Below are 288,358 nucleotides of genomic sequence, written 5' to 3'. Positions count from 1 at the left end.
TTAGCTAGATTAATTATTTAACCTTCTCCTAATTATCACGGGTTCCTTAACACCTAATTAACCACTAAAAAATATATCACAGCATTTAGGATTAGTTTGATTATTTTCTCCTTTAATTTTCTCTAAAAAATAGTGTAATTCTGCCTAATTAATTAGGAAAGTTACTCAGAAAATTATAGGATAATTTTCCTAGATTAATGAATATCTAATGCAGGTCTGATAATTACCTTAACTCAATCTAAGCTTAATTAATATATTTACCATTAATTCATGGTTAATTTGGCTAATTTCAACCCTAATATGATAGGATAATTAATTAGCTTAACATTACTAAGCTTAATTAAAACAATCAGTAGAAATTAATTAATTAAGAGAGGGTTTATGAGTATACATAGGCCTAATCTTTGATTTATTAACAAAATAGCTTAATCTAACCTTGCTCGTTAAGAAGGATTAGACTAATTACCGTTTAGGTTAATCAATTAGAGATTAATCTCTAATGATTTCTAATATGAAGATCTCTTTCATAAAGATATGGCTTATGTCTGATGCGGTGTAAGTTGTTTTTACAGGCATTAAGTGGGAGACTTTAGTCAGCATATCCACTACCACCATAATGGAGTCGTAACCCCCTTGAACAGTGGAAGGCCTGTTACAAAGTCCATGCTAATGACTTCCCACTTCATTTGAGGAATGTCCAGATGTTGAAGTTTTCCTGGCATCATTACTCGTTCAGCCTTAATCCTTTGACAGGAAAGACATTGTCTGATGTAGCGAAGTATATCTCCTTTTATTCCCGGCCAGAAATAGCTTTTCCTTATGGCATTAAGGGTCTTTGCATAGCCAAGATGGCCGACAACTGGAGAGTTATGTCCTTCATAAAGGATTAACTCCTTTAATGTTGGATTTTTAGGAATGTAAAGCCGATACTTATAATAGAGAAGCCCCTCCTCAAGTGAATAATCCTTGATTCTGTCTTTCTCTTTCTCTTTTAGGTCCTGTTGATTGATAACCTGTAGAAGTATTTGATAATCCTTATCTTCCAGGGAAGCTTCCTTAACCTTGTTGATGATTGGATTGTTAACTGTGGAAATAGCCCCAAGAAAAACCTTACGGCTAAGAGCGTCAGCAACCACATTCTCTTTCCCTGGTTTATATTTTATTTCGTCATATTCCTGTAAGAGTTCTATCCATCTTCGCTGCCTCATGTTGAGTGTTGCTTGAGAGAAAATCCATTTAAAACTCTGATGATCGGTGATCAACTGAAACTTTCCTCCTAGAAGATAGTGCCTCCAGAGTTTTAGAGCATGGACGACAGCTAGAAGTTCCAGATCATGAGTGGGATAATTCAGCTTGTGGATTCTTAATTTTCGCGAAGTAAAGGCGAATGGTCTACCTTCTTGGTTTAAGACTCCTCCTATAGCAAGACCGCTGGCATCTGTTACTACTTTAAACTCTTGAGTGAAGTCAGGAATTTTGAGTACAGGAGCTGATGTGAGATTTTGTTTTAATTTGAAGAAACAATCCTCCTGTTCTTTTCCCCATGTAAGTTTGGCTGTCTTTTTAAGTAGCTGCGTCAAGGGTGCGGCAATAACTGCATAATCTTTGACGAAGATGCTATACCATCCTAAAATGCCCAAAAATCCTCGAATCTCACTGACTGTTTTGGGTTGTGGCCAGTCTATTACATCTTTAATCTTTGCGGGGTCTACTGAAATTGCTTCAGGTTTTATTATAAAACCAAGATAACTAACTTCTGTCGTGGAAAACACGCATTTACTCATCTTGGCATATAACTGATGTTGGCATAGAAGATGAAGTACTTTATGTACATGGTCTTCATGCTCTTTTTCATCCTTATATTATACCAGGATATCATCAAAAAACACCAACACAAAATCATCCAAATATTCTCCGAATATATCCTGCATGAGAGTCCGGTTAAAAGTAGCTGGAGCATTTGTAAGACCAAAAGGCATCACTATGAACTCATAATGCCCATACCGGGTGTTGAAAGTAGTTTTGTAAATATTTGCCTCCTTAATCCGGATTTGATGGTAACCTGATCTGAGATCAATTTTGTGAATACCTTGGCTCCATGTAACCTATCAAGCAATTCATCGATGCGAGGAATGGGGTACTTATTCTTTACTGATACCTGGTTAAGCTCTCTATAATCAATGCAGAGACGTAAGGATCCGTCCTTCTTCTTTTGGAATAGAACAGACGCTCCCCAAGGTGAAATGCTTGGTCTTATGAATCCTTGTTCAATAAGCTGACGAAGCTGTTCTTTTAATTCAATAGCTTCAGGGAGGGACATGTTGTAGGGTCTTTTTGAAATTGTTTCACTACCTGGGAAGGTTTTGATTTCGTGGTCTATATCCCTGGGAGGAGGTAAATTTGGAATATTTTTCGGAAATATATCCGAAAATTCTTTAAGCCATTCTCGAGTTGGTGTGTCCCTTGAATCATCTGCCTTATTAAGTTTTACTACAAAGATCTGTTGCCCTTTACGTAACCCCTTCAGAAGTCGACTGGCCTTGACTAAATGAGCCTTAGGTTTCCCATTTAATCCTTATACTAATGTTTCTTCACCTAAGTGATTTTTGAAGGTTAAGTTCCCTTGAGCACAGTGAATTTGGGCTTGATTTTTTATTAACCAATCCATTCCTAGGATACCATCATAGATTCCTACTAGAAGAGTTCGAAAGGAGGATGAAGTCAGGGTTCCCCCTAGTTCAAACTCAACTTTTCCAGCTGTAAATTGAGATAGAACCTCTTTCCCATTTGCTAGTTCTACTACTAATTTCTTGGTAGGATATTGGTTCAATTTAAGTTTCCTTAAACATTTAGGAGAGAGAAAAGAGTGTGTGCTGCCACAATCTATAAGTAGTTCAAAATTTTCACCTTCTCTGTTTGCAGTGGTTTGGATGACAGCATACTGTTACTGAGCTCCAAGGTTATCAATGTCGGCAAAAACAGTAGCTCTTTCATCTTCCTCATCCGGCAAGGTAGGCTCTCCTACTGCCGCATAAGCTCTAGCTCCTCTACCTCTTCCTATGCCTCGTCCTCTATTGCCTCTACCTCTTTGATTATTTCCTTGTCCTATTTGAGTCTAAGGAGTGGTTCCGGTAGAAATTTGAGGATTTTGCCCCTCAGGACATTGACTCCTGTAGTGTCCCATTCTATTGCATCCATAGCATATGATGTTTGGGAAGGTCTGCTCTATAGTGGCTGCAACTGACACTGCCCTCTGTTTTAGGGCAAAACTACTCCCCTGTTCATACTCACGAGCACGACACAGACAACATACTTATCATTCGATGACACGACTAACCCGTAGGTGCACGTAGGCAATCTCGTTAGCTTGTCACGCTGAGACCAATCTACACATACGCACTTTTATGATGCATCAATCACTAACCATGGTAGAATGCAACCCACTCTATCCCTAAACGCTCACAACACAGTTTACACGTCCAATGAACTCGGAATCGCATCAAACTTACTAGGCACCATCCTCTCACTAGGATATACTTACCTATAAGTCTAATCTCACCAGATTTGAACCCTAGTTATCTCGAATACAGTTGCGATAGACTAACAGGTCATAATCCAAAAGTGGGCGAAACTTAAGTTTATGAGTATCTATGTGTAGCTAATCTCTTTCTCATTCCATAAAGCACTTGATTATTGAAAACAGACACCATTTGTGCTACTTACAAGCAAAACAAGCTCGAGGAAGGATCGATCGCGATCAAGTCGAAACGGTGAATGCGTAGCGTGGGCGCGTAGCTCTCGGAGAGACTACCGCGATGGTGTGGTCGCGTCGTGAATCCGGTGAGGGAGAAGCGTGTAGCGAAGAGGATAAGACACACTCACTCTCTCTCTCTCCCTCTCAGACTCGTACGACACAAGATTAATATTCAAATGTTATTCAAAAATGGTTCTAAGGTGTAAGGTCTCTGACCCCGATCAAAAAGAGCACCATTGTACCATGAAACGAACATAATGGAAAAAGTTACTATTTTTAGCAGTTTTCCAAATTCTGTCAGTGCCATGATGTTTAGAATGTTTTAAAGCTCCGAAATGTGAATTAAACTAATTTTTGTAAAAAATTTCCAAAAATAGTATGTTTTTGGTCGCCCGACCCGTCCAGTTTTGATCGTCTCGAAAAACTGCACTCGTACCCCGAATTTCAAAAAAATGCATTTTCGGACCCCGGGGGTTGCTAAATATGGCAGGTACTCGGGCCAGTACGCCTTAGTTAGAGCTTGCTATAGCAATTTTCGGCATCAAAATCCGACTCGTATGACCCGTTTTAGCTTAGAACCAAATTTCCTAAAAATTGTCCGGGGAGGCACCGGGGGCCCGGGACTGTGTGGGAACAGGTTCCAGCCCACTCCAGATCAGCTTTCGCAGCTAGGGGGCGCCCTCTTGCTTTGTGGGAGTCCTGGGAGAGTTTCCAAGACAATAACTAAGTCTCAGAGTCAGTTAACCAAGCCAACCTGACACTTGGTGGGTAGGGGAACTGAACTTGCCAATGCAGAGACTGAGTGCTCACTCAGATGCTTATAGCAGCACAAATCGATTTTCAGCTTGTAGGAGCCTATTTAAAGGCCTGCACACACACACACACACACACACACACACACACACACACACACACACACACACATATGCTCACACACACACAGTGCACACACACACACACCTACACACACTCTGGGAAGGTGCTGTCGGAACACACACCTTTTGAAGGAGAAGCAAGGAGGGAGGTGCTGTCGAATTCTCGCCTCAAGAAGCTCGATTAGATCAGAGAATCGAGAGGATTATCAGCCCTTAATCACGGTAACCAGGGTTTAATTAATGCTTTCTGCAAATCCTTTTCATTACCATCTAAATTTCTCGTCTATTATGCTTATTCCTAGTCGTAATTCTCTATAATTACTCTCTAAATTCTCCTTAACCATATTCTATTATGTAATCATCATCCTGGAATGAAAGGGGACATACTTCACTATGTGAGGCAATGTCTTTCTTGTCAGCGGATAAAGGCCGAAAGAATCAAGTTACCAGGGCAACTTCAACCTCTTGACATACCCCAGATGAAATGGGAATGCATCAGTATGGATTTTGTTACAGGATTACCTTCTATAGGAGGTTATGATTCTGTTTTTGTGGTTGTTGATATGCTCACAAAAGTGGCTCATCTAATACCCGTAAAGACAACCTTTACTGCTTCAGATGTTAGTCGGGTATTCATCAAGGAGATTTTTAGGTTACATGGTCTACCCAAGCGTATCGTCAGTGATAGAGATGCCAAGTTTACATCAAAATTTTGGACTTCTCTTTTCCAATCTATTGGGTCACAATTAGCCTTCAGTACAGCGTATCATCCACAGACAGATGGGCAAACTGAGAGAGTTAATCAAGTCATCGAGGACACTCTCAGAGCCTATTGTTCACATGAGCCAAAGAAGTGGTTATAATATCTACCTTTGGTGGAGTATGCTTACAACTCTTCCGAACACAGAAGCATTGGAATGTCACCTTTCAAAGCTCTTTATGGACCGGATTGTTTAGCACCACTGAACTTCTTAGATCCAACCATCAGGGTAGAAGCCTCTAGAAAGATGTTAGAGGATATGGAAGCACAGACTAGAGCTATTCGCCAGGACATTCAGGCCGCTCAGGATAGACAGAAGCACTATGAAGATAAGAACCGTTCGCAAAGAACTTTCAAAGAAGGAGATAAGGTTTTTCTGCGAGTCCGACCAAAGAAAAGCAACTTATCTCTAGGCAAATATAAGAAGCTAAGCCCAAGGTATTGTGAACCATTCGAGATCATTAAGGTTGTGAGTGACCAAGCTTACCAGCTAAAGTTACCTGCAAACTTGAAGGTTCATGATGTATTCCACGTCAGCTTACTCAAACCCTATATTCCTAACCCTGATCAATTCTTGGACTCAGATCAGATAGTCATGCCAGCACAAGGAGTTCTCGAGATCCAACCTGACTACGTACTGGAAACAAGGGAAAGGAAGTTACGCAACAGAACTATCACGGAGCATCTGGTAAAGTGGAAAGATTACCCTGAAGAAGATGCAACTTGGGAGGACGAACCAACGCTCATAAAGGATTACCCAAACACATTCTTGAGATGAGGATATCTCAAATTTTTCACGTTGGGGAGGTTGTAAGGTCTCTGACCCCGATCAAAAAGAGCACCGTTGTACCATGAAACGAACATAATGGAAAAAGTTACTATTTTTAGCAGTTTTTCAAATTCTGTCAGTGCCATGATGTTTAGAATTTTTTAAAGCTCCGAAATGTGAATTAAAATAATTTTTGTAAAAAAATTCCAAAAATAGTATGTTTTTGGTCGCCCGACCCGTCCAGTTTTGATCGTCTCGAAAAACTGCACTCGTACCCCGAATTTCAAAAAAATGCATTTTCGGACCCCGGGGGTTGCTAAATATGGCAGGTACTCGGGCCAGTACGCCTTAGTTAGAGATTGCTATAGCAATTTTCGGCATCAAAATCCGACTCGTATGACCCGTTTTAGCCTAGAACCAAATTTCCTAAAAATTGTCTGGGGAGGCACCGGGGGCCCGGGACTGTGTGGGAACAGGTTCCAGCCCACTCCAGATCAGCTTTAACAGCTAGAGGGCGCCCTCTTGCTTTGTGGGAGTCCTGGGAGAGTTTCCAAGCCAGTAACTAAGTCTCAGAGTCAGTTAACCAAGCCAACCTGACACTTGGTGGGTAGGGGAACTGAACTTGCCAATGCAGAGACTGAGTGCTCACTCACATGCTTATAGCAGCACAAATCGATTTTCAGCTTGTAGGAGCCTATTTAAAGGCCTGCACACACACACACACAGTGCACACACCTACACACACTCTGGGAAGGTGCTGTTGGAACACACACCTTTTGAAGGAGAAGCAAGGAGGGAGGTGCTGTCGAATTCCCACTTGAAGAAGCTCGATTAGATCAGAGAATCGAGAGGATTATCAGCCCTTAATCACGGTAACCACGGTTTAATTAATGCTTTCTGAAAATCCTTTTCATTACCATCTAAATTTCTCGTCTATTATGCTTATTCCTAGTCGTAATTCTCTATAATTACTCTCTAAATTCTCCTTAACCTTATTCTATTATGTAATCATCATCCCATAGCTGAATTATCAGCCATTCATCACTCTTAATTAATGATTAGTGCACGATTATTAGAATTTTCTCTCTCTAGGTAGCATAGAAATTAATCGGTAAGCTGGTAATTGTGTAGATTGATGAGAATCGCTCTTTCTATCACGCATTAATATTGTAGCTGATTTAGATCCATCTCTGTTATGCATTAAGATATAATTAAGATAAGATTAATCTGTCATTAAGTCTCTAAGAGGTGTTTTTTCTCACACCTATGCATGCGGTGATTCTGCACCCTCTAATTGCTAGGAAAGAGATTAATCGTGCTTAATTCATCTCACTGGTAATTCCATTAGTGAAATCCTATTATTCTTAATCATGTAAGCCGAGTAATTATCTTTAGAGCCGGTTCCCATAGGATTATGTGTCATCCATAATGATTGCTATATGGAAAAATCTAAACCTCTCATGTAGCAGGCATTGTTTGATGTTGCTAATCTATCATTTGGCTTGTTACGACTCTCACGGACATTAGCTCTTTTCCCCAAGTTAATTACTTAAAGTAGTGAGTTTAAAATGGCCCCGGTTAAGAGGACTCGCTTTGATGGAGCCCACGACCACGAGGCAGGAACGAGCAAGGTGAACGGGAAGGGAAAAGCTCCCATGGAGGAACAAATACCGGCCATCTCACGGGCCATCGACGAAGAAATGGAAGAGGTAGATCATAATTTCATTCAAGTTATTTAATTTAACATTGCACACGTTTAGTTAGGAATGAAAATATCCCCAAACATGTTGGAGAAATCCGATGGAAACCTCGGCATTGAATTCATTGTACATTAAGTTCTAAAGTCGGAAGGAAATGATTGATGGGTATGCTGGTTGCAATTAGGAAAGAATGTCTGCTAGGGAAAATTTAGCTCCACATGTTCATTTTATTTCCAATGTTGAATCATTCCTGACCCCCCTACTGTTCACAGGGGGCAGAGTTCCTCGTTAAGGGCTCTTGAATCTACGACTTGCTTTCTATGCGGTGGATACCCTCGACTTGCTTTCTATGCGGTGGGAACCCACGTCTTGCTTTCTATGCGGTGGGAGTGTCCATGACGTGCTTTCTATGCGGTGGACATACCTAGTTGTATGGGCAGCTAGGCGACAACGGGAGGAGTGAACTTTCGCTGGAGGGGGGATGTTGTACCTCCAGAACATTGGAACTTTTATGAATAAGTTTGAGTAGAATTTTTACTAGAATTCTGTCTTGGTGCTGTTTGAAATACTGGTTGAAGGGCTGTATTAACGAACAATGTGATTCGGAATTAAACAAGGAATCTTAATGTTGAACAACCTTTGTGGTAGTAATTAGGTCACACAAGGAAGTGTGAGTGTGGGGGTGGAAAGTGGGGGCTTGGCTCAGGTTGCCAATGCCTACGAGATGGGTGGTCCCGATTGGTCGGGAACTCTCTGTCCCCATTGTGCTTACTTCGATATTAGTAATACTCATTGCCCCTAGAGCGGTGAAATCTCGAGTGTACATGCCTCTGAAACATGGGAAAAAAGGCGCTCGGGGTTTCTCTCCTCTTGGAAGGTGGGTCTTAGGATCGCTAGATAGTTCAAGTACGCTTCCCCTGCGAGGTGGAGCTAGATCTCCCTGCTAGTAGGCTCGAACTCTACTCACTTTGTGATGAGAGATCATCCGCTAGTCGAACCCTGAACCATTTTGTTTGCTTCCGCAATAGATCTAGTGGCCACCGGGTTCACCATCAGATCCGCCATTGGAAACGGCGGGGTGGGGACCTCACATAAGGTGACTTTTATACTTTAGTCACCTTAGCTCAAAAATGTACATGGGGTTCTCTTACTCATTATTACAAAGTGGGAACAAATCTGAGTCCTGACTAACTGATTAATATTTACATAACCCAGACGAATGGATCAAAATGATAAGACGTCTTTGACATAAAATGGGAATTTGATATGCTTTACAAGATGGGCTTATTACAACAGTTGGACCAATGGGGCTCCAACACTCCCCCCCTCCTAATTCATGTCTACCACGACATGATTGTCTTTGTCTTCATTGTCGTTGTAGTCTTTCTTGGTTGATTTGATGTAGAAACGCATCATATCGCATAGACTCGCTTGCCATTAATGGGCCAAACATTTTTGACTTGTACATGAAGAAGCCTGTGTAAAATGCTTCTTCAAAGGTTTGGAGATGGTAGCTTGGCAGAAACATTAGCTGTTTGAAGTAGGCATACAATACTGGTTCTGTCGGTGGCCCACTTAGATCGTATGACAACTCTGAGATGCCTCTTTCAGTATTCATATACTCTGATGTCCAGCTTTCTGAGAAGACTGTGAGACAGGCCAAAAATGTTCGAGCTATTTTACATAGCATCTTGCAGGATAGGTCGGGAGAGCCTCCGAATTCTGCGATGGCGCCCTGCAAGGTTTTCACCATCTAAGAACCGGATATTCTCTCTCCCTCTGCTGGCCCTGGCATTACTGGATAATTTAGCCATGTCGGATTTCTGCTCTGTAGTGCTTTATGTTGGTTGTAGGTATAATGTTCAGGGAGTTGGGAAAAAAGTTCTGTCATTCCTCAGCTTAGGCGGTGCGTTGACTAAGTGGATCAGGTTATTAGGATGATCCAAGAGCCATTGACGTCTCCACTTTGGCTGGCTGTCTACTATTCTGTTTTGCTATTCCCGATCCTGTACTTCTCCTTCAAACACTGGCACTTGTTCTTCTTGTTCGAGCTGTCGTTGATGTGTTAGAGTTTCGTACTTCAGCAGAGCATAGGGTAACATAGGTGCATTCCATTCCTTCCGTAGCTCTGCTGCTGTTTTGCCCGATCTGGAAAGCCCTTGTAGCAACTCCTTTTCGAGTTGCATTGCCTTGTACCATATCATTTCTGTTTGTTTTTCCATCTGCTCGGCCAGCCTCTGCTCTTCCAATTTCGTGATTGAATCTTCTTTAGTCTCTTGGTCTTTGGAGCCGGTTTGATCAGTCTGTGTATCTCGTGCCTCCTGTTCATATGAATCTTTCTCATACTCATCTTGACCCCCATATACTTCTGCGAGTCCAGCCAAATTCGTTGTTGCTTGCTCCAGATGCACTCGTACTTGTCCTTGGTGTTGCCCTGCAGTTTGTAGACTTGCGATTTGCGCGGCCATTGTTCTACTATTGATTTGTAGAGCTTGAAATTCCATTTCTTTTTGAGCGGAAGACTCCTCTAACTGTTGTAACTTGATGTGCAAGTTTTCATTTTCTTCCCTGAGTGATTTGGAAACAATGCTTTCCATTTCAGTGTCAGGAGCTGGTCCTTGTTGTTGTTCACTTTGTAAGTCTGAAATTTGTCTTTGTAGTTGATCTTCTGCTCTAAGCGCACTTTCAGCAATCATTAAACGTTGTTTTCTTTCCAACTCCAGCTCCCTTTTCAGTGCAGCCACTTCTTCTTCTGGGTGGACTACTGGTGGTGTTGGTAGCGACGTTTTTTGCTTCTTAGCTTGTTCGATTTCTCTTGCTTGTATATCTGTTACTACTCTCAAATCTTTGACTTCAATTTGTAAGTCATCGATGACGACTTGCAAACTTTTGATGGTCTCCAGCGTATCTTGCTTTTCTTTTTCCAACTTTTGGATGTGTTCATCTTTGTCATTGACATCTTCAAGGAATATGTTTATTGTATCCTCACATATGGCATTGAAGTCTTCCGACTCGTGTAAATTGTCTTTGAGGATATTTACTGTGCCTTTGAGCCCCAAGATCTCAGCATCTCTGATGCTGATCAACTTTAGAGTGTCCTCCCTTTGCTCTTGCAGTCTCAGAACTTCCTCATGGGTTTTTTGTAACTTCATCTTGTTGGACCGGTTCTAACCATTGACTGTGCAGTCTTGTTCTGTTTAGTATTGTCGCCATTGACTGCAAATCTTCATCTATAGTAGCTTACAGCTCAATTTCTTGAGAGGAGGAAGCTTTATCTTTAGTCTGATCCACCTCCTTTTGCTTGCCTTTATCACTTTGTGATATGGTTCCAGTGTTTGGGTGTCCATCTGTTCTTTCTTCTTCTTCCTCCTCTTCTTCTTCACTTGGAGGTGTGTGAGATCTGTCATCACGATGTGAACTTTCTGAATGCGAAGTAGAGTCAGCAAGTGGGCTAGATTGCCTCTCACTTGTATCTGGCCTTGGAGATGGCGGCGGTGTTTCCTGATCACATGAAGTTGGCCTCAACTGATCTCTCAAAGTTTGGAGATCCTCCTCTTCTAGTAGCCATTCTGGTTCGTCCCTAGCATTTCTTTCTTGGATGTACCTCTCGAACCAGTCCAACTCAAAAGCTGGGTTGTTTCTATTCTTCATTCTCAGTGTGTAAGTGCTACTAGAAGGTTTCCAAGTGGCGCCTACATCGCCTCGTAGAGATCTTTCTAGAGAAAATCCTTCTAGCATCCTTTCCATTTTTGCTATCTTTTGCAACCTGGTGTTGTTTTCCATTTCCGCTTTCCGCTTATTTAGTCGGGCATCTTCCTCTTGGGCTCTTCTTTCTTCTTCCATCTTTTCTTGTGTACTTCTTGTTACTCTTTCCAGCTTGAGTCCTCCAATGGTGTTAATAGAGGCCGGTACTTTCGTTTGTGATCTGTCTTCGATATTCTCCCTTAATACCAGCCAGTCGTTCTGATGAGGGGAAGGTGGCAACTGATCTGCCGCGCCTATGGGATGGTATATTACTCTGGTTAGGACAAGTTACTCTTACAATATTATATTTGGTCTGTCTTGCCTTAGCTTTGTCATTTCTTCAAACAGATATGACGCATGATCTATATAGAACTCATGGGTCATTCCCATAGCCCATGTCAGTGTGGTTGAGATGCTCCCGTGTGGTGTAGTGTATCTTGGCGTTCTTTTGCTGTAGCTCAACAAACACTGACTGTAGATATGTGTCAGTTCTCTTACTTCCGAGTTTGCTATGAGTTCGAAAGAAGGTAGTTTGGACTTTTGCAAGTAGACTGTGAGGTTTTTCCTTCTTTCTCTCATGTTGGCTCCTTGATCTGACAATTTCAATGCCTCTTTGATGATCTCTTTGGTGATCTGGATCTCCATCACTTCGTTATCCATGCCTGCCACCCTGCAAGTTCCATCTTCTTGGATAGTCTCTATTAGATGTTGTACCCTCTTGAAATCTATCCCTACTGGTGGTAGTGATACAAAGTTCCACAAGCCAACTTTTTTGAGACATGACCTTTGCGGTGATCTTTTCAAGTAATTCTCTGCCTCCTTGGGAATCATCACTGTATCCACTAAGTTTCTTTTGTCATCCACATATGAACCTTGATAGATATGAAAGGCTTCTGCCTGTTGCACATCTGCAGGTATCCAGGTGGCTGTTGGCTTTAAGGAATTGGGTAGAAGTGCATAGGGTACTGCACCTTCCGTTGCCAGGTTCTTGCCTTTTCTTTTTCCCAGAGAAGCCTCCATAGATCCTGTATTCACAATTAACACTTAATGCACAAACATAGTACTCCTCTCCTAAATTGATTATTACTTAATCATGCATCTAGATGAGCCTTCTTAGTCCCAAGATTAGTTAAGGTAAAATGTTAGCAGATAGACAAGCTCTTCCATTGTGCGAATTTGGTGGCTTCAAATTGATGTTGTTGGTGAAGGAGAACAAGTCCAAATGCCTTGAAATTTGGTGTGGTGTATGCTCACAAGGCATGTAAGGTCACTCTATAAGCCCAGGCTCAAAATCTGTTCATTTGCAGCTTTTGCTCAGTCTATCGTGATAGACTAACCTTTTTTTGACCAAGGTCCTATTTTGCAGTTGTGCCTCCACCAATTGGTTTCCCATACCTTGCACATGATCTGATCTCATTGTCACCTCAAATGAATGTCAAGTGACCCCTTTTTAGATCAACTCCCACTTTTCTAGATTCCTGCCAAGGAGATGTTGGTCTATCTCCTTCATTTTGTGTTGTTTTGGGCTCAAACTTACTTGGTGGTCCTCTTGCATCATGTTGAAGACAACTGATAATTCAAATTTTTGATAAGATGGTCCAGTATTCCTCTGCTTAGTCTATCGCGATAGACTGGTACTTAGTGCCAATTTGTCATTTTTTGGCTCTGTGACCATCTGTCTGCCTTCTCCCAGTTGATGCAAGGTTTCTTGACCCCTCACATGAGAATTTTACCTGTCTGCCCTTGAGATGTCCTGTTCTGACTCTGAGTTGTCTGCATGTCTTTCTCAGCTTGCCATATGAGTCCATCTTGTCACCAAATTTGGTGTACTGCCTTCATGTGCTTCCCCAAGTCTAGCTTGTAAAAATTTTGAAAAGTCTTTCCCCCAATAATTGGTGTAGCAAGTCTATCGCGATAGACTAATTTTTTGGCCAGAAAAGATTCTTCTTGCACTTTGGCTTGATATTGGTGGTTAATAATCCTTGTTAGCACCCTTCATGAAGCTAAAGTCAAAATTTCACTTGTCTAAGTGTAAATTCAAGTCTATCGCGATAGACTAGCACTTGGTCATTTTTACCAGTTTTTTCTTGATGTTAGTTGACCACCATGGTTTTAATAGGCCCTCCTAGACACACACATCAAGTTTTAATCAATTTAGCAGAGTGTACTCCCTGTTTGCAGCACTTAGCTGGTCCTGGAGTCGAAGTAGACCACTTAGGTGATGGTCGCGGTTCCTTTTGGTCATTGTATGATTCCAGTTGTCTTTTATTTCCTTTTGACCTTCCATCCAAGCAGTTAGTTGTTGTTTTGGTGTTTACAACACCAAGAACGACCATTTGGACATCCTTCTGGTCTGTTGCCGACATTCGCCCTAGTGGAAGAGCTTTTTTCTCGAGTGGACACATTCCATCTCGTAGTTGACCTCTTTTGGATGTACCTTGTTGAATGTGGTGTCATTTTGTCACTTGGTCGGCCCTTTAGAGTATCGTGACGCTTTGTGCGGTTTTCGTCAGATAGGGACTTTAGGCTCCGTTTTGACGAACTTTTTCATAGTCTAACACTTCAGTCGGTTTGTCGAGGTTATTGGCTTGCTGTCTATGAATTTTGGCTCATTTCCGATCACCTTGGTTTAGTTGCCCTTTTGTAGGTCCTGTGAAATTAGGGTTTTCTGAGCGGCTTCCTTCACACTTTCAGAGGTCATAGGCTCAATCCCTAAGCTATAGGCATTGTGCCTTTCAATTTTGGTTCCATTTGGTGGCCTCTAGGTCTCCCTAACAACCGGTCTACCGTATGTGTGCACAGGTTGTGATTGTGATGCCGGCGAGGTTTTGCGACTAACTGAAGTAAACAACACTTAGAGTCAGTGTTGACGAGCATACCTCTCATATCTGATGTCGATCTGGTGACCGTGCGCGATGGATGAGCTCCTGGAAGTCTCAACTGCTCTGGTTAGGACAAGTTACTCTGGCAATGTAATTTGGTCTGTCTTGCCTTAGCTTTGTCATTTCTTCAAACAGATATGACGCATGATCTATATAGAACTCATGGGTCATTCCCATAGCCCATGTCAGTGCGGTTGAGATGGATCCGTGTGGTGACCATGCGCGATGGATGAGCTCCTGGAAGTCTCAACTGCTGTAGGGAGCTCTCTCTCTCACTATGGAAAATGACTCAAATGAGGGATTTCTAGCCTAGCCTCTCTATATGTAATCGAGACTCCGACACCAAATTTTCCAATCTTTTACCTGTGGTTATAAATTTTTGCAAGATGCGGTTTAGGCTCGCAAATTTCCTGATTTGGACTTCGGTTGCTCCAGTTTTACCAGTTTTGTAGATTTCTCCTGTTGGAGGTCCCTTCATGACGGTGGTCATTTTGCCCTGTCACCTTTGCAGTTCCTATTTTTTCTGTGTCTTCTTTACCTTGCTCTGATCAGGCGTCTCTTGTTTTGTGTTTCCATCTGGATTACATATTTTTTTCTATAATTTGTTGCTAGAAAATGGCTAAAATAAAGCAAATAAATCCCAAAATAACCCGAAAATAGCAATTCTAACCTAGAAAAATATCAATGAAAAGCAAAACACTTTGTAGCTCACTTTTCCCTCGTCTATGTACAAACTTGCTCATTATCGTCATCCTTGGCCTATTTTTTGCTGTTTTTTTTGACATTTTCTGGCCAGATTTGACTCTCTTTATAGTCTATACACATCCCTAGGGGCTCATGAATGATGATTTGGTCCCCAATTCTGATTAATTACGAGGGCATATTCTTTTTCCAAAAATCATGCAATAAAACGCAAAAATGGTTGAAAAATTGCTCGCAAACATTGCCCTCTAATATATGACATGAGTCCGCATTTGGAATGCCTCCCCTCCCTCCTAGTTGGAGTCCTCCTGGACGACAGGGTATCGTCAAGGGTATGTGCTGTGCATGGGTTTGAACTCGTGCTAATGCAGGCCTTGTAATATAGCCCTATATGTATGTGCAGTCAATGCATGTAGAAAGAATTTATGCGGTGCAGGAGGAAGGTATAAGCGATTCACTTATTGGCATTTGTCGTTGAGGCTTCCTATGGTAGCTTGAGTTGGCTGGCAGATTTTCTTTGCAAGGAGTAGTTGTAGATATGCCGCTCTTTGTTTGATTGTTTTCGACTATTTTTGAATTGGAGTATGTGGTTCCTTTGAAGTCGATATTGTCGTATCTGGTGGAACATTCTTTCTTTCTGCCTTGATGACTTGGGTCTTAGACATCCTTGTAGTTTTTGTTGTTGATTCTGTTTGTTTCCTCGTGTTGTTTGCATGATGTTGCATGACCTTGACAGTTGTAGATAACTGCTCGTTTGTCATCTTTGGCCGCCCTTCTTGTGTTGTTGGCTCGTTTTGAATTGGCAATTTTGGCCGCCATACCAATATAGTCCGTTGCGTATTTGACAGATTGACTATGTTTCTTTGAAGTTTTGCTGGCTTTCGATGTTTTGTCTGTTCTTCTGACTCCTTTTTTATAGGAATTAGGCTATCGTGCCTTATCCAAACTTTGTATTTCCTCTTTTGATGTAATTGGGCCTCGGTCAGCTCTGTACGCCGTACCCAAACTTGTCTGGTTCCCTGCATGGTTGCTGATTTTTGATAAGACGTTGCTGGACTTGTAAACTTTGTTTGTTGTTGGGCAGATCTTTGCGGTTGTATTGACTTTTTTTTCCTCCTTGACATGAATTGGTTATATGATAAGAAGGGTTCTGAAAAGTTTTCCTTTCTGAACAGTGCCTCATTAGTATCCAAATCAATGAATACCCTGTTAGCTTTCATCCATGACACTGCTAAGATACACGGCGTTGCTGATCTACTTGGTGGCAGTACATGGAATTTTGTAGTGTACGGGTGTGCCTGCACTGTGATTGGTATTATAATAGACCACAACGTGGTCACCTCATCACCCGATGCTACTTTCAACCGGTGTGTCTCTGGGATCGTGTTCATTGGTCCAAGTTTCTGAAAGAGCTCAAAGTTGATGACACTCATTTTTGCTCCAGTGTCAAGCAATGCATAGATTTCAACTTGTTTTGTACCGGCATAAGCTTTTATGTAAGGACTACACCATGTATCTTCCAAGTCGTCCAGGATGCTATCGTCCTGAGCCCTAAGGTCTGTCATGGTCTTTTCTAATTCGTCGCTTTGTATATCCACTTCGATCGTTTGGGATGTTGAAAGAGGATATTCGTCATTCATCATTGGGGTGACCATGTTTATTGTCCTGAGAAACTACTTTCGTTTAGCAATCTGTTCCTTTGCTTTTTGTTGTGCCTGGTCCTGAATTCTTTGTTGTTCCTGTCTATAGGTTTTTCCATAATGCAGTTGAAACAACATTTTCGGTGTTAAAGGTAGATGATATTTTTTTAAACGACACCCACTAATCCAGTTCGGCATTTCTTTTCCATCTAGTGTCGACAGTTTTACTGCTCCGCTGGACGATATTTCTTGGATCAAATAAGGCCCCATTCCCCTTTTCTTTAGCTTTTTGGCATGCTGTTTAAGGGTGTATACCAAGACATAGTTTCCCATTTTAAAGTCCTTGTTCTTGACATGTTTGTCAAAAAACTCTTTCTGTTGTCTTTTTTTTGCATATATGGCCGCTACAACATTGAGTCGTAACTCATCTAATTTTTCAAGGTCCTCTAACCGTTCGGAAAGTTCATGCCCCGTCCAGTCCAATTGTTTGGCTACCCTTAGTGTGGGGATCAAAAAGTCAATAGGCAATATTGCATTTAACCCATATACCATATTAAATGGTGTAGCATTGAGTGTTGTTTTATATGCAACTCGATAAGACCACAATGCCGAATAGAGCATTTGATCCCAATCTGTTCTTGTTTCACTAACCAGTTTCGTAAGAACCGTGCACAATATTTTGTTGGTCGCTTCCGCTTGGCCATTGGCTTGTGGATGATAGGGTGCAGATTTGCGATGAATTACCATAAACTCATTTAAGAGATGTTGGATAACTTCATTTACAAAGTGTGTCCCTCTATCACTCACCAGCTCGATTGGAAGGCCATAACGTGTAAACACATATTCATATAAGAATTGTGCCGTGGTTCTAGCGTCTGCTTTCGTTGTGGCTTTTGCTTCCACCCATTTGGTCATGTAGTCCGTGGCCACTATGATATATTGTGCTTGTGAATGATACGCTGGTGGAGTGATAGGACCAACAAAGTCCAATCCCCATTTAGCGAATGCTCGAGCACTCATCATTGGTCTTAAGGGCATTTCGTCTCTTTTAACTGGTACCTTAGTGCGTTGACATTCATCACACCTTTTCACGAATTCTACTGCATCTTGAATCATGGTCGGCCACCATATACCTGCAACCATAATGATTTTTACGGTTCTCTCTGCTGAAAAATGACCTCCTCCTATGCCTGCATGAGCTTGTTCCAATAATGGAAAGTAGTCATTTTCATGAGGAACTAACCTCAGCTGGTCATCAGTTCCTCTTTTATACAATTGGTCACTAATGAGGGTATACCTATTCGCTTCGATTTGTAGATCCTTTTGTCTGGCTTTAGACCAATCTCTTGGCAGCTCCTTATTAGTCAAATATTCCACAATAGCATGACTCCATGCGGGTGCTACTGTCACTTGGTATAATGTGGCATAATCCGCAGTGGTATTGGATGTGCAAAAGTCGCATTTCTTGATGTAATTTTCTACATCGCCTGCCATTCCTGGCCAATACACTCCAATTCTTCTTAATTGTTCATACATCATTTGATTTCCTCTATGGAATCCCCCTGTTTGTATGTGGGCCTCCTTTAGATACGCTTCGTACTCCTCTGGGCCTATACACAACCTTAGAATCATATCGTTTCCATGATGGTACATTCTTCTCGCAAGCATTGTGTAATTTCGTGCTTGTCTAATGTCTTCCACCGTGTGTTTGTTGTCAAGATTCATTCCATATGTCAGCAACGGAATAATTTTCTCTGACCATTTCGGTACCATTTCTATATTAAACAAGTATGCGTCTGGGAGATCATCATCTACCCCGGTAGCTTTTTCACCATGTAGTAATTGAGAAAGGTGGTCTGCTCTTTGATGAGTTTTTCCTTTCTTAACTACTACCGTAAAATCAAACTCCAGTAACACAATGAACCATCTTATAATTCGTCCGTGTTACAAGGTTTGTTTACTAAGTACAAGAGTGCCTGATGATCCACAAAGAATGTGAATTTGTTCGCGAGTAAGTAATGCCGAAATTTCTTTACCGCATATATCATACCCAATCCTTCTCTTTCAGTGGTAGTATAATTCTTTTCTGCACTGTTGAGTTGTCTACTAGCATAACTGATTGGAAAGTCTGTCTTACCATCATCTGGTTGTGCTAATATACAGCCTATTGCAAATGTCGAAGCATCTACATGTACATGGAAGATATTTGACCAATCTGGTGCTTTTAGAATTGGTGCAGATACCAGTGCATCTTTTAGTTTCTGGAATGACTCCTCACATTCATTTGTCCAAATGAAGAGCGTGATTAGACTATACAAGGGTTTTTCTATTACAACGTACATGTAGATAAAACGTCGGTAGTATCCACAATGTCCCATAAATGATTGTACCTCTCGTACAATGTTTGGTCTTGGCAATTCTATGATCACCTTTACCTTGTCTTCATCAGTGGTAATTCCATTAGCCGACACTATGTGGCCTAAGATTTTACCTTGTCGTACCATGAATACACATTTTTCTGGGTTGAGGCAAATCCTATACGTTCTGCATTTTTCGAATACCTTTCTCAGATGATCTATATGGTCTTCTCTCAATAGATAATAGACACACAAGTCGTCCATGTAAATATCCAAGAATTTTCGCAAGTATTCTTTAAAAGCGTGTGTCATTAATCTCTGAAATGTGGCTGGAGCATTGGTCAAGACAAATGGCATTACCCTAAACGCATATATGCCCCATTCTGTTGCAAATGATGTTTTGTATTGATCTTCTAGTTTGACCCCCAATTGGTTATAACCAGAGAATCCGTCCATAAAGCTATAAGCTTGCTTGCATGCCACTCGTTCCAGGACGTGTTCAGTGATAGGAAGAGGATAGTTGTCCCTTATCGTGGCTGTGTTTACCTTCTTGAGATTTACACACACTCGTAATTTCTCGTTTTTCTTGGGTACCACCACTATCGGGGACACCCAGTCCGTGTGCTCTATCTCATAAATAAATTCAGCCTCCATAAGTTTGTCTATCTCCTCTTTTATCCTTTTGGAGAATGTCTCATTATACGTGTATGGACGTTGTTTGCTTGGCTTTGCATCAGACTTCAGAGGGATTGAATGTTCACAAATGTTAGGATCTACTCCCTTCAAATCTTTGTACGACCATGCAAATACATCTCGAAATTCCTTAAGTGTTTTGATCAGTAAGTCCTCTTCTTCTCGACTTAGATCTGTGGCAATGTAAGCAGGTCGCGGATTTTCTCCTGGCTCTGCTAAGTCTATTTTCTTGGCGTTCTCTGGCCCATCATAGGACTCGTTTGATTTAGGCTCCCTCATTGGTTGCTGAACCACCAATCTTCTTTCGTGAATGGCGTACTTACAATAGTGAGGAGGTACATCTATCTTTTTACTCCCATCACTCTCGTTCGTTCCATCGCTACTCTCCATTTCAGTTGTCCATACATTTTTAATTTTTTGTTTCAACTCATTGTATCTCATTTTCCTTTCAATTTTCGTCATAATTGGGCTACCACAGACATTCAGTTTTTCTGTTGCAACTCTTTTTTTTGGTTTGCTGGTTTTCTTAGGTTTCAACAGTCTAGATTTAAATCCTGAGTCAACAACCTCAAGAAATCTTCCTGACACTTTATCCTTAGCACAATCAACAGCATGAATGTTCATAAGGAAATGTGTCTTACCCTTAAACTCCGGCATGGGTCTCAACCTAGTTGGTGGACTGATATGGTGTCGTTTACTCTTGTATCTTTTTTGGCGTCTCTCACTTTGGTTTGGGAAATTGTAGAAGACGTCATTGTCTTGATCTTGATTGTCATCTCCCTCCGTATTTTTTGACTTCTCGTCATCTGCGTTATCCTTGTTTTCACTTTGATAAGAAGAATCATAAAATTCTTCTCCTTCCTGCTTGATTTTTGTAGTGGGGATGTCCACATAGCCCACTATTTTAATCTCAAGTTTCATTTCTGTTTTATTGGTCCTCATATTCTTAGTATCTCCATCGTTCTCATCCTCCTCCACAATTTTGCTCAACATGTAGTATGGTATGATATCGTAGCCATTCTCATCACAAAATTTGGTGGGAGTGACTTCATTGACGCATACATCCAATGTAGCCAAAATTTGAGACCATTCTAGGGGTTCGAGCTTCTCTTCAGGAAAAGGTTCTCGTATATAGGCATCGTCTTCCAAGACCCTCTCCAGTTTCCTTTCATTGTTGTCAAATTCACTACATTGAGATGCCCCGCACATCCATATCTCGTTTTTCTTACAAAGCCACGCTAGAACTTCTGATCCACTAATGGTGGCTGAGTCAAATTCTTCCACAGGGGTTCTCGTGACATCATGGTAGCTATGATTTTTCATGTTTACACGTGTAGTAGTTTCAGCATGTCTTAGATACAAATAATCATACCCCCAGTCCTGCACCATTTTGAGTTGCCTCATGAACGGCCTACCAAGGATAATTTCATAGTTGTTCTTCTTACCAAAATCTACTATGGCAAAGGTATGTTCGTACTCTATGCCACAGGAAGATACCACAATTGCCTCAAGAAATCCTGTAGGCCTTTCTATGTGCCCATCCGCCAGTTGCAATTTCATTCTAGTTGTTCGTATTATTGGTTTTCCCCATTTTTCCCATAGCATTTTGGTCGCAATGGCAATGCCAGCTCCACTATCAAGTATTTCCTTAGTCTCTATGCCGTTATACTCAACTGGTAGGGTTGTGTTTCCATCTTCACCTTCACAATACTCTCCTACCTTGTTGAGTGGCACTGGTCTAGTGTTGACTTTCTTCGGTTCTATGTCATTAAGCTCGGTTTCGAAGAACTTAAGAGGCGTCCTTATGCCAAATTTTTCAAGACATTTGCCCACTTCCGTCCACATGCTTAGCCTAATTTTTAACAATTCTGCCAATGTGATTGTACACTTGACCGGAGTGGTCAACAAGTCTGTCAGGATTTTAGTGTCCAATTGATTTGACCTGCCTATTCTTTGAGAAGGTACTCTTTGAATTTCTGACCTTGCCTCATAGTCCCCCATATATGATGGCAAAGTTTTGAGTGATTGTGGTCTGCTATCTTCGGATGCAACTGAACCATTATCCCCTTGAAATGATTTAACGTCTAAATCCCATGGAGGCTTATTCAAGTTCAGCTCCGAGAAAGGCGCTGACTCGACTGTTTTTGTCTCATATTTTTCTTGAGCTTTTCACACCGTTTCCCATAGCTCTTCAGGCCAATTTTCTTCCACAATAGGGGAATATGGTGGAAAATCTTTCAGTGATTCATCAGTGCTATTAGGTACGTCTTTTGCATCCTCTACATCCGGCAAGGATTTAATGTTTTCTATCTTGTCGGGTATCCTTTGTTCGGTTTTGTGAGGTGTTTCATTGTTTGGTGGTTTGATTACTCTAGCTTCCATAGGTGGAGGCTCCAGTAAAGCTTGTGCAGTTTCAATCAGTTGTTTGCACATCTCTAGTCTCTGTTTTTCTATCTCTGGATATGGATATGTCATCCATCTTTGCTCTAGAGTCTGTCTGTTCTTCAATCTTGCTTCATATGCTTGCAAGATTGCATCTAAGGGTTCATTGATCTTATCTACCAATACCGACCCTCCTGAGCTTGCACTTCTTGGTCCTTCCGTTGATTTTAGAGAGTCGGACTCTCTTTGTTTAAGTTGCTCTCGAGCTATCGTTAGCTCAGCTTCTACATCTTTTTGTTTTCGCTCACGTCTAGCTTTCATTTTCGCTCTTCGTTCTTTCCAAGGATTATCACGACTGACGCTAGACTTGTCAGTCTTGATTTCTTCTAGATTTTCATCGTTACTCTTGGGATGATTGTCATTTTTCCTTGCTTGGGCTCTCGTAAAGACCTTAACAGGAATCGGAGTTTCGTTTTCTGACCCTCCACTCGAAGGTGTTAGGAAATAAGACGTAGCTAAATAGATAATTGAGTAGATTACTTAATGGAGAGAGACGGATTTATATACACGAGATTATAGAGTAGAGAGAGAGAGAGAGAGAGAGAGAGAGAGAGAGAGAGAGAGAGAGAGAGTACACACGATATACGTGGTTCACCCAATGTGGGCTACGTCCACGGGAAAGCAGCCACTCAATGGCTTTAGTACTTCAAAACAAGAAGTAGTTTACAAAGGGATTATACCCTTAATGGAGCTCCCGCCTTGCTTCACTCTCACCACCTCACACTTACCTTGTTGCATCAACTTCACACTATGAAATGTGTGTAGAAATGGCCTCCTTTTATAGGCCAAAAGGGTTGCCCTCTCTTATGAGAGACAGCCATATAGATTTTTCATCGTTACTCTTGGGATGATTGTCATTTTTCCTTGCTTGGGCTCTCGTAAAGACCTTAACAGGAATCGGAGTTTCGTTTTCTGACCCTCCACTCGAAGGTGTTAGGAAATAAGACGTAGCTAAATAGATAATTGAGTAGATTACTTAATGGAGAGAGACGGATTTATATACACGAGATTATAGAGTAGAGAGAGAGAGAGAGAGAGAGAGAGAGAGAGAGAGAGAGTACACACGATATACGTGGTTCACCCAATGTGGGCTACGTCCACGGGAAAGCAGCCACTCAATGGCTTTAGTACTTCAAAACAAGAAGTAGTTTACAAAGGGATTATACCCTTAATGGAGCTCCCGCCTTGCTTCACTCTCACCACCTCACACTTACCTTGTTGCATCAACTTCACACTATGAAATGTGTGTAGAAATGGCCTCCTTTTATAGGCCAAAAGGGTTGCCCTCTCTTATGAGAGACAGCCATGTGTAGCCGCCCTTGTGCGAATAAGTCCAAATCGGACCCTCCAATCCGCCCATGTGTGGCCGCCCTTGAGAAGACAAGTCCGCTTTTGAATTCGGCCACCGGCCATTGAATTCGGCCACCAGCCACCGGCCATTGACTTCCGACCACCGGCCATCGGCCATTGACTATTGGCCACCGGCCAACCGACCGGTTGTTTTCCGACCACTTTCCGGCCGCCGTCCGGCCATAATATTCCGGCGGAAAAAAAAAGTCTCGGGGGCCTCCGTCCCCGAGGCCTTTAAAGTTGCCCCTGATTTTTGTCCGTGAAAATTTTGGTTTTCGATGAGTGATTTTCCTTCACGCATGATGGCTTCTCCTCATAATGGGGGCCTTACAATTGTGCGCTTTTACCACAGAAAATTACAAGGGTAAATGAGGCTCCATACTTAACAATCTCCCACTTGGAGACTGATCTCCAAACGAAACCTGTGACTGCTTTCCATTTTGGCTTCTTATCCTTGAATGACGATTGAAGATGAGCAAAAGCTCAACTTCTCCTTGTTGACCACCTTTGTAAACATGTCTGCAGGGTTTTCACTTGTATGCACCTTTCCTAGCTTTAGTTGTCCCTCTTCCAAAAGAGTGCGTATGAAGTGATATCTCACCTCAATGTGCTTTGTCCTTGAATGAAAGGCTGAGTTCTTCGCAAGATGGATAGCGCTTTGGCTATCACTGTACAAGACACAATTGTCTTGTTTGAATCCAAGCTCTTCTAAGAATCTGTGAAGCCACATAATTTCTTTGCTTGCCTCCGTCATTGCTACATACTCTGCTTCCGTGGTAGAAAGTGAAACCACTTTCTGTAGCTTTGAAGCCCAGCTTATTGCTGTGCCTCCAACCGTTAACACATAGCCAGTAGTGCTCCTTCGAGTATCTTTGTCACCTGCCATATCTGCATCAGCATACCCTTCTAGAAAAATATCAGTTCCTACAAAATACAAAGCATTTGTTGTTGTCCCTTTTAGATACCTAAGTATCCACTTCACAGCTTGCCAATGCTCTTTACCTGGGTTGTCCATGAACCTACTCACAACTCCCACTGCATGTGCAATGTCTGGCCTTGTCCAGACCATAGCATACATTAGAGAACCTACCGCTGCAGCATATGGAACTTTAGACATATAGGCTATCTCCTCTTGTGTCTTTGGACACATATCCTTCGTTAGTTTTAAATGACCAGCCAAAGGTGTAGAAACTGGTTTTGCATTTTGCATTGCAAACCTTTCTAGTACCTTCTTGATGTAATCTTCTTGAGATAGCTTTATTGTCTTCTTCGTCCTGTCCCTTGATATTTTCATACCAAGTATCCTCTTTGCAGCACCTAAATCTTTCATTGAAAAAGATTTGGACAGCTCCTCTTTTAGGTCTTTGATGTCCTGCATGTTAGCACTTGCAATCAACATGTCATCAACATACAACATTAGGATGATGAATTTCCCATCTCCCAAATTCTCCGTGTAGACACAGTGATCCGAGTTGCATCTTGTGAATCCATGATCCAACATCCATCGATCAAACTTCAAGTACCATTGTCTTGATGCTTGCTTTAAACCATACAAGCTCTTCTTTAATCTGCAAACCATTTTCTCCCTACCTTTTACTTCATACCCCTTTGGTTGAAGCATGTAGATTTCCTCCTCTAAGTCACCGTGAGGGAATGCCGTATTTACATCCATTTGCTCGAGATTTAGATCATGAGCAGTCACAAGGCTTAAGACAAGCCTAATTGAGTTCATTTTTACAACAGGAGAAAATATTTCATTGAAGTCAATACCTTTCTTTTGAGAAAAACCTTTTACCACAAGCATAGACTTGTACCTTTTCTTCCCACCTTCTTCTTCCTTTAGCTTGTACACCCATTTGTTTTGAAGTGCCCGCTTACCTTTAGGCAACTCAACCAACTCCCATGTTTGGTTGCGATGTAGTGAGTCCATCTCCACTTGCATGCTCTTCGTCCATTCTTCTTTGGATTCATGTTGCATAGCTTCTTCATATGATTCCGGCTCTCCAGAATCTGAGATCAAGAGATGGTTGAAGGAAGGAACAAACCTTTCTGGAGGTCTACTTGCTCTTGTAGATCTTCGGGGAATAGGTTGAGGCTCCTCATTTGGTTGACGTTGTTGCACATTGTCACCGTTTGCAGTCCTTGAGTCTTCACCGTCCTCAAGCTCCATGTACTCATCACTTGTTTCTTTTGTTTGTTTTCTTTCCAAGTAATCTTTGTACATATTTTGTTCGTTAAAAATTACATCCCTACTCCTTAAGATTTTACCATCTTCAGGATTCCATAGGCGATACCCAAAAGTCTCCTTCTCCATAGCCAATGAAGAAACACTTTTTGGACTTTGCATCTAACTTTGATCTTAGGCTTCTATCTATGTGCATGAAAGCCTCACACCCAAACACTTTGAGAAATGCATAATTCACCGGTTTACCTGTCCATGCCTCTTCTGGAACTCCCCCATCCAATGCCGTTGAGGGTGACCGATTGATTAAGTACACAGACGTACTTACAGCTTCCGCCCAAAGCTCAAGCGGTAGGCCTGCATGTAGCCGCATGCTTCGTGCTCGTTCCATGATTGTCCTGTTCATCCTTTCCGAAGTCCCATTTTGTTGAGGTGTCCTTGGGGTTTTCCTTTGCCTCCGAATGCCATTGCTAGCACAAAAGCTTGGCTGCAATATTCGCCTCCATTGTCGGATCTGAGGCATTTAACCTTGGTACCTGTTTCATTCTCCACAAAGGCTTTCCACCTTTGAAATATGGAAAATACATCGGATTTATTCTTCATGACATAAACCCATGTTTTTCTAGTCGCATCGTCTATGAATGTTACATAGTACAATGAGCCACCAAGTGATGGTGTACTTGCAGGACCCCAAACATCAGAATGAACCAACTCAAGTTTTTTATTTTTTCTTTCATTTCCTGATTTTTGAAATTTTACCCTCTTTTGTTTACCATAAACACAATCTTCATAGAACTCTAAGTCCACTTCTTTCAAACCTGGTAGAAGCTTCTTTGTTTGAAGGATTTGCATTCCTTTGGCACTCATATGCCCAAGTCGGTAGTGCCACACCGCATTGTCAACTTCTGTAGTTGCTGCACAAGCTGAAGGTTGCATGCTAACAGTACACAAGTAAAGTGTACCGACTTTTTCACCCTTGGCAACCACCAAAGATCCCTTTGAGATCTTCCACCGTTTGTTTCCGAATGCAATGTTGTGACCTTCATCGTCCAATTGTCCTGTAGAGATCAAATTTTTGCGAAGAGAAGGAACATGCCTAACATCTTTAAGCTTCCATTCATTTCCGTTAGTAGTTTTGACAGAAACTGTACCTTTGCCGACAATCTCACAAGCTTCATCATCTCCCAAGTATACATACCCAAAATTACCTTTGGTGTAGTCTTGGAAATGTTGCTTGTGTGGTGTCGCATGGAATGAAGCCCCGGAATCTACTATCCAGGAATTAGACACATTGTCTAATGAGAGAATTAGAGCATCTTGCTCTACTTTACCTGCCACATTGGCCTCCGATGTTGGCTTGTTGTCTTGAGACTCTGTCTCCTTCTTCTTCTTGGACCAGCAATCCTTCTTGACGTGGCCCTTCTTGCCGCAGTTCCAACATTCAAGAATTGACTTTGTGCGTGACTTGCTCCGCCTTGAGCGATCACGACCCTTTTGGTTTTTGAACCTCTCCTTAAGCCTTCCTCTTGTTTCCACTGATAGTGCAGCACTTGATGATTCTCCTGTGCTTCTCCTTCGCATTTCCTCGCTTAGGAGAACGCCCACAACATCATTAAACTTAAGAGTATTTGTGCCAGAGATAGAATTACTTACAGCCATCACAGGGCTGTCCCAACTATCCTGTAAGGTCTCTGACCCGATCACAAGAGCACCCTTGTACCACGAAATGAATACAATGGAATAAGTTACTATTTTTAGCAGTTTTCCAGATTCTGTCAGTGCCATGATGTTTAGAATGTTATAAAGCTTCAAAATGTGAATTAAAATAATTTTTGTGAAAAATTTCTAAAAATAGTAAGTTTTTGGTCACCCGAACCGTCCAGTCTCGACCGTCTCGAAAATCTGCACCCGTACCCCGAATTTGAAAAAAATGCATTTTCGGACCCTGGGGGGGGGCTGCTAAATATGGCAGGTACTCAGACCCGTACGTCTTAGTTAGAGCTTAGTATAGCAATTTACGGCATCAAAATCCGACTCGTATGGCCCGTTTTAGCCTAAAACCAATTTTTCACAAAATTGTCCTGGAGGCACCGGAGGCCCGAGGCTGTGTGGGAACAGGTCCCAGCCCACTCCAGACCTGCTTTAGCAGCTAGGGGGCGCCCTCTTGCTTTGTGGGAGTCTTGGGGAAGTTGCCAAGCCTGCAACTCAGTGTGAGAGTCAGTTTACTGAGCCAACTGGACACTTGGTGGGTAGGCAACTGGACTTGCCATGCAAGGACTGAGTGCTCATCCAGATGCAATTAGCAACACAAATCGATTAATTACTGCTCTTCTTAATCTCATCATTACCCACTCATAATTCTTGTCTACTATGCCTACTTTTAGCTATAATTCTCTATAGCTGCTCTCTAAGTTTTCATAGCTATACTTCATTACATAATTATCATTCATTTAGTTAATTTATTCAGCCATTCATCATCCTTAATCAAGGATTAATGCATGATTAGGAAAGATTCTCTCTCTAGGTGGTATAGTCAATAAATTGTCAGCTAGTAATAGTGTAGATTTGTCAGAATTCAATCTTTCACTACTCAATAGAGTTGTAATTAAATTATACTTAATCTTCTCCCACATTTAGATGCGATTAAGGCTGAAAATTAATCCGTCATTAGTCCAATAAGAAGAAGGTTTTTCCATCACACATGCCTGCGGTCACTCTGCACCTTCATATTGCTCTAGGAAAATGAATGAGCTTGCTTACTTCATATCTTTCGTGAATCAATTAGAAAAACTCTGAATTTCTTAATCATCTAAGCCAAGTAATTAACCTTAGAGTCGTTTCCCATAGGGTGGATACAGAATTACCCTTAAAAATTGCTAGGGCAAAAAGGGAAAAATCTAACCTCGTGCATAAGGAGGAGTCTTTAATAAATCTAATCTGCCGATTGGTTTGTCATGTTACTCTCGGACCTTAGCTCTTTTTTTTTCAAGTCTATCATTTAAGTAGTGAGAAAAATGGCCCTGGTTAAGAGAACTCGCTTCGGTGGAGCCTACGACCGCGAGGCGGAAACAAGCAATGTCAACGGAAAAGGAAAGGCTCCCATGGACGAGCAAATACCGGCCATCTCACGGGCTATTGACGAAGAAATGGAAGAGGTAGGTCCCAATTTCTATTCAAGTTGTTTAATTAACATTGCATACGATTAGTTAGGAATGAACATATCCCCGAACATGTTGGAGAAATCCGACAGAAACCTCGGCATTGAATGCATAGTACATTTAAGTATAAAGTAGGAAAGAAATGATTGATGGGTATGCTGTTTGCAAGAGGAAAGAATGTTTGCTAGGGAAAATTTAGCTCGACATGTTCATTTTATTTCCAATGTTGAATCAGTCCTGACCCCCCTACTGATCACAGGGGGTAGAGTTCCTCGTTAGGGCTCTTGAATCCACGACTTGCTTTTTATGCGGTGGATACCCACGACTTGCTTTCTATGCGGTGGGAACCCACGTCTTGCTTTCTATGCGATGGGAGTGTCCATGACGTGCTTTCTATGCGGTGGACATACCTAGTTGTATGGGGCGCTAGGCGACAACGGGAGGAGTGAACTCTCGCTGGAGGGGGGATGTTGTACCTCCAGAACATTGGAACTTTTATGAATAAGTTTGAGTAGAATTTTTACTAGAATTCTGTCTTGGTGTTGTTTGCAATACTGGTTGAAGGGATGTTTTAACGAACCATGTGATTCGGAATTAAACAAGGAATATCTATGTTGAACAACCTTTGTGGTAGTAATTAGGTCACATGAGGAAGTGTGAGTGTGGGGGTGGAAAGTGGGGGCTTGGCTCAGGTTGCCAATGCCTACGAGATGGGTGGTCCCAATTGGTCGGGAACTCTCTATCCCCATAGTGCTTACTCGATATGGGTATTACTCATTGCCCCTAGAGCGGAGAATCCTCGAGAGTACGTGCCTCTAAAACATGGGAAAAAAGGCACTCGGGGTTTCTCTCCTCTTGGAAGGTGGGTGTTAGGATCGCTAGATAGTTAAGTACGCTTCCCCTGCGAGGTGGAGCTAGATCTCGTTGCTAGAAGGCTCGAACTCGACTCACTTTGTGATGAGAGATCGTCCGCTAGTTGAACCCTGAACCATTTTGTTGCTTCCGCTATAGATCTAGTGGCCACCAGGTTTACCATCAGATCTGTTGTTTGATACGACGGGGTGGGGACCTCACATATCCGGTAGAGATGATAGTATAAGGAGAGCTCGCACTTCGTCATCGAAATTGATTTTCACTGATCGAAGTTGACTTATGTTTGTGTTAAAGTCATTTAGGTGTTCTGCAACTGAACCATTCTCTGCCATCTTTAGATTGAACAAGCGCTTCATAAGAAATACCTTATTGGATGCCGATGGTTTCTCGTAGAAGTCGTCAAGTGACTTCATCAAGTCCTCCGTGGTCTTCATCTCCGAAACATTGAAGGCCACCGTTGACGCCAAGCTTAACCGGATTGTTCCCAGTGCCTTTCGATCAAGGACAATCCATGCTTCATCTGCCATTGTTGTGGGCTTCTTCGCAAGACCGCCTAGTGGCAAATAGAGGTCCTTCTAGTAGAGATAGTCTTCAATCTGCATCTTCCAATGTTGGTAGTTTTTGCCGTTGAACTTCTCAATCTTGAGCTTCCCTTCCTCCGCCATAACTCCCACTCAATTCAAGGAATCCTTTCCTTGAGATAATTTAGCTACGAGCAAACCTTGCTCTGATACCAGTTGTTAGGAAATAAGACGTAGCTAAATAGATAATTGAGTAGATTACTTAATGGAGAGAGACGGATTTATATACACGAGATTATAGAGTAGAGAGAGAGAGAGAGAGCGAGAGAGAGAGAGAGAGAGAGAGAGAGAGAGAGAGAGAGAGAGAGAGAGAGTACACACGATATACGTGGTTCACCCAATGTGGGCTACGTCCACGGGAAAGCAGCCACTCAATGGCTTTAGTACTTCAAAACAAGAAGTAGTTTACAAAGGTATTATACCCTTAATGGAGCTCCCGCCTTGCTTCACTCTCACCACCTCACACTCACCTTGTTGCATCAACTTCACACTATGAAATGTGTGTAGAAATGGCCTCCTTTTATAGGCCAAAAGGGCTGCCCTCTCTTATGAGAGACAGCCATGTGTAGCCGCCCTTGTGCGAATAAGTCCAAATCGGACCCTCCAATCCGCCCATGTGTGGCCGCCCTTGAGAAGACAAGTCCGCTTTTGAATTCGGCCACCGGCCACCGGCCATTGACTTCCGACCACCGGCCATCGGCCATTGACTATTGGCCACCGGCCAACCGGCCGGTTGTTTTCCGACCACTTTCCGGCCGCCGTTCGGCCATAATATTCCGGCGAAAAAAAAGTCTCGGGGGCCTCCGCCCCCGAGGCCTTTAAAGTTGCCCCTGATTCTTGTCCGTGAAAATTTTGGTTTCCGGTGAGTGATTTTCCTTCACGCACGATGGCTTCTCCTCATAATGGGGGCCTTACAAATGTGCGCTTTTACCACAAAAAATTACAAGGGTAAATCAGGCTCCATACTTAACAGAAGGTAGCGCTCCCAGCATATTCAAGGTAGTTTTTGCTCCTTTGCTCGGGCTTTTAGGGCAATCAGGGATCATGTGAGTAATTCCACACTCCGTGCAATATGCGTTGACCCTAATGATTTCGTCATGAGGGCAGTCCCTCAGCCAATGGTCTCCACCACACTTGTAGCATGGTCCTTTAGGCTGTTGAGGTGCTCCTGGAGCTCCTCTTTGTTGGTGTGCAATTCTTTGCCCGCTCATGCCTCCGTTGGCTATGAACAACAGTGTTCTTTCATCCAGGCTATATCGTCCTTCCCCCGCTGCCTGTGCAGTAGTTGGTGGTCCTGTATTTCCTATCATGCTCCATGGTTCTGGTGTAGAGGGTTCTTCTGGTGGATAATAGACAGAGTTCGCCGCATATCCATTGGGATCGTCGCAGTATGCATGCATAGGTACCAAAGCCTTCTCATCCGACTCAGTTACTGTGGGTGTGTATCTTATGCCGACTGGTCGTAATCCTGGTAGGGGTGGTTGTTGTCCCAACACTGGTTGTGGTCTTTCTGCACCTCCAGGTCCTGGTAGATTTCCAGTCTGATATCTAGGCATCGGTGGGATTTGAGGGGATGTCGCCTGAGCTTGCGGAGCATATGGTCGTTCTCTCACATATCCCTTGTTATAATAACACTCCTCCATCCCATGGTTTGTCCATTTTTGTTCAATCGCACACCATTTTGGTTGTTTAGCATGTGGTTTGGAATACAAGTTAATCTTTTTAAGCACCTCCTCTACAAGCTGCTCTTGGCTTACTGCTACTTCTCCTTTCAGTGTTATCTTAGCAGACTTGCTTCCGCTTTGTTGCGAGGAAGAATCATCGTCAAGGTCCTTGAACTCACCCTCTTTGTGGACTGCACAATTGTCCACAAGGTATAGAGCTTTCTTGGTTAAATCATTCAACGTCGTGCTCCTTTTCATATGTAAGTCCTTTTGAAGATCTGCATTCCTTAGTCCTTGGATAAATATAAGCATAAGTATGGACTGAGTTGGCAGTTCTTCCACAGGGCAGAACTTAACATATCTTTTTATTCGGAGGGCCGCCTTTCGCACAGACTCTCCATCTTTCTGTTTGAATTTATGGATTTGCGAGACTGTATTATGAGCTATCCCCCTTTGTGAGAATTCCTCGATAAACTCGTCAAACACTTCCTCCATAGACTCAAAGTCTCTTCGCTCCATCGAGTCAAACCATGTAGCATCATCATCCTCTAAGGTTAAACCAAATCTTGCAAATTGGGTAGGAAAGTCTAACACCTCTTCAGCTCTAATTACACGCACAAAGTCTGCTACATGATCTCTTGGATCCCTGCTTGCCGTATATTTCTTGTTTACCCATTTTTGCACTTGAAAAGGTCTAATTCTACGATGGTCTACAAATCTCATCATGGGATCTCCCCGTCCTAGCCGATATACCTCCTCTGGTCTTCTGTAGTGGCCAGGTTCTCTCCCAATGGTGCTCCTAATCCATAATTTCTAACAGTTCTTGTGAGAGATGGTTCATCTCTCCGAACTCGTTCTCGGGGTGTTCTTCCAAGCTCAGTTGACCCCTGAGTCTTTGGCTTACTCTCTCCTTGATACTGTGCATAGAGTGGTGGTTCTTGTATATCCCTTAATCCTCGTGCGGTTTGATAACCGTCTCAGGTTCGGTCTTGTTCTAATGTAGCACTCTGTCGAAGCCATGCCTGCAATGATGGCTGAGTAGCTGGTTGGTCCTGGTAGTTGGACGTTGGTGGTTGGGTAGAATGTGAGGTAGCGTCATACTCTTCTGAAAAGGGATTAGTCGACTTGATAGGGATGTAGGTGGCTCTTGGTACTTCGTCGGGGCCATAGGTCGATGCTCCCGGAACTGTTGCCCTTTCAACCTCTTCTGGGAGAATACGTTTGTATTCTCGCTCGTATCTGTCAACAAAAATAATATCCTTCCCCATAGCAGTTTCATAAGAAAATAAGTAAAGAACCTTGTCTTTACTTAATTCATTTGGGTAGGGTTCCTTGCATCAAAAGTAAGAGACTATTCCCTCGCTTTCATGCTTGTAAATCCCTACATTCTCATTATAGGTTGGGACCCTGGTTGTTTTCTTATCATACATAAAAAGCGCTCCAGGTCGATCGATGTTAGGAGGCGGTTCTTGGGTTTCTGAAACCATTTTCCCTTTTTCCACGTTATCCCCATATCTGTTGTAATCCTCAGGGTTACTCACTATCAGATAGTGGTTCCCCTTTTCGTCTCGGAATCTGTCACCATCATCATAGACGCGAATTATCTCAAGTCTCTGAGCCGGTCTTTCTTCAATACAAATACACTTGTGTCCTCGATAGTCAGAATAAACTAAGGCTCCCCTCGAGTTAGTTCCTTCCAAGAAGATTATAGTGAACTGGGTTTCGTTTAAAGGATGTAGGGAGGTTCTCCCCCCTGGCATTGGTCCTTCACCATTGAAACCTTCTGGTTGTTGACTCCCCGTCATGAAGAAGGACTTTTCCGACGAAGTGTCAGTATCACTACCCTCTTCAATGATTGGTGCTAATGGGTCTAGCCTCGTCTGAGTTACACTCTCTTCGGTGGACGTGGTGCTAATTTGACTTTTGATACTTTTAGCTCCCGACTTAACAAAGGCTCCTGACCTTAAATACATAAGAATGAAAGTTTGGTTGCAAACTTAAAGCTTACCGGGACTCCTTCTTCCTGTATGGCTTTGTGCTGATCTCCTTCTGGGATCTACACAAGGATGGTTAGTCTGTTCACAAGGGTTTTCCATGAATTACCAAAAATCTTTCAAGTATATACAACAACCCCTTAGTCAGTCTTCTGGTGGCCCAATTTCAAATATGAAATGATGGCTGGGATCTATATAGAGAGTATGTCCTAGCAGTATAGTCACAAAATACAAAAAGTGTCTAATTCACTACTTTCTTAGTTTATCGCGATAGATTGACAATTTTCTCAACACAAGTCAATTCAAAATTGTGACTTTACCCTTGAGTTCTAGTTACCCTCTATAGCCTATCCCTCAAGTTTTATGAAGTTTGGACACTTGGGTTGGGTCTTGGTCCCATTTTAGTATTTCAGTCAGAGCTTGATTCTCTATCTGACCCTCAGATTGACCTTCAGTGTTCTAAATGCCTTGAATTTTGGTGTGTCTGCTATTTAGGCCCTGATAAAACTCTCCCTAGGGAAACTTTGAAAGAAAAGTTCCCCAACAACAATTTCCTTGGTCTATCGCGATAGACCAGGCACTTTCTCCAATTTTAGCAATTTTCTCAAGTTTTCACCAGAGTTGGTTCAGCCTCCCCTTGTGTAGTGCATTGACCAATTTTGGCACTGTTTGGACATTTGGTCAAAGACTTCTTGCCCTTGTCTCTGAATTCAGACTCTAAACACCAGTTTTGAAGTTTTGTGGTCAAAATGGTGTTCAAATTCACTCAATTTTTGTGAGTACCCTTGTATTGATGTGTTAAACATGTGGTGTAAAGGTTTTTTTCTTGTTGCTAGTCAATCACCACCTTCATCAGTCTATCGCGATAGACCAGGCAGAGAGCAATGGGGACTTAATTTTTTGTCTGTTTTTGCATAGTCTTGTTCCCTCTGCCCATATAAGTCTATCCCCCAAGTTTTATGAAGTTTGGACTTATTTTGACCTCAAACTCAAGCACTTCACAAATTTCACTTTTCTCTGACAATTCACAACTCCATTGCACTTGAAGTGATGCAAATTTGATGACACTTCATCTTAAACTTGTGAACATCAGTCATACCCCATGACACAGTCAGTTTACCCTTGGCTAATGGTTATATCTCTTCTTGGACTCTTTAGGTTCACTTAGTGTTTCCTTATGACAATCATCTGTTTCTTAGGTTCACTTAGTGTTTCCTTATGACAATCATTTGTTTCTTTTCTTTTTTGTTGGTTTTGGTCGCAGTTTTTATGTTTTCTCCAGTGTTGGATCATAAATTTCAATGTCGACTCTTTTCACCCCTTTCAAGGGTATATGGGGTGGGTTTTTCTGCCTTATTGTTTCTTCTTTTTGATTTTTTTTTGCGGTTTTACAGCGTTTTTCTACTCTATTTCTTCACAAGTATAACAAGCACTCAAAACCAAAAACCATAACTCCACATTATCCTACTTAACTAAATCTAACTAGTCGCAGACCCTCGGCAAGACACAGGCTTCCTGGCTATCCACTAGACCTCAGGATACTCTATCCTGGATCTTGTTCTAAAAGTTTAAGCTCTCTCTATTCAAAACTAAAGTAAGCTAACCATCACACGAGTGACGTAGATCTCCCTACTTAAGGTCTTGTGTCCCCAGCAGCGGCGCCAATGTTTTAGGGCAAAAATACTCCCCTGTTCATACTCACGAGCACGACACAGACAACATACTTATCATCCGATGACACGACTAACCCGTAGGTGCACGTAGGCAATCTCGTTAGCTTGTCAGGCTGAGACCAATCTACACATGCGCACTTTTATGATGCACAATCACTAACCCTGTTAGAATGCAACCCACTCTATCCCTAAATGCTCACAACACAGTTTACACATCCAATGAACTCGGAATCGCATCAAACTTACTAGGCACCATCCTCTCACTAGGATATACTTACCTATAAGTCTAATCTCACCAGATTTGAACCCTAGTTATCTCGAATACAATCGCGATAGACTAACAGGTCATAATCCAAAAGTGGGAGAAACTTAAGTTTATGAGTATCTATGTGTAGCTAATCTCTTTCTCATTCCATAAAGCACTTGATTATTGAAAACAGACACCGTTTGTGCTACTTACAAGCAAAACAAGCTCGAGGAAGGATCGATCGCGATCAACTCAAAATGGTGAATGCGTAGCATGGGCGCGTAGCTCTCGGAGAGACTACCGCGTTGGTGTGGTCGCGTCGTGAATCCGGTGAGGGAGAAGCGTGTAGCGAAGAGGATAAGACACAATCACTCTCTCTCTCTCTCTCCCTCTCAGACTCGTACGACACAGGATTAATATTCAAATGTTATTCAAAAATGGTTCTAAGGTGACTTTTATACTTTAGTCACCTTAGCTCAAAAATGTACATGGGGTTCTCTTACTCATTATTACAAAGTGGGAACAAATCTGAGTCCTGACTAACTGATTAATCTTTACATAACCCAGACGAATGGATCAAAATGATAAGACGTCTTTGACATAAAATGGGAATTTGATATGCTTTACAAGATGGTCTCATTACAACAGTTGGACCAATGGGGCTCCAACACCCTCCGTTGACCTCCTTGATTATTATTCCCCCTTGCTTTTCCTCTAAAGTTATTGTAGTTGTAATAGCTCCTGGCAGGGGGGTTTCCTTCAGCTGCAAGTGGTTTAGCTCTTAGAAGAGCATCTTGAATAGAGGTGGGTCTCATAGCTTCAAGGTGGTTTGTCATAATAATCAATATCTAATTCTCCTAAATGATTTTCTCATATTAAACTGATCATTTAATGTGGGGAAGTGCCAAGGAGAAAAAGCTAGAATATTGGTTAAGCTAGCAGACCAGGCCACAGTAGGGATCCAAAGGAGGGAAAATAGGGATCCAAAGGGGGGGGCCATCTGCAAAAGAGCCATGTGAAACAATGGGCCAAAAAGACCCTAAGGTTCAGCCCATTAAGACTTCCAAAATGCTAAGGTTCCAAAATTCAAAGGTTGTGTCCAAAGGTCAACCCTAGGGAAAATTGGATGCTTAGTGTGTGCCTTAAAAGTCTTTTCACATCCCTACATGGGAGGGGGCGAGCCCCAAAGCTAGGGGATGAGAGAGAAAGCCACACACACACACAGGCTCCCTTTACACAAAGGGAATGAGGGACACATGTCAGCTCCCTAGGCCAGATGCCCACAAGGTGTGCCCAATTCCTATTGGAAGACCCTTGAAGTGGACCAATGAGAATTAAGCTAGAGTAAATCTAGTTTAATTAATTTAAAAACATTTAATAAAAGAAACCAATGAGAATTAAGTCTCCTAGAAGACTATTGGGCAGTCTCCCAAGGGGTCCAATGAGCATTCAGGAGCCCCATGGCTTGCCTGATTCCTATTGGCCAGGAGGCAAAGGGGTCCAATGAGAGTTTAGTTTAATTATTTAATTACCTAAAGCTCTCACAAAAGGGGAAAGGGGGACACATGTCAGAAGGCTATCACTTATGCTGCTTAATTCCTATTGGCTTGACCTGGGGAGGTCCAATGAGGCAAAAGCCAGACCTATTTAGCAGCTAGGGCTCGCCCAAGAGAGGGGGGGGGCTGATTTTTGCTTGGCATTGACACACACACACTCACACTTGACCATGTGTGAAGGAAGAATACTCTATCTCCTCCCAAGCTTTAATGGAGAGCTCATCACCTACTCCAAGCTTGTGAGATAGAAGCCTACATCAACACTCTCTTGGCATGTGGATGCAAATCCAACCAAGAGCCAAGCTTCAATGCATGCTCATCTTCTCTACCAAGATAATTACTAAGCTAAGCTATGCTAATATGAGTGATTATGTGAGGAGATGTACATCTTTCTCGTAAGATACTTCTTTTTTCTCTCAATCTACTCTCATACCCTGCTAGCTCTCACCATCTTCGAAGGTGTGTGAGGTCTTGGGTCTGAGAACGGGGATAATTCAAGTTGTGTTTGATTAAGTGTTTTGCTTGGTGTATGAAGCTTCCATCGTCATTGCACTAGCTAGTCTTGAAGGAACACAAAGAATTGTATTGTACAATGTCTCTCTTGATGGGAGAAACCATAATACAAAGCCTTTTGGAGGGGGGACCGGCTCCATGCAAATCCGGTCCTCAACTGTTGTCAATAGCTTAATATCTCTCTCTTTTGAAAGTATTGTCGATGCTATCTAACTAGGTGTTATGCTTTTTGTTGCTCTCTCCACCCAAGCACTCTTGTAATTCTCATTAGGAATCTATTCTAATGAAATGCCCAATATGTTCATGCTAATTTCCGCTACACATAAGATTTTAGGCCATTAAATGTTACATTGGTATCAGAGCTCAAGGTTTCTCTTTTCTTGCTCAAGAAGGGAGGTCCTCAAGCTAGCTACAAATGGTTGGTATTATTAATTGCCTGTGAGTAAGTAGAATAGGGATTTTTCAGCCTTGCAGTGCGCCTGCCTTTGTGCAGTTAACGGGGCATCACCGTCGAGAGCTATGGTCTTAATAGTGGAGTCCTACGGGGCTTGCCTATGGCTTAACCACTATTGAGCTATTAGAAGCTTGACAGGAGCCGGTGCTGTCTTGGTGTCGAAAGACCCTCTCTTCTATTCCTTGCAATTAATGGTATTCGAGCCGCGGGTACAGTAGCTTGAGTGCTTTTTCTAAAGGGGTAAAGAGGAGTAGCAACTAGGGCTTGAAGTGCCAAAGTACACCTAAAAAGTTTACACCTAAAAGTTGTTAGAATGGCTGACAATAGTAAAGAGAGTGAAATTAATGTTGATAACTTTGATTTTGCTCATGAGCAAGCTACTAATGATGCTTCAATGCTTGTTAACTATCTTGTTTCTAGGCTTCAACAAGCCATGGGCAATCCATCTCTCCAAAGTGAAGTGCAACGGCAGCTCCGTGCTCACGGGATTCTCCAAGCTCATCACCATGACGAGAGAACACCTAGGAAGCCTCCTTGTGAGACTACCAAAAGAGGTCTCTCTCCGATTCGGGAAGAAGAAGAGAATCCATATGAAGGGCTCAAGAACTTACTTCTTGATGATGCATCTCCTTCCCAAAGGAGAATTCAAGAGCCTCCACCGAAGGAACGAGAAAGAAGCGAGTCTCCCGCCACCTCGGCGGAGATGGCTCCACGAAGACGGCGGGCTAAACGCTCTCCATCACCACCAAAGCGGAGAAGACCATCACACTCTTCTCCACGCCATAATTCAAAGAGGGATGATAAAAAGCAAGAGAAGAAAAAGGCGAGAAAGAGGACACCCTCTTCTCCATCTTCTTCATCCTCTTCCTCTTATGAAAGCTATGGTGAAGACGACAAAGATCAAGACAAGAAAAAGGCGAGAAAGAGGTCACCCTCTTCTCCACCTTCTTCAAATTCTTCATCTTCTGAAGAAAGTGATGGTGCAACTTTTGAACCATCAAAAAGAAGAGGCCATAGGAAATCCTATGCCGCATGGAAGAGGTCGTCCAAGCTGAAGAAATTCAAAGAGGGAGGGAAGAGCATCTCTTTCCTTACCTATGATGGCACCTTCGGTGCTACAGACAAAGTTTTGGCCTTTATCCAGCAATTCGATGCGGCGTTTGGAGATGAGGGCTTCACGGAGTCCTCTAAGCTACGCCATGTAGCTATGCACTTTCAAAAGTCCGCCAGACAATGGTGGTCTAGCCTACGAGCCAACGGTGAAGCTCCACGAACATGGAAGGCTTTAAGAGCTTCCATTATGAAGCAGTTTTTGGCCACCGATGCCAAAGACAAAGTACTCACCGAATGGCGAAGCTTAAAGCTCTCTCCCAATGAATCCATCCACAAATATGTAGACAAGTTTTGGGACCTACAACTCAAAGCCACTGTCTTCAAAAAGTTGGATTTTGGAGAGCAAAAGCAACAATTTTGTGCGGGCTTAACCGAAGAAATGGCGGAGTATGTCAACTCCCAAAGGCCACGTACCATATCGGCGGTAATACACCATACTATGGTGGCCTCGCGAATCAATTTCCAAACGGGGGGTAAAAGAAATAATAAGCCCCCGGAAAACAAGGGTTCCAATGAGCCTAAGGGGAAGGACAATGTCCAAAAGTCTCCTAAGGGCAATTCCAACAAAGCTAAAGAGAAGGGAGTTTACAAAGGAAAGAATAAACTCTCTCCTGAAGAGCTTGAGCGTTATCGTAAAGATAACCGGTGTTTCAAGTGCGGCGAACAAGGGCATGCGTACCGCGCTTGTCCCCAAAAGAACAATCGCCAAGATCCTCCTAGAGCTTCTTTGGTTGAAATCCAAGAGGAGGAGATTCATCAAACTCACCACAAAGGATCTCCTCTATGCCATGCTTGGGGAAAGGTAAGAGAACATGATGCTTTTATTCTCTTTGACCCTGGTTCTACTCACAATTTCATATCTATGGAGTTAGCCACCAAGCTAGGCATACAATCCTATGAGATGGGAGATATCCTACCCGCAGACAGTGCCTTCAAGGGGCAAGAAGCTTCAGTCACTCCCTTAATCGGGAAATTGAGGCTTCATGTCCAAGGCTATGTGGACAAAGAGGACTTCTTTATCTCTCCTCTCAAGCATGAGGATGTAATCCTAGGGGCACCATGGTTTGACCGCCTGGCTGCCCATGTTAAATTTCCTGAAAGGAGAATCTCCTTTAAGTTCAGGGAAAAGGACATGTATATAGATGCTAAGGAGATGGGTAACACCATCCCCATTGTACATACACCAGCTTTCAACAAGTCAATAAAGAGCTCTATTTCCGTGTACATGATTTTTGTTAAAGATTCTCAAAATGAACCTAATGCTTTAGCAAAAGAAAATAAAAGCAACCAAAAGGAATTAGAGTTATCCAATTTTCTCAAGGGGTTTCAAGATGTCTTTATTGACGACATCCCTTGTGAGCTACCTCCTAAACGAGGTAATGACGACCATGCAATTGAACTTCTTCCAGGAAGTTCACCGCCTAACAAACCTCCTTATAGAGTTTCTCAAGCTCAACAAGAGGAGATTATGCGGCAAGTGCATGAGTTAGTTGAGAAGGGCATGGTTAGGCCTAGCTCATCTCCATTTTGCTCACCTGTGCTATTAGTGCAAAAGAAAGACGGCACATATCGTATGTGTGTCGACTATAGAGCACTAAATAGGATCACTATCAAGAATAGGTTTCCCGTTCCACGGGTAGAAGACCTATTTGATAAGCTACAAGGATCGACCTACTTCAGTAGGATTGACCTAAAAAGTGGCTATCATCAGATAAGGATAGTTGATCAAGACATTGTAAAGACCGCCTTTCGTACTACATTTGGTCTTTACGAATACATTGTCATGCCTTTTGGCTTGACTAATGCACCAGCCACATTCAACCGCTTGATGGAGAAGCTGTTCAGGCCTCATCGAACCTTCACTGGAGTGTTCTTTGATGATATTATCATCTACTCTAATTCATTGGAGGAACACAAGCAACACCTCCAGGTAATATTTCAAGTTTTAAGAGAGAATAAACTTTATGTTAATCGAAAGAAAAGTGAATTTTTCTTGCAAGAGATTCAATATTTAGGTCACATTATCTCTCAAGATGGAATCGAAATGGATCCATCTAAGTTAGAGGTAATAAAAGGATGGCCTAAACCAAGGAATCTTCATGAACTAAGAAGCTTTATAGGTATGTGTGCATACTATAGACGCTTCATAGAAAAGTTCTCACAAATTGCGGGACCATTACATGACCTAACAAAGAAAAATGTTAGGTATACGTGGTCTGCTAAGGAGAACAATGCTTTCGAAAAGCTTAAAGAAAAGCTTATCTCTCAACCTGTGCTTACACTACCGAATCTCTCAAAACCATTTGAGGTCCAATGTGATGCTTGTGGTGATTGCCTTGGGGCTGTTTTGCTCCAAGAAGGGCACTCCATAGGCTATGAGAGTCGAAGGCTCGACCCTGTTGAGCAAGCTCTAGGCATATACGAAAAAGAACTCCTTGCAGTTCTACATGCCTTAGACTCATGGAAGCACTATTTATTGGGGACTCCTTTCATTCTGCGAACGGATCACCAAAGTCTTAAGTACTTCATGACGCAGACCAAGCTCTCCGACAAACAAATGAGGTGGGAAAATTTCCTTTCGCAATTTCATTTTCATATTGCTCACATTGCTGGCAAGCATAATCAAGTAGCCGATGCACTCTCAAGACGACCGAGAGTGAATGCGGTTTCCATAGCAACTCACAATGATCTATCTTCAATGATAGATGAGTATGCTATTGATCCCAATTTTAGAGATGTGATTTCAGCCCTTGCATTAGGGAAGAAAGAAGAACCATTTACTTTACAAGATGGTTATCTTCTCTATGGCAATAGACTATGCGTTACTAACTCACTACGTGAGAAAGTAATGTATGAATCTCATGCTCCCCCATATGCGGGGCATAGAGGGATTCAGTCTACCCTAAAGGGAATTGAAACATATTTCTATTGGCCTACCATGAGAGTGAACATACACGAGTATGTTTCCAAATGTGTGGTATGTCAAAAGACAAAATTTGATAGAGGGAAGCAACTTGGATTGCTTCAACCCTTGCCAATCCCTAATTCACCTTGGGAGAGCATATCCATGGATTTTATCTTTGGATTGCCTAAGTCTATCCATGGGAATACGGGAATATGGACGATAGTAGACAGGTTCAGTAAACAAGCTCATTTTATACCTGTCAAAAAGACTATCAAAGCCCATCAAATGGCAACCCTCTTCATTTCACAAATTTTCAAGTACCATGGCTTGCCAATGTCCATAGTGTCGGATAGAGATCCTAGAATGACCAGTAATTTCTGGAAGGGTCTCTTTGAGAATTTAGGAACAAGGCTAAACTTCTCTTCGGCCTATCATCCACAAACTGATGGCCAAAGTGAAATAGCTAACCTAACCATTCTTGATCTACTAAAAGCCTATGTAATGGAAGTAGATCAAAGATCCCAATGGGAGAAGTACTTACCTTTAGTAGAGTATGCTTACAATAACACTGTACATACTTCCACAGGAAAAGCACCTTTCGAGGTAATTGAGGGAAGATCAAAAAGTCCCTTGCTACTTAAGGTACATGGGAAGATCTTCACTGCAGATGAGTATAGCAGAGACCTACAAGAATCTTTCCAAAAGATTAAGGATGCTATCTCTATCTCACAGCAAAGGCAAAAGGCTGCTGCTGACAAGCACAGAAGAGCCCAAGCCTTTAAAGAAAACGATTGGGTCTTGTTAAAGTTTCCCAAGGCTCGATTAAGGCACACGACGGGCAAGAATCCTACGGGCCACCAAAAGTACTATGCTAAACTAGCAAAAAGGTACTATGGTCCCTTCCAGATTCTTAGGCCAATCAATGAGATGGCCTATCAACTTAAGTTGCCCAATCATTGGCTCATACACAATGCTTTTCATGTGAGCCTCTTAAAGCCTTACAAAGGAGAGCCACCTCAAGAACCAACTATTGAAGACCCACCGGAGATCGAGGACCACGAGGAGGTGCTGCAGCCCGAGTCCATTCTCCGACATGAAGACAAGGTATTAAGAGGCGGTAAGACTATCCGACGATATCTTATTAAGTTTAAGAATTATCCTTTTGAAGATGCTAGATGGATGCAAGGCATACAATTAAAGGATAACCTAAACCTTGTCAATGCTTACAATGCTTCCCAAGAGTAAGCAAATGTACAAAATGTTAAAAAATGAACCAAATTTTTTTGTCTTATAAGACTCTCTTTTTCTTTATTTGTGCACAAAAATGAAGTAGTATGCATACTTAGATCAAGTTTGCGGAGACGACGTCTCCCAAACACCAAGTAGAGCTTGTCACTCTACTATGGAAGACTGATAGGACTAATGTGCAGACATGTTTGCGGCAGCCTCAGGCTCTCAAGCGCCAAATGGACTAGTCATCCATTATGGAATGATGTCGTAGGGTAACATAGGGATCCTCTACCCGCTAAGAAAAGGACTCATGCATATGCTTTATCTTCTCTACACCATAGTCGAGGACGAATATGATTTCAAGAGAGAGGTAATGTCATAATAATCAATATCTAATTCTCCTAAATGATTTTCTCATATTAAACTGATCATTTAATGTGGGGAAGTGCCAAGGAGAAAAAGCTAGAATATTGGTTAAGCTAGCAGACCAGGCCACAGTAGGGATCCAAAGGAGGGAAAATAGGGATCCAAAGGGGGGGCCATCTGCAAAAGAGCCATGTGAAACAATGGGCCAAAAAGACCCTAAGGTTCAGCCCATTAAGACTTCCAAAATGCTAAGGTTCCAAAATTCAAAGGTTGTGTCCAAAGGTCAACCCTAGGGAAAATTGGATGCTTAGTGTGTGCCTTAAAAGTCTTTTCACATCCCTACATGGGAGGGGGCGAGCCCCAAAGCTAGGGGATGAGAGAGAAAGCCACACACACACACACAGGCTCCCTTTACACAAAGGGAATGAGGGACACATGTCAGCTCCCTAGGCCAGATGCCCACAAGGTGTGCCCAATTCCTATTGGAAGACCCTTGAAGTGGACCAATGAGAATTAAGCTAGAGTAAATCTAGTTTAATTAATTTAAAAACATTTAATAAAAGAAACCAATGAGAATTAAGTCTCCTAGAAGACTATTGGGCAGTCTCCCAAGGGGTCCAATGAGCATTCAGGAGCCCCATGGCTTGCCTGATTCCTATTGGCCAGGAGGCAAAGGGGTCCAATGAGAGTTTAGTTTAATTATTTAATTACCTAAAGCTCTCACAAAAGGGGAAAGGGGGACACATGTCAGAAGGCTATCACTTATGCTGCTTAATTCCTATTGGCTTGACCTGGGGAGGTCCAATGAGGCAAAAGCCAGACCTATTTAGCAGCTAGGGCTCGCCCAAGAGAGGGGGGGGGCTGATTTTTGCTTGGCATTGACACACACACACTCACACTTGACCATGTGTGAAGGAAGAATACTCTATCTCCTCCCAAGCTTTAATGGAGAGCTCATCACCTACTCCAAGCTTGTGAGATAGAAGCCTACATCAACACTCTCTTGGCATGTGGATGCAAATCCAACCAAGAGCCAAGCTTCAATGCATGCTCATCTTCTCTACCAAGCTAATTACTAAGCTAAGCTATGCTAATATGAGTGATTATGTGAGGAGATGTACATCTTTCTCGTAAGATACTTCTTGTTAACCCTCACGGCACACGGACACCCATCACCTACGATGGACGTGTATTATGTATTTGGTAGAGTCAGGTACCGGGCTTGTCGGTCCAATAGGGAAAGGTAGAGTGATCGTCGATGAGAGGCGCACTTTAACTTGGACATTCAAGGGATTAGTTGGTTAAGCATGGGCGCCCAAGTGTGAATGGGGTGAGCTCCTATAAAAGCCAACTAAACTAATTTTTACTCATTCTCTCATTTGTGCAATTGAAGAGTGCTCTTGCTCCATCTCCATCTTCTTCTTCTTCACCTCCTTGTGTGTGTGTGAGAGAGAGAGAGAGAGAGGGAGAGTGTGTGTGCGATCGAGCATTACGAAGGCACGACGGCGGCGAAGCGGTTGAGCGCGGCACGACTGCAGCTTCTTCTTCATCGCAGCGAGGAATCCACCACGAAGGCGAGCGTAGAGCGGTGAGTGACACACCCTTTGTTTTCTTGAGCTTGCTAGTTTAGGCTTGTTGTGTGCTTGGAGCCGTTTGCGGCTCACATGCGGTGTATTGGCAAGTCCCTTGCTTCGACAGTGCAGCAAGAAGCGCACATTTTTGGCGCCGCTGCCGGGGATATGCCCTACACTAAGCTCGGTTAGCACTTTACGCTTCCTTGTGGTGCAATTTCTATCATAGGAAAGGCAGGGAAGGAGTGTGTGGAGATTTCTGTTTTTTGCGTTTTCTGCAATTGCTGTCAAGTTTCAATTTCTGCTATTGTCTGCGTTTTTTCAATTTCCGCAATTTCTGCATTTTCAAGTTCGGCGTTTTCAATTTCTGCAATTTTCTGCATTTCTGCGTTTTTTTAATTTTCTGCAATTTCTGCATTTTCTGCATTTTCTGCGTTTTTTCTTGCAATTTCTGTAATTTCTGCGTTTTTTCCTGCAATTTCTGCAATTTTCTGCAATTTCTGCATTTTTTGCATACCTGCGTTTTCAATTTCTGTATTTTCTGCACAAAAAAAAAAAAGTTTTTTATTTTTTTTTCCCAAAAAAAAAAATAATTTGGAAAAAAAAAAAGAAAATAAAAATTCGGAAATAAAAAAACGCAAGCGAGCAGGGCGGCGAAATTTTTCGAAAATAAAAAACGTGACTCTTAAAACGTACGGGTTGGTTTGTATAAAAGGTAGATCGGGATCGTTTTCCCAAGCCCAAGCCCAAGCCCAGGCCCATGCCTCAGTCCTCAGTCTTATGATATATACTAGACTCACTCTTATATATATACCCTACTCCCTCAAGAGGGAATGAGAGCATGTGGAACAAGTCCTCCACTCTCCTCCTTTCTCTTCCCACTTGCACCCTTAGACTTTCTAGTTTAGGCCTAGTTCCTTACTGGAAATTGACAGTTTTAGGGATTCCGAGGGCATAGAGTGACCAAACAGAGGGCTGTAAAGCACGGCACGACCCTCTGACCGATACGCTCGTTTTGAGCTATCACACGGCCCATTCCACGACACGCTCTAAAAAATCTAGCAAAAAAACAAACAAAAAACACGCTAAAAACTAGTCACAAGGCCTCCTAGAGCAGCTTTTTGACACCTTAGGGTATCAAAAGCACATGCACTTACGCTCTGGGCGGGTGCTAGAACACGAGCATATTGAGGGTGCCTCTGTTCATACGGACACCCATTACCCATCCACGATAAGCTCTAGACCCTCAGCGGGGACACAAGGTAGCACCACCCAAGACCCTAAAATAGCCGCTAGTGATTCCTCCTCCGACTCAGAAATCATGGAAGCATACCATACCCAAAACACTGAGAGAGAAGGCCATGCACCTCCCGAAGCTCCACAGCCTAGTACTAGTATGTTTAGCCGTTTCATGGAAACATTAGGTAGAGCTACTCGCTCGGAACCTGATGCAGATGAAGCACGCGAAGGGGGTGGGGAAGTGGAATCTCCTTTCACATCGCACGTGGACCCCACACCCCCAAAGAGTGTCCATGTGGATATCCTACCAACTTCTTACCAAGAAGGCCCTGTTGAGCTGCCTCCTTCAGAAGTTCCCTCTAGAGTACCGTTGGTGACAAGTAAAACCACGGGGAGCAACATTGCTTCTACCTCACAAGAAACCATTAACACGTCGACTCTAGAAGGATGGTTCATTAATGATCATTGGACATATGACCTCCACACTGAGGTGTTGACGGATCTACACTCTGGCCACGCCTACCATGTAGGATGGATAGAGATTGTACAATCCACCTCTAGTGCCACGAGCATCGAAGATCAACAGAAAATGATCTGTAATGTTATCCATGGCATTATTCAATTAGAAAGGCAAAACCGAGGGGTAAATATACTCTCAACTAGCCCCATGAGATTTCTGGATACGAGCAAGGCTCAACAGCCTACTCTATCTCAAATGGAGACTCCTCTAATGAGCCCCATGGACCCATCTTACGTCATTTCACCTGGGGTCTCTATGCAATCTGAGCCTCCGAGCGAAAACTTTAGCTTCCCTAACTTGGCTCAACCCTCTATCAAGGAAAACACAGTGCTCACTCCAGGGATAAGCCTGACAGAGAATGTACCGATGACATCTACGGTTAGCGCAGTGCCACTACCTAGTGTCGTAGTACCTAATATGGGGCCTCGACCATATGTGCCTCTAGCCCCATATGCACACATGGCCCCCACATCTCCAATTGTACCACTTGCTTATGCTCCTCGAGTGCCGCTCCCTAGCTCTTATCCGAGTGGACCTATGCCCGGTTATGTTCCATATCCTGCATCATCTACACATATGCCAAGACCGGTACCCGTTCCTCTCCCACATATGATTCCAAGAGTACCTCCACCGGCCCTACCTCCTCACATAGGTGACTTGGCAGCGTTTGCTCAAACCATAGGTCGATCTATCGCAGAAAATATGCGTCACGCATCTGATAGAGAGCCTAGAAGTAAGGCAGTACAAATTGCTAAACTCACGCAAAAATTCAATGGGGATGAAGATGCTAGGAAACACATTGAAGTGTTTGAACAAGTATGTGATTCCTTAGGGGAACGCAACGAACTACATAAGTGCAATGCCTTAAGCTTGACATTAAGTGGGAAGGCTGGAGATTGGTATAGGACCCTAAGGGTGGACGAGAAAACAATCTACCCTACCCTTCGAAGGTTGTTTCTAAAGGAGTACATACGAGAAGGTGTGCTTTGCGGTGTAGCATCTCAGCTACAGAAGGCCGAACGTAAGGAAGGAGAGTCAGTAAGGGACTTCATTAGTCGTCTAAAGCACTTAAACTCTCGCTGCCCTGTAAATGAGCGCTTCAACAATAACCAACTGCTTGATCGATTCATTCGAGGGTTGAGGAATGAAGGAATCTATAATGGACTAGTGATTAGAGGTATCACAACCTGGGAAGATGTCACTGCCAATGCAATCCAACTAGAGGACAACTTGATGATAGCAGGCATGAGGGTGTCTACTGACACGAGATCCACTAGCTCACAAGCCATTGAGTATGAACCCATGACTGCAAAGCCCATTGCCAATGAGCCAAAGGTATTTGAGACATTCTTGACAGACCTCACCAAGGCAATCCAAGAGTCTCTTAAGGATAATCGACCCCCTCAAAATAGTCACATGTATCCAAGAAGGGAGCAACAATGGTGTTCCATTTGCTTAGGTCCACATAGCACTAGTGAGTGCCCTACGTTTAGAGTAAAATTTAATGGAACTTGCAACGCATGTGGTAGGTATGGTCACCAAGCTAAGGATTGTTTAATGATCAAACGTATGATGGCAAATAGACCACCTGTAGCCTGGACGGATGCGCCTCGAGCTCCTGTATTGATGCCTACTCCACCTGTTGAGCAACTACCGCAACACATGGTCCCTAGACCTCAAAATGTTGTACAAGCTACGCCGTTACCACCTCCTGTGCTAGGACCGCAGCCCCCGCATCCAAGAGTCGCCCCTATGAACCAAGTGGGTTGCGAGCCATCTAATGCTTATGCAGATGGTTGTGAGGAGGAAATAGACACTAGTATTGCCTACGGACTTGATACATTGGAAGAATGTCCTATATACTACATGGAAGATTGTTGGGGACAAGTCAAGCCGGTTTATCAAGCTGCTGCTCTCGCATCCAGAGGTCAAAATATCAACACCCAGGCTAGGAGGCCACCTCTTCAATGCTACGAGTGTGGTGGACCACATCGAGTAGCGGAGTGCCCTATTAGGCTGCAAAAGAATGCTGCACAGATGCAAGTGAATCAAGGGAGCACGTCTGCAATGCCAATACTCACATGTAATCGTTGTGGCATAGATCACTTGATTGCCCAATGCCCCTATAACCCAAATGCGCCTAAAATCACACCCCTGAATTTGGTCGAAATTGCTAGTGTGACATCGCCAATACCACCCATCGCACCCGCTTATGCGATTACACGGTCCATGCTTCAAGGGCCAGGACATATCCTCGAAGAGAGAGATACCGCGTCAATTATCCAAGCAAAGAAAAAGAAGACACGAAGGAAGAAGTCGCAGAATACGGAAAATTCAAAGCCAAGTTCCAAAACAAACATAGGAACAGGAGATGACCCCGTGTATATGAATGACCTCGAGGATGATTCAGATTCAGTCGAGACAATGGAGACTAGAACCAATACCACAAAGGGAAAGACCGACAAAGAAAACCGTAACATGGAACCAAATGAAAACCGAATGAGAGAAAACCATAAAGAGCCTCTGAAAACACCACAAGTGTTTCCAAATCCAATCCAAGACCCCCAAGATAAACCGCAGGGGCAAAAAGGGAAGAATCGTAAAAAGAAGATTGGGACGTACCCAAACCCTGTAGACGAGATTAAGCAGGTGAAACATCTAAGAGGTTTAGTGGAGGAGACTCAAAGGAAACTAGAACCAGAACCCATGCATGTAAAAATTCATGACACAGTGTTTCCCACGCAAGTTCATCCACCCCACATGAACCATAGACCGTTAGCCATATCTAGTATCATCCAAGAAGGGAGTGAGGACAGGACATCAGAAAGTGAGCATACACCCTTCTTGTTGGAAAGGATGTTTAACGAAGGAATACCTGATCCCATTGAGGAATATGAGATTCCATCCTCACCAGTTCCTAGTCAAGGACCTACACCCTGCAAAACGCCAATGAATGTTGCCAAACTAGTGGACTTCATGTCTTCTGAGGTCCGAACCACGATCATAGCAAAGCTGTATGGAGATCCTGAGTTATTCCTTGCACTTCGAGCATTCCTTAACGGAGAGCTACGAACGGGATTACCGCAGTTTGCGCAACCAAATAGGCCTGACTCGATTATGATTGATGAGGAAAATCATGTGCAATCACTTGACTTAGATGGACACGAGTCTGTGATCGAGGTACCCATTAACGAATTAGGGCAATATTTTGAAGGCGACGAGTCTAATGCGACCCTACCCATCACTACCAAGGGATTAACTATAAAGGGAATTCTTGATGGTGGTGCGGGAGTTAGCATCGTTACAAAAGATTGTTGGGAATCCATGGGAAAACCCCGCCTCAGTGTTACTAACATTGTGGTAAAGATGGCAAATGGTACCATAGCCAAACCTATGGGGATGCTCAAGGATCTTAAGATCAAAGTTCTAGGACACAAGGTACGACATACGTTCATTGTAATGGATTTCTCTAAACACCTTATGTCATATGAAATGATTTTAGGACGACCATTCATGAGGGAAGCACAAATGGTTCACGATTGGTCTAAGAATCATGTCTATTTGCAATTCCAAGACTCTGTCCTTAGAGTGGATTTGGTGACTGGTAAGGTACACCCCTTAGGGAGTAAAACCATTATTGATCATCGCTCTGACACCACAGTTCACTCGGCCCCACTACAATATTGTTACACTTGTAAGAAGGATACAGACATTGGCCAAGATTCTCCTTACATGGATGTGTTACCGGGTATGACGGAATCAGACAATGTGGATTGGGTCCACCTAGCATCAACCATAGACACTTGGGGAAATAGGGGGATGACCTGGGTAACACCTGAGGGGGATGAAATGCCTATACCCTTAAATATGCTACAAGCAATGCATATCGCTTCTGACAAGACTCATCCTAATGTAACGAAGAAAACATACAAGTGGGTCCCTAAAGCTTCTTTAGTGACCATAGCTAGTGCTAAAAAATAGAAGCCTTGTAAGAAACGTACCACTCGCTCCAAGAAAAGTAAGAAAATGTTGCGATGGATCCCTAAACGACTATTGGAAGCCCAAGGCTACTATCAAGGAAATGATCAAATCTGGGTGCCAAAACGTAGATTGTGCTCTTACCTATCACCTGACCCAAGTGAGCCCAATCCCGTAGCTCCAAAACGAATCAATGATCGTGGAAAGAAAAAAATCACAAAATGCTACACACCCGCTCCCGAGCTAGTTTGGGTACCAAAGAAAGAACGATTTGTTCCACCTAGCTCAGGAAAGGGGGAGTCCCATGAAGATTCTAGCTCCTCATGTAATACATCCATAGAGGTAAAAGCTTCTACACAGCCTCCATCTATATTAGTGGACCTCCATGAAGCTACCAAAGAATCCACACCTCCCAGTGTTCAAGAATCACCTAATGAACCACTTCAAGTTCGATCCTGGGAGAGTACCTTACCACCCTTGCAGCTTGACAAGGCACCTAGGGTAATAACAAACTACTGGCAAAAATCCTCACCTATTACCAACTGGAACAATTGGTTTCAAAGGGTGACAAGCTCATTTCAAACGGTATGATCTACCCAAGGAAGGGGGGAGTGTTTGCTGACAGTCATCATTCATTTGTTTCCCTCTCAACCTTTTTCCCTGACCTCTCAATCTCCGATCTTAGGGAATGTATATATATAGCTTTATACTCAAAAAAAAAAAAAAAAAAAGAGCAAGAGCAATTAGCAAACGAGTATGCACAATAAAAGTCAAAACATTGACTCAGACCTACACATGTCACATCTGGTACAGTGAAACAGAAACCTATGCCATAAAACACCTTTGATCCTCATCACTTGAGTGATGGAGGGTAGGTAAGATTAGTACGATAGGAGTGTTTCTGTTTTAGAGTTGAGTGATTAGCAAAGTTCTCTTTTCCCACTGATGTGCCTCCTGGAGGTATTCCTTTTGTTTCCTAGTGTGTACAGGAGCGTGTTGCTATTGATAGGATTTGGACCTTCATGGAACCTTCAAATCAAGCGCGACCATCAACACAAACAGGTGTTTCTTATCCATTAGCATTGCCCTTATCTTTTTGCATCTATGTTTGTCTGCTTTGATTGTGATTGGTAGCATAATATTCAGTGCATTTGCTTAGTATCAAACATTTAATTCAATGTAATGTTTTGTCATAATCACTTGTCTAGGTTTAAAAATCAAGCAGTCTGACTAAGCTAGTTTGACCAAGCTAGGTATTAGAGATCTTCTCTTAATACCATGGGGAATGCCTTCCTAATAAGCAATGGTTACTTAGGTTCTTAATCCGATTTAGGCAGCATTGTATGAAATGTACTAGGGCTTTCTAGTGGGCTTAACCCTATTGACCTTTAGCTTAAGTATTATAAAGGGAGTTTACTAATGTGATGAGCCTGGGGAGTGTAACAATGTTATATGACCCCCCAAAGTTACAAAATTTAAATGCTGAAAATGAACAAGCAAAAAATCAAAGTGCCACAATGTAAAATTTTAAGCTGGAAGAGAAATCTCAGCTTGATTTGGTACTTCACTCACATGTATCGCCTATGGTACTAGAGCCCTAGAGGTTCCCAGTGTGGGCGCTTTTCGTTGAGAAGCAAAAAACCCAAGGCATACAAAATAAGCACACACATCATAATTGAATCACTGTGAAAAGACCTTGGGGGGTCAACGAAAAAGTAATCAGCCAGGCGATGATTTCATGAGAAATTCCTTTTATGGTAGCTTAACTACAAAGTCTTCTAGGTATTGCCTCTAGTCAGCCCTCGAACATGAATACTTGGCTCTCGCGATTAAACAACTTAATTGACCACAGAAAATTAAGAAGCTTACCCATGGTATTAATATTCGATCTCTAGTGCTTTTCGATCGTCAAATTAGCGACCCCAGACTTGTTTAATTTTTTGCCTTTACATCTGTTTATGCATTTGATTACATTGCAATTTAATGTTCATTGCTAACAAATTGTTTGAAATTCTTTTACCAATCAATGTGTCTACCTAAAACTGCATATGCTTTTTAAGAGAATGCAATTACTGTGCCAATGTTGTTTGATTTTGCAGTGACTGAAGAAGGCTAAGGACATTCATCTCAAATGCTCTTCCACCTCGACGAACCAGCTTCAACTCAATAGCTTCCGAGGACGAAATCTACATCAGGAAGGGGGGCATGTTAACCCTCACGGCACACGGACACCCATCACCTACGATGGACGTGTATTATGTATTTGGTAGAGTCAGGTACCGGGCTTGTCGGTCCAATAGGGAAAGGTAGAGTGATCGTCGATGAGAGGCGCACTTTAACTTGGACATTCAAGGGATTAGTTGGTTAAGCATGGGCGCCCAAGTGTGAATGGGGTGAGCTCCTATAAAAGCCAACTAAACCTAATTTTTACTCATTCTCTCATTTGTGCAATTGAAGAGTGCTCTTGCTCCATCTCCATCTTCTTCTTCTTCACCTCCTTGTGTGTGTGTGTGAGAGAGAGAGAGAGAGAGAGAGAGGGAGAGTGTGTGTGCGATCGAGCATTACGAAGGCACGACGGCGGCGAAGCGGTTGAGCGCGGCACGACTGCAGCTTCTTCTTCATCGCAGCGAGGAATCCACCACGAAGGCGAGAGTAGAGCGGTGAGTGACACACCCTTTGTTTTCTTGAGCTTGCTAGTTTAGGCTTGTTGTGTGCTTGGAGCCGTTTGCGGCTCGCATACGATGTATTGGCAAGTCCCTTGCTTCGACAGTGCGGCAAGAAGCCCACACTTCTTTTTCCTCTCAATCTACTCTCATACCCTGCTAGCTCTCACCATCTTCGAAGGTGTGTGAGGTCTTGGGTCTGAGAACGGGGATAATTCAAGTTGTGTTTGATTAAGTGTTTTGCTTGGTGTATGAAGCTTCCATCTTCATTGCACTAGCTAGTCTTGAAGGAACACAAAGAATTGTATTGTACAATGTCTCTCTTGATGGGAGAAACCATAATACAAAGCCTTTTGGAGGGGGGACCGGCTCCATGCAAATCCGGTCCTCAACTGTTGTCAATAGCTTAATATCTCTCTCTTTTGAAAGTATTGTCGATGCTATCTAACTAGGTGTTATGCTTTTTGTTGCTCTCTCCACCCAAGCACTCTTGTAATTCTCATTAGGAATCTATTCTAATGAAATGCCCACTATGTTCATGCTAATTTCCGCTACACATAAGATTTTAGGCCATTAAATGTTACATGGTTACTCAAGGGTTTGTTTAGACCCTGACAGAAACAAGCAATCTGTTGTTCCATAGTCATTGGTGGTGCGTAACATCGTAAAGACACATATTTGGTGTAATACTCTTCCAAAGTAAGCCCTTATTGTTTGAGGGCGAAGAACTCATTCATCTTGATAGCTTGGTGAGCTAGAGGAAGATATATTTCTTTCACTGCCTGCTTCATTCTTTCCCAAGAGGGATTAATGGAAGGATTATCTCTACAGTATTGTTTCCACCAGAGTTTGGCATCTCCGGTGAGTCGAAACATTCCTAACATTGCTTGATTTTCTGAAGCAGTTCCTACTGCCAAGAAATAGTCATCCATGGCATCGACCATGCTTCGGCATCACGTTCTAAGTTGGTTCCTTCTCCCTTGAAAATTGGGAGTTGAACTTGTTTTAACAGTAGTTTCTTTTCCTGGGTGGGAGTATAGAGACTTTTTGCATTTCCCTGAGTTTGTAATTAATGAAAATGCTTTAGTGATTACACTACTTTTGTTTTGTCATGCAAGTTCTCTAATATATATACTTTTAAAATGTTGAAAATAGAAATCTGACAATCATCATCATCATCTCAATTAATTACATAAGCATGTCATAAAACCATGGTATATACAAAGGTTGATACAACGCTGACTCATACTATGTACAAGATGGACTCATACTATGTACAAGATGGACTCATACTATATACAAGATGGACTCATGCTATATAAAATGTGTGATTCCCTAAATCAACATCCTTTTTACCACTGGTGGGTCTGACAGGGGATCAAAAAAGATGACGTCTTTTGGTCCCCTAGACTTTGGGCCTACCCTCATGGGCCTGATCCTACCTGGGTATATAACTATGGCTACCTGATCGTAGACCCACTGATTTTGTGACACTTCTACCCCATCTACAACAATGGTCTGATCTAGATCTTCAGTCCCACTGAAGAAGAAAACTTCGATGGTCCGAAGTGTTTCTGCCCACTTGAGTCTTTTTAAATTGAGTGTCAACCCTTCTAACTGTCCCGCATCAATCAGGAAAATTCCGCCAAACTGTGACCAGTTGATTCCCCATGTAAGAGGAGGGAAAAACATTAAATCTAACAATTGCATGATGCTCTTGCGAAGTACAAAGTTGTTGGAGTTGCAAGCAGCCTCGAACATGATGTTGAGAATCACAAACTTTTGGTAAGCTTGGCCGATATTTTCCTGTATTGATAGGGAAATTCTCATTTCTCAATATACCATAATTAAAAATACATTACAACTTGTGCCTATTTCTCAACTTTTACCCTCCTAAGGTCAGGACCTTATTAAACCAGGCTCTAATACCACTTGTAAGGTCCCCAGTCCCGCCGACACCAAAAATGGGATGGTACCATTGACAGGTCTCTAGGACTACTAAAGTCAGAGTCCTTAAACAAGAAAAATTTCACGGAATTCACCCTTACCATTGGCAATGGTTTAGGTTTATAGCCCTAGAAGAGACCTAGTCCTGTCTCGTAGTGGAAACAGGACCCTATAAGAAAAAAAAAATCCGGCCCTATATCTTCATCCTTTAGATTAAGGTTTCCTTAGCCAACGCTTTTTTTCCCCTAGCATATGTGAGGGCACAGTCATTGGTGGATTCCTTGTCCAAGTGAAGAAGTTTCTAAACGTTTTAGTGCGCGGGAATGGATAGTTACCTGACTAATCAGGTCCACCCGTCCATGATTGACAACCTTAGTCAATCCCCACTTACCACCCCGCACTCACACATGATTTCTGTGTTGTTTAGTTACTACCACATTCTTTTCACAATTAAAACAATGATTCCTTTTAACTTTCAAAACTGCATTTCCTTAAGACAACCCTTGAAAACAGTATTGAAGAGATTCTTTCGGAAAACAGACATCTTTAGACTTAAGACAAGGTACTGTCATTCTAAAGTATCATTGACCAGTACTAACTTGTCTCAAGACCACCTATACAGGGGTGAAAAACGGCACCCATTCCTTATTTATAAAACCGGGGTGGAAAAAGTCTTCACCCAAAGTCGGGCACCCATGCGCCAAAACCAGTTGCCCATACAATCGGGCGGTTCCTCTAGGATAAACTTGAAAGTACTATCCATAAACATAAACAAGCACGGGGTAAAGACTCCACACATGCCGAGGTAACCGACTCTTCCATGATGGTATCTCCATCATTACTCATTACCTGGAGTAAAATATTTCCAAAGAATCAGAGGTATCTTGAGACAAGCTATCTTAAGTATGGTCAAACATTTCTTTCCTAAGTCAATCAGTCATAACCCAATCATTTCTTTTCTAGTTACAATCATTGCTCGTGGGTTTCGTGAAGTTACCTTCCATTTACAGCCAGTTTTATCCTTCCTAACCTTACGTATGCAATGCTTAACTTAAAATGAACTTTAAAAGCTATTAGTGAACATAATAGAAATCCACCTGGGATTGCTCGTCCATGTGCTGTGGGGCAGGTGCCCGTAGACTCTCCTCTGTTGGCCTATAGCTAGGCACTGCTTCATGGTCATTAGTTGCTTTGTTGCGCTTGTTACTAACATCCTCTTCTTTAGTCAGAGGATTTCCCCTGATTCTCTTGGGAGCCATTTCGGCAGCCTTATAAAAAGACTTAATCCATTAGAAGCTTAATTGAATAGCCTTCATTTTCCTTGTTTACCCAAAAATAAGGGTTTTTGGAATAAATAGGGATCTTTAATAGTCGATTTGATAAGTTATTCCTCCTATAACTCAATTATGCTATAAGTAATTTTTTTCCCACTCTTCAATAAGGATTTTGGACCTCGTTTATTTATTTGGAAATTGGATAAATTCATTTCCTAATTTTTCTTGTCCATTTTATACAATAATCGGCTTCTTTTATTTAAGATGCATACCTAAACTATTTATCTAAGGTTGGGATATTTATCATAGATTTCTCAAGGTGTATTCCTTCTCTCATATTGATATCAAAGGTTTTTGGTTTAATTTACTATATTTCCCTTTTTATTTTTCCATAAAATTAATGTAATTTTACTAGGATATATAGTTAAACTAATTTTCTAATGGTAGAATAATTATCACGAGTTTCCTAAGGTCTAATAAACCTCTGATAAATAGATCAATTCAATTTAAATCTATTTTCTAATTTCCCCTATTTAAATTGTCTAAAAAATAGAGGTTTTCTACTAAGGTAATTAGCTAGATTAATTATCTAAGCTTATCCTAATTATCATGGGTCCCTTAACACATAATTAACCATTGATAAATATATCTTAGCATTTGAAATCAATCTACTAATTTTTGCTATTTAAATTTCTCAAAAAACAAAGTATTTCTGCTAAAGTAATTAGCTAGATTAATTATTTGAGATTTTCCTAATTATCACACATTTCTTAACACCTAATTAACCATTTATAAATATATCATAGCATTTGAAATCAATTTACTAATTTTCTCTCTTTCATTTGCTCAAAAAACAGAGTATTTCTTCTAATGTAACTAGCTAGATTAGTTATCTGAGCTTCTCTCAATTATCATGGGTTTCTTAACACCTAATTAACCAGTGATAAATATATCACAGGATTTGAAATCAATTTACTAATTTTCCCTATTTAATTTTCTCAAAAAACAGAGCATTTATGCTAAAGTAATTAGCTAGATTAATTATCTGAGCTTCTCCTAATTACCACGATTTTCTTAACACTTAATTAACCTTTGATAAATATATCAGAGCATTTGAAATCAGCTTACTAATTTTTCCTATTTAATGTGCTAAAAAAACAGAGTATTTTTGCTAAAGTAATTAGCTAGATTAATTAACTGACCTTCCCCTAATTATCATAGGTTTCTAAAAACCTAATTAACCACTGATAAATATATCACAGAATTTAAGATTATTTTGATTATTTTCCCCTTTAATTTTCTCTAAAAAACAGTGTAATTCTGCCTATGTATTACCTTAACTTAATCTAAGTTTAATTAATATATTTACGATTAATTCATGGTTAATTTGGCTAAATTCAGGCCTAATATGATAGGATACTTAATTAGCTTAACATTACTAAGCTTAATTACAAAAATCAGCAGAAATTAATTAATTAAGAGAGGGTTTATGAGTAAACATAGGCCTAATCTTTGATTTATTAACAAAATAGCTTAATTGAACCTTGCTAATTAAGAAGGATTAAACTAATTACCGTTTAGGTTAATCAATTAGAGATTAATCTCTAATGATTTATGCGTAGTGTTCTCTTTCGATGAGAGAGAGAGTATCAAGGCTCCGAGTCTGAGAAATTATGACGAGAAGTGGTCCTTTTATAGCTTTTTCTGGGCACCAGGCAGTTTCTTGCAGGTTTCCCACACTCCAAGCAGCCCCCCAGCTTGCATTTTGCGCCATTTTCTGCTATCATTGTCCTTGGTAGGTTCCCCCAGCTTCCACACTCCCCCCATACCTTCCAGAATTTACTTTGGTTGATTTTTGCAGATCCTTAATGATGAAAATTGGAATTTCTAGCTAATTCTAGAACCTTAGTGTAAAAAGTCTTTGTTAATGATTAATACTGAAACCATCCAATTTTTATTACTAATTGAATTTCTATTGTAATCTTCCAGGGTCTGTAACTTTTCCAGTTTTTATCGGATTCAGATTTTGAAAATTACTAAACATAGTAAAGCTCTGCTTATGATTCCAAAAATACCAAAATTAGCAGTGTTTGAATCCTTCAATAGTGGTTTTCCATTAAATTTTGCAAAATTTGTACAATCTTTAAGGTTTCGGAAACTGGAAACCTTACATTATATTACCACAAAATCATCCAAATACTCATAACAAATATCATTCATCAAGTGCTAAAAGACTAATGGAGCATGTGGAAGTCCAAATGGCATGACAACTTACTCAAAGTGGCCATACCTAGTTCAGAAGCATGTCTTCCATTTCTCCTTCCTTATTCGTACAAGGTTATAAGCACCATGAAGATCAATCTTGGTGAATACCTCAGTTTTTCGAAGAATTAATGGTAGAGGGTAGTGATTCTTGAATGTAATCTTGTTCAAGCCTTTGTATTCCACACACATGCATAGAGACCCACCCTTTTTCTTCACAAATAGTATCCATGCCCTTGCTAGTGACTTTGAATGCCATATAGATCCCTTGGATATGTATTCATCAATGTATTTCCGAAGCTCTACAATCTCATCTTGGCATTAAACCTTGCTGTTAGAAAATTCTTCATTGATGAACCAAGTGATGGTGCCACTATCTAATAGAGCTTTCACCTCCATTTAGTATTACACAAACCTTATTGGTATGGTGAAGTTGGATGTTGCATTAGGGGGTAGGAAGAGACCTTGTTGAGTCTTGGTGTGCACATGGTCCAACCGCATGATATGTACTAAGGGTGTATGTCCATGTTTCTTGAACATGATAGAGTTGTAATGCTCTATATCTTTGGTTTCTTGGACAGATTTGAGTAATATGTCCAGTCGCCCCACAATACATGCATAGCCCATTTATTCTTCTTTGTTGCTTCTCTTGTAGTGTAAGCAGCTTGAACCTTGTTGCATCAATCTTTGTGGGTTCACTATTGCTTTGAGGATATTGTTGTGAAGGCAGTGGCCGGTGTTGCCTCCTGCCTCTTCTCTTGTCATCCCTCAAAGAGCCTATTGTCACACTCTATGGCTTGGGACATGAATTCACTTAGGTTTTGAACCTTTGACATGGTAAGCAAGAGATCTTTTACATCATCTCGTAGACCCCACCAAAATTGGCTGATGAATTAATCCTCATGCCAAGTTAAATGACATGTGAGATGCCTAAATCAGATGCACAGACCGATGCTAGGCAAGGCCTATCATAATTTGCAAAGCTTGGTTTTGGCAACTCTTTCCCTATCTACTTTCCCAAAGGTTTCTAAAAAATCTCTTACAGAGCCCGTAAAGTCATAGAGTAGAGGAGAGTCCCTTTCAAGTAGGGGTGCAAACCAAGAAAGGTTCATACTTGAGAGGAGAGGCCTCAATGTCATAGATTAGAGGAGGGTCCCTTTCAAGTAGGGGTGCAAACCAAGAAAGGTTCATACTTGCGAGGAGCATGCCAATGAGTCCAACTTCAGAAGCACCATCAGGATAGCGCCCAAGTTGCATGCATATGAACAACTTCACTTGTTTGTTGGAGGAAGCCTCTAAAATTTGATCTCGTCCCACCAAACTTTTCATGTAGGCTCACCTTGATCTCCTTTCTATTCTGGAGTAGATTTGTTGAAGGCATGGCATGGCTTGATTATATCCATGGCTAGCTTCATGTAGCTCTTGGATTTGGCATTGAAGCTCTTGCACCACCAGAATTAAGGAGCCCGGTTGTGATGCTCGTAATCTTGTGTTGCTCTTATGTAGCTCTTGACTTTGTGTTTTGGGATTTGCATCTCAAAGCCAATGTCTACAAAAAGATAGACTTTGGAGAATAAAAACAATATTTTTGCACCAGGTTATCTGAAGATATGGCCGAGTATGTCAATTCTAAAAGGCCTAGGACCATCTCTATGGTCATACATCATATTGTGGTCGCTTCACGAATCAATTTCCAATAAGGGGCTAAGAGGAATTTTAAGCCCATGGAAACTAAAGACCAAAATGAGTCTAAAGAGAATAACAATGCTCAAACGTCCTATAAAGGAAACTTTAAAAAAACTAAGGAGAAAGGAGTCTACAAAAGTAAGAATAGACTCTCCCTTGAAGAGCTAGAGTTTTTGCAAAGACAAAAAGTGCTTCAACAAGTGCGGGGAGCACGGACATGGTTATTGCACTTACCCCCATAGAAATGCACATAATGAGCCACCTAGAACTTCTATGGTTGAAACTCCAAAAGGGAATGCTCATTGCAAAGGATCTCCCCTTTCCTATGCTTGGGAAAGGTGAGATAGCATGATGCCTTTATTCTTTTTGACCCTGGCTCAACTCACAACTTTATATCAATGGAGTTGGCTACCAAGTTAGGCATACAAGCTTTTGATATGGGATACACTGTCAAAGTCGATGGGGCTTTCAAGGGACAAAATGCCTCCGTTACTCCCTTGATTGGGAAATTGAGGCTTCATGTCCAAAGCCACGTTGACAAAGAGAACTTTTTCATCTCCCCTGTCCAACATGAAGATGTTATCCTAGGGGCACCATGGTTCAATTGCATGGTTGCCAATATGAAGTTTCCTTAAAGGAGAATATATTTCAAGTACAGAGAAAGAATATGTACATAGATGCTAATGAGTCGGGTAACACAATACCCCTTGTAAATACTCTTGCTTTCAATAAGTCAATGAAAAGCTCAATTTTCGCATACATGATTTTTGTTAAGGAATCTATAAATGATCCTAATGTTTTACGAGATAAAAATGGTGGCAATCAAGAAGAATTAGAGTTGTCTAATTAATTAAGTAAATTCCAAGATGTTTTTATTGATGATATCGCTAGAGAGTTACCTCCAAAATGGGGGGGGGGGGGGGGGGGGGTGACGATCATGCAATTGATTCTACCAGGAAGCTCACTACCTAATAATCCTCCTTATCAATTTTCATAAGCTTAACAAGAGGAGATCATGAGGCAAGTCCATGAAATGGCAGAAAAGGGAATGGTGAGACCTAGCTCTTCACCATTTTGTTCACCACTCCTCTTAGTACAAAAGAAAGACGACACATATTGTATGTGTGTCAACTATAGAGCACTAATTAGAATCACTATGAAAAATATATTTCTTGTACCATGGGTAGAAGATCTATTTGTTGATAAATTACAAGGATCTTCAAAGTGGATACCATCAGTAGATAAGGGTAGGAGTGCTGGGTATTTATGAAAAGGAACTACTAGTTGTTCTACATGCCCTAGACTCATGGAAGCACTATCATTCGGGGACTCCATTCATCCTACACACGGATCACCAAAGACTCAAGTATTTCATAATGCAAACCAAGCTCTCCGACAAACAAATGAGGTGGACAAATTTTCTTTTGCAATTTAATTTTCATATTGCTCACATTGTTGGAAAATGTAATCAAGTGGTCGATGCACCAAGAGCAAATGCAGTATCTATAGCAACTCATTATGAGGAGTAGATACCTACTTCTATTGGCCCACTATGAAAGTAGACATACAAGAGTATGTTACAAAATGTTTGGTATGCCAAAGGACAAAGTATGATAGAGGGAAGCAACTTGGATTGCTTCGGCCATTGTCAATTCTTAATTCACCATGGGAGAGCATATCCATGGATTTTATCTTTGGACTACCCAAGTCTATCCATTGGAATACAAAAATATGGACAATAGTTGACAGGTTTAGCAAACAAGCACATTTTATACCTGTCAAAAAGACTATTAAGGCACACCAAATGGCAACCCTCTTTATATCTCAGATTTTCAAATATCATGGCTTGCTGACATCTATAGTGTCAAATAGAGATCCTAGAATGACTAGTAATTTTTGGAAGAGTCTCTTTGAGAACCTAGGCACAAGGTTAAATTTATCTTTGGCCTATCACCCACAAACGAATGGCCAAAGTGAGATCTAACCTTACAATTCTAGATCTACTGGAAACCTATGTCACAAAAGTAGATCAACGCTCACAATGGGAAAAGTACTTATCTCTTATAGAGTATGCGTACAATAACACCGTACACACTTCTATAGGGAAGGAATCTTTCGGGTTCATGGAGGGAAGATCTAAAAGTCCCTTTCTACTTCAGCTACATGGAAATATATTCGTTTTGCCGATGAGTATAGTTGAGATCTACAAGAATCTTTTTGAAAGATTAAAGACGCTATGTTATCTCACAGCAAAAGCAAAAGGCTATTTCTAATAAGCACAAAAGAGCCTTAGGATTTAAGGAAAATGATTGGGTCTTGCTAAAACTCCGCAAGGCTCGTTTAAGGCAAACTATGGGCAAGAATCCTACGGGCCACGAGAAGTATTACGCTAAATTAGCAATAAGATACTACGGTCCTTTTCAAATTCTTAAGCCAATCAACAATGGCTTATCAATTAAAGTTGTCCAATCATTGGCTCATGCACAATGCTTTTCATGTGAGCCTATTCAAGCCTTACAAAGGAGGGCCACCAATAGAACCAATAAATAAAGACTCTCCAGAGATCGAGGATCAAGAAGAGGTGCTTCAACCCAAATCCATCCTTCGACATGAAGACAAGGTGCTAAAACATGGTAAGATTATCCGATTATATCTCATTAAGTTTAAGAATTATCCTTTTGAAGATGCTAGATGGATGCAAGGAACACAACTTAAGGATAATATGAACCTTGTCAATGCTTACAATGCTACACTAGAGTAAGCAAATGTAAATGTATTTTAAATGAACAAAGTTTTTGTCTTATAAGACTCTCTTTTTCTTTTATTGTGCACAAAATTAACAAATATACATGCTTAGGATCATGTTTGTGGCGACCACGTCTCTCAAACACCAAGTAGAAATTGTCACTCTACTTTGGGAATGTGGTATGGACTAGAGGTTACACATGCTTGCGGAAGCTAAGTCTCTCAAGCACCAAATGGATTAGTCATCCATTCTAGAATGATGTCGTAGGGTAGAAAGGGATCCTTTAACCGCTAGGAAACCATGGACTAATGGCTAGGATTTACCTCCTCTTACCTCATAGTTGAGGATGACTATGACTTCAAGAGAGAGATAATGTCATAAAATCTATTATCTACCTATCCCAAATGATTTTCTCATACTAAAATTATCATTTAATATGGGAAGATAGAAGGGAACAAGGTTAGAATATGGATACGTGCTTCTAGCTCTACTCAGCAGGAGGTGCCACAAGGAGGGATAGTTATCTCTCAATAGGGGTCCAAAAGGAGATGGTCTACCAAAGAGCAGTGTGCATCCAATGGAGCTTTAAAAGACCCTAGGTTAAGATTCATTAATACCTCCAAAGGTTAGTGTTAAAAGTCCTTAGGCCTAGGACCATCAGGTGGGAACCATGCCCAACTTTGAGGTGCTTGAGGTGCTTTGAGGTGCTTCACAAAGTCAACAACTTCCTACAAAGGAGGGGACAAGCCCTAAAGGTAGGTGATGAGAGAGAAAACACAGACACACACACACACACACACACACACACACACACACACACACACACACACACACACACACACTCAAGGCATGCCCAAGACACAAGAGGCATTAAGGACTCATGTCAAGTACCTAGAAAAGTTGCCTCCATTCAAGCCTAATTCATAATGGATGGCCTATGGCAAGGACTAATGAGAATTAAGATTGAGTAAACTGAGCTCAGACGATTTAGAAAAATCTTATACAAAGAACCAATGAAAATTAAGACCCCTAAACTCCTAGTGGATAGTCTACCAAGGGGGTCCAATGAGAATTAAGTAGCCATAAGCTAGCTTTAATTCCTATTGGCCAGTAGATCTAGAGGTCCAATCATAATTTAGCTCCATTTAACTAATAAGCTAAGATCTCTCTCAAAAGGGAAAAGGGAGACGTTTGTCACAATGATACACCCCTTGCTAGTTATGAAGGCATCCTTTGATTGGCTAGGCCCTATCTAGGACCAATGGAGTATATGCAAGAGTTAGAAGAGAGACAGGGGTCAACCAAGGAAGGGAAAAAAGGCTCACAAATTCAACAAGTAACACACACACTCACACTTTCTCATGTGTTGAGCAAGAACTCCATCTCCTTCTCCAAGCTTGAGAAGTAGAGAGCCTACACCGACACCTCTTGGCTATGGAATGCAAATCCAAGCAAGAGTCAAGCTTTAATGGCATTTGCACTCATCTTCTCTATCATCTAAATTACTATGCTAAGCTAAGCTATAAGAGTAATCTCTGTAAGGAGAATACTTATTTCTCATATGTTACATCTTCTTTCTTTTCACATTCCTCACTTCCTGCGAGCTCTCTTCACCTTTGAAGGTGTTTGAGGTCTTGGTATTGAGGCTGGGGACAAGTTTATCTTATTGCAAGGAAGATTAATTGTTGTTTTGGGCATATCTTGGTGCATGAAGCTTTCCATCTTCATGGCATCAACAAGGTCTCAAGGAACACAAAGAATGTATTGTACCAAGTCTCTCTCTATGGGAGAACATATAATACAAAATCCTTTTGGAGGGGGGACCGGATCCAAGTAAATCCGGTCCTCAACTGTTGTCAATTTCTCTGATTCTCTCTCTTTTACAAGTATTTTCCATGCCAAGCTAACTAGGTGTAATGTTTATATTGCTATCTTTGATCAAGTACTTCCTCTATATCATCATTATGACTTCTTTTAATGAAATGCTCACTATTTAATTCTGCTACAATCAATGTTATTAGCCTAATTTTGTTACAAAGATATCTCTTTTCAATAGCCTCTGACTAACAATATCATCGTGAATTTTTGTGGCCATCTCAACATCTTGCGTAGAGCCACATGCCTTCAAGATGCACACATAGGTAATTGCGTTTGGAGAATCCCTCGCTTCACATCTGCTAGAAAGAACCTAGAGCTTCTTGGCCCTTTCCTTGTTGGGTATATTCTACAATCAATGCATTCTGACATCCCACATAGAAAGCTCATCAAAGACTTGTTGCGCCCTACACGACACTTGACATATATACTGACCAACATGTTTCCCAAGTATGCATTTTTTTCAAGTAACCTATTATCACAAATATCAGCCTGAATCCTATTGCCTTGGTACAAATCCTTCTTCTTAGCACAGTCTTTAAGTGAGCTCACAAAAGAAAGACTCATTCTCTTGCTCTCAATGTTTGTTTGTCTAGTCTTTATTGCTTCTTTCTTGGCGGTGCTGAGAGAGGAAACGAATATGTGTGTGGATTTACCAAAAAAAGTATGTGTGCAAAAAAAAAAAGGTTCTTACATAACTATACAAGTGAGCACCATCGCGTTGAGTTTCTAAGCCTTTGTTCAGTCAAGTATAAGACCGTGGCATCATATCCCTGTATTATGCAAACTACATGCACAGTCTTATGAGGAGTTTGCATGGAAAGTTTTAGATCTATGTAATATGTAAAGCTTTTTTAATCAATCAATACAAGCATTGTTTCATTTTTGTCGAAGGATCTTCTCTCTCTCACTCTCTCTCTCTCTCTCTCTCTCTCTCTCTCTCTCTGTCTCTCTCTCTCTCTCTCTCTCTCTCTCTCTCTCTCCTCCTCCTTCTGCTTTGTTGCACCCATGGCTCTATTATGCCGACATCCTCCATAGCTTCCAAACCCAACAAATGGTATCAAAGCAATTGGGGTTTGAGCTATCATAGCTTTGCCACATGGGAAAGGTTTCCTATGAAGAGGAAGGAAAGGAAAGGAGCACGACCTACACAGATATGTACAAAACCGGCATCATACAGTTTGCCTTGGTGTTTCAATGATATTATGACACATCATTTTTTGCTACATCACCCTCTGCAGCCTGCTGTGAGCAGCTTTTTCCATTGACGTTGTTCTTTTTCATCTGCTATAGAATTTGCCATTTTGTTTTTTTAATTTCACACTATTTTGAAATAGTGGGCACCTTATTTGAGCCTTGGCCGAGCCTTGGCCTTCAAGCACGTGGACGATCACACAAAGCGAGAGTGTTTCTTTGGCCTAAGCAAATTTGAATCTTTTTAATCTTTCAAGTTATGGTATGAGATCGACATCTAGCAGTATGGCGTCAACATTTGACAAATCCAATGGATCCGGCTTTCACACATGGGCAAAGCAAAGTTAAAAGTTATCTAATGCCAAAAATCCCTGGAGCGTGGTCAAGTCCCTTTCAATGGATGAACAAGGTTACCAGGGCATTATCTATCGAGCAAAAAAGAAAGGATGAGCAAGCATTGGGTATTCTTCTGACCTTTAGAAGATGATTTCATTCATATTTGGATAACGTTCAATCTTTAACTGCTGCTTGGATAAAATTAGAAACGCTTTTTGGTGCCAAAGAAAAATACTCATAGATGAGCCTAAAAATGGAATTATATTCTCTTACCATCCGTGTGATGATGACAATATTGCAGGTTTAGCTAACAGACTGAAGAGCATCAGAACTCAGCTAATCTATGTTGAGGCCCACGTGCTAGATGAAGATCTTATAGCCGTTTTTCTTTATCGCTTACCTGCAAAATTTAATCGAATTGTGATTGTTTTAAAAAAGAAGGATCCACTGCCTTCTTTCAACGGTATTGTTAATTCATTGCAAGAAGAGGAGAAACGAGTATCACAGGTCAGTTCTACCATAATTCCCACCGCATATTTCTCGGGCCGATCATGGTGTGGTTGTGGGGTGTGAGCTTTGAAAACTGCCTCACCCTTAGGTTATGATGAAAATATTTGCGTTATTTTGTGCCTCTCCTAAGTTCAAGCACAACACAAAGTCTTGGTGCATGGATTGTCTACATAAACTCTCTTGGGTTGTTGTTGCTGAAGTCCATGAGGATCTTGCTACTTCTTGGGCCTTACCAAAAACAAAGAAGGAAGAAGATGATTTTGTTGCAATACTCAAAAATAGTACCAAGAACAAAGATCTGTACAATGGTACTCGTGCGCACAAGGATGTAGTTAAAAGGGGCTTGCTTGAAAAGTGTTCAGACTCTTTGGTGACAATGTATGCAAAATGTGGTGAGAGAGGAAAAGCAGAAAGTTTGCTATAATTTCACAATAGCATGCATGAGGTCATTCCCTCAAATGCCGTGTGTCTTGAAAGCTTGGGGAATTACAAAATCTGTTGACGAGGGAAAATGTCCTTGACGAGATTGTGAGGCAAGAAATCGGGATGATTTTGTGGACATGAATGCTAGATGTCGTGACCTGTCAAAGATTTGGATTCTGCATGAAAGTTATTTCCTAAGCTTGTGTCTCTTGGAATGCATTAATCACAAGAGTTTCACAAGATGGCCAAGGCCAATAAGCACTCAAGTGTGAAGGCATCCCCCTCGATCCATTCATGACATTTATTGACATCTTACTGGCTTGTGGTAGTATAGGAGCCTTAGACAAGGGAAAGCAAATCCATGACATGATCGTGTGGCAAGGGTGTTGGGAAATGCTCTTGTAGATATGTATGCCAAGTGTGGTTCTCTCTCATTAGCACTGAAATGGGGAGATGTCAAGGTTGGAAAATGGGCCTTCCAACATGCGGTACATCTGGACAAGGTCAATGGACCAACTTACATTACATACTCATGGAAAATATTTATGCAACAACTAGCTTGCAAGAGGAGGCATAAATTGTCGAATCGATACAAATTGCAAGAGGAGGCATGGAAGAGTCTAGAGCGTAGTTGGTGGGGTGGAATCAACTTCAGTAAACATGTCGATGCCTACATGTGGCTCTTGCTCGATGGTACGCGGCCCTTGTCTGACCATGTAACATGGCTAATATTTGGAAGTGATAAGCACCTCCCCTGTGGACCTCTAGTGTGTTGAAAAAAAAAAATAACTCGGTAGAATCAACATGGTCAAGGGTGTTGGAGGGAGGTAGGTGTGCTACTCATGCAACGACATTTGCTTGTGAGATTAATGCATATGGTCAGTTGGGTTTAGTAGATGAGGGACATCTACTATTTATCTTGATTGTTTAATACTGATTTGGAGAATGCAGACATCACGATTTTCCACGTGGAATACCAAATAAAGATTTTTTTCCCAAAATGACGACGAAAAAATACTGGGAGCCCACCCTCATAGCAGAAGAAACATGCGATGTGTTGGGTTTGGAAGCTATGGGGGATGTCGGAGCAGTAGAACCATGGAAAGGGAGTGCAACAAAGCAGGATGAGAGAGAGAGAGAGAGAGAGAGAGAGAGAGAGAGAGAGAGAGAGAGAGAGAGAGAGAGAGAGAGAGAGAGAGAGAGAGAGAGAGAGAGAGAGAGAGAGAGAGAGAGAGAGAGAGAGAGAGAGAAGAGCCTTTGACAAAAATAAACCCATGCTTGTGTTGATTGATTAAAAAATCTTTACATATATATAGATCTAAAACTTGCCATGCAAACTCTTCATAAGAATAGAGATGTAGCTGCATGCTACATGGATATGTTCCCATGGGCTTACACTTGATTGGACCGGGGCTTGGAAACCCAATACATCCCCCCTCAAGCCCAAACCATGGACAATGGAATTGATATAGACAATGGTAGAGTTTAATCACCTGAAACTATGAGTAGAAGCCCCCCCCCCCACCCCTGACAACAATATATGGGTGTGTGTGCACTTTCCTCAGACAACAATTAGAGTGAGACAATAAGAACTCAAAATCATACATAAATGGGAGATCTTACCACTTTTCTTTGGGACAGTGTCAATAACCCATACAACTTACTAACAATGACCAACATAAAGATAAACTGGAACTATAGGACATCACTTTCTATGAGAAGCATCGGTGCTTCTGCATAACCATCAACCATATTGAGTTGTCAATTGTTCTTCTTAAAACACCTATTTGAAGGATGATTGGTCTTTCCACAATGAATACAAGGATTTTTGTTGAACCAGTCCTTGGTTTGATGATTGTTGCCGCCATAAATTGCACAAGGTCTAGTGCTGGTGGTTGGTCTGGTTGAAGTTGTGACCAAAGTACAGAGTTAGATCTCAGCAACCCACCTTCTCCGATGATTGTCATGCTCTCTCGCTGCAGTGAATGTGTGCACATGCTAATCAAACGCTCAAGCTGCTCACTTGCAAGCTTCTCACTTGCAAGCTGCTACAAATCATGAAAGAGAGGCCCACATGCACTTTTTGGTCGAATGCTGCCTGAGCGATACCATCTTTTTGGGAGGTGGGATCAATGATTTGTGATCGTTGGATTGCCTACAAAATTCAAAACATTCTCACATTTTTAGATATGGGGTTTGAACTCATTCCCTCTTGAGATTGACTCTAACTGCTAAGCTATCACGTACTCGCTCAAGTTCTGTGTGTGTGTGTGTGTGTGTGTGTGTTAAGTTTATAGATCACGTCATCGCGGATAAGTTCACACCTAGTTCACATCGAGTTCACACCAAATTTGGTGTGGTGTACATACCCTCCCAAGTTCACACCAAGCTCCCACTTATTTCACATTGAGCACCGAGTTCGCACAAAGTTTGGTATGGTGCACATACCTCCCGAGTTCACACTTGGCTTACACCTAGTTCAAAAAAGTGATATGATGGCCCAGATTGTACCCGCCTTGTGACGCCTAGTGTGGGCCATTGATCCCACATCCCTAGGGCCATGTCAATTAGTGATGAGACATACCCATCTATCATACCCTTCCCTTAGCAGAGATGGTTCAGACGGAGGTGGCGGCAAAAGCTTCAATTTTCCCACATTGTCGGGGCTCTGTTTCACAAGGGACTGAGGGAGATTCACAAGCATCTAAAGAGTTGCACCATAACGGTTTGATGCAGGTCTCTCATGCCGTCAATACGGGTTCAATCTCAAAAAGTGGGTTGAAGAGTCTGATTCTCAAGGGGGGTGTCACCTAGATTTGCGTGGGTCCAGAAGAGCGAAGTTTCTTTTCTCCCAATGTCCATGTGACACATGGAACCATGCACCTTTGAAGCTTCCTTCTATCGTGTCATCTGAACGATCTTACACAGGATGGGATATATGGGAAGATGATTGAACGTCAAGCAATGTAAACTTGCAAAAAATGAAATTTTGGGTACGAGAGTTTAAATCACCCCCCTGTCCCTCCCTCCCACTTCCAAGGATTGAACCCACAGCCTAAGGGACGAGAGTCATGTGCTCTAACCACATTGCCTATGCATGCTGTTTGTGGAATGTAAACGTCGTCATCAACTTTTGAGGTGCAAACATATCATAGCGGAGAAGCAAACTCAAGTTTAAAATATTAAACTTAGGTACTCAAGTTTAAAAGATTAAAAGTTTAAAAGTTTAAACTTAGGTACTCAAGATTAGAACTTTTAAAAGATTAAAAGTTTAAAAGATTAAACTTAGGTACTCAAGTTTACTTTTGTGACAAGATCTACGATGTCTTATGGGATGGGGGCCTTTTATCCCATCTCCCATGCCCGTGTGAGGTATAGTTGGTCGATATAGATATTGATATACGGGTCGATATCTATGTTGCTAAGTACATATATCGACATAGATATCAATGTCTGTATCAATTGTGATATTGATGTTATGGTACCATATATATCAATGCGTATATCTCTGTTTGCATGTACAAAAACATAGTTGAACTTTCAAAAGGACTAACAAACTGACCAACACCAAATCAACCTAAAAACATTGAGATGATACATAATTTAAATGTGATTCAAGGGATTTCCATGGCCGAAGAGGTAAAAAGATGAGACTCTACATTACAAAAATTGGAGAATGCCTCGAACTGAAATGACTTTTAAACATAAATAGAATGCTTTTATAAAAACTACAATTGGTTAACAAAAAAATATGGAAATATTTTATATTTTTATTAATATTTCTAATTCAATAATTAATTGCAAAAAATGATTTTTTTTCTTTTTTTTTTGAATTTTTGTGCATACATACTTTATGTTTGATTGTTTGTATGCAAATCTACATTATATTTGTGTAGATTTGTAATGTACATATGTGTGTATGACTTTCTTGTGCACAACAATACAACGTGCACACACACACACACACACACACACACACACACACACACACACACACACATAGAGAGAGAGAGAGAGAGAGAGAGAGAGAGAGAGAGAGAGAGAGAGAGAGAGAGAGAGGAAGTTTACCTATAGCACAAGGGATGAAGGTGGATCTACTTCTTGTAGCTCAAATAGCTCAAAATGAGCTCACAGCCAAGTTCAAAAAAAAATTCACTTGATATCACAATTGGTATGTCGGTGATATTTGCATCGACATCACAATTGATATTATCGACACCATGAGAGATTCCAAAGAAGCATCACTTGTTTTGCATTGATAGGCTAAAGAGCAACTAGTAGTGTCTGCATAGTGAGCAAAAGAGCTTCTTATAGCTTTTGATAACTTTGGAGATTATGTTAAAATCAACTCAAGGTGAGCACCACAAAGAAATGCAAGGTTGTAACACAGAAAGGAGAGTAGAAGCTTTAACACAAGGCTTATATTAGAGTCGTAGGTGCTTGTATAGGGTCAAAATTGAGGGTTCATGACATTAAGGCAGGAGCAAAGTGCAGGTGAGTCTAAAAGCTAAGAATTCTCTTCCACAACCATGTGTGTACACTTTCAAAGCGGATTCTTTGCTATGGCAGCACGCTCTTCATCCCTTAGAATCATCTCCATCTAAGTCACTTTCTTAGTATGAATATCAAACGTGACAAATGAAAGGGTATTCTTGAGCTTTCTCAAGAGTCATACACTGTGCAAGGTCTTGCAACATTTCAATATGTGGTGGGGGGGGGCACTTAGCAAGAATGATTCTCCTAAGCTTGATGCTAAGATTCCATATTTTTTAGTAGAGGAAAATCTCATGTATTGCTATGGTGGCCATGCTAGACATTCCATTTTCTATGGGAATGGTGAGGAGCTACATGGCTAACCTTGGCAAGAAACATTCAGATGCATCAAAATATATCCTCAAGTACTTGAAAGATACGATAAGCAAGTGCTAAATCTTTGGGAACAATGATGTATCCGTGGTTGGATACATAGATACAGATTACACTGGGAATGTAGGCAATAGAAAATGTACATTGAGCTATATTTTCATATTTGTTGGAGAGGCTATTTCTTGGAGATCTTTAGAATTGTACATCCTCTTCCGCTACACAGACTGAGCACATCACAACATGAGAGGCCAACAAGAAAGCAATGCATTCGGCATGTTTAGTAGGAGATCTAGAAACATTTTGTAGATTCTAGTGTTGTATTACGATAATCAGAGTGGCATAGCTTTGGAAAGAATCTTGTGTTTCATTCTAAACATAATACATAGAGTTGAGTTATCACTTCATATAGGATGTATTGGCAGATAAGCGGATGGAGCTTGTCAAGGTCCATAAGGATGACAAGCTTGTAAATGCTCTTACAAAGAGCTTAGGTACGGAGATTTGCACATTGCATAGAGATTATGGGTGTACGATGAAGCCACTAACATGCATTACGATATTTTAGGCCATGATACAAATGAAATTTATTCATAGCCCCTTACAACCACATTGTTCTTTAAGTGGGAGGTTGTTGGGGTAAAGGTCCAATGTGGCTATAACCTTGCACCCATCATCCTACCCTTCTAATGACTTTTTCTTCAGAGGGTATTTTTAGCCCAAAATTAAAATATAAATTGTACTCAAGTATGTCTACAATATCAACTCAGATACTGATACCCCCACTTTGTAGGATGCCATGGATCCTGATCCAATTTGGTAAGCTTTTGAGTTGGTATTTTCCTAGATGACTACCCTCTATGTCTTGGAACTAATTACAATTTCAATTTCTCAGTGTCTTAGTTTATCAAGGATCATGAATTGAAATCCATGTTTGTACTCATTAGAGTTTTGAAACTTGGTTAGCTTCTTACTCTATTTGTATTTAGAGGACTTCCACTACTATTTCCCAATTTGACTCCCTTCTAGTAGATCAGACCAATGATCCTGGTATAGAATCAGTGAAAGGTATATGGATCACGATTCATGTTCTATGATATTTGAACTCTAGATTTTGGCAACATCTAGAAAAGGTTATTTCCCAACTTTGTGGTTGGTTTGGATTTAAAAATTCCAATTTCCCTTTGTATTTTGTAGTTTTCATACTATTCTTCCAATTTTCTTGATTTGAAGATGATTTCACAATCTTTTTGGATTCAAAAGGTTGGCTCTAGTTTTAGCAAACCCTTGTGTTTCAATGTGCACTGATTTTTCTAAATTTTTTGCATGAGGTCCATGGATCACAATCCATGTTTCTAAATCTAGATTTGATCCCTTGGTAAGCAACATAGCATCAACACTGCATTGCAATAACATAGCATCAACATTACATTGCATCATGGTGGAGTCTCTACACAATCATACACATCTTTAGATTCTAAGGAGGTTGAGAATACCACCTTGATTACCTTTCTAATGAAGATTGATTCATTTGAAAGCTCCAATCTGTAGAATCAAATTAGCGTTTAAGTTAGAAAAATTAGTCAAATTAGCAAGGGGTTAGTGTGAAATTAGACTGTGTAAACACACAATTGGCAAGATATGATGACAAATTAGGGAATAATGAACACATTGTTTCATGCATACACATCCAAAATCCACAAAAACATAAACACACAAGTGAAATTAGTGAGGAAACACATTTGATTATGCCACAATTACACTAGCATAGGCCATCATCCCCGGCAGCAGCACCAAATGTTGGGGGTTCCATCGTTGCAGAGCTCCAATGACCAACAAAATTATCAATCGGGAGAGATGAGCTACCCGGCTAGGGCATGGAAACACTCACACAATTAGTGAGCTGATCATGGCAACACGAATGGTTAACTCTACAAGGTGAGCTTCTCGGCCTATTGAGGAGCTAATCCACAATGATGGGCAATCTCAACATCCACTTCTCTTCACCTCTAATCAACCCAATCACACACACTAACGATTGCAAGACGCTCACAACACTAATCCTATCATGCAACACACTAATCACAAGCACACACACATAGATCTATTGAGCACCACACTCCAATCAAACCTACATGCACACACAAGCAAAAGATGGAAATCTCACAAGATTAGAGAGGGATTAACCACTAATTAGTTAAGATCTAGTTAATCAAAGAATCACAGGAAATCACAAGAAGCATGAGAGAGGCATAGTGAAAGAGAATTAAGCATTGATTACTGTTAAACAAGTCATATGAGCAAAGGAACAGCTCAAGGACTCCATATCCCCACACCTCAAGAGCTCTCACCAAAGAGTGCTCTCAACAAATGAGCTTGAGAACCCTAATTTCTTTTACACACCGCCTTATATACCTAGGATAAAAATATGCAATGTCCGAGCGCCCAAGGCTTTCAGGGCTCCACCACACTAACTGGCCTGTTTTTTATAGCTTGGAACTCCCATTGAGCCCGTAACACATTAAAATGTTACAATCGCTTGAAATAAATTGGGAATTTACAATACGTGACCATTTTGGGAAAATGTGTAACTTCAATCTTTATTGCTTCTTTGTATTCATCCTCGATGTGCATTCGTACGTCTTCAGTCTATAGCAGTTTCTGTCAACCGACGTTGACTCAGTTAACATTGTCTGATAAAATCTTCTAAGTGCATGCCTTGTTATGTTTCTTCAAATGTAATATGTGATGATGATGATGATGAGAATGTAGGGTAGGCTTGCATCCCTACCCACTCTAGGTACCCTCATTTATTTTTATTTTTATGTTCCCCGGACATTGTACTAGAGTCACACATAAATGTAACCTTTTGGTGTCATAGTTCATTTTGGCCTTTTGAAGACATTAATATAGCAATTCATTTCATCTTATCTCATCTCTCTCTCTCTCTCTCTCTCTCTCTCTCTCTCTCTCTCTCTCTCTCTCTCTCTCTCTCAGATCTAATCAACATCTTCATGTTTCCAATGCACGTCTTCAATGATGTGATCTGCCATGCTAGGATTTCTTAATGTCAAGGTGGTTGAGCACACACACCAAGTCAACTACCCTCTCGCAAGCACACCACAATTGTAACCCTCGATATACAATGTTTGCATTTCCTACACTCAAGGTGCACAATCCTACGTTCAATGGCAGGTCCTGCAGTTCCCTGAGTGATTGGAATTGAAATAATGAAAATCTAGGTTTCACTTCCACAAATCCTTTTCTTTCTTTCCTTGTGTTAGTGATTCGTTTTAGCTTCAATGATGGTTGCTTTTACTTTTCCCTGAAGAGAGGGAATGAGAGAGTGTGGTAGAGAGAGAGAGAGAGAGAGAGAGAGAGAGAGAGAGAGAGAGAGAGTGTGGTGAATCTGATACCATGTCTGAGTACGGAAATTTCAAAGTTACAAAGAACTAACACTAAAACACTAAGGAGAAAGGAAATAGGGGGAGGGGGGGTGGTTTTGTGGAGAATGACACCTAATGGGGTCCCAACGAACCCTCTCAAGGCCCCCCCACACCGTTGCCAACGTAGTTTGCTTTTGATTGCGTAAATGGAATGTACACACCTGCAATATCTCAAGTGCAGACTCTATTGACTTGAATGATGTCTGTCGCCGCGGTAACTCCTCAAGACAAGGCACCTCCGGGGCTAATTTGATGCACCTTTGGAACCTTCTCGATGTGGGATTACGGATGGCCACCAAGGGATAGATCAGGGGCCGATTTGTGCTCCCGACGTGAGAGGAATGAACCTTAGAGCTGGCTGCAAAAACACAGATATGTGGCATAAAACACTGCAAATCTCTCGCGTAAAGCAAGGCTGAAAGCGCAAATCTCGACAATGCCGATGATGGCCAGCAATGGAGCACTCGATGCCGGCGAGGGAATGGCCGAGGGGAGGCTCGATGGGCTGCCGAAGTACCTGACCGCAACAAGGATTTCTAGCGAGCACAAATCCGGGCCGATCCGACGAGGGAAAGGCTGAAAACTGAAAACGCTAGGGCTGGATCTGCTAGAAGTGGTGGCGCTAGGCTAATCTAGTGTTGCCTCTACAAAACGCTAGGGCTAATCTGTTGCAAACAAAACATCAAGCTGCCGGATCTCCAAAACGCTAGGGCTGATGGGAGCAAAATGCTGGCTGAAGTGCTCTTGGGTCTAACGCTGGGAATCTGATGATAATTGATGGGCTGCCAGGCTTCCTTTATAGGCCAGGGTTTTGGCTTATAAATTTATCAAGGCTTAGTAGGGCAAACTATTGACCAAACCCAACAAAATAAATCACAAAATGATTTATTGATAAATTGGACCAGGGGTTAGTTTCTAGGTGAAATTGTCACATATCTGGCCATCTCGGAATCCGATCGACGCACGGAATGCCTCGTTGGATTCCTGTAACCTAAAACTATATGACGTCATGCCAGATGCCCACCGTAGTGTAACAACACCTGTCAAAACGCATGTGCAAACCATTTATGAAAGAGGGTTCCAAAACTGGAATATTGGCTCTAGAAGTCGATGAAGCATGTCCACGTGGCACATAGAGCCATGTGCACATGAAACCTATGACTTACGATGTGCTATTCGACAGATTCGGACATCATAACACTACTTGGAGATTAAGATTGGCCAATTTTGAGGCATCTCAGGTGAGGCCGGATTGTACCAATTGTGTCAGAGAGAGCTAGAGAAAGAGCTCCACTATATATGCTATATGCTATTGTACAGAAAATGAGATATGTGGCCTCTTTCATTGCCTCTTTAGAGAGGGTTTTGGGCCTCTATCTGGAGCTATGAGATACAAGGATCAGAGATGTCTTGGACTCTATCTATTGGAGATTCAATGACATCATCGAGCAGGGTTACTAAGAGAGAGAGAGAGAGACTCACTGACCAGGAGACACACCCAGAGACAAATCACAGTGTTCTTCTATCCAAAGATTGAGCAAAGACAAGGGTAGCAAGAGAGGAGGGATACAGGGCATATTACTAAAAGAGGTATACTGCGTGATTGAGTAGTAGAGCTCGAGAGATCCAAAAGGCCCAAGATGAGGGGATACTCCCATGGCCGAAGGAGGTTGCAATAGAGGATCACATCTATAGTGGCGAGACATGGGAGATGCCCTATGCAAACTCTCACCATGGAGGACATCGACACGATCATGCACCGATTGATGCGAGCCATCTCCGGATTCTGATACACACATATCCACCATGTTATATGTGTTCTCTAAGATACACACCCACCTTTTGTATATGCACCCCTCGAGCTCTTTATGTCCACCTTTTACAGCTCTAGTAGTGTTTCTATTTAGTTAGTTTCTTTTTTTTAATCCAAACCTTGTATCAGATTCACCATTATGTAACTCTTTGGTCTCATAGGTCATTTTGGCCTTTAGAAGTCGTTAATATAACATTTCATTTCATTTCATCTCTTTCCCCGATAATTTTAGTCTTTCACTTTACTTCACTTCATTTTTATTTTTGTACCCAGACATTCGATTAGATCCACCAAGATTGTATCAGTTTGGTCTAATAGGTCATTTTGGCCTTCTGAAGACGTTTAATATAACATTTCATTTCATCATCTCTCTCTCTCTCTCTCTCTCTCTCTCTCTCTCTCTCTCTCTCTCTCTCTCTCTCTCTCTCTCTCTCTCTCTCTCTCTCTCTCTCTCTCTCTCTCTCTCTCTCTCTCTCTCTCTCTCTCTCTCTCTCTCTCTCTCTCTCTCTCTCTCGATAGTTTCCTACGACGTCAAAACAATCTTCTTCTTCTTCTTCTTCTTCTCTCTCTCTCTCTCTCTCTCTCTCTCTCTCTCTCTCTCTCTCTCTCTCTCTCACACACACACACACACACACACACACGTGCGCACAGGGGCACATCTATATAACACCCACACACACTACACAAAAATGTAACATACTGAATCGGCTTATGTTTGCAGCTTGTCTTTGTAGCTTTTGTTGCAATGACCGTGTTCCTTCGAACACGCCTTCGAGTTGACTTGGAAGATGGCAACTACTACCTGGGAGCTTTGTTCTTCTCTTTGACAATCATTACCTTTAATGGGTTTGCTGAGATTTCCTTAACTATAATGAGACTCCCTGTGTTCTTCAAGCAACGAGACCTCCTCTTCTACCCCACATGGGCTTACACATTTCCAAGTTTTATTATGCGAATTCCCCAATCCATCATAGAATCAGGCCTTTGGGTTTTGGTCACTTACTACACAATTGGATTTGCTCCAGAGCCTGGCCGGTGAGACTACAATACCTCTTCCTTTCTTATTGTCTATGCAAGTGAATGGTCACAATAGATCTGTGCATGCCACATGCACTCAAGCTCCATATCGCAACAATGATAAGTATTCTGGGGAAAGAACTTCCTTTAACATATAAAGATTCAGTAGTTGCCACATGTGCATGTGAGTGTTTTTGTTGCCATGTCGTCAAAGAGCGCCCCATTTCTATGGCAAGGTTTTTATTCTTCTGAATAATTCCTTATTGTTTGCACGAGACTATAATTGCCACATCGTACACACTAAAACCAGACTTATGTTAAATGCTCTGAGATGGTCCTTGTAGACAGAATATATGCATGTATACTTTAACCACATTCATACACTCTTACCTATTATTGACATTTTTGCCTATAAATTAAGCCTAGTCACACTGCTTTTGAAGAATGAAGTCTGACACACTCGTTCCCAGTACCAGGTTCTTTCGCCAGTATCTTTTACTCTTCCTCATGCACCAGATGTCCTCTTCTCTCTTTCGCCTTATTGGTGGCATATGTGAGACTACGGACTTGGCAAACACTGGTGGGTCCATTGTGCTCGGAATGGAAGACAACCTTCATGGTTGAGCAGAAAAATGCACTTATAGTAAACTCATTCGCGCTAGTGTACGTGCAGGTCGACCCCACATACTATCCCATTATCAAACACAGGACATTGTCAGACTTTGAATGGCTATAGTGTGCTCATCCATGTTGGCTCAGATATCTACTATTTCCAGAGCCCACCACTGCTTCGCCAATCGGATATATGCACTAGGCATTCAAAAAAATGATTAAAATAGTGCACAACAAGCCGGACATAGAAGCAAGATGATACTAAAGACTTGTTATATGTTGTTTGCTTGCACCAACACATTCAAAAACATAGAATCCACATGGATCAAGTGGAATTCATTTTGGGAAGGTCATAAAATTCTAATCGTTAACCTTAATGACACTCCAAAATTAAAAGTCATATTCGGATAATTTGCCCAGTTGATGTTTCTATCAAGTTGCTACAGACATTCAAAGAAGCCTTCTACATCGGCTACTTTGAGATGGACATCACAATCTTCATGCCAATCTGCAAGGACTTGCATGCTAGGTTTTTTGCTTACATGATTCATGAGTGAGACATTCCATATTAATGCCTCTATCATCGTCAGCCAAAAGAACACCAATGGGAGTAGATGACACTAGCATTCAACCAACGCATGTTAGAAAAGAAGAAGACCATGTCATTGCCTCATGAATAAAGGTCTTGTCAGGGACGACAAGAAGTTGAGAGGGGGGAGTGTTGAGGGCGAGCAACAACTATAAGTTTTTTTAGATGCACACTCTAGTAGGAAGCACTAACGTCATTGCATCCTCACCCTTTATAACATTTCTTCCTTCATCACTTTTTGATGCCCAATGGGCAAGTTGTTATGGGTGAAGGCTTTAACCAATAGTTTTTGACCACCCTATGCATTTCATCTAGTTGCAAGGGTGATAAGGTACTCTCCCATGATTTAATTTGCAACATTGTTGTAGGTGGTGAACTTACAACGGGAGATGCAAACTCTTTCTTGCTTGTATAAATATGTACAATGGTAGGTGGAGGTTGTGTCGAAGCTTCTATTTCCATATAGGAACTACATGAAGAGCAAGAAGCTTCATTTGATTTCCCTGTTCCTGAGCTAGGTGAAACAAATCGTTCTTTCTTTGGTACCCAAACTAGCTCTGGAGCAGGTGTGTGGCATTCCATGATTTTTTCCTTTCCACGATCTTTGGAGCCACAGGATTGAGTTCACATGGGCCCGGTGACAAGTAAGAGCACAATTTACGTTTTGGCACCCAGATTTGATCATTTCTTCATAGTAGCCTTGGGCTTCCAATAGTTTTTTAGGAATCCAACGCAACGTTTCTTTACATTTCTTGGGGCGAATGGGACGTCTCTTACCAGGCTCTTGTCTTTTAGCACTGGCTATGGTCGCTAAAGAAGCTTTAGGGACCCACTTGTATGTTTTCTTTGTTATATTGGGATGGGTCTTGTGTGTCTCAAGCTTTATTTCAACTACATCAGTTGAAGCTCTAGAGAGTTGGGCTATGGGGACATATGGTTCAACCTCTTGGAAATGCAATGTTTTGGGTTCTATTTCCTTAAGAGACAATATCTCAAGGACTATGGCTTAAGTGGCAGGGCTAAGAGTTGGTTTCTGTGTTGTGACACCCCCTATCCCCCAATCAATAGTGCATTTGGTCGCTATCATCCACGTGCGTCCTAGGTTTTTAATACCCTCCATAGTTCCAACAGGCATGACCAAAAAGTCTTGAGCTACAACCCCATTGTCATAATTGACAGAAGTGTGCCAGATTCCAAAAATCACAGTTTTCTTCTTGTTGACACCCTTGACTTGGATAATACTCTCAGATAGAGGTGGCTTCCCTAACTGACACCACACCCCATATGATAGCAGATTATATTTAGCACCCATGTCCAATAAGACGTTATATAGAACTTTTCTATAGGTGTTGTTTAGCTCAATGAGTATTGTAGAGGTGTGTCAGAGTCCAACCAATCCTTGTCGGTTTCAACATGGAATGCATGTGTGACTCCAAGGTTAGCCTCTCGTTTTCGTCTTATGCGTTATTGTCTTCTTCAATTCTGTTTGTGCCTTGGCTGCCTTTTTTGTATCTTCTTCAATTTTGTTTGTGCCTTGGCTGCCTTTTTTGTATGGATGGCACGTAGCTCCTCTTGGCTTAAAGGATCATAGTATCTTTTAAATTTTCTCCCATTGAGGAATCCAATGGTTTCAACTCCATCAAGAGTCTCCACACGAATGGTTTCTTGTGGGGTGATCTCACATACTCTATATGGTCCTTTTCTCGCATATTTCAACTTTTTCTTTTTGTTACGCACTCCATACATAAGGACTTTATCACCAACATTGATATCTTTGTTCTTTAGATGATGGTCCAACCATTTCTTCCTCTTATCTTTCTCCACAAGTGCATTTTGCACAGCTACGATGTAAATTACCGAGACATCTTTTGAAAATTCTACTTTGCAGTGAATCCAAAGACATGAGTGAGTATAATGATGTCATTGGATTCACTGTCAGCTCTCACTTTTTGTAAAATCTCATAGTTTTTACCCTCACCCCATCTCTGGCCCTAGATATATGAGAAAAGGCCACATTTTTTGGGATATATGAGATATATAAGAATGGCCTATGCTTACACGCTTGCTACACATTGTATTGGTAAGGGTAGCACTTCTTGGGATGCTTCTCTACACTCTTATATATGAGATATATAAGAATGGCCTATGCTTACACGCTTGCTACACATTGTATTGGTAAGGGTAGCACTTCTTGGGATGCTTCTCTACACTCTTAGCATTGTGTTGATGATTGTCATGTTGTGTGTGTGTGTGTGTGTGTGCGTGCGCACGCGTGCATGCAACAAAATGAGAATTTTTGCATCTAGGTTGCTTTGTGTGTCTAATCGTTCATTACAGTTTGTTAATGATGTTTTCAATGAACTTGATGGGAATTGGATTATGCTAGCTAGGGTGGATGAAAGAGAAACATTGTGCACACAAGTGAGTGTGTGTTGGCTAGATTATCACTCAAGAAAATTAGGTTCCAAGATCAATTAACTTGGACTCATAAACACGATCTTGAGTATTTTGCTAAGCCATCACAAGCTCACCATAAACAAGGGAGATGTAATGCAAAATAGACTTGTGTTTATTCATTCATGAAATGAGCTTTAAGTATCTCTACAGCCTTGCACCACTGCATGTGGGATAAATCCACCTTTCTTCTCCTTGACTCATACTCTAGTACTCTAGAACAAAGCTCACACTTTTACAATCCTCCCCTTGAGGTTTGGACTAAGAGGAATACATGGAAGATCCTTTATCCACTAAGGACGTCAATACAAGAGGAATCCTCCCCTTGAACTTTGGGCTTGAAATTGATGAAGAAAGACAACACTCCAATCCAGGAGCACAGAAAACATACATCCCCAATCCAAGAGACAATCAACATAACACTCCAATCTAGGAGCCACACTCCAATCCAAGAGCAAAAAACAACACTCTAAGCCAAGAGAAAAAATCCTAAAAATTGACTCCCTCACTCTAATCCAAGAGCACCCTTGTCTTCTTCAAAGCTTTGTCTACAACTGCTTCATGGTTTTTGTCTTCGTATCCTCCCCTCGAGCAAGTGCTTCTTTCCCACTTTTGTTGTGCAATCAAGCTTTATTGAAAAACGAATGCAATGCAAAAATAATGATGTAAATGAATTGCTAATGCGGATGCTAATGATGATGTTGCCAATTTTCCCATGGTACCTTGGAGTGGTCTTTGCACTTGGAGACTCTCCAAGGCCAGGGTCTGGAACTCCATACATCATAGAAGCCCTTTTTATTTTGTATTGAGTGCAAGCAAATATGGATGCAAGAATTTGTACAAGATGTAGAAGATAAAGTTTGTGCAAAATCAAGTACACTAAGTGTATAACAGATGGAAACTTCATGATGATCCTTTGCTCCTGTCCTTGAGCTTGAGCTCATCACAGATGCCTTAATAGGCATGGCATACATAGCTTAAAGTTGTGCTTTGTGCTTGATCATGGTGAAGGTCTTTTGAATGCCTGTCAGAATCCTACTTTCGTTGGCCCACTGAGGCAAAGCTCGAAGCTTATGAATGTGCGTGTTCAAAGGAAACTTGCTTACTTTTTTTCTTTTTCTTTTTTTTTGGAAGCTTCAGCCGAAATTTGCCCCAAGTTTGAATTTGTGGATCTTCTTTGAAGGCTTTATCTTGATGCTTTCTTTGTAGGTCATGGGTTGAGGCTGGTGCTCTGCTTGCGGGAATGGCCCTTTGAGCTAGGCCCCAATGGCGGTGAGAACTGCCTCTTAGGAGGCTTTGAGAAAGCGAGATAGTGCCACAGGAAAGGGCGCCAGGCTAAGGCGGAGCCAAAAAAGAAAAAAACCAATTCTATTGAGTTGAGGGAGGTGGTAGGTGAAGAGGACGAGTGCGAGCAGGTGGTGTCATCAATTAGCAAAGCTAACAGGTTCGCAGAGATCAGCGTGCGATGAGCAGATGTCTTGCTTGCCACAAGTCGCGAGCGACAAACTGTCCACTCCAGGTGGTGGGGCCTGATAGCAGATTGGCCGCTGGTGGCAAGGATCAACCGAAGCAGATCTTGTAGAGGTTGGCAGAGGTTGTGGCTTTCCTGCAATCGTAAACAGATGGCGTGGGTGCTGAGGAGTCTAGTTGGAGAATAGCTTTAGAGGCAGCTTCTGAGACTGTGAAGAAGTTTCGCACTGGTGCGATGAGCTATGGTTCAATCTCGTTGGAGGCGCACTCAACCCTTGCATTGGCTATGAGTTGGGGGAAAATCCAATTCTGGTGAGGGTTTGATGACAAGTGAGGGGTGCGGCCGTGTGAGTAGGTCCAGCAAGGCTTGTGAAGAAGGAGCTGTGAGCAGAGTTGATGAATCGGATCATGTCTGTTGACCAATTAGCAAGTGAGCGCCCTCCTTTGGAGTCAGGCCTTTGACTCCTATTTTATGAGGTTCCCACCTCGTTGCTTTTCACAAGCTAAAAAGATAATGAGCATTCGATGCAAAAATCTACCCACAGACACACAACTTTTGGTGGCTGTTGGCAGACACACAATGCACAGAGAATGAACAGAAAATTAGCTTACAAACATTACCAATTTTAATTAAATGATTACTCGATGAATCTTGTGGCAATTTAAGCGAGCACAAGCTCATCAAAAAGCTCACAAAGAGTACTATGCACACATATATCAAACGTTCCAATTGTGTCGATGTGAACAGATGTGGGAGAGTGTAGAAACGTCAAAATCCAAAATTACATCTCAAGATAATTACCTCTAATCATTAGCTAGGATAGTGGCCATGTAGACGTGCCCAAATCCAATGCTAGAGACAATTAAGAATGACAGTAATTATGCAAAATCTTAATAGAGATTAGGGAAATCTAACCACACAATTGCATAATGAAAAACCTGGCTAGCATATCCTAGTGCTCTGATACCACTTGATGGGAATTATATCGTGCTAGCTAGGGTGGATGAAAGAGAAACATCATGCACACAAGTGACTGTGTGTTGGCTAAAAGTGAATTAGGTCCCAAGATCAATTAACTTGGACTCATAAACATGATCTTGAGTTTTTGCTAAGCCATCACATAAACTCAAGTGAATTAGGTCCCAAGATCAATTAACTTGGACTCATAAACATGATCTCATAACCATTGTGCACACAAGTGAGTGTGTGTTGGCTAGATTATCACTCAAGTGAATTAGGTCCCAAGGTTAATTAACCTGGACTCATAAACATGAGCTTGAGTTTTTGCTAAGCCAGAACAAGCTCACCATAAACAAGGGAGATGTAATGCAAAATAGACTTGTGTTTATTCATTCATGAAATGAGCGTTAAGTAGCTTTACAACCTTGCACCACTGCACGTGGGATAAGTCCACCTTTCTTCTCCTTGACTCATACTCTAGTACTCTAGGACAAAGCGACACTTTTACAAATCTAACCATGGACAGAGGTAAGAAGGCCTTAGGGGAAGACAAATGACCCCTCATTCGTCACTTTTTGTTGAGGTTGGGTGTGGCAACAATCACGGTCACTCACCCCACCTAACCATAGGAACAATGGAACTAGCTAGTAGCACCATGTTGACGATAGTCTAGAGGCCTCATATCTTAATTTTCATGTCATGTGGACTTTGTTTGACATCGTTACAACCATTTGAATGTTAGTTAGACCGCATGGGAGACTTAGGAATTTTGGCCATTTCTTCATCTGACACACTTGTGACACCTCTCGTCTCAATGCACTGTCGTCAGGACATTTTATTTTACATTTCCATGCACTAGTCGGGTCAGCTACATCTTTGAATTGACATATTTTATGATGGTTTGAGTTATCGCTAGGCTACTTTGTTCGATCACGGTGGCCCACTACTAGATGAGACCTGCTAGTGTGGTCAATCTCAAACTCTAATTCAAACTCTTGTAGCTCCAATACCCACTTCACGATACATCTCCCTAGCTTTAGATGAAGCACCACTTTAGGCAACAAAGTTTGAAATGCGAGCACATAAGACTTGTAAATAATCAAGTAGACTTTAAAATTCTTTCATGCAAACACCAATGTCATCACCCACTTCTCAGCTTCAGTATAAGTCATCTCTCTATAGGACTTATCTCCTGGCTATCAAAATAGATGGGTTTGTAACATCTACCCACGTTTTGCAGTGAAACAACTCCAATGGAAATTGTACCCAACTATCATAGTAGCATAAAAGTCGGCCTCATGATTTGAATGAAAAACAATAGGCTATTGGAAAAGGATTTATTTCATCGTGTCAAAAAAAGCTCCTTGTGCATCTTCAGTCCAATGAAATCTATGAACCTATTGTCTCATCTTTTGAAGAGGATATACATATTGTGAAAGCATCCAAAAAAATCATGACAAATACTTCAACTTATTCACAAATGAAGCCAAATATGTAGCCCTTGTCAGAGGTTCCATCAACATTAGAGACTTTGCCTTCTCAATATTAGCCTCTATACCATTTTGTGAGACCACATGACCTAATAATTGAGCACAATGTTGAGCCAACTTACACTTGTTTGGATTCAACTGACCACCTTCCTCATTTGACCTTTAAAAATACAACTTGAACTTTGACAGATGATCAACCCTAGAACTATAGCAACCTATATCATCCATAAACACCCTAATAAACTTACCCAAATAAGGCCCAAACACCCTGTTCATCAAATCTTGGAAAGTCATATAAGCATTAACCAAATCAAACGGCATCCCATTAGGGCCAAAAATGACTCGAAACGGAAGGATTAAGGAATAGTCCAATAGTCATTTGACACGTATACAAAAGTATGGCACTCTTGTCTCCTCTATTTTGGGTTTTGGTGGTCCTATTTTGACGGAGAACGGCCAAATGTCTTGATCATAAGGCTGAAACTGCTATATTTAGGTGCTTTCGGCGAGTGAGCTCATTAAATTTGCGGCCCAAAGTAATGAAGTCTCATCTTTTATTCTATTCTATATTTCACAAAATCGTTGTCAAAAGATACGAAATCTATGTCAGAAGGCTCTCAAAACAAGGCCATTAATGACAAATCACCTACTTTTTTCAAACGTATACCTTTTTCACTCTCTCTCTATTTTGTGAGAGGTTTAAGTCTTTCTGTCTCTATAATTTCTTTCTTCTTCTCTAATCTCTGAGTTTCCATGGCGTCTTTTGCACGTCGCCCTTCACATAACATAACTTGTTGTGACTTTCATAACGTTAGAGAGGATGGTCTTTGGAAGCCCATATCTTTTTGTGTGAATGACTGGGTAACAGTGTTTCCTTCATGCAAAGGTGTACACAGAGTGAAGAGAATTAAAGGTGATAAAGTAAAAAACCATTGGAAAGGTCGTGTTCTTGCTTTCAAAGTGATCGACAATGGCTGGCTAGCTAAGGTTCAATATGTGTACATGGCCAAAGATATAGTGTTACACTCGGAAGAACATCCCACACTGCATTCTTACTGTAAGTAAAAAAAAAAACTTCTATTTGATACAATGAATTTTTCATTCTCCCATTGTTTTTTTCTCATTTTTTGATTCCATTCCAGATATACTTCCTTCAACAGATGTGGAATGGCAGCCTGTGGAGAGTCTAAGTGGGACGTTCAAAGCAATGCATAAAGGGATTGCAGATGCTATGTATGCTGACAAGCCACCTTCCTTTTGCAAAATAATGGATTTGTTTGTCTATTTTGTAGAATACAAGGTTCCATCACGAGAAGGTGCATATGGACAACTACGTCAGTTACCCGTTCCCACCATAAGTTCACTTGACTGGGAAGCTCCTGATGCAATGTACTATATCAAGCTTCAAATCCAAGATCAAAGAAGACATCCTTAAAGCTATGTCTCCGCGCAGGATATCAAGAAGGATTAAAGTTCAATGGTTCTTGCCTATACATGTCTTTGTGGCATGTTTCAAAACAATGGACTTGTAGAGGACAAAGACAATGTGGCTTAATAGAAGACTTTCTATGACTGAACTGGATAATGTACTTGGAGACGGATGGAGTACCAAAGAAACTTTCCATATTGGCGATAATATTAGTTGTAGAGTAAGCCCAAATTCTATGTCTATCTCATATCAACTATGTCGTTAATCATTAGTTCTGGGCTACAACTATAGGAGACGGAGAAGCAAATTAGGTAGCTGGGTTCCTCTCGAATCTGAGGAAAATTTTCCAGAGTTTGAACTAAAGGTCAGAGTCCATCCACACACCGAGTATAGAAGCCTTATAGTAACAACAAATTGGAGACTACATGATGTTAGATAATCTCTTGAGTTTCTTGATGAAACATCTCATGAGTATAGATTCAAAGTGGATGGAATTGTGGTGAGCACAAGGATGGAGAATTCAACCTCTTGCATCACATGCTATCCCACAAAAAGAGTTGTATTTGAGCCACTTTCAAGGACTTGAAAAAACAAGTTCAATATTGTAATCATTGCATTTTGCAAATATATTTATCTTTTCTCTACCTTATTGTGATAATTATTTATGTTGTTTGGAACTTACATGACACCATGATACACATTTAAGAATCGATAGTTGGTATTAAGTAGTTGAAGTACAAAATTATGAATCACCAAAGGGTATATGTTCATATGGACAAAATGAACAAAAGTGTACATAACTTTTGTGGAGTAATCAATCATGAAACTCCACTTTTGTTTTTGCATGAGAGGATTTTGCATCCTCAGAGATCCTTTTTCTTTTGTGTTCAGGAGGGAGTGAAAGCTCAAGAGTGGGTGGTGGTGACTTGGGCTCCTCAGAGCTTGGCATGGGGGACTTGGTAGGGGTTGGTGCTTTAGGCTCCTGAGGAGTGGTTGGCTTGGGTGACTTGGCAACCTTCTTTGGAAACATGAATGGTAGCTTGAAAGGTGAGCTAGGTGCCTCCCCCTTACTGTTCTTAGCTGTACGACGCTTTTGAACTTTGAATTTCAATGGTGAGTGGAATGGATGGCCCTTTGTATCTGCTCTTCTTTTTGTAGGGCTCTTCTTCTTGGTGGGAGTATTCCCCTTGGCAGGACTCTTCTTTGAATGGCTCTCTTTGTAGGACTCTTCTTCTTGTGGTCCCTTTTCTTTGAAGGGCTTTTCTTTGTATGGATCTTCTTTGCAGGACTCTTCTTCTTATGATCCATTTTCTTTGCATCCAAACCCTTGGTGGCTCTACATTTCTTTGGTGGCAAAGGAGATTATGGATCATTTGGGTTTATTGATCTTTCCAAAACCATAGAAACAACCTTATCTCTCACCCACGTGACCCAAGACTCTGGATAGTCATGCAGCTAAAACAAATAGAAAAAGAAATTAAAGGACATGAGTACATACATACATAGTTAAGAAATCAAAATAAATCAATGGCACATGAGATACACACTTACAGTGAGTGTAGTCATTCTGCACCTTGACTCAAGATATCTCCATGCATTGGCAAGCACCCTCCATCCACAAGATGTTGAGTCTGTTTGTAAAGGTACTTTTTGATTGTAGTACTTGAAACCTTCTATATTGTAATCCTTATTTGTGGTACTCAGGTGACCAACAATAAGTTTGGCAGCACTGCAAGAAGACAATCAAAAAGCTGCTAATAGAAAACAATGGGCCATCAAGCATAGATCATACTTCATACTTACAGTTTACTTCTCCCATGGATACTTGACAATGAATTCATAAATATAATATCATTCTCCAAAAGATTGAAGATAATAAGACTCCAATGCCCTCTACAAAAAATAACAATTAGCCACAAAAAGTTATAAATAACATGTTAGGAGTTAAGAGTTACCCTTCAACATAGGAGTATATTATGTAATTGCAGGTCAGCATGTTAAAATCTTCAAAAAAACTTGAAAGGCTTCCTTGCTTGTTAAAAAGGCATTGTGTCACTAGAGGATCAAGTATGGAAATTTGCATAGCTATAGCCTCTGGAAGATCCCTCATAAGACCTGAAAAAGAAAACACATCCCCCAATGAGACCCTTGTGCCTGCACATGCACTAATAATTAGCAATGGGGCAACACATACCTGAGAGATAAAGAGAACAGTATCACCAAGCTCAATGTTGGGGTTTACAAGCATACTTGTGTCTTGAGGGAATATGTCACAGTACACCTCATCATCCCACACAAGGAGACATCCACCACCATTTGGCCTGTAACTTTTTTATAAAGGAGAGAGTTGGATGCTCTAATGACGCGAATGTGTTGTTTGGGGGAAGGTGAAAAATGAGCACGTGACTTGAGCTTTTTATACAACCGACTGTCCGTACAATGACAGCTGGAAGCATGCCACATGGCACGTGTGCATGGATGACACGTGTCCATAACGGTCATTGTTGAACTCCTTATATAAAGCTTGATCTCGTCTTTTTGTGGTGTACTTTTATTGGTGCCGCACAACGCGAGAATCTTGTAGTTTTAACATCAAGCTCTGTTTCACTTCTCTCTCCACTCTATCACGGCTTCTCTCTCAACTCCATCACTTTGGTCCCGCACGACGCGAGGGTACGCCTTTGCAAATTCTAGAACGGGCCTCTATCACTTCGTTCGAGATTCTTTTGGCTCGTTCTTCTCGACAAGCACGATGCAATAGACGAAGGCCGCAGATTGTGCCTGGGGCTTCTATCGCGCCGTTTGGGTTCTTCAGCTTTACCCTCTCCGTTTTGGTCTAGCTTCTTCGATTTGAATTTTTTTTCAACCAAACCATGAACGAAGGTTATGAGAGACTTGAGAGGAGAGTCCAAGTGAGAAGCTCTTGGTTGCTGTCATGGATGGTGGTGACATGGAAGTGTACACCAAGGCATATGAAATATTCAACCCTTTGTTTGATCTTGCAGTTATGCTAGACTATTTGAAGGACTTTTTGTCAGAAGAATTCAAAGAGTTTGAAGAGGCAATTGAAGGCAAGTGTTTGGTTTTAGATGGTAAGACTTATTGCGATCTAACTGAATTTACTACAAACTCAATTGAGAAAGGCAAAGTAGCAAGGAGGTTTGGAAGATTTTCTAAGAAGACTTCATTTATTTGTCCACCTACCATTTCTTGTCAATTACATTCAAAGCCTTGCAACCTTGTTCCAAAAGAAGTTGCCTTTCTTTTCTTTTTGTTCCTTAAGTTGATATGCAAGGCAAAGATGAAGAAGTGAAAGATACAGACGAAGAGGGAACAAATACAAATGTTTCCACAATTTTGTAGCTTGAGAAAAGTGAAATTTTAGAAGAGGAGGAAATTGATGTTGCAGCTGAGGAGCAGGAGAGTGCAAATTTTGATGTGGCTCAATTTAGAGCTAGTACTATCATTGATGAGCCAACAGAGGAGGTAGAGGTGTCTGAGGCTTCCCTTACTGTTCCAAACCTTCCCTACTTCGATATCAATGGAAAAGAATATATCCCTCTCCATCATATCCAATGTCTGCTTAATATGAGGGAGGACTACTGTATTGCAATTTCTGAAGCTTCTGAGGTGGCCAAAGATTTTATTGACACAAAAGAAGAGTCAAAAGAGGAGTTTTTGGCACTTGATCTTCAGACATCCAATAAATATTTTCTTCCTGCTCCTAATGCACTTGCTCCATGCATGAAAAGAGTGGAAGAGGAGAAACCTTCCCTCAAAGATGAGGATTTTGAGAAGAGACTTGTTGAGCTTGGCATCCAATCTTTTGGCAGAGACTTTAAGCTGAAAAAAATTGGAAAGGACGTTGACATAAGAGAGATGACTGGATCATGCAATCTCCTTCAAGAGAAAGTCATTGCCGAGGATGAGTTGCAAAAGGTAGATTTAGTTGATCTCCCTTCTGAAATCTTTCTTTTTTTTCAAGTTTGTTTTAATTACGTAGTATGTATTGTTTTGCAGATTGAACTCCTTGTCAAAGACAATTTTCTTGGGAGAGCTAAAGGCTCGAGAGGGAAAGCAATAGAGGGCACTTCGAGAAGGGATGCCTCCTCTCTCATGCACTACATGCCTACATTGGATAATGCCACCTTTTGTGCTTTTCACATGCAGTATTTTGAAGATCCTGAGTTGCCAATATTTGCCATGAAGATATTGTCACGGTTTTTGGGGTACACTCCCCTTCAAATCAATGCAAACAAGATCATGCTACTTGAGAGAGCTGCAACACTTAGAATATTTGGGTATGCTACAGGATTCAATGCCTCAAGGGCAGGATACTTTCTTTGCTACTCTAGCTATGCAGCAGCAGCTGAGGAGACAAATGTCAACCTTCTTGGGGGCTATAAAAGAAGAAAGTTTTTGAGATATAGGGGTGACATGCCTAGAGATATCAAAAAAATAAAAAATTGATGTAAATTTGACATTTTTTTGCACCAAAATATCTTTTTTAAATTTGGATCTCTTTCGAAATATTCGGTACAAAGTTTCAAAGTGAAGCATTAATATCCATCTACGGTTGAGCAACATGGTTGTTTGATCTCATCCGTTGTAATTGCCTCCTATAGAACCAATTGAATAATTCCTTTAGTGCATTGCTCCTTCTTTGTCCCCCTTCCTTTCTCATACAGTTGAAAAAAGAAGTCCTCGCTTGATAGTGAGATTTTTCCATTCCCTGAGTATTCCATGTTTCAAGGGGTCCTTGTTTTGCAAAATATGGTCCATGCAGGTACAAAATATGCTAAATAAAAAAAAAGGTTAGTTGAACTCATAGGATGCAATGTAAAATACTATCCAAACTTTAAAAATTAATTGAATACTCACCAAGTAATATGTGATGTCTTTGGCTCCCCAAGCATCTATAATAGCAGTTATTAAAAGCTTTATTGTCTTTTTAAAGTCATCTGCATAAGTAGCAGAGCTAACTTGTTGTCTCAAAACTTTCAAAAAATTGTCGAGCTTCTTTCACACTTCCATGTGTTTGTTGGCTACATCTGGTATAATTTTGACATTGGTTGTTATTACACAAAGATCTTTCTAGCAGTTTCACATAGCATCAACTTGTTTGTTGTCATGGTTACTAAAAAATCTTCTGGCTTTTGCTCCTCCCATTGAAACATCTTGCAAAACATCACCCGTTCCTTTTTAGATGCACTTGATCACCATGAAAACCCATTTGAGAGAGCAAAGCCTCTCATTTTTCTATGCACTTGTCTGCAAGTTTACTTGGCTTAATAGAATATGCATAATCAAGATGGAGTCAAAGCAATTTGTCCAAGATTCTAATCTCTGCATGCATTGTACATATATATACATTTTTTAAATCTATTGTTAGAATTGGATTTCAAATCATAGAAGATGATGGGTAGTCGATGACATTCACACTATTTCTTGATGGTGGTTTTCCAACCTCGTGTTTTGCAAGCCATCCTTTTGTTCCAGTGCTTTCCATGCAATATAGACATGGATACTTGGTATTGGCACCTCCACATACACCAAACATGCACTTCAATGCTTTTAGGTCAGCACTCAAGTGCCATTCTACAATAAAGTCACCCATGCCATCTCATTAGGAAAAATATGAACCCTCTAGGGGCCCTTTGGGATTAAGGTTAATTAGAGGCCAACCAATAGGAAGAGGGTGGTGGACACACTCTATACCCTAAAAAAAGTAGGGGGACAAGGTAGCCTTACGCCTCTTAATGACCTCTTACCTAGTGAGAAGGTAAGGGAGGTGGCTAGGGGAAAGGGAGGGAAGGGGGGGGGGGGGGGGGGGGGGGGACTACTTTGACCTTTTTCCCCCACTTTTTGGCCTGAATTTAAAAATACACTAAAAATTTCAAATTTCAAGTTTTCCCTCCTTAAAAGGTGCCCTAACCTATTTCATGGTCAAAAAAGTATTTTTGACCTCCAAAAGTAAAAAACGTGCACTAAAAATTTTCAAAAAATTAAAATTTTTCAAAAAAAATCAAAACATCATTTTCCACCCTCCAAAGTCCTTCCAAACCTATTCTATAGCTAAAAAGTGATTTTCTCTCTCTACAAACCCTTTTCCAAGCTCTCCATGGCTGCAACAACCACATGCACCCCTATAGTCCAGCATTATCTCTCTACTAGCTTTCTCCCATCTCCATTGTAGCACCAAGCAAGCTTCTCCCCCTTCTCTTCCCCTTGCCCACCACATAGTTCCACACCAAGCTAGCTCCTCTCCCTTCTCTCACCTCCATTACAGCATGAAAACAAGATTCTCCTCCTTCTACGTTTATTCACTCGCACTACATGGAAACCTCTACTCCCGAAGGTGGAAAAAGCATCAACTCACATGAATTGCATACCACAAGAATAGGAGGTGCGAATAGTGCATGGGCATTGCAAGGATTCATCTCCAACATAAAGATAGAATGGTGAGAAAACTACCCTTGTAGCTTACATTCAGAGCTTAAGATCATCTCCATCTTTAAGTTTATCATGCTGGAGGGAATTAACCTCTTTATGGCTTTCAATGTTTAGGCTTCACACCTCATAACATTGGGTGGTGCTATTTTGTTGATGGATTTGGTGCGCCATCTATAGTTTTGTAGCATGTGATTGAGTCTCACAATGTAAGTAAGTTGTGTTATCTATGGAGAGTCATCAAATATTTTTCTTATAATTTATTCTTTGTATAGTTGTCATTAGATTATTAGAATGATATCATTTTGTACTTTATAACTTTGTGCTCACATAATCTGTTGTTTACTTACAAAGTCAACTTGTTTTGAGAGGACATGAGCAAGCAACCATGTGCAGATATGGAAATCACCCTATTTTTGTTCCGTGAGGAACCTTTCACTACCGTGTTAAAAGATTTGATAAAAATAGTAGGATTTTTGTAGAATCTTGAACCAATAGGTACTCTTTAGGAGCTCTTAGAAAAGCCATCCCTATAGTACTACTATCTTCCCTAGTGTCATGGACACATAAATACTCGTGTATATGAATCTCTAGATGAGAAAGACAAATACTTGTAAGAGAAGCCTAACAGCAACAACATTGTCTCCATTTGTAATTATTTTTATGAGGCTGGATTCCTCTATAAATGCAATATAAATATTTCTTTTTGTTAAATGGTGTCACACTGAGTGAGAGTATCATACAGATTTGAGAAATATTGTTGATTTTTATGGATATTCTGATTTGCCTGTAAGATGTTTGAAGTTTCAAGTCTTAATCATTCCACCATGAAGAAATTCATGCAATATTTTGATTTCAGTTTAATCACTAATGGTTATTCTTATTAAGTGGATCATAACCTTTGTCAAGATGTCCTCATTTGGGGATGTTGAATATATATCAATAGCAACATTTCAAAAGTTGATAAAGCTAAATTTTTCTTTCCAAAATGTTATTGTTTCCATACTATGCCTATGCCAAGCTTAACTTATAGAAATGACAACTTGAGATGGAGGTGTAGATATATAGGGGTGACTTATTATTGATTCTTGTTTCATCATATATATATATATATATATATTATAAAGCCTTTGAGTTTCCACCTTTTTAAGTAGTGTTGACAAGTTTTTGGTATCAAACCTTCTTAAATATACCTATTCATTCGCTAATGGTAGCTACTTATTTGGTATTGCTAAAGATCATACCAATAGCTATCACCTTGTAAAGTTAATTGTTGAATTACGGATTTGATTTTTACTATGTAGCTCATTTGGATAGAGAAAGTGTAAACATAAACTATAGATACATGCATTGTTAACATAGAAGATATGTATCACTCGAACTTATATAACTGCTAATCAAGAAACCTTTGGTTGGATACTATAACAATAGGGGTCACATGTGGTTTCAAATACCAAAGAAATGGCTTAACCAAAACATTCCCAAGAACACGAGGTGAACACAAGGAAGTAAAAATTGGCTCCTTGGTTGGTTGATTTCTAGTGCTAAATGTTCTGAGTGCACAAAATTTGTGAGGCCTTTGACTTTGGGAGTTCACTAAAGTATATGTAACATAGCACATGTGTTCAACACAAGGGAGTTTATATTCTTGTAAACTTACAGAAACATGTGTAAGTAAGGCCTATAAGGGCTACTTTCAATCCATTGTGGTGAACGCACATGATATAGGAAAATTTTACATAGTGAATACTCCGGACATCAAACACTACACCTCTATCTCATGGCCATACATTAAAACAAAGCCCCTATTTGTCATTTTGAAGCCCCAGGGACCCTCAACAAGAGGGACCACAACGGCGCGCAGAATGACCATCCAGGGACAAGTAGGAGCCAAGATATTTCCAAGAACAGGGGATGGACACAAGGAAGTAAAAAATGGTTGATAAGCATGATACAAGGTTTAGGTATCTGCCATTTGTGGGGGGGGGGGGGACTTGCTATGAACACATTAAACTGCCCAGTTCTATCTCATGGCCATGCATTAACAAAAAGCCTGTACTTGTCATTTTAGGGCCCCAGGGACCCTCAACAAGAGGGGCCACAAGGGCGCGCAAACTGGACATCCAAAAATTTTGGATGGCCAGTTTGCGCGCCCTTGTGGCCCCTCTTGTTGAGGGTCCCTGGGGCCCTAAAATGACAAGTAAAGGCTTTTTTTAATGCATAGCCATATCAAACTTATCAAACAGTCTAAAATATGGTAGACCTAGAGTGCTCTTACACATCAACAAACAAAAAAGTCCAAATTTCTTCTCATTAACTTTGATAAACATACATATGTGCACAACTTCCAAGGAGTAGTGCGGTCATAGTTCTTACATCCATTCCATGACATGGTATGCTCCTGGGGTGACCTATCACATAAAAATATCTTTGGTAGGAGTGCCCTCATGTTAGGAAAGGGTGTGTTGCTAATGATGAAAAGTTTTTGCATTGTCCTACTAGGGATCTCTCCATGTTACATAATGATTTTTGGTGTAGTGGGAGCCACATTGCCGCTGAGGAGAGCTTTGTGCCACCGTAAAAGCTTCATCTTATGCCAGTTCCTTGAGCCATTCTTGCAAACAACGCCACTCAACTAGCATAGCAAGAGGTCACCTTGTAACGAAAACATGTATGAATTCAACATATGCAAGCTATATAATGAAGACACTTGTTAAATATATGTTGTACAAATTTGCAAGTATTTTCTATCTAACTGGGAATAAACAATCCTAAAATATACATTAGGATGAGATTACCACCCCTAATAAGCATGGATTTGAAGCACCTACCTGCAAGATGTAACAAAGAAGACTGTTTTAGAGGAAAAGTGGTGACACTTGGCCTCTCTAACCTGCAGCCTTTCACTATTTGTGCATAAAAGCAACCTTTGTGCCAAGCACTACAAAACAAGTAGAGGCAACACCTTAGATTTCAAAGTTTATGATAAGAAGAACACAATCAAAAGTAAGAAGTATATTGTTACCTTGCATAAAGGGGTGTTTTATTCAAATATATGATGGTATTGGCAAGATATTGAAAAACCATCAACATTCATCTCACCGATGGTACGACGTTCCTGAGATGACCTCTGCTCACCCTCACATGCGACCTTCGGTACAAACGTTGCGAACAAGCAAATATGTATGCATACGCTTTGTGATGTCCTTGAGCACCATGGTAGCTGTTGCATGAGGAAGCAAAGGATGAAAAGAGAAAGGGGGGAGGGAGAGAGAGGCACATGGGAGGAGACAAGGGGGTAGTGGGGGGGAGAGAGAGAGAGAGAGAGAGAGAGAGAGAGTGGAGAAGGAGGAGAGAAGAAGGGGGCAGGGAGGGAGAGGGAGGAACATGCGAGAGAAGGGGACAGTGGCGGAGAGGGAGAGAGAGGGGAGGAGGAGGAGAGAAGGGGGCAGGGAGGGAGAGGAGAGGGAGAAAGGAGAGAGGAGGAAGAGGGAAGAAAGGTTTTTTTTTGAAAAATTGGACTTTTAGTGCTTGTAAGTTAAAAAAAGCTCAAAAAATACTTTTTTGATATGGATATATGCTGGGGGGGAGTTTTAAGTAAAAAACAAGTAAAAATAATTTTTTTTTAAAAAGTCAAATTTTGGCTCTTAGTGATCCACGTTTTTGATGATGTGGCCACACCTCTTTACTCCCTTCACTTTCAAAAATCTAGAGAGAGAAGGTGACCTCCTAGGTCCACATCCTACATGTGACTAAAAAGAAGGCTAGAAAAGCCTATTCAAAATTAGCTTCTTGAATGCCCTTGTCCCCTTAACCCTACACACCATTAGCCTTAATCCCTAAAAATTAGGATTCCTTACAAGACCCATGCAAGGTTCATATTTCTCCTAATGTACACGGAGTTTTTCACCTGCATTTTGGTCTTGTATAACAGAAGGGATATCGGTCTGCAAAAATAGCCATTTCAATGTATCGTGATTTTCTAGTGGTATTTGAGCTGCTCCGATCCACCAAAGCTCCATCTCTGATTGAGTTTTGTGGTATGGGGAATCAAGCTTACCCTGGCTATAGTCCAATGCTCTATTCATTAGGGATATGGATACTCTTTCCATCTTTTGACATTTCCAAAATCAAACTTACCCTGGCTATAGTCCAATGCTCTATTCATTAGGGATATCGATACTCTTTCCATTTTTTGACATTTTCGAATTTGAGCTTCATCCAATTTCATAACAAATATAAGTTTTTCCTTCACAATCTACTTCTTGCATGTTATAGTATCTCACCATAGCAGATTGAACTTTTCTTATACTCATCCAAATGTTATTAAAAACATTATACTCAAAAGAAGATTTTTTTTTTCATATGGCAGTACTCTCCAAAATGTTTGGGTATTTCTTCGTTTAACAAATTCCTAACTTTCTCAACATTGTGAGGCCTAGGCAACCCCAAATTTTTAATCTTGTAATAATTTAAAACCTGAAATTAAGTTTTAGAGATGGCCCTGTAACCCCTTCTACTCACCCCCACTGTGTCACAAACTTCTTGCATTTGAGAAGGTTGGACCAGTAAACCCATATCTTTCAATAAATTTTGAAATACCAATTTCTTCTGAGTTTTAATTTTCAAGAAGTTTCAAAAGTTTCAAAATATCACTTTTGTTCATTACCTCATTCAAAAATCTCACCCTTTCTTGAACATTGGACATATCAAATCCTAAAAGACTAGTCACATGTTCTCTAGTAATCTTCAATCTTTTTTTTATGTCCAAAACCTTCTGTTAAGTTTACTACATCTCTCATTTGTTTTACTCGTGCTCTTAATTCTATTGGAGTTTCTTTTAAAGTCTGAAGCTGATGATTTTCTTGTTTTAAAGATGCTATTTGGTTTTCAAGTTCTAAAATTCTTATTGCATTTGAAGACAAAGCAGTTTTGAGATATTGAATTTAATGTGTATGATCAATGTGAAAATGAGATAGCCTAGAACTATATCCTAGTAAGCCATCAATCCCATCACCAACAAATCTCATCAAATCATGAGGTGTGTGAAAAGATGGATACCTTCCAGTGCTAGGATCCAGTGGATACAAGCTCCCATCTGTCCATATATCAATGTGTTTCTTTCCCTCGTTGTGAATTTGTTGTGCTTCATTTGTAGTTGTAACTAGTCTTTGATAAACACTCTGCATATTAGTATATTCTTGGCTTAGCTTAATGTTCAAGTGAAATCTGAACACATAGAAAGTATAATGGAAATAACGTAGTAGCAGAACAAGGTGCATCAGAGAAGAAGAGATAAAGTTCACGAAAGGTGAGAGAAAAAAGAGATATTGAGTGATTCAAAAGTGGAAACAACTATTTGCCGCTAAGTGAAGTAAATGAGAACAAAGTTTGAGGTGAGCCGCAAAGGAATGTGAAGAAAACGATCTCTTTTTGAATATTTAGAGATATGTACCTAGATACGCTTTAGATTGCATAGATATGCTTTAAATGACCAAAACAGACAAATTTGGAGCCATTTTGACCATAAATGGCTCTGTTAATCAGTAAGTTAACCAATTCCTTATACAACTCTTTTTGAGTTGTTTTTGGCCCTAATGCTATAGTAGGCAAAACATCCCCATGGAGAAATAAGTATAGTATTCAAGAGTAATACTAATTTAAAAATAGAAAAAAAAACCATCCATGATTGAATAACTCTCATGATCTATTATTGGTTCAAAATTTCATAGAAAAATTTAATGGTGTATAGTCTATGCACACTCTCCACTTCCCATGATGTTTATCCAATAACCACTTCTAAAAAAAGTAAATCCTTCATAAAAAACAAAGGTATGATGAAAAAAAAAATGAATCTTTGAAGAGTCGTGATCATTGTGACGAAGCCTCTGGTCCATAAAAGGACTGAAGTTGATTTTAGAAGATGAGCATATTTAAATAACGAGTCGATAGTTAAGGGTTGGATGCCTTGTACTAGTTACTGGGTATATAAAGATTCTTGAAGTCTTGCATTTCACACCATCATAGGTTTTAATTGATATACATTGCTTATCACTGCACAATATGAGAGTTATAATCCTTAATTGGGTGAAAATAGATTCTATATATTGAATTGAATGCATAAGGGGGATACAATCCTTGATTGGGTACAATAGTCTGCAAATCGTAGAGGGTGTATAACTAATCCTCATGTTGTAAATGCATTGAGAAATTCATAGCTTTGTTGTGTGCATACTATCAAATAGTGCAATGGAATGTGTATATTTTCTCACAACATACGTGTTTGATATGTGGATTGACAAAAGTGCATTAAAATCACACAATGAGTAAATTTGATTGCTATCTTAACAAAGATTTTTAGTTTTAGTATATGTTAAAAAGTAGAAAATTGTTTTTTAGCTGAATATCTAGTTTTTCTGCCTTTAGCATTAAATTCAAGCAATGGAGTAAAATGTCATTGCAAGTGGTACAAACTTAGGAAAGAAAAAAAAGCCCCCGGAAAACACGACATATGCGATCGATATATGGAGTGGCAATGTAAATATTGTCTCACTACAAAATTTGGCGGGGTACCATGTATTAGGGATCATTTCTTGGGTAGCATTACAAGCAATATTTGCACATGCAAAGCACATTAGTTGCCTGCAGTTGCAAAGCGTTTGAGAGAAGAGATTCTCAAAAATAGTGGCAAGAAATGGCAAGTACAATAATCTGTTATGGATGCATGTCAAGAGGAGGTAGAGTTAAATACCAATCATGATAGTCGTGTGGTGACATAAACCAACCCTATAGAATAACACGCCCAAGGAGAGCAAATGCCAAGCAGTGTTCCTTTTAAGCGCCACAATGAGGGTGGACTTGGGAAAATGTGTCAAACATCATTGTATCAAAGCTTTCAAATGTAGACACTAGAAAAAGCTCAAAATGCACTTGCAAAAGAAATTTTTGCACTAGGAGTGCATTAGTCATGGCTGACATCAATTATTGGAAACATGCATGGAAGAAGATTGGTGAGTTCAATCCTGGATTTATAGCCCCTTTGTATCACATGATACAAAATGATCTCTTGGATAAATGTTACATCGGAGTCAAAGAGTGTGTTTCTAAAATAATTCTAGGAAATATATTGCTTTTAGGATGCACAATTTTCAGTGATGGTCGGTCTAATGTTCAAAGACCACTAATCAATGTGATGCTAGCTTGTCCAAGGAGAGAGACATTCATAAAATCCATTGATAGTTTTGGTTTGAGGTCCTAATTAATGTAATTAAAGAAATCGGTGTTGAACGTGTTGTTCAAGTAGTCATGGATAATGCAAAGAATTGTAAAAATGATGGCAACATAATAAAAAATTTCTTTTTACACATTTACGTCAATGGTTGCAATATGCACAGTTTAAATTGTGCTAAAGAATAATTAACATAGTGTGACAAGTTGTGAAGTTCATCTTGAAACTACAAAGCATGCTTGATTTGTACATGATGCATATGCTAGTTATGTTAAAATTTCTTGTTGATACTTGATTGTTCATGAACTTTTATACATTGAAATCACTCCTACGCAATAAGTGCACTGTGATTGATACTTTCAATTACACAGATTTTGAGAAGAGTGGTAGCTTGACCAATTTAGAAAAGTGAAAGAGAAAATTACTTGTCTAAGTAGATCCATAAACAAGGCTATTTGGTGGAAGAGTGTGATGGATGTATACAGTAATGATGCATGCCCGTTATGTTTGCAATTCGCAACCTTGATCAAATATAGACAAAGTGTGGATGACTTGGTGGTCAAACGTCCAACAAAGTCTAGAAAATCTTGAGGAGTTAAAAGAGTTTGTAGTAGATAAGGAGTGGTGAATACCATTCTCTGCAAAACAAACGAATAATTTTGTCTAAGTACTTTCATGCAAGGCAGAAGAGCTCTCATAGTTCAGTCCATAATGTGCACAACTTACATGCTTGGTGTAGGGTATTAGAATTTAGACCTGATGTCAAATACAAAGGTGATCAAGGATTTCTATAAGGTAGTCAATATGTTCTACTCTAATATTCAAAATCAAATTGATTGCATTAAAGAGATGAGTACATTCAAATTAAAAGAAGGACCTTTTGCGAATGATTTTGTACAGTCAATGGCAAAGAGCAACCTGCATGGAAGTGGTGGTGAGCACTACTCGGTTGTACACCCTCTTGCAATGAAAGTTTTGACACAATGTGCAATGAATTTGATCTTAGAGAGTAATTAAGTATATACAAGTATGCTCATAACACTATTCAAAAAAAAATTTGATAGACAGAGTTGAAAAATTAGTTTACTTGTTTTGCAATGAAAAGATATTGCATCACATTGAAAGTGCTGGTTATGATAGGAGTTTTATAAATAGTCCTTGAAAGCACGCGATATACATAATTTATACATAGTGACCCCCCCCTAGCGTTTTGTATTGTGCACATTGTTGCAAGATAGCGCTTGAAGAAACTAGCATAGGTGCTACCATCTGGTAAAATGTGGGCACACTTCATTCTATCATCGCCGTCCACGTTTGGCTTCTCATCTTTGACAGTGCTTGCTTTACATGGAGACGCCTGCATAACTTTAGCACCTGAAGAAAATGACATAGGTATTATCATCTGGTAAAATGTGGGCACGCTTCACTCTATCATCCCCATGTTTCAACAAATGATGTCGTCCATGTTTGACTTCTCATCTCTGATAGTGTTTGTTTTACATGGAGGCGCATGCATAACTTTAAGATGGAGCAAGCTTTTCATAGTTGTATGTTAGCTATTATTTTATGTTTAAATATTATTTTTTCATATTATTGAAATTTTATATAGTGTTCTTTAATTTTTTTTTCACAAGCAAAGTAGAGGGAAACACCAAAATTTGAATGTTTAAGTGCCTAATTTGGGTTAAGCAATAGACGCGGTAATATCGGAGGTTATAATAGCGATAATAGACACGGTAATAAAAACAATAATATTTGAAATACAACCCCCCCCCCTCCCCCGCCCGCCTCTCTCTTTCCAGTCCAACCCATTTTGGACTCTCTCTCTCTCTACAAAACACGGTAAAAAGCCGTGGTAAATGTATTGAGATTTTCATAGTGAAAGACAAGGCAAGTAAGGTTTTATACGGTGAGCTTGTTGACAATTGCAAGCCTCCAAAAGATTTCAAAATTTTGATGGATTTTTAACCACTACAATACAAAGAACATTTGCTTCAAGATTGCGGAATTTGAATGTAAGGAAACATATAAAATCTAGTGTTAAAGCCTTGAAATATATTCAAGGTGAGGAAATATAAAATCTAGTGTAAAAACCATGAAATATATTCAGTTTAACTTTAAATTTTTTGGCATGGAGGTTTTCAAAGCTTTTAGAAAAAGAATTACTAATGTTCATTTAAAATTTAAGAAGGTCAGTCAAATTTTGCTAGCATAAGTTTTGAGGGTGGGAGGACCAAAATTTTGAAGGTTGAAAATTGTACCATTTTATGTAGTGTATTTTATTTACACACACACACACACACCACAGAGAGAGAGAGAGAGAGAGAGAGAGAGACCACAGCCAAGCTTGAGTGGCTAGGGTTAATCTTTTTTGTAATTTTGGATCACTTATTATTTTATAAATTGATTAGTGTTTTAGTTAAATAAAAAAAGCTTGCCTAGACCCAAAAAAGTGCTTGCTAGGACATACTTGCCTAAAAATAATTCCCATGATGGCATACATGTTAGATGCAATAAAATACAGAATATGCCGTGTGTGTGTGTGTACATACACACACACATACATACATACGTGTATATATGTGTTGTGTGTGCATGTATATGTACGTACACATACATACATATACATATACATATATACACACGCATATACACAAACACATATATGTGTATGTATGTACACACACACACACACACACACACACACACAGTTAATGGTACTAGTACTGGTACTACTACTACTGGTACTTATTGGTATGGTACTCGTACTGATACGCACACACGCACACACACATTACTAGGGATAATGTGTTAATTTTCTCTACACTGATACTGGTCCTACTACTACTACTAGAGCTAGATTTGGTACTGTTGCTACTTGTGGACTGATACTGATACTGGTATTGTATTATACTATGCTGATATTGGTACTATATTATACTAGATGGATACTGGTGCTGATGCTATGTGTGTATTGGTACTATACTGTACTAATACTTGTATTGTATTGTACTGAATGGTACTGTTGCTACTTATGTGATATACTCATATTGTAACTGGTGTTGTTTGTGTACGGTATTATATTGGAATGGTATTGGTGCTACTTGTGAAACTGATACTGGTACTTCTTATGTACAGGCACTAAACTGGTACTAGTACTATTGTGTAGCTGTAATATACTGGACTGGTGATACTTGTGGACTGGCCTTGGTGCCTAGTATTGGAACTAAAATTATTAGTGTACAATATTATACTGGACATATACTGGTGCTACTTGTGTGATAATGGTACTGATACTACTTGTGTACTGGTATTGGTACTAGTACGGGTTGTGTACTTTAATATACTGGACTGGTGCTACTTATGTACTGCTAATGGTTCTACTTGTGCACTAATACTGTATTGGTACTGGTACTGGTACTGGGATACTAGAACTGGTGATTCTTGAACTAGTGTAAATATGGGTGGTCCTTTTGCCTGGCTAGGATAATGTAAGGATAATATGTTAAATTCCTTGGACATTATTTTCTGGGGCTAATTGACCTAGGGAGTCCTTGGTGAAATATAGTAGGTAATTCAGTAGTTGAGAATTTGGAGGTGCCTTGCAAGTTAAGTCGATATTAATTGTAAGTAACAAGGCGCTGACACTTAATTGACGCCTTAAATTGCTGTTACTTATGTGATATACTAAACTGGTACTAGTACTATTGTGTAGCTGTAATATACTGGACTGGTGATACTTGTGGACTGGCCTTGGTGCTTTTGGTGGACTGGTGCTTTACTGGTCTAGTACTGGTGATACTGGAACTGGTGAGAAAAAAATAGGTTGACCCTTACCCGGATAGGATAGAGTAAGGGATGGTATAGGAATTATGAGAACTGGTTCTATACGGTATTGGTGCTGGTATTGTATTGTATTGAACTTGGACTGCTGTTACTTATGTGATATACTAGTATTGGAACTAAAATTATTAGTGTACAATATTATACTGGACATATACTGGTGCTACTTGTGTGATAATGGTACTGATACTACTTGTGTACTGGTATTGGTACTAGTACGGGTTGTGTACTTTAATATACTGGACTGGTGCTACTTATGTACTGCTAATGGTTCTACTTGTGCACTAATACTGTATTGGTACTGGTACTGGTACTGGGATACTAGAACTGGTGATTCTTGAACTAGTGTAAATATGGGTGGTCCTTTTGCCTGGCTAGGATAATGTAAGGATAATATGTTAAATTCCTTGGACATTATTTTCTGGGGCTAATTGACCTAGGGAGTCCTTGGTGAAATATAGTAGGTAATTCAGTAGTTGAGAATTTGGAGGTGCCTTGCAGGTTAAGTCGATATTAATTGTAAGTAACAAGGCGCTGACACTTAATTGACGCCTTAAATTGCTGTTACTTATGTGATATACTAAACTGGTACTAGTACTATTGTGTAGCTGTAATATACTGGACTGGTGATACTTGTGGACTGGCCTTGGTGCTTTTGGTGGACTGGTGCTTTACTGGTCTAGTACTGGTGATACTGGAACTGGTGAGAAAAAAATAGGTTGACCCTTACCCGGATAGGATAGAGTAAGGGATGGTATAGGAATTATGAGAACTGGTTCTATACGGTATTGGTGCTGGTATTGTATTGTATTGAACTTGGACTGCTGTTACTTATGTGATATACTAGTATTGGAACTAAAATTATTAGTGTACAATATTATACTGGACATATACTGGTGCTACTTGTGTGATAATGGTACTGATACTACTTGTGTACTGGTATTGGTACTAGTACGGGTTGTGTACTTTAATATACTGGACTGGTGCTACTTATGTACTGCTAATGGTTCTACTTGTGCACTAATACTGTATTGGTACTGGTACTGGTACTGGGATACTAGAACTGGTGATTCTTGAACTAGTGTAAATATGGGTGGTCCTTTTGCCTTGCTAGGATAATGTAAGGATAATATGTTAAATTCCTTGGACATTATTTTCTGGGGCTAATTGACCTAGGGAGTCCTTGGTGAAATATAGTAGGTAATTCAGTAGTTGAGAATTTGGAGGTGCCTTGCAGGTTAAGTCGATATTAATTGTAAGTAACAAGGCGCTGACACTTAATTGACGCCTTAAATGCCACACACACATGCACACACACATATGTTCATTCGACGGGTTTTTTGGCTTTGAAAACTCTTTCCTTTTTTGCTTAGCTTCACGATCGCTCCCTCCTGACAGGTCCGTGCTACAACATCCTCTAACTGTTATCTAATTTTCTCTCTCTCTCTCTCTCTCTCTCTCTCTCTCTCTCTCTCTCTCTCTCTCTCTCTCTCTCTCTCTCTCTCTCTCTTTGTGTGTGTGTGTGTGTGTGTGTGTGTGTGTGTGTGTGTGTGTGTGTGTGTGTGTGTACATGGTGGTGCTGCTACACCATCCCCCTCTTGAAGCGGCGGGCCTGCCATACGGCTAAGAAGGAAGGTGGCCACTTACTCCAAAACCTATAAAAAGGTGTGCTTTACATGCTTACTTAGCATCAGTGGTGTGTGTATTTGGGAGGTGTCTATACTAGAGAGAGAGAGAGAGAGAGAGAGAGAGAGAGAGAGAGAGAGAGAGGATTTTTCGTCTCTCTCTCTACCCATAAAAAAGCACATGACGGTAAGACCAGGATTCAAGCAAGCACACATGATGGTAAGTACAAGGTAGACGGTTGAGAGAGAGGGGCGGGCCTCATCACTATATCGCACGAGCATGTCCGAATGGGATCAATGGTGGAGCAAAAAAACAGGGGGCGCGTCAATCATGGGTCATTCGATCTGGCGGAGTGAAGGCGACTTGAATTTAAAAATCCACCCCCATTTACTATATGATATGACATACACACACACACACATATATGTGTGTGTGTGTGTGTGTGTGTGTTTGTGTGTGTGTGTGTGTGTGTGTGTGTGTGTGAGAGAGAGAGAGAGAGAGAGAGAGAGAGAGAGAGAGAGAATTTGCCCATCAAAAATCACACAAGACACTAAGGCTAATATTTGTGCAAGCACACATGTGGTAAGTACATGATAGATGGTTGTGAGAGAGGGGATGGGGCCTCATCACTATATCACGTGGGAAAGTTCAAATGGGATCAATGGTGGAGGGGAGAAACATGTGCACATCAACCCTGGGTCATCAAATCTGGTGGCACGGAGGCGACCCAAATTTAAAAATACACCCCCATTTACTAGATGACATACTCAAGTCCCCTATTTTTCAATGAACACATGCGGACGTAGTGGTTGGTGCACATGGCTCGACATGGAGGTCGTGGGTTAAAGATTTGCCCAAAATTTACCAAATGTCTTGAATTTATAGATGTGCATGGGACGGTCCCAATCCCCCCAGCCAAAGATCCCATTTGAAGCTGCCCATGTGAAATAGCGTGGAGGGGGATAAGGAAAAAGAGAAATCATTTGTAAGAACAACCCCAATTATAGACCATATAGATCTATCCCGAGAGAGAGAGAGAGAGAGAGGATTTTCCCATAAAAAAGCACACGACAGTAAGAACAGGATTTGTGCAAGCACACATGATGGTAAGTACAAGATTGATGGATGAGAGAGAGGGGTGGGCCTCATCACTATATCGTAGAGGCATGTCCGAATGGGATCAATGGTGGAGCAGAAGAAAAGGGGGCGCGTCAATCATGGGTCATTGGATCTGGCAGAGTGAAGGCGACTCAAATTTAAAAATCAACCCCCATTTACTATAGATATGATACACACACACATACACATATATATATGAGAGAGAGAGAGAGAGAGAGAGAGAGAGAGAGAGAGAGAGAGAGAGAGAGAGAGAGAGAGAGAGAGAGAGAGAGAGAATATGCCCATCAAAAAGCACACAAGACGGTAAGACTAGGATTTGTGCAAGCACACATGATGGTAAGTACATGATAGATGGTTGTGAGAGAGGGGATGGCGCCTCATCACTATATCGCGTGGGAAACTTCAAATGGGATCAATGGCGGAGGGGAAAAACGGGTGCGCATCAACCATGGGTCGTCAAATCTGGCGGCACGGAGGCACCCCAAATTTCAAAATACACCCCCATTTACTATATGACATACTCAAATCCCCTATTTATCAATGAACACATGCGGACGTAGTGGTTAGTGCACATGGCTCGACATGGAGGTCGTGGGTTGAAGATGCCTCGAAACCAAAGCTGACCGGGATTTACTTTTTCCCCAGAATTTACCAAATGTCTTGAATTTATAGATGTCCATGGGACGGTCCCAATCCCCCCAGCCATAGATCCAATTTGAAGCTGCCCATATGAAATAGCGTGGAGGGGGATAAGAAAAAGAGAAATCATTACATTTGTAATAACAACCCCAATTATAGACCTCATAGATCTATCCAGAGAGAGAGAGAGAGAGAGAGAGAGAGAGAGAGAGAGAGAGAGAATTTGCCAATCAAAAATCATACCAGAGGGTAAGACTAGGATTTGTGCAAGCACACATGATGGTAAGTACATGTAAGATGGTTGTGAGAGAGGGGATGGGGCCTCATCACTATATCGCGTCAAATGGGATCAATGGTCGAGGGGAAAAATGGGTGCGTATGAAGTGTGGGTCATCAAATCTGGCGGCACGGAGGCGACCCAAATTTAAAAATACACCCCATTTACTATATGACATACTCAAATCCCCTATTTTTCAATGAACACATGTGGACGTAGTGGTTAGTGCACATGGCTCGACGTGGAGGTCATCGGTTCAGAACACCTCAAATCTAAAGCTTACCGTGATTTACTTTTTGCCCAGAATTTACCAAATGTCTTGAATTTATAGATGTGCATGGGACGGTCCCAATCCCCCAGTCATAGATTGCATTTGAAGATGCCCGTGTGAAATAGCGTGGAGGGGGATAAGAAAAAGAGAAATCATTACATTTGTAAGAACAACCTCAATTATAGACCTCATAGATCTAACCGGAGAGAGAGAGAGAGAGAGAGAGAGAGAGAGAGAGAGAGAGAGAGAGAGAGAGAGAGAGAGAGAGAGAGAGAGAGAGAGAGAGAAAAGCAGACAAGACGGTAAGGCTAGGATTTGTGCAAGCACACATGATGGTAAGTACGTGACAGATGGTTGTGAGAGAGGGGATGGGGCCTCATCACTATATCGCGTGGGCAAGTTCAAATGGGATCAATGGTGGAGGAGAAAAAGAGGTGCCCATCAATCGTGGGTCATCAAATCTAGCGGCAGGGAGGCGACCCAAATTTAAAAATACACCCCCATTTACTATATGACATACTCAAATCCCCTATTTTTCAATGAACACATGTTGACGTAGTGGTTAGTGCACATGGCTAGACGTGGAGGTAGTGGTTTCAAGATGCCTCGAATCTAAAGCTTACCGGGAATTACTTTTTTCCCAGAGTTTACCAAATGTCTTGAACTTATAGATGTGCATGGGACGGTCCCAATCCCCCCAGCCCCATAGATCCCATTTGAAGCTGTCCGTGTGAAATAGGGTGGAGGAGGATAAGAAAAAAATCATTACATTTGTAAGAACAACCCAATTATAGACCTCATAGATCTAGAGAGAGAGAGAGAGAGAGAGAGGATTTGCCCATAGAAAAGCACACAACGGTAAGACCATGATTCGTGCAAGCACACACGATGGTAAGACCAGGATTCGTGCAAGCACACATGATGGTAAGTACAAGATAGACGGTTGAGAGAGAGGGGAGGGCCTCATCACTATATCGCAGGGCATGTCCGAATGCCAGATCAATGCTGGAGCAAAAAAAAAGCCAGATCAATGGTGGAGCCAAAAAACGGGGGGCGCGTCAATCATGGGTCATTGGATCTGGCAGAGTTAGGCAACTCGAATTTAAAAATCCACCCCCATTTACTATATGATATGATACACACACACACACATACACACACAGACACGCACACACACACACATATATATGAGAGAGAGAGAGAGAGAGAGAGAGAGAGAGCGAGAGAATTTTCCCATCAGAAAGCACACAAGACGGTAGGACTAGGATTTGTGCAAGCACACATGATGGTAAGTACATGATAGATGGTTGTGAGAGAGGGGATGGGGCCTCATCACTATATTGCGTGGGCAAGTTCAAATGGGATCAATGGCGGAGGGGAAAAACGGGTGCGCATCAACCGTGGGTCGTCAAATTTGGCGGCACGGAGGCGATCCAAATTTAAAAATACACCCCCATTTACTATATGACATACTCAAATCCCCTATTTTTCAATGAACACATGTGGTCGTAGTGGTTAGTGCACATGGCTCGACGTGGAGGTCGTGGGTTCAAGATGCCTCGAATTTAAAGCTTAACGGGATTTACTTTTTGCCCAGAATTTACCAAATGTCTTGAATTTATAGATGTGCATGGGACGGTCCCAATCCCCCCAGCCATAGATCCCATTTCAAGCTGCCCATATGAAATAGCATGGAGGGGGATAAGAAAAAGAGAAATCATTACATTTGTAAGAACAACCCCAATTATAGACCTCATAGACCTATCCCGAGAGAGAGAGAGAGAGAGAGAGAGAGAGAGAGAGAGACAGAGAGAGAGAGAGAGAGAGAGAGAGAGAGAGAGAGAGGATTTGCCCATAAAAAAGCACACGACGGTAACACTGGGATTCATGCAAGCACACATGATGGTAAGTACAAGATAGACGGTTTTGAGAGAGGGGCCGGCCTCATCACTATATCGCACGTGCATGTCCGAATGGGATCAATGGTGGAGCAAAAAAACAGGGGGTGCGTCAATCATGGGTCATTGGATCTGGCAGAGTGAAGGTGACTCGAATTTAAAAATCCACCCCCATTTACTATATGATATGTACACACACACACACACACACACACACATATATATGAGAGAGAGAGAGAGAGAGAGAGAGAGAGAGAGAATTTGCCCATCAAAAAGCACACAAGATGGTAAGACTAGAATTTGTGCAAGCACACATGATGGTAAGTGCAATATAGGCGGTTGAGAGAGAGGGGCGGGCCTCATCACTATATCGCACGCGCATGTGTGAATGCCAGATCAATGGTGGAGCAAAAAAATGGGGGGCGCGTCAATCATGGGTCATTGGATTTGGCGGAGTGAAGGCGACTCAAATTTAAAAATCCACCCCCATTTACTATATGATATGATACACACACACACAAATATATATATATATATATATATATGAGAGAGAGAGAGAGAGAGAGAGAGAGAGAGAGAATTTGCCCATCAAAAAGCACACAAGACGATACGACTAGGATTTGTGCAAGCACACATGATGGTAAGTACATGATAGATGGTTGTGAGAGAGGGGATGGGACCTCATCACTATATCGCGTGGGCAAGTTCAAATGGGATCAATGGTGAAGGGGAAAAACGGGTGCACATCAACCGTGGGTCATCAAATCTGGCGGCACGGAGGCGACCCAGATTTAAAAATACACCCCCATTTACTATATGACATACTCAAATCCCCTATTTTTCAATGAACACATGCGGACGTAGTGGCTAGTGCACATGGCTCGACGTGGAGGTTGTGGGTTCAAGATGCCTCGAATTTAAAGCTTACTGGGATTTACTTTTTGCCCAGAATTTACCAAATGTCTTGAATTTATAGTTGTGCATGGGACAGTCCCAATCCCCCCAGCCATATATCCCATTTGAAGCTACCCATATGAAATAGCATGGAGGGGGATAAGAAAAAGAGAAATCATTACATTTGTAAGAACAACCCCAATTATAGACCTCATAGATCTATCCAGAGAGAGAGAGAGAGAGAGAGAGAGAGAGAGAGAGAGAGAGAGAGGATTTGCCCATAAAAAAGCACACGACAGTAAGAGCAGGATTCATGCAAGCACACATGATGGTAAGTACAAGATAGACGGTTGAGAGAGAGGGGCGGGCCTCATCACTATATTGCAGGGGCATGTCCGAATGGGATCAATGGTGGAGCAAAAAAACAGGGTCGCAATCTGGGTCATTGGATCTGGTGGAGTGAAGGCGACTCGAATTTAAAAATCTACCCTCATTTACTATATGATATGTACACACACACACACACACACACACACACATATATATGAGAGAGAGAGAGAGAGAGAGAGAGAGAGAGAGAGAGAGAGAGAGAGAGAGAGAGATGCCCATCAAAAAGCACACACGACGGTAAGAGTAGGATTTGAGGAAGCACACATGATGGTAAGTACATGATAGATGGTTGTGAGAGACGTGATGGGGCCTCATCACTATATCACGTGGGCAAGTTCAAATGGGAACAATGGTGGAGGGAAAAAACGAGTGCACATCAATCGTGCGTCATCAAATTTGGCGGCACGGAGGCGACCCAATTTAAAATACACGCCCATTTACTATATGACATACTCAAATCCCCTTTTTTTCAATGAACACATGTGGTCATAGTGATTAGTGCACATGGCTTGACGTCGAGGTCGTGGGTTCAAGATGCCTCGAATCTAAAGCTTACCGGGATTTACTTTTTGCCTAGAATTTACCAAATGTCTTGAATTTATAGATGTGCATGGGACGGTCCCAATCCCCCAGCCATAGATCCAATTTGAAGCTGCCCGTGTGAAATAGCGTGGAGGGGGATAACAAAAAAAGAAATCATTACATTTGTAAGAACAACCCCAATTATAGACCTCATAGATCTATCCCGAGAGAGAGAGAGAGAGAGAGAGAGAGAGAGAGAGAGAGAGAGAGAGAGAGAGAGAGAGAGAAGAGAAAAAGAAGAAGAAGAAGAAGAAGAAGAAGAAAATTTTTAACGTCGTGGGAAACTATCCCAAGAGACCTCAAAGATCTATCCGACAAGAGTTGAACTCAAGACTTGTTATTCAAGAGGGAAATGGCATAACCAATCTACCACACTTGGGTGATAGAAAGGTTATACCATTTTCCCCTTATTATTCACACACACACACACACACACGGAAAGAAGAGAATTTTTAACGTCATGGGAAACTATCCCAAGAGACCTCACAGATCTATTCGACAAGAGTTGAACTCAAGACTTGTTATTCAAGTGGGAAATGGCATAACCAATCTACCACACTTGGGTGATAGAAAAGTTATACCATTTTCCTCTTCTTATTCTCTCTCTCTCTCTCACACACACACACACTGGAAGAAGAGAATTTATAACGTCGTGGGAAACTATCCCAAGAGACCTCAAAGATCTATCCCGACAGACTTGTTATTCAAGAGGGAAATGGCATAACCAATCTACCACACTTGGGTGATAGAAATGTTATACCATTTTCCTCTTCTTACTCTCTCTCTCTCTCTCTCTCTCTCACACACACACACACACACACACACACACACACACGGGAAGAAGAGAAATTTTAACATCATGGGAAACTATCCCAAGAGACCTCAAAGATCTATTCGACAAGAGTTGAACTCAAGACTTGTTATTCAAGAGGGAAATGGCATAACCAATCTACCGCACTTGCGTGATAGAAAGGTTATACCATTTTCCTCTTCTTATTCTCTCTCTCTCTCTCTCTCTCTCTCACACACACACACACACACACACACACACACATGGGAAGAAGAGATTTTTTAACGTCGTGGAAAACTATCCCAAGAGACCTCAAAGATCTATCCGACAAGAGTTGAACTCAAGACTTGTTATTCAAGAGGGAAATGGCATAACTACCACACTTGGGTGATAGAAAGGTTATACCATTTTCCTCTTCTTATTCTCTCTCTCTCTCTCTCTCTCTCTCTCTCTCTCTCACACACACACACACACACACGGGAAGAAGAGAATTTTTAACGTCGTGGGAAACTATCCCAAGAGACCTCAAAGATCTATTCGACAAGAGTTGAACTCAAGACTTGTTATTCAAGAGGGAAATGGCATAACCAATCTACCACACTTGGGTGATAGAAAGGTTATACCATTTTCCTCTTCTTATTTTCTCTCTCTCTCTCTCTCTCTCTCTCTCTCTCTCTCTCTCTCTCACACACACACACACACACACACACACACACACACACACACACACACGGGAAGAAGAGAGTTTTTAACATCGTGGGAAACTATCCCAACAGACCTCAAAGATCTATCCGACAAGAGTTGAACTCAAGACTTGTTATTCAAGAGGGAATGGCATAACCAATCTACCACACTTGGGTGATAGAAAGGTTATACCATTTTCGTCTTCTTATTCTCTTACCTTGAGGCTAGTAGGGGCTATGATTTTGGGAAAATCTATAGAGGAGAATCGAAGGAGATTGTACTCTCTCTCTCTCTCTCTCTCTCTCTCTCTCTCTCTCTAATTATTTACATTTAAGTAGGGACTATGATTTTGGAAAAATCTATAGAGGAGAATCTAATGCTCTAGCAATCTCAGACTTGCCCTGCCAATTCCTGGGGCTCCCATGCCCCGTAGGATCCCAAAAGAGACTTAACCAACTCTGGCCATTCAACGCCACCTAAATACTCTTCATGTTTCCAAATTCATCTATAGTCCTTCTCTTGATATATATCAAAATACAATCCCTAATCACTCTACGAGAGAAAATGAAAATGTGAAATAGTACATTTTACGTGATACTTTTTTGCGCGAACAAAAATCCAAAATGACATTCTATCTTAGGTAGCCGCCGTCTTTATTTTCTTATCCTTTGTTCTCTTGTCAAGAATCCAACTAACTATATGACTAATGATTTGAAATGCCAACTTACAAGCATTCCCTCCAAAAACTTAAGCTACAAGAACTCTATCAACTCTAAACATGGGACTACAATGATTTCAAATGCGAACTTACAACCCTTCGCTCCCAAAACTTGAGATATTTTGTCAGTCTCGAGTTTCTGTCTGTCTCTCTATCAACTCTAAGAATGGAGAACGCTTCTTTTCTTGATAAAAGCACCAATTTGAACTTGGAATCCTCAACCCCTTAATCTCCAAAGAGATAACACACATCACCTTCACATTGATGTATTGCAAGAGTACGCACCATTGTATAGGAGGGAGTCTTTCTTGTAACATTTAATGGCCTAAAATCTTATGTGTAGCGGAAATTAGCATGAACATAGTGGGCATTTCATTAGAATAGATTCCTAATGAGAATTACAAGAGTGCTTGGGTGGAGAGAGCAACAAAAAGCATAACACCTAGTTAGATAGCATCGACAATACTTTCAAAAGAGAGAGATATTAAGCTATTGACAACAGTTGAGGACCGGATTTGCATGGAGCCGGTCCCCCCTCCAAAAGGCTTTGTATTATGGTTTCTCCCATCAAGAGAGACATTGTACAATACAATTCTTTGTGTTCCTTCAAGACTAGCTAGTGCAATGAATATGGAAGCTTCATACACCAAGCAAAACACTTAATCAAACACAACTTGAATTATCCCCGTTCTCAGACCCAAGACCTCACACACCTTCGAAGATGGTGAGAGCTGGCAGGGTATGAGAGTAGATTGAGAGGAAAAAGAAGTATCTTACGAGAAAGATGTACATCTCCTCACATAATCACTCATATTAGCATAGCTTAGCTTAGTAATTAGCTTGGTAGAGAAGATGAGCATGCATTGAAGCTTGGCTCTTGGTTGGATTTGCATCCACATGCCAAGAGAGTGTTGATGTAGGCTTCTATCTCACAAGCTTGGAGTAGGTGATGAGCTCTCCATTAAAGCTTGGGAGGAGATAGAGTATTCTTCCTTCACACATGGTCAAGTGTGAGTGTGTGTGTGTCAATGCCAAGCAAAAATCAGCCCCCCCCCTCTCTTGGGCGAGCCCTAGCTGCTAAATAGGTCTGGCTTTTGCCTCATTGGACCTCCCCAGGTCAAGCCAATAGGAATTAAGCAGCATAAGTGATAGCCTTCTGACATGTGTCCCCCTTTCCCCTTTTGTGAGAGCTTTAGGTAATTAAATAATTAAACTAAACTCTCATTGGACCCCTTTGCCTCCTGGCCAATAGGAATCAGGCAAGCCATGGGGCTCCTGAATGCTCATTGGACCCCTTGGGAGACTGCCCAATAGTCTTCTAGGAGACTTAATTCTCATTGGTTTCTTTTATTAAATGTTTTTAAATTAATTAAACTAGATTTACTCTAGCTTAATTCTCATTGGTCCACTTCAAGGGTCTTCCAATAGGAATTGGGCACACCTTGTGGGCATCTAGCCTAGGGAGCTGACATGTGTCCCTCATTCCCTTTGTGTAAAGGGAGCCTGTGTGTGTGTGTGGCTTTCTCTCTCATCCCCTAGCTTTGGGGCTCGCCCCCTCCCATGTAGGGATGTGAAAAGACTTTTAAGGCACACACTAAGCATCCAATTTTCCCTAGGGTTGACCTTTGGACACAACCTTTGAATTTTGGAACCTTAGCATTTTGGAAGTCTTAATGGGCTGAACCTTAGGGTCTTTTTGGCCCATTGTTTCACATGGCTCTTTTGCAGATGGCCCCCCCTTTGGATCCCTATTTTCCCTCCTTTGGATCCCTACTGTGGCCTGGTCTGCTAGCTTAACCAATATTCTAGCTTTTTCTCCTTGGCACTTCCCCACATTAAATGATCAGTTTAATATGAGAAAATCATTTAGGAGAATTAGATATTGATTATTATGACATTATCTCTCTCTTGAAATCATAGTCGTCCTCGACTATGGTGTAGAGAAGATAAAGCATATGCATGAGTCCTTTTCTTAGCGGGTAGAGGATCCCTATGTTACCCTACGACATCATTCCATAATGGATGACTAGTCCATTTGGCGCTTGAGAGCCTGAGGCTGCCGCAAGCATGTCTGCACATTAGTCCTATCAGTCTTCCATAGTAGAGTGACAAGCTCTACTTGGTGTTTGGGAGACGTCGTCTCCGCAAACTTGATCTAAGTATGCATACTACTTCATTTTTGTGCACAAATAAAGAAAAAGAGAGTCTTATAAGACAAAAAAATTTTGTTCATTTTTTAACATTTTGTACATTTGCTTACTCTTGGGAAGCATTGTAAGCATTGACAAGGTTTAGGTTATCCTTTAATTGTATGCCTTGCATCCATCTAGCATCTTCAAAAGGATAATTCTTAAACTTAATAAGATATCGTCGGATAGTCTTACCGCCTCTTAATACCTTGTCTTCATGTCGGAGAATGGACTCGGGCTGCAGCACCTCCTCGTGGTCCTCGATCTCCGGTGGGTCTTCAATAGTTGGTTCTTGAGGTGGCTCTCCTTTGTAAGGCTTTAAGAGGCTCACATGAAAAGCATTGTGTATGAGCCAATGATTGGGCAACTTAAGTTGATAGGCCATCTCATTGATTGGCCTAAGAATCTGGAAGGGACCATAGTACCTTTTTGCTAGTTTAGCATAGTACTTTTGGTGGCCCGTAGGATTCTTGCCCGTCGTGTGCCTTAATCGAGCCTTGGGAAACTTTAACAAGACCCAATCGTTTTCTTTAAAGGCTTGGGCTCTTCTGTGCTTGTCAGCAGCAGCCTTTTGCCTTTGCTGTGAGATAGAGATAGCATCCTTAATCTTTTGGAAAGATTCTTGTAGGTCTCGGCTATACTCATCTGCAGCGAAGATCTTCCCATGTACCTTAAGTAGCAAGGGACTTTTTGATATTCCCTCAATTACCTCGAAAGGTGCTTTTCCTGTGGAAGTATGTACAGTGTTATTGTAAGCATACTCTACTAAAGGTAAGTACTTCTCCCATTGGGATCTTTGATCTACTTCCATTACATAGGCTTTTAGTAGATCAAGAATGGTTAGGTTAGCTATTTCACTTTGGCCATCAGTTTGTGGATGATAGGCCGAAGAGAAGTTTAGCCTTGTTCCTAAATTCTCAAAGAGACCCTTCCAGAAATTACTGGTCATTCTAGGATCTCTATCCGACACTATGGACATTGGCAAGCCATGGTACTTGAAAATTTGTGAAATGAAGAGGGTTGCCATTTGATGGGCTTTGATAGTCTTTTTGACAGGTATAAAATGAGCTTGTTTACTGAACCTGTCTACTATTGTCCATATTCCCGTATTCCCATGGATAGACTTAGGCAATCCAAAGATAAAATCCATGGATATGCTCTCCCAAGGTGAATTAGGGATTGGCAAGGGTTGAAGCAATCCAAGTTGCTTCCCTCTATCAAATTTTGTCTTTTGACATACCACACATTTGGAAACATACTCGTGTATGTTCACTCTCATGGTAGGCCAATAGAAATATGTTTCAATTCCCTTTAGGGTAGACTGAATCCCTCTATGCCCCGCATATGGGGGAGCATGAGATTCATACATTACTTTCTCACGTAGTGAGTTAGTAACGCATAGTCTATTGCCATAGAGAAGATAACCATCTTGTAAAGTAAATGGTTCTTCTTTCTTCCCTAATGCAAGGGCTGAAATCACATCTCTAAAATCGGGATCAATAGCATACTCATCTATCATTGAAGATAGATCATTGTGAGTTGCTATGGAAACCGCATTCACTCTCGGTCGTCTTGAGAGTGCATCGGCTACTTGATTATGCTTGCCAGCAATGTGAGCAATATGAAAATGAAATTGCGAAAGGAAATTTGCCCACCTCATTTGTTTGTCGGAGAGCTTGGTCTGCGTCATGAAGTACTTAAGACTTTGGTGATCCGTTCGCAGAATGAAAGGAGTCCCCAATAAATAGTGCTTCCATGAGTCTAAGGCATGTAGAACTGCAAGGAGTTCTTTTTCGTATATGCCTAGAGCTTGCTCAACAGGGTCAAGCCTTCGACTCTCATAGCCTATGGCGTGCCCTTCTTGGAGCAAAACAGCCCCAAGGCAATCACCACAAGCATCACATTGGACCTCAAATGGTTTTGAGAGATTCGGTAGTGTAAGCACAGGTTGAGAGATAAGCTTTTCTTTAAGCTTTTCGAAAGCATTGTTCTCCTTAGCAGACCACGTATACCTAACATTTTTCTTTGTTAGGTCATGTAATGGTCCCGCAATTTGTGAGAACTTTTCTATGAAGCGTCTATAGTATGCACACATACCTATAAAGCTTCTTAGTTCATGAAGATTCCTTGGTTTAGGCCATCCTTTTATTACCTCTAACTTAGATGGATCCATTTGGATTCCATCTTGAGAGATAATGTGACCTAAATATTGAATCTCTTGCAAGAAAAATTCACTTTTCTTTCGATTAACATAAAGTTTATTCTCTCTTAAAACTTGAAATATTACCTGGAGGTGTTGCTTGTGTTCCTCCAATGAATTAGAGTAGATGATAATATCATCAAAGAACACTCCAGTGAAGGTTCGATGAGGCCTGAACAGCTTCTCCATCAAGCGGTTGAATGTGGCTGGTGCATTAGTCAAGCCAAAAGGCATGACAATGTATTCGTAAAGACCAAATGTAGTACGAAATGCGGTCTTTACAATGTCTTGATCAACTATCCTTATTTGATGATAGCCACTTTTTAGGTCAATCCTACTGAAGTAGGTCGATCCTTGTAGCTTATCAAATAGGTCTTCTACCCGTGGAACGGGAAACCTATTCTTGATAGTGATCCTATTTAGTGCTCTATAGTCGACACACATACGATATGTGCCGTCTTTCTTTTGCACTAATAGCACAGGTGAGCAAAATGGAGATGAGCTAGGCCTAACCATGCCCTTCTCAACTAACTCATGCACTTGCCGCATAATCTCCTCTTGTTGAGCTTGAGAAACTCTATAAGGAGGTTTGTTAGGCGGTGAACTTCCTGGAAGAAGTTCAATTGCATGGTCGTCATTACCTCGTTTAGGAGGTAGCTCACAAGGGATGTCGTCAATAAAGACATCTTGAAACCCCTTGAGAAAATTGGATAACTCTAATTCCTTTTGGTTGCTTTTATTTTCTTTTGCTAAAGCATTAGGTTCATTTTGAGAATCTTTAACAAAAATCATGTACACGGAAATAGAGCTCTTTATTGACTTGTTGAAAGCTGGTGTATGTACAATGGGGATGGTGTTACCCATCTCCTTAGCATCTATATACATGTCCTTTTCCCTGAACTTAAAGGAGATTCTCCTTTCAGGAAATTTAACATGGGCAGCCAGGCGGTCAAACCATGGTGCCCCTAGGATTACATCCTCATGCTTGAGAGGAGAGATAAAGAAGTCCTCTTTGTCCACATAGCCTTGGACATGAAGCCTCAATTTCCCGATTAAGGGAGTGACTGAAGCTTCTTGCCCCTTGAAGGCACTGTCTGCGGGTAGGATATCTCCCATCTCGTAGGATTGTATGCCTAGCTTGGTGGCTAACTCCATAGATATGAAATTGTGAGTAGAACCAGGGTCAAAGAGAATAAAAGCATCATGTTCTCTTACCTTTCCCCAAGCATGGCATAGAGGAGATCCTTTGTGGTGAGTTTGGTGAATCTCCTCCTCTTGGATTTCAACCAAAGAAGCTCTAGGAGGATCTTGGCGGTTGTTCTTTTGGGGACAAGCGCGGTACGCATGCCCTTGTTCGCCGCACTTGAAACACCGGTTATCTTTACGATAACGCTCAAGCTCTTCAGGAGAGAGTTTATTCTTTCCTTTGTAAACTCCCTTCTCTTTAGCTTTGTTGGAATTGCCCTTAGGAGACTTTTGGACATTGTCCTTCCCCTTAGGCTCATTGGAACCCTTGTTTTCCGGGGGCTTATTATTTCTTTTACCCCCGTTTGGAAATTGATTCGCGAGGCCACCATAGTATGGTGTATTACCGCCGATATGGTACGTGGCCTTTGGGAGTTGACATACTCCGCCATTTCTTCGGTTAAGCCCGCACAAAATTGTTGCTTTTGCTCTCCAAAATCCAACTTTTTGAAGACAGTGGCTTTGAGTTGTAGGTCCCAAAACTTGTCTACATATTTGTGGATGGATTCATTGGGAGAGAGCTTTAAGCTTCGCCATTCGGTGAGTACTTTGTCTTTGGCATCGGTGGCCAAAAACTGCTTCATAATGGAAGCTCTTAAAGCCTTCCATGTTCGTGGAGCTTCACCGTTGGCTCGTAGGCTAGACCACCATTGTCTGGCGGACTTTTGAAAGTGCATAGCTACATGGCGTAGCTTAGAGGACTCCGTGAAGCCCTCATCTCCAAACGCCGCATCGAATTGCTGGATAAAGGCCAAAACTTTGTCTGTAGCACCAAAGGTGCCATCATAGGTAAGGAAAGAGATGCTCTTCCCTCCCTCTTTGAATTTCTTCAGCTTGGACGACCTCTTCCATGCGGCATAGGATTTCCTATGGCCTCTTCTTTTTGATGGTTCAAAAGTTGCACCATCACTTTCTTCAGAAGATGAAGAATTTGAAGAAGGTGGAGAAGAGGGTGACCTCTTTCTCGCCTTTTTCTTGTCTTGATCTTTGTCGTCTTCACCATAGCTTTCATAAGAGGAAGAGGATGAAGAAGATGGAGAAGAGGGTGTCCTCTTTCTCGCCTTTTTCTTCTCTTGCTTTTTATCATCCCTCTTTGAATTATGGCGTGGAGAAGAGTGTGATGGTCTTCTCCGCTTTGGTGGTGATGGAGAGCGTTTAGCCCGCCGTCTTCGTGGAGCCATCTCCGCCGAGGTGGCGGGAGACTCGCTTCTTTCTCGTTCCTTCGGTGGAGGCTCTTGAGTTCTCCTTTGGGAAGGAGATGCATCATCAAGAAGTAAGTTCTTGAGCCCTTCATATGGATTCTCTTCTTCTTCCCGAATCGGAGAGAGACCTCTTTTGGTAGTCTCACAAGGAGGCTTCCTAGGTGTTCTCTCGTCATGGTGATGAGCTTGGAGAATCCCGTGAGCACGGAGCTGCCGTTGCACTTCACTTTGGAGAGATGGATTGCCCATGGCTTGTTGAAGCCTAGAAACAAGATAGTTAACAAGCATTGAAGCATCATTAGTAGCTTGCTCATGAGCAAAATCAAAGTTATCAACATTAATTTCACTCTCTTTACTATTGTCAGCCATTCTAACAACTTTTAGGTGTAAACTTTTTAGGTGTACTTTGGCACTTCAAGCCCTAGTTGCTACTCCTCTTTACCCCTTTAGAAAAAGCACTCAAGCTACTGTACCCGCGGCTCGAATACCATTAATTGCAAGGAATAGAAGAGAGGGTCTTTCGACACCAAAACAGCACCGGCTCCTGTCAAGCTTCTAATAGCTCAATAGTGGTTAAGCCATAGGCAAGCCCCGTAGGACTCCACTATTAAGACCATAGCTCTCGACGGTGATGCCCCGTTAACTGCACAAAGGCAGGCGCACTGCAAGGCTGAAAAATCCCTATTCTACTTACTCACAGGCAATTAATAATACCAACCATTTGTAGCTAGCTTGAGGACTCCCTTCTTGAGAAAGAAAAGAGAAACCTTGAGCTCTGATACCAATGTAACATTTAATGGCCTAAAATCTTATGTGTAGCGGAAATTAGCATGAACATAGTGGGCATTTCATTAGAATAGATTCCTAATGAGAATTACAAGAGTGCTTGGGTGGAGAGAGCAACAAAAAGCATAACACCTAGTTAGATAGCATCGACAATACTTTCAAAAGAGAGAGATATTAAGCTATTGACAACAGTTGAGGACCGGATTTGCATGGAGCCGGTCCCCCCTCCAAAAGGCTTTGTATTATGGTTTCTCCCATCAAGAGAGACATTGTACAATACAATTCTTTGTGTTCCTTCAAGACTAGCTAGTGCAATGAAGATGGAAGCTTCATACACCAAGCAAAACACTTAATCAAACACAACTTGAATTATCCCCGTTCTCAGACCCAAGACCTCACACACCTTCGAAGATGGTGAGAGCTAGCAGGGTATGAGAGTAGATTGAGAGGAAAAAGAAGTATCTTACGAGAAAGATGTACATCTCCTCACATAATCACTCATATTAGCATAGCTTAGCTTAGTAATTAGCTTGGTAGAGAAGATGAGCATGCATTGAAGCTTGGCTCTTGGTTGGATTTGCATCCACATGCCAAGAGAGTGTTGATGTAGGCTTCTATCTCACAAGCTTGGAGTAGGTGATGAGCTCTCCATTAAAGCTTGGGAGGAGATAGAGTATTCTTCCTTCACACATGGTCAAGTGTGAGTGTGTGTGTGTCAATGCCAAGCAAAAATCAGCCCCCCCCCTCTCTTGGGCGAGCCCTAGCTGCTAAATAGGTCTGGCTTTTGCCTCATTGGACCTCCCCAGGTCAAGCCAATAGGAATTAAGCAGCATAAGTGATAGCCTTCTGACATGTGTCCCCCTTTCCCCTTTTGTGAGAGCTTTAGGTAATTAAATAATTAAACTAAACTCTCATTGGACCCCTTTGCCTCCTGGCCAATAGGAATCAGGCAAGCCATGGGGCTCCTGAATGCTCATTGGACCCCTTGGGAGACTGCCCAATAGTCTTCTAGGAGACTTAATTCTCATTGGTTTCTTTTATTAAATGTTTTTAAATTAATTAAACTAGATTTACTCTAGCTTAATTCTCATTGGTCCACTTCAAGGGTCTTCCAATAGGAATTGGGCACACCTTGTGGGCATCTAGCCTAGGGAGCTGACATGTGTCCCTCATTCCCTTTGTGTAAAGGGAGCCTGTGTGTGTGTGTGTGGCTTTCTCTCTCATCCCCTAGCTTTGGGGCTCGCCCCCTCCCATGTAGGGATGTGAAAAGACTTTTAAGGCACACACTAAGCATCCAATTTTCCCTAGGGTTGACCTTTGGACACAACCTTTGAATTTTGGAACCTTAGCATTTTGGAAGTCTTAATGGGCTGAACCTTAGGGTCTTTTTGGCCCATTGTTTCACATGGCTCTTTTGCAGATGGCCCCCCCTTTGGATCCCTATTTTCCCTCCTTTGGATCCCTACTGTGGCCTAGTCTGCTAGCTTAACCAATATTCTAGCTTTTTCTCCTTGGCACTTCCCCACATTAAATGATCAGTTTAATATGAGAAAATCATTTAGGAGAATTAGATATTGATTATTATGACATTCTTATCTCAACGGGAGAAAGAACTTATAAGGACAAACAAGGAACATCATTTGGATTTGTGGATCAATGGGTCTATTTACCCAAAGGATCCTACAACAAATGCGCCACCTCCCTTTTGTTAATATCACTAACCTTTTACATTTGAGAGGTGATGGCAAGGATGGACTATTGACCTACACTCAACATTTGAAAATGCAAGGATTGAATGCAGAAAAGAAAAGGGACTTCCTAATGATGGAGAACATACAGATGAAGCTTAACGAGGTATGCACTTAGAAGATTTTATCAAAAAGAGAGACAATCCAAAGCCTTGAGAAGAAGATCACAAGTTTGCATGAGAAAGACACCATGCTTGGGAGTCGGAAAAGAAAACGATATCTATGCAACATAGAGAATATGAAGATTGGTAGTGGCGGCCTGAAAAAATGAATACAAGCTTTAAGGTAACTCAAATTTTCTTTTTTCTTTTTTATCATATATATGTTTTACACTTTCTTATTATTGATCATGACGCATCGTGCTATCTTTGCAAGTCTTTGCTACATCCAAACTCAAACGGAGTAGGTTCCAATTCTGGAGTACATTACAGCCATCTAGCTCCAAAACAAGTATTTGAAGAGATGATAACTCCAAAAAAAAAATCATAAATTGAAAGGGAGGCTCTTTATCTCCTTCATGAAGTAGAACCAGATGGAACCAATGGAAGTGCAAGCAATACTCAATGAGAGTGGCATCTCATAGATGGGATACATGGCACTCTTCAAAGCATTAGCTAATATGTCCCATAATAAATTACAGAGAGGATCATTTCTACCAAAGACATGACATGTAAATGCTACATGTTGTCACGTAAATGATGACATGTTTAGAAGCGTGGGTCACCATTCCATATTGAAGCAACATTCTTAAGCAAGGGGGGTAGATATGTATAGTATAACGAGCATAACAATCTCTTTGTTGATCTTGAAGCATTGCAAAGATATGCAATTCACTTCTTTGGTATGAGTTGAGAGGAGTGCAATGGGGTTCTCAGGTTTTCTTTGAAGCTCAATGAGTGCAAGGTCTTGAAGAACAGGAAGCTGGAGAGAGCCACCATTACCCTTATGAATAGAGATTTGCATCCATCAATAACCAAAGAGGACTCACGATACTTCAGCGTGCAATCCAGAAACAACATTCTGACGCTAGGATCATTTGAGGTATACGTAGTTCTCTCTATAATAACAAAAATATTGCATAAATGGTTCTTGATTTTATGTTTCCATTTTTCATTGCAGGTTGATAAGGAAGATTTTGAATTGGGTTTTTAGTCAAGCCCAAATTCCTTCTATAATCAATGAACAAAGAAATGGAGGTGTTATTTTGTTGAAGGAGTTGGTGACTATACAGTCGAATGGCACATGGAAGGTGACTTAAAGACTCTTAAGTGCATTTACAACATAATACATGATGCAGTTGTGGTAAATCCATGCTTATACAACATGGCTGATGCACAATCTCTTAAAAGTGTGCAATGGAGTAGAGCTCCCAACAGACATCTTCAAGATAAATCTTTTATGCCAGTGCTTGATATTTCTCTGAGTAGAGTTCATGTTTGTACACTTCATGCACTCTTGAGAATAATTAAAAAGGTGGTTCATTTACACATATGTTTTGGATGGACCTTAAAGCCAGAGAGTGAGTCAAAAAGAGTCATCAAAGCATTAGAGGGAGTGCTGTCAGACATTGGTTTTCATGGAGGCAATGTCAAAATCAAAGAGGACCCTAAGATGTCTCAAAATCGTTACAAGGTACCTAGGAAAGCATCGATAGGCGGCATGAAGGCCAAAAAATTTCTTAGGTTTAGCCTCAAATACTCTGATAGAGAGGAGAGAAAAAACATGTTCAACAAATGGAAATAGTTACTTAGAGTGGTTAAAAACAATGTTAGTGGTGGGGCAATCCAAAATCACAAGGCAAACGTGTGAAAATCACATGATAAAATTTTCCACTATGTTGAGCAGCATTCTTGGGACAAAAGTAAGCTCACATCATTTCAAGTAGCCTTGTTGGATTGGAAGAAGGCATACTTGGTAGGGTGGGGTGGCCAACATATCCCTCATCACATGGTGAGTTAGCATGTTGCATATGCAAACAACATTTAAAACTCTACTCTACTCACCATTTTGTTTTATTCCAATGTAGCACATATTGTTCAACCATGGTCCATATTTTGCCAAGACATACACCTCATTGTTAATATGGTCCACACAAGGCATATAAAAGATCCACTATATGGCAAGAGCATGTTACTTTTAGCATGCCAAACATGGGGGAGGCAAGGATAAAGTCAATAGCTTATTATAGTTACACCAATGGACTTATAGACGACTTATTCATAGAGCAAGACAGAAAGAGTTATGTAAGAGCTCAAAAAATTACACGTTCTTTATAACACATCTGCAAAGAAAAAAAGCAAAGGAATTGGGGAAACTCAAATGCAAGGGAGCAACATGCGACAATCACGAGTTCAGAGCGGCAAAAAGTAGATTGATCTCAATATTGCATCACTAGGCCCAAAACCATATGAATGCCGTAAAAAAAATTACCATCTGACTCTTGTCCATTTCTAGCATGGACCCTTCCCACAAGTGAATAGAATGACTATTCACTACCTGGGTGCCACAAGGATACCCATGTTTTCCAAGCCAAGTTTTCTTGTGGTCAATTGGAACTTCTCATCTGTTGGCAATTTGGCTTCTCTGAAATTTTCTTTGTTGAATGTATCTTTGATCAATTGTCCCCCTAAAGTGAATTGTGTGTCATGGATAGTTGTGTTAGCAAGGAGGTGTTGGTCCACTCTATCACCTCCACAAATCTCATGTCTACCCTCAGGGGGTGTACCTTTAAGAAACCATTTATATAACATCAAAGGGTATTAAAAAAGGCCCTTTACTTATATGCTTAAGGTAATAAAATGACTCTTTTTTCTTCAAAAACTTACGGGTTTTTCTCAAAAACCAGTTAAAAAACCCCTTTTGTTTATATAATCCTGTTAAAATTTTAAAATTTTAGTATTAAAAAAACCCATTCATTTGAACCACATGGTAACTTACATGTCTAAGAGGTGAACCCTCTGAGTATCTGCCTCACAAAAATTTGCAATTGTAGCTAGGCAGTAGTCCTCCCCTATATTCAGCTCATGCATGATATCCGTGAGTAGAATGTAGTGAATTTTTCCAGCCATACCAAAATTGGGAGTGCAATTTAGAGGCAAAGACCCTTCCTCATTTGGCTTTCTTGCTTGCTTCCTAATGCTGCATTTGCAAGAGAAGCAAGAGTTAATCTTGCATCAAATGTTTCCTTTAATACCTCTATCCGCTCTTCTTCTTGGTCAAATTTTACCTCCGCATCCTCTACCTCTACCTCTTCCTCCAGCACCAATGGAAAACCACCAAAAATTGATGATTGGGAAGTCTCTCACTCACCATTCATCAACAAGTACAAGTAACAGACAAACCCATGGTTGAATTCCACTAAGTGACACTTTTTAGAGTGCCTAAGATGTATGTCTTGGACAAGCAGTGCATCACGGAGGAAAACTTTTCTAGACAACGATTCAATCTCCTTGCCAGATGCTTCTCAGGGTCAAGATTGGTTGGGTGCACATATCTCATGCCATCAATTGTCAGGAAATTTTCACAAATGACTACTTCATATATTGTTGCAATTGCATTTCTAGGTACTCAATTGAGCAATCGATGATCCGTTGGATAGAAAACACTACATTAGAAATTCTGGATAGCTCTAGTGCACGATGATGAGCATGGGGATCTACAAAAGAATGTGTATAATTTTTCTTCACATGTATCCTTCCCTACATCGTCTGGCTCCAAGACTATGTTCCCCATGTATAAAAGAAACAGCAAGTCAAAACTACTATTATATATCGAATGATATTTGGTGTCAGAACCAAGTGAATAGTGAGCTTGGAGAATCCCTCAAGGTCTCTATTTGCTTGATTTTGACCCGTGTGGTGAGGTCATAATAGGTCACGTGATGAGAGTCAAAACGAGGCAAATAGGGGCCTATAAAATCCCCCATGTTCCCTATTCGCTTGCTTCTCACCATGTGCTTATGTTAGTACAGTTCACACTCTATTCATGTCCTTTCGACACACGTCACGTGATGAGAGTCAAAACTAGGCAAATAAGGGAATAAGGAATCCCCCCATGTCCCTATTCACTTGGCTCTGACACAAGTGATAATGTCAGTAGAATTCACATTGTACCCATGTCCATTTGGCACACAGATGAGTCAAAACATGGCATTAAATGTTATCATTAATAGATATCTAAGCCACTCATTCACTATGCCCAAACATAGCATTAAATGAACAACCATATCCTTGAATGCTCACACAAGGAGTTATTATTCCAACCATGCCTTGAACCTCACAACTATGCCTAGAGAATCTCAACCAGTTGGTAGGATTTGTAACTATGCCAATTTTGGTATTGCATGACCACAACATTATCGTGATCAGAGCCTTTTAATCTAGGCCTAACAACTACTCTCATCCCTTGAAGTGTTGTTCCCCTTGTGTCCTAACCCTGTGATGCAGTGACTTTGGTGTGCACACATAGGCAGAGGAGAGCGATACACGAGAGAGAGAGAGAGAGAGAGAGAGAGAGAGAGAGAGAGAGAGAGAGAGAGAGAGAGAGAGAGAGAGAGAGAGAGAGAGAGAGAGAGACTATCTCTACAATATCCAATGGCACCAAGGTGGATGGTGATGTGGTAGGCAATAGCCTCAAAGCTTTGCAAGGGTGAAAGCATGTATAGGTGGTCCAAAAAGGGCTATCTTGGACACTCCTTTTTAGAGTAGTTTTTGGGAACTTTTGAGTCTACATTTGATTTTTGGGGGAGGAAACTCAATGATGAGTAATGAAGATGGGGGAATTTTTTTTAAAAAGAGGGGTATCCATTTTTTACCACCCCTACCGATAGTTCTTGGACGTGTTAGACGTACGAGCGCCCCCTTTGTCTCCTTCTTTGCATGCGTGTTTTGCACAAAGCTATAGGTTTAGGACATTCTTTGCGCGTGGTTTTTGCATAGAGTATAGTGCCTTTCTCTCCTTCTCTATGTGGTGTTTTTACAGTGCATTCCCTTTCTTTCCTCTCCACACAATTCTCTGCTGTGTGTGCTTAGTTCTCCATCTCTCTCTCTCTCTCTCTCTCTCTCTCTCTCTCTCTCTCTCTCTCTCTCTCTCTCTCTCTCTCTCTCTCTCTAGATAGGATGGAGCCTTCTTGCCACTTAGGTGTGTGTGAGTGTCTGTGACATGTTTGGTCTTGTTGATTCTTGGGCTCTTGATGATGTATTTTCATGCATTGAGCTCATTTTCTTCATATCCGGCTCCGTGCCCACCAGTACACAGTGGAGCAGAGTTTCTTGAGCAATTTACAGGCTACTTACGCGATTACTGGGCAGAAAATAAAAGGGAATAAAGAGAGGCAAAGGCAAAAAACTCTCTATGCTGAAAAGCAAAAGGATGTCTAGCTTGATGAGAATTAGAAAAGGACGATTCTTCATGCCACGTCAAGGTGCTGGTAAGAGCAGATGCAAGGATTGACAACCAAACTCCAAGGAGAGATTTTGAACAGTTACTCCAGCAACTAGTATTTTGCAACCTGCAGAACTCGACACATTCTATACAGAGAGTAGTACTTTCCAACATTCGCAACACCTTGTCAGAAGTCAAGGCCCGCACTCAGCCACAAAAATTCTTTTCAAGAGGTCAATAGTGATGGCATGCATTAATTTGAGGGACAAAGTAGATGCACGTCCCTTTACGGATAGAGCACTTACAATTCATTGGGCATACACAAAAGAAACATTAGTTTTGCAAACGTACGACTCCATTTAGAGGATGAGAATAGTCCTTTTCGAGTCTTAGCATGTCAACGGCAAGCTCATCGTTCTACAAGCATCACAGAGGACATTATGGAGCTTGTGTTTGGTTTTTGGATAGTAGAGACCCGAGTCTCTCTGAACAAGAAGGACATATGCCAAAGGTGTATCAGCAAAAAGGCTATTCTTATGCATCCATTGCATTTGTTGGATCAACCTCAGATATTATGAACTATGCACTAATACTTTGTCAAACTATAACAATTGTTAAACTGTTAAAAACCACTTTGAAGCAGTATATTGACCCCTGTTCACCAGTGTCAAATTGTGAAAAATCACCCAAGAGTATATTAAGCAATGTTCACCACTGTCAGGTTGTCACAACCACAACCAAACTGTAAAAAACCATTGTCAAGTAGTATAGTGACCACTGCTCACCACTTTCAAGCTGTCAAAATCACTGTCAAACTATAAACAACCTATGAGAACTGAGAAAACAATTGAAAAGTGGTTTAATCCCCCTTCAAGTACTTTGCAAAGCAGTTAATGTATTGATAGTGATTTGAAGTACCTAAAATACTGCTTTCAACCCCCTTCAAGTGGAAGCTTGTACTTTGCAAAGTGCTAAAATAGTTTGTGATCACTTTAAAGTATTTTTAATAACCACTTGCAATCTGTCAAATGCTTAGGTGAGAACCTATGTAAGAAGTTGGAAGTTCTCAAACCACCTGAAGGTGATTGAAAGTGAAAAACAAACCACTTAATGACCACTCTCAATCTTTTTTAGGTGGTTTAAAATGCTTCAGGTGGTTTGAAATCTGCCAAGTGCTTGGGTGAGAACCTTGAAGATTTCAAACCACCTAAAGATGATTGAAAGTGGTTTGATGACCCTTTTCAATCACCTTTAGGTGGTTTTAAGTGCTTCAGGTGGTTTGAAATCTACCAAGTGCTTAGGTGAGAACCTATGTAAGCACTAGGAAGATTTCAAACCACCTGAACGTGATTGAAAGTGGTAAACAAACTACTTGAAAGTGATTTGATGAACTTTTTCAATCAGCCTAAGGTGGTTTAAAGTGCTTCAAGTGGTTTCAAGTAGTTCAAAGACACTTTCAGACATGCAAAACCACTTCTAAGTGGTAAATGTTCCTCTTGAGTGCTTTTACAAACCAAAAATTTGGGTGCTATCCACCTAAAGGTGATTGAAAGTGGTAAACAAACCACTTGGTTAAATGACCACTTTCAATCACTTATAGGTGGTTTAAAGTGCTTAGGTGAGAACCTATGTAAGCACTTGGAAGATTTCAAACCACCTGAAGGTGATTGAAAGTGGTAAACAACCACTTTGATGACCTTTTTCAATCACCTATGAGTGGTTTAAAGTGCTTCAACTGGTTTTAAGAAGTTTAAAGACCCTTTCAAACATGCAAAACAATTTCTAAGTGGTAAATGTGCCTCTTATGTGCTTTCACAAACACGAGAGTGGGTGTTATAACTTGTGGGTGATGGTACCGACCATTTTGGTTATTTGTTCTCACATTATCTCTTTATTGCCTGCTTTTTTGTGCAGGTGGAATTTTACAGGCGGTTTCAAGGAATGCATCCGACGGTGCACATTTCGCTGAGATACTTTGAGAATTTGAAGCCCTTTTTTGTTTGAAAAATTGCGGGACCACAATACCTATTGCTGCAAATATCATGTGCAAGCTGTCTACCTAAAAGATGCTTTCAACCAAATGCGTCAAGGTAGGTTGGGAGTACATGGAGGCTCTTGTCGCTGTGCTTGTGATGTTTGTGACTCTGCAGTAAGTGGCAGTATATGTGTGGCTGCAAAGTGAACATTTGAGAGCCTCACAACACTATGGAAGTCCTTTTTGTGTCCTAAACCAAAAAATTCCATGTTTCATTGACACATCTACTTGATGGGAAAATGCGATCACTGCGGTTCCAAACAACTCAGATGTTGTCCTCTTGAAGTACACAACGACAACTTTCAGATGGCTACAAAGGTTTTTGTTAGTGTGGAGACACAATCTATAGATGAAGATGGCCAACACCACAAAAGGAAAGATCTTGTTATTCACCAGATTCGGTGCTCCACTTTCATTTCATTCATGAAAGACAAGGTGACCAAGTTTATCAAACATAACTACATCTACACATGGTAGACCAACCAATTCAAAGAGTGTCTATAGAGTTTTCCAAGTGATGTCGTTGTCTCTGTCATGGACTTTGCAAAAAATTATAGTTTTAAAATTCAAAATGAGATCTAATCCATGCACTGGTACTCTAGTGAGTGTGATTTTTTTGTAAGCTTTTGATTTATAGCTTTTCCAAGAAATTCAGATCTTTTCTAGTTTAAGATTTATATGTACACTATCTAAACATTATATTTTCTAACACAATTAGGTCCAAGAAATATTCCACCTTGTTGCATGAGGTTGCTCTCCTTCTATGATTCTATGGAAATTAGACAAAGCCTATCATGTTTGTCTGTGTCCACATGATACAAAAGCTTGATTTGCACTTACTACCTCACACAAGACTACGATCACAATAGGGTGTATATTGAGACCATTGAACTCATGGCCAACCATACAACATTTAATGATCGGGGGCCGGGGGGGGGGGGGGGGGTGTCATAAACATGCCCTAGAGGAGAAAAGAGAAAGGTGTGAAAATTTATTTATGGTTAGGGAACATAAATAGAACATAAATCAGTATTAGTATGCAAAACATGTTTGATGAGAGTAAGCTCCATTTCCATTACATGTGCATAAGGTAGTGTTGATTTATCCCATGCAACCAATGTTGATACATCCCTTGGAGTATTCCATAGAAATTTGGACATCAAAAAAGTACATTTTTGGAGCATTCTAGCAGACTAGTCCACCAATACTAGAAAGTATATAAAGTAGGGAATAAGAATTGATTTCAAGATCCTAAGCCTAACTTGCAAAGGCCAACTAGCTATCTTAGTGAGAATCCTGTTGAGAACCACCATTACAACATCTTTTGAAAGGCTTCCGCTTCAAGAGGATAGCTTATAGAGAACCCACTATATGACCTTATGACCAGTCTAGATAAGGCTTTCAAAGGATCTCGCAAAGACCTAAATAAGGTAAGATCTTCCAAGGTTTAGATGTAACCAACAACGAGCCAACAAAGGCAAAGGAGTTCAAAAATTGCAAGCTTCTAGAGATGTTAACATTATTAGCCTTCACAAAAAAACCGCAAACCCTCAGCCAAATAAGTAAAGAGAGGATGAAAAGCCACAATAAAAAACAAGGGATTAAGGGGAGTAACCCTGTTTAAGATATTTGGAAATATGAATTTTATTTGTTGATAATGTTCCATCTCTCTCTCTCTCTCTCTCTCTCTCTCTCTCTCTCTCTCTCTCTCTCTCTCTCTCTCTCTCTCTCTCTCTCTCTCTCTCTCTCTCTCTCTCTCTCTCTCTCTCTCTCTCTCTCTCTCTCTCTCCCCTTTGAGTACAAGAATCCTTGGATAGACCTTTTAGGTCTTGTGGATTGTTTCTATGACAATTCGTGTGTTGGTTCCATCATTTATGCTGCCAAATGGATTGTAGCATATCCGAGCCCTGGGAAAAGATACCACAACTTCATGAGCCTGAATTCCCCGGTGTCTGAGAGTAGCAAAAGTACCCTCCTTATGGAGACTCCTTAATTTGGTTGTCCGAAACACTTACTACTCTACTTTGATGTTCCATTAATTTTATCCGAATATTCATTCCTTCGCTCCCACGCTCCACATAGAAAAGAAAGGCCAGCCCAGACATTTCCTTGTGGGAGCCGGAAGAGATGACAATGTGTTGAGCGCGAATGAAGCATCGAGGGAGTGGGAGTGGAGAAGTGGTAGCAGTGTCGGGGAAAAACCATTTTCCAAAACATACAAAATTCCTTTCCTTGAATTTGCCAAGAGGAAATTTTAAAAAATTAAGCTATTTTTTTTATTTTTTACACTACTTTTCTCTATTTTGTCATGGAATTTCTCCTTTTGCGGTTGCCCTCAATCGGAATTTTTGAAATGGAAATGGCATGACATTAAGCTGAGGCACATTTTTCTCGAACACTGAATGGTAGCAACCCTCAAATCCCAACTGCCAAGGTCGAGCACCACGTTCTTGCTTTTCAAGATGAGGATGCGGCAGAAGATGAGGACAAGGGAGGAGCCAGGCAGCGTGAGTGTGCCAAGAGAGTCCTCACTCAATCTCCACCACTCAGCGATCACAATGACATGCTTAACCATCTCAGTTTGCTGCAGAAGATCTTGGGACAATGTTTCCAACCAAAAAAACATCCGGTGGATGGCCGTAACCTCACCGCATTTCACCTTGCTCATCCCAACCTCCTTCGTTGCAACAGAGGTAATTAACAACAGAGGTCATGTTGCAAGGTGCCCAGGTTGCTGGCAGTTGCACACGTAGTAGGCAGCGTGCTGCGAGTCGAACAAGTGGGGAGACAAGGCGGGATCAAAGCTCCAATGATAGGACGGGCAAAAGGCCTCATGCACCTCCTTACTCCCATGCGCTCGCCTATGCCCTGATGCACTGCCTTGACAGACTTACGTTGACAACAGGAGATCCTCCGGCACCCTGATCCCCCCATTGTACTGCAATCTTGTAGTCTCTCGGAAACAGATTGCATGATTAATATGAGATACGATATGCCTCCGTACATAGTTTCTGGATGCGCCTCGACTCTGGCAAAGGTGAAGCACACCCCGCCAAGTCATGACTTCTACTACTCTTGCACACCACTGCACACATCCATGGCGTCAATCGAATCTTACAACTGTCGAGTCATTTGAAGGAAACACCTCCAGATGAGCACACAAACCGTCCGCGCGCTGACGCTTTGCGAGATCATAATCTTCTAGCAAGGTTTTGCACTAATTGATACATTTTTATCCTATTCATTTCTAGACTCACATCCCATAGCACGGAGACCATCTGCGTGTGTGCGGACGCTCTACGAGCTCATTGCGTGTAGGAGGTCCTATATACCCCTAGGAGGATAAGTGCACGTGGACCGCATGTCTGTATAAATTATCAAAAATTGAAATTAAATTAAACTCAAAGTTGAAACATTGTAGATTTTTTTAAAAAATCATTCAATTGTCTATTGATGAATGAGTTTAGACTGCACACATGTCCATGCTCTTTTCCACTCTCTAGCCCATTCGCACTACTAGACAAACAAATATTTTATGGCATAGCATCACAAGAAGGATCAGTTGGAGACACATCTACTGGTTACAGGATTGACAGAGGTTCAACATACACCAACGATTCTCATTGCAAACAACGTGGACATCCTTTTATTTCAAAGGTTAAAGGCCACTGGCATTCATTGCAGTTTTGGAACGTCGTGAAGATTTTTTTGGTGAATTTCAAGCTACCATGTCTATCATGGTCCAGGCTCATTGAACATTCCTATGTATAACCTTTCTCATAGGCATTATTTCTAAGGTGAGTGCCATTGACCTCATTTCTTGTTCTCCTTGCTAGCTCTACGGGCCCTTCGTTGTTGTGGCTCATGATGTTATGAAATAATAGGTGGGATTATAGCAGCATGTTTGGAACGTCATCAAATTTTTTTTTAATGATTAAAAACTACCATGTAAATGGCATAGCTCGTGATCCAGAAAGTCTGAATGTTGCATATGTCTAACCATTTTCATTGGCAGTGCCATTGACCATTTTTCTAAGGACCTAGTCGCTTCCACCCTCTGTGTAGCCCGCCTGTCTTGTTTGTTGGTAGCCATGGAGTCCCATGATTACGTTAGATAGGGTGGGGCAATAGCTGCTAGGGAAGGTCGTGAAAGGAGTTTGCTATTGTGGTAGGATTGTTGCCTTGTGGCTATGTCCAAATGAAGGCAATTTTTGCAATTTGTCGAGGTTCCCATTGATTTCGAGGGCATAAGAGAAAAAAAAGTTGACTTTTTAAATGAAGTGACAGAGCTTCAATGGCTTCGTTCTCTCTCTACTTGATTAGCTAGCAATTGCTTGAAAGGCAGGATATCTGGCCACACGGCCAGGTCCTTAGTCTTTGTGCTAGTTATGTGGGCCCTCCTTTGTAGTAGCTCATGATGTTATGAAACACTATGAGTGTGGTCATGTGAGGTTGCCAAGTAGCGAGTCTACCCTGTCACCCGGTTTCCATTTGCCAAATGATTATCTCACTTCATGCAAGGTGATTATTGCATATCTTGTAGCTCATGAGGTCCAAATGCTGCTTACGAGGTGATGTGATTGCATTTTCTCTCTCTACGTTACCTCTTGGAAACCGACTAAGGAGCATGACGAGCAGCACATGCGACTAGATCCTACATGTGGGATTATCATGGCAGGTATAGAATGTCATCAAGTTTTTTTTTCCCCATCCTGAACTATCACATCTATGACATAGCTTATGGTATAGGTAGTCTGAATGCTACCTATGTCTAACCTTTCTCATATGCATGTTTTCCAAGGTGCATGTCATTGACTTTATTTGTTGGTCTCCTTGTTAGGTATGTAGGCCAAGCCTTTGTCATATCTCATGATGTTCTGAAACACTATATGGGATTATATTATTAAAAAATTTAAAATTTTATTATGCGTAAATGTGCCATTAAGATGGCTACTATATCTGTAATCTTACTGCATACTTGAGTGTTGCATAATTGAGCATGGTCCAACGTTGAGTTAGTTGTATGTGTGGGTTTGATGAATATGCATGTTTTTCTCTTTTTTATGGTGGGATGGAAGGTTTGTTTTCAATGTTGGCCTTTCTCTTTCTCTTTGTCATTGAGATCAAGCATTTACTTTTGATGTTTATCAGGTGATTTATTGAAACCATTAGGAAGCTTCAAGAAAGAGGAAGGTTTGATATAGCAGAAGGTTTTCATTTCCATATGGAGGCTCTTCTAATACCCCAACTTGTTTTGATAACACATCCATTGAACATATCAATCATATTTCTTAGCACCACTGTTAAGATGACCATATCAACACTCACAAATTTCCATCTTTCCCATCTCCTCCTTGCATCAATCCGTCCCTTCCCACTCGCCTTCTTTTGGAGCCCCCTCCTTGCCTTTTCTCTAAATCACTTATTTGGAATTTGTCAATTCTCCTTTCTTCATTGCTCTGACAAACTTGGAAGAGAACATTTTTTTAGCTTTAAGTAATCAATCTTAATGGGACGACCATCTTGAGAGGTAAGAATTTATGTAAAACCATATGGAGTAAGACTTTTTGTAAGATGCTTTTAAAAAAGACATCCCACCTTGTACAAGTGTCTCCCTATAAATTTATTCTCAATGACATCATTATGTGTTTGATGAGACCCGGTACATAAATAATCTAGTCATAATATACTATCCATTCCTTGTCATTCATGCCTATTATATATTGTTTCACTACTTGGTAGAAACTTTTCATGTTTATTCATTGCTATGCTATAAACATGAGTTCAACCATGCATTCACAAACACGCATACTCTCATACATATAAGGATTGTTTTCACACAAAAAACAGTTTTATTAACTACGAAAGGTGAACTTAAGCTCCCAACCAAAAAAACTATATATTTCTCAAAAAAGCTCTAATTGAAAAGCTCACATATTTATTATCCCCTACTCTAGTCAGATGAGCATTTTGGTCCACATCTGCTATGTGCGCTTGACAATGGGCGACATCATAAAAGTTCCCCATTTTTATATATCCGATGACAATGTGCATGACACATTGTTCGTTCAATACTGCTTTCTTTTGCATGACAAGTGGCCGAAGGACTAGGGTTTTTGTTTAAAGTGACACTGGGTATGGTATGATGGTGCAACATCACAATTCAAATCACGATGGCCGTTATTCTTTGTTGCAAGGTTTTCTCAGCTTTCTGGGCTTGAGATGATGCACAACTATTTTGGGTCAGGTCATAGAAAAGGTGAACTTGATGGTGTTGGCACGGTCATAAAGAGGGCATTAACCCATGAGAAATTGAAGGTGAATGGACACCCTCTGTATAATGAAACAACAATATTCAATTACCTCACCCTAATCAACAAAAGGAAAGACAACATGTTGGTCATCCACGAACAAGGTCGATAGGGTCTTCTGGGAAATCAAGGTTGGTGATGTGCTGAGATATAAAGAATGGGATTGCAAGAAAATTAGTGGATCATGTTCGATGCATTGTGTGAATGGTTTCTCTTCAGCAGATACGATTGCACTGAGGTGTAGAAATTTGTCCTGCTTCTGTCATGCTTGTGTGCATGGTCAATGAAGAAGATGTGCAAACAAAGGTCACGTAGAAGCATGGAAATACTTGAGGATCATACCAACAGAGGCTGACATAGATGAAGATGTTTCAAGTGACAAGGAGATTGATGCACCTATGTATGTTGGCCATCACAATGATTTGAGCGATGCCTTACGAATTGGAGATAACTTTGCAGTCAACACTGAGGAGGAAGACTCTGATTTTATATACTGAGGCGTTGCACGGAGAAGAGGCTATTCACCGCGACTCAGAAGTATGAGTGGCACAATCAGATAAAGAAGAACTCCTACTATGTTGAGGAGCACTTTTACGATAAAGTCAAGGGACTCTCCGATCGATATGTGCTATTAGATGATATGCCTCGTGCGTCCATGTACTCGCACCTAGTTCAATGCCTTAAGTTCCCCTTGTATCCTGAGAGAAATGAGACTAATGTCTACACTTTGAGTAATATAGTGTATGAGCACATCTACAATAGCATGCCCTCTGATACCAAGCCTATTTAAAACACATTGACCTCATAAAGTATAATTGGGTACTGCTTTCTTGTATCTATTTCTCCCAAAAACTTATGTTCCTCATCCAAAAGATGAAGCATTTCTGACACTTTTTTATTCTTTTGAATACATGTAGCTTACAATTTTCCATCCACTGCAAGTGCTTTAAACTACCCTCAACCAGATTTTATACAAATATTTGGCCCTTTAAGCCACCCAAAAGTTGTCAAGGCACCCTTATCTACGTAGTTTTGATATCATTGACCACATGCAAGTGGTTCTGAACCACTATCAAGTGCTATCTTAACCACTAGAAATTGGTTTTGAACCACTAGCAAGTGCTATCTTCAAGTGGTTCCTAACCACTAGCAGGTACCACTAGCAAGTGGTTCTTAACCATTGGAAAGTGGTTCACAACACCTGCAAGTGCTATTGAAACTACTAGCAAGTGATATCTTAACCATTGGAAAAAGCCTCTCTCTCTCTCTCTCTCTCTCTCTCTCTCTCTCTCTCTCTCTCTCTCTCTCTCTCTCTCTCTCTCTCTCTCTCTCTCTCTCTACTAGCAAGTGGTTCTAAACCACTAGCAAGTGCTATCTTAACCATTGGCAAAAGGCTCTCTCTCTCTCTCTCTCTCTCTCTCTCTCTCTCTCTCTCTCTCTCTCTCTCTCTCTCTCTCTCTCTCTCTCTCTCTCTCTCAAGTTTATGTAGCCTCTAAGTTACTGTGAAGGACAACAAGATCTTCCTTTGAACTAACTAATCTTGTGGAATGCAGTTTTGACCCTCTTTGGGATGGAGCTATAGTCTGTGAGACACCCTCTCTCTCTCTCTCTCTCTCTCTCTCTCTCTCTCTCTCTCTCTCTCTCTCTCTCTCTCTCTCTCTCTCTCTCTCTCTCGTGCGCGCACGATGAAGGATACTCTATGTATCCCTCTCTCTTTTTCTCTCTGTTGTGCTAGACTAAAGATGCTACGGGAATGTAGTACATGCAATACAGTAAATAATTGAATTTTCTATTATAACCACACGACAAATTAAATGCCCACTAGACATAATTATACTTTTCACATTGTGAGAAATGTATTAATTAAAATACCATGCATGGTGGCAATGGTTACATGATTGTTTAGATTATGAGAGAGAGAGAGAGAGAGAGAGAGAGAGAGAGAGAGAGAGATACTTCTTGCATGGAAGATATTTAAATACCAAGCTAGAAGTGTGCTCCATGTACCATTGAACTACTCATCTTTGCACGATAGCCAAGCCAAGGAAAAGGTAACAAAAATTTATGCTTTTGTTGCAAAATTTTGAATTTAGATTATTGCGTATGTGATAGATATATATATGAGCTTTTTATTTTGTGCGAGGGTGCATGTTGGATGCACATAGTGTTGCTATATTCTCCTACGCGCGCGGTGGGAAAAAATATTGAGAGATAGAGGAAGTTCGTTTTTTCTTCCCATGGTGCAAATCAATGCGTTTACAAACCTTAGGCTAACTTGGGTGCACCGTAGAGCATAGTAGAGGGAGAGAAAGAGGTAGAGAGTGACTTAGAAGCTACACACACACACACACACACACATAGTTTGGACCATTATAAGTGATGCAACTTTTGTTTCTCTCTCTCTCTCTCTCTCTCTCTCTCTCTCTCTCTCTCTCTCTCCACTCTCTATCTCTCTTCCACATACTTTCTTCAGAAGAAAGTAGCACTACAGCACGCGGGCGGCATTTTGCAATCAATAGAGTTCTCCTTGCACGCCGTAGTGCTACTTCCTCAAAGAATATTGAATCTTCTGTATCTCCCCCCCCCCCCCCCCCCCCCAAACTTTGCTTCTCCTCCCCTAGATTAACCACTTCTCTCTCTCTCTCTCTCTCTCTCTCTCTCTCTCTCTCTCTCTCTCTCTCTCTCTCTCTCTCTCTCTCTCCCCCCCCCCCCCCCCCAACCCACCCATACTGCAAGTATATGTAGCGTCTGAGTTATTGTGAAGGACAACAAGATATTCCTTTGAACTGTTTAATCTTGTGGGATGCAATTTTGACCCTCTTTGGGATGGAGCTATAGTCTATGAGACACCCTCTCTCTCTCTCTCTCTCTCTCTCTCTTCTTCTTCTTCTCTTCTCTTCAAATGTTACATTGGCAAACCACTTTCAAAGTGCTTGCAAGTGGAGTAGAGGACCTAGGAAGTGGTCCAGAAGGCCTTTGTAAGTGGTTCAGAACCTCTTTCAAGTGGTTCTTAACCACTTTCTAGTGGCTACTAGTTTACATAATGAAAAATGGTTTTTAACCACTTGCATGTGGTCCACAACTCACAAGTGGTATAGCTTTAACTTCTGCCCACCAACTACTAATTTTTATCTTCTACAAAAGCCCTAAGAAAAAATACTAAAACAATTTAAAATCAACTTATAATAAGACATCTTACAAGGCACACAACAAAATGGTCGATTGAATAGCAAATCATGTTTCTACATTAGAAATTGGTATAGAATTCCACAATACAATGTCAAATTTTTCCCCATTTTACAAAACAAAAGTCCTCATAATGAGTTACACTATCAAAATCATCATGGGTATCTACATACATGATCATAGGTACACAACTCTTAAGATTTTTGTTGAGACCGGAGATCAGAAGGCTGCCTTTTATAACGTGGTAGTGGAGGTGGTGGAGGCATCACTTTTCCTTTGCCACTTGATAATTTTTCCCTCACATATTCATCGTTTCAAAGTTGCTACCACCTTCTTCCAGCATCCAATTTACAAGCCATCAGCTCCGATCGATTTTCTGTTTTCTTCCATTCATAGTAGAAAAATGGCAAAACTCATGATGCATAAACTTCTCCCATTGGTCTTCCATCTAATCCTCTAGAGAAGGCAAGATAACGTAGGAGTCTTCGTCATTCATGCAACACCTGGGATATTTGTCATCTAGAAGGAGGGTGTCATCTTTGTTGAATTGTGGAAACTCTTTCCAAAAACATTCCAAGATTAAAAAGAGCATTTATTCCCCTTACTCGTCAAGCTGTGAGCTTCTACTGCATGCCTTCTTTGCAATCCACCCATTCAAGCACCTGCGGACCTGAGGCAAGCACAATTCTAACCTCTTTTCCAGGTCTCGATAGGGCTTGTGTTTTCTAGACGTACACTTCAACAATCTGGCTAGCCTTAAGAACAAACCAACTGCAAAATGGTGCCGGTTTCACCTTCCAAAAGTGCAGCATGTCCATGATAGGCGGGCTTGGCCCCTCTCTCTAATTGTGAGTGACAATAAGAAGATCATTAATATTAATGATCAAGGCAGGCATATTATTCTCCGAAAGGTGAGGGACACAAAACTGAGTTACTAGGGGTGTCTCCCGATCAAAGTGCCCCAGGTCTTCTTCAGCACAATACCGGTGCCCAACATTACCAATCACTTGTATTTTTACTATAGCACCCAAAAAACCACACCCAATAAATTGTAGTGAAGGTTGACACCATGAGACAAAAAATGAATCTTATATTCAAAATAAGTTAATAGCACAAAAAGCACATGGAACTTAAAGTTTCCAACGTGTGCGGGTTTTGGAGGGTCTTGATTAGTACTTTTCTTTGGATCTGGATGATGCACTCCTTCCTCCTATTGTTGCTTGCATTTCTTCCTCAGGGTATCTGCAATTACTTGTAATGTCTCTTCACCCTTTGTGTCCTCCGTTTTATCCTCTATTTCCAATTATGGGATCACGATAAGGTTAAGGGAAAAAAACCAAACTTTGCTCGAACAAAAATAAAACACTACATATATGCACTTCATTACCTTCCTGGTTCTTGGTTGAGAGATTGCTACAATCATGTCCAATGGTTTTCTTGCCGTAATTCTCAACCACGAATGGTTCAGCCTTGGGGTCCTCCACTCTATCCCCACTTTTTACAACAGCCTTGCCATGCTGAAAACCCTCAGATAGCTCTATGTTGTTCTCGTCAAGTTCAAATAGTTATGTATTGTTCTCGTCAACTTCAAGCAGACAGGTTTTTGTGAAGAAAAAAATGTTAGCAGCTGGACACACCCTACGGAGAATGATTGCACGACGGAATATTATTTTTTTTGTAATTATTCTTTAATTGAGAAACCCCATCATTTCACCTTTGTAAATAGTGGGGCTTATAGAAGTTTCCAGATTGTATCCCATTTTTGACTTTTAGATTGAGTAGATGGTTAAATTGGAACATTAGGGTTTAAGATTGTAAGGTATTTATACAACTTTTGACCTTAATGAAAAAAACCTGTCATTTTTAAAAAAGTTCTGCCTATGAGTGAGCGTACTGTGTACGAGAGAAAGTGAGAGTTTCATCTTGACACTACGTGCGCACCGGTGGTCAGAATCGAGTGTGGAGAAGTGCATCGTGTTACCCCCGACGAGAGCTACGTGCCAATACCTACATTGCGGGTGTATGGTCTGGTTTTGCAAACTCGACCCACGAGATACATCTGGTGATTCGGTGAGCATACGTTATCCGGTTTCGCATTTCAGCATATCCATGCGTTGGCATTGAGTAGAGCTACACATTAAGCACTTTAGTTTTTGGAAACGATGACCTGCAAATTTCGACCAGACATCCTATGTGATTTTGTACCAGGTGTTTAGGGTTGGGATTTTGGTTCATGGACCTTAGGGAGAGCGATATATTGGTGCTAATAGGGTCTCCTTCAAGTTCTGTGGCATTTCAAGAACGTTTGATGGGTATTTGGCTCTCGAAAGCGTTGTAGGAAATCTCCTCTTATGCACTCCTAAAGGCTGTAGCTTAGACATTGGGTAGAGACCTCTATAGGAATTAGTCGAGAGTCAGTAGAGTGTAGGTTGACACCCTATGCTTGCTTCCACGCGCCTACGGGTCGAGCTTCGTCCTTAGCTGACAAATCTTGTTAGGTGAGTTCTCGCTGTGCTGACGTCCATCGCGGCGTATCCGCCAACATTGGCGCCGCTGCCGGGGACGAAAACCCTAGGCAGGTGACCCAGACTAGTCCTTGAGGATAGGGATTCTCTGGCTTGCTAGAGTCTCGTTTTACATTTAAATAGGATCAGAGGGTCTTGGGAGGAGTCTAGGGAGCGAGTGTCTAGCCTAGATCCTTCGACTTAGGTAGACTTAGGTAGTTTTAGGTATTAGTTGAATTGTGGTGTAGAGAGTAGGAGTTGGAGTGGTAGAGACGGTGAAAGGAGAGCTTGAGAGTCCGGAGATGCCAGGAAGCAACCGAGACACCATTATCACCATCTCACATGATGAGTAGGAGTAGGGTAAGTTGGACATCATGATTTATGATCGGGAGCACTTCATGCATGTTATACTTACTGTTAGGTTCATCACAAGGTTGTAAAAGACGCAAAAGAGTGTTTGAAAGCTGAAGTGAAGTTCAAAAGTTACTGTGAGTGTTTCTGAGAGAGCTGCAGAGCAGTAGGAGCATTTTTGTTAGGAAAAAAATAAATTTTAAGCTAGGAGACATCCTACGCATAGGATGTGTACAGGGTGATCTGGTGGAAATTTTGAAATTCAGAGTTGACCAGTGTGTTTAGAAGGTAGGTTTTACCCTATTTTCACCTGGAAAATGGAAACTTAACCATATCTTGACAGGGTAAGGCCAGATAGATAGAAATTTCCAGACATCCTACCCAAATTGTGCCAAGGCATTACTTTAAGACCAAAACCATAGGATGGCTACATGAGCATGATCTGCATGATTTATTGAGTGCCTGAGAAAGGTTTCATCTCAATTGGGTGAAGAAATTGGGTTTTAAGCAGACTTTAGCATTTTTTACTGAAAAAGGCTAGAACAGCTAAAATTGGGGTCTTTTGAAAGCCAAACTAAAATCTAAGCATAGAACTGGGTTGCTGACATCAAGGGGAAGCCGTGGCTCAATTTTGGGGTCAAACAGTTCATATTGACATCCTACACGTAGGATGTGTTCTGTGTGATTTAGCACTCAAACCCAGATTTGAGCATACCAAAGTGATCAGCACCCTAAGAGGAGTCTGTGCTTTGCATTTGAAGCCATTTTGAGCAATTAGACATGCTACGCATAGACTATCTAATGCATGAAATTGAAGCCAGAAACTGACTATAGGCATAGCAGGGTGTTGTATAGCCTGAGGCAAGCCTCCTAGTCAATTTTGGTCCAAATTGGAGTTGATTTGACTGGTAAGACCAACATCAGGCTGCTGTAACAGATTTCTGATCCATTGATCAGCTTGTAGATATCCAAATCAAAAAGTAAAAACAGCTGTGGACTCAGCACATCAAGGGGAATCCATAGTGTAAAATCCAGGAAAAACAGAGCAGGGAGACATCCTACGCGTAGGATGTCTACAGGGGCTTAATGAATAGAAAATCTGACTGAGGAAATATGGTGATGTTCCAATTGACTTGAGGGTTCTAGAACTTCTTTCAGAAGTGAAATTGGACCTTGTTTGACCTTTTGAGACGGAGCAAAGATGGAATTAAGACTTTCCATGTAAATTGACTAACATCCGAGGGAAGTATAGTTTTAGATTAGCAGACCTAATCCAGAACATCAGAAGTGTATAAAATACAGTAGTGGTTGGGGTTAACCCTCCAGTTATACCAATCATTACTAAGACCACCTCTAGCGGTTAAATGCTTTGATTCGATTGCCGCAATTAAATGCTCATGTACAGGTATATTCAGCAGCACAGCAAGAAGTTGAGCAGAAACTGATCCTTTGCTAGGTGAGTGGTTGGATTTGTGATAAATTGCATTGCTAAGTTTGATGAATTTAAGATCAGGAAGACACATTCTTAGAGATCAAAAGGTGGCAGGTGATCAGGGTAGCTTAGTGTCCACCGAGGAGAGTGTAACTCAGGCAAGGCCAGATCCACTAGCACCGATCATTGAGGAGGGTAGTGATACTGACACTTCATTAGATAAGTCCTTCTTCATGATGGGTAGTCAACAACCAGGAGGTTTCTCCAATGAAGGACCAATGCCAGGAGGAAGCACCTCCCAAAATCCTTTGAACGACTCCAAGTTCACTATAATCTTCTTAGAAGGAATAAACTCGAGGGGAGCTCTAGTTTATTCTGACTATCGAGGACGCAAGTGTATTTGTATAGAGGAAAGGCCTGCTCAGAGACTGGAAATAATTCGAGTCTATGATGATGGAGATAGATTTCGAGACGAAAAGGGGAACCACTATCTGATAGTTAGTAACCCTGAGGATTACAACAGATATGGGGATAACATGGCAAAAGGGAAAATGGTTTCAGAAACTCAAGAACCGCCTCCAAACATTGATCGACCTGGAGCGCTTTTTATGTATGATAAGAAAACAACCAGGGTCTCAACCTATAATGAGAATGTGGGGATTTACAAGCATGAGAGCGAGGGAATAGTCTCTTACTTTTGTTGCAAAGAACCCTACCCAAACAAAGTAAGCAAAGACAAGGTTCTTTACTTATTCTCTTATGAAATTGCTATGGGGAAGGATATTGTTTTTGTTGATAGGTACGGGCGAGAATACAAACGTATTCTCCCAGAGGAGGTAGAAAAGGCAACAGTTCCAAAAACATCAACATATGCCCCCACGAAGAAGTGCCAAGGGTCACCTACACCGCTAGCAAGTCGACAAATCCATTTTCATAAGAGTATGACGCGACCTCACATTCTACCCGACAACAGACGTTCAACTAGCAGAACCAACAAGCAACTCAGCCATCATTGCAGGCATGGCTTCGACAGAGTGCAATATTAGAACAAGACCGAAACCGAGATGGTTACCCAGCCACACGAGGGCTAAGGGATTTACAAGAACCACCGCTCTATTCATGGTATCAAAGTGAGAGTAAGCCAAAAACTCAAGGGTCAACAGAGCTTGGAAGGCAACCCATAGAACGAGTTCGAAGAGACGAACCATCTCTTGCAAGAACCGTCAGAAATTACTGCTTAGGAGCACCACTGGGAGAGGAACCCGCCCAACTACCGAAGTCCAAAGGAGGTATATCGATTAGGACGAGGAGATCCAATGATGAGATTTGTAGATCATCGTAGAATGAGATCTTCTCAAGTGCAAAAATGGGTAAACAAGAAATACACGGGAAACCGAGATCCTAGGGATCATGTAGCAACCTTTATGCGTGTAATTAGAGCTGAAGAGGTGTTAGACTTCTCTACCCAATTCGCAAGGTTTGGACTGACCCTAGAGGAGGATGCTGCTACTTGGTTTGACTCTATGGAGCGTAGAGACTTTGAGTCTATGGAGGAGGTGTTTGACGAGTTTATTGAGGAATTCTCACAAAGGAGGATAGCTCATAATACAGTCTCACAAATCTATAAATTCAAACACAGCCCTACGACTACAAAGATATGTTAAGTTCTGCTCTGTGGAAGAACTGCCAACTCAGTCCATACTTATGCTTATATTTATTCAAGGAATAAAGAATGCAGATCTCCAGAAGGACTTACATATGAAGAGGAGCACGACGTTAAATGAGTTAACTAAGGAGGCTCTTTACCTTGTAGACAAATGTGCGGTCTACAAGGAGGATCTTGATGACGATTCATCCTCACAACAAAGTGGAAGCAAGTCCGCTAAGACGGCACCGAAAGGAGAAGCAGCCGTAAGCCATGAGTAGCTTGTAGAAGAAGTGCTAAAAAAAATTAACTTGTACACCAAACCTCAAGCTAAACAGCCAAAGTGGTGTGCTATTGAACAAAAATGGACAAACCATGTGACAGAGGAATGTTATTATAACAAGGGATATGTGAGAGAACGACCTTATGCTCCCCAAGCTCAGGTAGCATCTCCTCAACTTCCAGCAAATTTGCCTAGGTATCAAGCAGGAAAACTACCAGGACCTGTAGGTGTAGAAAGACCACAACCAGTGTTGGGGCATCAACCACCCCTACCAGGATTACGACCAGTCGGCATAAGATACACACCAACCGTAACCGAACTAGAAGGAAGGCTTTGGTCCCTATGCATGCATATTACGAAGATCCCAATGGATATGCTACAAATCCTGTCTATTATCCACCAAAAGAACCCTCAATGCCAGAACCTTGGAGCACGATGGGAAGTGCAGGACCACCAACAGCTGCACAGGCAGCAGGAGAAGGAAGATATAGCTTGGATGAACGAACATTGTTGTTCATAGCCAACGGAGGCATGGGCGGGCAGAGACATGCATACCAACAAAGAGGAGCTCAAGGAGCACCTCAATAGCCTAAGGGACCCTGCTACAAGTGTGGTGGAGACCATTGGCTAAGAGACCGCCCTCATGATGAAATCATTAGAGTCAACTCATATTGCACTGAGTGTGGAATTACTCATTTGATTCTTGATTGCCCTAAGAACTCGAGAAAAGGAGCAAAAACTACCTTGAACATGCTGGAAGTAGTGCCTTCAAGTGGAGGGTCAGAAAACGAGACAGTAATACCTATTCAGGTAGTGACACGAGCCCAAGCTCAAAGAACCCATAATTGAAGAGCCAAAGACCAATGCCCCAAGTTTAGAAATGAAAAATTAGAGAAGCACTAAAGTCGCGTATGAAAGCCCGGAGAGAGCAAGAGCAAATGGCTCTATCTGAGGAGTTGAAACACACAAAGGATAGATTAGAACGGTTAGAGGATCTAGCTAGTCTAAGCTCACATAGTGCGGCAACCATAGCACCTAAGGAAATAGCTGAACCCAAAAGTGCAGGATCAGGAGGATCGGTGTTGGCAAAAAAGGTAAATGAGCAGTTAGACGCACTTTTAAAAGCCTACGAAGCTAGACTCTAAAACAACCAAACCCAAAAGCAAAGATGGATGACTTATCCATATGCCAAAATAGAAAAACAGAGGTTGGAAATGTGTCGAAAGATGATTGAAACAGCCCAATCCTTGATAGAAAACCACCTTGGTAAACTTGCAGCGCACGAGGTACCAGCTCCAACCCCTATCAAACCAAATTTAGAGAAACAAGTAGACACGAAGGAGAGACTCATGAATGCCTCTGAGTCTAGGAGAGAACCTATCATAGTGCCAAATACAACAAATGGGACAATTGATGGTTTTCAGCCTAAAACATTGGTAGAAATGGGTAAGGATTGTAAGGGTCTAGAGGACCTGTGGAAGCAAATCCATGATTCCACGAAGCTAACTGGGTGAGTTACCAAATGAATAGCACAAGAAAAGAGAAAAATGAGATCTTACCTCCTATTGAAGAATTTGAAGCAAGATCACAAATGAACTTTGATATACATTCACAAGGGGGAGACCAGGGATCAATTAGTTCGGGGCACAGCCAACCAGACTCGCTAAAAACTCTACCCTCGTACCTAGGGGAGTATGAAGCCAAGTCTGAGGTGAGAGCAATCCCATCTCAAAGACTTTCTTCTAACAGAGTGATGGATGCACAAGGGTTGATTGAGTTATTGTCCACCCCTGTGGCATGCACAATCACATTAGCCAAACTCCTAAGGCTACGACCAAACATGTGGACCACAGTAGGCAAATGCTTAGAAAAATTTGGAGTGAAAGACCCCACCTCGAAGCTTCAAGAAGGGATCAGAGAATTGGACAAGCCTCGACTAAACACTAGGCCAGTACCTTTAAACAAGGTTGGAGAATATTGTGAGAGAGAAGATGGAAACACCACGCTACCAGTAGAATTCCAAGGAGTAGTTTCCAAAGCTATTCTTGACAGTGGAGCAAGAGTCACTATTGCCACCAAGAAAATCTAGAAAAAATGGGGAAACCCGGCTTTGAGAGCTGCCAGAATGAAATTGCAACTGGCAGATGGGTTCATAAGCCTCTAGGACTCTTAGAAAAAGTAATTGTCACCTCGTGCGGAATCGAGTATGAGCATACATTTGCAATAGTTGATTTTGACAAAAAGAAAAATTACGAGATCATCTTGGGAAGACCATTCATGAGACAATTAAAGATGGTCTAGGATTGGGGTAACGACCACATATACCGACTTAGAGCCTGAAGAAGAAGAACTGCTAACACAACTTCAAAACTTCTCAAGAAGTATAAAGATGTGTTTGCATGGTTCTACAAAGACCTCAAAGGAGTTGATCCATCGATATGCCAACATAGAATTCCTTTGAAATCAGATGCCAAACCTAGCAAACAACGTCCTTACACATATAATGACACATTTTCCAAACGAATCAAAGAGGAGATTGACAAGCTGATGGTGGATGCTGAATTCATCTATGAAATCGAGCATACAGATTGGGTATCACCCATTGTGGTTGTCCCCAAAAAGAATGGAAAGCCGCGTGTGTGTGTGTGTGTGTGTGTGTGTGTGTGTGTGTGTGTGTGTGTGTGTGTGTGTGTGTGTGTGTGTGTGTGTGTGTGTGTGTGTGTGTGTGTGTGTGAACCTCAAAAGAGTAAATGCAGCCACCATAAGGGATAATTATCCCTTGCCGATCACAGAACATGTACTTGAGAGGGTGGCTAGGAAACGGGCTTATTCCTTTCTAGATGGGTTTTCAGGGCATAACCAACTGGCAATTGCAATAGGAGATTAACACAAAATAGTGTTTGCCACAGAATGGGGAATATATGCGTATAGAGTTATGCCTTTTGGCTTGACTAATGCCCCAGCTACCTTTCAAAGGTTAATGACTCATGCATTCAAAGAATACCTAAGAATATTCTTAGAAATATATATGGATAATCTCTGTGTACACTCTCTTCTACGAGAAGAACATATTGACCATTTACAAAAGGTATTTGAAAAGTGCAGAACATATTGAATCTGTCTTAACCCGGAAAAGTGTATTTTTATGGTTAGGCAAGGCCGCATCTTAGGACTTATTATCTCAAGAAATGGCATAACCACTGACCTAGACAAAATCAAAGTCATAGTAGACCTGCCCAGGCCTACTAATGCCAAACAAGTACAATCCTTCAAGGGACACTGCGGATACTATTGAAGATTCATATATATGTTTGCAGTCATTGCACAACCTCTTTATCGTTTGTTAGTCAGTTTCGACTGGACTGAGGAGTGGGAAACTTCATTCCAAAAGCTTAAGGAAAACCTTGTATCAACACCTGTACTTAAAGCACCAGATTGGGAAAAGATATTCCATGTTCACATTGATGCATCTGCATATGCAATTGGGAGTATTCTGGCTCAACCTGGAGATGGAACAATGGATTTCCCAGTTTGTTATGCAAGCCGACAGTTAAACAGTGCAGAAAAGAACTACACAACCATGGAAAGAGAGGGGTTAGGAATGATTTATGCTGTAAAGAAATTTCGGCATTTTTTGCTCGCAAACAAATTTGTGTTCTTCACAGATCATCAAGCTCTTTTATATCTAGTAAATAAACCATGCAATACTGGACGAATTGTACATTGGTTTTTTATATTGCTAGAGTTTGACTTCACAGTGGTTGTCAAAAAGGGTAAAACTCATCTACGGGCTGATCATCTTTCAAGGCTACAAAACGGGGAAGCTCTTGAAGGAGTAGATGATGACATACCTGATGCTTATCTTTTCAATATTGACATGATACCCAAATGGTCTCAGGAAATTGTCAGTATTCTTTCCTTTGGAGGTAGATTTGATAACAAGGAAGACAGATTCAAACAACAAACAATTCAACAAACAAAAAACTTCCAGTTGATTGCAGGACGACTATATCATCTAGGGTCGGACCAAATTCTACGATTATGTAGAAATCCGGAGGAATTCGAGTGTTATCTTGAAGAAGCACACATCCAGGATTGTGCATTTCATTGTCCAACAATGAAAACACACCAACGACTGAAACAATTAGGGGTTTATTGGCCAACTATGTACGCTGACACACATGCTTATGTTAACAATTGTACTATATGTAGTGCAAACGACCTGTGGATCACGCGACATTGTTTCATGTAAACATTGCACCTGCATGGAGTCAATATATCATTGATTTATTAACCACAAGGACATTTCTTGAACACATAACAAAAGCACGGAAAAGGGATATAGAGATGGAGGCTCGCGACTTTAAGTTAATTGGGAATCAACTCTATAAGCGAGGAAAGGACAATCAACTTAGAATCTCTGCAAGTGAAAGTGAATACCTGCTGATTCTAGAACACATACATGGAGGCCATTTTTCAGGCGATAAGACGGAAAAAATTGTCTTAACCGCAGGAATATGGTGGCCTACATTGCATATGGATGCTGAGGCGTTTGTAAAGCAATGTGACGCATGTCAGCGCACCAAGGTGCCGATAAAGAGAGATGAGATTCCACTACGGCCAATGATGGGAGCAAGGGCATTTGCAAAATGGGGCATTGATTTTGTGGGTCCTATTTCACCCCCTGCATATCGCACCCATTCCCAATATATCATTGTGGCTATGGACTATCTCACAAAATGGGCAGAAGCCAAGGCAACACAAAAAGCAGACGCAAGAACCACTGCACAATTTTTGTATGAAAACGTCTTTGTATGATACGGATACCAATAGAAATTGTCGGTGATCGAGGAACACATTTTCTTAATGAAGTCATTGAATATCTGCGAGACAAATTCATGGTCATACATAGAAAATCTACTCCATCTCATCCATAGGCAAATGGACAAGCTGAGGCCACAAATAAAACACTATGCACTGTTCTGACTAAAATTGTATCAAAGTCAAGGACAGACTAGGATCAACAGTTACACTCAACACTATGGGCATACAGGGTAGCTTACAAAACATCGATAGGAACAACACCGTACAACATGGTGTTTGGTCTAAACGATATATTACCCATAGAGTTTTTAATTCCAACTCTACGAGTAGCGAAATGCTTAGAATGGACAGGTCATGAGATCTCTTCAAGAATAGATGATCTTGAAAATCTAGATGAACTTCGATTGAGAGCTGTAGCTTTGATCTATGCTAAAAGAGAAGTCAAAAAGAGTTTTTTGACAAGCATGTGCGCACGAAAGAGTTCAAAGTAGGTGATTATGTACTTGTTTATACATTGAAGCAACATGCCGAGAAACTTAAAAAGCGAGGGATGGGACCCTTTGTGATTAGTGACTTATCACAAAGTGGAGCTATCAAGCTTGCTACATTAGCAGGTAAAGAAATCCCAAATTGGATTAGTGGATGTCGATTAAAAAAATATCATTACCACTAACACAGGATATGCTTCAAAAAATACATCAAGAAAAACAACGGATGAAGGAGAAACAGAGGGTACGAGAAGAAGCCCAAGCAAAAGCAAAAGAACGAATTGCAAAAAGAATGCTTCTACGACAACAACAACAATGTGGATCACCGTTGCGCATAAATGCTATTCGACTAACGAATTTTGATGAAGACACAGTGGAGCCAATAATTGCAGTCAAAGTGGGTAGCAATCAAGTTGAATCAACGGCATTGCTTGATTCTGGAGCTCAAGCAAATTTGATCTCTTACAGGTTATACAAACAGCTCAAGCCCAAAGGTCAACTACATCCTACTCCACAGGTGCTGGAAAGTAGTACATCACATTCGCTAAAAACAATGGGCTGGACTATATTGCATGTACAAGTACATCAATATATTTACCACAAGTTTTATGTGGTTGAGGATGAAAGCACACAACACCCCATGTTGTTGGGACAACCTTGGCAAAAAGAGTATAATGTGCAGATAGATTGGAATGCGGATGCAGTTAAATTTCATCATGCACAAGAACAACAGGTGATAGCCTTTGCTCAGCAACCCAGGAAGAACCAGATGGCAGCAACACAATCACTGGATAAGGAACCAAAAGGATGGGTGCCACTAAAGAACAACACGATGCCCATGGCGAACAAATAGGGAACTGCCAACCATGTTCACTACAAACATAAAACAACACAGACCGAGGTGCCAAGATCAAGGTTAGAAACACGCGACAAACAAGTATGGGTGCGGAAGGATAGAGGTGACATGGCAGACAAACCACAATACAACAGCAGGAGTCAAAGGAGAAAAGAGTTCAACCAAAAAGCAAGGGAATAAAATAGATATGGGTCCCAAAGAGAATGCTCAGTAACAACTTAAATGCGACTTGCATTTGGATCCCGAAACCAAAGCAACGGGAAATCCCTTCAGTACAAGCAACATCGGCATGCAGACACACACAACATATGAACCCGGAAAACCGATCTATGTGGGTGCTAATCAGCAACACAACATCGGCATGCAGACACACACAACATATGAACCCGGCAAACAGATCTATGTGGGTGCCAATCAGCAGCACAACAATGACAACCACGGAAGTAGAAATAAACCTACAAAAACCTCCAAAACAAAGCTACAAATGGAAAGCAAAAGAGACAAAGACTATGGCCAATTCAGCCATGACAATTCTCTCCAAGGAGACGACCATGGCCATATCGACAGTAGTGGCAAACCTAGCGACTTTTGCAAGAAAGACGATCAAACAGCGAGCTGTAGAGTTACAACTATTACTTGCAAAGAAAATCTGACAAGCAAATCAACAACAAACAGGAAATATTGATGGCGAATGCCAATAAGCATGTTGCTTATTACCTCCTCTTGCACAACATTGATTTTTCCATGCATTGACCGAGTATGCATCATATAGGGCCACATTACACGGCCGAGCGTTAGCATGATTTTTCACCCATGCACGACACATACACCGAGGCGATACCTTGTCGTCTGGGAGGACTCCGGCTAGGGGGGGGGGGGGGGGGGGGGGGGGGGGGAGGCATTCTCAAATGCGGACCCAATGGAAAAAAGAGCCAAAAAGGGCATGTTTTTCGACTATTTTAGAGGGTTGTCGTTTGATTGAGAAATTTTTTGGACTAACCTAAGCACATATGCCCTTATACAGCATGAATCTATAAGTATATGGGGCCAAACGCCAAATCAAGGCCCTAGGTGTATGTATATAGATAAAAATAGCCAATTTTGGGTAAAATATAGAAATCCGGCCATAAAAATTGCATGTGAGTGTATATAGTGTTTTGCGGTGATGTTTTTGAGTTATTATGATTTTTGGGGATTTTCTGGGTTTAATTTTCTATTTTCTTTTTAATTTTACTAATTATCGGCATAAAAACTTCAAAAATACAAAAAGTAGGTGAAATACGATCGTAATGAAAGACAAAAAATATGGGGATAATCCGTGACTATAGGACAACCTATGGTACAATGGGGGTGCAATTATGTGAATGGAGCGGAAAGCATGTTTTGGCCGGATTTTGACTGAAACGTCAAATTTTTCGGAAACTGGGCAAATGGAGTCCAAATCAGAAAATTTTTGAGCCTAAACCGCATCTCGGAAGAAGTTGGGAGCACATGTCAAATTTCATGGAAAGTGGTTCGGGGACCCCCATTATAAGATTTTTTTCACTTCATTTTAAGCTCATTTCTACTATTGCCTCTTGAGAGAGAGCTCTTGCCACCTAGAGCGAATGGGACTTCTAGTGGCTTCTACGACGCGCACAACCACCCGACACGCTCTAGACATGAGAGGTAGGCTCACCACCTTGAGCTTTTCGCGTATGTTTGATGTTTTGTCGCGAAAACTAGCGTAGGGTTCACACGGGAAGCGAGCAGTAGAGACCTACAAGTAGAAGTGACCACCTAACGGCTAACCCAAAAGCAATGAGGCTTCATCGGCGGCTTACCCTAGCATAGGAGACCATTTTTGAATGCCCAAAGGCGGTAGAAAACCATCGAAAAAAACCCTAACTTCTAGAGCCCTGCAAGAGGCCACCAAATGGTAAATCGGCGGAAAGGCGCCCAAATGCTACCAAAACTCATGGGTAGGAGCATCTCGACATGCTCGACAAGTCTATATAGCCCACATGGATATAAGGTGACCCGAAGTGGCACTAAACTTCAGAAACGGCATTAGATACACAAAGCGTCAAATAGCTCTCACGGCCAAAACGCATATCCGTTTGCCACCAAACTTCACGAGCGGCTTTCTTAAACCATCAACAACCAAGTCCTATGGTGGTAAACCACCACAAGTCATCGACGACATGTAAACACAACCACGGGTGCTTCCAGAGCGACAAATTGCCAAACGGAGCTCCGGTGAAGCCAAAGTCAACAAAAACCATATGGCAAGGATCCCCAAGGGACCGTGAAGCTATGGAGACTAACATCAAGAAATTTCATCGTCGAAAAGCACTCCAAGAGTCAGAAAATGGCTCAGAGGCTCTGAAATCCACACAGGGTGTTTCTTTCTATCTTATTTGATTTTTTTGTTGAAATAATGCTTAAAAGGGACTCAAGGGGGCTCAGAGCAGGCACCAGTAGCACCTCCAATATAAATTCATCAAGAGACATCCTACGCGTAGGATGTCTCAAGGCCAAATCTAGGTACCAAACTCAACATCTCTTATCACACACAGTTTCTGAATAGCATGTACCTGCTAGCCACCAAGTTTCATCACATTTGGACAAAAATTGACCTCATATGCATAAAAAAACGCAAAGTCAGGGCATAGAGGCAATAATGGGCCATAGACCTACCAAAACTAGTCCAAATCACATGAAACTTTCACAATATACTTTCTTACACATAGGATGTCTAAATGAACAATTTGGCCCCCAGCTGGCATTTTTGAGTTCCAGATATCTCTATAACACCTTCATGAAACCATGTATCAAGTTTCAATCCATTCCCATCACATTTGGCCCCCAACACCTCCAAGATGCACAATTTGAGCCTAAAAACACTACACATGCTCTTACCAACACAAATGCTTATCCAAATCAAAATCTAAGAGTAGGGCCATGTTCCACATGCCTTGGGCTACCCACAGAACCAACTTCAAGTCATTTTGATGAAATAGACATCCTACGCGTAGAATGTCTCCAGTGTGATTTTGACCTACTGTGCAGGATCTGACTTCATGGGAGCCATTACATGGTGCAAGGAGCTTGTATATCAACTTTCAACCCATTTGAATATCATTTTCCACCTGTTGAGGTCATCCTACCCAATTTGTGTGCCAAAAGCCTAAATCTACCCAAAATTGCACTTTTTGATGCCCAAACCCAATTCCAATCACATACCCATGTTGCACAGGTCAAGGGCCACCAGCCTACCAAGTTTCACAAAAAACAGACAAGTTAGACATCCTACGCGTAGGATGTCTAAATGATAATTTTTAGCCAGAAAGCTATTGTGAGCACATGCAGAGTTTCCCTAGTTCCTTTTGAGCTTTATTTTCAATTTTCAAAATCATTTGGATAGTTAGAACTCAGTTTATCGGCTAATATGGAAAAAACGCTAACTTTGGACTACTGAGTGCAACAAGATCCATGGCAGCCGCAAAATCACCTGCAAAGAAGAAGAGGATGACAATAAAAGATTACTTAGAAGAAGTGGAACCGTCTGTGATCCCAGAAGGAACTCTGAAGCCCACAAGCACATGGATTCAGGATGATTTTCTCGAGTCCAACGATTTGAGAATCTACCAAGGAGTATTCAAAGATTCCGAAGGAAATGCAGTTGAGCTACCCATGATACCACGGGAGCTCAATGAATTTGTCAGAAGCAAGATGGGGGATTACCTGGAGAAGCTGGATCTACACAACTACTTTGAAGCTTTGCCAGCGGGGATTGACATCAAAAGAGTGTGGGAATTTGTAGCCACAATCAAAGAAGATGGAGTGGGCCGAGTCACTGATCTGCAGGGCAAGCCATATACCATGATTTTCATCACAGAGAGGGTGGTGGCAGCCGCACTTGACATCTCAAACAAAGGAGATAGTGTGACAAAGAGGCGAGACGAAGTCAAAGTCTACTCGGAAAAGAAGAACAACTACACATTTGAAGATATTGCAAACCCAAAAGTGGCTATCATGAGCCAACTCTACAACCAATACTTCCACATGTGTACAAAGCGGCCACAAAAGTACAGGATGCCACTTGGAGCCATTGCTACCACCTTCACCTGGGCAATGCAGAAGAGCAAGCCAAAAGTGATCAATTATGCTGTTTACATCCATGACAACCTGGTGAAGATGGGGAACAGAAATCCCACCTATATTGTACCTGGTGATCTGATAACAAAAGTGGTCTATGGAGCACTGCATGCCAAGGGAAACTGGCATGGACCTCCTTCACAGAATGATTGGATAAAGCTGAAAGAAGATAAAGAAGAAGAACCTCCCAAGGCACCCAGAGTAGCCACACGTTTGAAGCACCGGTTAGAGACCGTGCTAGAAGAGCCACCAGAACCGAAGAAAGGAAAGAAAGAAAGAAAGTCTACAAGTGCCGATCAAAGAAACCAAGTCACAAAAAGCGGCGCGGCTAGCAAGGATAATGGAAAGCTTCAGAGCCAAAAGAGCACTCAAGGGAGATCTAAGCGAGTTGTGGAAGCCATCCCTAGAAGCCATGTCGGGATCATCTCGAAGGGTTCACCGGGATAGGTTCGAAGACTACATCAAAAACTTTGAGATCCTAGATGCTACGACAGAAAATATCCCGAATATCCCATTTACAGAAGAAGAAGTGGATGAAGTGAGACGGCAAGTACTAGAAGAGCAGGAAGGCCAAGAAAGAGAGAGGAAGACCAAGGTGGACCAGGATTTCAAGAAGAAGCCATCGACTCCACCGTCGAGCCCGGAATCCAGCCCACCGCCATCACCACCTCCTCTTAGCCCTCCACAAACCCAACAAAAGGAGGATGAACAAGAAGATTCCAAGCAAGAGAAGAGCCAAGAGGAAGAGCAGAAAGAAGAAGCTAAGCCCAAAGATGAGCAGCCAGAGCCACAGGAAAGAAATTTCAGAATATTTCTTGATCTACTAGCTGCGGGTTACTCTCGAGAAGAGGCAGTTATGGTAGCCTTTGAGTTGACAAGCACAAGGCCCAAGGAACAGATGTAGAGCCTTCGGTTAGTGGAATTGAAAGAGATGGCCACCGATACAGTGGACCTACAACCACCAACCAATGATTGGGATGTGGTAATGCAAAAGCTAACCGGGCTCAGAGAAAAATTGTAAGGTCTCTGACCCCGATCAAAAGAGCACCATTGTACCATGAAACGAACATAATGGAAAAAGTTACTACTTTTAGCAGTTTTCCAAATTCTGTCAGTGCCATGATGTTTAGAATGTTTTAAAGCTCCGAAATGTGAATTAAAATAATTTTTGTAAAAGAATTCCAAAAATAGTAAGTTTTTGGTCACCCGACCCATCCAGTTTTGATCGTCTCGAAAAACTGCACCCGTACCCCGAATTTCAAAAAAATGTATTTTCGGACCCCGGGGGCTGCTAAATATGGTAGGTACTCGGGCCAGTACGCCTTAGTTAGAGCTTGCTATAGCAATTTTCGGCATCAAAATCCGACTCGTATGACCCGTTTTAGCCTAGAACCAAATTTCCTAAAAATTGTCCGGGGAGGCACCTGGGGCCCAGGACTGTGTGGGAACAGGTTCCAGCCCACTCTAGATCAGCTTTAGCAGCTAGGGGGCGCCCTCTTGCTTTGTGGGAGTCCTGGGAGAGTTTCCAAGCCAATAACTAAGTCTCAGAGTCAATTAACCAAGCCAACCTGACACTTGGTGGGTAGGGGAACTGAACTTGCCAATGCACAGACTGAGTGCTCACTCAGATGCTTATAGCAGCACAAATCGATTTTCAGCTTGTATGAGCCTATTTAAAGGCCTACACACACACACACACACACACACACACACACACACACACACACACACACACACACACATATGCTCACCCACACACACAGTGCACACACACACACACCTACACACACTCTGGGAAGGTGCTGCCGGAACACACACCTTTTGAAGGAGAAGCAAGGAGGGAGGTGCTGTCGAATTCTCGCCTCAAGAAGCTCGATTAGATCAGAGAATTGAGAGGATTATCAGCCCTTAATCACGGTAACCACAGTTTAATTAATGCTTTCTGCAAATCCTTTCCATTACCATCTAAATTTCTCGTCTATTATGTTTATTCCTAGTCGTAATTCTCTATAATTACTCTCTAAATTCTCCTTAACCATATTCTATTATGTAATCATCATCCCATAGCTGAATTATCAGCCATTCATCACTCTTAATTAATGATTAGTGCACGATTATTAGAATTTTCTCTCTCTAGGTAGCATAGAAATTAATCGTTAAGCTGGTAATTGTGTAGATTGATGAGAATCACTCTTTCTATCACGCATTAATATTGTAGCTGATTTAGATCCATCTCTGTTATGCATTAAGATATAATTAAGGTAAGATTAATCTGTCATTAAGTCTCTAAGTGGTGGTTTTTCTCACACCTATGCATGCGGTGATTCTGCACCTTCTAATTGCTAGGAAAGAGATTAATCGTGCTTAATTCATCTCACTGGTAATTCCATTAGTGAAATCCTATTATTCTTAATCTGTCATTAAGTCTCTAAGAGGTGGTTTTTCTCACACCTATGCATGCGGTGATTCTGCACCTTCTAATTGCTAGGAAAGAGATTAATCGTGCTTAATTCATCTCACTGGTAATTCCATTAGTGAAATCCTATTATTCTTAATCATGTAAGCCGAGTAATTATCTTTAGAGCCGGTTCCCATAGGATTATGTGTCATCCATAATGATTGCTATATGGAAAAATATAAACCTCTCATGTAGCAGGCATTGTTTGACGTTGCTAATCTATCATTTGGCTTGTTATGACGCTTACGGACATTAGCTCTTTTCCCCAAGTTAATTACTTAAAGTAGTGAGTTTAAAATGGCCCCGGTTAAGAGGACTCGCTTTGGTGGAGCCCACGACCACGAGGCAGGAACGAGCAAGGTGAACGGGAAGGGAAAAGCTCCCATGGAGGAACAAATACCAGCCATCTCACGGGCCATCGACGAAGAAATGGAAGAGGTAGATCATAATTTCATTCAAGTTGTTTAATTTAACATTGCAAACGTTTAGTTAGGAATGAAAATATCCCCAAACATGTTGGAGAAATCCGACGGAAACCTTGGCATTGAATTCATTGTACATTAAGTTCTAAAGTAGGAAGGAAATGATTGATGGGTATGCTGGTTGCAATTAGGAAAGAGTGTCTGCTAGGGAAAATTTAGCTCAACATGTTCATTTTATTTCCAATGATGAATCAGTCCTGACCCCCCTACTGATCACAGGGGGTAGAGTTCCTCGTTAAGGGCTCTTGAATCCACGACTTGCTTTCTATGCGGTGGATACCCACGACTTGATTTCTATGTGGTGGGAACCCACGTATTGCTTTCTATGCGGTGGGAGTGTCCATGACGTGCTTTCTATGCGGTGGACATACCTAGTTGTATGGGCAACTAGGCGACAACGGGAGGAGTGAACTCTCGCTGGAGGGGGGATGTTGTACCTCCAGAACATTGGAACTTTTATGAATAAGTTTGAGTAGAATTTTTACTAGAATTCTGTCTTGGTGCTGTTTGCAATATTGGTTGAAGGGCTGTATTAACGAACAATGTGATTCGGAATTAAACAAGGAATCTTTATGTTGAACAACCTTTGTGGTAGTAATTAGGTCACACAAGGAAGTGTGAGTGTGGGGGTGGAAAGTGTGGGCTTGGCTCAGGTTGCCAATGCCTACGAGATGGGTGGTCCCGATTGGTCGGGAACTCTCTGTCCCCATTGTGCTTACTTCGATATTAGTAATACTCGTTGCCCCTAGAGCGGTGAAATCTCGAGTGTACGTGCCTCTGAAACATGGGAAAAAAGGCGCTCGGGGTTTCTCTCCTCTTGGAAGGTGGGTCTTAGGATCGCTAGATAGTTCAAGTACGCTTCCCCTGTGAGGTGGAGCTAGATCTCCCTGCTAGTAGGCTCGAACTCGACTCACTTTGTGATGAGAGATTGTCCGCTAGTCGAACCCTGAACCATTTTTTTTGCTTCCGCAATAGATCTAGTGGCCACCCGGTTCACCATCAGATCCGCCATTGGAAACGGCGGGGTGGGGACCTCACAAAAATCAATGGCCACTGAGAGTGAGATTGATACTCTCAAAACAAACGAAGTGCATATAAAGGTTGAAGTCGACTCACTACAAAAACAAGGCCAAGAGCATATAGAGAAACAAATAGAGCTGCAAGCCAGTCTGGACACGGCATTACAAAGATGCCAGGAGATGGAACGACAAAATCAGGTAGCAAAATACACACTTCAAAGAGCAGAGGAAGAATACAAGAAAATCAGCAAGTCATTGACAGATGCAGAGAGAGAAAGGGACAACCTAACTCTACAACTTGCTGAAGAATCTAAAGAAGTTGAAACCCTGAGGAATGACAAGGAAAAGGCCGAGATAGAACATGAGGCAATCCAGGATGAGGTAATAGAGTTAAAAGATCAGATTAAAGTAAAAGATCAGACCATCCAAAGGCTAAGGGCATCTCCGGCCAGAGTCAGAGCTGCTAGCTTAACTGGCACTCCTTCAAAAAATGAGTTATATGAAGAACAAATGAAGGAACTCCAAAAGGAGTTGACATTAGAGAAAAGGCAAAGGCTGATGCTGGCCGAGGGATCTATGGTAATGCAAAACCGCATGGAAGAAGAGAAAAAAGCCATGCAAAATGAGCTAGAAGCCGTGAAGAAGAATATGGACGAAGAGTTTCAAAGATGGCAGAAAACGAAGACATCAAGAGAAAGCTCGAGGAGGCGGAGAAAATCAATGCCGATCTAAACGACCTCCTAGTGAACATGGGAGATCAAGCGAAAGAAGCAAAGAGGGCATTTCAACAGCAGATAGATGAGCTGAGAGGCCAGCAGCAAACTGAAGATCAACAGTTTAGCACCAGGCCAGCAGCAACAACGAAAGAAATCGACATAGAGAATGTGTCAAATCCAGTGGACACCACCATGCAAGAGGACATTCTGGTGGGACACTCAGGAGAACCCTAGGATGTGACACAAGAAGAAGAAGAAAAGTTGCAGAAGGCCATGAAAGCAGCCATAAAAGACACAGCTAGAGAAGCATTCGAGTGGGAGCAAAGGGTGTTTAAATCGATGACCATTCAGAAGATAGATGCTAGTAACCTTCGGCGTGAGTGTCTACAGCCTTCTCTCCCATATCCTCTGCTAAAGTATGAAGCTGCTACTATCAAAAAACGGATAAAAGAGGAGCCAACATTGCCATTGTACAAAGCAGATATCCAAACCTGAAGGGGTCAAGTTGATAGTGGATTCTCAACCCAGGTGGAGAAAGGCATGGCTCACAAAATATCCACAATATTTAATCCATCTGGTAGAGGCACCTAAAGTGATCAGAGACAACCTCAATTTCTGCCCTCTACCAAGGATGAGGACATGGAAAGCCCAAGAATTGTTGCAGAGAAGCCAACCCACTTGGCTCAATTACCCGAAGCTGCCAGGCTTGAAGGCAGGTAAGAGAATGAGTGAGCAATACATGGTGAAAACCCTAACGGGTGCCATCATATTGTTCACTGGCTTGCCTGACCTATCTTGCATCATGCTGAGAAAAATATGTAAAACCCTTTTGGCAGTCTTCGAAACCTTCAAACCTGGCCAGGCGACAGATAGTATCCTTTTCTTCCAAGATACATACAGATGTGCCTACGATCTGTCTGCTCAGCCTTCTCACGAAGTGATACATGCGCTATATCATAGGATTATATTTTTGCCTTCTTATCACCTCCAGGCCTTTGAAGAAGCCTTCTACACCGGTTTTTTCACCATCAACACAGATACATTCGGCCCAACGTTACTCGCCCAGCATGCGCATATACGAGTCCCTTCTAAAGATGCGAGAAAGCCTCCACTAAAGAAGCAGCTCAACTACCATGTCGGGGACAACATGAACTAGGAGGGGGGAGGGTTAGCAGCTGGACACACCCTACGGAAAATGATTGCTCGGCAGAATATTATTTTTTTTGTAATTATTCTTTAATTGATAAAACCCGTCATTTCACCTTTGTAAATAGTGGGGCTTACAGAAGTTTCCAGATTGTATCCCATTTTTTACCTTTAGATTGAGTAGATGGTTAAATTGGAACATTAGGGTTTGAGATTGTAAGGTATTTATACCACTTTTGACCTTAATGAAAAAAACCTTTGTCATTTTCAAAAAAAGTTATGTCTATGAGTGAGCGTACTGTGTACGAGAGAGAGTGAGAGTTTCATCTTGACGCTACGCACGCACCGGTGGTCGGAATCAAGTGTGGAGAAGTGCAGCGTGTTGCCCCCGATGAGAGCTACGCGCCAATACCTACATTGCGGGTGTACGGTCTGGTATTGCGAACTCGACCCACGAGCTACATCTGGTGATTCGGTGAGCATACGTTATCCGTTTTTGCATTTCAGCATATCCACGCATTCGCATTGAGTAGAGCTACACATTAGGCACTTTAGTTTTTGGAAACGACGACCTACAAATTTCGACCAGACATCCTACGTGATTTTGCACCAGGTGTTTAGGGTTGGGATTTTGGTTCATGGACCTTAGGGAGAGCGACCTATTGTTGTTAATAGGGTCTCCTTCAAGTTCTGTGGCGTTTCAAGAACATTTGATGGGTATTTGGCTCTCGAAAGTGTTGTAGGAAATCTCCCCTTATGCACTCCTGAGGGCTGTAGCTTAGACATTGGGTAGAGACCTCTATAGGAATTAGTCGAGAGTCGGTCGAGTGTAGGTTGACACCCTATGCTTGCTTCCATGCTCCTGCGGGTCGAGCTTCGTCCTTAGTTGACAAATCTTGTTAGGCAAGTTCTCGCTGTGCTGACGTCCGTAGCGGCGTATCCGCCAACAACAAAAAATAATGTTAAGGGACTTATCTCATGACAAGTGGATTTAAGCTGAGTATAGTGAACCCACCCTCCAGCTCTGTGTACTCAATTTTGAGTGCAGCACTTCGCAATTTCTAGAATCTTTACCGTGCACAATGGGTGAGTGCACTCTGCCATAGTTTTGCATAGAACTGCAAAGCAAAATGGGTGATATTTGTGTTGACATTGCAGCGAGAAGAACCTTGCCATGTGGTTAGCTAAGAGGGGTTTCCCACACGCAACACAATCACCCCCAATACACACAAACTATTTCAAAATAGAGGCTTTAGCCGGCGGTGAAGGGATAATGATGTCTCTATCCTTTTCCTAGATATATTGGATGGCTATCTCCATAAATTCTCTTCAAGATGTCAAGGCTTCTAATTCAAATTCCAAAGCCATATTCCTTTGCTGCCAACCATAGAATAAACAACAGCAGAGAGTAAGATCATTTCATGCTTGGATGGACTTAAGTGCACAAGCTTGAATGCTTCTGTTCAACTTCTTCTAAAGAATTCAAAGCAAAATAAAAAATGCTTGACAAATCTTATCAAAACGCTTTCTTGGCATTTCTAAGCACTTTCTAACCACTTGTTTAACACTTTTTAACCACCCATTAAGCACTTCATAGCACTTTCTAACCACCGGGTCGCCACTTTCTAAGCACCTAGTTACCACTTTCTTGACAGCATAAAGCACTTCAAATCACTTTCTAACAACATATTTAGCAACATTGAGCACTTCAAAGCACTTTCTTACCACCAAGTCACCACTTTGTACACCTTGTGAGCAGAGAAAGTTCTTTAAAGTGCAGATTGGTTCCTTGAAAGTACTTTGAGGTACTTTCTAAGCACCATTCAGCATTGCGGAGCACTTCAGAGCAGTCTCCTCACTCAATCCTCATCACTTGGTCTAAACTTCATAACCATCTAGTAAGGAGTTAAGATCTATGTCAAAGTACTTTCAAGGGCCCTTTCAACACTTTCTCACCACCTATTAAGCCCTTTCAAGCATATTGTAGGCACCATTGAGCACTTCAGAGAACTTTCTAAGCACCTGGTTATCAGTTTCTTTGCACCATAAAGCATTTCAAATCACTTTTGGACCACCTATTGAGTAACAGTGAGCACTTCAAAGCACTTTCTTACTACTTAGTCACCACTTTTACTCCTTGTGAGTAGTTTAAGTGCTTCAAAGTGGTTGATTTATTCTTTGAAATCACTTTGAAGTACTTTTTAAGCATCATTCAACATTTTGGATCACTTCAAAGTGGTCAGAAATTGTTTTAAAGTACTGAAAGGGTCCTTCAAAGTACTTTGAAGTTCTTTGATACAGCTTTATACTGCTTACTAGGTGGTTATGAAGTTTTGACCAAGCGGTAAGGATTGGGTGAAGAGACTACCTATCAAGCATATTGTAGGCACCATTGAGCACTTCAGAGCACTTTCTAAGCACTTGGTTACCAATTTCTTGGCACCATAAAACATTTCAAATCACTTTCTGACCACCTATTGAGCAACAATGAGCACTTCAAAGCACTTTCTTACCACCTAGTCACCACTTTTACTCCTTGTGAGCAATTTAAGTGCTTCAAAGTGCTGATTGCTTCCTTGAAAGCACTTTGAAGTACTTTCTAAGAAACATTCCGCATTGTGGAGCACTTCAAAGCGATAAGAAAGTGTTTCAAAGTGCTTCAAAGTGTTGAAAGGGTCCTTCAAAGTACTTTGAAGTGCTTTGATATAGCTCTATACTGCTTACTGTGGTTATGAAGTTTTGACCAAGTGGTAAGGATTGAGTGAAGAGACTACCTATCAAGCATTTTCAAGCATATTGTAGGCAACATTGAGCACTTCAAAGCACTTTTAGGTGCTTTTAAGACATTTGTAAGCACTTTCTAGGCACCAATGAGCACTATGAGGCTTTTTCTAACCACTTGGTCAACACTTCCTACTCCAAGTAAACAGTTTAGACCTGTCTCAAAGCACTTCATAACATGAAGCACATCTAGTTTGAAGTCTAACCACTTGGTCAACACATTCTACTTATTTATTGAGGAATTTGAATTTACCACAAAGCACATCTAGGCACTTTTAACAACAAGATTACCTGCAAGGAGTCCAAATCTTCTTTAAGCCACCCCGAATCAATAGTGGCACCTGCCTTGGATAGCATCTTGGTGATAGTTGTGACCTCTACCTCTTTGCAGTCTACCTCCCGTGCATCTGAATCAGGTGAGGTCTTGAGCACATCCAGCTCCTTGTTTAGTTAGCCCCTTCATTTCTAAGCCACAAGTCCCTCGTTTCATGCAGCTGTACTTTCACCTCACCTAGTAGCCTTTTTTTCTCATTCTCCTGGCCACTAAGTCCCTCCAGCATACTGAGCACCAGCTGAATATACATTGGCGTCTCTACTGCCTGAAATGGCTATAGCTTGCTTCTGACATTGTCGGTATTGATGACAAGGCACTGTCACAGATAGATGCTTCTATTTGAATGACACCTATCAAGCCATAATTGGTGTGGAACTTGTTGATCTTTCGCTCCAAACCCCCTTTTTGCATCTTGCAGTTTTCAAGGACACTGCCACCAAACCTTGCCCATGCAATCCAATGTCCAGTTGCATCACTCGTTGTTGCTGGACACCTCTCATACACAAAACCTCATGCAAATTTTGCTAGCATCTCACCATTGGAGATTGCAAAAGACTACCTCGTTGAATTCTTCAGCCATGGATATATCATGGCTGCCCATGCCCATTGTGTCACAATTATGCCACGGGATTTTGACACACTTTGGAGGTTGCATTTTTGCTATGATGGGCTGCTTCAGCCAGTACCTATCCAGGAAAGTAGAACAATGGATATTCTTAGCATCCCTCTCTCCATCCTCATGCGCAAGAGATAGAGCCTTCAAGCAGAAGGACCCGATCATGGGTGAAGAGGCACGATCACTCCTCAACCCAGACAGATGGGCAGACCAATCTTGAGACTAAGGGAGTACAAAAGCCAGGTACAACTCCACTCTAGCAGCTTGAGCAAGTTAGGGAGGGGCCTCAGCCAGCCAAGGAGGAGCTAAAGCCAATCAAGGAGGAGCGAGTCAGAGAGGAGCTTGAGCTAGTCAGGGACGAGCCTAAGCCAGTCTCAGGGAGGAGCTTGAGCAGGTTAGGGAGGAGCTGGAGCCAGACAGGGAGGGGCCTAAGCAAGTCAAGGAGGAGCTTGATCCAATTAGAGAGGAGACAAATCTAGTCAGGGAGGAGCCCACACAGGAAGATCTAGAGACAGCTCAAGAAAAGCAAGGGGCAGCCTCTCCAACCAATGTAGAGAAACGGTCAACCAACACAGAGCAAGAGCCTTTGCTAGAAGACTGGCATCTTGTAGAGAAAATCAACAAAGAAAACAAAGAGAAACTACAAGTGCTCGCTAGCTTTGTGCCACTTCGTGCACATATTCATCTGTCCGGAAGGTCAGAGGAGGTCTGCATTTTTTACCTTGATCACAAGATTTTCTATGTATGCGCATTTTTTCCAACACCAATGCAAAGGATATAGTCGTCAATATTTCTATGTGGTACGTTTCAAGTTTATTATAGGTCATGATATTGGGTCTAAACCAAGCAAATAGGGGTCCTTGGAAATTTTGAAGGCCCCAATTCGCTCCATATTGACCCATGTCTTTGTGGCATGAGGGTTAGAAGCAAGTGATTAGGGACCCTAGTGAATTTTTCAAGGCACCAATTTGCTTGGTTTTGACCTATATCCACTAAGCAATCTAATTGCTAGCATTTATTCATGTTAGGCACGCTATCTCTCTTTTGTCCACGGATATGCATGACAAATATACGTAATAGATCCACTTATCTTGTCTATGCTTCAGAACAACACAGTTTCCTTTTTGGCATTGATGGGTTGGTTCAACAGAGTAAATCTAGTGCGTTTTTTGGTCACTGCATACAATTAAACGTGAGTTTCATCTTGAAAAATAAAAACTATGTTGGATTTAAGGTCTTCTTTTTCCTCATCCTTGATGGTTTTGGTGTTTTTTGTGTATTGAACATTAGAGTCTGTTGTTATTTGAGGTTGACGAGACGATTGTCTACTACAAATACTCTCTGCAAAGTAGGGGGTTCCATGGTCATGTAAAGATGTAAGGCACATCTTTATGCGTTTGCTTGTAGCGTCTATTTGTAATGCCTTACTGAAGGAAGCGCTTATGTATGTAGTGCCACAAAAAAATCTATATGTCATTGATACAAAGTGGGTTTACAAGTTGAAATGTAAACTGGATGATAAGATTGATTGCCATAAGGCTCGACTTTATTGCCGAAGGTTATGCACAATAAAAAGGCATAGAACATGAAGAGACTTTTGCTCCCACTTATAGTATGACTACTATGTGTTTTGATTTGCATTGGTAGCTCATTTTGGATGGATTGTACATTAATCAGACATTGTTACTGCTTTTTGAATGGTGATATATTTGAGGAAGTTTATATAATGAAACCACACGGTTTTGTCATAAAAGGACAAGAAGGTAAAGTGTGAAAATGTAAGAAAGTTTTGTATGGGTTGAAGCAATTTCCTTGTGCTTGGTATGAGAAAGTTGACACTCATCTAGTTAAACAAGGCTTTTGTAACAGTCCAACAAAAAGAACTTTGTATGTAAAGCATGAGGGTGACATACTTCTCATCATCGTTCTTTATGTTGATGATTTCATCAATGGACCGAATGAGACACATATTTTTGAATTCAAGGCTGATTTGAATGCTACTTTCAAGCTAAAAGATTTGGGTCTTTTGCATTATTAATTGGGCATACAGTTTAAGCAGTGTGATGGTGGTATTTCTTTGTGTCAAACAAGTTACATAGAGACATTACTATGTAAGTTTGGACTTGAGGACTGCAAAGCTATTGCTACTCCCATGAAAATAGGTTTGAAATTGAGTCTTCATGATGCTAGTGATCCTATCGATGTCACTCTTTACCAAAATATTGTTGGATGCCTCATTTATGTATGCAACATGAGACATGATATTCAGTTTGCAGTCTCATAGGTCAGCATATTTATGCATAGCCCATCGTCTAAGCATTGGCAGGCTGTCAAGAAATATTTTTGCTACTTGAGTGGTACTTTGCATCTTGCCTTATTTTATCCCAAGGGGGTTCACTGCCACCAAATTTACATGCTTTTTTGGACTCAGATTGGGATGGTTGTTTTGGCACGTGAGTATCCACAAGTGTTTTTTGTTTCATGCTCGACAATTCATGCATATCATGGTTGAGTAAGAAGCAACATATTGTGGCCACTTCTAGTTGTGAGGTTGAGTACAAGGCAGTCTTCATAGCTATGATTAATTCTGTATGACTCAGACACTTTATGGTTGATTTGGGTGTTGGGGTTAGGGGGGTCACTACCATAAAACATGCCTATCACACGGGTTCAACAATAGGAATTATTTTATTCTATATTTTCTCACATTTTCACATACACAAGGGTGTTGAAAAAATGATATTGAAAAAAAATACAGATTGAATTAAAAAAGGGTCCCTTTTATTGGTGAAAAATTCATAGCTAAGGGGTTTTATAAATAGTCCTTGAACGCACATGATATATAGGTTTTACATATGGTGACCTCGCAAGGTGTTGGGCAAGACACTACCAAAATCATCTACATTGACAGTCAGAGTGCACTGGCAGTTGCGAGGAACCCAATTTTTCATGTCTGCACAAAGTACATTGAGGTACATTATCACTGTCAGGGAGAGACTCTCAATAGGAGAGATTATCTTGGCTTATGTGCCAACACATGACAACCTTGTAAATTTATTCACAAAGGCATTGCCTCCTAAGAATTTTGAAGCTTTTTGCAAAGTTTTGGGCTTACTTCCCTTTATAGACTACTAGGGGGGACTTGTTACCATGTACATGTGGTAGTGATGTGCGTGAACACACCTAGGACCGTCGGGGCATTTTTGCCCTCACTAGGAGGTTTTTTCCCCCATGTATTTTATATACACCCATCACTCTAGGGCCAACTTATCTTTCCATTGTGCACCAAGCAATACTACTCTCTATTGTGTTCCTTGAGCTTCTTCATCTAATCTAAGTTGTGTGTGTTCCCTACAACCCTATTTGCAACACCACTTCCAGTATCAGTCTTGCATTTCCATTTTAGTTGAGGCTTTGTCTTTGTTTGATCTGGCATATGAAGTCTCCTTGCCAATCTAGTTTAAATAACTCAGCTTGGAATAGCTATTAGAAGTGACCAACTCATTCCATTTCTGTGATCACAGCAGTGAACTGAATAGCTCTTGATGGAGAATATATCTCCTTGATGGGTTGTGGAGTTAGCTAATTTTAGTCATGCTATCGATAAGAGTTGGACGTGGTTGAAGGTGGACAACCAGATTCATGGAGGACCCATATCGTGTCAACACCATTTGATAGGAGTCAAAGTGAGTATCTGACATTGACACTGAGTCAAGAAATGAAACCGATGCAAACTTGGACCAGTGAAACGTTGAGGAGCTAGAGGATTCCCAGCATTCTCACCAGTCTAGGCAGAGGCATTTGGAGAGAGTAGAGAGGCGCTCTTGATCAAGTGGATCTCACAATGGAAAGGTAATGGAAAAAGTATAAATCACATTTAAATACAGTATGAGCTATCATATTGTATATTTGTCCCCAAAACTAATATACATGATGTACAGGGTATGTCGATGGCTATCATCGCTTCAGATTTGAAAATTTGCATCGCTAGCTAGGGGTTAGCCTTCTATCCTTTTTCTTCACCCTTAGCTGGTATTCTCTATTGATAGCCTACTAACAAAGTTTGGCTTGATTTGGACTTGTATTTAGCTTTCTAAGCTAACTTTTTTGGATTTCAATCTTGAAAATGATTGATGGGCATCTCTGGCACCTTCAGGTTTCCAAACTTGAAATGAATTACACCCTGAGCATCATCTAAACATGTAGAACCAATGATGATAACCAGAATTTGGCTTGACCCGTGGTTGCTCCCGCTGACATTTATCGCGTTATAGATGACTGAACTATCATTTTTGCCTCCTTTTTTTTGTTGGTACTATTAGTCCCTTTTGTTTGTTAATCTTCATTAAGTCACATACAAGATATACAATTTATAGTATAATGATCTACTTCTTGTATATGGCCTTGTAGTCACATGATGTTGCCGATAGGCAAGTTTACACTTGATGGGTGCTTTTCTTTAGTCCTTCTAGGCCATCCCGGAGTTTTATGACCATTCTCGGTCATTTTTGGCCTCATATTGTTGTTGAAGACTGATCATCATTCTTTTCTTACTTTTAATATTCTAGCCTTGTGCATATGGATTTTGAGACATACCTCGTGAAGTTTCGTCACTTTCATGTACCTTCTTCTCTTTGTACTGCTCAGGCATCTCTTCATCTTTTCTTCATCTGGATTATGGCTTTTTTTCCATGTTTTTTCTCAAGAAAATCCCAAAAATAACTAAATAAAACTAAAAATCAACTCAACAAAAAGAAAAATCAATTGAATAGAATTAAAAATGCTATATACACTGTACACATGTCCCTAGGGGCTTTTGTCCCCGTACTCATCCTGTAATGTTATTATGAGGGCATATATACTCTAAATTTTGTCAAAAAATTATCACAATCAAACACAAAAAATCAATGCATCTCACAGAACATTGCCCTCTAATATTCATAATATTAGGTCCGCATTTAGATTACCTCCTCCCCTCCTATTTGGTGTCCTCCTGGATGATAGGGTATCGCCAAGGGTTGTGCTTGGGTAATTAAAAATTGTGCCAATGTAGGCCTTGTAATGTAGCCCTATTATGCATACACAGTCAATGCATGGAAAAAAATTATGATGTGCAAGATGTGGGTATAAGAAATTTTCTTATTGGCATTTGCTATCGAGGCTTCCTATCCTAAGCAATGTGATGGTCTTTGAAGCTCCTATGCCATTTTCTTGATTGAAGGTTGTAGAGAGATTTAGGCTTCCTCTTTGGTTGCCTCAGGTTATTTTTATTCATGGCTTTTCTTGTGCATTCACTTTATCTCCTAATATGTAAACCTTATGCATCATGCAGTGATGAAGTGAGCAACTTGCTTTCTTACTGTACTATAATCATAAGAGGATTTGAAAGAATTTAAGTGATGATGTTGTGATAGTAGTTTTATTGGTTTCCTTTGGGACCCACTTCTTTGTGATTATTGGTTGCTTCATTGATGATGCTCGTTTGGGAACCCATACTTGTCCCTGCTTTGTTTGTGTTTGAAGAGACTTCTTTGGGATCCACCTTGTCTTTGCAAGAGGCAGCATCGGTCTTTGCTTCATCCCTTGTATGCTTGGTTGGGGATGGAAGTCAAACTTTGGGAGTTTATACTTTAATTGTTTTGGATTCCAAATAAACTCTTGATCCCTTTGTGCTTGAATCAACTTCCTTGGAACCCAAATTTGATTTGCAAAAGCTTGCAACTTTGTGATTATCTTAGCCGTTCTTGTATACTTAGATTCTTTTCCTTTTGGTGTTGAATCTTGTGATTTTTCATCAAAGATATCCATCTTCTTGATCCATACCTATTTTTGGCCAAATTGGCTTTTTGGTATCCAGATTTGTCAAAGTTTCTTGCTTTGACTTGTTGCTCTTTGCTTTTGGCCTTCTATGATGGTTACAAAACCTGCTAGTGATAGTGATGACCTGAGTTCCTGGTAGGGGATGTCATAAGAATCATCATTGTTGCTACTATCCTCAACAAGGTTGATATCCGACGCTTTCCCTTGGTGGTTTGGCTGGTTATAGAAAGTTAATGTTGATTTGCTCTTGGATTGCAACTTTTGGAAGGACTTTTCCAAGAATTGATGAGAGCATTGTTAGCCTGTTCACATGGCTGTCTTCTTCTTGGTTGAGTCATATAGGACCCGTGTATGAGGATGCTTGTTGCAGTTGCATCACCATCGGGGACTTTGGAATCCACTTCTGATGCTTTTTATTCTTGTAGCAGTGACATTGGTTCCTGGGTCTTTGATATGGACAATCATAAAACTATGCATTAGTTAAAGTGTTGTTCATGTCACCTGTTGGGTTGTCTGGATTTCCACTGTCGGCATTGTCTTGAAGCTCCAAGTATTCTACGGAGTCATATAACTCATCTTCTGATTCACAACATTCCTTTGTTTTCTTTTTTCATTTGGAGAACTTTTTTATGTTTGGTTTGATTAAAGGATTTGCATGCCTTTGGCACTCATATGCCCAAGCTGGTAGTGTCACACCGCATTGTCGACTTTTGTAGCTATTGCACAAGTTGAAGATTGCATGTTGACAGTACACAAGTAAATTGTACCAACTTTTTTTGGAAACCACCAAAGATCCCTTTGAGATCTTCCATTGTTTGTTTTTGAATGCAATGTTGTGACCTTCATCGTCCAATTGTCATGTGGAGATCAAATTTTTGCAAAGAGAAGAAACATGCCTAACATGATTAAGCTTACATTCATTTCCATTAGCAGTTTTGACACAAATTGTAGCTTTGCCGACAATTTTACAATCTTCATTATCTCCCAAGTATAGATACCCAGGAATACCTTTGGTGTAATCTTGGAAATGTTGCTTGTGCAGTGTCGCATGGAATGAAGCCTGAAAATCTACTTCCAAGAATTAGACACATTGTCTAATGAGAGAATTAGAGCATCTTGCTCTACTTTACCTGCAACATTGGCCTCCAATGTTGGATTGTTGTCTTGAGACTCCATCTCCTTCTTCTTCTTAGGCCAGCGATCCTTCTTGACATGGCCCTTCTTGTTGCATTTCCAACATTCAAGAACAGACTTTGTACATGACTTGCTCCACCTTGAGCGATCATGCCCCTTTTGGTTTTTGAAACTCTCCTCAGGCCTTTCTCTTGTCTCCACTGAGAGTGCAACACTTGATGATTCATATGTACTTCTCCTTTGCATTTGCTTGCTTAGGAGAACACCCACAACATCATCAAACTTAAGAGTCTTTCTGCTAGAGATAGAGTTACTTACAACCCTCACAAGGCTGTCCCAACTATCCGGTGGGGACGATAGTATAAAGAGAGCTTGCACTTCGTCATCAAAATTGATTTTCACCAATTGGAGTTGACTTATGTTGGTGTTAAAGTCATTTAGGTGTTCTGCAAAACTGAACCATTCTTTGCCATCTTTAGATTGAACAAGTGCTTCATGAGAAATACCTTATTGGATGTTGATGGTTTATTGTAGAGGCCGTCAAGTGACTTCATCAAGTCCTCCATGGTCTTCATCTCCAAAACATTGAAGGCCACCACTGATGCCAAGCTTAGACGGATTATTCCTACTGTCTTTCAGTCAAGGACAATCCATACTTCATTTGCCATTATTGCGGGCTTCTTTGCAAGACCGCCTCGTGGAAAATAAAGTTCCTTCTGGTAGAGATAGTCTTCAATCTGCATCTTCCAATGTTGGTAGTTTTTGCCGTTAAACTTCTCAATCTTGAGTGTCCCTTCATCCACCATTACTCCCACTCAATTCAAGGAATCCTTTCCTTGAGATACTTTAGCTATGAACAAACCTTGCTCTGATACCAGTTGTTAGGAAATAGGACGTAGCTAAGTAGATATAGAGTAGCTTACTTAATGGAGAGAGACAATTTTTCACACACGAGATATTATAGAGTAGAGAGAAAGAGAGAGAGAGAGTGAGTGAGAGAGAGAGAGAGAACACGATATACGTGGTTCACCCAATGTGGGCTACATCCATGGGAAAGCAGCCACTCAATGGCTTTGGTACTTCAAACAAGAAGTAGGTTACAAAGGGATTATATACCCTTAATAGAGCTCCCACCTTGCTTCACTCTTACCACCTCACTGTTACTATATACATGTGGTAGTGATGTGTGTGAACACACTTAGGACCACCGAGGCATTTTTTCCCTCACTAGGAGGTTTTTTCCCACGTGCATTATATATATGCCCATCACTCTAGGGCTAGCTTATCTTTCCATTGCACACTAAGTAATATACTCTTTGTTGTGTGCCTTGAACTCCCTTCATCTTCTCCAAGTTGAATGTGTTTTCTTCTAACCTTAATTTCAACAATTGGTATCAGAGCAGGTTGCGTCCTCCCGGGCTTAGCCGCCAAAAGCTCAAGCATATGCCTGCTCACTTTCTTCAATTTCAGTGAGCTTTGGTGAGAGTTCATAGGCCGAAAAATATTTTTGGATAGCTCTAGGAGCTCATTCTGCTCAGATTTCTGATTCGGGCTCATTTCGTCCCTCGTTTCTAGTATAGGCAATACTGTGCAAGCTATTTTGTCATTTTGTGTAAAATTTCTATTAGTGTTGATTTTTGCATAACAGGTCCCTTACAGTCTTCTACAGTTTGTGCTATATAGCACGTGTGGTTTTTGCTTGGTTTCTCCTCTTTTCGAGCGATTTTCACATCAGGTGCAGGCAGTCACCATGGTCGACAACAACACAGATTTGTTCAAGATGTTTGCTGTTGAGGACAGATTGGATGGGGACAATTACCCTATATGGGCTTACATCATGCAACATGTTCTTGTGTCAAAGGGAGTGTGGAATATTGTGCAGGGCATTGATGTATGTCCTGGTTTTGAGGATGTAGGCGATGTTGATGTTAAAGAATATGTCCATTGTGCTATGGGCGGCCAAACACTGACTATACTATGTTGTAAATATACTTTGGATAATAGTTCAAACTGAAGAAGAGAAGAGCAGCACGTTGAATGGTTGCTGCAGGGTAACGATTGTGTGTGTGTGTGTCTCGATGTGTGTTGGTGTGTGTGCGTAGTCTTCTTTCCTACCTTCTCCATCACTTGTGCACTCTACAAAGTGGTATCAGAGCTCAGTTTGAGAAACTACAGTCAATACACAGATTTCCGCAGCTCTGGAAAACAACCAAAAAGAGAGTTTTTTTGGTCATAACTCCTTTACCCGAACTCGGAATACAGCAATCCAGGAGTCTATCTTTATGTTTTTGGGCATTCCGGACGCATTGGCATACTTAGATTTGCCAAAATCAGCAATTTTTTGCAGCAAACAGCCAGCTCATACAAGCATAGGAGATTTCCAGTTTTGTACTCGGTAGTAGATTTATAGGTTACAGGTGAAGAATTCAGCATTTACACAGGTTTTGGAGAGTGACATAGAGCTTTTGCATCATGATATTGTGTTATCAAAGATTATGTTTGGTTGTTGTGGGTCCGTTATGGACAGCCACCTATGTAAGAAAGGTTGTGGGAAGAAGTTGAGGCGGTTATATTGTCAGATTGAGTACTTTGTGGTTATGTATGGATATGCGGTTAATGTATTTTGGAAAACTGTAGCCTTTATGAGGGTCGAGTGAGGTTTTTTGAAGCCTTGCCTTGGCAGCTTTGGTACCTTGTCAAGGTGGATTAGGTACTGGAGCGAACCCCCGATTGGCCCCGCGAAAGACCTCATATGTCATTTACGACTATGGGAAGAAGGTGGATGTATGGATATGTGGTACAGGACAGCGTATGGATTGCATTTTTATACAGGTCCATGTGGACATTGTTTTATGTTATTTATGCATAGTATTGAGTCAATCTGTGGCAAAGTGAGTCAGTGGATTTTTCCTTGGCAGAGTGAGATTTTCTGCCAGTGTTTATGAGCACTTTGGTTGAGATTGTCACTTGAGATATTGTCCAAATACAAAGGAAACTCTGCCAAAATTTTGTCAAAATTATTTGGAAGCAATTGAGAAAGTGAAGATGGCAGAAAGCTCAACTCAAGTCACACAGATTGTTGGAGAGAAGCTGACCAGAGAGAACTACAACATATGGTCTTACAGGATGGAGAACTTTATCATGGGCAAAGGTTTATGGGATTACATTACAGGTGAATAAGAGTGTCCCAAGGTTGGTTTGTAACCAAATAGAGAGAATGTTGAAGCACATAAAACATGGCAAGCAGGAGTAGAATCTTACAAGAAGTGGATCAAGAATTCAAGGAAAGTGATGCATTGGATTTCACTATGCATTAGTGACTTCTTTATACCACATGTGAAGAAGGCTCAATCTCCAAAGAAAGCAAGGGAGATACTAGCAAGAATGAATAGCTTCAATACAGAAACACGAAAAGTTCACTTGAAGCAAAGGTTACATTGTGTATGGCGAGGAAATAGATCCATATCAGATTATGTGACAGAGATAAAGCAAATACAGGAAGATCTTGCGAGCATTAATGTTGAAGTTCCCGATGATGACTTAGTTTCAGTGACATTGAATGGTTTGGGACCGGAATACAAGTCATTGGATACATCTATATCTTTTCGAGGACACATGCCTGATTTTGAAGAGTTAGTAAACCTTTGTTTGCAAGAAGAGGTGAAGTTAGGTAAGTCAGGTCCTTCTACATCAAATAACCATCCCAGAGATCATGTATTTTACTCTAGAGGTCGTGGAAACAATAGAGGTGGGAAGAGGAAACTATGGTCGTGGAAACAATGTTGGAAGAATTCAATGGCAAAACCAACAAAGTCAAAGTTACAATGATTATAGCCAAAGAGGCAGGGGGAGAGCCTGACCTCATGGACGTGGAGGTGGATGATTTGTACATCCTCAAAGAGATGGGTATTGTAACAGATGTGGCATTTATGGTCACTTTGAAAGAGAATGTTACACAAGGCTAAATCAAAATCGTGATCGTGGTGGAAGAGGCCGAGGTTATGGTAGACATGGAGGAAACTTTGTTGGATGCAATCCTCATGATCAAAATATATATGACAATAGATCGAGTGGACATTTATTTCCTATGGAGCATGTTGTTGGAAGCATGGTGGAGCCACATCATACAGATGATTGGTATTTAGATAGTGGTACCACAAATCATATGACATATCATGCTGAATGGTTTGACAGAAAAGAGAAATTAGAAGAGGATGAGTTTGTCGCTACAGGTGATGATACTATGCATCGGATTACGCATGTTGGTTCAGTTCCATTGCTAGAAAAAGACGGGACATACAACACATTGGGAGATGTTCTATATGTGCCTTCAATCACAAAGAATTTAGCATCAGTTGGACAGATGACAGATCAAGGGTTGCAAGTCCTTTTTAATAGTTATGGTTGCTTCATAGAGAAGTTTCACAAAGGCAGACCAGGCAAGATATTGGCACGTGGAAGAAAGAAAGGTCGCTTGTTCTCATTGGAAGCTGGAGATCCATGTTTACACAGCGGTATGTATGCAAACAAATCAGCCACTCAAGATAATTGGGCAGAGTTATGGCATAAGAGGATTGGTCATGTCAATTTTAGAAGACTAAAGCATATGCAATTAAATCAAATTGTACGCGGATTACCAAAGTTTGACAGATTGAATTTTGATCATGTTTGTGAAGCTTGTCAATTTGGAAAGCAATCTCATTTACCATTTCCAAAGAGGGGGAGAATTAGCCAAAGTCCTTTGGAAATTGTTCATTCACATATTTGGGGACCTTGTGATCATGCTACGCCGAATGGTTGTCGATATTTTATCACATTCACGGATGATTACAGCAGAATGACATGGGTTTACTTTCTAAAGGCAAAGTCAGAGGCATTTGAGGTATTCTTGGAGTTCAAAGATATGATTGAGAAAGAGAATGGTTGTCAAATTAAATGCCTACGTACAGATGGAGGGGGAGAGTACATGTCACATAGTTTTGATGATTACTTACGTGAACAAGGAATAAGAAGACAGATTACTTGCAGATACACACCACAACAAAATGAAGTTGCTGAGAGAAAGAATAGAGTCATAGCAGAGATTGCAAGAGCCATGATGAATGAGATGAATATGCCATTAACATATTGGGCTGAAGTAGTTCATACAGTAGTACACATTATGAATAGAACACCAACAAATGCCATTCATGAAATTTCATCTTATGAGAGACTTTATGGGATCAAGCCAACAGTTTCCTACATGAAAGTTTTTGGATGTGTTTGCTATGTTCATGTGCCAAATGAAGCAAGAAAGAAGATGGAGCCAAAGGCAGTGAAGTGTATATTCTTGGGCTATCCAGTTGAAAAGAAAGGTTACAAGTGCTATGATCCTATGACAAGACAAGTTTATGTTAGTAGAGATGTCAGATTTTGTGAGCATGAACCATGGTATAAACCAAAGCCAGTGATGATAGAAGATGAGTATGAAGAGCAAGAGAATGTGTGTCATGTTGTTGATAAGCCAGGACCATCAACAAGAACTATTTCAGGACCACATATGGCAGAGGAGAGTACATGAAGTGTCAACCCATGGAGTGGTCATTTGCGAGATAAGAAGCAAGACGAGAAAGGCAAGAAGAAAGTGGTTGAAGAGAGTTCTGGAGATGAAAGCCTCGATGAAGAGCATGGTTTACCACATTTGAGGATACCTGGCAGTAAACATATTGAGAAATATGTACCCCCATCTGCAAGAGTTGAAGAGAAGAGTACACCACAGTTGAGAAGATCAGAGAGGGTGCGTTATCCAGTTGATAGGTTGACATACAATGGTTACATGCGTACACATTATGCATACATGGTTTCACGTGTGCAACATAAAGAGCCTACATGTTTCAAGAGGCAATTGGAAAATCAGAATGGGAGTCAGCTATGGATGATGAGATGGATGCTCTTGTGAAGAATGACACTTGGGATTTGGTTCGCTTGCCAAGTGGAAAGAAAGCAATTGGTTCAAAATGGGTATACAAAGTCAAGTTCAAGTCAGATGGTAGTGTGGAAAGATAAAAAGCGAGGCTTGTTGCTAAAGTTTATGCATAAACAAAAGGTCTTGATTATGATGAGACATTTAGTCCAGTTGCAAAGATGACAACAGTCAGATTGGTGATAGCAATGGCAAGTATGTTCGGTTGGAAGTTACGGAAAATGGATGTCGATAATGCATTCTTGAATGGTGACTTGGAAGAAGAAGTTTATATAATACAGCCAGAGGGTTATCAACACCCAGAGTTTCCATATTATGTATGTAAGTTGAAGAAAGCATTGTATGGTTTGAAGCAAGCATCTAGAGCTTGGTGTGAAAAGATAACCAGATTCTTGAAGAAGATTGGATTTAAACAATCTACTGTGAAGCATGTTGATGGAGAGATCGTTGTTATTGTTATCTATGTTGATGACTTGATTCTCACTGGAAGTCATGATGAGCAAATTTTGCATGTCAAGAAGAGTTTGTTGAGAGAATTCAACATGAAGGACCTTGGTGAGTTGAGATATTTCTTGGGAATTGAAATTGTCAACACTTTATCAGGAATTTGGATGATACAAAGACAATACGCGTTGGATATGCTTGAGAAGTATGGAATGAAAGCGTGCAAACCGGTTGATACACCTCTTGATCAAAATGTGAAGTTGTTTGATGATGGACATTACATTGAGGATGTCACTATGTATCGCAAGATGGTTGGAAGCCTTATTTACTTGACAATAACAAGGCCAGATTTGAGTTATGCAGTGGGTGTTGTGAGTCAATTCATGCAAAATCCATGTAAAAGTCATCTTGATGCAGTGAGATGGATTATGAGATATGTGAAAGCCACTGTCAGTTATGGAATGTTTTATGAAAAGAATGGGAAGCTTTGTCTTTATGGTTACACAGATGCAAATTGGGCAGAGATTTTATGGTAGAAGATCTACAAGTGGTTATGCATTTTCCATTGGCAATGGTATGATAAGTTGGAGTAGGAAGTGCTTGAAATTGAAATCTATGAGTACCTATGCATAGCTTATGTCGCCACAATTCTACCAACTACTCGTACGCAAAAACCAAACATCATTTGATATACTTACAATCACAAATAACTCATAGATTTTAGCATGTGTGCTCCGCTTCGTGTGGAATGCTTGGCGTTGTTGCATAGCTCTCTTTGATTCTATCGCAATGGTGCAGTCAAATATCCAATGCAATTAGCAAGCATGAAGTGGCATCATGATGAAGCTCACGCTCTCTCCCTTTCTCTCTCGCACACAGTCAACGATAGCTCAAAACTTTGATTATGATAAAGTTCTTTTTACAAAATGACCTAGGTACCTTATAAAGTAAGGCTACCATAAATTAAACCTAAAACACAGTTCAATAGGTCAAATTGCTTTGTATTTACAATCTAGAAGTGCCATCGCACCCTGGCTTTTGCAACTATAATTGCTACTCATTACAAATGATGCTTTTAACCATAATCCGCATCATTTCATAACTCTCAAAAAGTAAGACTTTGGTAGAAAAATTGAGTTATACTATATTTTTGACCACTGGGTCAACACCTTTGCTTCCTCAATTTCTTGTTAAGTGTGATCAGCTCGATGGATTAATTCTAGTTTGAATCTAACTTTGAACTAGAGTCAAATGCAGTGTATTTACCCTTATCATTGAGAATCTGTTGGCCTGGGTAGAACAATGGCTTGTTAGGTTCCTTGTCGTGTCTGCTATTGCTGTTGATTCTAATTAGACTGGTTCTACTTCTAATGTTGTTGATGATTACCAACTTTGTTATCCTTCTAGTTGTCTGTCCCAGTGCTAGTGTCAGTCTGATGCCCGCAAGTGGCTAAGTTTGGAGGTGGAGATCGATCATCATCATCATCATCACCATCATGATCACTGTGGTGACTTGCTCCAGCTTTGTCCTCCTGATCCTGGTCTTCATCATCATCTTCATCGGTGATTTGGTTCTTTAAATGGTCCATCAATGCTTGGTTGACTAGGGTTGATATGTACTCCTCAACTTTATCCTCCATATCAGACTTCATGGATTCTACTAAGTTTTGTAAGTCTTCCATGTTCAGGGTAAGGTTGCCCTCAACCTCAAAGATATCAACCAAAGAGTGATAAATGTATTTTTCAGCAATGGCCTACTTTAGAATGTTGTGAACTCCAAGTAGCAACTTCAAAGCCATTTTATATTCATTCAATCTCCCTTGGAGTTCTTCTTTTGCTTCCACAGTTGCTAGCTTTTCTTCTTTCAGATGCCTATTGTCATTCCGAGGATTTTCTATCTCTTTCTACTTTGTAGAAATTACTCTGGCATAGTTGTTCTACTTGGTCATTAGTTCCAGCATCATGCTTCTAACTTGGTCCATTTCCCATTTTAGGCTTTTCTAATTCACTCTTCATTTCTTGAAGTTCCTTTTGCAGAACACCTATTTCTCAAGTGGAACTTATATTTTAGCATTCATCGCCCCATAGCATTAACTATGGTGTTCCATAGTTAATGCCTATTTCTCAAGTGGGACTTATATTTTAGCATTCATCGCCCCATAGCATTAACTATGGTGTTCCATCCCGACATCATTATAGCGATAGTTTCCACACATTAGTGACAGTATCCACATAATCTTGGGTGCTTTTCTACACTTTCAAGGGACTAGGGTAAGGCATAAGTACCTTATCTGCTTTTTGTATGAGCATCTTCCCATGAAGGGGATTCTTTTGTAGCTTCTGTAGCCTATCCATCCAAGTTGGTTGTGCTGAGGTGTGAGTGACTAAAGCTAGTTGTTGTCAGCAGGTGGAGTCCATTTGTTTTAGTAGTCTTCTTTTTCTCATTGATCTTTGGTGTGGTAGGAGACAATTTAATGGGATAATTTTCTGAAGTTCCCTTGTCCTAACTAGCGTCAACATGCATTGTCAAAGTCCTTTATTTTGACTTCAGCTATGTTAGGAAAGCCACTGTCTTTTGTTTATTTTTTGGTGGCTTGGTGACTCCAATTGTTGTGCCTCACATGTGCAAAATTTTTATTGTGTTTCCATCCTCTTTGCACCTGTAGTGACTATTGTCAATTCATTCCTCTTCTATTTGTTGTCCCTCAGTGTTGTTTTGATCAGTGCTTTGAGTCTCAGTTGCTTTCCCCAAAGCCTTGTTCCAAACTTTATCTACATCAGGGTGAGCTGAAATGCAGGCTACCGAATACACAAAAAAATGTTATGCTTAAAATTCTAGGTCTTCACCTTGGTTGTCTACTTAATCATGTTGTTATGCAGAAATGTCCCTAAATTAATATCTACCTCTAAATTCTTGAGCCTAACTAGGAGCATACCAAACAATTTTTTTGAAACATATGTGGTGTTGTTTTTTAGACTGATGGCCTCAGCTATGAGCTTTTATACTGCTTTAAATTCCAAAGCTATTACTAGAAATCCTTGAGCTCCACTTTTGTCATAAAATCTAATATCTACCTATTCCAAATGATTTTCTCATATTGAACTGATCACTTCATGTAGGAAAATGAATGGAACAAGAGTTAGAATATAGATATGTTCTTTTAGACCTATCTCATCACGGGACCAAAGGGAGAGAAGACTACATCTCATGAAGGGTTCAAAAGGGAGATGGTCTACCAAAGATAAATGAGCAGGTAATGGAGCTTAAAACACCTTAGGGTTAGCTTCATTAGTGACCTCCAAAGTTTAGTGTTAAAAGTCCTTAGACCTGGAATCTTTAGGTACTTGCGACCTTAGGCAAGCTAGGCATGTGCTTGAGGTACTTGTCGTGCTTGAGCTAACTAAGGTGCTTGAGGTGCTTGTCATGCTTAATGACCATGGTGCTTGAGGTGCTTGTCATGCTTTATGACCAAGGTGCTTGTGATGTTCAAGTCAAAGATGATCCCTACAAAGGAGAAGGCAAGCCCTAAAGGTAGAGAAATGAGAGAGAACACACACACACACACACACACACACACTCGAGGCAAGCCCAAGATTCAAGAGGCATTGAGGACACATGTCAAAAGCCCTAGTTCTGCTACCCTCATGGTGTGCTTCAATGCTATTGGATGGCCTTTAGGGAGGTCCATTGAGAATTTAGATGTATGTATTTGACTAATTAAGCTCTCTCTCTCAAAGGAGGAAAGAAGGACACTTGTCCAAATTCTACTCCTATTTGCTTGATTTGACCATAGCTTGTGATTGGCTAGCCTTGGCATGAGCCAATAGGATGCAAGCCAAAGTAATGAAAGAGAGGAGTCAACCAAGGCAAGGAAGAGACCTCCTTTTTTCACATTCTCTCACACACACTCACACATTCTCTCATTGTGTTGAGAAAGAACTCCATATCCTTCTCCAAGCTTGAGAAGTAGAGAGCCTACACCAACACCTCTTGGCTATGGAATGAAAATCCAACCAAGAGTCAAGCTTCAATGACATGCTCATCTTCTCTACCATCTATATTACTATGCTAAGCTAAGCTACAAGAGTAACCTATGGTGAGGAAAGTACTTCTTTTTTGTATGCTACTTTTTCTTCCTCTTCCCTTCCCTCACTTCTTGCTAGCTCTCTCCACATTTGAAGGTGTTTGAGGTCTTGGGATTGAGGCTGAGGACAAGTTAATACTTTTGCAAGTTAGTTATGGGCATAATATTGGTGCATGAAGCTTACCATATTCATGGCATAAACAAGGTCTCAAGGAACACAAAGTATGTACTGTACCAAGTCTCTCTTCAAGGGAGAATCTGTAATACAAAAGCCTTTTGGAGGGGGGGACTGGCTCCAAGTAAATGCAGTCCTCAACCGTTGTTAGTTTCTCTTATTCTCTCTCACTTTTGCAAGTATTGTTCATGCCAAGATAACAACAACTTCGCACTCATGAGATTCTCCAAAGTCCCCAACAAGAGAGAGAGAGAGAGAGAGAGAGAGAGAGAGAGAGAGAGAGAGAGAGAGAGAGAGAGAGAGAGAGAGAGAGAGAGAGAGAGAGAGAGAGCTTAGGAAGCCTCTTGTAGAGACTTCCAAAAGAAGAATCTCTCCGGTGAGAGAAGAGGAGGAATCCCATGAAAGAGAAAGAAGTGAATATCCAAATTCTTCAGAAGATGTGGATCCACAAAGACGGCGGTCTTGATGATCCCCAACTCCTCCCAAGAGGAAAAGATCGTCAGTCCTTCTCCTTATTATTCTAAGAAGGAAGAGAGGAATCAAAAGACAAAAAAGGCAAGAAAGAGGTCACCCTCTTCTCCATCTTCCTCCTCTTCCAATGAAAGCAAAGGTTTTTCTCCTAGATAGTACCAAGAGGAGAGGACATCGTAAATCCTATGCTGCTTGGAAAAGGTCCTACAAGCTTAAGAAGTTCAAGGAGGGAGGAAAGAGAATCTCTTTTCTCACCTATGATGGCACCTTTGATGCTACGAACAAAGTTTTATCCTTCATCCAAAAAATTGATGCGGCCTTTAGATGAGGGATTCATGGATTCCTCTAAGCTACATCATGTAGCTATGCATTTCAAAAGTCTGCCCGACAATGGTGGGCTAGTCTACAAGGCAATGGAAAATCTTCAAAGACATGGAAAACTCTACAACTTTTGATAATGAAGCAGCTTCTTGCAAGCGATGTCAAAGACACTGAATGGAAAAGTTTGAAGCTATCTCCCAATGAGTCTATCCACAAATATGTGGACAAGTTTTGGGATTTATATCTCAATTCTATAATCTACCAAAAGATCGACTTTGCCAAACAAAAGCAACAAATTTGTGAGGGAGTACCTGAAGAAATGGCCGAGTATGTCAACTCTCAATGGGCTAGGACCATCACTGAAGTGAAGTGATTCACCATACTATGGTTGCTTCACAAATTAATTTCCAACAAGGGGCTAAAAGGAATTTTAAGCCCATGGAAAGTAGAGACCAAAATGAACCAAGAGGGAAGAACAATGCTCAAAATTATTCCCAACGCAATTCTAGCAGCAACAACAACAACAACAAGACCAAGGAGAAAGGAATTTACAAAGGTAAAAATAAACTCTCTCCTGAAGAGTTACATGCTTTTTGCAAAGACCATAAATGTTTCAAGTATGGGGAGCAAGGACATGGCTATCATTCTTGCCCCAAAAGAAATTCACACAATGAGACTCCTAGAGCTTCCATGGCCAAAGATCCAAAAGAGGATACTCATTGCAAATGATCGTCCCTTTTTTATGCTTGGGGAAAGGTGAGGGAGCATGATGCTTTTATCCTTTTTGACCCTGATGGGAATGGATCAGGCTAGCTATGGTGGATGAAAGAGAAACATCATGCACACAAGTGAGTGTGTTGGCTAGATTATCACTCAAGTGAAATAGGTTCCAAGATCAATTAACTTGGACTCATAAACATGATCTTGAGTTGTTGCTAAGCCATCACAAGCTCACCATAAACAAGAGAGATGTAATGCAAAAAAGACTTGTGTTTATTTATTCCCCATTTATTCATGAACTGAGCTTTAAGTAGCTCTATATCCTTGCACCACTACATGTGGGATAATTCCTTCTCTTCACTCCTTGAATCATATTCTAGGACAAAGCTCACACTTTAAAATTTTCCCCTTGAGGTTTGGAATAGGAAGAATATGAATAAATTGACATCTCTGGAACACTCCTATCCAAGAGCAAAAGAACATCTCCAATCCAAGAGACCATCCCCAATCCAGGAGACAAACTATCTCTAATCCAAGAGATACGCAACACCTCCCTTCGAACAAATGTATAAAACCGAGATTAAGCTAGTCCAAGCTATCTCCAAAAAAATACAACTGATATGGAAAGGAAAAAGCTAGAGAATGTTGTTGTAGACTAGAAGGCTATTGCCGCCTTCTTCTTCATCTTCATCTTTGTCTTCTTTTGCCAAATACACTTTGGGCCTTGGATTTTTACTGGTGCTATCTTTGTCCCTTTTGAAAAACTTGGAAGGAAGGTGACCCTTCTTCCCACAAATGCTCCAAGTCTTTGATGATAGATAGTCTTTTGCTATGTGCCCTTCTTTGCCACACTTGAGAGAAGTTTTGCTTCTAGAGCTAACTGTAAAAGCTCCTCCCCCTGAAGAAGCATTCCTCCCTTGCTTCTTCTCCTCAGACATTAAAGAGTTGATGAAATCTTGAAAATTTGGTGTTGTATCCTTCTCTTCAATGATGGTCATGATCTGGTCAAAGCTAGGTGGTAATGCTGCTAGAAGAAACGCGATTTTGTCCTCCTCTGATACTGCACCATTTACATAAGCTAGTTGTGTGGTCATGATCTTGAGGCGATTGACCAAGCTTTCAATGTCTTTGTTATGTTCCATTTTCAATTTGTATAAATGTTTCTTTAAGCTTACTTTGTTCTTCTTTTTCCTAGGTCCAAAGTTTTTTTTCTAGTGCTTCCCATGCAGCTGATGAGGTATCACAATCATCAATAAAGTGTACGTAATTGTCATGTAGTGCAGTGATTATAATTTTCATGTAGTGCCCTCCCCATTAAATTTCCCAAGCCCCTTTTCTTCCATTGAGTTAATTGAGGGGTCTTAGCTTAGGAACTCTCCTTGCAATTTATTTTAAGTTATTGTGCTTGGCTCCAAGATTTAAGAGTTTTAATTGTGAGAGAAAGAGAGAGAGAAAGTTCCTTTACTAAAGCTCACTCCTTTTGTGAAGCTCCTCTTTACCATCAATGAAGCTACTTCATCAAGGTGAAGCCACTCTTTACAGTAGGAAGTAGTAAGATGCCCTTTGATCTGCTTTGAAACCTTCAAAGAATGCTTTGAGGCCTTTGTCTTGATCTTGATGAGGCTTTGGGTTGTGCAATGCCAAATTTGTAGGTAATGTATAAAGAAAAGCATCGAGTAGGAGTAGCAACGTGGGAAACAAGCCTTAAGATTTTGAATGGAGCACCGTGGAAAATGAACCTTGAGTTTCATAAAAGTTGAAAAATGAAAAAAAGAAGAACAATAACTGCATGCAAGCCGTTTGTGTCATGTAGCCAATGACAAGGGAGTCTCAGGGAGGTGACGACAACCTGGGCCACTAGAGCAAAGCGAGCGCTACACTCGGTTGCAGTGAAGGGGGTAGGAGGTAGCGATGATGATGATGCAAGTTTCATGGCATGCAAAAATTGTAGGAATCATCGATAAGTATGGCAAGGAGCACGCGCGGTGTAAGCTTCACACATGGAAAATTGATCGGGTGGGCCCGCCGTTGAATCGTCAGCGGATATGGATTGGAGCATTGCCAGTAGATGCCAAGGGTGACTCAATGAGCTTGGGTGGCCTTTTCACACACACCCAGAAGAGAAATGCTCAAACTTACCAACCACTTGCCACACGTGATCTTTTGTGTTAGACCTTTTCTCCCAACGTGAAATTAAATTGGGATAGCAGAGAAATTTGAGATTTTGCAATGTGCTTTTTATGATGACCTAAACATAAAAAATATTAATTTTAGTCTCGTCCAATTTAAAAATGATCACCCGGAGCAAAAACGGGACCAAACAAGATTTTTACAAGAATTGCAAGCACATATCTTGGTCAAATGACATTCAAATGCAGATCTTGATAGCTTAAATGGAAGCTTATGTCAGGGACTGTCTTTGATGTCGGTATAGAAAGAAAATGACTAGAGGAGGAGGGTAAGGAATAGATGCACCTAAAACGGCTCAAAATGACATTTATTAATGAAAATTAAAGCGTAAGTAGGAACCTTGATCACTAATTAATGAAGCATAGTTCTAATTAAGCTACTAAAGATCAAAGAGTAGTGGCCCAAGAGTTCGAAGACTCAAGAACATGCTCAAGATAACCATTAGAGCTCTAATTAGGCCTAGGGAGAGTAGAAGAGAGAGAGAGAGAGAAAGATAGAGAGAGAGAGAGAGGGATAATAATCAAGGATCTTAGAGATGATTAGAATGTGCTAATCATGCTATTAGCTCTAATACCACTTGATGGGAATGGATCAAGCTAGTTATGGTGGATGAAAGAGAAACATTGTGCACACAAGTGAGTTGTGCTGGCTAGATTATCACTCAAGCAAATAAGGTTCCAAGATCATTTCACTTGGACTCATAAACACGATCGTGAGTTGTTGATAAGCCATCACAAGCTCACCATAAACAAGAGATATGTAATGCAAAATAGACTTGTGTTTATTCATTCATGAAATAAGTTTTAAGTATCTCTATAGCCTTGCATCATTGTATATGGGATAGTTCCTTCTCTTCACTCCTTGACTCATATTCTAGGACAAAGATCACACTTTACAGACCATGGCTCTACTCACAACTTCATATCAATGGAGTTGGCCACTAAGCTAGGCATACAAGACTTTGAGATGGGAGATACTGTGATTGCCGATGGGTCTTTCAAGGGACAACACACCTCCATTACTCCTTGATTGGGAAATTAAGGTTTCATGTTCAAAGCTACGTCGACAAAGAGTAAATTTTCATCTCCCCTCTCCAACATGAGGATGTCATCCTAGGGGAACCATCATTCAATTGCATGGCTACCAATATGAAGTTCCCTGAAAGGAGAATTTATTTTTAGTATAGGGAAAAGAACATGTACATAGATGATAATGAGTACTATCCCTCTTGTAAATCCACCTGCTTTTGATAAGTCAATGAAAAGCTCAGTTTTTGCATACATGATTTTGTTAAAGAGTCCATAAATTATCCTAATGTTTTATCCAATGCAAATGGTAGGAATCAAGAGGAATTAAAGTTTTCTAATTTCCTAAATAAATGCCAAGATGTTTTTATCCAATGACATCCCTAGAGAGTTACCTCCAAAACAAGGGGATGATGACCATAGAATAGAGCTTCTACCTGGGAGCTCACCACCTAATAATCCTCCTTATTGAGTTTCCCAAGCTCAACAAGAGGAGATTATGATGCAAGTACATAAATTGGTGGATAAGGGGATGTTGAGGTCTAGCTTATCTCCCTTTTGTTCACCAGTCCTTTTAGTGCAAAAGAAATACGGCACATACTGTATGTGTGTTGATTATAGGACACTATATAGGATCACTATCAAGAATAGATTTCTCATACCGCAGATAGAAGATCTGTTTGATAAGCTACAAGGCTCTACCTACTTGCCTTAGGAAAGAAAGAAGAACCGTTCAACTTGCAGGGTGGTTATCTTCTCCATGCAAATAAGGTATGTGTTACTAACTCCCTTCATGAGAAAGTAATGTATGAATCCCATGCTCCTCCCTATGTGGGGCATCAAGGAATTCAACCTACTCTTTGAGGAGTAGAAATGTATTTCTATTGGCCTACCATGAAAGTAGACATACAAGAGTATGTTTCAAAATGTTTGGTATGCCAAAAGACAAAGTATGATAGAGGGAAGTAACCTGGATTACTCCAAGCATTGCTAATTCCTAATTCACCATGGGAGAGTATATCCATGGATTTTATCTTTGGATTACCCAAACTTCTATCCATAGGAATACAAGAATATGGATAATAGATAGGTTTAGCAAACAAGCACATTTTATACCGTCAAAAAGACTATTAAGGCACATCAAATGGAAACTCTCTTTATATCTCAGATTTTCAAGTACCATGGCTTGCCAACATCAATAGTATTGGTTAGAGATCCTTGAATGACTAGTAATTTTTGGAAGGGTCTCTTTGAGAATCTAGGTACAAGGTTAAATTTATAACCCACAAACAAATGGACAAAGTGAAATAGCTAACCTTACGATTCTAGATCTACTCAAGACCTATGTTATGGAAGGAGATCAATGCTCACAATGGGAGAAGTAGTTACCCTTTGTAGAGTATGCATACAATAACACTGTCCATACTACTACAAGGAAGGCACCTTTCAAGATCATTGAGGGAAGACCTATGTTACGAAAGTAGATCAATGCATACAATAACACTGTCCATACTACTACAAGGAAGGCACCTTTCAAGATCATTGAGGGAAGACCTATGTTACGAAAGTAGATCAATGCATACAATAACACTGTCCATACTACTACAAGGAAGGCACCTTTCAAGATCATTGAGGGAAGACCTAAAAGTCCCTTTCTACTACTTAAGGTACATGGGAAGATCTCCATTGTTGATGAGTATAGACAATACTTATAAGAATCTGTTCAAAATATTAAGGAGTCTATATCCACCTCACAACAAAGGCAAAAAGCTGATGCTAACAAGCACAGAAGGGCCTTAACTTTCAAGTAAAATGATTGGGTCCTACTCAAGTTTCCCAAGGCTCGATTAAGGAAAACTACGGACCAAAATCCTACGAGCCACCAAAAGTATTGTGCTAAGAAAAAAAGATACTTTAGTCCTTTTCAAGTCTTAAAACCAATCAACGAGATGGCCTATCAACTAAACTTGCCTAATCATTGGCTCATACACAATGATTTTCATGTGAGCTTACTTTAGCCTTACAAACGAGAGCCACCAAGAGAACCAATAATTGAGGACCCGCCCAAGATCGAAGATCAAGAAGAGGTGCTTTAGCCTAAATCCATCCTTTCACATGAAGACAAGGTACTAAGACATGGTAATATTATCTAATTGTATCTTATTAACTTCAAAAATTAACATTTTGAAGATCCTAGATGGATGCAAGGAACACAACGTAAGGATTGTATGAACCTTGTCGATGCTTACAATGCTACACTAGAGTAAGAAAATGTAAATGTTTTTTTTTAAATGAACAATGTTAATGTCTTATAAGACTAGTTCTCCTTTTATTGTGCACAAATTTAAGTAGTATGCATGCTTAGAATCATGTTTGTGATGATGATGTCTCCCAAACACTAAGTAGAATTTGTCACTCTACTTTGGGAGTAGGATATTGTTGAGCCAGCAGAGCCAGCAGAGGATCACACCCACATTTTTGCTCACACTCATCATTTTTGTAACCATTGATTGTAATAAATGTCTTTCCGACATTGATTTTGAATGGAGCCATTCATTAAGTAACGGGACTCAATTGAGTTTCCAGCTTGTAATCCCGAAGTAATTTCACTCGCTGATGTAATTAGTTAGAGATGTTCTCACCTCCAAGGCTGAGGTATATAAGCCAAAGTTTTTGTAACCTAAGGGGATTCAGTTTTTAATCAAAGTGAGTTTTTTGAGCGCCGTGACTATGTCTGAGAGAGAGAGAGAGAGAGAGTCTTATCTACTTGCTACGCGAGCTACGGAACCACCATTGGAGAAGCGACACCGCCATTGTGTTCGCAACGGCGAGAGCTACGCACAGATACCAAGAGTGCGCGCTATCGGCTTCTATGTGTGGTAAGTTCCTACGAGCTTCGGTGTGAGTTTTCTTCCAACTCGTGTGTCGGAATAGAGCGTGCAGCATATCTATAGAACCACAACGAGTAGAGCTACGCATTCGTACCATCGGGGTCAAGTTTTGATCACCTGTATTTTTCGGCGTGTCTTCATACGCGTTTACCGCACGGAGTGGTTATAGGTTGATTTTGCAGTTCAAGTCTTTAGGGTGTTGTTCTTACCTAGTGTATAGACTTCCCCTTGAGTTTGAGATCGATTCAATGATTCTAGATCCTGTTTCGTATAGCATTCGTTCGTAGTACGGATTTCAGCCACTTGCGTATTTTAGAACTTAGATTTGATTTCCTTAGTAGTGATTGTCTTAGAAGGTCGAGTAGGTGATTTGACACCCACCTAGTTTTTTCCATGCGCCTGCGGGTCAAGCTCCGTCCTCGTCTGACAAATTCTGTTGTTGGTTGAGTTCTCGCTATTTAGCTTCCGCTAGCGACGTAACCGCCTTAACATTTGGCGCCGTTGCCGGGGACGAGAGCCCTAAGTAGGTGACCTTAGACTAATCCTACGAGGTGAGTCGTATAAACTACTTAGTATACTTTAGTTAGAAAAGATCTAGGAGTGGTGGACTCCGAAGATCTCGAGAGATACTAGGAAGTGGGGTATTCCTGGGTCTTCCGTGTTGATAGTATTTTTAGATTAGCTTAGATTTGTTTGTTGTTTTGTTGATGTTGAGTAGTTGTTGATAGAAGAAGAATTTGCTAGTCCGTGAGTGACAGTGAATATCTTTAAAATCACAATTACCAAACCCATTTTATGATTAGGAATAGCTTAGGTAGGACTTCATTTGATCCTGATCTAGAGCTAGTAATCATTGGAGTATTTGCTTGATATGGTTGATTGCATGTTAGATCACTAAACCGTCGAGTTAGTAGTGAAACTTGCAATAAACAAAAGTCAGAGAAATTTTCTGTGTATCTGTGAGTTGCTGAGCACTAGAGAAAGCTTTAGGAAGGATTCTGTGCCAAAAAACTGGAAATCTGCAACTTTAGACATCATACGCGTATGATGTCTAAATGACCAAACAGAGACCAAAACAGAAATTTTGACTTTACCAGAGTGTTCAAAAGGGGGGTTATACCCTAATTTCATCTTAAAACAAGAGCATTAACACTCAAAGAAACCCAAAAAGACAAGTCGGAGTCCAAGAAACGCAAAGAAGAGGAAATTTTGGATTCAGATCTTGTTTTTATATTCAAACCTGACAAAAACACTTGAAACTCAATTATAAACATTGGAGAAGGCTTAAAATCAAGAATAGTCAAAATCTGGGACAAAAGACATCATACGCGTATAATGTCTTTTAGCACATCCACTGCTTATTTTTGATATCTGACCTGACAAGATTGTTACAAACACTGTAGAAAGCATAAATATCAAGTATTGACCCAAATTGATGAAAAAGACATCATACGCGTATAATGTCTTTTACCTAATTTTGGACATATTTTGATACTTTGCCAACACAGATCCATTGTAATAGCTATCTAGAGGTTATATTTCAAGTTTCATCCCATTTGGATCACAATTGACCCAAAAACAAGTCAAAAGCGGAAAATTGCCAAGAAAAGCCTAAATTAGCCATAACTTGCTCAAACAGAGTTCAAACTAAATTTTGTGAGTGGACAGAGCATAAGGGGGCTACTGAGAGTGAGCATAACCAAAATAGTCTAAATCTGTGAAAAAAGACATCATACGCGTATAATGTCTTTTTCAGCATAACTGCAACAAAGTTCTCACTTGATGAAACAAAAGTTGTCCGACTGACAAAATTAAACAATTGACCAAGTATCAATCAGTTTGGATCAATTCTGACCACAAAAACTTGGGGAAAACAAATTGCCGAGACGGAAAAGTTAAAGTCCTTTAGGGGAATTGATGAATTTGAGATCGGGCAGGAATCTCCAGAATAACCAACCAAAACAAGGGGAACAAGCAAGTGTCATATCAACCGAGGGAAGTGTAAACCAAAGTTGGGCGCAACCATTAGAGCCGATCTTTGAAGGAAGTGTTTCTGATACTTCTTCGGAGAGATCTTACGAGATTTTCACCGAACACTTGGAACACTTGAACCTGAACAATAGAGAAAATATGGCAGCAGGATCATCAAACCCTTACGCCACAATGAAGCTATTGTTCATAAAATACCAGTACGACAATGAGCAAGGTGCCAAGATCTACAAAGATGGAATGGACCGCTATTGTGTAAAGATAGAGGAGAGACCTAGTGAGTTCAAGGACTTAGTGCCTGTGAGCTATAGCGGAGATAGATATCTAGATGACGAGGGTACCATGTACTTGGTATTCCTAAACCCTAACATTGTGGACAAGTGGGGATTGATGGGCACCAAAGCCAAAGTAGATGAAGAACTTGAGGAGAAGGCACCAATAATGAACTTCCCTGATGCGAGGTTAAGAAGAGAGAATGAAACTACAAGGATCAACACTGATAACATCTATGTGGGTCTATACAAATATAATAATGGGGAGCAAGATCTCTATTATAGATGTGAAGAACCCTACACTGGAGAGTTGACAGACCAAAAAAGACTTTATGTCTTTACCTACACAAAGGGATCGGAAGTGAAAATTGCCGCTTACGACAAGTATGGGAGGCAATACTCAACAATGGGCAAGAAAGAATTAGAAGGATATACATACTTTGGGGGACCACTACATCAGTATTATGTTACTTCTAGCTCACAAAGACCAGCACCAACAAATGGAGGGCAAAACCCAATGACGACAGGAGGACAAAGAACTCAGGCTGCTGACTCTTTTAGCCAACCTCAGTACTCGAAGCTCGGACCAATGGGGTCATTACATTCCAGAGAGTCAATGGATACAAATCGAGGTAGTACAGTTCCAATCCCCACGTATACCACTCCAGGTCCAAGGTTCGAAGCGGAACCATCACATTTACCTCCTAGTAGTAGATTCAGGGCAGGGGAACCGACAAGGGTAACCCATGCAGTCCATGATGCTAGAGAAAGCTTTAGCCGGGACACGGGAGCAATGAGATTGGTAGCAGACCATAGACGTATGAGACCATCTCAAGTAGCGAAGTGTATGCCAAAGAAGTATGGTGGTTCAGGAGATCCGTATGCACATGTGTCACTCTTTAAGCAAGTCTTAAGAGCTGAGCAGATAACAGATTTCCATACACAATAGGAGGGATTTGGTCTTACTCTAGAAGGTACGGCATTGACATGGTTTCAACCACTGAACATAGGGGGATTCCATGACATTGACCATTTGCTAAGAGAGTTTGCTGAGGAATTCTCAAAACGAGGGATTAAGCACAATACGGTCTCACAAATATATGCTTTTAAACAGAGAGAACACGAAAAAGTGAAGGAAGCTTCACTTCGCTTCAAACAATACATTGAGAGATGTCCAGTACGTGAACGACCACAAGATGACAGACTATCTGTTCTCTTTATTGAGGGACTGAGAAACGACACTCTCAAGAAGGACTTGCACTTGAAAGCTTGTACAAGTTTCGAGCAAGTAACGAGAGAGGCATTGTACTTAGTGGATAACTGTACGGTTTATGGAGAGGTGTCAGCGGATACAGATTTTGCATCCAGTAGCTCCTCCTCCGTAGCGAGCGAGACTACCACTAAAAAGAATGTTCAAACAACAACCATGCCAAATGTAGAGCAAATGATAGAAGATGCTCTAAAAAGGATGGCACCATACCAAAAACCATTGCCAAAAACACTGAAATGGTGTGCTATTGAACAAAAATGGACAAACCATCCAACAGAGGAGTGCTATTACAACAAAGGGTATGTAAGGGAGCATCAGTATGCACCTCCTGCTCAATTAGCACCACCTCAAGTACATCCAGTACCTCGATACCCAATGAGAAATGTACCAGGACCTATGGGGATAGAAAGACCGCAACCGGTATTGGGACAACAACCACCTTTACCAGGAGCAAGACCAGTGGGCATTAGATATGCACCAACCTTAGAGAATCAGGAAGAACAAGTCCTAGTGCCTGTTCAAGCCTATTATGAAGAATCTGGTGCACACATGTCTCCAATTGTGTATTACCCACCAGAAGAACCCAAACAACCAGAACCATGGGGCATGATTGGGAATGTTGGAACCCCAACAGTTACAAGTGCTACTGATGAAGAGAGATACAATTTGGACGCAAGAACATTGATGTTCATAGCTCATGGAGGGTTAACAGGACAAAGACCATCCTATCCACAAAGGACGAATCAAATGGGACCAAGACCAGCACTAGGACCCTGTTACAAGTGTGGAGGTGACCATCTGATGAATGTTTGTCCACATACGGAAATCATTAGAATTAACGCTTATTGCACTGAGTGTGGGGTTACTCACTTCATTGAGGATTGTTCAAAGAATCCAAACAAAGTGCAAAAGACGACATTGAATATGCTAGAAACTATTCCTACTAGCAGTGGGTCTGAAAATGAAACTCTGATACCAACGCAAGTTGTTACTAGAGCTCAAGCTAAGAAAACCACTAGAGAACCTGAGAATGGAAAGTTAGCGACTGAAGTGGTTAGTCAAGGACCGCGGAGTCAGAGAAACACATGGAAAGCTAGAAAAGCACGCATGAAGTTGAGAAAAGAACGTGAAGACGCTATTCTAGCTGAGGAACTAAAGCGAACGAAAGATAGATTAGAAAAACTTGAGAGTCAAAACGGGAAACGAGAGATGAGCCCGGAAAGAACGAAACAAAAGAGTATCAAAGAAACAACGAGCTTAAGCTCAGGGGGATCAGTGCTAGTCGACAAAGTACACGAACCATTGGACGCACTGATGAAGCTTACGAAGCTAGGTTAAAGAACAACCAAACACAAGAACAGAGGTGGATGACATACCCAAACGCGGAATTGGAAAAGCAGAGACTTGAAATGTGCCAGAGAATGATCGAGACTGCACAAGCCTTATTAGAACCACCAAAAGAAACAATGAATTGTGGAACGGAAAACCCAATTCAGCAAGAGACTATCGTTTCACGGGTAGCTGAAAAGACTCCCAGTGCACAAAAGCCTGAAAATACACACAAGGATGACCGCATAGTATTGAACACAACCGATCAGGAGATAGAGAGTTTTCATCCAGTCATACAGAGGTCTTACGGAAGAGATGAGGATTACAATGAATTTTGGAAACAAGTGAGAGAGGCAAACTTTGCAAACGAGCTAAGTTGCCAAGCTAATCAGACAAATTGGGAAAAGGACATCAGGAATCCTCCCATAGTGGAATTTGAGGCAGGATCTCAAGTGGACTTGGATCTGCAATCTTACTGGGGAGATGGGGGCTCTGTTAGAACAATGGAGAGCAAACCTCACTCACTGAATACCTTACCTTCATACTTAGGAGAGTATGAAGCAAAATCCGAGATTAAGCACTTCCCTCACGAAGAATTTCATCAGAAAAAGTCATGGACTCGCAAGGATTGATAGAGATCTTGTCAACACCAGTGACATGCACTATCACTCTAGCTGAGCTTTTGAGGCTAAGACCACATATGTGGACCACTGTAGGAAAATGCTTGGAGAAATTCGGGATAAAAGACCCAACATCGAGACTGAAAGAGGGTATACAAGAGCTGAGCAAACCACAAAAGAATGCTAAGCCTGTACCCTTAAACAAGGTCGGAGAGTATTGCGAAGGTGAAGAGGGGAATACAACCTTACCAGTTGAATTCCAAGGAGTGAACACGATGGCAATACTAGACAGCGGAGCTGGGGTAGCCATTGCTACAAAAGAAATCTGGAAAAAATGGGGAAAACCAGCAATAAGGAAGACTAGGTTGAAACTCCAATTAGCAGATGGACACATGGAGAAACCTATGGGGTTATTAGAGAAAGTCGTAGTGACTTCTTGCGGCATTGAATACGAACATACTTTTGCTATTGTCGATTTTGGCAAGGAGAATAACTATGATATAATACTGGGAAGACCATTCATGAGACAGTTGAAAATGGTCCAGGATTGGGGCTACGATCACATATATCTGAGAAATATGGAAACCACTACACGTGTGAACCTGAGAGACCATAGCTACAAAGATGTGAACCGAACACCGGTGGAGGAGTTTGATTCAGCTACTTTGGCGGGATCCGAATTTCCAGCTTGGTTAGGTAAACCCAAGGAGTTATGGATGTGTGGAGCTTCGAAATGTGGAAGTTTGAAACGAGAAGAATGTGTTTTAGAAAGGGCTATCGAAGACGAAACTTATATAGGAGAACCGTTTCCAGAGGACACGCTTGAACCATTAGAATGGACACACATTCTAGTAACCCTAGATGTTTGTGCAATTCCGGATGGTCCCACAACAAAATTTTGCGACAAGGACGGGTACGACGTGGTTCCGTACTTCATGTTGAGAACTATACTCGAAAAAGAAACTGAAAAGAACGATACACTGGAAAAGGAAGATGAAGAAGAGGTGTTTCACGACATTCCCGATCATCCAGAGTGGGGAAATGAAGCAGACAACGAGTCAACGGACAATTCAAGCGGAAACGAAGAAACTATAACGGATGTCCGATTTTATGATTTTCCGAACCAAACTAAACAACGCCAGAAACGCTATAGAGCAAAGAGAAAAACAAAGGGGGTTAGAACCAATCCGATGCCTAGAATAAGAGGAAAAAATCAATTCCTAATGCTAGTAAAGGCGGAAGATTGTGTTAAGGACAAGGTTTCTGGAAGAATGAGAGGCAATGATCAAAAGAGCTTACGAGAAAACAAAAGAGGCTCAAGAAATCGAGTTCAAAGGAATGGAACGAAAACTGAAACTGAAAAATCAGAAAAGAACAAGCGCAACAGAGAACACACGGAGTCCAAGTTAGAACGTAGAAACAAGTACAGGGAGCTCAAGAAAACTCTGAAAGAAGTTTGGACGACAGAAATTGAGAGTGGAGAGGACGAAAACGCCAAAATCAAGGAAAACATGGATGTTCCCTCTCACTATAGGAAATTCACAATAGAGGATAGGAAGGTGGTATTAACCCCACCTATTCGAGAGAGAAGGGAGAACGAATCTTATGACGGACCGGAGGATGCAAAAAAAGTGGATTTAGCAGCTCCAGGTGAGACACCTAGACCGGTGTACATAGCCACAGATTTGTCTCCAGGTGAGGAAGAGAGACTTTTGAGTCTTCTCAGAGAGTATAGGGATGTGTTTGCATGGTCTTATAAGGACTTAAAGGGAGTTGACCCATCGATATGCCAACACACAATCCCACTGAAACAAGACGCAAAGCCTAGCAGACAGAGACCATACACATATAATGATACGTTTGCTAAGCGAATCAAAGAAGAGATAGATAAGCTAATGGAAGCTGAATTCATATACGAGATTGAACACACCGATTGGGTATCTCCAATTGTGGTAGTACCCAAGAAGAACGGAAAACTCCGAGTGTGTGTCAACTTAAAGAAAGTGAATGCTGCAACAATCAGGGACAATTATCCCCTGCCGATAACTGATCATGTTCTAGAGCGTGTATCAGGGAAAACAGCATACTCCTTTCTTGATGGTTTTTCAGGATATAACCAGCTAGCCATAGCACCGGAAGATCAACATAAAACAGCTTTTGCAACTGAGTGGGGAATTTATGCTTATCGGGTTATGCCTTTTGGTCTAACCAATGCTCCCGCAACCTTCCAGAGGCTGATGACGCATGCTTTCAAAGAATACTTAAGGTTGTTTCTAGAAATATACATGGATGACTTATGTGTACATTCTCTTCTGAGAGATGAGCATCTAGAACACCTAAGAAAAGTATTTGAGAAATGTAGGACATATCGCATTTGTCTCAATCCTGAGAAATGTGTGTTTATGGTCCGACAGGGCAGAATTCTGGGACATATTGTCTCACAAAACGGAATATCCACGGATTTAGAGAAGATAAAAGTTATAGTGGATATGCCTAGACCAACCAATGCGAAACAAGTACAGAGCTTTATGGGACATTGCGGATATTATAGACGATTCATTTACATGTACGCTATAATAGGCCAACCACTTTACAGGCTAATAGTGAACTTTGAATGGACAGAGGAGTGTGAGGAATCGTTCAAGAAATTGAAAGAGGCACTCATTACTGCTCCAGTCTTGAAATCACCAGATTGGGAGAAGATATTCCATGTGCATATAGATGCTTCGGCATATGCAATAGGATGCATTCTGGCTCAGCCAGAAGAAGGAAACATGGATTTTCCTATCTGTTACGCCAGTCGACAGCTCAACAATGCAGAGAAGAATTACACCACAACAGAGCGAGAGGGATTAGGAATGATATATGCTGTGAAGAAATTTCGGCATTATCTTCTAGCCAACAAGTTTGTGTTTTTTACGGATCACCAAGCCTTGCTCTACCTAGTGAATAAACCATGCAATACCGGGAGAATAGTGAGATGGTTCATTATCTTACTGGAATTCGACTTCACGGTAGTAGTAAAGAAAGGAAAAACACATCTTAGAGCTGATCATCTTTCGCGATTGACGAATGGAGAAGACCCTATAGGAGTAGATGACGACATGCCAGATGCGTACTTGTTCAACATAGAAATGATACCGAAGTGGTCTCAAAATGTCGTTAATCTATTAACCTATGGAGGAGAGTTCGATAGAAGAGAATACAACTAGAAACATATTGCTATTCAACAATCCAAGAATCTTCAATTGATTGCAGGAAGGTTGTATCAATTGGGAAATGATCATGTTTTACGACTATGCATCAATCCTGAGGAATATAATATATATCTGTGCGAAGCACATGTTCAGGAATGTGCATTTCATTGTTCAAGAAGGAACACATATAGGAATTTGTTACAATTGGGAGTCTATTGGCCAGGAATAAAAGAAAGCGTACATGAATATATCACTGTATGTATTGTATGTTCATCAAAACCGCCAGCAGAGTATTCGACATTATATCAGATAATGATCGCTCCAGAATGGAGTCAGTATATTGTTGAATATCTCACAAATAGAACTTTCCCAGAAGGAATGTCAAAAGCTCGTCAGAAATCTGTAGAGACAGAAGCTAGAGATTACGCTTTAATAGGAGATCAACTCTATAAGAGAGGTAAAGACAACCAGCTTAGGATTTGCGCATCAGAGACTGAGTATGTGATAATACTAGAGCAAGCTCATGGAGGAGTAGGTGGAGGCCATTTATCAGGTGATAAGACAGCAAAACTTGTCTTAGCCGCAGGAATATGGTGGCCAACGTTACATATGGACGCTGAGGAATACGTTAAACGGTGCAATGACTGTCAGTGGACCAAAGTACCACTTAAAAGAGATGATATGCTGCTTAGACCAATGATGGGGGCAAGAGCTTTTGCAAAATGGGGGATTGATTATGTCGAACCCATTTCACCTCCTGCATATAAGACTCATGCACAATACATCATTGTAGCTACAGACTATCTAACAAAGTGGGTCGAAGCAAAGGCAACTCAAAAAGCAGATGCCAGGACCACGGCACAATTTCTATATGAATACGTCTTTGTACGATATGGATTTCCAATAGAAATTGTGAGTGATCGAGGCACACATTTTATAAATGAAGTGATAGAGATCCTTCTAGATGAATTCATGGTAATCCATAGGAAATCAGCCCCGTATCATCCACAAGCAAACGGACAAGCTGAAGCAACAAACAAAACCATATGTACGGTCCTCACGAAGATTGTATCTGAGTCGAGAACTGACTGGGACCAGAAGTTGCATTCAACATTATGGGCATATAGGGTAGCATATAAAACATCAATAGGAACGACCCCATATAACATGGTTTTTGGGCTAAATGCTATCTTACCAATAGAATTCTTGATTTCAACCTTAAGGGTGGCTAAGGATCTAGAGTGGACAGGGCACGAGCTTTCTGATAGAATAGATGACCTGGAAAAGCTAGATGAGCTTCGCCTAAAAGCAGTAGCTTCTATCTACGCTCAAAAAAGGCGACAAAAAGAATTTTTTGATAAGCATGTGCGGACTAAAGAGTTTAAGGTTGGGGACTATGTCCTAGTTTACACTCTGAAACAGCATGCTAAGAAAATTAAAAAGCGAGGGATGGGACCTCTGGTGATTAAAGATCTATCACCAAGTGGAGCCGTCAAGCTTGCTACATTAGACGGAGAAGAAATGCCCAATTGGATTAGTGGATGCAGAGTGAAAAAGTATCTTTTGCCGCTAACCCAAGACATGCTTCTCAAAATACATCAAGAAAAGCTGCGTGTCCAGAAAAAGAAAAAGATTGTGGAGGAAGCGCAAGCCGAGGCGAAGGAAAGAATGGAGAAAAGAAGACTACTGCGTCAGAAACAACGAAATGAAGGAGCAATACGAATAAACGCAGTCAGTATAACAGAAATGGATAATAACAAAGAAGAACCCATCATTGAATGCAAAGTAGGAACCAACCAAATCAAAGCCAGAGCACTATTGGATTCAGGAGCTCAAACTAACCTACTTTCACTCAGTTTGTATAGACAATTGACTAATGACACTAAACTACAAACTGCCAAGCAAGAGTTAAAGAGTTACTCTGAGAATTCAATCAAAACTGTCGGATGCACAGTTTTACATATACAGATTAACCAGTATGTGTATCCTCATATGTTTTATGTGGTTGAAGACCAAGCTACACAACAACCATTATTGCTAGGACAACCATGGTAGAAGCAATACAATGCAATGATTGACTGGAGTTCTAAATCAGTGCTTATCAAATACGAAGGTGAAAGTCAATCAGTTAAGTTCACCAAAGGAGCAGAGCCAACTCCAAAGGACGAATCCAAAGACAAAGGTAAACAACAACCAGAGAAAAAGAAGAAGCAATGGCAACCAAAAGTTTCTTTACAACCGGATTACTCTTCGACGAGGAATTCTCAACAGTGGATAAGGAAGACAAGCAATAATATAACAGCTCAACCTTGGGAAAAAACGGAGTCAAAGTTGGTATGGAGACCAAAAAAGGTTGCGCCAGAGAACACAAAGGTGGAAAACAGAGTTTTCAATACCAGACAACAGAGTGATTCCAGACAATCAAGGACAGTGAAACAGATCTGGATTCCAAAGAAGTTCATGACGGCACAAAGCTATAGCAAGCAAATTTGGATCCCAAAGATTTGTAAACAGGAACTCCCTTCAGTACAATCAACGGAAACTCCTAAGTATTTCAAGGCGAGGAAATCAACACAAAGGACAAAGCAGGTTTGGGTCGCAAAGAGTTTGTGGCAAGCACAAGCGAAGCGGAAGCAGATTTGGATTGTGCAAAAAAACAACAAGACAAAGAAGAATCCATCTACTGATTCTACTACCGAAGTGCCAAAACCAACCCAAAACCCGACCACCAATCCTTCAATCAAACAAAGAGCAGCTTTATTGGAAAGACTGTTGTATCATCGCTCTACAATTGCATCGGGAACTTATGACCAAAACAACTACATTGCTTCGCCCACAGACACTTCATAGTCGTCCGGGAGGACTCAGACTCGGAGGGGGGGAGGTATACAGGTATACAGGAGTTACAAAGCAGCTACAAGCGCCAAAAACAAAGAAAAACAAAAATTATATTACAAGGGCAGTGTCTTACATGATTTTGCAATTTTTATGTTTGATTGCGGATATTGATAATATTTATGCCCTTATATACCTTGTTTTGCAACAAGAAGAGATCAAATGATGAATTTGGGTCTCTAGACGTGTAAATATCACTAAATAAGAGTGTTTTTGGAGCTATAAAGTGGAAAAAAGTGGTAATCCAAGTCCAGAAATCACAAATAAGTGTATATTCATATACACAGGGTTACCAGCTATCTATTGTGTATGTGTGGAATTTTTTGGCTTCAATTTGCTATTTTCCTTTATTTTTTATGATTTTCTTAATAAAAGTAAAAGAAAAAAAAAAAAAAGCAGGTGAAATGAGATCGGAAAAAAGAAAAGAATAGACGGTGATGGTCCTAATGACAAGGGCAACCCATGGTAAAAATTGGGTACAATTCTGAAAAAGTTGCGGAAAGCCCGAAATGACAGAATTTTGGCAAAGTGGACAGATTTCTCAGAAACAGGTCAAACGGAGTCCAAATTGAGAAATTTCAAATCCTAAAGTGCATTTCACGACGAGATAGGAGCACATGTCAAATTTGGTAACAAGTGATCCGGGAAGTCCGAAGTTAAGTATTTTTCACTTCACTTTCAAGCTCATTTCCACTATTACCTTCTTGGAGAGAGCAAAGAGCACACAGGAGCATCCAACCTTCTACGGTCTTCTACGACTGCTACGAGAGCTCAGAGGACACCAGACATGAGAGGTAGACTCGTTGCCATAAGCTTTTGATGCTTATCGTTAACTTTTGTCGCGAAAACTGACCAAAACCAAGAAACAAGAGCAGACGGGGAATGGGAAAGAACGCTAGGTAGGGGCACAACCGCCTAACCAAACCTTGCAAGAACTTAGAGGTGGGTTACCCTAGCATAGAAGATGGTTTTCTAACACTCAAAGCTCGAGAAAGAACGACTTGAAAAACCCTAGGTCAACAGAGCCTGCAAGAGGCAAACAGGAAAAAGTTGTCGAAACGACACGAAACTTCACATGAAGTTCAACCACATCAAGGACAATGCAACCATGGAGTATCTCCAGGTTTGGATCACCAAAAGTAGGTCGGAACAACCGATTCGGCTGCGGACACACAAAGCGTCATTTTGGCATAACGGCTAAAATTGACGACCAAATGACATGAAACTTCTCAAGCAGCTTCAAATATACATAGATGACTTATGTTTGCAAGCAAAACCCAAAAGAAAGCTGATTCACTTACCGATGGTGAAAAAGACGCTTTCGGGCAACCAAATGGGGAAAGATGGAGAACGGGGAGCCAAAGTCAAGTTCAACCAAATAGGTGGCTTCACAACATATCCAATGAGCTGGAAATGCAACTCTCGAGAAGAAAAGTTGAAGAAATTCAACTCCAAGGCAAAAAGACGACTTCGGAGACTGAAATGCCTATAAGGGGGCTTTTTAGCTAAACTGATGACTTTTTAAGTTGAAAACTAGTTAGCAGGGCTTAGGGCACTAGCAAAAAGCATTCTTTGCACAAAAAGACCAACATTTCAAGAAAAGACATCATACGCGTATGATGTCTCACAGCATGATTTTCACATCCATTTCAACATTTGAGTGCATAGCCTCATTCCACATGTTAATCACATCCTATGAACCAAGTATCATGAGAATTGGAGTTAGAAAACCCAAGGAAAACCAAAAAGACGCAAAGTAGGCCATAAAATTGATTTTTGGTCCTAATTTTGTCAAAATAACTCCAAACTCAATGAAACTTTGTAGGATTGTTGATTAACACATCTACAAGCTATCTGGAACCAAAAAGCACCATTTTGACACAAAAGACATCATACGCGTATGATGTCTATTTGCACTTACAGAGCCAAAACTGCTCATTTGACATCATACATCCATTATATATATCTAATACATGCTACATATGAAGTTTGGAACCATTTGGTCAAGTGGATCACCCCATTAGCCCAATTGAGGAAAAATCCTTCATCCAAAGCCTATTTTAACCCAAATCCAACATACTCAAGTCCAAACCAAGATTTGAGTAGATATAGTCCTTCACTAGTACATGGGGAGTCCACAGAACCAATCCCATGAAAAATTGATGAAAAAGACATCATACGCGTATGATGTCTCCAGAGCCAATTTTAGCCCAAAATCTATCCAAACTTCATAAATCCACTGAATAAACCTATCTAAAGCCAAATCCAAGCTTATAGAGAAATTTGGTCCAAAAATACACTAAAAGACATCATACGCGTATGATGTCTCACTATGTGATTTTGGCACCTCAGGGCTTCAACCACCAAACAGAAGTGATCTACATGCCATTTGAAGGTGAACCACCAAGTTTTATCCAATTTGGAGCATAAAATCCAATTCCCTTTCAAAATTTGCCAAGAGCCTGAACTGGACTAAACTGGCCAAAACTTGACCAAATGGTATCCAAACTCAAATCCAAGCATATGATACTCATGTATACACTATCAGCTACAAGCACAACCAATATGAAGTCATTTTGACACAAAAGACATCATACGCGTATAATGTCTCCAGCATGATTTTGAGCCCAGTTTGCATATTTTTTCACCTACCCTGCATCCTTAGGCCCTGAATAGCTCATGTTTCAATTTTCAAGTCATTTGAATAGTTAAAAGCTTCATTTCGGCTTTCAGTACTAAAAAGACGCTAACTTCTGAAATTGGAGTTACAGGATCCATGGATTCCGCCAAGTTATCAGCAACAAAGAGAAAAAGACCAACAATCAAAGATGCTCTTGCAGAAGCAGAACCCTTTGACATTCCAGCAGAAACCCTCAAGCCAACCAAAACTTGGGTGGAGGAAGCAGTACTGGAACAAGAGGGAATAAAGATCTACCAGGGGACTTTCAGAGATCCTCAAGGGCAAGCGGTGGATATACCGATGATCCCACAAGAATTGGTGGATTATAGCAGGTCAGAGAACATCAGCAGGTACCTGGAAAGGGCAGACTTGCACAGATTCTTCACCTCGAGACCATCAGGTGTAGATACAAGAAGAGTGTATGAGTTGGCAACCTCCATTCAGAAGGATGGGAAAGCCACATTGACAGCAATAGATGGGGAGAAAGTAGAGGTACAGATCACTCCACAGCTCATTGCAGATACATTGAAGCTGAAAAACAAAGGGAGCTCTGTCAAGGAAAGAAGGGAGGCTATAGAGGTTTATGGGTCCAAGAAACAGAATGCAACCTATGGAGATATGGCAGACCAAAGAGCGGCAACCCTTTGCCGACTGTACAACCAGTTTCTCCATATTTGCAGTAAAAGACCGCAAAAGTATACGACACCACCCCATGCCATTGCAACTACCATCACATGGGCATTGAAGAGCAATATGCCAAAAGAGGTGAATTACGCTCAACACATCCACGAGCAAGTAATTTCCATGCACAACGAGAAGCCAAAGTATATAGGAGGAGCTGAAGTTCTGACAAGAATAGCTTATGAAGCTATTGGAGCCAGAGATCAATGGCCAAAGGTTCCCTCCCAGAATGAGTGGCTTAGAGAAGCCGATGAGGAGGAAGAACAGCCTGAAGTATCCAAGAGGGCGTCCACAAGAGCACGCAGGAAACTAGAAATAGTTTCAGAACCTGAAGAGAATGTGGATGAGCCGCTTATGAAGAAAGCAAAGAAGAAGGTTGCTCCCAAGCAAACCAAAAGTCAGAAAGCGGCAAGAATGGAAAGACTGGTGGAGCAGTTTAGAGCGGAAAGAGCTCTAAAGGGAGACTTTGAAGAAAAGTGGGTGCCAGACCCTACTAAAGTCGGAACTAGCTCAGCCAGGCCACATGTTGATCAATATGATCAATATATTAGAGCTTATGAGGAGTCAGAGGCTATACTGGAGCAGCAACCTGTCGAGCCATACACTGAAGAGGAAGTACAGCTTTTAAAAGCTGAGCTGAAAAAGGACGACAAGGGAAAGAAGAAAGTAGATGAGTCTACTCAACCTCAAGAGAAAGACGGGCAAGCAAACAAAGGGAAAGCCAAGATGACTGAGGACAATCAGCCTTCCTTTACTGATGTACCAAGCCTGAAGAAGACGGAAATCATTGTGGAAGAGACCACAGTAGAGATGGACACGGCTGGTATGGAAAAGCCGGAGGCCGGGACCAAGGAAAAGGAGATAGATCCAATTCAGCAAAAGAAAAATGATTATGAAGATCTGGTAGCGATAGGGTACACTGAAGAAGAGGCCCTTGAGGCGGTCTATGGAATCCACCTACAAAAACAAGATGATCGGAGAGGGAAATAGGAAAAAATAAAGAGTACAAAAGAGAGTGAAGAGAAACTGGACGAGCAGAACGTACTAGAAGAGCCAAAGCCAGTGGAGGTGGTGGCCGAAAAAGCTTTAGAGTTGACAGATGAAGATGAAAAAGACATGCACATGGTGCATGAACTGCTCAACAAGATCAAAGAAAGATCCAAGGCAAAGGAAGTGGAGATTGGGACAGCCAAACAAAGGGAAGCCGAGTTGCAGAGGAAATTAGAGGATGCTATGACTGAATCTGAAAGTCATAAAGCATCACTCTACGATGCGGAAAACAAGAGAGACGGCTTGATACTCCAGCTAGCCGAGGCTTCAAGAGAAGTAACAAGTGCACAGGAAGCAAGGGAGCGGATGGAAGACGACTTGGAGGCGGCTAAAGATGAGCTCATTGAGCTAAGGGAAAGAGTCTAGCTCCAAGAAAGAACAATCACTAGACTCAGGACTACCCCTAGAGCTAGCAGAGCAGGAACCGAACAAGAGGGAGCTCTTGTACCAGCTCTGGAAGACCAGGTCCGAAGCTTACAAAGAGAGCTAAGATTAGAGCAAGTGCAAAGGTTGCACATTGCGGAGGGATCATTGGCAGCAGAGGAGAGGCTCACTTTAGAAAATCAAACACTAAGAACAGAGAATGAGACCCTCCGCAAACAGCTCCAAGATCTACAAGAGCAACAAAGAAGAGAGACAGAGACACCACAAGAAGAATCGGGTGGAGCAGCCATAGAGCTACCAGAAACTGGAGAGGCAACCACAATTGAAGATCCAGCCCCAGTTCACGAGGTGGCCTCGACTTCAGGAATCTCTGAAGAAGAAGAACAAAGGCTCCATGACCAAATAGCAAAGTCAACAGAGGAGAGTGCCAAGGCGGAAATGGAATGGGAGAGGAGACTCCTAATCTCCATTAGACTTCAGGGATTAGACACAAAAGTGCTCCATGAAGAGTGGATGCAACCCAGCCTGCCTTTCCCTTTGATGAAGTTTGAAGTGATAAAAACGAAAAAGAGAATAGAGGAGGAGCAGTATGTCGCTCTTTACGAAGGCGACATCACAAAAGAGGAACAATCAAAGAAGATTGTAGATTCGCAGCCTAGATGGGGGAAAGGTTGGCTGAACAAATACCCAGCCTACCTCATCTACTTGGTGGAGGCACCAAAGGAGATTCGGGAGGATGCAACCTTCTTCCCGGTGCCAAGAGTCAGAAGCTGGAAAGAGCGTGGCAGGATTGCAGAAAAGAAGCCAAATTGGCTTAATTACCCCAGGATGCCAGGACCAAAGGCAGGAGAGAGAATAGGTAAAGCCTACATGGTGAAAACCCTAACGGGCACCATCAAGCTCTTTACTGGCTCTCCTGACCTTTCGTGTCAGATGCTCAAGAAAATTTGCAGGACTCTCTTAGCTTGCATTGAAGTGTTCGCGCCAGATAAAGCCACGACCTCGAGTCTACTATCGACGGCCGACACAGTGACTGATATGATGTATGATCTTTCATTGCAGCCTTCTCCAAAAGTGTTGCACCTCCTATACTAGAGGATTATGTTTTTGCCTAGCTTCCACATGCAAACATTCGAAGAAGCTTTCTACACCGGCTTTTTCACCCACGAAAGTAAAATATTCGGCCCAACCTTGACCATCGGCAACCTACGATACGAATCACATTTGCAGATGCTCAAGATGACAGGACTTTATTGACCAAGCATAAAAGTCATGTCAGGGACGACATGAACGCGGAGGGGGGGAGTGTTGAGCCAGCAGAGCCAGCAGAGGATCACACCCACATTTTTGCTCACACTCATCATTTTTGTAACCATTGATTGTAATAAATGTCTTTCCGACATTGATTTTGAATGGAGCCATTCATTAAGTAACGGGACTCAATTGAGTTTCCAGCTTGTAATCCCGAAGTAATTTCACTCGCTGATGTAATTAGTTAGAGATGTTCTCACCTCCAAGGCTGAGGTATATAAGCCAAAGTTTTTGTAACCTAAGGGGATTCAGTTTTTAATCAAAGTGAGTTTTTTGAGCGCCGTGACTGTGTCTGAGAGAGAGAGAGAGAGAGAGAGAGAGAGTCTTATCTACTTGCTACGCGAGCTACGGAACCGCCATTGGAGAAGCGACACCGCCATTGTGTTCGCAACGGCGACAGCTAGGCACAAATACCAAGAGTGCGCGCTATCGGCTTCTATGTGTGGTAAGTTCCTACGAGCTTCGGTGTGAGTTTTCTTCCAACTCGTGTGTCGGAATAGAGCGTGCAACATATCTATAGAACCACAACGAGTAGAGCTACGCATTCGTACCATCGGGGTCAAGTTTTGATCACTTGTATTTTTCGGCCCGTCTTCATACGCGTTTACCGCACGGAGTGGTTATAGGTTGATTTTGCAGTTCAAGTCTTTAGGGTGTTGTTCTTACCTAGTGTATAGACTTCCCCTTGAGTTTGAGATCGATTCAATGATTCTAGATCCTGTTTCGTATAGCATTCGTTCGTAGTACGAATTTCAGCCACTTGCGTATTTTAGAACTTAGATTTGATTTCCTTAGTAGTGATTGTCTTAGAAGGTCGAGTAGGTGATTTGACACCCACCTAGTTGTTTCCATGCGCCTGCAGGTCAAGCTCCGTCCTCGTCTGACAAATTCTGTTGTTGGTTGAGTTCTCGCTATTTAGCTTTCGCTAGCGGCGTAACCGCCTTAACAGATATGGACTAAAAAGCAAACATGCTTATGGTAGCTAAGTCTCCCAAGCACCAAATGGACTAGTCATCCATTCTAGAATGATGTTGTAGGGTAAAAAGGGATCCTCTACCCGCTAAGAAATTTACACTAATGACTAAGACTTTATCTTCTCTACCTCATAGTTGAGGACGACTATGGTTTCAAGAGAGAGGTAATGTCATAAAATCTAATATTTACCTATCCCAAATGATTTTCTCATATTGAAGTGATCACTTAATGTGGAAAATGAATGGGAACAAGAGCTAGAATATAGATATGTGCGTTTAGACCTATCTCATCACGGGACCAAAGGGAGAGCATGCTACATCTCATGAAGGGTTGGAATGGGAGATAGTCTACCAAAGAGCAATGAGCAGGTAGTGGAGCTTAAAACACCTTAGGGTTTGCTTCATTAATGACCTCCAAAGGTTAGTGTTAAAAGTACTTAAACCTAGTACCTTTAGGTACTTTTAGACCTTAGGCATTGTGCTTGAGGTGCTTGTCGTGCTTGAGCTGACTAAGGTGCTTGAGGTGCTTGAGATGATTAAGGTTCTTGAGGTGCTTGAGATGACTAAGGTGTTTGAGGTGCTTGTCATCCTTAATTACTAAGGTGCTTGAGGTGCTTGAGATGACTAAGGTTCTTGAGGTGCTTGAGATGACTAAGGTGTTTGAGGTGCTTGTCATCCTTAATGACTAAGGTGCTTGTCATGCTTGATGACCAAGGTGCTTGAGGTGCTTGTCATGCTTTATGACCAAGGTGCTTGTGATTTTCAAGTCAAAGATTATACCTACAAAGGAGGGATGAGCCCTAAAGGTAGGGGAATGATAAATAACACACACACACGCACTCTCAAGGCAAACCCAAGACTCAAGAGGCATTAAGGACACATGTCAAGCCCCTAGCCCCACTGCCCTCATGGTGTGCTTGAATCCTATTAAATGGCCTTTAGGGATGTCCAATTAGAATTGAGATGCATGTAGTTAATTAATTAATTAATCTCTCTCTCTCAAAGGGGGAAAGAAGGACACTTGTCCAAATGCTACCGCTATTGCTTGATTTGACCATAGCTTGTGATTGGCCAGCCTTGGCATCAGACAATAGCATGCAAGCTAGAATAATGAGAGAGAGGGTCGACCAAGGCAAGGAAGAGACCTCCTTTTTGCACATTCTCATACACATACTCACGCATTCTCTCATTGTATTGAGCAAGAACTCCATATCCTTCTTCAAGCTTGAGAAGTAGAGAGCCTACACCAACACCTCTGGGCTATGGAATGAAAATCCAACCAAGAGTCAAGCTTCAATGGCATGCTCATCTTCTCTACCATCTACATTAATATGCTAAGCTAAGCTACAAGAGTAAAATATGGTGAGGAAAATACTTCTTTCTTGTATGCTACTTCTTCTTCCTCTTCCCTTCCCTCACTCCCTACTAGCTCTCTCCACCTTTGAAGGTGTTTAAGGTCTTGGGACGGGGGACAAGTTAATGCTTTTTCAAGTTAGTTATGGGAATAATAAATGTGCGTGAAGCTCACCATCTTCATGGCATCAACAAGGTCTCAAGGAGCACAAAGTATGTATTGCACAAGTCTCTCTTCAAGGGAGAATCTGTAATACAAAAGCCTTTTGGAGGGGGGACTGGCTCCAAGTAATTCCGGTCCTCAACTGTTGTCAATTTCTCTAATTCTTTTTCTCTTTTTCAAGTATTGTTCATGCCAAGCTAACTAGTTATAAGGTCCATTTGCTATCTTTAATCAAGTACTGTCCTTATTCTCTTTAAGAATCCTATTAAGGAAATGCTCCTCACTAGTGTTAATTTAATTCCCCTACGCCATATTTCGTTACAAGTTTTGCATTTGTTTTTAGCCTATTCATCTTCTTTTAGGTACTAACTGACTTACTTAGACAAGCATGGTTTGGCTTTGATTACATATGGTAATCTTGCACATGGGAGAGGGTTGATGATGTGGCATATACTGACGTTCCATTGATCTCAGCAAGACTAGTATATGGTTCAAAAGTATCAACAACTTGTTGAATGATCCCAACATCAAAATTCATCCTAGTGGCCTCCAACACCAACTCTAAATTTGAGAAGATTTCTTTCTGCTTGGTGAAAGAAGTATTTCGCGAGGTCGTTATGGGGTACAAAGCATTCTTGATAAGCCTGATTGATCTCTGTCTCCACTTACTCCATCACTTGATCCATGTCTTCCTGCATCTTTTCAAATGCTTTCTTAGTCTTGCTCATTTCAAAATTGTGAGAACAATCTTTGAGGAAGAAGACTCACTTGTAGTAGTTGAGGAGTGAACACAAGAAACACTAGGAGTGTCAAGCTTGCTTGCAAAACGAATGCCATGGAAGTGGAAGGAGAGGGTGAGGATGTTGTGCTCTCTAGAGGTTGTATAGAAGGTGAAGGCACAGAAAGCTCCACAAGGAAAGGTGTAAGTTGCACGAGAGAGGTAAAATGCAATATGATGCACTCTTCCACACTCTTGCTGCCTTGGTTTTAGGATCGTTGCCTGCAACATGGCACCCATGCATTGGTTAGGCCATCTAATCATTTGCTACAAGATTGTTCCCATGATTTTTCATTTTATTTATACTAGTGTGACTGTTAAAATTGTCAAAATCTACTAGCAGTTTATGTATTTGAGTTTGAACTAGAGTTACACCTAAGCATTCTATTGGTTCTATAAATCCTCAATTCCCTCTTGAATAGGTTTGACATGCAAATCCATTGGTTCATTATCTAACTCTCAAATGGCTTATGTCACTGGTGTTGCTGGTTAATGTAGCATAAAAAAGATTGATCTTCACCCAATTATAAACACCTGGAAATAGTAGTCGTGATAGATCTCTCAACCTTATTGTTCCATTAGAGAACACTTAATCTACCTCATAGGGTCCTGACCATGTAATTTTTAAATTAGGTTTCTTAGGCCCTAGCTTGGACTGATACAATAATACAAGATCCCCCTTTTTTAACTCACTGACTTTAATCTTGTTGTCATGCAAATGCTTCCTTCATTGTTGAACCACTTCTTGTTCCAGCATGGCTTATTTCCTGACCTCTTCCAGATGCAATAATTCATCTAATCTTTGTTTTAGATTCTTGTTAAAGTCCATTCCATGCTCCACTTCTAATCTTAGACTTAAGATTGCAAACTCCATTAGAACTATTGCCTTTGTGCCATATACCAATCCAAAAGGTGTCATGCCAGTGGTGACCTTGTAGGTAGTCCTATAAGCCCATAATGTTGTCTGAATTTTTGCATCCCACTGATGTGGTTCATTTTACACTATCTTTTTCAAGATTATATTTATTGTTTTCTTACTACTCTTTGCCTATCCAATTGCAGTTAGGATAGTAGGTGTGGATTTTTGGTGCTTCACTAAAAATATCTCAATCAGTATCTAAATTGTTTTATTCATAATGTGTAACCTAATCTGAGACTATCTCAACAGGACATCCATATCTGCAAATGGTAATTTTATACAAAAATATTGTTTTTGATATGGTAGTATTATCTCGCAATGCCTTGGCTTCCACCCACTTACTCACATAGAAAGTAGCCATTATGATCTACTTGCTCTTCCTAGGAGTGATCTTCTTGAATGGTCCCATGAAGTCCAATCCCCACTTCATGAACACTCCCAGTGGTTGTACTAGAGTCAAAAGTGCCACCTTAGCATCTTTATGTCATCTTGCTAGCAAAATGCTCTGACATCTACCATCATGCTTTGCCACCAGAGGCATGACTATAGGATTTTCTTGTAGGTAATATCAGTAGAAAGTTCCCTCATGCATCCCCACTATGGGACTCTATGATAACTTGCATCCTTACTTCCATTGGCACACATCTTCAAAGTACCCCATCAATACCTACTCTATATAGAGCTCCCCCAATGATGGTGAACTTCAAACTCTTTATTATCAATGCCTTTTTTTGAGCCTAGAACCAATCTGTTAGAAATCGTCCCAACTAAAGGAAAACATATACCTTGTGCCACTCTAGATTGGGTCTCTCCATTGCCACATTTTTAAAAAGTTTAGCATATACTGTTTCATCCCTTAGTGATGTGTCTGATATGTCCTATATACTTTGTGAAAGAGAAATTGCACCACAATATGTCTTTCCTAGCTTAAGAAAGATCTCAAATTCAAATTCCATCAAAAACATCATCCACTTGATCAGCCGACCCTGAATAATTACTTTATTGATCAGAAAGAGGAGTGCCTAATGATCAATGTAGAAGTGGAATAGATTTCCCATTAAGTACTGTATGAACTTTGTGGCACTAGAAAACCATTCTCAATGCTTCTCTCTCTGTAGAGGTGTATCCTTGTTTAGTTGAACTAAACTAGAAACTAGTGAAGTAGACTAGATACTCCGTCTTTCCATCAGGCTGGGCCAATATAGCCCCCATCACCATTCCATATGCATCCACGTGCACATGAAATATTACATCCCAGTCTGGCTGGCTAAGGATTGGCTTCCTATTGATCGCCTCCTTTCAAAACTAGAAACTATGTTCACATTCCTGGATCCAAATGAACTTGTTTCCCTTCTTGGTTAACTCGTACAAGGGAAGTGCCTTAGCTGCAAACATATGAAGGAATCTCCAATAGAAATTCACCTCTCTCAAGAAAGAAATCAGTTCAAATACATTTGTTGGCATTCTGGCTTGCTAAACACATTTAATCTTATCATTGTTCATCTCAACGCCATTCATGGATACAATATGTCCGAGGAGCTGACCCTTCCATACCATGAAGACTTATTTGAATGGGTTTAAGTAAATCCTCTTCTCCTTGCATCTCTCAAAAACCATCTCCGGGAAGAGTAGATGCATCTTCTCACTAGAGAAGATAGTAAAATCATACATAAATATTTCCACGAATGTGTGCAAAAATTCATTGAATATTTTCATCATACGCCTTTGATTTGTGGCTAGAGCATTATAGAGTCCAAATGGCATGACTAAGTACATGAATGCTCCCCATTCAATGATGAACATTGTTTTCGCCATGTCTTCTAGTGTAACTTTTAGTTGATTGTAGCCACTGTAGCCATCCATAAAGTTGCACATCTCATTGAGTAGCATATCTATAAATGGGAGTGAAAGGGGTCTTTAATGGTTTGAGCATTCAGCTTCATGTAGTCCACACATACCCTTAACTTCCCATTTGTCTTATGAACCACTACAATTGGGAATATCCACTCACTACTTGTTGCAGCCTTAGTGATGAACCCTACCTTTAGGAGATTGTCGATGTCCTCCTTGACCTCCTTAACATAATTAGGTTTTATTATGTATCTCTATAGTTGCACTAGTTTGGCATCGGGCTTCATTGGTATCCAATGTTGACACACTTCAAGATCAACACATTTCAAGTCAATGTGCTCTAATGTGAATACATCCTTGTATTTTTCAAATGATACTCTGGCCTTTTCCTTAATCTCTAGATTTAGATACTTATTGATCTTGACCATTTTAGGGTTCTCATTTGTGTCAAGATTCCATTCTTTTACCTCTTAATCATCTGGAAGCAACAACTAGTTTGGACCACCTCCTTTTTGTTTTGTTAGTGATTCTGCTTCCTTTTTAGTATGAATCCTTGCTGCATATCCATTAAATGGATCACCTAGTCCTTCCTCTTCTGTTTAATGAACTTCATAATTTTTGGTATGTGCATTTGATTTCATCCAATTCTACTATCAACTTTTGCATTCTCTCACAAACCTAAGACAAATCTTGTCTTATTTATTACCAGAAATTTGAACTAGAAAATCTTTCCTCCTTTTGGCTATCTTCACACTTCCACTGAGATGACTTTCTCTGTCTAGTAGTTGGATAATCATGTGATGGACTCTTTGAATGATCCTCACTAGGTCAGTACCTCCAGCTTTGGTCAAGTCTGATTTGACTTGTCTTACCTCTTCAACCAGACTCTAAACTATAGCTAGCATGGATTCGTCCAATCCAAATGTTGCCTTCTCTTTTGATTGCCTGATTTTCTTCTCTTCTTGAGGCCCTGAAGGTTGAGGCTATAATTTTTGAATTGTTCAAGTATCTCAACACTTTGGCTATTCTCACATATTCTTTGCCAGATTCTCTTAGGTTCTTTTGGGATTTCCTCAATGAACACACTACCCTTACTAACACTAGTTTGGGTTCTTTCTATTCAAATCATTTTTGCTTGGCAACATCTAAGCACTGGATTGCAAAGTGACCATACTTTCACTACATCAAGATCGTCAGTGAAATCATGGATAAGTTTTTCCCTTTCTTGAAATGATGAATCCTTATCCCAAAATTGTTCCATACATGCCCATAAGCTTTGCAATATGTGCACTGGAACATTCATCTGACATATGGTCTCTTGAACTGCAATTGGAAAACACCAAGTTTTGACTTTCCCTGATGAAGTTCTAATTTTATCCATCTCAAATATTTGTTTCGGCATTTCTTCTAGCTTCCTGTTCTGCGACCCCTTCTTCTTTCTTTTAGACTTTTCAAACGAGTCGGTATTAGATGAGTTGGAAGTTGTGTTGGAATATGACCCTTCAATCAAGGTTTTGCTATAACTAGAGTCTTCTCTCTTGTGGCTCTTTTCCTTTTTAGCTTGTTGTTCCAGTTTTAGAGATCATTGTACCAAAAGATCATTGAATTTCTTTGTAGGTGCTAGAACTTCGTGTTCCCTTAGTTTCTTACTTCTACAACCATTAGGAAACCAAGCTCTTATCCTTTTTTCTGATGGAGGTTCTTGAAATTGTGTGATCAGCTCTTGATCTTCTCCACATAGCTTCTGACTAACAATTTTCCTTACTTTATCTTATCTAGCTCGCACAAAATATCCTTATCCCCTTTGTTATTTGAGTACTCTAGGAAAATGTTTTAATAAATTTATTTCATAATCTAAGCTAGGACATTGGTGGATAATCATAATACCACTTTTTGGCTACCTCCTTTAAATTTTGAGGAAAATACTCTCCCCATTCATCCTCATCTATGTCCTTTAGATCATCCTATTGCTTGAATGCTTGAATGTGTATGTCTGTATCTTCTTTCCTTCCCTTTGAATATTAGAAAAGATATCTTTAGATCATTAGACCATTTGTGATAAGTAGATATGGATTTTTTGAATTGGTTTTCTGTCTCTAGACCGTCTCTTATTGTAGTGATTTGTGTCTTGTTCCCATTTATTGGTGTCATCAGTATCAATTATTGTATCCATTTCATGCTTCTTTTATGACTTCTAGCATGCTAATTTGTTACTATTCTGACTGCCTTCACAGCCCTCTGTATGTTTTCTAGTACGATGAGATCCACTAGATTAAGTCCATTGGTTTGATCTTTCTGCACGTCTTCTTCTAGAATGAGTGAAGTGTTGAAAATCCCTTGATTCATCCATTTTTTTGGGGTCTGTAGGAACCTTTGTCTCATTCTTAGGTCCCCTCTCAGTATCAAAGGCTCTCTTTGATTTATCTTGGATGAGGTTGACCCAACTTGGATCATCTGAGGAGCTTGGGGTAGTAAGCAAGGGCAGCCTAGGAAGCGGCCTCGATATTCCCAGGAGCCATTGTCAAGGATCCCCGATTAAGGTGATTCCTTTTGGAGATTGTTCATCTCATGATGCTATAGAGTCCTTTGGAATAAGATTGTACAGGTCGATTTCCATTTTGGGTGCATTTTGACCCTATTTTGGAGTTAGAGTACGCGTTCGCATGCAGAAATGCTAAAGTTTGAGATTCTACAGATCTGCATATTGGTGGTGCACAAAGCTTTTTTTTGGTCACAGTGTGTAGAGATACTATTTGGCACAAAGAATAAGGTGTATGTACGTAGATTGTGGTTACAGGTGGTAACTAACTATTTTTAGCAAACTGCTTAGAAACTTAGTGAAGGGTTGGAAACATGTTGTCCAACAATGATGGGCTTAAAAATGCTTTGCTAGTGAGAAAGCTAGACAAGAAGAACTTCCATGCTTAAAAGTTCAAAATGACCAATTTTCTTTGGGAAATGGTTATTGGGACTTCATTGATGGAGAGAATGATATAACACCATCACTACCAGAGGAAGGTGCGAGTGATGCACAAATAAAGATGTTTAGAGATTGGAACAAAGGAGCTTGGAAGGTCATGTACCGACTTTTTGTGAGTGTGCATGACACTATGATTGGGCATATACAAGATGCTCATACCCTGAGGAGGCTTGGGATACTTTACTATCATTGGATGTGACCAACAAAGGCAAGGAATACTGTGTAGAAGAAAAACTTGTCCATCAATGACTATTAACTAAAAATAAAGAACATACATGAGTCACTTGCATTGATTGGTGTTATAGTCGATGATGATGATAAAGTAGAATTCTGTTTGTGAGGTTTGGGTCAAGAATACAAACAATTCAAAACTGGCATCCATCTCTGAGAAAACATTTCCTCATTCATAGATTTTTTGTGTCCTTACTAATTGTGGAAGAGAAGGAACTTGAGGAAGACTCCTCTATGCAGGGTGGAAACAATTCTGAATAGGTTCTTTTCAAGAACAGAGGAAGAGGAAGAGGACATGGTATAGGTCATGGATGTGGCCGAGAAAGAGGCCATCACCAAGCAAAACAACAAAAGAATAACAATCAAGTTCAGAAAATAGGTGGTCGAGGAAATTTTTGAGGCAGGGGGACTCCAAGAGGTCGTGGAAATGCACAGTGCAACAATGCAAGTCATCACAAAAATGCAGTATGTTGGGGTTGTGGAAGACATGGTCATGTTGAACACGGTTGTCCAGACATGAGGTAACAAAACAATTATACAATCACTAGTAATAATGTAGATGAGAATAAGAGGCTATTTGTAGTGCAGCACATGTTGAATACTATGTCTGAAAATGTAACAAAATCCAATCACATGACCGGTCATGGTGAATGGTTCAAGGAAATGTAGATTTTACAATGTCCTAGTTATGTAAAAATTGGGGATGGTACTACACATCCCATTATGTATACAAGAAATGTGTCATTGTCTATGACATATGTTAAAGTGAAGTACCTGGCTAATGTATTGCATGGACCCAACATTACGAACAACCTGGTTTTGTTGGGCAAATGGTAAAGTGACATATCATAAAGTGAAGCACTTGGCTTAGGTACTGCATGTACCCAACATTACAAAGAACCTGGTTTCTATTGAGCAGGGTTTGTAGGTCAAGTTTAACTTTGATTGTCTCTTTGTTGAAGAGCATAAGAAGAATGGGGGTGGTTGTGCAAGGAAAGAAAGTGATTAGAATATTTACTTTGGATGTAAATGTGACCGAGGTGAATGCTACCATATTTGCACGAGCTGCAAGTGTTGTTCTAGATATTGAGATTTGGCACAAACATATTGGTCATATAAATTTGCAGAGGCTAAAAATGATGCAAACTAAAGAGATGGTTACAGATGTGCCAATATTTAAAGTTCCCAAAATGCAAAAAGTTTGTGAATCTTGTCAATTTGGAAAGCAAGCAAAATCTTTCCTCATGATAAGAATGTAAGCAATAATGCATTTGATTTAGTGCATATAGATGTATGGGGTTCGGCAAAGACGACATCTATGGGTGGATGTAGATGCTATGTGGGTTTCATTGATGACCTTATGAGGAAGGTATGGGTTCATGAAGCAAAAAAGTGAGGTGTTTATGCACTTTTAGAATTTCAAAGTATGGTGAAAAAGAGACTGGGAAACATATAAAGTGCCTGAGGTCAAATGGAGGGGGAGAATACTTCTCCAACAAATTCAATGGTTTTCTGCAAAAGCATGGAATTCAAAGGCATTTTTCATGCAGGTACACTCCGCAGCAAAATGATGTTGTTGATGAACAAAAGAACAATCACATTGTAGAAGTTGTTGGAGCTAAGTATTTGGATGTAATGCTTATGTGCATGTTTTGGATGAGCTAAGAAGTAAGCTTGATCCAAAAGCAAAAAAATGTGTGCTCATTGGCTATTCCCTTGAGCAGAAAGGGTACAAGTGTTACAATCCTATCACAGATAAAGTGAGGGTGAGCAAGGATGTTGTTCTTGATGAAATGGCAAGTTGGTATGTTTATGTAAATGATGATTTGGAGGCTGACGTAAGAGAAAATATGGTTGCAAAAAATATAGGTGCGTACCCACAATTTTTGAGTGGGTTGCAAGGGTCATCTAGTGCAAGTCATGGTGAGAATCCCTGGAGTGGCAGGTTACATGAAAGAGTGAGTCATGCCAACTCTTCAAATGTATCAAGGAAAGGAAAGGAAAAATTTGATGAAGCCCCTAAGTTACCAAATTTGAGTGTTGTTCATGATGATGGATGGCGATAGTAGTGGATCTAAGCAGAGTTTGGAAGAGGAGTTTGGCATACCCTCTGTGAAAACTCTAGGTGCAAGAAGGATTCAAGTAGAGAAAAAGACGCTTGAAAGTGATCTTGGACCATGCAAGTGAGAAAGAGTAAGAAATCATGTGCAAGATTGACTTATAATAGTTATGTGGCTGGTCATTGTGCATATATGGCAAAAATTACAAAGGAGGTAGAACCCACGTGTTTTGAGGATGCTATCAAAGATGAGAAATGGCGGAAACCTATGGATGAAGAGGTGGTTGCACGGGAATTAGTGCCATTACCCAAAGGTAAAAAGGAAATTGGATGCAAGTGGGTTTACAAAATAAAGCATAATGTTGATGGCAATGTGAGCATGTATAAGGTTGGGCTTGTAGCTAAAGATTATGCATAGAATTATGGGATTGATTATGAGGATATATTAAGCCCAGTAGCCAAGATATAGGATCTCCAATTTTTGGATCTCTTTTAAAATAAGAAAATTAGCTTTCAATATCTATTTTGTCAAATTTTGACTTAAGATGCTTGATTGACAGTATTGTAAGGTTCTAAAGTGAAAAGCAAGGCTGTTTTCATGTTCCAATAGATTAGACGGATGTTTGGTTTAGTTTTGCAAAAATCTTCTATTTTTATCTTTTTCATGCTTTTTATGCTTTTAGGAGCTTTTTTATAAAAAGCAGGATCGGATCCTTAATTTACGTTGTTAGCAGCAAGCTAACACGGACACCACAGATACCATTTTTTGGAGCTCTCATTGTAAAAACACTTATTATTTTGATCAATTGGGAATATTGTATCTCCTATTTTTTGGATAAACCTTGTAATTAATGAGCCGGGGCTATAAGCTTCTAGATTGTATCAACCTGTCATTGCCTATCTTTATTTAGAGCTTCCAGATAATTAGTTTTGACCACCAAAAACCTTGGCTAAGGTATAAAAGCCAATTTTTGTAAGTTATTTGCTAACGGCGCTCACTTCTCTCCTTTTCGCTCTTCCTACTCCCTCCCCGGTTGTCACAATACAGTCGCGTTTGTTGCATTGCAACCACAGGTAAGAGCTCTACGCATTGACATAAACATATCACATTATTTTGTAACTTTTGGCGTCGCCGACCCGCTGCCTAATTTTATCATAAGTAGGAATTTACACTTCAAAATAAAAAACTACGCATAGGCAAGGTATTGGGGCATCATTGCTAAGCATTTAGGTGCATTCTGGGTCAAAAGGGACTATGTCAAAAATCCACTGCGATTTTGGCACTTGACCTAAAGTGGGGTTTGAGACCATAAGCATGTGTGCTTAGGTCTTATAAACATGTCTTAGAAGTTTCTTTATGTTTGGATGTCATATGATGCTGTAACGGATGTGATTTGTTTGCCGATGAGCGATTGGCTTTTGGTGATTTCAGTCACTTGAGTGTAGCTTGAGTTAGATGCGAGTTGTCTGTTGTTTTTCGAGAGATTGACAACCTCTTGTAGCCTCTATGCACTAGTCGAGTCAGCTTCATCCCATGGATTGAAAATTTATAATCGTGGTTCACTCAAACTGCAATAAGATAGGATAGTGAGGTTAGACACGCGTCCCACATTTGGCGCCGCTGCCGGGGATCAAAGAGACCTAAACTAGGGAAAAACACGAGTGTCTTGTGAAGTTATCCTTTAACTTCCTCTAGGATCTCCTAAAGTTAAAAACTTTTTTTTAGAAACCACATAGCTTAAGATTGTCGTCTTTTGCTGTGTAGAGGTAGCTTGGAAGTAATCGTACTTGTCGAGTGCCTTTAGGACTGTAGGATTGTAGGATTAGAGTAGGATTCTGAGGATGATTGATAGACGAGACAAGTCTTAAGATCAATGCTTAGAAAACCATAAAAGACAAGAAAATGAGTGTTTGTGGACACTTTCCACAACCCCATTGCATGAGAACCTAGGAGTAGGGTAAGTAGGATCCGAGGTGGATTCTAGAACATTGCTCTCTTTGAAAGAATCAAGTGTGAGTTGTTATTTGAAGTTGCAAAATTTGAGGTCTACGGCTAGAAATAGCATGAAAAGACTCCAAACCACTCAATCCGACTGGAGAGTAAGCTTAAAAGTTGTATGAACCAGTGGGTAAGGTCAAGGACACTTTGAGGTAAAAATTTCAAGAGTTGGCCAGAACTCAGATTATTTACTTTTTCTTGACATTTTAGGCCAAAGTAAGTTTTGACTTGATTCATAGGCTTAAAATAACTCATAAAAAGACTATCCTTGAAAAAAGTGCAAAAATTCGTTCATTTCAAGCCTGAAGTTAATAATCGCGATTATTAACTTTCAGCTCAGATTTGACCCAGGTTCATACCATTGACTCATTGAATGTGTACAAACAACTTTTGTAAAGGCACAAAAGATTTGGATCACCAAACTAGCAAAAAATTGGGTAAAAACTAAAGTTTGTACTGACTTTCTGAATCTTGAGTGTAAATTGGGAAAAAATTTGTCCAAACTTGAAGAAATTTGATTCATAGGCTTATATTGATGTGATAAACATGTGTACATGCTCAGTTGACCAAAAGATGCAAAAAGTTGCCAGATGTAAATAATCACGATTATTTACATCTGTCCCATTTTTCAACTTTTTTGACCAAGTTAGCATACCACTGGTTTTACATGTTGTAATAAGCCCACAAACCAAGTTTGGTAAGAATTGGATCATTGAATTAAAAATTATGACCAAATTTGCAAAGTTAGTCTGCAGACAAAAAAATTGATGACCATTTGACCAAAACTTGTCCAAACTTGTTGAAACTTGGCCAGAGACCTTAACTTGAGGTGCTTAATAGATCTGTGTCAAAGTTGGGACAAAAATTTACAAAAATAGAGCTAGAGTAAATAATTGTGATTATTTTACACCTGCTTCAAAACTTGAAAATTTTGCAAATTTGAGTATATCACAAGGTCAAGCATATCAAGTAGATCACACAAATCAAGTTTGGTGAAATTTGGATCACAAAAGTGAGACTTAGGCCAGATTCTTGAAATCAGAGTCTGCGGCGGGTGGACACAAAACAATTGATAAACTTGAACAAATTTTGTCCAAACTTGTTGAAACTTGTCTAGGGACTTTACCAGAGTGTATACAAACCAAGCCAAAAAGTGCCAAAACTGACAAAAGTAAATAATCACGATTATTTACTACTGCTAGTTAGAGACACCAATTTTGACTTTTGAACTTGTACAATGTTAGACCAACATAATACAAAGCCACCGGCAATTTTGGGTTCAATCAGATCCAAATTGATACATGTTCACTCAGTTTGGGGTTGCAGATTAATCCTTTGATTTTTGCCAAAGTCGAATCTAAAAGTCAATTGCTGACTCAATTAGCTCGATTTGCAGTGATACACATAGACCAATCACAACAGCTAGCAAAAACTATACCGTCTTTATAGAAGAATAGCTAGCTTGATCAAATTTGTACAGGAATCAGGTTACACACAAGGAATCGGTAGCTTGACAGAAAGTGCAATCCAGTCAAGTGGAAGAAACTGACAACAAGTCAATCCAAAGGTAAGTACTCTATCCAGGGCTTTGCAAGTCTTTATGAACCTTAGATCTGGTCGTTTACTAGGAAATCAAGGCATATTTGGAGAAACCTCCAGTAGAGTATCCACTGAAGAAAGCGTGAATCAAGGCAATTCCTTGCACACTATCCCTGAAGAAGTCTCAGACACTTTTTCTGATTCGACATCTGAAATGTCTTCCTATTTGACTTACTCAAAAACCAGAACAATAGTGCGCTACAAGCATATACTCTCTTTTTATAAGACTAATCCCCATGGATCTAAGGTTTACCTGGATCCTAACGAATAGTATGCCATTCGCATTGATGACCATGGTATTGAGTTTGAGGAAGAGATTAGGACAAACAAACAAGGAAAAATGTACATGGATCGAAATGGAACTCAATATTTATACAAGTCGAAAACCCTGGCGTGATAGACAAATGGGGGCTAGAAGTAAACACTATAATTCCAGATATGTTAGCAAAAGAAGGACCACCAACCTTAGAATTCGAGGAATACGATCAAGTAGATGTGAAGCCTTTGAAACGGCTTAGTATTGATAATCCTAGGATTGGAGTCTATCATTGGGAGGATAGAAACATAAAAGATCTTTTGTGAACTTCGCATGCCAAATCAGGACAACTAATGGCCATGAAGATCATCTATATCTTCAAAATCAAGGATAAGGGATCAACAGACCTATGAACATACCTGTTTAGAGATTGTTATAACAACAACTTTGTTATGATGACTCCTGAGGAGGTAGAACAAACCAAATACCAAGGGTATTCCATAAGGGATTGGATATTGGAACAAGGACCAAAAACAATTCCAAGAGATGAACACCGTGAGAGATCATCTGAGAGTAGTGTTAAGAAACCAAAAACCACCTCATCACGCAGAAAATTGGTGACACTAAGGCCGTTCCAGGGCTACATGAGTCACTATTTCCAACATACTTTTTTGAAGGACTCGGAACAGAAACAACTGCCAAAAGACCGGGAGTTGAACCAAACAGACGCGTCAAATCAGCTGATTTTCAGAAATGGGTCAGAAAATATAGTGGATCAGGGGATCCATACGACCACTTAGCAAGCTTTAAGCAAGTGCTAAGAGCAGAACGTATTTTCAATTTCCATACTCAATTCGAGGGGTTTGGAATGACATTAGAAGGAAAAGCATTGACATGGTTCCAAAACATTCTACCAAGGTCAATCATGGACTTGAATACATTAGCTCAAGGATTTGTAGCTGCTTGTTCCAATACGGGGATCAAACACAATACAGTAGCTCAAATCTACAGCTTTAAATAGAAACATGGTGAGTCTGTTAGGGATTGTGCAACTCAAATAAAACAATACATTGCCAAATGCCCAGGGCTAGAGATACCTGTAGAAGAACGACTCGTATCTTTGTTTCTAGAGGGACTACTAAACAAAGAACTTCATGTTATACTCTATAGCAAGAAGCATACAACCCTAGAAGAGTGTGTGTCAGATGCTATTGACTTAGGAGACAATTGTGATATTTTCAACGAAGAAGATGTCCCTAAGGATAACCAAAGTGAGAAAACAGCATCCACTAAGCCAGCACAAGTGGGAACATCTGTTGCAGCACCACTTTCAGCCATAGAAGACATGCTCAAAAGGATGAATGACATGATGAACAACATGCAAAAAGCACCTATGAGGGGACCAGGACAAGGGATACCTCAACAGGGACAACCAATTAGGCCACAAAAATGGTGTGCAATCGAGGGTAAATAGACCAACCATGAGACCAACGAGTGCTATTTCCGACCAAAGTATTATGGGAATGTTCAGTACGTGCCCATGGGTTGTCCTTGTGCCCATGAGGCCACAAGGACAACCCATGTACAGATATCAGTCTAATATGGCCCAAGCTCAAAGACCACCGATGGGTATGGAAAGACCTCAATCTGTGTTGGGTCAACAACCTCCATATCTAGGACATAATGCAGTGCTTGTAAAGTACATGCATTTAGAAGGAGTCATAGATGAACAAGCACTAGTACCTATTACACCCTATGTTGAGCCTAGTCCATCTACAATAATGGTAGAAGGAGATTGGTATAATTCACATCCACCACCAATGGAAGAACCTGTGACTTATGCTCTAGTAGAGCTCGCACCGATGTATTATGTAGCTAATCAAGGTGTTAGATCTCCCATGGTAAGACCCATGATTAAGCCAAGAACAGGAAACTGTCATAACTGTGGTGCAGATGATCATTGGAAAAATGAATGCCTAGAGCCTAACAAGAACCTCAAGCCAATTGAAGCTTATTGCATACAATGTTGCAAAAAGGGAGGACACTTCCCAGAAGATTGTCCCAAAAATCCTTTAAACAAGGGGAAAACAGTAGTAAATGTAGTCCAAGTGATACCTAGTAGCTCATCTAGAGTGAACCGATTGTTCCAGTCAAGGTAATTACTAGAGCTCAGGCTAAGAAAAAGAAACATAACTCCTCTGATGATTCGGAGAACACAAAAGTTGCCTCTCAAAAGACCAAAAGAAGCAAAAGAAAAAGGCATGAATTGAGAAAACAGAAACAACGGGCGGAAATCGAGGAGAAAGCAAAAAAGTTATTCCAAGAAAAGGTGAAAGAAACTGGAAGCGAAATTAAAGAAACAACTGTGAAATCTAGAGGATCAATTTTGGTTGATAAAATTTTTAAGCCTATTAATGCAGCCTTGGAAGCTTACTAGCATGACTTAAAGCAGGCCAAAACATGGAAAACAAATGGAAAGTTATCCCTCTCTAGACATGGAAGCAGCTAAGCTTGAAGCTTATCAAAATTTGGTAAGAATCACACAAGAAATGCTGACAAAACAAAACCCAAGCTCGAAAGTATGGCAAAACCTGAGGAGCTTGTGGTAAGAGACACTAAAGAAAAATCTGAGTGGTGGTAGGATCCCACATTGAACCAAAAGAGCCAGAACTTATAGTATCAGACAACGAAGATGCCTTAGATGGAATTCCATTCGTAGAGGAAGACTGGCCAGGACACTTATGGGAAAAAGTTAGAGAGATCAATGATGGGAAACTAACTCTAAAGTCAGCTCCTATAGAGGAAGTTTGGTTAAACAACCTACCTCTTGATATGGACGTGGATGTACAATCCTTGTATAGGAATTGCGGATCTGAAGCTTCAGGAATGTCGAAACCACTGACCTTGAAAACATTACCCTCTTACTTGGGAGATAACGAAGATGAATCCATAGTGTGTGAGACAAGTAAAAAGAGCAGAACAGACCCTGGAAGTAGACAATATTCATTCCATCATGTCTACACCCATCCAATGCACTCTTAATTCGAGAGAATTGTTAAAAATTAGACCATATTTATGGAATGACCTACAGAAAACCCTAGAGAAGGTGGGGATAATAGGGCTCATCGTAAAAAATATGGAAAGATTGAAACACAAAATGGATAACAACGAGATTTCGATATGTTCCAATGAACAAAACTGGAGAATACTGTGAAGGGGAAGAAGGAAACACCACCTTCCAGTGAAATATAATGACATTGAAACCATGGAAATATTGGATAGTGGAGCAGGCATAGCCATAGCCACAAAAGCAGTATGGAAATCCTGGGGACAACCAGCCAACAAACTCGAATGAAATTGCAATTGGCTGACGGACATATTGAGAGACCCTTAGGCTTGCTAGAAAAGGTGATAGTTAATTCTTGTGGGATTGAATATCAACACACTTTTGCAGTAGTAGACTTTGGGAAGAGACTCAATTACAAAATCATATTGGGAAGATCTTTCATGCGACAGGTACAGCTTATCCAAGATTGGAAAAACAACTATCTGTACTTAAAGCAAGTGGGATCCATAAAAGGGTTGATCTAAAAGCACACTTATAGAGATATCATGAAAACACCCACAAGAGTTTGATTCAGTCTCTTTGGCTGAAACTAAGCTTCCATCTTGGTTAAACAAAGACACTCCTATTTGGATGTGCGGAGCTTTAGAAAACGGAAGCTATCCTAGAAAGGGATTGCACACACGAAGCCTATGTACTTGAACCCTTTTCAGAACATTTGTTTGAGCCATTTGAGTGGACTCAAATTTTAGCGACAATGTATGTGTGAATACGTCTATGCCTACTCAATTTTGCAATGAGGATGGCTATGACATAATTCCCATCCAAATGATTTCAACCCTTCACATTGAAAATGAAATTGAGGAACCCAAGGACTTGATGAAAGCTCAACAAGTCTTTTCAGATCTCTACTATGATGCAACATATGAGTTAGATGAACACTCATCTACCTCAAAAGCCTTTCGGGGTCAGAAAAAGAACATGTGAGAGCTAAGCTACTCTTGAAAGGAGGGGACGACAAGTTTTTTGACTTTCCTAACCAGAAATCAAGAAGACAAAAATGGTATAGACGAAAAAGAGACACTAGAAACCTGAAAACAAGACCTATGCCATAAGTCTCCAGTAGAACACAATTCCTGATGCAGATAGATACACATGATTGTGTCAAGGACAAAATCATTGGTAGATATCCTTCAAACAAAAATCCAGAAATGTCAAAAACATCGAGAAAAACAAGGAAGGATAATCAAGAAAAGCCAAACAAACAGGACAAGGAGCCAACCATGACACGAACTAAACGAAAAAGAAACATCAAGAGTTGAAAAAATCTCTAAAGGAGATATATAAAATCAAAATGGAAACCACAGAAGAGGATGGTAAAGATGTAATGAGTGTTCCATCCCATTACAAAAAGTATACTCTCCAAGATCAAAAAATCATTGTTGAACAACTTGTTAAAGGATGTAACGTTTCCAGTTTTTGAAACCTTAGAAATTGTACAAAGCTTGTAAAATCAACTTGAAAACCACCGTTGAATGATTCAATCGTGGCTGATATTGGTATTTATGGAATCATAACCAGAGCTTTACTATGGTTAGTAATTTTCAGAATTCGATTCTGATAAAATTCAGAAAAGTTACGGGCCCTGAAAGGTTACACTAGGAATTCAATTAGATAAATAAAATTGGATGGTTTCAGTAATTATTATTAACAAAGACTTTCTTATTCTAAGGTTCTAGAGTTTACTGATATTCCAATTTTCATCATTAAGAATCAGTAAAATCAATCAAAATCGATTCTGGAAGCTGAGGGGGTTGTGTGGAGCTGTGGGGAACCTGCCTGGGATAGATATAGCAGCAGGTGGTGCTACCTAGAAGCTGGGGGCTTGCTTGAGGTGCCAGAACCTGCCAGGAACAGCCCGAGGCCCATAAAAACTATAAAAAGATCTCCCTTCCTTCATAAAAATTTAGCTCGGAGCCTTGGCACACTCTCTCTCTCATCTAGAGAGACCTCTACGCAGAAATCACTAGAGATCAAGCTCTAGTTGGTTAATTAAACGATAATTAGCCCTAATCTTTCTTAATTAGCAAAGCTAGGTTAACCTATTTTCTTAATAAATTGAAGATTAATCCTATGTATACTCAAAAATCCTCTCTTAATTAAATATTCTCTGCTGATTATTGTGATTAAGCTTAGGGATATTAAGCTAATTAATTATTATATCATATTAGGGCTGAAATTATCCATTTTAATTATAAATTAATGGGAATTATACTAATAAAGTTTAGATTAAGTTGAGATAATCATCAAAACTATGTTAGACTATAATTATGCTAGGAAAATTATCTTATAGTTTTTTGAGTAATTTTCATAATTAATTAAGCAGAATTACACTGTTTTTGAGAGAAAAATAAAGGGGCATGATCAAACTATTTCAAAATGCTTTAAGATAATTATCAAAGGTTAATTACATCTTAGGAAACTCGTGATAATTATGTTAACCTGAGATAATTAGTTTACCTAATTAACTTACCAGAATTACACTGTTTTTAGGACAAATTAAAAGAGATAAAATAGCAAATTGATTCAAAATGCTTTGAGTTATTTATCAAAATTTAATCACATCTTAGGAAACCCATGATAATTATGTTCATCTCAGATAAATAGTTTACCTAATTATTTTAGCAGAAGTACATTGTTTTTAAGACAAATTAAAAGGGGAAAAATAGCAAATGGATTCAAAATGCTTTGAGTTATTTATCAGAGGTTAATCACATCTTAGGAAACCCATGATAATTATTTTAACCTCAGATAAATAATTTACCTAATTATCTTAGCAGAATTACACTATTTTTAGGACAAATTAAAAGGGGGAAAATAGAAAATTGATTCAAAATGCTTTGAGTTATTTATTAGAGGTTGATCACATCTTTAAAAACTCGTGATAATTATATGAACCTCAGATAATTAGTGTACATAATTATCTTAGCAGAATTACACTATTTTTAGGACAAATTAAAAGAGGGAAATAGAAAATTAATTCAAAATGCTTTGAGTTATTTATTAGAGGTTAATCACATGTTTGGAAACTTGTGATAATTATGTCAACCTCAGATGATTAGTTTACCTAATTATTTTAGCATAATTACACTATCTTTAGGACAAATTAAAAGGGAGAAAATAGCAAATTGATTCAAAATGCTTTGAGTTATTTATCTGAGGTTAATCACATCTTTAGAAACCTGTGATAATTATGCTAACCTCAGATAATTAGTTTACCTAATTATTTTAACAGAATTACAATGTTTTTTGGACAAATTAAAAGGGGAAAAATAGAAAATTGATTCAAAATGCTTTGAGTTATTTATTAGAGCTTAATCACATCTTAGGGAACCCATGATAATTATTTTAACCTTAGATAAATAGTTTAAATACTTATCTTCATTAAAAGTAACCGATTTTGTGTATAAAATAGAGAATGGAAATTAGTAAATGAATCTATATAATTACCAAATAAATATCTGAGGTTCAAAATCACTATTGAAGGTTTGGAAAATTACCTCAGCATAAATGGTTGGTATAATAAATTACTATCAGTAAAATTTTCCTAAATTAGACCATAAGTATAGGAGGGAAAAGTTATAAATCAAATTTATGAAAATTCCTAAAGATAGAACATATCAAATTACATTTAGGGTGAGTAATCCATTAGCAGATAGGATTTATAATTTACTAAGGTTAAATATAAAATATTCATGGAATATAGACTAAGGAGAAACCCAGTTAAATAGCTTCCCTAATTAAATGGTAATTATGGAAAATTACTAATAGTACAAGGAAGTTACAGGAGAAATATCTCATCCAATTAACTATCAAGGATACCTACTTACTCCAAAAATCCTTATTTTTGGGTTAAAAAAAGAAGAAAATATATTATTAAATTAAAACTCTAATCGATTAAGTCTTTTTATAAGGCTACCAATATGGCTCCAAAGAGAACCAGAGGAAATCCTCTTACCGAAGAAGAGGATATTAGCAACAAAAGAAATAAATCCACTTATGACCATGAGGCTGGGCCTAACCATAGGCCGACGGAGGAAAGTTTGCAGGCTCCTGCGCAGCAGCACATGGATGACCAGTCCCAGGTGGATTTCTATTTTGTTCACTTAAATCTTTTAAAGTTTATTTTCAAGTTACCATTGCATACGTAAAGGTTAGGAAGGATAAATTGGCTGCAAATGGAAGGTAACTTCAAAGAAACCAACGAGCAATGATTGTAAATAGGAAATAAATGATTGGGTTATGACTGATTCACTTAGGAAAGAAATGTTTGACCATCCTTAAGACATCTTGTCTCAAGACACCTATGATTCCTTGGAATATTTTACTCCAGGTAATGAGTAATGATAACGATTCTACCATGGATGATTCGGTTTCCTCAGCGCACGTGGAGTCTTTACCTCGTGCTTGTTTGGGTTTGTGGATATTACTTAGGATATCAAGTTTATCCTAGAGGAACCGCCCGGTTGTATGGGCAACCGTTTGGCGTATGGGCGCCCGGACTTTGGGTGATGGCTTTTTCCACCCCGGTTTTTATAAATAAGGAATAGGTACCGTTTTTTCACCCCTGTATAGGTGGTCTTGAGACAAGTCAGTACTGGTCAGAGATACTTCAGAATGACAGTACCTTGTCTTAAGTCTAAAGATGTTTGTTTACTGAAAGAATGTTTTCGATACTGTTTTCAAGGGTTTTCTTAATGATATCAGTTATGAAAGTTAAAAAGGAATCATTGTTTTAATTGTGAAAAGAATGTGGTAGTAATTAAACAACACAGAAATCATGTGTGAGTGCGGGGTGGTAAGTGGGGATTGACGAAGGTTGTCAATCATGGACGGGTGGACCTGATTAGTCAGGTAACTATCCATTCCTGCGCACTAAAACGTTTAGAAACTTCTTCACTTGGAAGAGGAATCCACCAACGGCTGTACCCTCACACATGTTATAGGGCCGGAATAGTTTTTTCTCTTTTAATGGTCCCGTTTCCACTGCGAGACAGGACTAGGTCTCCTTCTAGGGCTGTAAACCTAAACCATTGTCAATGGTAAGGGTGAATTCCCTAGAATTTTTCTTGTTTAAGGACTCTGACTTAGTAGGCCTAGAGACCTGTCAATGGTCCCATCCCTCTTTTGGTGTCGGCGGGTTTGGGGTCCTTACAGAGAACTATGAAAACAAGGCAAGTTCTACGAAGGGCCTGAGAATGCAAAAAAGATAGACTTGGCTAAACCAGGGGAAGAACCTAGGCCTGCCTACATTGCAAATGACCTAACAGAATATGTTGAGAAGAGATTTTACTAAGCTTACTAAAAGAATACCGAGATATCTTTGCTTGGTCTTACAAGGATCTCAAGGGTGTTGATCAAAAAATTTGTCAACATACCATACCCATGAGAGATGATGCGAAACCAAGTAGACAAAGTCCATACACATACAATGAAACATTTGCCAAGAAGATCAAAGAAGAGATTGAGAAACTAAAGGAAGCCGAATTCATTTATGAAATTGAACACACAGATTGGGTGTCTCCAATTGTGATAGTTCCCAAAAAGAATGGAAAATTACGAGTGTGTGTCAACCTCAAAAAAGAGAATGCAGCTACCATTAGAGACACTTTCCTCTTCCAATCACTGAGCATGTGTTAGAACAAGTTGTAGGAAAAGAAGCTTACAGCTTCTTAGATGGCTTTTCGGGATACAATCAATTTTTGGTTGACCCAAAAGTTCAGCATAAAACTGCTTTTGCAACGGAATGGGGTATTTTTGCCTATCGGGTTATGCCCTTTGGGTTAACTAATACTCATGCCACCTTTGAAAGATTAATGAGCCATGCTTTTAAAGAGATTTTGGCCGACTATGAGGAGTGATGTTTTCTCTTTTGTAAAGGATTGTCTTCATTGTCAAAAACAGACACCCATACCTTACGTAACATTGTTCCAAATGTCGCATGTTCCTAAGTGGAGTAACTATCTAGTTACTTACTTATCAAGCCGAACATTTCCTAAGGATATGAGTAAACGCCGCCAAAGAGCAATTGAAACTCAAACAAGAGACTATGCTCTTATTGGAAACCAATTGTATCGGAGAGGTAAGGATCAACATTTGCGTCTTTGTGAAAGTTAAGACAAGTATATTCCAATTATAGAACAAGAACATGCTAGATTAGCGGGAGGTCACTTTTCTAGTGAGACCACCGCAAGAGCAATCTTAATGGCAGGCATATGGTGGCCAACACTTTTTGCAGATGCCAAAGAATATGTTCAAAGGTGTGATGCTTATCAACGAGCAAAAATGCCAACACGTATAGATAGCATGCCCTTAAGACCAATGATGGGGGCTAGAGCTTTCACAAAATGGGGTATAGATTTTGTTGGGCCAATACAGCCACCTTCTTATAGAACCCAAGCTGAGTATATCATTGTAGCTACATACTATTTGACCAAGTGGGCCGAGGCTAAAGCAACTCAAAAGAATGATGCCAGAACCACTGCTGCATTCTTATATGAATATGTATTCACGAGATATAGACTGCCAATAGAAATTGTCAGTGATTGGGGAACTCATTTACTCAATGAGGTAATTAAGTATTTGCTTAATGAATTTATGGTCATCCATAACAAATCAGCTCCCTGTCACCCACAAGCAAACGGACAAGCTGAGCGTACAAATAAAATTCTTAGCTCGGTATTGATTAAAGTGGTTAGTTCTAGAAGGACGGACTAGGAAATGAATCTCCATGCTGCTCTATGGGCTTATCTAGTTTCAGTCAAAATAGCTTTGAATGCTACACCCTTTAACCTTGTTTATGGTCTTGATGTCATACTGCCAATAGAATTTCAATTGCCGACACTAAGGGTAGCAAAGAATCTTTAGTGGACCGGACATGAATTGTCAAAAAGACTTGAAGAGCTAGAGAAGCTAGATGAGCAAAGGAGAACTGTCGTAGCTCACATCTATGCACAAAAGTGGAAACAAAAATAGTTTTTTGATTCCCATCTAATCACAAAAATCTTCAAGAAAGCGGAATTAGTTTTAGTCTATTCCCTTAAGCAACACATTCCCAATTTTAAGAAAAAGGAAAACGGATCGTTTATCATTGAAGATGTGTCTCCAAGTGGAGTAGTTAAGCTATCCACCGTAGATGGTGAACCAATGGCTAATTGGATTAGTGGATGTTGTTTAAAGAAATACAATTAGCTGCTAACCAATGAATTGCTAGAAAGAATGCATGCAGCCAAGCAAAGGAGGATTAAACGATAGTAGCAGGTTATTGATGAAGCCCAAGAAGAAGCTCGGCTTCGAATGCTCAAAAGGAAAGCTGCTCTCAAGAATCAAAAAATACCTATTCCCATCAACACACTGGAAATAGATGCCCGACAATGGGAATTGCCGAAAGATTCCGTTAGATGGAATGGACCTTCGTATCAAAACATAGCTCAACAATCATAGCACAAATGCTTTGGTCGATACAGGAGCTCGAGTAAATGCAATCATTTATTCCACGTACAAGAAAGCAACTAGTCAAGCATTGACAACAGGAATAGCGACTATCAAAGGATGCAACAAGAACCCAACATCAACATTGGAAGTAGTCAACTTGAACATGACAGTACATGGATGTTCATGTCCTCATCAGTTTGTATGCTTACCACATGAACACATGAATGAGACGACGATTCTTGGAATTCCCTAGATGCGGACATACAAAGTTGTACCAGGTTGGGATACAAATCAGCTCAAGCTATCACCTAAAGGCGGAAAACTCATTGTTCCAATTGCACCAAGCAAGGAGGAATGGAAAGGAAGCAATCAGCAAACCAAACCACGAAGTAATCAATCTTCTTCATCCTATTGACAAGCAAATGCTACAGGTAGCATGCAAGGAGTCAGGAAAATTTGGGTACCAAAAGCACAGCTTAAGGATAAGTCGATTCAAATCTAGGTGCCCAAAACATCATCAACAGTACCAAAGGTGGTTCCAAAGCTCAAAACACAGAGACGAGCTTCTCCGAGCAAGGAACCTAACATGAAATGGATTTGGAAGAAAAAAGAGCACTTATATTCTCCACAAACCGTAAAACCAATCAAGCAATGGAGAGTTAAGTCTCAAAAGACTCCACCACACCATTCTGCACCAAGCAAACCAAGCTCCCAATGGCGAGAAAAATCTCGACACAATCAAGCAAAGAGCACACAAGCTACAAAACTTTCTCTTTGGAAGACAGCAACAACAAGCCTCTACATCAGAAACCCTTGAGTTAATTACTCAAGACCCAACTCTTGCACAGCATATTGGTTTGAACTGCATTGATCTTCAAAGCATGGTAGAGCCAACCAAGGCTATGCATAGACACTATTGTTCAACCCATGCACACAATCGTCCCGGAGTACGCCATCTAGGAGGGGTGAAAGGGCACTAAGTAATTAAGGGCAATGTTTGAAGAGGGAGGAAAAAAGTTCGATGTTAACGTGTGATTTTTGCAAAATTACCTAATAATGTCCTTATAATTCATCAACAAGGAAAAATTCACTGATAATATATTTCCGATGAGTGTAAATAGTGTATATACTATCAAAAAATAGTCCTTTTAAACTTAAAAATAGAGAAATCCAATAAAAAACAATAAAGCTGTGTTTTTCAATGGATTTTCTCAATTATTGGATTTTCACTTTGCTTTTTAGCACATTTTGTTATTTTCTTTGATTTTTCTCAATAAACAGGTCAAAAATTAATAATAAATAGCAAGAGAGCTCACATGGAAAAATCGAAGACACGATGGTGATCAAAACGACAAGAAAGACAAGCACAAAAATTTTCAGTGAAATCAGAAGATGGAAGCGGGAAGCCTAAATTAGGTGGCCAGACCTACTTTTGCAAAATTCTTGCAGAATGAGCTACATGAATCCGATTGGGAAAATTTTTGAGTCTAACATAGATTTCACAGCTTAGTAGGACTAACGGGGGAATCGGGGGAAAAATGGTTCGGAAAGTCCAAGTATAGACATCCAAGGTAGGCTAAAATTACCTCATTTCCACTTGTTGCCCTTGGAGAGAGAGCATTTCGACCTCTTTCGCACGTACTTTCTGGAGTCTACAGTCACCCGTTTTCAGGGCCATCTCACATAAGACATGAGGTGTAAGTTCTTTACTCATCAATGATCCATTTCGTACATCCGGTAGCTAGTCTAAACCCCTAGAAAAAACCCTAGAATCTAAGCAGTGCACGAAGACCTACGATCAAAAACTGTCCATAGCGGCCTGTCAGCTCAACCAAACCAAATGGGATTTGAACTGTAGAATGCCCTAACATAATAGAACCTTTTCATATCATCAGTTGACCATTCAACGAGGGTTAAGGGGATCCCAAGTAGAAAGGCTAGGTTTTTGGCAGATGCCAGAATTCGGTTCTGACTCCATAGACAGCTTGCCTACGAGGTCTATACACAATGCATATGATTGGTTTCGTGAAATCAATCAAGCAAAGCCCTCAAAAAGCAGAAGATAGCTCGAAGGCTACAAAGCGTCAAATTCGACATACGAGGTCAAGCTGACTCCAAATGAGCCAGAATTGGATGAGTTGCTTCACGACTATGTTGCAGACAAGTCCAAAGCCTCAAAAGTGACTGACCAACTCAACAGGCAGTAAAGTCATAGAAATTGGTGATTTTAGAGTTGACAAAGCACAAAGTGATGCCGGAAAACCAAACTTTATCAAATTCAATTTAGGACTTGTTTTAGGTGTATAAAATGTGTTTAGGTCAAAAAATGTAAGTTTTGCAAGAAAAATGTGACTGCTATAAATAATCGCGATTATTTACTTTTGTACTATTTTTACTTGAAAGTTGCATCATCACCTTACATATCAATTGTACACACCTAATACATGTCAAAATTCAAGTATGAGCCAAAATGATCACATATAACTTGGAAAATTGCCAAAAAATGCAAAGAAGTCTTTGCAAGCCAAATTCTGAGTTATGAGACATATTTCTTGATCCAAATCACCCCATATCCCATACACAAGGTCTATACAATTCCTAGAACCAAGTTGTGCCAAAAAATGTTGATTTTTGTTTAAAAAAAGTTAATAATCGTGATTATTTAATTTCATGTCAAAATGGGGGAATTTTGCTATTTTGCCATCATACATCCAAAGTACATGATGTGCTAAGCCCACTAGCCAAGTTTGAATAAGTTTGGAGCTCAAAATCTCAAATTTCCTTTATATCTACTGTTTTAGAGACCTAAAGTCAAAATCTGGTACCATTTTCATCCTATGCATCCAAATGAGCCCATATTTCACTCAGAGTATCAATTTGGTATATACTTCAAGCCTGTAATGCCAAATTTGCAAAAAGTTGAAAAATTTACTCACCTGTAAATAATCGCGATTATTTACTTTTGTTGCAATTTTTTGTTTGGACTTTATAATTTTGTTCCTTACATGTTTTTATGCATTTATGCTTGTTCAAAAATTGATTTGACGCAAATTAGACCAGAATTGTCAGCATTTCAAACTAAAAGACATTTCAAAGAAAAATCTATCAAATCTGCTAACTTTGACACTCTATTCACTGGACAGGAGCCATGCAAGTAGCAGAGAGGGCCAAGAAGAATCTCAACCAAAAAGAAAAATTGCAAGAGTTACCAGCATATCAACTAGACCCCGATTCAGTCAAGAATGCAAAAGCGACATATCTCTCAAAGGAACAACTTGAAGAGCACAACACCATAGCGTTCAGCAACAGATTCAAGAGTGAAGAGGGACATCAGGTAGAGCTACAACTTCTACCCAAAGAGGTATATGATATCGCCGCAAAGCCCGAAACCAAAGAAGCCAACAGAAGGCTAGGACTCAGAGATTTCTATGAACAAGAGCCGTGTGGGGTGGACTTTCAAAAGGCTTACGAGCTTTTTTCCACGATCAAAGAAGATGGAACTGTACAGATCTCTGACCCTCAAGGGCATAAAGTTGAAGTGGTGATCACCAAGGAGATAGTTGCAGAAGCACTCAAACTGCCAACAAAAGGAATGACAATGAGGGCAAGAGATAGGAAGACGGCCAGAACTTTCACCAAAGAAACCGCCGTGGCTACATTTGCAGACCTCATTCACAAACAGGTGGAAGAGCCTGCAAGGTTGTACCACCACCACTTCCACTTCCTTGCTAAGAGGCCGCTAAGGTATACAACACCCAATCATGTGGTTGCCACAACCTTTACGCAAGTCCTCAAATCAAGAACCAGGCAACCAATTGACCACGCACAATATGTTTTGTCCACATTGAAAGGGACAAAAAAAGGAAAAATCACATACCTGGGTGCACCAGAGGTTTTGAAAAGGATTGCTTACCATGCCATCGGCATGGCCGACAACTTGCCACCTGTCCCAGATCAGAACACTTGGATAATGTCAACACAACCTTCTCCTCAAGCTACAAGATTTGCCAAGAGATCATACAAGTGAGATGAAGAGTCTGTTGAGAGCTCGTTAGAACGGCACACCAGTGAAAGCTGAGATAATGAGCAAAGGAGAGTGCAGATAGAACAGATGAAGAGAAAATCCGTGGCAGCACACCAAGAGGAACCCATACAAAATCAAGCCAGGTTTGAACGAGAAAAACACTCTTACCAACGCAGCCGCCAAGCACAAGGAAAGGACCCAGAAAAGTGGGTGCCTATTGGGCTTGAGGGCCCAGAACCAAACATCACACCAGGAAGAAGGCTAAAGATCCCACGGAATCCCTGGAACAGATGTGTCAAAAAGCAGAAGCTTTAAAGCTGAGCACAAGAAATGGCAAGTAAAGCTAAAGAGGCGGTAGCATAGCAAAAGCAAGTAGAGGAAGCCATTGCACAAGGAGAAGCACAACATGCTCAAGGTGATGTGTCTCCCCGAATCTCTTCTCCTGTTTTTGAACACCAAGATCACCCCATGCCGAGCCCACCACCATCACCAACAGTTAGAATTGCAACAATTGAGCAAACAAAAGAAACAGAGCCTGAATAGCAAAAGGCAGTTGAATCTCAACACAAGAACAGGAAAAGTAGCACAACAAAGAGCCAGAAAGGGTAGCCAGTCATGTACCATCAGAGGACAACAAGAATTTTGAGCAGCCAAGAGAGCAATAGGCCAAGGAAACACCCTCTACCTCAACACAGCAAGAGAAGGACGAGGCACCACCCTCTATCTCAACGGAAAAGGATCAGCCACAGCCACAAGGGCAACAACAACCAGTCACCATGACACAGCCAAAGGATAAACAAGAGACTACATAAACATTTAGTCAGTTGGCACGAAATGAAGACTGGCAATCAAATGACGAAGTCATCCTACAATTTAATGAATATGCTAAGCAAATGCAAGACATGACTGAATGACTTCGCTCATCAACAACAATTGGTCGTACCACAAGGACCAAAGAGTTAGAGATGGTGATTGATGCACTCCAAGGGGAGTTAGAAGACCGACTCAATGTCATCACTGATCTATAGAGGCAAGTGCAGGAGTTGAAAGCATAAGCTAAACAACATCAGCTTACGAGGGATAAGCAGCACAAAAAGAAATGGAGGAACTGGGTGAATTGCTTACAAAATTTTCAGATGCATGCAAAGCAAAGGATGAGCAACTAATAGAAGTTACAAATGAGCTTCTAACCACAACCCTCTCAATTCAAAAAATTCAAGTATAGTTAGATGTGGCAAATGCTTCTATACAATACTCAGAACAAAGGATAAATGATCATGCCATATTCTTGCGGCAAATACGAGAGAATCTAGTCGTGGCCTCGATCAAAGGAATAGACGAGGTCTACAAGGCATTAGAGAAAAAAAAAATACCTCGAGCTGGAGCTAAAATTGGAAAAGTCTCGGCGTAGAGACCTGGCTTTAATGCGGGTCCAAAGAGAAGACGAGCTGTTGAAGGAAATAGCTGAACTCAAAAGAGTCAATTAGGTACTGAGAGAGGGACGGCCAAAAACACAAGAAGAGTTAAGCACTTCAGAGAAACCTCACATAGAAATCCCCTCAGTGTCATTCGTTGAGATGGAAACGCAGCCAGCTGAAGAGCTAAGTGGCAAGGAGGAGTTTCAAGTACCCATTATTGAAGCAGACACAGTGCCAATGGTCTAGCTCTCAAAGGTTGAGGAAGATGCACTAAAGGAAAAAATTACACAAGAGGTAGATGAGTAGTGGAAGGCAACGATGGATTGGGAGATGAGAGTACTTCATTCCGTCAATGTCACACAACTCACTCCCAATCAAATCAATGCGCAATGGCACCAATAATCCCTGCCCTATCCTCTAATTAAAGTGGAGTTTCTACAAGTAAAAGAAAAGCTTTACACCGGCATGAAAGTCAAGGGCACAGATCAAGACCACCCGAAGTGGAGGTTGAGTTGGTTGAACAAGAATCCAAGTTACTTGATTTTGTTCACAAGAGCACCTGCGGCCCTGCAAAAGGATCCTACCTTCTGTCCTGTACTAAGAGTAAGGACCTGGATAGCACATGAGGCACTAACAAAGAAGAGGCCAACTTGGGTGAATTACCCCAGATTGCCTGCTCCAGAAAAGGGACCACCGACGGAAGAGTACATGGTGAAAACCCTAACGGGCGCCATGTCATTCTTTAAAAGTCTACCAGATTTGTCATGTGCAATGTTATACAAAACCTGTCAAATGGTGCTCACCTGCATCGAAGTGTTCCATGATCCAGAGCAACCAGGCGCCCCTTGGATGTCATTCCTTGAGGGTAACAAAGGGTTTTGCTATGATCTCAGTGGTGGCCAACCTTCCTAAGAAGTCCTCAATGGCTTCTATGCCAGGTGTATGTTTCTACCTTCTCACTATATGTTGGCGTTCGAGGAAGCGTTCTACATAGGGTTTTTCACTTGGCAAATGAAAATATTTGGGCCAGTGATTAGCAACCTGACATCACGCTTTGTAGGCTACTCAGCAGTGGAGATAAAAAACAAAGTCACCATGCAGTTCTTGATAGTGACCGATAAAGAAAGGAAAATCAGATACCAAAAGGCACTCAATACGCTTAAAGACCGCCTCGCCACCCATCAACCCGAAGACTACTTCAATCCATAAAGTTGTGTCAAGGGACGACACAGGCGAGGAGGGGGGAATGTTAGCAGCAAGTTAACATGGACACCACGGATACCATTTTTTGGAGCTCTCATTGTAAAAGCACTTATTATTTTGATTAATCGAGAATATTGTAACTCCTATTTTTTGGATAAACCTTGTAATTAATGAGCTGGGGCTACAAGCTTCCAGATCGTATCAACCTGTCATTGCCTATCTTTAGTTAGAGCTCCCAAATAATTAGTTTTGACCACCAAAAACCTTGGCTAAGGTATAAAAGCCAATTTTTGTAAGTTATTTGTAGTTTTTGGCTAATGAAATACACAACGTGAGCTAACGACACTCACTTCTCTCCTTCTCGCGCTTCCTACTCCCTCCCCGGTTGTCACATTGCAGTCGTGTTTGTTGCATTGCAACCGCAGGTAAGAGCTCTACGCATGACGTAAACACACCACAGTATTTCTAACTTTTGGTGTTGCCAACCATGGCCTAATTTCATCATAAGTAGGAATTTACACTTCAAATTGCCTATAAATTGCCAGTTAGTGCTCAATTTTCAGTGTCGTTTGTTGCATCTACTACCGCAAGGCTATACGTATCTATTATACGAAGTCGTGCAAGCTCTTCAACACCATCTCCATAAGCTCTTCTCTCTCGTATATGGGAAGAAGAAGAAGAAAAAGAAGGATATTCTCTCTCTACTTGCTTACTATCCACTCTTTCATTTCACGGTGTACACGCTCTTCGAGAAGCTCTTGTGGTGAAAACCTCTACGTAGCTCTCATCACTGCTCTCTTGTGGCAAAGCAAGAAGCCTTTTGATAGTCCCTAATCGATTCTAATCACGGTGAGAAGCTCTAAACTCCATAGCCATCATCATCTCTCTCTTTGTGTCGTTTTCTGAGTAGTCACCCTCTTGGTGATTGCTTTTTTGATACAAGTGCATGTTGCCCCATGATTATTGCATCATGTTCAACACGTTGATTTATGCACATGATTCGTTTATGATCACGTGCGTGCATAAAAGGTGCTTTTCGTTTCACGTTATAGAGGCGGTAGGAACACTGTTTTGGTCATAACTCACAAACCGTTATGAATCAGCCCGAACCCTTTACATTGGAGATAAAACACATCATTAGAACATTTTCTCTCTTTTGATGTCATGTGAAAATCACGCATGAGCTAAGAGATATGGTCAAAAAACAGCTTGCTACCCACTGCACAACCAATTTTTTTGACTCCAAGCTGCTTGGAGAACCACTATATAGGTTCCCCGGATGAGCATACCCACTTAACCAATTGAAAAGCTTGATGAAACTTGATGGTATGGTTGGTGTTGATACCCTACCACCTGCTGGTACTTGGGATCCTTTCAGAGCTCGGGTCCATGGAGGGAGGCGAAGCGGCCTTAGTCTATGTTTGACTCAGGTAGGTTGAAGGTGTTCTGGCTCGCTCCCAACGAAGTGAAATTCTCTCTGTCTGTAGTAGAGCGGAAGTGGATAGGTGGATCTGCTGATTGCTACACACGGTCCGGTGCGCTGCTAATTATTTTGTCATAAACTCTTTTTTTTTAATGTTATGATCTATCCAAATTTTGTCATTGCATTAATCGGGTAAATCAGATGTAGGATTTACTCGGGTCTTTTTAGGTGCCATAACTTCTTATCCTTATAAAAAGGACGTCTAATCATTAGGCAAATTATCCGAAATCTAGATTCAACCTTTATAATCAACCGTAACCCATCCAAAGTTAAATTTATAGTCTTAATGGGTAAATTCTTGACCTAGTAATTTATTATTTGTCTATATAGGCATTATAACTTTTTCCACCACTTTCGTAAGGGTTTTCTAAGCTCTCCTAATTTTCTTATAATTGTCTATATCTTTTTCCTAATTTTCCCATCAACTTTTAAGCTTGGAATCTACTTATTTTGGGCTTAATATTTATTCTAGTTATTTTATCTTAAATATTTTCTTTCCTCAACTTGAATTCATAGGTTTACACTTACTATAATTTTCCTAAAAACTTTTGACCACAAAGTATATTTACTTTAATTAATCATTTGCTAAAAATAGGACTTTTGGTCAATTATAATTTCCTAACCTCACTAATTATCTATGGTATAATTACCACAAGTAGATCAAGATAGTTTTGACCTCTGGTAATTATCTTATTATTTTCCAACTTAATAATATAATTTTCATCTTCAATTTTCAACAAAAATTAGGATAATTTGACTTAAATAAATATTTATACTAGTTTTCTAACTTTGACATAATTATCATAGCATCTTTATTAGGTAAGCTAACTTTGATAATTAGAATGTAATCATATAACATGATTTACTAATTTCTCCCTTGAAATTCCAACCCGAATTAGTATATTTTGACTTAGATAAATATTTATACTAAGTTTCTAACCTTGATATAATTATCACGGTCTTTTCATCATGTAATCTAGCTCTGATAAATAGCATGTAATTATATAGCATGATTTACTCATTTCCCTCTTTAGTTTTAAGTTAGAATTAGTATAATTTGACTTAGATAAATATCTATACTACTTTTTTAACCTTGACATAATTATCACAGACTCTTTGTTCTAAAATCTAGCTCTGATAAATAGCATGTAATCATAGCACATGATTTACTAATTTCCCCCTTTAATTTACCCTCAATAATAGTGATTTTCTACTAAGATAATTATCTAAAATAATTATCTGTGGCTAAGATAATTATCACGGATTTCCTAAGATGTAATTCATCTTTGATAATTATCTTCAAGCATTTTGAATCAATTTTCTATTTTCTCCTTTTAATTTGTCCTAAAAATAGTGTAATTCTGCTATACGTAAACTAATTATGTGAGATTGATATAATTATCATGGGTTTCCTAAAATATAATTAACTTTTGATAATTATCTTAAAGCATTTTGAATCAGTTTTCAAATTTTTCCCTTTTTATTTGTCCTAAAAATAGTGTAATTCTGCTAAGATAATTAGATAAACTAATTATCTGAGATTAACATAATTATCACTGGTTTTCTAATATATAATTAACCTTTGATAAATAACTCAAAGAAATTGGCATCAATTTACTAATTTATCTCTTTTAATTTGTCCTAAAAACAGAGTATTTTTGCTAAAGTAATTAAGTAAATTAATTATCTAAGCTTGAAATAATTATCACGGGTTTTCTAACAAGTAATTAACCTCTGATAAATAACTCAAAGTAATTGGAATCAATTTACTAATTTCTCCTTTTTAATTTGTCCTAAAAACAGAGTATTTTTGCTAAAGTAATTAGGTAAATTAATTATTTGAGCTTAACATAATTATCACGAGTTTCCTAATATGTAATTAACCTCTAATAAATAACTCAAAGCATTTTGAATCAATTTACTAATTTCCCCCTTTTAATTTATCCTAAAGATAGAGTATTTCTACTAAAGTAATTAGGTAACTTAATTATCTGAGCTTGACATAATTATCATAGGTTCTCTACCATGTAATTAACCTCTGATAAATAACTCAAAGCAATTGGAATTAATTTTTCCCTTTTAATTTGTCCTAAAAATAGTGTATTTCTATTTAAGTAATTGGGTAAATTAATTATCTGAGCTTGAAATAATTATCCCAGGTTCCCTAGCATGTAATTAACCTCTGATAAATAACTCAAAGTAATTGGAATCAATTTACTAATTTCTCTCTTTTAATTTGTCCTAAAAATAGAGTATTTCTGCTAAAGTAATTAGATAAATTAATTATCTGAGCTTGAAGTAATTATCACGGATTTCCTAACATGTAATGAACCTCTGATAAATAACTCAAAGTATTTCAAATCAATTTACTAATTTCCCCCTTTTAATTTGTCCTTAAAATAGAGTATTTCTGTTAAAGTTATTAGGTAAATTAATTATCTAAGCTTGACATAATTATCACAGGTTTCCTAGCATATAATTAACCTTTGATAAATAACTCAAATCATTTTGAATCAATTTGAAAAAAATTTCCTTTAATTTTCTCAAAAAAACAGTGTAATTTTGCCTAATTAATTATGAAAATTACTTAAAAATTTATAAGATAATTTTCCTAGCTTAATGAATATCTAATGTAGCTTTGATAATTACTTCAATATAGTCTAAACTTTATTAATATATTTCTCATTAATTTATGGTTAATTTGGATAATTTCAACCCTAATATGATAGGATAATTAATTAGCTTAATATTCCCAAGCTTTAATTACAAAAATCAACAGAGAATATTTAATTAAGAGAGGATTTATGAGTATACATAGGCCTAATCTTTAATTTATTAAGAAAATAGATTAATCTAGCCTTGCTAATTAAAAAGGATTAGGCTAATTACCGTTTAAGTTAATCAACTAGAGCTTAATCTCTAGTGATTTCCGCGTAGTGGTCTCTCTAGATGAGAAGAGAGTGTGTCAAGGCTCCGAGTCTGTTTGAAATTGTGAAGCAAGGGTCATATTATAGGTTTTTGGGCACTCACAGGCTGAAAAATGGCAATAACTTGCATCCCAAGCAGCCCTACAGGTCAAAACAATGCCCCCTGCTGCTAAATCTAGTCTGGGAGAGTTCATCATTACCCCACATAGTCCCCCAGATACACAGAATCGATTTTTACTAATTTCTCTGATTTTTAATGATGAAAATTGAAAATATCAGTAATTTCTAGAACCTTAGGATAAGAAAGTCTTTATTGATAATAATTACTGAAACCATCCAATTTTACTTAACTAATTAAATTCCTAGTATAATCTTTCAGAGCCCATAACTTTTCCAGATTTTATCGAAATTTTGTTCTGAAAATTTCTAGCCCGGGGTTTGCTGTGCTTAAGATTCCAAAAATACCAATATTTGCCACGGTCGGACAGTTCTACATTGGTTTTTCAATAATCATATCAGTTTGATTAAGCTTTATACAATCTTTAAGGTTTCAAAAACTGGAAACCTTACAATCACCCCAACTTAAGAATTTGAGATGCCCTCATCTCAACCGAAATTGGAAAAATCTTTGAGAAGAGAAATTCATCCTCCCAAGTGGCATCTTCGAAGGGATAACCTTTCCACTTTACCAAATGTTACTAATTACTCTAAGATTTCTTTTTAGGTTATGGTTGGAGTTACTTGTTAACCAATTTTTCCTCAAGAAACTCTTAGTGTTGAGTCCATCTTAAAAACCTTTACAATCCATTTGTATCATCTCAAAAACCAAGTTAAATCAATTCCATAAAAGATCCATATATCCACCTTGTCAACATGAACGCGCTCGATCTAACTTACCATTCAGAGCAATCAGCGTTCGACAAGTATCATGTATTTCAGTTTTGCGAATATGAACGCGCTCAGCGTGTTCTTGTCATTCTGAGCAGTCTGCGTTCGACACAAGCTTCCACCATTGCACTAGAGGTACCCCCTCTGTGCTCTAACCTGGTTGACCAACAATATGTAAAGGGTTTTAAGAAGTATCATACCAAGAGTTCTTTTCGGCTTCCTATTAGTCTCGTACCTTAATACTTTCATATCTAGCTCATTTTCCAAGGAAGGCTATCGTGTGCACAAAGAATGTGAATTGGTTTCTTGATAACTATCTCATTCTCAAAATTCAAATTCTTTTCATACCATCGGGACCTCTAGAGGTCCCATTTGCTAGATCAACCCTTGATTTCTTGATTGAATACTAACTTAACTTTAGATTCCTTAAGTAATTTGGGAAAGAAAATAATGTATACCCTTATATAAGTAACTCAAAGTTTTACATTATCGACTTATAGTGGTCTACAAAACTGCCTATTGTTGTTGAGCTCTAGGATTACTAACTTTAGCCAAGCAAGTGGCTCTTTCATCTTCCTTGTTCATTAAGGTTGATTCTCCCAAGATGGACTACTCGTGGGATTATCTCTGCAGTGTTGCTTCCACCAAAGTTTGGCATCTCCGCCGTGAGACGGAACATACCTAACATTGTTTGGTTTTCCTAAGCAGTTCCTGCAGTTTTAAAAATAGTCGTCCATAGCATCTAACCATGCTTCGACATCTCACTCTAAATTGGGTCCCTCTCCTTTGAAAGTAGGGAGTTGAACTTGCTTTATTAGTAATTGTTTCTCTTAGTGTAAAGGTTATTTACACGAGTATTTCTCTGAGATTGAATTAGTGGAATTTAGTACCAGATGAAGTCTCTTTTACTTATGCTTTTAACCTATCTTATACTCAAAACTTTTGCACACAGGATGAAGACAATCACCAAGCTATAAACAAAATTGATTATAGCATACCCGTGAGAACCATAGTATGTACAAGAGTTAATATAATCCATGAAGATCCTACTATGTATAAGGGTGACGATAATCCTATACTAGAATCTTGTGGAGTTTGGTGGATCAGATATAGGATCAAAATATACAGCATCTTTTGGTCCACTAAAACTAGGGCCTACTCCTATGGGACTAATTCTACATGGGTAGATTACTTTAGATACTTGATCAAACACCCACTGATTTTGTGATACTTGGATATCATCTATTACAAGGGTTTCTTTTGGATTCTCCATCCCAATGAAAAAGTATACTTCAATCACTTGAAGATCTTCGGCCCATCTGAGTCTCTTCATATTTAGTTCTAAGCCTTCTAACTCTATCGCATCACTGAAGAAAATTCCACCAGATTCTGACCACTTGATTCTCCAAGTGGAAGGAGAAATCTATTATCTAGCCATTTCATCACGCTTTTCCGCATTGAATAGTGTCGGGATAGGCAAGCCCTCATAAACCTAATGTTGAAATCCATGGATTTGCGATAGGCCTGATGGAAATCTACCTGCAAAGATGGGAATAATTCTCTCTCTTCCTTTCACTCCCTCTTTTCAATTAAATACGTCTTTAATTGAATTTGTCAAAGAACACTTATTTCAACCTAACGCCTTAAATTTTTCCCTAGGTCCAAGACTTTAATTAACACACGCTCTGATACCCCCAACCCGCCAATACCAAGATCGGGATGGGATCCTTGACAGGTCTCTAGGTCTGATAAAAATCAGAGTCTCTAAACAAGGGATAGACCTTTACCATTGACAATGGCTTGGGTCTATAACATTAGAAGAAGACCTAGTCCTATCTCGCAGTGAAAACGGGATAATATATTAAAAGTTCAAAACTATTTCGGCTCTATAACTTCCACAAGTTGAGCTAAGGTATCCTCAACCAATGATTTTTTTCCCCTAACAAATGTGAGGGCACAACCGCTGGTGGACTCCTCTTCCAAGTGAAGAAGTTTTCTAAACGTTTTTAGTGTGCAGGGATGGATAGTTACCTGACTAATCAGGTCCACCCGTCCTTGATTGACAACCTTAGTCAATCCCCACTTACCACCCCGCACTCACACATGACTAATCAGGGATGGATAGTTACCTGACTAATCAGGTCCACCCGTCCTTGATTGACAACCTTAGTCAATCCCCACTTACCACCCCGCACTCACACATGATTCATTTATCTTACTATCACATTGTTTTAACATTTAAAATAATGGTTTCTTTTAATGTTCCATCACAGTAATTTCTTGAAGACAGCATTGAAAGCATTCTTTTAGAAAACAGACATCTTTAAACTTAAGACAGGGTACTGTCAATCAAAACATTGTCCATAATAACCATGACCAGTACTCTTCTTGTTTCAAGACCACCTAAGGGTGAAAAAAACGGCACCCATTCCTTATTCACAATCCGGAGTGGATAAACCCCCACCCAAGGTTCCGGGTGCCCATACACCAAACCAGTTGCCCATACAACCGGGCGGCTCCCCTAGGATAAAAAACGGTATCCTAACTTATGTAGAAACATCAAGACATGACACGGAGTAGAAACTCATCGTTCATGGAGGTAACCAACTTATCTGTGGCTAGAAAGCCAATCATTATCATCAATTTATACCAAGGAGTCGGAGGCGTCTTGAGACAAGCTGTCTTAAGGATGATTAATCATATCTTTCCTAATTCAACCAGTTTTACCCCAAACAATTCTTTCCTACTTTATAAACAAATGCACATTGGAAGTTACCTTCCGTTTTTTGTCAATTATCCCTTTTCTGATTCTTACTCACTCCTTATGTATGCAATGCTAACTTATAAAAGAACTTAAACTATTTAAAGATTTAGTTGAATAATGTGAAACCCACCTAGGATTGATTGGCCATCTCTGCTGCTGCGCTGGCGCCTGAAGACTCTCTTCTGTAGGCCTACTACTAGGCCCAGCTTCATCGTCGTACGAAGCTCTAGTTATTTTTGGAGCTATGTCCTCATCATCAGATGTAGGATTTACTATGGTCTTTTTAAGTGCCATAACTTCTTATCCTTATAAAAAGGACGTCTAATCATTCGGTAAATTATCCGAAATCTAGATTCAACCTTTATAATCAACCGTAACCCATCCAAGGTTAAATTTATAGTCTTAACACTAGGGTTGTATTAGCATGAGCCACTTTTGTGGCTATAAGCAACTTTTTTGTAAATTCTTGTTCTCATGGACCACAAAAAACCTCATCAAAACCTTTTAGGGATTGGTTCTCAAGGCATGTAGGGAGTTGAAAAAAAATAGAAATAAATAATTTCATGTAAAATTATTATTTTTTAAGAGCCGTCTTTTAGGTACAATCAAACAAAAATCACTCAAAAAAATTGATATCCCATGTAGACCCCTTAAAACCCTTCAGAGCACATTGAAACGTTTTTGAAAAATAAATGCAATGAGAATATATGCATATACTATTTTTAGAAAAATAACTGCCGACTTGTTTTAGGCCTCAAAAACGTGTATGCTGTCAAATTTAAAAGCCAGTTTTGTGGCTTCTTACTATTTTTAGTAAATTAAAAATTTTAATTTTACACTTTTTTGAGATAAATGGTATACTAGAGTTTTCATCTATGTCATAGGATCTCAATGGTATTCTATGATCATGGTTTATTGAAAAATAGGCAGTCATAGAGACAATTTTATAGAATGAGGTGCCAAGCCACTATTGTGGCTCAAGCCACTTAAGTGGCTCAAACACAAACCTAGTGTTAATGGGTAAATTCTTGACCTAGTAATTTCTTATTTGTCTATATAGGCATAATAACTTTTTCCACCACTTCCGTAAGGGTTTTTTAAGCTCTCCTAATTTTCTTATAATTGTCTATATCTTTTTTCTAATTTTCCCATCGGCTTTTAAGCTTGGAATCTACTTATTTTGGGCTTAATATTTATTTTATTTATTTTATTTATTTTATCTTAAAGATTTCATTTTGTCAACTTGACATCATAGGTTTACACTTACTATATTTTTCCTAAAAACTTTTGACCACAAAGTCTATTCACTTTCATTAATCATTTGCTAAAAATAGGACTTTTGGTCAATTATAATTTCCAAACCTCACTAATTAACTATGGTATAATTACCACAAGTAGATCAGGATATTTTTGACCTCTGGTAATTATCTTATTATTTTTCAACATAATAATATAATTTTCATCTTCAATTTTCAACAAAAATTAGGATAATTTGACTTAAATAAATTTTTATACTACTTTTCTAACCTTGACATAGTTATCACGATCTCTTTATTAGGTAAGCTAGCTTTATAAATTGAATGTAATCATATAACATGATTTACTAATTTCTCCCTTAAAATTTAAATCCGAATTAGTATATTTTTACTTAGATAAATATCTATACTAAGTTTCTAATCTTGACATAATTAACATGGTCTTTTCATCATGTAATCTAGCTCTAATAAATAGCATGTAATTATATAGCATGATTTACTAATTTCCCTCTTTAGTTTTAAGCTAGAATTATTATAATTTTACTTATATAAATATCTATACTACTTTTCTAACCTTGACATAATTATCATGGCCTCTTTATCCTAAAATCTAGCTCTGATAAATAGCATGTAATCATAGCATATGATTTACTAATTTCCTCCTTTAATTTATCCTCAATAATAGTGATTTTCTACTAGGATAATTATCTAAAATAATTATCTATGGCTAAGATAATTATCACATATTTCCAAAGATGTAATTAATATTTGATAATTATCTTCAAGCGTTTTGAATCAATCTGCTATTTTTCCCTTTTAATTTGTCCTAAAAACAGTGTAATTCTGCTAAGATAATTAAGTAAACTAATTATCTGAGATTGATATAATTATCACGCGTTTCCTAAGATGCAATTAGCCTTTCATAATTATCTTAAAGTATTTTGAAATATTTTTCTATTTTGCCCCTTTTTATTTGTCCTAAAAACAGTGTAATTCTGCTAAGATAATTAGGTAAACTAATTATCTAAGATTAACATAATTATCACGAGTTTTCTAATATGTAATTAACCTCTAATAAATAACTCAAAGCAATTGCCATCAATTTATTAATTTTCCTCTTTTAATTTGTCCTAAAAACAGAGTATTTTTGCTAAAGTAATTAGGTAAATTAAGTATCTAAGCTTAAAATAATTATCACTGGTTTCCTAACATGTAATTAACCTCTGATAAATAACTCAAAGTAATTAATAGCTATCTACTAATTTCTCCCTTTTAATTTGTCCTAAAAATTGAGTATTTTTGCTAAAGTAATTAGGTAAATTAATTATCTGAGCTTGACATAATTATCACAGGTTTCCTAACATTTAATTAACCTCTGATAAATAACTCAAAGCATTTTGAATCATTTACTAATTTCCCCCTGTTAATTTGTCCTAAAGACAGAGTATTTCTGCTAAAGTAATTAGGTAACTTAATTATCTGAGCTTGACATAATTATCATGGGTTCTCTCACATGTAATTAACCTCTGACGAGTAACTCAAAGCAATTGGAATCAATTTTCTCCTTTTAATTTGTCCTAAAAATAGAGTATTTTTGCTAAAGTAATTAGATAAATTAATTATCTAAGCTTGATATAATTATCACGGGTTCCCTAACATGTTATTAACCTCTGATAAATAACTCAAAGTAATTGGAATCAATTTACTAATTTCCCCCTTTTAATTTATCCTTAAAACAGAGTATTTTTGCTAAAGTAATTAGGTAAATTAATTCTCTGAGCTTGACATAATTATCACGGATTCCCTAATATGTAATTAACCTCTGATAAATAACTCAAAGTAATTGGAATCAATTTACTAATTTTCCCCTTTTAATTTATCCTTAAAACAGAGTATTTATGCTAAAGTAATTAGGTAAATTAATTATCTGAGCTTGACATAATTATCAGAGTTCCCTAGCATATAATTAACCTTTGATAAATAACTCAAAGCATTTTGAATCAATTTGATTATTTTCCCCTTTAATTTTCTCTAAAAAATAGTGTAATTCTGTCTAATTAATTATGAAAATTACTCAAAAAATTATAAGACAATTTTCCTAGATTAATGATTGTCTAATACAGCACTGATAATTACCTCAACCTAATCTAAACTTTATTAATATATTTTCCATTAATTTATGGTTAATTTGGATAATTTCAGTCCTAATATGATAGGATAATTAATTAGCTTAATATTCCCAAGCTTTAATTACAACAATCAATAGAGAATATTTAATTAAGAGAGGATTTATGAGTATACATAGGCCTAATCTTTAATTTATTAAGAAAATAGATTAATCTAGCCTTGCTAATTAAGAAGGATTAGGCTAATTACCGTTTAAGTTAATCAACTAGAGTTTAATCTCTACTGATTTCTGTGTAGCGGACTCTCTAGATGAGAGAGAGTGTGTCAATGCTCCAAGTCTGTCTGAAATTGTGAAGCAAGGGTCATATTTATAGGTTTCTGGGCACTCACAGGCTAGAAAATGGCAATAACTTGCATCCCAAGCAGCCCTACAGGTCAAGAAAATTTCATCATTACCCCACACAGTCCCCAGATACACAGAATCGATTTTTACTAATTTCTCTGATTTTTAATGATGAAAATTGGAAATATCAATAATTTCTAGAACCTTAGGATAAGAAAGTCTTTATTGATAATAATTACTGAAACCATCCAATTTTACTTAACTAATTAAATTCCTAGTGTAATCTTTCAGAGCCCATAACTTTTTTAGATTTTATCAAAATTTTGTTCTGAAAATTTCTAGCCCAGGGTTTGTTGTGCTTAAGATTCCAAAAATACCAATATTTGCCACAGTTGGACAGTTCTACATTGGTTTTTCAATAATCATATCAGTTTGAATAAGCTACCAAGCATGTTTAGTTGATTCAATTGAGAAAATGTGAAGAGTAATGGTACGCTTTACAGATTAACACAATCAATGCATGAGCCTGTACATCTCCCTAACATCCCAAAATAAGCATGCTCACCCACAGGCAAAACAACTCTGGTGGCAACAACCCTACCACTAAAACCTGCAACATTCTCAGCATCACCTACATCCATAGAACCAGGATGTACATCAATGCCTTGCCCTGTACAACATTCCAAACACCCTTTGACACTAGAACATGTTGCATCATGTAAGCCTAAACTTGGGTAATTGTCCCCATCCAATTTATCCTCAACACAACAAACAACTTGAACACATTTGTGTTGTTGTCAGGCATGGCAAGTGTTTGCACCTGATGTGAAAACAGCCCGAAAAGAGGGAAAACTAAGCTAGACCCTTGAAATCTTTCAAGCAAGGTACTAAAATTAACAATAATTTAAAAAACTAGCAATGTGACTCTATTTATACAATCTTTAAGGTTTCAAAAATTGGAAACCTTACAACAGACCCTGGGGAGGGGTATCTCTCAAGGTACAAGAAAGCAATTGTTCACACAAAAATGGGAGTACCTGTAACGAACAAATCCCTTACTCAACAATGGTATGACTTACACGCCAACGAAGAAATGTTTCAACCAAAGATCAAAAAGGACTATTGGGATCACCGATCCGACATACTCAAGGAATGGGACAACTATACTCCATTGGTGGAAGGATGTCACAATGGCTATTACCGAGTGCATTATGTCAGAGCCATTAGGATTTATTAGAAACTTTCAAGACACTTTGTAAACTTTTTGGAAAGCCAAAAATTTTACGATATAGAAATTGGATTAAATTATTCGTTATTTTTTCTCTTATTTCTCTCATCTTATCTTCAACTGTCTATTATGTCTGACTTAAGAAATTCAAGCATATTAGAATATTTTACTAAGTGTGATTTTGGTTGATGTGGTGCAATAAGTTACCATGCCTCTTAGAGGAAATGCGGCTGCTGCTAGCGCAAATGCACCTATTTTTTCTCAACACACCATCATTGATAGGGGATTCGATGCTATGCTTTGCAAGTCTGCACCTGGAAATTTTAGTGGGGAAGGCAAAGATGTAGACAAAGTTCTCAAAGATTGGGTTGAGTTCATGGATGACTACTTTGATTTGGCTCATTCATCACAGTGAACAAAGCCATCATCGCTAAGTTCAAGCTAGAGAAAGCATCCAAGCGTTGGTGGAGAGACCATTGCATGAAAAACAATGTTGATCCTAATGCTGCAACTTGGGATTACGTTAAAACACAGCTCAAGAAGAACTATCAAAACAAAGTCTATCATTCAGACCGTATGAATGAGTTTCTTGATTGTACTCAAGGAACCAGAGATCTGGAATCATACTATCAACATTTCTTAACCTTTGTCAAAGATGCTTCAACAGGGATGACTCAAGAGGTCAAGATAGCTTGATTTGTGTCAGTGTTACATAATCCTATGAAGACTAGACTCCAAAGTCTTCCTCTTATCAATTTTGTAGATGTCCTTGATGTAGGCAAACCCATTGAAATAGAGTTATCCAATATCAAAAAGAGAAAACCAAAACCTACTCTTGTTCATGAAATCAAAAGGCCTTGTCCCAAGGAGGAGCAAATGTTTGGAAATTCACAGCAAAGAAGAGAGAGCTTATTACGTATAAAAGCCAAAGAGGATCATTTGTGCTACACTTGTCTTGATCCTGGTCATCAATCCAGGGACTGTCCATTTAATAATTCAAGCTTCATAGGATTGGTGGACAATTACAATCATAGAAACTTCAATCCGAATCAAAATTTTGGAAATTTTAGACCCAAACCATTGGCAATTCAGAGGAACTTCAACCAACAAAACTTTAACCAAAACCAGATACAACCTCAAAACCAAGGGAATTTCAGACCAAGAAACCCACCTTTTGTCCGAAGTGGACCGCTTGTCAATAATAACAACAATGGGAATGTTAACCGCCAACCTTTTTAGCAAAGTGAACAATAAGCTGGAGCTATTCCTTGCCCAAAGCTATCATTCATGTGTTTATTGCAATGTCTATTGTGCTAAAATGGGTGTTGAAGAAAATGGATATAAAGAATGCATTTTTGAATGGAAACTTGGAGGAAGTTGCATATATGGAATAGCCACAAGGTTATGCAAATATGAGGCTACATGACCTTGTATGCAGATTAAAAAAAGCATTGTATGGGCTAAAGAAAGCACCTAGATCTTGGTATGAGAGGATTGTGGCATTCCTCATTTCATTGGGCCACTTTGAGATATCTAAAGTAGATCATTCATTGTATGTGCAAAAGAATGAGGTACCAATTGTGGTAATATGAATCTATGTCGATGATCTCACTATTGGAGGTGATAATGTGGCTAAAGTAGAGTGTGTAAAGGCTCTACTTATGCAAGAGTTTGAGATGAAAGACTTGCGAGACTTGCTGTATGTTTTGGGCATTGAAATTATTTGCACAGAAGAGGGTGTATGGAGGTCATAAGGCAATGTGCTTTGGATATGTTGAAAAAGTATGGTATGGATGATTGTAAGCCAATTTCAATGCTCGTAGACCAAAATTTGAAGTTGGGGAATGTTACAGGTCAAGTGCTTGAGAATGCTACCATGTACAGGAAGATTGTGGGCAGCTTGATCTACTTGACTATCTCACGTCTAAACTTGAGCTACACAATTGGATTGGTGAGTCGGTTTATGTAATCTCCCAAGAAACCACACTTGGATGCGTGTGAGACGCACTTTGCACTATGTGAGTGCTACTTTGTACTATGCACTCTTTCATAGGGTTGATGTGGAGTTGCAGGTCTATGGCTACACAAATGCGGATTTGGTTGTTAGTATATACAATCACAAATCTACCATCGAATTCATGTTTTCACGTGGGAGTTTTGTTATCACATGGAGCATTAATAAGCAACCTACGATTGCTCTTTCAAGTACAAAGGTAGAGTACAGAGGTGTTGCAGTGGTTGCATGTGAGGTAGAATGGTTGGGATTGCTACTTCACGACATTGAAGTACAGGTACAAAGGCCAATTGTCATTTTTTGTGATGACCTTAATAGCATACAGTTGGCACAAAACTCAATGTTCATGCCAAGACAAATCACATTGAGGTGCACTATCACGTGATCAAAGAGAGGGTCTTGGTAGGCGGCATCAACCTTGAATACGTGGCGACAAATATCTTCACAAAGGCACTTGGAGCGAAGAAGCTACGACAATTTTGAGAAATTCTTGGCATACGGGAGATGGCATTGAGCTTGAGGAGGAGTGTTGAGATGTCAAGTTCAACATGTACTGCTTTTGGATGACTACCACCGACAGTCATCATCACTCGTGCGCCCTAGTTGATACACATATCTTTGCATGTGATACCACATATGTACTACACCATGTTGGTCTACCTACCAAAGTGATGGCACACTTATCTACTCACCTCACTAACTAGTGGTTTACAGGTACTAGTTTCCTTTTATGTTGTATTTTCCCTTATGTTTTGTAGACCTCTTATCTTGAGTTAGTGAAGAAGAAGAAGTATAGTCTTTTGCCTCTATCTTTGTGTGTGTGTATTTGTGTGTGCACTTGCAAGTACTCAAGCTCTCTCCTTATCTATCTCTTGACAAATTTCACTAATTTCACACTAGCCATCACTAATTTTGCTTCATTTCAATGTTAATTAATTTCATGCTAATTTTCACTAGTTTTGACTAATTTCACTAACATAACCACTAACCTTTGAAGTATAATATATAAGTAATTCCCTCTAATTAGAGGATGATTTCATCACTTAAGCTAGTTTTTGTGATAATCCATGCTTAATCTTATGATATGAGTGATTGATTTTTGACATACATTAGTCAATTTTGGAGTTGATTCGTTGGTGCACACACTGATTCCTGTCAAACCTTGAGTAAAAACTTTTGAGCAAACAAAAACCAAGCAAGATTCATAAAATGGAAGTTCATTAATAAGGAGATATAAGGTTTCAAATCAATATCAATAATATTTGATTGCCTGCATAATGCTTTCATCATGGATTCTAAGTCCTAGGTATCTACATGGTACACTATTACATCTACATGAACTATGAACTAAGCCCCCCTTGTTCATGGTTTGTAAGGTTGATAGTATCTATGAATTATGCCTCTTTGTAATCATAGAGAACCTTTAAAAAAGATGTAACATCTTTGGAGAATGATTGCTTACAGACCTCTTCATACCTAGTCAATACGGCAATACAAAAATGGAGAGCATTTAGAAGAAAGTGGATCTTTGGGCATTAGTTGCTTGCATTTGTGGGCATATCAGAGTGTAAAATCCGAGTCCCCCTATGCTTTTAAGATTAATTGCTTGCATTTGTTGGGATATCATAGTGTAATGCTTGCAAAAATTATGGTTTATCTCACATCATGTCTACTTCAAATCCCCACAATACCCCATAGATTAGCCACTATTAACATAATAAATGGTTAATATTTAGGCTAACGATGTGCACAACAGTGACAAACAAAACCTAAGGTAGTTAAGAGCATGGTCAGGTGACGCTTAGTTTAATCCTTGATAGATTCTGACCATAGCAACTATGGCATCTCAAAGGGTGACGAGGAGCAGCATGTAGTGAGAAAGAGTGTTATCGGCTTAATTTTAAAACTATACCTTTTTAGGCATAGTAGCATGATGAAGCCGGTGGAAAGTGCCGTCTTGTCGAAGATTGTCAGTCTTGTCTATTTGAAACAAAGCCTTGTGTGACCATAGCCTAACCTTAGTAACCAAACTTATGGTAGTTAACCTTAAGGCAAGCCAAAACCATATGACCATTGCTTGCATGGCTCCCATGATCCATCACTGGAGGAACTTAGAGACATGCTCAGTGATTTTGACAGGCACAGGAGAGAGAGAGAGAGAGAGAGAGAGAGAGAGAGAGAGAGAGAGAGAGCATATCACAAATCTCCTTCTTTGATTTTTCATCCACAAACTTTTGATTGAAGGCAACCAGAGCTTTGTCTTATATGGCTTGGTGGGTAGCATAAATTTGTGAGGCACGTCCTCCTCCACGCACCCTAATTTACACATGTCTTCTCAGGTTATAGCTACCACTCAAGCATAAGAATAACAGGTCTAATCTCTCTCTCTGCTATATCATAGTAATAACAGAGAGTGTGGGATACACGACGCAAGAGAGATGGTGCACATTGCATGGCAACAACTAAGCTCCATTTTTAGGGGACATCACCTGCCTGTCCCACTTTCCTCTGCAGGACCAAGTTCATCCCATCATTTCTTGGCAACTTCATTGCACGAGGAGAACCTCAAGGAAACAAAGAATGGTTTAGGTTCATAGCAGTAGGATTTGTTGGTGTGTTTTCATTAGCCGTGTACAGCCTCATGAATCTTGAAGACCAATATGGGGAGCACGAGAGACCTGAATATTCATACTTGCGTATTTGAAACAAGGAATTCCCATCAAGATGGACTTTATGAAAGAAATCACCATGACCATTAGAGGGAGCAAGTTAGGAGTTGTGGCTGCATTTCGAAGGACGATGGCACTACGCCACCCCCGATGATCTTCACTGGAATATCCTAAAGCAGTTTATGGAAGAGAGAGGTGGGAAGGGGGAGAGAGAGAGAGAGAGAGACAGAGAGAGAGAGAGAGAGAGAGAGAGAGAGAGAGAGAGCAATAGAGCAAGATGCAAGAGATAGAAGATGGAGAGTTAGAGTTTCTTGTTGTAGGGGCGTACGACACTGTGCGAGCAATGGAGCAAGTGGTGTCGTGCAGTCATTGTGGACCACTCTAGCTACTTTGAACACAAACCTTTTTGTGGGGGTGCACTGTGTTGTGCGGGCAATGGAGAAAGTGGCTTGTCAAAAACCTGCTCTATTTTATTCATTAGCTTTTCTTCATCATAGCTCAAAGCTAAAACTCTATCTAATTGCAAACATTGTAGATCCAACAACCTTTTCTGCCAAGTATTTTTTTGCTCTTCATCTCCCAAATGACAATAACTTGAGTGCAAGAATCTCCACTTCAATTGGCAACAATAATGCTTATTGCCATAGACCAAGTGGTAAGGAGAAAACCCTGTGCTTGTTTTGATAGCAGTCTATAGGCCCATGATGCACAAGGCAACTCTGAATCCCAGGTTTTCCCATGTGTCTGGGTCATCTTTGTCAAGATTTTCACCAAATCTCCATTGAACCTCTCATTGAGACCATTGCATTGTGGATAATAAGGAGAATTGTATCCTGATCCTCTATCAGAAAGTAGCTCTAGTGGCACACCAACTTTGCAACATATATGCTCATAAATAAACTTCCCCATTTCCTTTGATTTTCTTCCAAGATCTTGTAGATTTTCTTTTTTTCGGGGCACACGACACAACACCAAATCACTTCCTTTCATGTAAAGTACATCATCAAGCATTTTGTATTTTCTAGATTTTCTTATAAATGCATACTTTTTTGAGGATGGTAAACCTTCAGGTAGGACACTTGTCAACAGAAAATCCATCTTCTTTGATAACACTTCCCTCCCATGATATAAAGGGGAATTTTCATTTAGCACAAACACGCAAGTGATCATTTCTTGGGCAGCATCATGAGCTTCTTCATTTTGAGACCTCTCAATATGCTGCAAACTCCATGCTTCAAACTTTTTGAGCAACCTTGAAGGATAAATTCTTCAGTTTAGGATTCTTATTCTTCCATACTCCCAATACTTGCTTCGCGACCAACAAGGCATCTCCTTTGATATGCAAGCAACTAATTCCCAATTGTAAACAAATGTGCAAACCACCTTCAAGAGCCATGTACTATGCTTCATTGTTACTTTTTGCATCAAGTTTCAACCCTTGCTTCCTTACAAGTTTTCCTTGTGCATCATAAATGACAATGCCTCCCGAAGCAGCATCATGACTTCTTCCATAAGAGCCATCAAAATATAACAGTGAAGCATCAGATATGGCAAGAGTCTCGACTTTCTTCTTTTGCACCACCTCTTCCTTAACCAAAACAGGAGTGTCTTTACAAGTGAGTAAATCTGCCAAGGTAGCCCGAGTACTCTCTTCCACCAAGAAGGTGAACTGAAATTCTTGAAGTTCAATAACCCGTTTCATTTTTTGATATATTTGAATTATTGGGCAATTGAGGAAGCAATGAATAATTGGTGAGAAAGGTGAACAACTTTTGCAACAAGTAGTGTATGAATCGTCTACTACAAGCATAAATCATACTGGTCATCATCAATTCAATTTCAAAGTAATCTCTTTCATGAGGAGTCTTTACTCTGCTAGCATAATGAATAGGCTTCATATACTGAGATTCCTTCCCTTTTTACAACAACATGGCCCCAATAGCATCATCTCCCACTGATGGGTTAACATAAAACTCCTTTTCCTAGTTAGGAGCTTGCATAATGGGTAGTGTACTCAAAACCTCTTTGACTCTATCAAAAACATCGTCATAGTCATGAGACCATTCCAAGGGATCATTCTTAACTGCTTGTGTTGCAATGGATACAATAGTTGTGATACCAAAGGCATGAAACGAAACATATATTTAACCTTATGTATGAAAGTGGCCAATTGTCTAGTATCTTTTGGAGATGACAGCAACAACAAAGCCTCCACTTTCTCTGGATCCGCTTCAATCCCATTTTTTGAAATCACATGTCCAAGAAGCTTCACCCGTGGCTGTGCCAAATGAGATTTCTTAGGGTTCAGCTGACCCCCACATTCATCATACCTTGCAAAAGTCATTTCAAGATTTTGAACATGCTCTTTCCTTGAGTTGTATACATTGAAATCATCTATGAATCCTTTGACAAACTTCCCAAGGAATGGGGTAAGGACCCAATCCACTTTTCTTTCAAAAGCTCTAGGCCCATTTGTCAACCCAAAAAGAAGGAAGAAAAAGAAAAAAAAAACCCCATGGCGTGATAAAAGTAGACTTTTGCCGATCTTTGGGAGCAAGGATAAGCTGAAAATATCCTGAATAATGATCACAGAGACACTGTATCTTTCAAAGCCAGCCACTGCATCTACAATGAATGGCTTGTAATCAACACAAACTCTCCAACGCCCATCTTTCTTTGGAGTGACCACTACAGGGCTCACCCATTCAGCATTATCAACTCGCACAATGAACCTTGCATCCAAAAGTTTATCCACTTCTTCCTTTAAAGCATCCATTTTCTCCTTACCCATCCTTCTTAATTTTTGTCCTATTGGCTTTGCCCCTTCAATTAGTTCAATCTTCACAAGATCTCCAACAAAACCCCTTATTTATTGATATGAAGTGATAAAAAGATTTGGAAACCTGTCCAGCATTGCTAAGTAATCCCTTCTTTATCCTTGTGTCAGATTGGTACTCATCATATTTGAATCAACTCTTTCTTCATTTGAAATTCCTATTTAGGCTGCATCAACTCCTCAAGTTTCTTTAAACGGCTTGAAGCATTTATATTCCCTGACACTTGCAACATTTTACCCACTTCATTTGCAATTCCTATTTAGGCTGCATCAACTCCTCAAGTTTCTTTAAACGGCTTGAAGCATTTATATTCCCTGACACTTGCAACATTTTACCCACTTCCCTCTTCTCCCCGTCCAACAACAAGAATGACACTTCACCCTCATCAACTGGAACTAGAAGCAGAGCTACTTTTTGAATCTTCAGAACTGTCTTCACTGGTAACTTTGGATTCATCATTCTCAATTACATCTTCTAGTACCATAGGTTGCTTGGTAGTCATATCCACCCTCTTTTCACTCTTCTTGCCATACACACACATTGTGCCCTTGCCCCAACCTTGCACATCACCAACAAATTTCAACCAAGGTCATCCCAAAATGAGAGGAAAATCTCCTAGGCTAGTTGGCATAACATGAAAGTTTACTATAACCTTCACGTCAAAGACTTCAACCTCCAAATTCTTGATCAGCCTCAAATACTTCACTTTGGCATGGTTTGCTAGTCGAATCCAAAACCCAGAGCTTTCGCATGTAATGAGACTAGTCTCTCGACACATGATTGTGTGATCACACAAACTTGAGCACCTCCATCAATGTAGGCCTCTCCCATGCCCACACCTTTGTGCCAAGCATTCACCACAGGACAAATGTCGGGTAACTCTCCCACAACCAACACTCTACTTGTCCCATGCTTTGGATTTTTCTCTGGATTCACGAAAAGACTTCCACTGCCTCTTGAGTTTTGTAATGTCCTCCTCTTAGACCTTACTCTTGATGACATATCTAAGCCATCGACTTTGAATAAGCCACTTGTTGAAAAGTAGCTTTACTTCATGCTTACTTAAATTCATGCTTAAGCTCTTCAATTTTCATAAGCAATCCTTTTCGCTTAGGAAGAAAACATAACTTCTTGGTTGGTTGTATATGTGCAAGGTTTTGGTAGTGATGCAAATTAGGTTAATACTTAATTTTCTCAAGGAGAAGTTGAGGTTTTGAAGGTTAATTTAGCATAACCAAAGGAAGTTACTTAAAAAGGAGGATGTCCCAAAAAGTTATTCCCTCTTTTCTCGCTTACCAAATGGGATGTTCTGAAACCATAAGCGTCTTCTAGCAACATAATTAATCCTCTCCACAGTAGTAAAGATACACCTAAATCCCTTCTTAAAGAATAATTTGTTAATCATTCATACACTATTGCATATTTTACAATACACTAGCATGTCCACTCTTAGGAGCTTCGCAATTTTTACAATACCATGCAAAGAAGGGTTTCACTCTTGCATAAGCACTCAAGGGAAGTTTCTGATTAATTGTCCAAGATTGCAAGTTGGTGCATTTCAAAGTTTTGTGTGTACCACGCATAGACACACCAAGAAAAAATCATTATAGAAAGCATACGCATTGTTCATTTCAAGTTTGTCTACTTTCAAGTTTGTTTTGCAAATTTGAAGGGTGGAGTAAGGGGATAGCTTCACGGATGTCGTGACTGTGTTGCTTGAACATAAAACTCCCATCGCTTCCATGGAAATTCTCCATGGATTGCAATGATAAAAAGGGACCAAATGGGATTCAGCAAAGTCGGGGTTAACTCGAAACTTACGTCCAGACAAAACCTTAAACTCCCAAGAGATTTGTTGTTTTTTTTTAAGGTCTTGTTTTGGGTAGAAAATTAAAAGGAAATAGGAATTAAGGGATTATAACTCAAGGAGCTTAATCTAAATTTAAACTAAGATTAAAAGCTTTACCGAGAAGATTGATGTGGATAGCCCTAGCATAACATAGAGATTTAAGTGTGAACTTGTTTTCGTGTTTGGAGAAAAAGCCGGCACAGGTGTTTACATGTGGGATACAATGGGGAATGTTCCTTTTTGGCTAGTACTGATAAGTGGTGGTCTATGTTGTGAGCTCGGGTTCATTCATTACCCTAGAAATGGGGATTGAATGGGAGTGTGTCCTGGCTGGGTGAAATGGACCCATGGATGCGTCTAGAAATCGGCCTAGTCCGGGTAGGCCTGATGCCGACAGGAAAAGGAAAGAAAAAAGTATCCATGGAGGGATCATGATAAGGGAGGAGGATGTTATTTAGTTAAGGAACTCTTCAAATTGTTTGGTAAAAAGGAACCTTGGAAAGGCTAAGAACCTAAATGGACTATTCCGCAATTATCCTCATCAGTCGGACCTTTGCTCTTCTTCTCGGGATTATTGATTTAGAAAAAACCTAAAGTAGATTATCTTTGAAGCCTTTCCACACAAGATAAAGAAAAAATAAGAATCAAAATCTATATAAAGGCGCCTCCACACTTGGCAGAGGGGACAAGATACCCGAGTTCTGGGACGAGGATAGGGATATGCATGGAGAAGTATATGTGATTGCTTGAAATATAACTAGATAATTTTACTAATATATATAAAGGAAAAAGGAAGTAAAAATATTCTATAAAGGAAAAAGGTGGGAACAACCTGGTAAATGCACATTTGCGAGGGTATCAGGTCTTCCTTTAAACTATAAGTTGGTTGGCCTTCTCCCAAAGGTAAATTTGCTACTTCAAACCGTCTACAAGGTCTTCTCTTCCTCTTGGCTTTTGCATCTTCACCCTCTTTCTCCTTCCCTTTATTTTTGCTAGGACCTGGAGTGGCATAGCCTTCCCTCTCTCTTTTGTCTATGGGCAGCATATCTACTTCTTTCTTTTCAACCCGCACAATACTCACATGACCATCAGAGGTTGAGGCTTGATTTCCCTGTTCAGTACCTTGATCTCCTCGTGTATCCAAGGCATAATCATTAGCTCTATTAGGAATCTGTTGGGGAAGTGGAAAAGTATCACCTCCCATCCTTGTTGTCTTTTAACAATAAGTGTTGATATGACCAAGTTCACCACAATTATAACAGGTAGGGATGAACCTCCTTTGTGGCTCAAAGATGCCTTGTCCACGACCCGCATTAGCATTAGGCTGAATTTCACATGCGTGGGCCATTCCTCTACCACAGCCACGGCCACAACCACTTCCATCTTCAAGAACACTGAGTCACAATTCCTGCATCATGGTCATAATGGCTTGCATATTTTGTTGTAATTGTTCAGTATTAGCAACCTTTTGAGAAGGTTGGGTTTCAATCTCTTCCTAATTTTTCTCATTTTGGCCACCATTACTTTGCCCAAGGACCACTTTCACATACTCATTAAGTCTTTGAGCCTTCCATTCTTTCTCCGTGGCGATAGTCACTGCTTCCTCGAAGGTAGCGGGCCTTTTCATCTCAGCTTTGAACTTCAAATTTTCTTTTAAGTTTTCCACAAAACGGTCCTTCTTTACCATGGATGGAGGGATTTCATTTCCCAAGCTTAGGTCCATTTATCCCATAAACGGGTGAACTGCATGACAAAATCATCAACACTTTGATTAACCTTTTGAGTGTACCCCAAAATTTCATGCCAAACTTCATCAGGCACTTCAATGGATCTAAATTATGCTAGGAAAGCTTGCTTCACATGACTGTATTCCAAAACCACCCCTGGAGTTTGTGTCTGCACCCACTCTTCATGATTGTGTAACCAAACTTTTGCCTCATCTGTAAACTGTATTGCAGCAGCCGCAACAATATACCTTGGTCTAGTATATTTTGCAGTAAGCAATGGACTTCCAATTTTCAATAAAAGTCTGTGCATTCTCATTAGGCAATCCATGAAATTGTGTAAACTTGTCCACCATGTTTGATTGTCACAAAAACACTTACATGTGACGTCAAAATCTCTCTGCAATTTGCACATACAGAGGCGGTTGTCCATAAGGACCCAGATCCCCTTTAAATTTTCTGTCTGCAAAATAGAAATATTTCACAAGAATTGGAGCATGGGAGCACTTGCTCCTCAGTGGGGGCACCAAAACAATGTTAGCGTGCAAGCGGCAAGAAAAATGAGTGCCTCTAATAGCCTTGCACGAATCACACCGTCAGAAGGAACAAACTATTACACTGCCGCAAACACCTGTGATAACCACCTGTAGAGATTTATGAAAAACCCATCAAGCATGGAACACACTCAAAATTAGAAAAAATTGAGGACATCATGACAAAGCTCGTCTCATGGAGATGTCTGTAGAGTATCCATAGACAAAAATCAGATGAGAGATGAAAGAGTTATGGCCACTCAAACATGTGGGAAATGAGCTCTCTGGAAGTTGTGCAGGTGTTGCAGCTATGAAAAAGGGGGCTTCCTTATCTTTTATCTTCAATAATTTTCTCTCTCTTCTTAGCCAACAAGGCTCTCTTGGTAGGCATCTTTTTATTGGCTCAATTTTGGCCTTTTTTGGGTGAAAAATGAGGTGTCGGTGACCCTTTGACCAAGGGAATGGGGTGGGGCAAGTGGCCGGGGACCAAAATGAGATGCCAGGTGCCTGTCTAGCTGAGTGTGAATTCCCAAAATGTGCCCTTTCTCCCCCATGAGCCCACGAGCCTCTCCATAGCAAGCCTTGAGAGCTCCTCACAAGGTGATACACTCATAATGAGCTCCCCCCTTTAGCCTATATACCCCCTCCTTTCCACTTTTTCCTTCCCATGTGGGATAATCCCCCCACCACAGGGCACTTCCTCCTCAATCTTCCCAAAACCTCTTGTGCCCAATAATTTCTAGATTTCCTCCCAAGCAAGAGAGCTTTTCGGACAAACTTCCCCCAAGCATAACTTGTTGCTCCGGTCACCGAATGACACACCGTAACACATGGCTTGGATCCCAAGTCCTCGGCTACTTTTAGAATTCTCAAACCTCAGCATTTCTAATTCCAATCATCAAGTTGGCCCACTTGCCTTTGTCACATGCACCCGTAATTACCTTCTAAGTTGAGACTGCCCACTTCAAATGCTCATGACCCATGATGTATAAGTCCGATTCCAATGAGCTATAAAGCACGGCTGAGAATACTTATTTAAAGCCATGTTTTGGAGACTCAGACAACCCAAAACATCAGCACCCAAGCTTGGCAAAATCACAACTTTGTACATGTTTTTTTACATAGTCACTTCCAAGACTTGTAGGGCTATATACACATATATACATGAGGCTAGTGGGCAAGCCTTTTGGCATGACTTAGTGACTTTATACTCATCCAAAAAATACCTGACACCAGCAGTGGCGCCAATGTTGTCGAGTAGATTCATTGCTCGTAGTTGCTAGCAAAGTGAGAACTAGTCCAAAAACCAAGTTGTCAACCAAGTACGGAGCTTTACCCGTAGGCGCATGGAAACAGATAGATGGATGTCAATCATCTATTTGACCTTCTATGGAAATCACTATCAAGGAAACCCAACTCAAAGCACACTATGTATGCTCAAAAGCTATCTTATCTACGATGGATACACTCTCTGAAAGAAGACCTAACGTTGTCGAATCATCACGAAACTCAAGGGGTGACCTCTACACACCTAAATGACACTACCCAAAAGTCTCTAACTAAACCCACTACCTGTAAACACTTGGTGCATAAATCACATATGAAGACAAGCCAAAAATTATAGGTCAACGATTCTAGACGTTTTTAAGCCTAATGTGTAGTTCTACTCGCCACCATGAATGCAATGACATATAGAAATCTCTAATCGAATGCATGTTAGAGAGAAAAATCACCTCAAAGCTCATGGGAGAGCTCTTCATGAAGAGACCAAAACCGTGCAAGCTTGGCGTTGGCGTGTAGCTCTTGCCATTGCTAACACAATGGTGAAGACGCTACTTGAGCTCAAAAGTTGATTAATCCAAAAGTTGTTCTTAGGGTTACAAAAATTGGCCTTTATACCTCAACCTTGCAGGCTCTAACTTATCAGAAATCTCCTACTCTCTACCATGGGTTTGGCTTATCCGCATATTTAGTATATTAAAATGTGGAAACTCGATTGAGTCCCAAAAAATAATTACATTGAGTTTGACAGAATAAATAATGCAAAATTGGGCTTTTCTTGTGTTCAATGGTTAACACTCCCCCCCTCGGCGTCCATGTCATCCCTGACATGACAATTCTTCATCTATGGCTCTTGTGTCCAATTGTTATAGCAATCTTTGAGGTGGTTCTCTCAATACTGGAGCGAATATGAGTGCTTTCTCCAACTTTTCAAAAGATTCTTCACACTCCTCTCTCCACACAAAGGCTACTATAAGTCTATACATGGGCTGGGCAATGATAGCATACATGTGTATAAACCTCCTGTGGTACCCACAGTATCCCATAAAGCATTGTACCTATTTTGTGTCATTTGCCATAGGCATCTCTACTATTACTTTAATCTTGTCCAAATCGTTAGATATGCCATTCTCCAAGACAATATGTCCCAAGATTTTGCCTTGTCTAACCATAAATATGCACTTTTTTGGGTTAAGATAGATCTTGTAAGTCCTGCACTTCTTAAATACTTTTTTGAGTTGCTATGTATGTTCATCTCTCAAGAGAGAGTGCACACACAAGTCATCCATGTATATCTTGAAGAATATCCTCAAGTATTCCTTAAAGCCATGAGCCATCAATCTCTGGAAGGTGGCTGGGACATTCGTCAGGCCAAAAGGCATCACCCTATATGCATATATACCCCATTATGTGGAAAACTCTGTCTTTTATTGATCTTCAAGATTAATGGCGAGTTGATTGTGGCCTGAGAATCCATCTAAAAAGGAGTATGCTTGCTTACCAGTCACTCGTTCCAAGACATGGTTAGTAATAGGTAAGGGATAATTATCCCTTATCGTGGTGGCGTTAACCTTCTTTAGGTTCACACACAATTGTAGTTTTTCATTTTTCTTAGGCACTACCACAATTTGAGATACCCAGTCGGTGTGTTCTATCTCGTAGATAAACTCAACCTCCTTTAATTTATCAATCTCCTCCTTGATACACTTAGCAAACGTATCATTGTACGTGTAAGATCTCTGTTGGCTAAGCTTTGCATCAAGATTTAATGGGATCGTGTACTGACATATCATAGGATCTACTCCCTTCAGGTCTCTATATGACCAAGCAAACACGTCCTTGTATTCCTTGAGAAGACATAAGCTTATCTTCCTCTTAAGGATTTAGATCTATTGCTATGTAGGTTGGTCGTGGCTCTTCTCTGGGTCCTACCAAGTCCATCTTCTTTGCATCCTCAGGCCTGTCGTAGGACTCCTTGTCTTTTTGCTCTCATAGAGGTTTCACGAGCACTACCTTTCAATCTTGGATAGTGAACTTTCTGTAGTGGGATCGCACACTCATTTTGTCCTCATTATCTTCTTCTCCCTCCCCACTTTCTACTTCCGTTGTCCACACCTCCCTGAGAGTCTTCTTAAGCTCGCGGTACTTCTTCTTTCTCTCCATCTTGGTCCATTTAGTTTCTCCAAACTCGTTTAATGCTAGTTCTTTTGCTTGTTTGGGTTTTGTTTTAGATTTGACTTTTTGGTTTGTTTTTTCAGGTCTTTTATGCTCTCTTTAGTTTTGGGATCTTGAGCTTTAGAGAACCTTCCAGACATCTTGTCCTTAACACAATCTTCAACGTTTACAAGCATCAAAAATTGTGCTTTGCCCCTTAGTCTAGGCATAGGGTTCTCTCTTGGTTTGTTTTCAGCTCTCTTTTTCTTGTAGCATTCTTGACGTCTAGGTCTTGGATTTGGAAAATCACATCTGCTAACGTTTCTTCTTGCTCACATGGGTAATCGGAGTATTCGTTATCCGTGTCATCCTTCGTTCAAAATATTGTGGGGAGTCATAAAACTCTTCTCCCTCTCTTTTGAAACCTGCTAATAGATCATCTTTGGGTCCCTCTAGGGCTAACATCTCATCACTCGCAGTTACTATACTGACCATATAGTATGGAACCACATCTTAACCATCTTTGTCACAAAATTTTGTTGTGGGGCCATCTGAAAATAGCACACACACCTAGGGTTGCTAGGATATGAGTCCATTCTAATGGCTCAAGAGCTTCTTTAGGAGAAGGTTCAGGAACATATTCCTTATCTTCAAATTCCCTTTCCAAGATACACTCTTCTCATTTCAAACTCCCACATTGTGATGCACTGCACATCCATAGCTCTTTGGGTTTGTCTACCAAGCTGGAAGCTCCAATCTTGCTATCGTAGTTGGATCAAATTCCTCCATTGGGGTTCTATTCACGTATTTGTAGCTATGGTCTTTAAGGTTTATGTGCATCATGGTTTCCATGTGTCTAAGGTAGGTATGATCATATCCCCAAATTTCAACCATCTTAAGTCGTCTCATAAATGGTTGTCCAAGTATGATATCGTAGTTGTTCTTCTTGTCAAAGTCAACTATGGAAAAGGTATGCTCATACTCAATGCCGCAAGAAGTAACAATCATTTTCTCCAGAAGTCCCAAGGGTTTTTCCATGTACCCATCTGCTAGTTGCAATCTAATTCTCGTAGCCCTTAAGGCAGGTTTTTCCCATAGTCTTTTCCAAATTTCTTTGGTGGTGATAGCAACAACAAAAGAATTGACATGGTTGTTACACCTTGGAATTATATTCAAAGTGTAGTATTCCCATCTTCACCATCGCAATACTCACCAACACTGTTTAATGGTACAGGTCTTGTGTTCAATTGAGGTTTTTCCAGTTCTCAGATCCCTTCTTGAATCTGTGATGTTAGAGCTTTTACCCCCAATTTCTCCAAGCATTTTCCAACAATAGCCCACATTTTTTCTAATATCCAGAGGAGCTATGCTAGCCTAATACTACAAGTCACATGCGTAGACAATATATATGTCTATCAACCCTTAGAGTCCATAGCCTTTTTTGACAAGAGCATTTGTGATGGTGCTACCTTCACATCTGATGTAGGAGGGTAAGGTTTTTAAAGATTGATGTTGACTCTCTAAAGAGCGTACTGGCCCCTTATCTCCGCAGTATGAGTGAAGATCTAGGTCAATTTGAGATCCTGTCTTGAACTCTTCAATAGGTGGAAGAAAAACATCCCTCCCCTTACTGGTTTGGTTGACTCTCTGACTCAACTCTTTTGCATCGTTTGCTTCTTGTATGTGTCTACACATCTCGTCTAGGCCATCATCCTCTCTATAAGCTTCTAGTATCATAGGATGGAGATCCCAAGATGCCTGATCTATGGTATTCATCGCTACTCTTGGCTTTTCTATTTTAGTTATGGAATTTTGAGATCCCAAGATGCCTGATCTATGGTATTCATCACTTCTCTCAGTTTTTCTATTTTAGTTGTGCAATTCCCAATGGCCCCTTTAGTTTCATGCTTTGGTGAGATTATCGGTGTTGGAGTTGGAACTTTGATCCAACTCTTTAGCTTACTTGCAGGTGGATCTAGCAAATCTTGGACAGTTTGGATCATTTTTGGACATATCTCCAACCTTTGCTTTTTTGACTTTGCATAAGGATATGTCATCCATTTTTGCTCTTGGTTTTGCTTAGTCTAAATCCGCACTTTGTAGGCTTTCATAAGTGCGTCTAGAGGTTCATTCACTTTTTCAACTAGTATTGATCCTCCATGACTTGCACTCTTTGGTATATTTGTCTCATTAGGCTCTCAGGGAGTTCCAACTCAAGGTTAGTTTGACTCTCTAATCTATCCCTAGTTTGTTTTAACTCCTCCCCTAGGGCTCTCTGTTCACGTTCCTTTCTAGCTTTCATACGTGCCTTCCTGGCTTTCCAGGAGTTTTGTTGACTTTTTGTTCATAACCAGGCACATCTGTTTTAGGTTCCTCAATTATCGGTTCTTCCCTTGCTTTTTGAGCTTGCGCTCTTGTGACGACCTGTATGGGTACACTGTTTTATTTTTTGAACCACTACTTGAGGGAATCGCCCCCACTATGTTTAATGTAGTTTTCACTGCTTTATTTAGGTTTTTTGGATAGTCACTAATCAAATGAGTAATATTGCAATCTAGCCAATACACATTCACTCTCATGATCTCAGTGTGAGGATATTCTTTCATAAGGTGGTCACCACCACACTTGCAGCACGATCCTAAGGGTTGGCAAGGCGCTCCTGGAGCCACTCTCTATTGATAGGCAGGTCTTGGTCCTGTTAACCCCCCCATTGGTTATCAGAACAGCAATGTGCATTCACCTAGATTGTATCTACCTTCTCTTGCAGCATGAGATGTTGTTGGTGGTCCAACATTCCCAATCATGCTCCACGATTCATGTGCTTTTGGCTCTTTGGGTGGATAGTATGTTGAACTAGTCCCATATTCACTTAGCTCTTTGTAATACACATGCACAGACACTAAGGATTGTTTCTTTGTTTTCTTTATAGTGGGTGTATATCTGATACCCACTGGTTGCGTCCTGGCAGAGGTGATTTTTTCCCTAACACTGGCTGTGGCCGTTCAACCTCTCTTGGTCCTGGAAAATTTCCTACGGCATACCTAGGCATTGGTGGTACTTGAGCAGGTGCTACTTGGGTTGGTGGGGCATATTGTCACTCTCTCACATACCCCTTGTTATAGTAGCACTCTTCCATAGCGTGATTTGTCCATTTTTGCTCAATGGCACACGAATTAGGTTGCTTAGCCTATGTCTTAGCAAACGGGCTTATCCTTTTGAGGACCTCCTTAACAAGTTTCTCTTGATTCATTGTTACCTCACTCTTTTGTGTTGACTTTATAGACTTAGCTCTGCTTTTTTGTGATGATGAGTCATCATCTTAGACTTTGTAGTCACCTCCCTTGTAGAAAACACAATTGTCCACTTGGTACATAGACTCCTTGGTCAACTCGTTTAGAGTTGAGCTCTTCTTCATATGCAAACCCTTCTAAAGATTTTCATTTCTAAGTCCTTGGATAAATATCAGCATGAGTCGGGACTAAGTTGGTAATTCCTCCACTAGGAAGAATTTTATGTGGTGTTTCAACCTTAAGGTTGCCTTTCTAATAGATTATCCCTCTTTCTGCTTGAACTTATGGATTTACGAGACTGTATTATGAGCTATCCCTCTTTGAGAGAATTCTTCGATAAATTCGTCAAATACCTCCTCCATTGATTCAAAATCTCTATGTTCAATAGAGTCAAACCAGGTGCAGTGTCCTCCTCTCGGGTTAACCCAAATCCCGCAAACTATGTGGAAAAGTCTAGTACTTCCTCAGTCTTGATGACACGCACAAAGGCTGCCACAAGATCTCTTGGATCTCGATTTTGCGAATATTTCTTATTAACCCATTTTTGGACTTGAGAGGGTCTGATCCTCCGGTGATCAACCATCCTAAACATAGGATCCTCTATTCCTCCTCAATAAGCCCTTTCTTGCCTGGGATATGGTACATGCTCCTCGCCTAAGGGTGCTCCTAATCCATAGTTCTTGATTGGTCTAGCAAGTGTTCGTTCTTCTGCTTGGCTTCTTTCTTCTCATTCTCATTGTGGTTCTTCCGTCTTGATAGGATTTAGCATTCTTGTCCTACTCTCATCATGGTTTTGCCGATGGAGTGGTGGTTTTGGTGGTGCTTCTAGCCCTTTCATGTTTGTGTCTAGTGTTGCAAACTGTTTGAGCCATGCTTGAAATGATATTGGCGATGCTTGTGAGTTCTGAGGGTTAGGTAGTGGTTGTTTATTTGACTGTGTGAGTGGTTTTGTAATCATTTGAGAAGGGATTTGTAGACTTTCTTGGGGTTTTTATGGGCTTTTGCTTCCCTACCAAATCTTGTGCCATCAATTCTGGCATTATCACTCTCCCTATATCATCTGGGTGAATTGGTTCGTATTCTCGTCTGTACTTATTGGCAAAGAAAATATGGTTTCCGATTATAGACTCGGTAAAACAATTACAAGACTTTGTCCATGCTTAACTGGTTCATATGGGGTTCCATTCACCGGTAGTAAAAGGTAATTCTTCCTTCCTCGTGCTTGTAAATCCCAATGTTTTCAAGGATCGTCGCCATTCTTTCCATTCCCTTGTCATGAATGTAGCACGATCCGGAAAGAGCGATTTTAGGAGGTATCTCTCAAGTCTCCATAACCATATTCCCTTTTGGCACATTGTCTTCATATTGATTGTAATTTGTAGGGTCTTTGACAATGAGATAGTGGTCCCCTCCTCATTGCGTGAAGCCTATCACCATCATCAATTACCATGATTATCGTTCATCCTCTCATTGGCCGTTCTTCAATACATATGCATTGGCGTCCTTGAACATCAGCATACATCAGGGCTCCATGGTCATTGGTTCCCTTAAGAAAAATTGCAGCATATTTTGTCATGTTTAAGGGTTTTTGAGAGGTACTACCCCCATGGTCTCTTGTTGCTAGAAAACTCCAAGTTGGCGGTTAGCCATCCAATGATATGATCCTTTGGAAGAGGTGTTTGCACCACTGCCCTCTTCTATGATAGGTGCTAAGGGATCTATCCTTGCTTGGTTTACACTCTCTTCTATTGACACTAAGCTAATCTGATCTTCGGCCACTCCTTGTTCTTTTTTAATACACCTTCCTGATCTCAAATTCATCAAATTCTTTATACTAGCAACTATCAACCCAAAAATCTTACCTTAGAAGTTTTCTAGCAGTTATTCCTTTGTTCTTATTTTCTTCCAAGTAGCTTTTCAAACTGGAGAGTACTTTGTAATTTCAATCGATTACCAACTTGCAAAATCCTTGGTTTCGGCTATCTGTACAAAACTTTGACTCTGCAATTCTTTGTCAAATTAGTAATCTTCCCTTATTACTGTATAAAAATATAGTATCTTTATATGAGCTCCACTGATAAGACAAATGGAATGCTAGGATATCAGCAAAGGCTTCTGGAGCAGTAGATTCTCATGTTGAGCTCTTAAATTGAAAAGTAGACATCATGCACGTATGATGTCTACTTTCTCAGAATTAACTCAAACTTGAACCATGCACTTTCCTTGATGTTTTGAATCCAAACCTAGGCTTACTTTGAAGTTATAACCCTTGTAGGTAGGTCAATATCTCCTATACAAGCCTTGGTCATTGCCGGCTTATCCAAGAAGTTAACTAGGTCAAAATTGATCCAAATTGGGTGAAACTTGGTCCTTAGGCTTGCCTTGAGATGTTTCACATCTGGTAAGCTCTGTTGGTAGTTCTAGTCTTTAAACATGCCCCTGAGACATCATACACGTATGATGTCTATTTGGTCAAAATGGAGTGAATTTCATTCCAAAGGATCCCCACCACACAAGAAACTCACTGTCACTTGTAAAATGTAATTCTAACACCTATTGTGCTAGATACTCCTTGAAAGCTCTTAAACACAATGGTTTACAAGAATGAGCCAAATATGGCCTCCCAGACATCATAGGCGTATGATGTCTAAGTTGTCAGAATGCATTTTTGTTTCTTTCCTAGGTGCCCCTTGATGTGTACAACATGCAGAATTGCTCACAGCAAAGTCTAGATATCAAATTGCACCTTATCACCACTTTTTCCAAGAAGCTTCTTGAAAAGAGTAAAACTTTTTCAATACTCAGCTCATATGCCCAAATGAGATGAAACTTGGTGTATGTGCTCTATATAATATGCAGACTATGGTTGTCAAGTCAAATGCCCATTTTTGCTACTAGATCTACTCTTGAAACACCATACGTGTATGATGTCTGATGGAGAGATTTGGTCCAAAACTCAAGCACAGGTTTCTCCAAGTATTTAGCACTACTTACAACGCACTCTTACAAATTTTTAATGCAAAAACATGCACTGAATCAAAAGTTTTCTATTTTTTCTCTATTCACATTTGACTTTTGTCTTTTGGGGACCAAATGTTGGCCAAATCTTTAGTCCTAAGGTGTAATTAGGATAGAACACCCCTTTAGAACACCCTGGTGCAGTCTGTTGTTTCAAATTAGGTCTCCTGCTTGTCCTATCTACAACTACTCCTACTCAGCATGTGGGGTTTTGCAGTCGTGGGTAGAAACACACTTTACTACCACACATGGACCAGTAAGCACTTTCACACCACCACAACCAATCAAACACCAACAATCACAACTATACCAAACTAACTAAAATTGTCTATTGCAAAAGACCCAGGTGAGACACACGCTCCCTAGAACCTCTCTAAAACCTCAAGAGTCCTACCTAGAGTAAACTAACAAGGCTTAGACAAACCAAAGGAACTTTCCCGTTGTAGGACTAATCTAAGGTCACCTACCTAGGGCTCTCGTTCCCAGCAATGGCGCCAATGTTGTCGGGCAAATTTGTTGCTTACAGTTGCTAGCAAAGTGAGAACTAGGCCAACAACCCAGATGTCAACCAAGGACAAAGCTTGACCCATAGGTGCATGGCAACAAATAGATGGGTGTCAATCATCTACTCAACCTTCTATGGACAATCACTAACAAGAAACAAGAAAAACCAACTCAAATCACATTATGTATGCACAAAAGATATCTTATATACGATGGATACACTCTGTAAAACAAGACCTAACGTTGTCAAATTTTCACAAAACTCAAGGGGTGACCTCTACACACCTAAAAGACACTACCCAAAAGTCTCTAACCCAACTCACTACTTGTAAACACTTGGTGCAAAAATTGTGTATGAAGACATGTCAAAAATTACAAGTCATTGATTCTAGACGTGTTTAAGCCTAATGTGTAGTTTTATTCACCTTGAATGCAATGACATATATCAATCTCTAATTGGATGCACAGTTAGAGAGAAAAATCACCTCAAACCTCAGGTGAAGACGCCTTTGCAATGTAGCATTCGAATCGCACGTAGAGAGTAAAAGAAGATCACTCACTCTCTCACACAAAGCTCATGGCACACTTAAATGAGCTCAAAAGTAGATTAGTTCAAAAATTGTCTTTTATACCTCAATCTTGGAGGTTCTAACTTATCAAAATCATCTCCTACTTTCTACCATGGGTTTGGCTAATCCGCATATTTAGTATATTACAATCTGAAAACTCAATCAAGTCTCAAAAAATAATTACATAATAAATACTAAAAAATTTATTATGTATCAATAAATAATACAAAATTGGGCTTTTCCCGTGTTTAGTGGTTAACACCTATTCTTCTAACTAAGCATCCGCCATGTCTTGTAAGACATCCCTCTAAATTTGATTGTCTTTTGAGGTGTCTTCTATATTGAAACTTCAATGGGTCTCTATAACACTATCTACAATCTAGCCCATGGTCAGAAGCTTTTGTTCCTCTTTGATGACAAATTCCATGAGTTTCCCTTGAGTTTAGTAGGAGAGAATTTTGGTTTGAAGGATTGGAGGCTATCCTTGATCTCAAGAGCATGTGTAGGTATCCATTCATTTAAATTTTAAAGTGTTTTTTTTCTTAGACAACTAGGAGGCTCAAAACAGCCACATATGTCAAATGTCAATCAAGGGTCCAAGTAGAGGAGTTGACTTGATGAATAGGATACATCCAAGAGGAAACTTTCAGCACATATAGGTCCACTTTGATGGGGCTTTCTAATCAACGAGCAAAGAAAACCGAGTGAAGACAATTTTTGAAAAAATATGAGCAACACCCTTGACAAATTGATGCGAGCGCAAGGTCTATTGAAGAAAATAATCATGCCATGTTGGATTCAATCAGTACCTCAACGCACACGGGTTGCACATCTTAAATTACCACAAAGCAGCAATGGCTTTAGAATCTGCAAGCTCCTTACATATTGAGGCCCAAACAAAATCCCATGTCATAGAAGTACATATAAAGGGATTAATTATGGATGTGTCCTAAACACCCCAAAAGGTTAGAGCTTACAAACTTTCAACAAGTCTATTGAGGCCAATCAGGTATCTACCAAGTCTTGAAACAACTCATGGCCAACGGAGTACAAACCAAGGACGCAAAAGAACATGGACTAGATGTGTTTACAAAGCACATATGTAGCATGTTTGATATCCTGCCTTTGGAAATCCTTACAAGTGCAATGATGGAATTCAGCAAGGTAACTGACAACATAATTAACCCCTTTCTCCAAAAATGTGCCTCTACTTGTTGGCCCAATGGAATATTGCCACCATAGATAGCTAAGGTCTTTCACCCTCTCATCCAAAATCCCTTTCCTCATCAACCAAAGGTTGAAAATTCTTGCCTTGCATTAAATGCACAAAAACTGTACATACAGACCAGCAAAAAGCATTGATTGTTAGAACCTTATATAAGTGCAAAGGCTTTAAGGATTGACAACTTAGCACAATGGACACTAATGGTCATGCTCTTATTTATTGGGACATCTAGCCAAGTTCCTTTCCTTGCAGGTTGGCGACATCAATTGACATTGAGGGAGCCTAGACGAGCAACCACCTTCCATTAACTGTTTCTAGGCTTCCAAACTACAACTTTAATATACTTGTCATGCACAAAGGCACACCTAGTCTTTCACATCCTTTTCAAAATTTTGACTAGCAATGATCATGTTATGGATGTCCCTGATTAGACGATGGTCATGCAAGGCTTAGTTACGCCCAACCAACTCTGACACAATCAGCTTTTCACCGGCCTAATTGGGTAGCTATGCCAAAAAAGACATAGTTACACCAACTATCTCAGTTAGCTGATGATCAATGACATGTTCTCTCTCGTGCTACGTAGCTCTCTCTCTCTCTCTCTCTCTCTCTCTCTCTCTCTCTCTCTCTCTCTCTCTCTCTCTCTCTCTCTCTCTCTCTCTCTCTCTCTCTCTCTCTCTCTCTCTCTCTCTCTCTCTCTCTCTCTCTCTCTCTCTCTCTCTCTCTCTCTCTCTCTCTCTCTCTCTCTCTCTCTCTCTCTCAAACCTATCGAAACCAGTCCGCACCGGCGTGGACTGGTTCCAACAGGTTTCGCATGCTACACATTAATGCTACCTAAACAACTTGTCATCGCGCTATACCAAAGTAGGTTTTTTAATTTTTTGTATTTTTAAAATGAAGATGGCTCCAACATGCTATACCCAGCAGGCTCCAACAGCCTTGGTGAAACTATGCCAAACCAGTCCACGCCGGCGCGGACCGGTTCTAGCAAGGGCGATGCCATGTCGATGGATCCACGATACACAAACGTTTCTAGATTTTTTGTATCTTTTAAATTAAAATAGCTTCAACAGGATATGCTAGCAAGCGCCAACAACCTTGGTCAAACTATGCCAAACCAATCCACGTCGGCGTGGATCGTTTCCAGCAAGGACAGCGCCATGTCGCCGGATCCAGACAATGTTGCAATACTTCTTTGTTTTTTTTTATTTTTATAAAATCTGATTCTTGGTTAAATTGGATCACATTTGGAGGTGCAATTTCACGTTAGTTTTCAAGGCCAAAATATGTGCCTCTTCAAGCTGGCTCCCTATGTAGCAATCAAGGTTGTTGGCGTCCACAATTGCCATGAATGTGTTCTATTTAACTCGTGAAATTTAGCAACTCTACCCATTTGGGATCAGTTACACCAACTGTGCATGGTTAACCCTTGCATATACATATGAACCCCTTCTAGTTTGGAAAGCGAGGGTCAACCCCCTCCCACGAGAAATGCCTCTTTGTAAAAAAGAAAGCCACGATGCATGTTGGAGAAGCCGAAAACCTGTCGAAATGGGTCCGTGGTGGTAAGGTCCTTGTTGACTATGTTGATATGCCTAGGGGGATCCACAGAAGGTCCTTGAAGACTATGTTGATTGCATAGAGGGATTGATATCCCACATGGTTGCACCATCGAGATGTACTACACCGATATATTCTTTAACGGCGGAAAATCTTTTTCCACTTGAAGTAGCAATGGGAAAAAAAGCCAAGGATATGGAAGTGCAAGCTATAAAGAAAATTGACTACTACTACATGGCATCTCAACAATTAGTTTATCGATGATAGTTAATTCATCTCTATCTGTCATTTGAGAGGTATATATAATCATACTTGTTTTGAGCATGCTATTATACTCCATGTTTGCAAGATACTTTGCTTGTTTTTTGAGCATGAGCCACATTGTGGACATGCCTATAACTGTTTTGAGCATGGTATTATACTTCCTATTGAAGATACTTTTGCTCATGTTTTAAGAATGACCACATTGTGCTCATTCCTGTGCTTGCACGTTCTTGGGCTCATGTCAAGAGCAACAAGGGATGCACGTATCCATCAACCATTCATCACCTCTCGTAATGGGAACTTGAGCATTTTCCTTGGCGGGTTCATATAGACAAAGGTCATGCTCTTGCTAGAGAGCAAGAGTTGAGTGAGCTGCAGAGCATGTTGTTGACAATGTACCTATGGTCTCAAGATACAAAAACTTTTGCTTGTATATTAGTACATATTTATCATGGGTAGAATAGATCAATGTATTAAAATAATTTTTTGTCTAAGTAGAGAGTGGTGGCACACAAAGATTGCAATGTGTGTTGCACTTTGTCTTCGTTGCTACGCATCTTCCCCAAACTGGATCATTTGATTGTAGTGATACTAGGTGCATTGCTATGATTGGTTACTACATTTTGATTACTAGAGATTTTCATGGTGGGATGCATTCTCAAGCATGGATTTTGGTACACGAGCACATGCTTAGGGCATGACGGGCAAAGGTTTCATATAGGAGGGATGGCAAGACAATGTCATGGAAAGGTAACTTAATGATTGATGTTTTCTTGTAGTGTGTTACTTCTATCATGTTTTTTGTACTCCCTCTGCTTTACATTGCAGAGAGTCCACCATTGCTTTGTGCACTAGGGATGACTCCTATAGATAGTTCAGTGAAACATTACTTGATAGACTCAAATCAAACACTCATAATAAACTTTGGATTGGCATGGAAAGGGATTTCACAGAGGAGCCACACCTTTATGGCTTGTTTTCTTAACTTCTTATGTCATCGCGGGGGGAGGGGGGGTGTCTCAAGTTTGGATGCGAGACAGATCCCATTTTGTCAAGATGTTTGGCCACTAGCTATGTGTGTGCCTCCCTAGATTCCGATGATGCACTTGTCTCGACTTACTTGAAAACCTTGCTTCCACCTTTTATCACTCTAAGTTAGGAGTGCCTCTAGGACCACTTATCACACTTTTCTTTTCCCTTATCACTTTTGAAAATCTCTTTAATATACAAAAACCTTTATTGAGGGTCTCGCTCATTTTTTTGTCACTCGAAAAAACTTGCTCACCATCTTGTATAACTCCACTCTGATCACACACACTATGTGCAAGGGTGGCCTACTATGTCGCTCCTATGTTGGCTCATGTATATGACCCATTTTGTGCATGAATTAATGACACTTGTAGCCACTTGTGAGTTGAAAATTAACATGCTAGATAGAGTTTTGGAAAATGTTGAATAAGATTGTGCAAGACCAAGGGTTTGAAAAGACAAAATCTAGAGAATTCATGGTAGATGAAGCAAATCAAAGTGGACTATTGTGTGCACTTTTTGCTTTGGTGGAGCCAAGAAAAAACTACCTTCCAAGGAATGATCATGTGGTGCATCCCATGAATTGAGCACAATGAAGTGCATTCAGCCATCACCCATCTATTAACTATCAGCCTAGGAGTTTACAAGATGCAATTTTGAATTTTTAAGATTTGATAAAGGTGGGAGACACACTATTTTGTCAAGTATTCATATATGGTAGCAGTTTTTTGTTGGCATTTCGATTTACTAGAAACTTCCATCCTAGGAATGTGCTCTTGGAAACTATTGGTGTTTGACAACATTGTGTATATGTGTCTCTTTTTTGTATTTGTTTTCTTGGTTTAGAACCTGCTTGGATTTGCTCGCTCGGAGCTAGGGATTCCTTCACACACTTCTGTGTGCAATGATGCATCTTTGCATGGAACAAGGAATTGCTTGGAATGTGTTGATGATGTAGGTGCACTAACTTGTTGTTGAAAGGACGCCCTTTCAACAACGTTTCCACAAAGATTTCTCAAAGATTCTATAAAGATTCCACATGAAGATGGTGATGAAGTAATGAAGATGAAGATGGATGCTGCAACATGAAGATATGAGTTCATGGACGTCATCGAATATCCCATTATTATTATTTTGAGCCATTACGGCCACTTTTGTAATGTTTACGGGAACCTCATATTTTAAATCGGCACTTGTATTTTGGCCGCAGATGCTTGTATCATGAGTAAAGCCCACTCAGTTTCTTGTAATTAAGCTTTGTAGAAGCCTAGGGACAATTCAGGTCATTTGGCCGGACATTAGGTTTGAAGGCTTTGTATATAAGCTGAAACCTAAGGCTTTGTAAAGGACACGTTACGTTATCTCAATTAATATACAGTCGTGGGTTTTGCAGAACACAATAGTGAGCTTCACGCACACACACCGTCGCGCACACTAATCACATTGCAGATATGAGAGTAGGAGCGTGTTAGCATCGAGGAGCTCTCCGCGTCGACGCAAGCAATGCAAGCCGAGGACCACATCGCGAGCCCGCCTGCTACGAGCTATATTTGGTCGTAAGTACCTCAAACGACATCCGTTCTGAATGATTGAGTAGTCGTTAGAATCAGGGCGAGAAGCTCTTCATGTTGATGTCTTTGTAGATCAGTTTTGGACACTTTGAAAATTGATGTTTTGAGTCTATCGCGACAGCGATTAGAGATCTTACAGTTATGGTTTTCAGGGTTTAGGTGTTTGGCCATATAGGATATGTCCTTATGAGTCTTGCCCTCCGATTTCGAGTCATTCTGATATGATTTGAGACTGTTTCGAGCTTGTAGTGTTTCGTAGGATGCGTTGTTTGTTTCTTTGCTTTATGGTAGTGTTGTGGTAGGATTAGTGACTGTAGAGTGTTGTTCGTGTCTAGCTCAGGGTTGACAACCCAGAGATTGTCTCCATGCCCTAGTCGGGTCAGCTACGTCCTCGGATTGACAGTTTGTTGGTCTGTGTTCTCGCTGTGCTCCATCGTCCGTCGCGGCGAACCCGCTAACATTGGCGCCGTTGCCGGGGACGAAGCGCCTAAACTAGCGTAGACCGCATCACTCGTGTTTGATAGTATAGCATTTCTCTAGAGTTTTCTAGAGTGTTGTCACCATTTGCCTTCTTAGTGGGAAGTCAGAGAGCAGATCTCTTGATTGAGGGATAGCCAGGGAGCCTGCGTCTCGCCGAGGTGGTCCACCATGAGGTTGAGGTATGGTTATATTATTTTGTTGTGTGTTTAGATTAGGTTTTATGGTTTGTATGTTTGGTTGTGACTTATGGTTGTGAAGAACTTGAAAAACGCAAAAGGTAAATAGGAGGCTGTTTGCTTGCCAAAAAGCAAAAACAACCATTCAACCATCCAAAGTAGGACTTTAGGTAGTGTAGGACATCTGATGTTGATCTAGAGAAATTTTAACATGAAAATGTGCTTGAAAACACAAAAGACGGAATTGTGCTGATTTTGGTAAAAATGCTCTAAAATGGTGGCTTGAAAGCCGATTTGAGTGCTTGTTTTTGCATTGGAGACCTTAAGGTAGGGGGAAAACACAGATTTGGTCCAATCCAAAAAAAACCCTAAAAAACTCTAAAAAACCCCAAAAAAAATGAAACCAAATCTGTAATTTTCAACAAAAAAAAAAGTTTTGCATATGACCTTGTTTTGCATATGCTCTAGAGCTTGTATGTGAAATTTCAAAGCATTTGTATCAGTGCTTGTGCATCTAAGTGGGAATTTGCTTTTTCTGAGTGTAAGGAAGTGAATTGTGAAATGCTTGAATACAAAGGAAAAGAAGTCCAAATTGAATGAAACTTTGGGGATAGGCTTCTAAGGGCATTGGGAACCAAACTGTCCAAAAACAGAGAAATAAATCACTTCCCAGTGGCTCTCTGCCCAGTCTATCGCGATAGACTGGTGAATTGGAGATAGACTCACAATCAGGCGAAACCCCTCATACCACAGGTAAAACACATCAATACAAGGGTGCTCCCAAAAATTGAGTGTACTTGGACACCTCCTTAACCACTAAACCTCAAGTCTGGTGTTTAGAGTCAGACTTCAGAGACAAATTGGGTAAAGGGACTTGACAAAATTTCCAAACCTTGTGAAACTTGGTATACATGATCTACAGAGGGTAGGGAACACATCTATGAAGAGAAAATTTGAAAAAAGTGTCATGTTAGCATACTTAGTGAGTCTATCGCGATAGACTAATAACCCAATGATAGAAACTAAATTTTTCAAAAACCTCTGTGGCATAGCTTGGAAAGGTGCTATCAAGGACACATAAAAATTTTGAAGTCATTTGGACATCAGAAAGTGGGTCTAAGACCATTTGAGAGGATTCAGCTTGCAGAAAACACCAGATCTGGTCTAACTGACAAAGTAAAAGTCCAAACCACTTGAAAATTGGTAGGAGGACTAAGGAGAGGTATTGGAACACAATGGTATAGTCAAAGTTCAAGTTTGACCTGTAAAAGGGGTACTTGCTGAGTCTATCGCGATAGACTCAAAGCAGGGCCAAAGAAATTGAAAATTTCAAAACCCTCTGGAGAATAGCTTGTTTAGCCTCTCAAGAGGTTACACACAAAATTTGGTGGATTTTGGACATTGGGAAGTAATCCTAAGTCTATTTTCTAGTGATCAGATAGACTAAGAATTCTAGAGTTGGAGTTAGAGACCTAAGAAAAACTCCAAAACAAGTGGGAATTGGTGAGCAAGGTGTACAGAGCATAGGGAACACAGTGGTAAAGAGAAATCTGGAAAATTTTCAAAACTGAAGAGTCTGTTGAGTCTATCGCGATAGACTGGGGCTTTTTCACAGAAATTGAAATTTTTGAAAACTGACCTTAGAGCCTTGTTCTACATGTTGTTGTGAGCCTATGGTTAAATTTTGAGTAAATTTGGAGCATTGGAAGTGCATCTAAGTGGATTACTTCACAAGATCAGAAAAGAGATTGTTGTTTGATGCAAGTTACAAAGGAAAAGTATTCCAAATTGGTTGAAACTTGGTGAGTAGTATCTCAAGAGAAGGGGGAACTCAAATCTGTAAAAACAGCTGAAAATTTGTATCCCAGTAACACTCTGGTGAGTCTATCACGATAGACTCAAAAATTCACTATAGAAAAATCAAAATTCAAATCTAACTGTATATTTGGGTTCAGAAGGCCCATTATACCTTGTACACAAAGTTTGAGTGCGTTTGGACATCTGCAAGGGGTACTTGGTGAGCCTATCACGATAGACAATTGAGGAAAAAAAATTGAGAAAAGTTTTTGAAACCAAGTATACCACTGGGTTTATCATTGCCTAAGGAGTGCACACACCAATTTTGGGCTCAAATTGACCACTTGCAAAAACATCAGATAGAGCAACTTTCCAAATTACATCTCACTGTTTTGGTCATAAGTTTCACATACGGACTCCGATTCCAAAACTTTTTTTATCAAAACATAGCTTGAGAGCAGCACTACAGATGGTAGAGTAAATTGACCAAAATGGTTGCCAACAGCATACATTTTGGTCAGTTTTGAAAAAAACGATGTTTAAGGCCTCAAAATGCATCTGGAAGTCAGGGGTGTCTAAAACCGACAATTTGAGAGAATTGTGAGAAAATGCTCACGGTTTTGGACATAATTTTGGATTTTCCCTGACCAAAACACTTGAACACACTGAGAGAGGTATTACTACAGCAAGCTAGATCTATTAAGCCTAGAAGTCATGTCTACATCAGACTCAGACTCAGACTCAGCTTATACAAGTACATGGATTACAGGGATAGATTAGCACCCACCCAGAATAGATCTTCCAAACCTACAGTACATAAAGACCAATTTTGTGGAGAAAGTTTGGACGTATAACCATGAAAGTGAAGGACTATATAGGTATATTAATGGAAATCAATTCAACCTTTACAGTTGCTTAGAGCCCTACCCAGATGAATTGATAGAATACAGGCTCTTATATGTCTATACATACGAGGTCGACCGACAATGGACATCCTTATTTGTTGACAAGTATGGACGAGAATATAGAGATATAGAAAGCACAAATCCACGAACCAAATTAGAGATGAGTGGATATTTGGTCAATGAAGGACCTTCGATACATCCACAAAACATAGGAACCTCTAAGAGAATTCCAAAGAGGGGACCACCACCTAGATTTCCCCCTAGAGCGATAACGAGAGATGAAACGATACCAGAGAGGA

This window comes from Adiantum capillus-veneris, chromosome 1, assembly GCF_014529385.1.
Source record: "Adiantum capillus-veneris isolate H3 chromosome 1, ASM1452938v2, whole genome shotgun sequence".
NCBI classification, from domain to species: Eukaryota; Viridiplantae; Streptophyta; class Polypodiopsida; order Polypodiales; family Pteridaceae; genus Adiantum; species Adiantum capillus-veneris.
This window is presented reverse-complemented; position numbering follows the sequence as displayed.